This window comes from Bos taurus, chromosome 8 (genome assembly GCF_002263795.3).
Source record: "Bos taurus isolate L1 Dominette 01449 registration number 42190680 breed Hereford chromosome 8, ARS-UCD2.0, whole genome shotgun sequence".
Taxonomy (NCBI): Eukaryota; Metazoa; Chordata; class Mammalia; order Artiodactyla; family Bovidae; genus Bos; species Bos taurus.
The window spans coordinates 42,344,405-42,632,762 of record NC_037335.1 but is presented as its reverse complement, the minus strand read 5'-3'; the positions used below and the strand labels follow the sequence as shown (position 1 = coordinate 42,632,762).

The 288,358-nt window shown below is 41.9% G+C and overlaps 1 protein-coding gene and 1 non-coding gene across 13 annotated transcripts; one reads left to right on the top strand and one right to left on the bottom strand.

The window, feature by feature from the left end:
• The first annotated feature begins 83,324 nt into the window (after window positions 1-83,324).
• On the top strand, window positions 83,325-262,989 carry SMARCA2 (SWI/SNF related, matrix associated, actin dependent regulator of chromatin, subfamily a, member 2). Of its 12 annotated transcripts, none has more exons than XM_005209984.5 (34): window positions 83,325-83,382; window positions 96,550-96,810; window positions 100,523-100,649; window positions 107,032-107,415; window positions 114,489-114,744; window positions 124,731-124,857; window positions 126,782-126,955; window positions 128,036-128,209; window positions 130,969-131,139; window positions 139,878-139,931; window positions 143,027-143,157; window positions 143,383-143,440; window positions 145,728-145,828; window positions 147,485-147,632; window positions 151,798-151,961; window positions 153,321-153,387; window positions 154,041-154,151; window positions 156,740-156,982; window positions 158,578-158,691; window positions 166,933-167,040; window positions 167,664-167,750; window positions 171,326-171,372; window positions 173,651-173,817; window positions 181,857-182,020; window positions 188,359-188,586; window positions 192,319-192,396; window positions 197,674-197,892; window positions 233,260-233,477; window positions 241,990-242,043; window positions 251,600-251,705; window positions 252,218-252,319; window positions 255,562-255,694; window positions 260,257-260,399; window positions 262,063-262,989. In XM_005209984.5, exons 2-34 carry the CDS (start codon window positions 96,586-96,588, stop codon window positions 262,096-262,098), a joined length of 4,719 nt encoding a protein of 1,572 aa, XP_005210041.1. In that variant the 5' UTR covers window positions 83,325-83,382; window positions 96,550-96,585; the 3' UTR covers window positions 262,099-262,989.
• TRNAC-ACA (transfer RNA cysteine (anticodon ACA)) lies at window positions 187,892-187,963 on the bottom strand. The gene has a single exon. It is a non-coding gene; the product is annotated as a tRNA-Cys (tRNA).
• Window positions 262,990-288,358: the final 25,369 nt, after the last annotated feature.

The following is a 288,358-nucleotide window of genomic DNA, read 5'->3' as shown; positions in this document are numbered from 1 at the left end:
AGGAAAAAAAAACCCTGCAAGAAGGGGAAGTCATGGACCTAAGTGGGAACCTCTGGCAGGTAAGCACACCCTCCTCCCTAATTGGTCTTGGGTGTAACCAATCAAGCATACATTGATACAATCTCCTATTTGCAGAGGGCATAACCAATCAGGCCCCAGGAATCTGCTCAAGGGAGGGAATAAGAGATATAAAAAAGGGAAGCCAAAATAGGATAGGGCCACTCCTGCAGGGGGTGATCTGCTCTCATGCCTCGGGAGTGTATTGCTTGCTGCATGCCCAGTAAATCTTGCCTACTTGAGCTATAACTGGTCTTTCATTTCAGTTCTTTGCTACCATGAGACAACAACCAAGGGAGAAGAACCAACCTGACAACTCTAAGGAGTTGTCATTTTATCCTGAGAGCATAGGAAGTATATGAAGAACTTTTTACACAGGAGGAAGAATGATCAGATCAGCATTTTAGAAAGCTCCTTCTTGTTGCCATTTGGAGAGTGCATTAGTCTGAAGAGATGGGCTTGGATATAAGAAGTCCTGTTACACTGAGTCATTATACCATTGAGGGAAAGGTAAGATGGGAAGATAACACCCAAGACTTTCTGACTTAATGAACGAGAAAGGCAGTGGCCCAAATCTCTCACCTTTGAGCAGTCGGTTTAGGTGAAGGGAATAGGAAGATAATAGTCCCATTTTTGGCATTTTAAGTTTGAGATGTGAGTGGAATATGCAAGTGATCCTGGTCAGTTGGCAGTTGCAAAATCAGATTCCACGAGAGACCTGGGCTGCAGATGGAGATGTTGTTCCTTCCTATAACCGAAGTCCTGAGGCAGGAGGGAATCCACCAGAGATGATGAGAAGAGGGGGTGACTGGAAGCTTGAGAAACTCCACATCTCACCATCATTGCTATAATTCAGATACAAGATTATGCTGTTCCAGCAATCTAAAAGATCATAGCCATGGGAGTGAAAGGATATGAGTAGGTTTTTGGAAATGTTATAGAGGTGATTCCAAACTTAACATTTGTGAAGCCCCAGGATGTCTTTCATTGCAGCAAATGCTTGGTTGACCCAAATGCTTTAGAAAGTCATTTTGTTGTGGTTGGCAGGCTACAGTCCATAGGGCCACAAAGAGTCAGACATGACTGAAATGACTTAACATACACACACACACGAAGCCAGTTCAGGTACCCCAAAACAGAAGACACTGCTAGTAACTGGCAGCCTTCCCTGCCACTGCACAAGGGAATTTTCAGCCACGCATAGTCATTTAGGGCCTGAAATTAAATTCTTGAAGTGTAAACTAGTCTTGAAGGCACAAGCTGTAATCAGATGGATAATTTATAGCAAAGACAAGATATTCGTTGACACCCCAATATCTCCATCTAATTCAGTAATTGGCTGTTCCTACTTGTCCTCTATTTGGCTGAAAATCTGGTTCACTCAGTCTTTTCAACAGCCCTAGAGGAGGGCCTTGGAGAAGGCGATGGCACCCCACTCCAGTACTCTTGCCTGGAAAATCCCATGGATGGAGGAGCCTGGTGGACTGCAGTCCATGGGGTTGCACAGAGTCGGACACGACTGAAGCAACTTCACTTCCACTTTTCACTTTCATGCATTGGAGCAGAAAATGGCAACCCACTCCATTGTTCTTGCCTGGAGAATCCCAGGGACGGTGGAGCCTGGTGGGCTGCCATCTATAGGGTCGCACAGAGTCAGACACGACTGAAGCAACTTAGCAGCAGCAGAGGAGGGCCTATGCATTTTGGAAAACCAGAAGATATTCTTTCAATGTGGTGATAAAGACACCATACACATAACTTTCTAAAATCCAGTTTACTGAATCCCTCTTCCCTGGGTTCCACTCAGTACCTCATTAGCAACTCTCCTTTTTCTGAAGTATTTTCTCAGTCTGGAGAAATGGCAGTTTCCCATTCTCAACTCATTCCTAAGCGGCGTGACTCAGTAGGTAATGTAACTCTATTATTCCCTGTCCCTACCTGAACTAACTCACTTTCATGATCTGCCTGCAGGCCCTATACAACTAGCTTTCTTTCTTTCAATATTTATTGAGAAATTATTCCTTAGCAGGTATTGTTATAGGTACCATAAGTATATTAATGAATATCATACTTACAAAAATATTTTGAAATAAATGCTTTTATAACATGCATTTGATAAATTTGGAAACAGATTAGAATGGATAAGTTAAACAAGGTCACACAACCAGGAAGGGGCGACAAATATTCATATATGGCCCTAAAGATCACACTCTTCACTACTATACAAATAGATGTTCCTTTCCTTTTGGGTCTTCTGTTTTTGTTTTTTGACTCTGTGGCCTCTGATGCTCTTTTCTCAAAAATCTACAAGCAATAAATGCCTGAGAGGGTGTGGAAAAAAGGGAACCCTCTTGCACTGTTGGTGGGAATGTTAACTGATACAACCACTATGGAGAACAGTATAGAGGCTCCTTTAAAAACTAAAAATAGAACTACCGTAGGACCCAGAAATCCCACTATTGGGCATATATCCTGAGAAAGCCGTAATTCAAAAAGACACATGTGCCCCAAAGTTCATCACAGTACTATTTACAAAAGCCAAAACATGGAAGCAACCTAGATATCCATCAACAGATGAATGGAAAAAGAAGAAACGGTACATATATACAATGGAATGTTTATTACTCAGCCATAAAAAAGGAACGAAATTGGGTCATTTGTAGTGATAACTAGCTTTCTTTACTCTCTAACCCTGCCTCCACTTTCAACTACTAACTCACTCCAAGCTCCCAAAACATGTATACATTTTAAGATCAGCGTTTTTAAAGCTTTGCCTCTTCATTTGATAGCAACTCGGGCTAAGAGAGTTCTCAGTTTTCTCATCCATAAAATGGGAATGATATATGGTTACAACAGTACCTGACACATGATTATGGCTCAGTACATCTTAACTATCATTCTTACCATGACTGGAGTTGAAGTCCCAGCTCCAAAACTCTGTAATAAAAAAAGAAAGTTACCTTCTCTCTGAGCCTCGGTGTTCTCATTTGGAAAAAATGGAGATTACCATGCCTGCCTATCTCCTAAAGTTAAGAAAATCCAATGGAAGACAGTAAGTAAAATTACCTTGCATGTTACAAGAATCTATGGAAGTATTACCCTTTTTACATTTTCTTTTAAAGTAGTACCTTACTTAGGTGTCATCACCGGAAAAACAACAATAATTGTGTAGAAGCCTAGCTGAGGCTATAGAAAATGTAAGAAATAGAAAATCTGACTTACAATTTTGTCACATAGCTGCCTTTGATAACATATTTGAGGGAGACTCAAAGATTCTCTAACTTTTATTTGAGGTTAAATTCTTCCCAAAGCTGCATGCCTGAACCATGAATACTTAGTTCTCAGTAAAAATATCTTCTCTGAATTATTTATTAATACAAGGCTATTACACTTAAGAATTAATCTAGGAAATGGCCATGTGAAGCAAGTTCTGCTCATTTATAAAGTTCCCATTGAAAACATTTGTCCATTCTTCTGCTCAGAATTTCTAAGGATCTACACAATAAATACCAGCAAAACCTTAATACGGGGACTCATTTCAGTGCCTTTTTATGTACATTTACAATTCTGCCTATGATACAACGAGCACAATGCATCCTAGTTCATACCCTGGTTTATTAAGGGGATTGCGCATGGCCTGGAACTGGCCAGCTGACAAGGATTTAGGTCAAATGGGGACAAGCTGCTCACTTCCCCCTCTTACAGACTATCTCTTCCTTGACTTGGCACATCACTCTTGTCCTTTGCTTACTCATGCTTTCTTCTTGTGACTAACCTGGCCCAGGTACTGCCTCATGATCTCTTTCTGGCCTCACCTCACTAACTGGACACATTCTTTCTTTCCTGCAGTTCAAACCCCTGAGGGAAGGGATGTGATTGCCTCAGCCGAGCACTGGCACATCTGTTTAGGAAGAACCTTTCGTGCAGGCCCTTCTCATCTGCTGGCAAGCTGGAGATGGGCCACCTGGAACGGGCGGACCGTTCTTAGTTCAGCCAGGACAGGACGGAGCTGCTGATCCACAACGTGCTGTCCAGGCAACTTCCCTGACTGAGGTTTGCTCTTTTATCTTTCTTTGTACTTTTGTTTATTTTTTTCTCAGTGCACAGGAAATTTATGGTGTTGACATCTAAGCCTTCTCTGGAATAAGTTTTTTTTTTTTTTTAAATAAATTGATATAATACATTGTCTTAGAAACCTTTCAGAGCAGGCACTAAACCAACCTTACAACTCGTTTCTCTTTCTAAAAAATAAAAGGAAAACCTAGTTATCTGAGGGTTTGTTTTTTACGGATTCTAATTAGTTGAGATTTTATTAATGAAAGGCCCCTCTGGCATATTCTCTGAAGGATGTGGCCAGTGTTAGTGGTACAAAGTTGGACGATACCTTGTCTGTGCACTTCCTGTTTCCAAAGTCAGATCCTACAGGACCTGACCGATTGGGTATGTGTGGTGGTATGCCGTAAGCTTGGGCCAGTTCTCAAGAGTTGGCTGTTACACTTTCAAGAATTTTGTGAGTTGCTTGTTAAACATGACCATTGTTCAAATTCAGTTCAATCAACTCATAATTATATAACTTTTATTAAAAGCATAGGTAGTAAATATTCAAAACCCATCACTTTCTTGTAATTTACTACATTATCTCTCTTTTTAAAAACATCTTGTGGTACTTATTTTATTTTTAAAATTTACTTATTTTCGGTCATGCCGGGTCTTCACTGCTGCACGCAGGCTTTCTGTGGCTGTGGCCGGCAGGGGCTACCCTCTAGCTGCAGAGAACAGGCGTCTCATCGTGGTGGCGTCTCTCACTGTGGAACGTGGGCTCAGGTGCTCTGCAGAATGAGGAATCCTCCCAGACTAGGGACTGGACCTGTGTCCCCTGCATCAGCAGGTGGATTCTTTAGCCACTGGAGCACCAGGGAAGTCTCTACTGCCTTATCTCTGCTTTTGAGGTTAGTGTCACCTCTTGTACCTGTGTGGTTGAAATACTGTATAATGGTGTTTTCCTGAAACTCTCTTTCAAATCCATGTGCAGAGACATCACTCTGGCAAGTTGAAATCCCAGATAGTAGGAGTGTTTACACCATAGAAATGGACACATGCTACAAATCCACCCTTTTCTGCCACCTCACCCTCTTCCTGGAGATCCCGTTAATAGAAGTTTGCCACCACATCACTGCATGTCTGTTTTACCAGTTGAAAGCAAAACTTTTAAATATGCTCAAGCTTGCAACAATCTTGAGGTTGGATAAAGAATACTTTTTTAAAAAGTTAGAAACCCATTGCTGTAAACCTGAGTCACCTATCAATCCATTGTATTTGTTCTCCAATAACACAAGTAGTGAAGCCTTTTCGATCACCTCTTTCATTTAACATCTTTTCTCTAACCTAGAAAATGTCAGAATGCTTTATTTTTTTTTTTTTTTTTGGAGAGGCTGGTTTAAGTTCTCTGAAGCTTATACACATAAGCCCATACGTTATGCGCCGGTACAAAATGCCCAGCTGAGAATAGTGGTGCCTTCACTGAATGATGGAGCTTAAGCTTCTTGAAACAACTGCAACTTAATGTTTAAATGCAGATATTTTACTGTCTTATTCACTACACATATTCTTGAATCCAAATGAAGAAGTAATACTTTTTACTCTACATTTTTGATTCATGGTGACCTCATTAATCGGCAAGCAAGTTCATCCTAATTATAAACTTTTGAGACATTACTGCATTAATAGGATGTGGAAGAGGCTTACTGATGGAATATCTCGTTCCTATATTTTGCGGCTTAAGAAACTGCCAGAATAGTTGAATGTTTCAAATTCTTTTATGAAACAAATGGACAGAGTGACGGCAAAAGAAAAAAAAAAATGTATGACCTAATCACTACTAGAAAATATATGTCCTTGGGGCTGAGGGAGGGGGAAAGTTCATGAGTCTGGCAAACAGGCAAGATGGGCCTGCCGTTGGTCAATTTGTATGATGAGCTGAGGAGTTTCCCAGTTGTCCGAATGGAACAGAGACACAAACACGAGCTCAGTCAGGAATAGAGCCAGAGACGGGTGATCATGAATACATCGGAGCATCTGTCACTTGGATGAGCTCCTGGCGTAGTCCTTCACCCTGTGTCTGAGTCCAGAGATGAGCTGGGATAATATGCATGAAAATGGTAGGGCTGCTCCGGAGAGCCATCCTAAGGTGTTAAAGCACATGCATTACTGCTTTGGGAACCCTCTAGTGTAACAGAAATCTAAAGAGAAGAAGCACCAATGCCCCCAACTCACAGCAGGATTCTGAACAGTTGAAGCATCTCACAAGTACTTACTTGGGCCTTGGTGGAGGAAGACCCCTGGGGGTAGTAAGCAGCCAAAGCAGCAATAGCTCGGCCCATCCGGGGCCACAGTCCCTTGGTCAGGCGTGTGGGATGGGCAAAGATGTGTGGACATCTAGTGGAGGAGGCAGAGATAGGACATGTTCCACACACCAAGCACAGGGAACAGAGAGTCTTATCAGAAGAACAGAAATGAAGGTGATACACAGTAACTAATTTGACTTATTTCTCTTTAAAAGCCTTTTATTTTAGATTGGAGCATAGCCAATTAACAGTGTGATAGTTTCAGGTGCACAGCAGAGGGGCTCAACCCTGCATATACATGTATCCATTCTCCCCCAAGGGCTTTCCTGATGGCTCACTGGGCAAAGAATCCACCTGCAGTGCAGGAGACATAGGGACGCAGATTCGATTCCTGGGTGAGGATGATCCCCTGGAGGAGGGCATGGCAACCCTGTCCAGTATTCTTGCCTGGAGAATCCCATAGAAAAAGGAGCCATGGAGCTACAGTCCAAAGGGGTCACAGTCAGACATGACTGAGCGAGTAGACATGCATGCAATCTCCCCCAAACTCCCTCCCATATAGGCTTCCACATAACACTGAGTAGAGTTCCCTGTGCTATACAGTAGATCCTTGTTGTTATCCATTTGAAGTACAGCAGTGTGTACGTGTCCATCCCAAGCTCCCTAATTATCTCTTACCCCTTATTTCCTCCCTGGTAACCATAAATTCATTCTGTAAGTCTGTTTCTATTTTGTAAATTAGTTCATTTGTATCATTTCTTTTTAGATTGTGCATATAAGGGTATCATATGATGTTTCTCCTTCTCTGGCTGACACTCAGCATGACTAATCTGACTTATGTCTGAATTCACCTAATGTACTACCTAAGATTCTGAGAAACTTAGCGGGAGGGGAAGAACTTGCAGAGGCCTAGAGTTTTACATTAGTGAGTGCTGACAACAGCTTATAAGAAAGAGTTGCATCTTTTCCTGTCTTTGGAAGGAGATTCCTGATGCAGATTTAACTAACACAAGGCCAAGAACATATTCTCATCAAGCTGCTAGAAAGTCGATGCCGTGATATGCCATGGAGGTACATGTCAAAATGTTCATGGGCCGTGCTGGTCATTGAGTTACTTCCTCAAAGAAAAGTCATTTGATAATTTCAATGGAGTTTCTGAAGAAATCTAACTATGTTCCCCATTCTAGCTGTGGGGGCCACAAGAGCACCCACTTTCTGAGTTGAGCTGCCCCTTGAAGATCTCTTTCACTGGAGAATTTGGGTGCCACCTCAGCTCCTTAAATGCTAAACTCTTTTAAGAGACATGTGCATGGTCTGTATTCTCCCTAGGAATTAGTGAGCCTGTTGGGAGAACAAAGGCAATGGAAACTCTCGGCTGGCTCCCAGAGGATACAATTAGGATGCAGAAATAAACCACTCCTCCCAGCACCTGTCAGAGCAGCACAGACAGTGTCATTGTGCAAATTACAAAAAGCAGCCTCTCTTGAGTAGCTGAGTTGCAAGGAGACACACCTTCTTCAGGCTGGCAGGCCCTCACCGGGGCACAGCTTGCCAGGCAGGCACCAGGCCCCATCCTGGCCTGCCTTTGTTCATTGCACAAAATGCACGATCCTATGATCCAGCCCACCAGGACATGACATGCAGTGAGAGGGGAGTTCATGGAATACACCTCGTATTGAGAACAAGGAGTGAATCTAGAAGGATGTGCTTTTGGAGATCTGAGCCAAAGGCTTCGCTTGAACTGAAACATACAGAAGGTGTGGCTGGAGCCATTGCCTGGGGAATTAGCCCTTCCATCTGGCCAGACAGTATACGGATAGCATTGTTTTGCAGCCCCAAAGAGCTGCCAGTCGTAAAGGACAGAGAAGACCCAGAAAAGAACTTTTTAGAGCCAAAAAATGTCATCTCCGTGACTAAAAAAAATTATTGAAGGCTTGGAATAGATCCTGGAATTGATGGAGGTCATCTCCTCACAAGACAGGCTCAAAGATCTTCAGGTATCCTGGCTGCCATAAACTGCTCCAGGGACCTAAACGAGGGGAAAGCTCATGCATTGCTGGGCTTGTCCATGACAGTGACCCTGGCAGTTGAACCAGGAAGAGATGGAGACTTTGACAGAGGTGACATAGATGCACCAAGGTGGGGACAGGAGGAAGCAAATTGAGACAGTTATGTCCTCCACTGGGGATCTGCCATGTCTGGCATATGGGAAAATTGGAAAGAACGGGCTTATCAAACATATTTGAGTAACTCCAAAGATGGGGTGAATCTAGGGGAATAGAGAGCTGGACACCAAGCACCTGCAGTTGGAGGAGAGGGATAGTTCTGAGAGCAGAGGGCTGACCCCCGTTGCATTTGGTCTCCTGGCTAGAACCCCATGCACAGGTGATGTGGGAGTTTAAAGATGGCACTGGAGGAAATGGAAGTTGGTGGCATTGTCAATAGGACTTGAAAAGGCCATCACTGAACTGGAAGACAAAGTAACCGTGTTTGTGAGCCCCTAAACAGGGCAGTGTCACAAAAGGCAGCATTCTCTCCTACTTTGTAGAAATCCCTGGCGGTTGGGGCACCTTGGGGGTGTTGTGGAGGTGCAGCCCACTGGTGCCTTTTGAAGATGCCAGTGCTATCCCAAGGCAATGAAGGGGCCATACCCCGCAGAGGTGACCCCAAACCTGGAGATGTGGTGGGGCCAGCAAAGGGGGCTGTACCCATAGAAGCAGCCACGACTGTAGGAAGAAGAGGATCACAGAGCCACATGGTGGTGGGGGGTTATTTGTGAGCATATGTGACCATGGACTTCCAGAGTTGACCACACAGGAAGGTGGGGACTTTGCAGGGACCTGGAATGCAGCATTCACAAGCTACGGTGAGAGCCAGCAAACCCAAGTGAGCATAGACCTTACTTCTGAGAAAACACATTTGTTCTCTGACAGTTGGGAGAATAGGCAAAAGCTATTATATCCGTCATCAGAAATGGTTTCCAATATCTAAAAAGCGCGTGTTATCTTTTTGAGCTCAAACTCTAAAATCTAAAAATACACAGCTTGCTTAAATAAAAGTGCATCACTCCCCTCACCAACAGCCCTCAGTCCTCACTGGCCTTGTTTGTCCCCGAAGCTGCCAAGCTTGCTCTTACCTGAGGGATTCTGCATTTGCTGCTTCCTGTCTCTGGAATGTTCTCCCTCAAGGCTTTGCAAAGTTGGCTCCTTCTTGTCATTCAGATCTCAGCTTAAATTCCTCTTCTTCAGAGAGGCTTTCCCTGACTATACAGGTTTTCAGCCCATCTCTCCACCCACAGACACTCTTTCACACTATGTAGTTTTATGTTTTAATGACATTTATCATTAGCTAAAATTACCTTGTTTGATTTTTTTTAAGTTACTTGTCTATTGCCTGTCTCTTCTCCAACAAAAATGTAAGTATCCAAAAAATCCAAGCTATTTGTCTGTCATTCCTAGCTGCATTCCCTAGCATATAGTAAGTACTCCTTAAGAATTTGTTGAATCAATTAATTTTAAACATTCATTGGCAATTTCTCTGCGTTGGGGGAAATTGCTCAGTATACGTCAACATAAAAAAAAAAAAAAAAAAACAGTATCTCTAGACTCTTTATCTTGCTCATTTTCCCAGTAAATGAGAACCAGGAAAACTTCTGCTTTGAACTTAGAATATAATCTTGATTTGTTTGTGTTGACAGATCACTTTCAAATTCATGTCTCTAACATCTTTGTACACTAACACTTTCCGCATATCAATACTCGAACGTTCATTTTGCTAGAGCATCATGTGTCTCTACTGTTCAGAATTTGCCTCTTCTAACCCAGTGCTGCTGAAACAACACATCACTAAAGAGAATTCGTGATCTATCAGCAATGCATAGGATAACCTTTGACTCCATTAGGAACACTAAAACCATCTGTGTATTTTGAGGAAACTCTGATCTTCAAACCTGTACTTGCTTTAAGAAATATTTGTAACGGGAGATTCAGTTTCAGACAGAATTCAAGTTCCTCTCTTGTATTTTAGCAACTTTGCATGCCCACTGGGATCACGTCTCATATTTTCCAAGTCGTTTTAGGTGGTTAGTTTGACACCAAATGAGCTTCTAAGACACACTGCTGAATCATCTCCATTGGAAAGTTTTAAGAATAGAATAGGTAACTGCCTACATTAGACTCGTTGTCACAGCACTTAGAAGCTAGGGAAAGAAGCCAGGGCACCCCTGAGATTTGCTCTAGCAAGGTGATTTTTCTACCTTTGGAAAATAATTAGTCCTCCAAACTGTCAAGTTTTGCTCTTAACAAGTAAAATAATCTTGAGGGGGAAAAGACTATGAATCAATATTGGGGGTTGTCCATACATATTTTTTTTCCATTAAGCATATAGTGGAGGGATATTTTGAAAGGATGTTTAAGATCAAAAAAAGACCACTGACTTTTGGGGATATTTCCTCTTGCATTTGGCACTTTAAAATTTTTTGCTCTTTTTCCTTTTTTATGTTAATCATCCCCTAGTAACTAGCATGGGGTATTTGTGAAATTCATTTACTCCCATTTTGTTGTATTGTCCAACAGATTGTTTCTAGTACCTTCTGATGTGTGGCAGCTGTGTTTTAACAATTCCAAGTGTACCATATGAAAGTAATCAAAGACATTAACACACTCGTGTCTGCAGCTATGGAGGTATTTCCTGAATGTGGTACTGCTGGGCCGTACAAAGTTGTACGTGAATTACTTTTTTTTTTTTTTAGCATGTTTAAGTGTTCTCTAAATATATGTAGAATCATCACATGTTTGTGTTTGTACCCCTGTCTTTATGGCATAGCTATCGACAAGGAACAAGCATACTAAAATCTGTACTGGAGAACCATTTTTACAGAGCATAGAGTATATAACACGTTAATCTGTGCAAAGTGATCTCTCAGATTCCCAGAGGAGGAAAAAGTTAAAGTTTAGTGTTTCCTCTGATACAGTGCACCCTGGGTAGAGTGGTAATGGCTAAGTACATAGCATCCTACTATAAGCAGTTACTGGGAAATGTTGTGCATACAGTATTTTATTACAGTAAGACTGCACTGTGCTTAAAGTAAATATCCCTGGATCCCCTCCAAAGCTGGGAGAGTGGGGTTGGGTTACAGAATCTGCTCATTTAGCAATTGTACATCATAATAAATGAAGGATTTGAAAAAAAGGGTTGCTTTGTTTATCATAAAAGGTGAAGAGAGGTAGCCTGAAGAAAGTATACTCTCAAAGTAGTGTTTGTCAAGAAAAGAATACAGTTGCACAGTCTTGAAAGACGATACAGTGCTGTGCCTTGTATTGCCTCCCTGGCTGCCATTTGGCGTATCTTCTGTAAGCGAGGGATTCAAGGATGAAGCTTAAAAATTAAGGCTCCAAATGTGGCAGCAGCTGTCATAAGTCATATTTTAAGATTTGAGTCTAGCTTTTTGCAGATACAATGTCGCAACACTTTTGCAATCTTTATCAAAAAACATAAACTCATTCATTATTTGACCGTGTATTGCAGCATTTCAGTGGACGTGAATGTTATAGATAGAGGTAAGGATACAGATACAGATTTCGAGAGAATGAGCCACCTTTCATTTTAGTGGATCAAGTTCACCGTCCTGGCTAGATGAAGTAATCTTCTGAAGCAGGCTTTAAGGAAGGGGTTCTAGGACTCTGTAGCCAAGAGTCTGCACTTACTTGACATTCCATTTCTCCCCAGTGACCACTAGTAACAGAGCCTCACTGTGTCTGGCGCATGCAGGACTTTCGCTCTTAATTAAAATAGTGACACCAAAAGCTTTTAATGACTCCCCAAATGCTATTATAAGGCCCAGGGTAAATGTTAGAGCAGGGGCCCATCTTGGGGGAATAAGTAAGATTTGGAAAGAACATTTTCCACACCGCTTCATCCACTGCCTTCCTTTAGCCTCCCACTGGATCTCACTGGGCACTAGGCCACATCCGACCTTAACTCCTTGCTGGAGGGATCTCTTTGGAACATCAAACACCAGAAGAGCATATTTTCCTAACCAGAAAAAGAAAACAGTTCAAACTTTCAAGCTCTCTCTCTCCAATTTCTGGATTTCTCCTGAATCTAATTGTCTTCCTTCTTTACCCAGATAAATATGGGAAAACCATGAAAGACAGTATCCCCTCCCCAACAGTACCTTGAAAAGCTTTCATATTATCAATCTTAAATGGAGTCTGCATTTAATGAGCGTTTCCCTGGTGGCTCAGATGGTAAAGAATCTGCCTGCAATGCAGGAAACCCAGGTTCAATCCCTGGGTCTGGAGGATCAGGGAATGGCAACCCACTCCAGTATCCTTACCTGGAGAATTCCATGGACAGACCACAGGGCAGACATGACTGAGCAGATACCACCAGCAGCAGCAAATGACAATACTGATTTCTTTCTTTAAAAAAAAAAAAAAATCTGTCTAAGTAAATATCTGTTTGACCACACCAGGTCTTAGTTGCAGCACATGAGGTCTTTAGTTGTGGCGTATGATGAACTCTTGGTTGTGGCATGTGGGATCTAATTCCCTGACCAGGGATTGAACCTGGGCCCCCTGCATTCAGAGCTGGCTTAGAGTCTTAGCCACTGGACCACCAGGGAAGTCCCTCAAGATTTATCTTTCACCTAAACTGAATCCTTGTCCTTAGAGGTGTGCATGAATGTGATCCACTAGAGACATGGAGATGAATCTCTGGGTAGACAGATAGATGTTGCTTTGAGAGGGAAGAGTTAAGGCTTGCCCTGCAATACAGAACCCTTACCTCTTACCTCAGAACACTTACCTTTCTCATTTCTGAGCCTTCACTTTGTCTGTTCTTCTCAAAGAAAATTAAAAACAGTTCCTGAAAAGCTGCCATTTGGATCCACACACTCTTTTGAGGAGGCTTAGAACGTGCAAGGTACAGTGCTATGCGGGAAAGAGGCACAAGATGAAAAACTCAAGCACCTTTTCCTCCAACAGCTCACTAGCCAGTGGGAAGGCTGGGAGTGTAAGGGGAGGGAACTTGAGCTGGCAGGAACGCTCAGGAAAGGCCTGGAGCTGGCCCATATACAAGGCAGAAACTTGTAGCGTGTTTGAAAACAATAGAATTGCTTGATGTGGCTGAAGATTAATCTACATGGAAGAACAGTGGGAGGAGAGATAGAAGAGGGACTAGGAATGGGAATAAGGCTCACTTGACAGCCTTGATCCAGACAGTGGGGGTTTCAATGCCAGGCTAAGGTCTGACATCGCATCCTAAGCAGTAGAGGGCCACTGGAGAACAGAGAAACAGCAACCAATGTGATCAAGTCTCTCACTGTGCTGTTAACTGCTGAAGAGGTCTTCAAGTTAGAAACTCAGACATTATTCAGGGTAGCTTCAACAGCACCACCAACATCACTCAAATCATGTGAGAAAATGATGGTTTTAAAACTAACAAAATTACATCAGAAGAATAGATGTATCTATCTCTATCTTTCTAGCTCTCTATCTACAGAGAGGTAGAATCCCTTGGCTGTACACCTGAACTAACACAACACTATAAATTAACTATACTTAAAATTTTTAAATGGTTAAAAATTTATGACAGAGAAGGCAGAAATTATACTGAAAACCTATATTTTCCACCTCTAGATGCTGTGCGTTATAGTCCTGGTTGATCCTAGAACAATTACAAAACAGAAAAGGCTTGTCTTGGTGTGTTTGCTACCCAACCCACCTCCATCCCACCTCCACCCCCTGAATCTCCGTGTACTCTCTTCCGTCCCAAGCATGGCAGAAGGAAGAGTGAGCGCTCCACCCTTACCTAGCTTAACGCTTTAATGAAAGTATGGGGCAGGGAACTATATAAAATTAATGTTAGATTAAGTGGATGACTTCTTTTGGGTGTGATTCCTGAGGGACAGGTTTAAATTTTCTTGCTTTTTCTTCTTTCACCAATGCAAGCTGCATCTGATCATTTACCCTTGAAATTCCTAGGGACCAAAGTCCTTGTGGTGCCAGGGTGGGACTTCAAATCACAAACAGCCCATGTAGAGAAAAACCTTGAGCAAACTGATATTAAAATGTAAATAATCAATAGAACAGAGTGTCCATCAGGTTCTCAGCAGGAAATAGATGGCATGCTCAAATTAGGATCATTTCATGATAATTTAATAAAGTGTTTGTTGAGAGAGTTGAGAGGAAGCCACAAGGGTTAGTGCAGCACCCTGGGATAATGTAAACACAGGCGACACCAGCCCTGGGCCTGAGAAAGGAGGGTTAGCAACCCTCCCTGAGACTCATGGTGAGAGTGTCACACAGAGAGGGCTGTCATGACACAAGCTCGACCTTTAGATAGGGACACCACTGGCCCAGGGTGACTGCAGAGAGACAGTCAGGGGTATGTATACCCTGATCTCACTTTGTTCCATCCCTTCTGTCTGTCTCCAGGGCCCCCAAGTGGCTGACCTCAACCAGTGCAAGGGAGTCCGTAGATGCAAGTCCTTACAAGTCAGCTTTTCTATGCAGAGTAGGTTAGAAAGTGCAGAGTACGTTAGGATGGGTGAATGGCGCACCCAGCACTAGGAGGGAGGGAAAAAGTGAAAGCAACAAGCTTGGGGTGAGGGTGGGAGATGTTGAAGAAGGAAAGACTGAAGCTTATTTTTCCAGAGCATTGCCCTTGTTCTTACATGCACATACACACACCCTTTTCAAAATTCAATAAACAGTATTGGGACATCCTTATTTCTTCTAAACTCAAAGGAAGACATTTTCAGGCACCCCTCATTCCACAAGATGGACATCCTTCTTTCTGTGAGAAAAACGAATTCATTCAAATCTAGACACTAATGAGATTGTAAAGCGTGGACACAATTCATTCACTGTGGGGTGCATAGACAATCTTATTTTTATTAGCCGGTTGGGAGTACATGTGAAGAACAGAAGCTAGAACAAAATATTTCTTCCCCCTTCCTGTAATACTGCCTTTCAGGGCATCCACAGTGAGCTCAGATGGAAATCTGCCAGTACCTGGAATCTGTCCAACATTCCTCTTCTCCCTTGTCCCCCTAGTCCTTCCCCCAAACAAGAGTCTCCTTCTCTAAGTCAAACTTTTGCAGATCCTCATTCTTGGCTCGGTCCTAGGGAGGTGTTTAGAAATTTCTGTTCAGTACTTCTTTAATTTTCCCCAGGAGTAGGATAAGATTCTTGTGTTGAAGTCTCTGCAAGAGAAAACCATCTCTTGCTAATGATGAACATGACCTTGAAGCATTATTGTTCTAAAAGGAGCTCTTCCCTCCTGCACACAACTCACTCCTCACCTGTACTCGCATCCCCACCTCTCCCCCAAAAGGATTAAGAGAGGCAGAAGGAACCTGAAACCTTGTTTTGTCACAGTACCTTTAGGGGATTCTTTTTTTCTTTTTTATCTTCCTGGCTGTCATTCCCAGAAAGCTCTTCTGCCATACACTCTTTTTTTTTTAATTTATTTTTAATTGAATGATAACTGCTTTACAATACTGTATTGATTTCTGCCATAGATCAACATGAATCGACCATAGGTATACAAATGTCCCCTCCCTCTTGAACCTCTCTCCCACCTCCCACCCCTTCCTACTCCTTTAGGTTGTTCCAGAACCCTGGTTTGAGTTCCCTCTGAGTCATATAGCAAATTTCCATTGAGGGGATTCTTTTTTCTCATGGTAATCAGACAATGGATTCCTTGGTTGATTTGACTGGTTTCATAAAATATGTGCATTTTTCTTGTGTTACTAAATTATCTTTTTATTCCTAAGCCTTTTCCTTCCCAGGTGGTGCAGTGGTAAAGAATCTGCCTGGCAATGCAGGAGATGCAGGAGATGTGGGTTTGATCCCTGAGTCAGGAAGATCCCCTGGAGTAGGAAATGGCAACCCACACCAGTATTCTTCCCTGGGAAATTCCATGGACAGAGGATCCCGGCAGGCTACAGTCCTGGGGTACTCACAGAGTCAGATGTGACTGAGCACATGCAGAAGAGCTGCATATGGCTATGCAAAAAATGTGGTGGCTTGAAACAACAATACGTTAACTACCGCAATTTTATGGGTTGTCTGGGTGCTTCCCACTCAAGATGTCTCATACTGTCATTCAGAGACTCCACTGGACGGGCCATCCAAGGTGGCACTCTCACATGGCTGGACGCTGATGCTGGCTGTTGGCGAGAGATGAGCTGGGGCCTTTGCCTAGAACACCTGTCTGCAGCCTTTCAAGAAATGTGGCTTTGATTTCTCACAGCATGACAGCTAGTTTCTGAGAGGGAATGTCTCAGGGTGAGCTTTCTAAGAGACCCAAGCAGAGGGCTTTTTATATCCTGAGACATGTCAGAAGTTCCAGCATGGCTCTTCCACCTCAAACCTGTCCCACAGATCACTCATATTCAAGTGAAAAGGAATTAGACTCTGCCACCCACTTGATGGGAGGAGCATCATGCATCTACAGAGAGGGAAGGAATTGAAGATGGTCACATTTGGGAACCAGTACACAATTTCATCTCTTCTTTGCATTTTCCTAATGAAACCATTATAAATCATTTGTGCCGTCACCGTCTTCCCTGGTGGCTCAGATGGTAAAGGATCCATCTGTAATGAGGGAGATCTGGGTTCGATCCCTGGGTTGGTAAGATCCCCTGGAGAAGGAAATGGCAACCCACTCCAATATTCTTGCCTGGGAAAAGTCCCATGGACTGAGGAGCCTGGTGGGCTACAGCCCAAGGGGTCGCAAAGAGTCAGACATGACTGAGCGACTAACACTTTACTTTGTGCCATCAGTGTCCGGCCGTGTGCTTATTATTATAGTGGAAAGAGCACTGAACTCAGAGTGAGATGGCCAAGCCAGCAGTTCCAAACCCAAAGCAGGAGCTGGGCTCTGAGACACCTTTGCATCCTTCTCTAACTCTTGGACTCTCGGGCATTTCCATGCCTTTTACTCCTACTCCAGATGAGTGCAGAGTTAAAAAGAACTAATGTGCAGTTGTCTCATCTCCATTTTAGATTCTCCTACCCACTAGTAGATTAGGGGAGGGGGAGTGAGCTGGCAGATTTACCTCAAGAATTCAGGAGTGAGCAGAATACGGCCAAACAAAAATGACCCGTCTTCTACCATCACAAGAGCTGGAAGACAAGTGGGCCTCTCCTCTTTCAGTGGCAGATCAGTTCCCCTGCTCTCCAAAGGGCATCCTCTGGAAGATGTGAACCGATCAACCTATACTAATCCCAGATCTGTCACATACTACCTGTGTAATCTTGGGCTAGTTACTTTCCAGTTTTCTTACTATAAAATGAGAATAGGTATTTCAGAAGTTCTAGATGATCAAGATATATAAGGTGTATGAAAATGCCATGAATAGTAAAGCCTTGCTGCTGCTGCTAAGTTGCTTCAATCGTGTCCAACTCTGTGTGGCCCCAAAGATGGCAGCCCATCAGGCTCCTCTGTCTCTGGGATTCTCCAGGCAAGAATACTGGAGTGGGTTGCCATTTCCTTCTCCAACAGTAAAGCCTTCAGTTCAGTTCAGTCGCTCAGTCATGTCCAACTCTTTGCGACCCCATGAACCGCAGCACACCAGGCCTCCCTGTCCATCACAAACTCCCAGAGTTCACTCAGACTCACGTCCATCGAGTCAGTGATGCCATCCAGCCATCTCATCCTCTGTCGGCCCCTTCTCCTCCTGCCCCCAGTCCCTCCCAGCATCACAGTCTTTTCCAATGAGTCAACTCTTCGCATGAGGTGGCCAAAGTACTACAGTTTCAGCTTCAGCATCATTCCCTTCAAAGAAATTCCAGGGCTGATCTCCTTCAGAATGGACTGATTGGATCTCCTTGCAGTCCACGGGTCTCTCAAGAGTCTTCTCCAACACCACAGTTCAAAAGCATCAATTCTTCGGCGCTTAGCTTGCTTTATAGTCCAACTCTCACATCCATACATGACCACAGGGAAAACCATAGCCTTGACTAGACGGACCTTTGTTGGCAAAGTAATGTCTCTGCTTTTGAATATGCTATCTAGGTTGGTCATAACTTTCCTTCCAAGGAGTAAGCATCTTTTAATTTCATGGCTGCAGTCACCATCTGCAGTGATTGTGGAGCCAAAAAAAAAAAAATTCTGACACTGTTTCCAGGTACCTCTAACAGAGTTGTCTATATCAAGGCAGACTTCCTCTGTGAAGGGCCAGATTGCAAATATTTTTGGCTTAATGGGCTTGGTGGTCTCTGTTGCAACTGTTCAACTCAGCAATTGTAATGAGTGTGAAACCAGCCTTTGATGCACATAGAGATGATCATACTAAGTAAAGTAGGGGAGACAGACAAATATCATGTTATCTCTTATATGTGGAATCTAGAAAATGTACATACTTACAAAACAGAAATAGACTCACAGACTTAGAAGACAAACATATGGTTACCAAAGGGAAAATGTGGTGGGGGGAGTGGGCAGATGAATTAGAAGGTTGGGATTAACATAAATATACACACTAATATATATAAAATAAATAATCAAGCAGGGCCTACATGTATAACTGAGTCACTTTGCTGTACATTTGAAGCTAACACAACATTGTAAATCACCTATAAACTCCAGTATAAAATAAAAAATTTAAAAAAGGATTCCAAAAAATGGTAATAAATGAGTATGGCCAGATATGGCCCTTAAGCCATAGTTTGCCAACCTTTGTTCTAATTTATGGTTTCACCTCAGAAAAGAATGGGGGAAAAAGTTGGGCCAAGTAAGCTTTTCATATGTTTATACTTTAAGTTCAGACACTGAACAAGGTGAGTTACAAATGTAAAAAAACGGAAAGACATGATTGATGCTAGCCATTGACACCTGATTTCCTCCTAGAAAAAGAAGAGTAAGAGAAAGTACCCTGACAGGCGCCTGAAAATAAAGCATGAGAATGTGAGACCTTGGGGATGAGGCGATCGGGTGTGTCTGAGAGAGGAGGAGTAATGTTCCATTTATTCCAGACAGGATGCGACAGTGGGAGTCTACGTGATTCTCAGTGTAGCCTGACCCTGTGGATCCCCAAATCCTCAGGAGGGTTATTTAACTCATGAAATGTAATTTGGGTTTTATTTTTCCTTTTGTTGTTTTAGAAACCGGTGAAGAGATTGAGGCCTCATATCTGGTTCATTTGGAGCAGACCCTTCATATTGTGGGATCTTAGAGCATAAAGGCAAAGAAAATCATAAAAAAGTAAGTTCTAGAAATATTTAGAAATCACAAGGAGGCCTACTGGGCTGTCACAAACCATGGAAATGGGGTGTAGAATCATTTAGCCAGATGTCCAGAGGGCAGGGGCCCCAGCTGGGGTCTCTGGCAGAGACATTGAGCATATCATGATGTAAATAACAATGATTACAGCAGTCTTACAAAACATGCCAAACACTTTCTAATAAAATAGTAATTAAAGTTCTTTAAAGGTCACTAACCACCCCATTCCACTGATTATGAAAAAAAAATTTTTTAAGAAAAATTGTAAGTTATGGGCAGTTTTACCTAGCTTTAAATGCAGGTTTATCCAAATTTTACTTTTTCTGGGATGAAACTGTTTTTCTTAGGTGATCAGTCCTTTTTGTGAAAAGCTTTCTCATAGATCATATTCCCTGGGGTCAAAGTGCCAAACAGCCAGTGCCAATTTTGGTTTAAAAAAAAAATTAGAAGTTAACAATTAATACTGAGCACTTGAAGAAAGAATGGTCATAATAATACAAGACTCCAGATAACCCTCCATAGAACTGTGACACGTAAACGTGTGTGTTGACGTCTCTGAGAATAAATGGCGCTCAGAGTGTCATGGTCGGCTCTCCGCTCACATAGTCTGGCACATACTTGGCCCATTGTGTTTCATCTTTGGCTGTAAGACTGAAGTGAGCCATTGCTAATGTCTTTATTATATAAGAAAGGCACTGTGAGAGAGGAGAAAGACTTCTTACTAGGAAATGGGTGATCTGAATTTAAGTATTAATCCTGCTACTTCTTACCTCTATATCCAGAGTTCCCACCAGGTTTTGAAGAACCTCAATTTCATCATCCACAAGATGGTAATCATACCAATCCTATCCTTCATCACCTGACTGCTGTGAGAATTGAATGGGAAAAGGTCAGTAAATAAAGCTTTGAAAACTGATATAAAAATACAAGTTCTTTTAAACTGCTACTTGGAATGATATTGAAACTAATTGTTAGGTATTTTGAATGTATTTTCAGGTTTTACTTAGTAGGATTCAAGCATGAATCTACTTAGAATGTGTGTATTTCAATGTATCACTAGTATATATTAACCATAATATTGTCTTTGCTTACAATTCCTTCTCCCAATATTACCAAAGTCTGCAAATGAATGGAATGACAGCAAGTGGCAAATTATGCCTTGCATGGTCAACACTATTGGTTGTCTCTCCAAGAGCCATCCATCCTTTCTCCTATTTTGGTTAATAGAGCCCAAGTTTTATTCATATATCTGTATGTAGACACACATTGTTAGCCCCCCATTTCAGGGATAAATATTAAGTTTTCAAAGCCAATCAGAATAACCCCATTTCTTTTGCCAGTAACTGATTAAGTGAAGGGCATGTAGCTCAATTAGGATTGTTGAATGCATAATAATAAAAACATACTGAGCACTTATTGTATGCCAGGCACTTTTTAAAAGTACTTTATTAATGCTAATTCCAACAACAAACCCTATGAGGGTAAGTTGAGGTAAGTTGTATGACTATATAAGTTTTGAAGCTCAGAAAACTGAGAGCTAGAGAGGCTTAAGAAAGTATAAAATTAGAACTAGAATACAAACCCAGACTGTATGGCTCATTATCCATGCTCTTTGCTATTATGTGATACTGAGGTGGGAGTCTCCTGATAGTTTTCTTCTGATAGTTTCCAGAATGCATGGAAAAGGTAACCTCAATAACAACAAAAAGATACTAAACAGGGTATGTCCCTCTTCCTTCTGCTAGACATCTAATGATTGCATGTGATGCCCAGAGTACTGGCAGCCATATTGTGACAATGAGGAAGCTAAGCAGAGACACTAAGAATGGCAGAGTAAAAAGATGGAAAAAATCCTGGGTCTTTGATATTGTGTTGAAGCACTGATTTTACAAACTCTGAAACTTGCCTACTTGAGCAATTCTTACTTGATAAAATATTTTCATCTCTGTTGAAACAGTTTTGACTTGGAGTCATCTATTACTTGCAGCTTAACACATGCCTTCTGAATTAACACAGACATGCTGTTAGGTATGGTAGGTCCAACCAGTGATTGACTTGCCTTGACTTGGTTTACTGTCACTGGAAATGTGTTAAGGATGCTGAAAGGAAATTACAACTTTGGAAGAATAGGTTAGACAAATTGATCCAAGATGTCTTCCAATTCTAGGTTGCTGATTTCAATGAAATTCTGTGTTTTCTCTAACAAGCAGAGTTAGTAAGATGAAAAGTGTTAAAATACAATTGAACAACTCTTTGGAAAAAATGTAAATATTTAGAGGATAAAAGAAGAAAAAGTAAATTACTAGAAATGCAGACAGATCCTATGGTTCAGTCAAAGAAATAAAAAATAACTTGGAGATTCAGGATAAGCCAATCTGGGGACTTGCTTCCTCAGTTACATTCTTAAAAATTAAGCAAACAAAATTCCTAGTTCTACATCAGCTACCTACACACTTCTCTTTTCCTTTTGCCTCTGGCTTCTAGAAGAAGCACATGAGGCCTCTTTCCTAATTTCTCTGAAAATCCTTGTTACTTGCCTTCTACTCCCCACTGAACTGGAACTCCTCAAGCAGTGGTCACTAATAATTGCTTCACTTGCAAACCCCAGGTGGGTTTCCAGCTCTTGACTCATCCAACTTCTTTGTTGTGTCTGGCCTCAACTTTCACTTCTTGCTTCACCTTTCATCATCCCTCTCTGAATAACCTCACTGTCTCCCATTTACACAGACCCATTCTATTTCACCAGCCCAGAGTTTTCTCTTAACTGGAAACTTCCTATTTACAACTGTCTCTTTAGACAGCTTCTGTATACGCCCAGGAAACAGGAGTCATCTTGGTTCCTCTGTCTCTCTCTGCCTTCACATTTCTTACATATCTTGTCAATTCAAACACCAAAACGTGTGCTTCATTTGTCTCTGATCCATTTCTACTGCCCAGCTCCAGATCTTTGTCTCTCATCTAGGCTTCCAAATGGCCTGCCCTCAAAATTCCATGCAGACTGCCAGCAAAATAAATCTGAAGTGCAGGCCTGATGGCACTTTTCCACTTTGGATGATTCCTCATTGGTTTAGGTGATTATTACCTTCAGAATAACACCCATTTTCCTTAAGATACTGCTGCAACTGGCCCCATCCCACTGGCTTGGCCTCAGCTCCAGCTATTCCCTCCATGGACCCTGTGATTACTTTTGTGAGATGGCCTGCTTTTCCATCTCTGTGCTATGCATTCATGCTGTTTCTTTGAGTGAACTGTTTCCATCTACCATTCCTTGACCTGGCAAACATATTATATCTCAAGGTGTACCTCAGATTACACTTCTTCCTTCTTTATCTTACCCACCACCAGGAAGTCTTTAAGCTTTCTATCTGTTTCTATAAACATGCCACCACCCAAGCATGCTTGGAAAAAGCAGGAGCTACCTGGATAATGCAATGTATCATCACCCCGAGCTTTTGGAAGTGCCCAAAGCCTGAGGACCTAATTGCAGCTTAGCTAATGTGTCCTTTTCTGCACATCTTTTGATCGGAGACCAGAGAGCTGACATTCAATCTCTCTGCCACTCAAGGTAGGGGGAAAATGATTATTCTACAAGGAAACAAATTTATCTCAGTCTCATATTCCTGTCAATGGCATAATCAATGGAACAACTATGTAAAGATTTTTTTTTATAAGAAAAAGATGTGGCCCAACAATTTTCTACCTAACACATTTTTGAATGTGTGTATAAGAATCTCAGAAATCTGAGGGCTAAAATTAAAATGTCCGTCCTGAAAAGTTCAAGAGAAGAAATGAAACTAGAAGAACTCAGGACTTGAAAAGTTTAGTCATCAAGGAACAATGGTAATCCAGAATTATAATTTTTTAATCAAAATTGAACACAAATATTAAATTATCTTGATAGAGAAGATGAATTAAAATATTGACTTAATAACATTGATCTGACTATAAAGCCACAGAAGACAAAACAAAACAGAAGACTGAGTTATTCACATTAACTTTATGATGAAGCATTTTATGAAGTTCTGACCAATGCATTTAGAAATGCATAAGAAAAACAAATGGAGCACAAATGAGAAAATTATTATGGCACTCTTAAATGTTATTATTTATGTGAAAAACCCCAAAGAATCATTTCAATAAAGCTTAGTAAGCTTTATGTGAAATAAATGTACATGTTAAGTATACAAACTCCAGGAGTTTTGCCTGTGTATCAGCAATAACTGATTAGAAAATATAATAGAGAAATAAACTATAGTAGCTATACCACTTGGAGGTAAAAATGGAAGAAAAGATAGTTCCTTACTAAGAGGGTATAATTCCCAAAAGCAAAGGTAATACTAGGCATGCAAAAGTCAGTCACACACACAAAAATCATTAATAACAGTAAATAAAGAATTACATACAGCAGCTAACAACAACAACAAAAATCTACCCAAAAGGAAACTATTTCCAGAAGACTGTCAACTTCTACGGAAGAGGATAATGACTATAATAAATGGAGAAACAGAAAAACTTAGCCTTAGAAAAATGTCAATACCTCCTCAAGTAATCCTTAAACTTAATGAAATACGATCATTCTCAATACATTTTTTTTCTGAAACTTCATGATGATGTAAGGCTCACATAAAACCAAAACAAAACAACAAACAAAAAAGTTTGAGAGATTGGAATAATGATAGGTGGCTTGGCACTAAGCTATCAAAATGTGTTACAAATCTACAGTAATCAAAATAATATGGCACTGATCTTATCTTCTAACTCTGATTTTTTTTTCTTTCCTTCTTTCCCTACTGTAATCCTGACCTGCTCAAAAACATCCTTTTCTATGAAACTTTCTTGGACTATCCAACCTGGAAGTCATTTCCCATAACACATCTGCCCTTCTGTTTGGTCATTGATATCATATTCTTGGCTATATAGCAAAATTTTACATGCCTTTTCTCCCACAAAGTTTACATTCCTTTGTTTTTATCATCTTTGTCCTAATATGTTTTTACCTACAAGATGCAAAAAGTAGTTTTCAATAACAGCAGTGGTAGAGAGCAATGTGAGATTTAATAATACAATGATGCCATAGCTTCAAGGTTAGATCTGAGGACCACCGATAGCAGCAGTAACTAGGAACTTAGAAATGCAGGATTGCAGGCCCCACCCAGATACATGGAATCCGAAGCTGCACTTTAACATGATCCTAAGGTGATTCATGTGCACATTAAATTTTGAGGTGCACTGCCCTAAAGAATTTCATGGAATAAAAAATTTCATAACTCTTCTGAAGCAATCAAACATAGTTGGCTATCTTCCTGTGCTACAAGCAAATAGAATTATTTAAATCTTACACTTCCTTGATAGGCAAAAATTTAGTGACACCATAAAGTGCATGAGAGAGACTAGGATGAAACTAAAGATAAAAGCAGACTCAAGGGGCATGTACAGGGACATTATGAAAAGAATGCCTTTTCACTTCTCCTGTGTGTGTGTCCGACTCTTTGCAACCCCATGGACCACAGCCCGCCAAGCTCCTCAGTCCATGGAATTCTCCAGGAAAGAATACTAAAGTAGGTTGCCATTTCCTTCTCCATTCACTTCTCCTATAGGGCTTTCTAATTTCTCTAAGTCTGATCTCCCTACTAAAATATTTCTTTATTATCACCTGCTTCATCTACATTTTAACCTGGGCAACCTAAATCTCACCTCCGACTAATTATCTTCTTAAACAAAACTAATTCTCCCCTATGAGGTCCCCCGACTGTATCAACCTAAGCCACAGCCCCCAGATCATCTACTAGAAGGTGAGTCCCCAGCAGCAAAGAGTATAGCTGCCTGGTTCACTTGCTATATCTGTAGATGACAGAACAGGACCAAGTATACAGCAAGCTTTCAGCAATTGAGCAGTCAACAGATGTGACCACATCTCCTTGGAACAGGGCTCATTTTCCCTTGTAAGTTCCTTTTCATTTAATTTCATTGTATCATCACCACCACCTGGACTGCCGTAGTAAAATCTGAGAAACCCTCCCTGCCTCCTTTCTCTGGTTCTCTAATCTATCTCCAAGCAACCTTTTTACAGTCTTCTCTTACCCCAAGTATTAAATTCAAACATTTTACACTGGCATTGAATTTTTTGAGTCCAAACCCAAGTGTCTTTGGACTTTGTTTTATGACTTCCCAAAGGAAACCTTCCTTTTTAGCCAAGATGTTCTACTCATGCTTCTTTAGGGTGCATTTCCTGCTGGGATCTATTTTCCTCAAATAAAATGTCTTTCTGTATCATATTTACCTATCAAAGTCTACCCATTCCTCAGGACATCGCTCATTCCATTGTCTCAATGAAACCTAGTACCTGACCACTCTAATCCAGGATTCATAATGGACTCATTCTGGGATCTCTCCTCCGTACTCTCATAATGGGTATCACCTATAATGCCCATCGCTTACTATGCGTATTCCTTTGAATGTAAATCTTTCTGCATATATGTGGCACATATGGGTAAATAAAGAGAACAGGTTAAGGTGGCCTGAAATTAAAGCCTGTGTTTACCACATAGTAGCATTGGGAATGTCCTTCCCCTCTCTGGGTCTCAGTGTCTCCATCTATAAGAGCGCCTACTTTGTAGGACTGAGATATGAACATAAATCACATACTTTAAAATCCTCTTAGCAGGGTGTCTGGAACACAAAGAGTATTCAACAATGTTGGTATCTCTTCCCAGAACCCCTTCCTTACAGTTGAAGCTAACTTATATTTTTTATGGAAGATGCCCTGGAGAAGGAAATGGCAAACCACTTCAGTATTCTTGCCTGGAAAATTCCATGGACAGAGGAGCCTGGAGGGGTACAGTCCATGGGGCACCAAAGAGTCGAAAATGACTGAGTGACTAACACTTTGCTATTGAGTTGGCCAAAACGTTCATTCAAGTTTTTTTTGTAAAATGGTGTGTGCATGTGTGCTAATTCATTTCAGTCAGGTCTGACTCCTTGCAACCCTATGGACCATATAGCCCACCAGCCTTTTCTGTCCATGGCATTCTCTGAGCATGAATGGAGTAGGTTGCCTTGCCCTCCTCCGGGGGATCTTTCTGACCCAGGCATCAAAACCATGTCTCTTACATCTCCTGCATTGGCAGGCAGGTTGTTTTTTGATTTTTTTTTTTTTTTTTTTTACCACTAGTGCCACCTGGGAAGGCCCCATAAGATGTTATGGAAAGCCCCAAAATTTTGGCCAACCCAATGTTTCAGTACATCAAAATACTTATTTATTCATTGGTGAGTTGACAAAGGTTATTCATAGATATCAATACAGACTTTCCACTTGAGGATTTCAGGAGCAAAATTTTCTATTCCTTTGGACCAGACACTAAATACTCCTCTATAAAAGAAAAGTATTAGGGAATACGTGAAAGAGAAAGAGAATATGATTGGCATCCTGTCTTAGATTACTTACTCTGTCTTTGATAACATATCTTGTAAGGGAGTTTGGTTTCGCCATTACAACTATCCTGAGAAAGGGAGTATGTTTCTGTGTAGCCTTGGATGAGGCTTAACCTGTCTAAGTCTCTATCCTCATTTAATGCTGAGAATTGACCTGATGACCTTTGTTGTCTCTTGGATAGAGTTGCTTTGCTGTAGAATACTGAGATTACATTATCTCCTTTATCTTTCATCTGTGAAGCAATACTAAGAAACAGCCGTCATTTAAATAACAAATCTTTATCAGATTTATTTCACTTTATAGAAGAACAATGCTACCGACAATTCTACCAACCTAAGATAATAGGTTGTAATTCAATTATTATTAAACTCCTAAATTTTCCATAGTCAGTCTGCAAAAGTATGATGCCTCATATTTACCAGTAAGTGATGACAATGCTTAGTCTGACTTACTTAGGGAAAAGGCAAATTATTATGTACTGTTTGAGCAACTTACTCAAAATTAACTATTAGCATAGTGGTCAAAATAAAGACAGCCCATGGATTTCCTAATTCCTATTTCTTCATTTTACTAAACACTGCACATAATCTTTGAGTCTAAATTAGAATTGTTTTAATATGACAGCTATCCAATATGGCAGGGTTCAAGTGGAATACTATCACTTTTTACCCAGCAGTAAAAAAAAAATATTTTCTATTGGTCTTATGCATGCCCTGACATGACAAATTATACCATGCTTAAAATTCACACACACACACACATTTCCAGCAAATTAACATCTATGCTTTAGATGACACAAGATATGAGGGCATGTTATACTTGCCTTTGTGTAGATCAGTTGGTATTTAGGGGTGGAGAGAAATCCATTGATATTTATTTCCCATCAACCTAATTTCTTTATTTAAGAGTCTGTGAAAGGCCAGCTTAAGGTCAACCTGCGGCCATAGGTTTCCATTCGGCAACCCGTGGGTGGGAGCTGCAGTCACCTGTTGAAGCCTGAGTCCCCAGGCTTCAGCTGGGACCTGCTGAACAAGCTGCAGGGTATGTGTGAGCCTTCACAAAGTCTGCAGCCCCCAAGTTCACTAGCACTGTTTCAGGAGCTGGGCATCCCATTGACCTGGAAACCTTGGTCACTGTCTTCTCAGGAAAGGCTGGATCTTCTTTTCTCATCTCCTCTGTCTCTAGAATTCAGGTATGACTTCATAGCGGAGATCGGGGCTGTATGCTCTGCCTACACTGGACTACCGGGGCCGCCTCTGCCCACTGGTGGCTGCCTTAGTATTGCACAAGGTGACAGTGTCCATGTGACACAGGAACACTGCAGGGCAGCTGTGTCACAGAGCCAGGGGGCATGTCAGATGCCCCTACGAGAGTCTGGGGGTCTGCCCTGGGATTGCTCTCTCCCACATCAGAAGTTCTCAGCAAGCTGCTTGGAGCTGGTCATACAGGGTTCTAGGTGTGAATAGTTATCAGTGAATGAGCCTCTTCTGGCAACAGCCAACCTCAGGGCAGCACGGGGGCTGGTAATGTTAGGGGATGAGGCATGACATCAGCTGTGTCTATCTGCAAATCAAGGCTGGTACTGCCCAAATGGGTTTACAGGAATTTGAGGGTACTTTTCTCCTTTATCTGAAAGACACAGGGCTTTATCTGAAAGACACATTGGAAAGGGTTTCCTTTTTAAGGGCAGCATGGAAAGGCTTCTGTTTGTTTTCACTCACTTTACTTGGACCAGACTCCTAGCAGGTATGAATGAAACCTGAGGTCAAGGACCAGACACGTCTGTTAGACTTGGACCATGTGCCCAGCCTTATGACAAAAGCTGGTTATAGAGGCTAGAAGCACTCCCACATTCATGAGACACTTGCCCATCAGGGTGTACATTTATCTTAGAACCAACCAGGATACTTTTTGAACAGATAAAAATACTGTCTCTGTTGCTAGAGATGCCTGGATCAGAATGCAGGAAAGAGGAGTGCAGGACATTTTATATCATTCCCCTCTGCAGTGAAGGATCAGATCATCAGTGTGCTTAAGAAAACAGTGACTCTCCTATCCTGTGCTGTGGATGGTGACTGCAGCCATGAAATTAAAAGACATTTGCTCCTTGGAAGGAAAGCAATGACAAACCCAGACAGCATATTAAAAAGCAGAGACACCATTGTGCTGATGAAGGTCCATGTAGTCAAAGCTATGGTTTTTCCAGTAGTCATGCATGGATGTGAGAGTTGGACCATAAAGAAGGCTGAGTGCTCAAGAATTGATGCTTTCAAATTGTGGTGCTGAAGAAGACTCTTGAGAGTCCTTGGACTGCAGGGATATCAAACCAATCAATCCTAAAGGAAAAAAAAAAAACCCTGAATATTCATTGGAAGGACTGATGCTGAAGCTGAAGCTCCAAGACTTTGGCCACCTGATGCAAAGAGCTGACTCACTGGAAAAGACCCTGTTGCTGGGAAAGATTGAAGGCAGGAGGAAAAGGGATCAACAGAGGACGAGATGCTTGGATGATATCACCAACTCGACAGACGTGAATTTGAGCAAACTCTAGGAGATAGTGAAGGACAGAAGAGCCTGGAGTGCTGAAGTCCATGGGGTCACAAAGAATTGGACACAGCTCAGTGACAGAACAAGAACATCCTGTGCTGGGCACAGGGGCGATGATGAAAGAGAGACAGGGAAGACTTCAGCCTCATCACAGGTGCTAGCCCTCCTCTGGTCAGCATTCTCTCTCCCTCATCACCCTCTTTGTTCTGCCGAATTTATCACACTGGATCAGTAGGTCCCAAAGTTATGTGTGACCCTTCCTTGGGCTGGACACTCGTCTGGCCAGAGAAACTGACAGTCTAGGAAATCCAGCTGTGCCTGGTTGTATTTTGCCTGCGTCTGTTACAGCATATGGTGCATTCACTTGAAGTGAGTGACAGAGCTATTTAATGTTACAGTTTGTTTGTCTGATGCCCCCACCCAAATACCACACATAGTGTCATGTGCTAACACAAAAAGACATTGGCAAACAGTCTCAACTTGGTTAACAATTTATGACTTATAAGAGGAACACTTTCAAATTGGATTTGAATGCCACAGTTCCCAGGATGACAGAAAAGGCTGGAAGCATTTGGAAACATACATGGGCTTCCTTGGTGGCTCAGGTGGTAAAGAATCCACCTGCAATGCAGAAGACCTGGGTTTGATCCCTGGGTTGGGAAGATCCCCTGGAGGAAGGAATGGCAACCCACTCCAGTATTCTTGCCTGGAGAATTCCATGGACAGAGGAGCCTGCTGGGCTACAGTCCGTGGAGTTGCAAAGAGTTTGACATGACTGAGTGGCTTTGACTTTCATACACCTTAATAAGCTTCATCATCTTATTCAGGAAGAAATGGAGGCAGAAAGATGAAGTGACCCCCCTCCCACAAGGACTCACACAGCCACTTAGGACAAGGACTACAGCTAGAACCTTTAGCCCCTGCCTGCCTTCCAACCCTGGGCTCTTCCAGCCCAAGCTGTTGCCATATATTCCGTTTTACTGCAGCTTCAAAAATCTGGCCCCTCAAAACCTTTCCTGGAATTGGACTTCTGAGCCTAAAAAGGCTTAATGTACGCTTTTGGGAAGGGAGAGCCACAAGCTGTCTAAGTGGTTTGATCCAGTTCGCCAATATTTACACCGTAGGATAATCTGCATTAACTTCATAAATAATGTAAATTCCTCCAAAGTGAGTTAACCATGAACTACGTGGTCTTTGGGAAAAAAAAAAAATCCATGTTATGCCACCACCCTGGCAGAGTTAACACCACCACGGAGGACCGAAGGTAACCCTGGGTTGTAGTCACCACTATTGACCATCCTAAGTGTGACTATTTTTAAACTACTGTACGCCTCGTTAAGCTGTGCTCTGAAAATGAGAAATTTGCTTTAACTGCATTGTTTTGAATTGCTGAGAGAAGAATCTATCAACCACAAGGTGCCCTGCTGCTGAACTCAGCCAAAAAGCTGTTAATAACTCCAGCAGATGTTTCAGCTTTTGAGGCCAATAGACTGCCTCCCTCCCTCCCCGCCCTCCCCTTTCCAGAATGAGATGCCAATAGGACTGAACTCCGCTGTCTGTGGTTGCTGCCACTGCGGCTGCCGCCGAGGCCAGTGGTCCCGCTGCTGCTGAGGAATGATTCTTTCAACAACCAGTGGCGACAGAACCTCACAGCCCTTTCAGGTCAGAACATTGTTGCTTTTTACCATCAGAAGTCTAAATCTTTGGAGGTGGAAATGAAGTAAGGGCGCAGAATTGGTATTCCTGGTTGGTTTTGTTGCCTTCATGGCCAGTCATCTCGTTTGGCTTGTTGTGGTTTCTCCCAGCCCTAAATGTCTGCCTCTCAGACTCATCAGCGTGTTGGCTTGCTGGGTGGAGGGTCATTCGTACATGAGGGTCCCTCTGGTCCTGGAGAGAGGACGTTGGGTTGGCAGCTTTGTGAAGGAGGCCTCAATGTGTTGCTCAGTTTTGTGGGCTTGTCTGTCTGATACGTGAGGCTCATGAAGCCCTGACCTGAGCAGTCCTGCAATATTAGGAGTGCATATTATAAATACAGCTGCATCCCTGTGAAATAGGTAGACTATGAGGGCATACAGGGCCCCTGCAGGCCCAGGGGGGGATGTGTCAACATCTCTGGACCGAGATAAACCTGACATCTTAACCTGAAACTAGATGTATGTTCCGAGGCATTCCAAATGAGAAGAAATTGGAAAATAAGAGGAAAGGGAAGATCATACTCCCTCCCCTCCCCCTGACTCTCCCCCCACCACTGCCACCTCCCACTCACTTATTTGAAAGAAAGTGCTTTAAGGCACCCCAGTGGCAGCAGGGTGACCAAGAAAACACAGGTGCACCACATTTACAGAATATCACATTGGCGAGGAACTCATCTGAACTGCACGTCTACACATATCATCACACAGAGAATTGCCGTTTCCAAGAGGGGAAGAATTGAGAGGCAGAATTAAGTTCATAAATATTTTGTTTCCTTATTTTGGTGTAACACAAAGGCAGACTATCCAAGACTCTGTGGACCTCTGCTGTCAGCTTCAACATTTGCCAACCACAGTAATTCAACCCCCAAAATCTCTGCTCTATGCCATGCTGGCTATAAAAAGTAAGCACTTTTTCCCTGGTGCCAGTGTCACCGTACGGTTTACATCTTCTCAGCACTGTGTATCTCTCTTTCTCAGGAAAAGCTCAGGAATACGATATAAGGCTTTAAAAAAAAAAAAAACAACAACAACTGGATAAAGTAATAGACTCCACTGTGACTTGGTCTACATCCTTTGCAGTACACTTGCAGAGTGCTCATTAATGTGAATGGAATTTGCACATATGTATTGAAGGGAAAGCATTGTTGCCCATGCCTACATATTCTTTATTTTCTTATCAGACCAAGCTCAACACTGTACAACTGGAAGTCCAATGGCATCTTTTTTTTTTTTTTTAATTCTGAAGCATAAGTAACTCAGGTTAAAAATTATTCACTCTGAAATGTGGTGTTCCCACCAGCAAATGAGATGAGCATGCCTGCTTAGACAACTATGATTCCAAGAAGCCAATACCAGAGAAGGACTCTAGTAAAATAAGCAACCAATGCGGTAATAATAAAATAGGCTAAAAGAAAAACACAAGAAACTCCCTGCTGAATCAGTAGAAAATACATTCTCATTATTTTTTTTAAATTCCATATTAATCTACCCATATGCATCTCCAGAGGGGTGAAAACACAAGATGAGGAAAAGAGAATCGAAAATAATCATGGTTGATTTGAGATTCAGACCTGCCAGCAGTGAATATTGGTAAAAGGCATTACTAAACTATATGGAGACGTCTGAGGCCCATTTAAATCCAGGCCATATACTTCACTAGGTCTTGAACTTTACCTGGAATCTTCCACTGCAAGAGATGATTTCCAAGCTATTTTGTTCTTGATTATTTCCAGTCCAAGTAAAATGGACAATAAAAAAAAAAAGATGTTTCGATACGATTTCCATGATGGATGTTCATGACCAAAATAACTCTACCATCTGATGTATTTCACAGTTTTAAGTTAAAACAGACCTGGTATAATATGCTTGTACATCTGGCTCAGGTGCTTCGGTTGCCATATGTTTGTGAAGTAATCCAAGGAGATGTTACAATTGCATGTTCCCCTTGGGACCTGAATAAAATGTGCCCACAAAGAGTTACCTAATTATTCATTCCTGCCAGCAACATCCTTGCCTAATAATAAGGAGGTGCTTAAAATGAGACAATAGTGCTTTCAATCTTGAGAGATGTCAGTGCCACTTATTGTTTCAAAAACAGAAAGTCTTTCGCATTTTTTAAAAAAAGAAAAAATATCCTTGGCCTTTAAAGCAAATAAAATACTCTGCAAGTGGGATATTTGATATTCTCATGGGAGCAAATTCTGTCATGCTGATCAAGGCAAGCATTCCCCCAAAATCACTGGCTGAAAGCCATGTAGACCCAGTGGAAATTGGTGACCCCAAGATTGATGGTCCCTAAGAAATGACTGCTCAGGTAACACTACATGTTTATAGAAAGTTGATAATTGTCAAATTGTTTTCATATATGTTGCCATATTTAATTCTTACAACAACCTTCTAAAACATACAAGGCATACCATATTTGGCCTTGCCAGTTGATGTACCCATTCTTCATAGCACTAATTAGCCAGAAAGGTGAGCATCTTTTTAAAACTTAAAAAAAAAATGTTTTAGTCTCAACCAATGAGCACCAGTGCCATAATGCTTAGTTCTCACTTTAGGCCACTGACGATCTGCCTTCTTTCCTCTTTTCCTGCTACTTACAATCCTTTTATTCCATGACTCTCTTTCTTTTTTTTTTTTTTTAATGATTCTCTTTTGATTCAAAATGAAAATTTTCCATTTTTTTCAAGGGTTAAAAAAAAAGGAGAGGATACAGGCTGCTCATGAAGATATAAATTTTAATGTAGGCTAGGACAAAGTTCAAATAAATAAGTCATGCTCTAGACCTAGCTTAGTCCACCATTAAACCAATTTAAAAGAATGTGGCAAAGATGAGAATATCAACCAGTAATCCTCTATCAGTGTCTTAATTGTGTATTGACTGAAGTCACAGATTATGTGGAGACTTGTATTTCCACAGGATTAGGCTAAAAGGCCCTACACAGCCAGATTAGGTTAGAGGTTCTTTTTCCCTAGAGTGTAGACCTCAGAGTCAAGCAGGATACAAGGATGAGAGACAGGGAGGAGATTGGCCTCAGGTTACCCAGTTTGTAAATGGATATCAATGCCCAGACATCTGCCTTCAACACGCTGGTTCAAAACAACAGTTTGTATGTTTATTGAAGTAGTTGACATACAATGTTATGTTACTTTCAAGTACACAACGTGATGTTTTTATGGATTATGCTTCATTTGAGATTGTCATAAAATATCAGTTGTATTCCCTGTCCTGTATATTACACCCTTGCATCTTATTTTATAAATAGTTAACTGTACCTCTTAATCCTCCACCCCTATCTGGTCCTTCCCCTTGCCTCTCTCCCTGCTGGTTACTTGCTTGTTCTCTATAACCATGAGTCTGTTTCTGTTTTGTTATAGTGAAGGTATGGAAGCAACCTAAAGATCCATTAACAGATGAATGGATGAAGAAGATATTTTAAATGGATGCAATGAAACATACTCAGTCAGAAAAAAAAGAATAAAAGTTACCAATTGCAACAATCTGGATGAACCTGGAGGGTATGCTTGTACTTATTTTACTTATTCTTATAATAAGCCATATAGAGAAAAACAAATACTGTTTGCTTTCGGTTATATGTGGAATTGAAAAAAGAAAACAAAAGAGTATAACAAAATCTTAACAAATTTTGATTGCTCAATATGTGATTTTTTTCCTGTATATATATTCCCCATGAGAAGAGACAATTACTGTAAGGAAGTCACTGACCTGGCTGTTAGTCTCTTACTGGGGTGAGGGAAATTTAAAACAAAGTTTGTAGACGAAGTGTTCGTTTTGCTGAAAAACGAAGCTCCACAAAATCGTCCTTGTTCTTATAGCCTGAGACCAGAAGGAGAAGGCTGCAATAGTTTAAAAAGGTCTGTGCGTTCTTGGCCTCAGTGTACGATGAATCTTAGACGAGTGTCTGCAGAGTCCATGAGACTTGAGGGCTCTATTATCATAAGCTGAAACCCATCGTCTTTTTTTGTTCAAATTGAAGTGTAGTTGATGTACCATACTGTGCCAATGTCTGCTGTACAGTGAAATGACTCAGTTTTACATATATATACATTCTTTTTTTTAAAATACTCTTTTCCATTATGGTTTGTCCTGGGAGATTGGATATAGTTCCCTGTGCTATAGAGGGAAACCTATTATTTATTCACTCTAAATATTAAAGTGAATAGTTTGCATCTACCAACCCCCAATTCCCAGTCCATCTCTCACCCTCCTCCCCGTCCCTTGGCAACCACAAGTTTGTGAGTTTGTTTCTGTTTTATAGATAGGTTCATTTATCCCATATTTTAGATACCATATATAAATGGTATCATATGGTATTGTCTTTCTCTTTCTGACTTACTTCACTTAGTATGATAATCTCTAGTTGCATTCATGGTGCTACAAATGGCATTATTTCATTGTTCTGCATGGCTAAGTAGTATTCCATTGCATATATGTACCACATCTTCTTTATCAGTTCATCTGCTAATGAACATTTAGGTTGTTTGCATTGAAACCCATCTTCTTGAAGGATAGTGTCTCAGCAGAGCATATGCACAGACCTCATCCAATCCCTTTTCCAACACCTACTTCAGCTAATTCATTGAAGTAGTTAGACGTGGTCAAGGATATTCACAGCCATGATCTAACGTTCTTAAAAATAAATACATGTCCTAGTGGTGGTTTGGAGAAGGCAATGGCAACCCACTCCAGTACTCTTGCCTGGAGAATCCCATGGACGCAGGAGCCTGGTGGGCTGCCGTCTACGGGGTCGCACAGAGTTGGACACGACTGAAGCGACTTAGCTGCAGTGGTTATATAATAAGAATATAACATTCTTATTATAGCATAAGTTGTGGTCAGGATACATCCCAGTCTGTCTCAAGTTGTGTTAACCAAATGGGTGCATGCATGGATGTTCAGTCGATTCAGTCCTATCTGACTCTTTGTGACCCTGTGAACTGTAGCCCACCAGGCTCCTCTGTCCATGGGATTCTCCAGGCAAGAATACTGGAGCAGGTTGCCATGCCCTCCTCCAGGGAATCTTCCCAACCCAGGGACTGAACCCGCATCTCCTGCATTGAAGGCAGATTCTTTACCCCCTGAGTCACCTGGGAAGCCCAACCAAGTGCATATTCCTAATTTTAATTTTGGAAGGGCATGCTTTGAGACTCCCTAGGCAAATTTTTTCTCACTCATTGAAATGATGTAGTTTTCAAAAATGTATACATTTTCTTCTTTAACTAAATATTTGTTGAGTACCTAGTGGAGTACTAGTATACTACATGTATGAGTACTAGTTATGTAGTACATGTAGTACTAATATACTACATGTAGTACATATAGTACTAGTATACTACATGTATGAGTACTAGTATACTACATGCTATGCATACAAAGTTGAGAAAGCAAGTTCTCAAGATATTTGAACAAGTGAAGAATCAGACTTACAAACAGGCAAATACAATGAGATTTACTAAACTGGGTGATCCACAAAGATGAATGGCAGATTAGGATAACACATTTAAATCTGTCCTGGAAAACTTCCCAGAGGAAGAAGAAACATGAATACGTGTTTTCCAGACAGACCAAAGATTTTAAAGTGTATGCTGTGAGTCATGAGAGGCCAATGATCAATAGTAAGCGAAGGAGTAACATAATCAAATTTTTGTGTTTGAGCTCTGAGGCTACTACAAAGAGGAATTGGAAATGGGAATTTCTGGAAACTGAGCAAATGTCATGAGATGTATTGCAGTAGTTAAGGGACTTGATGGACCTATTCAAATAGACTGTGGTCCCACTAGAGATGAGAGCTACAATAGGAGAAAAATAAATTTAAAAATGCATTATTTTGGAATGTGAGAAAGGAGTCAAAGGCTTCCAGACTATTGGCTTGGGTAGTAGAGAAAGGGTCTAGAATTCATTAATATACAAAATAAAGGAGAGAATGCAGGTTTTGTGGAGTAACAGGGATGAGCATGAAAAGAGGAGCATGTTCAGTTCTGGATGTACTGTGGAATGTCCAGGTGGATTGATTTAGAAAACAGTTTGGAGGAGAACAAGATGGCAGAGGAGTAGGTGGATATGGAGTACATCTCTCTCCATGGATACATCAGGAATACATCTTCAGACACAAATGTATACAGAACACCAGCTGAGAGGGGACAGGAGTACCTGACCAGTGGAAAAGAATATATAGACCCATGCAAAACTTGGTACAACGAAGCAACTAGGGCGAAAAATAGGAGTGTTAGTAGCACTGGACCTGCCCTCAGTGGGTGGGAGAACTGAAGCAGGGGTCTGATCCCCACATCGGGGCAACTGACTGAGTCAGAGGAGAAACATTTAAGGCTGAGAGTTAAACAGCTGATCTGTGGCACCCTAAATGGAATGAGAATCAGACAGTCCTTACCGCAGCCATACGTACCCTGGACAGGGACACATATCCCCTGGAAGGCACAGTAGCTGGGAGCTGGAGTTAAGGATTATGGAGCAATCCCAGGGCAAGCGCTGCTGTTGTCTGTGAAGAGAGGAATCGAGGGGATGTGAGGGAGGAGATTATTGTGTGAAATGCCTGTGGAGGAAAACCAGGCAGCCATGGAAGCAAGGGGATTGTGCTGAGTCATGCATAGGGGATGGAGCCATCACCATAGCCTCTCTCCTGCCATACACCAGCGTTGGCAGCTGAACAATAGATAGGTTGGCCCATCAAACACCTGATGCACTGAACTACAGAGTAGGACCCCATCCAGGATGCCCCTTTAAGTGCCTGGCATGCCAATCTACAGAGTAGGACCCCAGCCAGGGGGGGCCCTCTATGTGCCTGACACACCGAATAACAGAGAAGGGCCCCAGGCAAGGGAGCCCACTAAGTGCCTGAACGGGCAGAGCTATACCAAAGAGGCCTTTTGATCTCCAGCTACAAGAGGCTCAAAAAAAAAAAAAAAAACCCTCTGATAGGGCCATAACTCCTGTGGCGAAGGCAGTCCGTGTCCCTGCACACTTGGCACTGCCAGGGTCCCTGCAAGCCAAGCAGCTGCACCACCTTCATGCTCAACTCTCACTGGGGCAATGCTGACACAAGCAAAAAAAAAAAAATCTTGAGCCTATGCATGTAGGGTCACTTTGGCAGTGTCCAGCTCTTTATGACCCTGTGGACTGTGGCCTGCCAGGCTTCCCTGTCAGGGAGGGGGCTGTTCTCCAGGCAAGATACTGGAGCATATTGGCCAATACTGGCTGCCATATCCTTCTGGAGCACTATATTTCCTGCTGCCCTAGCCGCCAACTCCCCTGAGTACCTGCTGCTGCCAGAACCCCTGTGACCCAAGCAGCTGCACCACCTCCACACCTGGCCCTCACAGGGGCAAACCCAAGTTCTCCAGGGCAGCCTCAAGAGGAAACCCCAGTGGACGACCCACATGCAGAGGTGGAAACAAAACCACAACTGAAACCCAGGGGCAGTGTGACTAAGGAAGAAGACCCAAAACCTTTGTACTAGCTGTACAAAGCTGCGGATTAAATCCACACAATCAACTAGGCAGACTCTGTCTATGGAATGTATAAGAGGTCATTGAGAGCTCCCACAAAAGAAAATGCACTAGCTCTGATAACTGTGGACACTGGACGCAAGAACACAGAGGAGTAGGACCAGATTAGAATCTGAGCTGCCCCACAGCAGGTCCAGAGATCAGCACGGTATTGGAGGGCATCCTAGGGAGGTGAGATGGACTGTGACTTCCAGCGAGGGAAAGAACTCTGACAGCAGTGACTCAAGAAAAGCATTTATTATTCTTATGTTTTGACTGCTTCTGTAGATTCTTTTGGATTTTTTTCTTTTTTTTCCTTTTATCCCCCCTCTGTTGCAGTTGTTGATTTTATTGGCACTATGAAATCAAATTAAGGTTTTGAGCTTTTTTTCTCTTTTTTTCTCAGTCACATTTTTTTATTGTTGTTATAAACCTCTTCCTCTACATTGGGCTTTTGCAGTTCTTGGGAGTTTTCCTTTTCTCCTATATTCTTTCTTCTGCCTTTTTTTCTTTTCTCTTTTTTATAATTTTAACTTACAATTTTTGTAAACCTATTATATTTTTCTATATTTATTCCTTTATTTGCCTTTCCTACTGTTCTTTTCCCCTTGCAGTTAATCTTTAATGCATATAAATCTTCTTCATCTATCTCTGTTTAACTTTGCATATGTATTCTTTCTTTCTTTTCTTTCTTTCCTTTCCTCTCAATGTATTTCTTAATTTTGTTTTCATTTCTTTATTCCCCACTTGGCACCTTGCTTTAGTTTTGTTTTCCAATTTGTGCTTTAGTTAGTTTTGTTCTTAACTGGTAAATATAATTTTTATTTCCTTTGTTCACTGGGTCAGTCTATTTTACTTTATTTTTGTTGTACCATTTTGACTTTGCTCATGGGTGTTTATGTATATTTGTATATTCCATTATCTTAATTATTATTTGCCTGATTTTGTAACTGCCATTTGTCTGGGGTTCATCTTTGCTTTCTTGTTTTGGGATATTTGTTTTAATCTCACTTAATGCCATAACAAACCACTTGTGGCATCTATGTTCCTGACCAGAGATCAAGCCCTGAGCCTTTGGAGTGGGAGCACTGACTCCAAGACCATAGAATAACAGAGAACTGACCCTGCTGCTGCTGCTGCTGCTAAGTTGCTTCAGTCGTGTCCGACTCTGTGCGACCCCATAGACGGTAGCCCACCAGGCTCCCCTGTCCCTGGGATTCTCCAGGCAAGAACACTGGAGTGGGTTGCCATTTTCTTCTCCAGTGCATGAAAGTGAAAAGTGAAAGGGAAGTCGCTCAGTCGTGTCCTACGCTCAGCGACCCCATGGACTGCAGCCCACCAGACTCCTCCGTCCATGGGATTTTCCAGGCAAGAGTACTGGAGTGGGGTGCCATTGCCTTCTCCAGAACTGACCCTAGGGAGTATCAAATAGTGAGAACTCACATAAAGGAAATCACTTGAATAGAAGACCCAGCATCACACAACCACCAGTAGCACCCTGTGCAGGACGCCTCATCTAAACAACAAACAAAACAAAACTACAAACCCAATCATCAGCAGACAGGAGTACCACCTCATTCAGCCTTCCCCATCAGAGGAAAAGCAAACAAACAAACAAAAACTCAGCACAAATCTCACCCTATATGAAACTTGTACAAACCACTGGACCAACCTTAGGAGGGCAGAAACCAAAAGGAAGACAGAACTCAACCTTAAAGCCTGGAAAAAGGAGACCTCAAACACAAGTTAAAAAAAAAAATAGTAAAAAGGCAGAGAAATACTATACAAATGAAGGAACAAACTGGAAACACAGAAGTCCAAATAAATGAAGAGGAAATAGGCAAAGGACCTGAAAAAGAATTCAGATTAATGATGGTAAAGATGGTCAAAAACCTTGAAAACAAAATGGAGAAAATACAAGAATCAATTAAAAAAGACCTAGAAGAATTAGACTAAACCTTCAGAGACAACACAATTACTGAAATTAAAAATACTCTAGAAGGAATCAGTAGCAGAATATCTGAAGCAGAAGAACGAATCAGTGAGCTGGAAGATAAAATGATGGAAATAACTTCTGAAGAGCAGACTAAAGTAAAAAGAATGAAAAGAACTGGGGATAGAATCAGAAACCTCTGGGACAATATCAGATGCACCAACATTCAAATTATAGGGGTCCGAGAAGAAGAAGAGAAAAAGAAAGGGTATGAGAACATTTTTTAAGAGATTATAGGTGAAAATTTCCCCAACATGGAAAAGGAAATAATCCATCAAATCCAAGAGACATAAAGAGTCACATTCAGGATAAACCCAAGGAGAAACACTCCAAGACACTAATGAAACTAACAAAGACTGAACACAAAGAATATTAAAAGCAGGAAGGGAGAAGGAACCAGTAACATACAAGGGAAACCCCATAGGCTTAACAGCTGATCTTTCAGCGGAAACTCTGCAGGCCAGAAGGGAATGACAGGATATATTTAAAGTATTGAAAGGGAAAAATCTACAACCAAGATTATTGTACCCAGCAAGGATCTCACTCAAAATTGATGGAGAAATAAAAAGCTTTTCAGACAAGCAAAAGTTAAGAGAATTCAGAACCACCAAACCAGCCTTACAACAAATGTTAAACAGACTTATATAGTCAAGAAATACAAGAGAAGAAAACATATCTACAAAATCAACCCCAAACAATTAAGAAAATGGCAATAGGAACACATATATCAATAATTACTTTAAATGGAAATGAATTAACTGCTCCAACCAAAAGACACAGACTGCCTGAATGGATACAAAAACAAAGCCCATATATTTACTGTCTACAAGAAACCCATTTCAGACCTAAAGACACATACAGATTGAAAGTGAGAGGATGGTAAAATTAGCAATCCTCATATCAGACAAAATAGACCTTAAAATAAAGATTACAAGAGATAGGAAGGACACGACATAATGATCAAGGGATCAATCCAAGAGGAAGACATAACAATTGTAAATATCTATGCACCCAGCATAAGAGCACCTCAATACATAAGACAAACACTAACAGACATAAAAGGAGAAATGGACAGTAACACAATAATAGTAGGAGACTTTACACCCACTCACACCAATGGACAGATCATCAAAACATAAAATTAATAAGGAAACACAAGTCTTAAATGATATATTTGATGACATGGATCTCATTGATATCTTCAGGATATTCCCTCCAAATCCAGAAGAATATGTCTCCTTCTCAAGCACACATGGAACATTCTCCAGGATAGACCACATCTTGGGTCACAAATCAAGCCTCAGTAAATTTAAGAAAATTGAAATCATATCAAGCATCTTCTCAGACCACAATGCTATGAGACTAGATATCAATTACGAGGGAAAAAAATGAAACACAAACACATGGAAACTAAACAACACGTTTCTAAATAACCAACAGGTTCCTGAAGAAATCAAAAGGGAAATCAAAAAAATCTCTAGAAACAAATGACAATGAAAACACGACAACTCAAATCCTATGGGAAGCAGCAAAAGCAGTTCTCAGAGGGAAGTTTATAGCAATACAATCCTACCTCAAGAAATACATGGACTAGAGAACCTAACTTTACACCTAAAACAACTGGAAAAAGAAGAAGAACAACAACAACAACAACAAAAAAAACAAAATTAGTAGAAGGAAAGAAATCCTAAAGTTTCAAGCAGAAATAAATGGGAAAAAAATGGAAGAAACAATAGTAAAGATTAATAAAACTAAAAGCTTTGTTCTTTGAGAAGATTAACAAAATCGACAAGTCTGTAGCCAGACTCATCAAGAAAAAACGAGACAAAAGTCAAATCAACAAAATTAGAAATGAAAAAGGAGAGGTTATAACAGACAATGCAGAAATACAAAGGATTATAAGAGACTATTTTGAACAACTATATGGCAATAAAATGCTTAACCTGGAAGAAATGGACAGATTCTTACAAAAGTTCAATCTTCCAAGACTGAACCAGGAAGAAATAGAATTCATGAACAACCCAATTACAAGCACTGAAATTGAAGCTGTGATCACAAATCTCCCAAAAGACAAAAGCCCAGGACCAGATGGCTTCACAGGAGAATTCTATCAAACATTTAGAGAAGAGCTAATGCCTATCCTTCTAAAACTCTTTCAAAAAATTGCAGAGGGAGGACCACTTCCAAACTCATTCATGAGACCACCATCACCCTGATACCAAAACCAGAAAAAGACAACACACACACACAAAAACTACAGGCCAATATCACTGATAAACATAGGTGCAAAAATCCTCAACAATGCTGGTAAAATTTTAGCAAACAGAATTCAGCAACACATCAAAAACCTCATACACCATGATGAAGTTGGGTTTATTCCAGGAATGCAAAGATTCTTCAATATACACAAATCAATAATGTGATACGCCATATTAACAAATTGAAAGATCAAAACCATATAATCTCAATAAATGCAGAAAAAGTCTTTGACAAAATTCAGCACTCATTTATGATTAAAACTCTTAAAAATTTTAATCTACTTTTGAAACTGCCTCAGCATCAGTTCAGTTCAGTCACTCAGTTGTGTCCGACTCTTTGCAAGCCCATGAATCACAGCACGCCAGGCCTCCCTGTCCATTACCAACTCCTGGAGTTCACCCAGACTTACGTCCATTGAGTCAGTGATGCCATCCAGCCATCTCATCCTCTGTCATCCCCTTCTCCTCCTGCCCCCAATCCCTCCCAGCATCACAGTCTTTTGCAATGAGTCAACTCTTCTCATGAAGTGGCCAAAGTACTGGAGTTTCAGCTTTAGCATCATTCCTTCCAAAAAAATCCCAGGGCTGATCTCCTTCAGAATGGACTGGTTGGATCTCCTTGCAGTCCAGGGGACTCTCAAGAGTCTTCTCCAACACCACAGTTCAAAAGCATCAATTCTTCGGCGCTCAGCCTTCTTCACAGTCCAACTCTCACATCCATACATAACCACAGGAAAAACCATAGCCTCGACTAGACAAACCTTTGTTGGCAAAGTAATGTCTCTGCTTTTGAATATGCTATCTAGGTTGGTCATAACGTTCCTTCCAAGGAGTAAGTGTCTTTTAATTTCATGGCTGCAGTCACCATCTGCAGTGATTTTGGAGCCCCCCAAAATAAAGTCTGACACTGTTTCCACTGTTTCCCCATCTATTTTCCATGAAGTGATGGGACCGGATGCCATGATCTTAGTCTTCTGAATGTTGAGCTTTAAGCCAACTTTTTCACTCTCCACTTGCACTTTCATCAACAGGCTTTTGAGTTCCTCTTCACTTTCTGTCATAAGGGTGGTGTCATCTGCATATCTGAGGTTATTGATATTTCTCCTGGTAATCTTGATTCCAGCTTGTGTTTCTTCCAGTCCAGCATTTCTCATGATATACTCTGCATATAAGTTAAATAAACAGGATGACAATATACAGCCTTGACGTACTCCTTTTCCTATTTGGAACCAGTCTGTTGTTCCATGTCCAGTTCAAACTGTTGCTTCCTGACCTGCATTCAGATTTCTCAAGAGGCAGGTCAGGTGGTCTGGTATTCCCATCTCTTGAAGAATTTTCCACAGTTTATTGTGATCTGCACAGGCAAAGGCTTTGGCATAGTCAATAGAGCAGAAATAGATGTTTTTCTGGAACTCTCTTGCTTTTTCCATGATTCAGCGGATGTTGGCAATTTGATCTCTGGTTCCTCTGCCTTTTCTAAAACCAGCTTGAACATCAGGAAGTTCACGGTTCACGTATTGCTGAAGCCTGGCTTGGAGAATTTTGAGCATTACTTTACTAGCTTGTGAGATGAGTGCAATTGTGCAGTAGTTTGAAGATTCTTTGGCATTGCCTTTCCTTGGGATTGGAATGAAAACGGACCTTTTCCAGTCCTGTGGCCACTGCTGGGTTTTCCAAATTTGCTGGCATATTGAGTGCAGCACTTTTGCAGCATCATCTTTCAGGATTTGAAATAGCTCAACTGGAATTCCATCACCTCCACTAGCTTTGTTCGTAGTGATGCTTTCTAAGGCCCACTTGACTTCACATTCCAGGATGTCTGGCTCTAGGTCAGTGATCACACCATCGTGATTATCTGGGTCGTGAAGATCTTTTTTGTACAGTTCTTCTGTGTATTCTTGCCATCTCTTCTTAATATCTTCTGCTTCTCTTAGGTCAATACCATTTCTGTCCTTTATCGAGCCCATCTTTGCATGAAATGTTCCTTTGGTATCTCTGATTTTCTTGAAGAGATCCCTAGTCTTTCCCATTCTGTTGTTTTCCTCTATTTCTTTGCATTGATCACTGAAGAAGGCTTTCTTATCTCTTCTTGCTATTCTTTGGAACTCTGCATTCAGATGCTTATATCTTTCCTTTTCTCCTTTGCTTTTTGCTTCTCTTCTTTTCACAGCTATTTGTAAGGCCTCCCCAGGCAGTCATTTTGCTTTTTTGCATTTCTTTTCCATGGGGATGGTCTTGATCCCTGTCTCCTGTACAATGTCACGAACCTCTGCACATAGTTCATCAGGCACTCTATCTATCAGATCTAGTCCCTTAAATCTATTTCTCACTTCCACTGTGTAATCATAAGGGATTTGATTTAGGTCATACCTGAATGGTCTAGTGGTTTTCCCTACTTTCTTCAATTTAAGTCTGAATTTGGCAATAAGGAGTTCATGGTCTGAGCCACAGTCAGCTCCTGGTCTTGTTTTTCCTGACTGTATAGAGCTTTCCATCTTTGGCTGCAAAGAGACAAAAAACTGTACACAGAAAATTATAAGACACTGATGTAAGAAATCAAAGATGACATAAACAGATGGAGAGATATTCCATGTTCCTGGGTAGGAAGAATCAATATTGTGAGAATGACTATACTTTCACGTGCAATCTACAGATTCAGTGCAATCCCTATCAAATTACCAATGGCATTTTTCACAGAACTAGAACAAAAAATTTCACAATTCATGTGGAAATAAAAAAGACACCGAATAGCCAAAGCAGTCTTGAAAAAGAAGAATGGAGCTGGAGAAATCAACTTTCCTGACTTCAGGTTATACTACAAAGCTACAGTCATCAAGACAGTATGGTACTGGCACAGAAAGAGAAATATAGGCCAATGGAACAAGATAGAAGCCGAGAAATAAACCCATGCACCTATGGGTACCTTATTTTTTACAAAGAAGGCAAGAATATGCAATGAGGCAAAGACAGTCTATTCATAAATGGTGCTGGGAAAACTGGACAACTACATGTAAAACAATGAAATTAGAACACTTTCTAACACCATACACAAAGATAAACTCAAAATGGATTAAAGACCTAAATATAAGACCAGAAAGTATAAAACTCTTAGAGAAAAACATAGGCAGAAGACTCGACATAAATCCAAGCAAGATCCTCTATGACCCACCTCCTAGAGTAATGGAAATAAAAACAAAAGTAAACAAGTGGGACCTGATTAAACTTAAAAGCTTTTGCACAGCAACGGAAACTATAAGCAAGGTGAAAAGACAACCCTCAGGATGGGAGAAGATAATAACAAATGAAACAACTGACAAAGGATTAATACAACTCAACACCAGAAAAACAAACAACCCAATCAAAAAGTGGGGAAAAGACCTAAACAGACATTTCTCCAAAGAAGACATACAGGTGGCTAACAAACACATGAAAAGATGTTCAACATTGCTCATTCTTAGAGAAATGCAAATCAAAACCACAATGAGATATCACCTCACACAAGTCAGAATGACCATCATCAAAAAGTCTATAGAAAATAAATGCTGGAGAGAGTGTGGAGAAAAGGGAACACTCTTGCACTGTTGTTGGGAATATAAATTGATATAGCCACTATGGAAGACAGTATGGAGATTCCTTAAAAAACTAGGAATAAAACCACCATATGACCCAGCAATCCCACTCCTAGGCATATACCCTGAGGAAACCAGGTTTGAAAAAGACACATGTATCCCATTGTTCATTGCAGCACTATTTACAATAGCTAGAACATGGAAGCAACCTAGATGTCCATCGACAGATGAATAGATAAAGAAGTTGTGGTACATATACACAATGGAATATTACTCAGCCACAAAAAGGAATGCATTTGAGTCAGTTCTGATGAGGTGGATGAACCTAGAACCTATTATACAGAGTGAAGTGAGTCAGAAAGAGAAAGATAACTATCTTATTCTAACGCACATATACAGAAACCTGAAAAATGGTACTGAAGAACTTATTTACAGGGCACCAGTGAAGAAACAGACATAGAGAACAGACTTATGGACATGGGGAGAGGGGAGAAAAGGGTAGGATGAATGGAAAGAACAACATGGAAACTTACATTACCATATGTAAAATGGAGAGTCAATGGGGATTTGCTGTATGGCTCAGGAAACTCAAACAGGGGCATTGTATCAATCTAGAGAGGTGGGATAGGGAGAGAGATGAGAGGGAGGGGCTATATGTATCCCTATGGCTGATTCATGTTGACGTTTGACAGAAAACAACAAAAATCTGTAAAGAAATTATCCTTCAATTAAAAAGTAAATTAAAAAGAAAAAGAAAAGAAAACAATTTGGAGACATAGAACTGGGGCTTAGAATCGAGACTTAGATGAAAAACATTGTTAGGGACAAGATCTCCCCCAAAAGTGACTAAAGTGAGGAAACAAAATACTGATATTTAAGAAGTGGCAGAGAGAGAGAAACCAATCAAGACACCAGAAAAGAGCCACCAATGCAGAGGTAAATCAGGAGAGAGAGAAATGCCATGGGAGACAAAACCAGAACTTTTAAGAACATGAAATTTCATCAGAACAAGCCACATAAATTGAGAACTAACTGTGCTTAGTCTGTTGGGTGAGTAAGTACACAGGACTATCTCAGTGCAGGAATAGGGGAGAGCCAGGTTAGAGTGGAGAAAAGATCACTAGACCATTCAGGTATGACCTAAATCAAATCCCTTATGATTATACAGTGGAAGTGAGAAAGAGATTTAAGGGACTAGATCTGATGGATAGAGTGCCTGATGAACTATGGACGGAGGTTCGTGACATTGTACAGGAGACAGGGATCAAGATCATCCCTGTGGAAAAGAAATGCAAAAAAGCAAAATGGCTGTCTAAGGAGGCCTTACAAATAGCTGTGAAAAGAAGAGAAGTGAAAAGCAAAGGAGAAAAGGAAAGATATAAGCATCTGAATGCAGAGTTCCAAAGAGTAGCAAGGAGAGATAAGAAAGTCTTCTTCAGTGATCAATGCAAAGAAATAGAGGAAAACAACAGAATGGGAAAGACTAGGGATCTCTTCAAGAAAATCAGAGATACCAAAGGAACATTTCATGCAAAGATGGGCTCGATAAAGGACAGAAATGGTATTGACCTAAGAGAAGCAGAAGATATTAAGAAGAGATGGCAAGAATACACAGAAGAACTGTACAAAAAAGATCTTCACGACCCAGATAATCACGATGGTGTGATCACTGACCTAGAGCCAGACATCCTGGAATGTGAAGTCAAGTGGGCCTTAGAAAGCATCACTACGAACAAAGCTAGTGGAGGTGATGGAATTCCAGTTGAGCTATTTCAAATCCTGAAAGATGATGCTGCAAAAGTGCTGCACTCAATATGCCAGCAAATTTGGAAAACCCAGCAGTGGCCACAGGACTGGAAAAGGTCCGTTTTCATTCCAATCCCAAGGAAAGGCAATGCCAAAGAATCTTCAAACTACTGCACAATTGCACTCATCTCACAAGCTAGTAAAGTAATGCTCAAAATTCTCCAAGCCAGGCTTCAGCAATACGTGAACCGTGAACTTCCTGATGTTCAAGCTGGTTTTAGAAAAGGCAGAGGAACCAGAGATCAAATTGCCAATATCCGCTGAATCATGGAAAAAGCAAGAGAGTTCCAGAAAAACATCTATTTCTGCTTTATTGACAATGCCAAAGCCTTTGTCTGTGCGGATCACAATAAACTGTGGGAAATTCTTCAAGAGATGGGCATACCAGACCACCTGACCTGCCTCTTGAGAAATCTGAATGCAGGTCAGGAAGCAACAGTTTGAACTGGACATGGAACAACAGACTGGTTCCAAATAGGAAAAGGAGTTCATCAAGGCTGTATATTGTCACCCTGCTTATTTAACTTATATGCAGAGTACATCATGAGAAACACTGGACTGGAAGAAACACAAGCTGGAATCAAGATTGCCGGGAGAAATATCAATGACCTCAGATACGCAGATGACACCACCCTTATGGCAGAAAGTGAAGAGGAACTAAAAAGTCTCTTGATGAAGGTGAAAGAGGAGAGTGAAAAAGTTGGCTTAAAGCTCAACATTCAGAAGACTAAGATCATGGCATCCGGTCTCATCACTTCATGGAAAATAGATGGGGAAACAGTGGAAACAGTGTCAGACTTTATTTTGGGGGGCTCCAAAATCACTGCAGATAGTGATTTCAGCCATGAAATTAAAAGACGCTTACTCCTTGGAAGGAAAGTTATGACCAACCTAGATAGCATATTCAAAAGCAGAGACATTACTTTGCCAACAAAGGTCCATCTAGTCAAGGCTATTGTTTTTCCAGTGGTCATGTATGGATGTGAGAGTTGGACTGTGAATAAAGCTGAGCGCCGAAGAATTGATGCTTTTGAACTGTGGTGTTGGGGAAGACTCTTGAGAGTTCCTTGGACTGCAAGGAAATCCAACCAGTCCATTCTGAAGGAGATCAACCCTGGGTGTTCTTTGGAAGGAATGATGTTAAAGCTGAAACTCCAGTAATTTTGGTCACCTCATGGGAAGAGTTGATTCATTGGAAAAGACTCTGATGCTGGGAGGGATTAGGGGCAGGAGGAGAAAGGGACGGCAGAGAATGAAATGGCTGGATGGCATCACCGATTCGATGGACATGAGGTTGGATGAACTCCGGGAGTTGGTGATGGACAGGGAGGCCTGGTGTGCTGCGATTCATGGGGTTGCAAAGAGTCAGACGTGACTGAGTGACTGAACTGACTAACTGATGTGGAGTCAGAGAGAGTAAGTGTAGGTTGTACTTTGTAAAAGAATAACTGTTAAAGAAAGAAGCATGGGGATGCTTTTTGAAAAGTGGCCATTAAATAGCTTTTTTTGTTTGTTTGTTTTCTGAATGAGAGGAATGACCATATCTTTATGCTGAAGTGAACAACCAATACTACACTGAAGGGAAGAAAAGAATGTGACTGATAAAGCAGATTTCCTAGAGAGGCAGTGTGGAATAATATCCACTGCACCAGTAGATGGAATTGCCTTTGATAAGAAAACTGTTTTTTACTAGAGATGAAGACAAAGACAGAAAAGGGATGAATGCAGATGTGGGTGGGCTTATGGGGAAATGGGAGAAAAAAGCCACTCTTGGTAGCTGCTCATCCCTACCTTAGAAACAAGGTCATCCCAAAGAGAGAAGATTGAAAGCTTTGAAGAGTGGTGAAGGTTTGGAATTGCAGCTCGGGGAAATGGGAGAAGCACGTGTAATAGGACTGCTGAGTAACATTGCGGGAACAACTGAGATTAGTTTTAGTCCAGATTTATGGCCTCCGTTCTATATGGTTGTGATTTTTCTTTTTCCTGCAGCGGAGCAATGCTCAAGAAATGTTTACAGCTGAGCAGGCACTGAGGGGATTGCCTGAAGGACACGAAGTCCATCCATCTCTCCAGATACTTTGGATTATTTCTCAAGATCAAGGTAAACCATCCAAATTAAATGGTTGAGCTTTATTATTCTGGTCCCCCTTCTTCACTTTTACTAAGTTGCATTTTGGTCTCAGGCCTCAGTTTCCTTGGAGGGACCCAGTGACAGACAGGCATAGGCCAGTCCTTATTGTGAGCACCACAGGGGCTGTGGAGAAAGGGCAACCTCTGACCCACTCATGTTCCACTCATGAGGGCACAAAGAGTCATTTCCTTTAAGCCCAAATGCCAGGGAACAACTGGGTTTTATACCAGGTTAACCTGGTATGAAGCTAGGCACAGTCCAGAGCGTGGTCTTCACTTTGGAATACTCGGGTTCACATGTAGAATTCATCATCTGTTAGCTGGTTGACCTTGAGCCTCTTAACTTCTCTGTGCCTCAGTTTCCTTGTCTGTAACATAACAAAATATTTATTCCTACTTCATAAGGCTACAGTGAGAATTAAGTGAGACAGTCAACATAAAAGTGCTTAGCACTGTGGCGAATCGTTAAAATCCTTAATGCTTATTAGCCAGCTTTGTTGCTGTTATTATCTTCCAACTGTTCTTTTCAGGCTTTGTGTTTTGTCTGTATCCTCAGTGTGACATGTATTTGTATGCATTTGTTTACCTCTGGTCTCCACTTAATTTTCCCCCCTTTTTTCCATCACCCATACTTGACTTATTTATTATCTGATACCTACCTATCACAGTTTTGGAATGAGGTGGAACCTAAGAAAGTGAATTCAAGGAGGTCTTAACCCACCCAATCAACAACTGTAAAGACTCTTCTGTCCATTTTTACCCCTGTTGTAGTATATATTTCAGAGATGAGAAAAAGGATTTGGAACTTTCTTATCCCACATTTGCATCCAGAAATGCAAGTTTCCTTGAAGTCCATTTCGCCTGATATTTACTTTTTTTTTCAATCATTTTTGTTCAGTGCCTAAAGGGACTTCACCCTAATTCAATATCAGCTCAAATATTTCTCATTATAAATAAACAACATATTATTGTATTTGCAGAGGAGAGTGGATTACCGTAGTGATGGAAGTGGTTACAGTTTGGGGAAGGATGAGGGCTGGACCTAATGCATCTCTGCTTCTTACTAGCTCTTTTTGCCATTGGAACTCTGGCCTTGGTTCTTTCATCTGCTAAGTAAAGTTTACTGTTTTGATCTCATAGTGTGGTTGTGAGAAATAAAAAAAAGCACACAGCAAAAGTTAGTTAAGTCTGCATCTAGTATAAGAAGTGACAACATTCAAATACCCATTCAAACTTGTACCTGAAAAATTGGACCAAGAATTCAATAATTCTTAAATATGTTTGAAAGGCAACCTGAGCGTATTTTCCTTATCAACCTTTAGCATTTGAAATACATATACTAACCCTTTAGGACTATTCAGTCAAAAGTCAAAAACTTTACTTAGTTTTAAAAATATTCAAGAAGTTTCATCTTGGTGTCAGTTTATCAACTTAGTCTATAATGTCATCAGGGAAACATGGAAAATATCCCAGATCCAATTCTTGCTTTCAGGTAAATAACTTATCTGTGAAACCCCTGATATACAAATGTATCTCTTGGCTGTTAATAGCTTTTTGTTTTTGTTTCATTTTTCTTATTGCTCCTGTTGCTGTTTTTGTTGTCGCACAGGCCAGTTAAGCACCACACATGAGAAGCAGCTTTTGTCTTGTTTTCACTCAGGTTATGTGAGCATGGGATGGTTTATCCCAGGTGTTGATATCAAAAGGATAGCAAAAGGGTTTAAGGCCAGTTCTTTAAAGAAATATGAGGACCCACCTCCCTGTCCCTCTTCCCTCTCTCAGGGCCAGAGTTGAAAACCAGAGGGCGTGTGTTGGCGGGCTACTCCCACCATCACCGACCATCCCCGAGAAAGCAGTGTCGGAAGCACAAAAAGAGCCCATGTACAATGGTTAGTCTTCAAAGGGGCTCATTTGTTATATTGCTCAGAGCCCCACCGAGTTGCTGCAAGCTTATAACCGCCGCTAATTTCAAAGGGAGCTCTGAACTTGCATACGCTCCGCGAGGCACGGCGCGGGATGAGAAACAGCCTGAGTGGCTTGAAGCCATGCTCAGACATTTTTTAATGTTCGTCAATGTCTTTGGCACCATCACTTTCACAGAGAAACCCACTTACCTCCTGCTGCAAAGTGTGAAATAAAGCCATTTTCAAGCCTGGGTATGGGATAGTCTGGAAATTGGGCTAAATCTTAAAACCACATGAAGACTGAAAACAGGATTCACAAGCTGGAGCTCAGCTCCCACTAACCCACTTCCAAGGTCAGGTCACCGTGACACCCTGCTCGGTTAGATACTGTCAGTGCCACCTTTGAAGGGTTAAGGCAGTAAACTGTGGTTGTCTCAGGAGCTACCAAACTAAAGGCCCATCTCCAAGGCATCCCAGGATCACTGGTCCCCAGAATAGGAGAGAAGCATTATTTCAGTTAGTGCTTTGTCAGGACCCAATTGGCACATCCCTGGGGAAATTCAAGTTAGGAACTGGCATTTCTTGCCACAGTGCTCAGCCTCAGGAGGTGCTGTAAGTGTCCCGTTGGTCCAGAATGTTTGTAGGAGACAGATTCAGATCCATCAGAGGTCTTCCCCTGATCACCTGCATAGTGACCAGCTCTTCTCCAGTTGTGTTTCTGGGGCTCCCTAGTCACCAAGGCAAGGAGAAAGAGATCCCTTAGGGACTCAGAAATGACCCTGTACACTCCAGGAAACTCTGCGACATGCAATTCTCCAAGGAGCCTCTGGATGAGTCTCCATGAGCAACTTGTTTTTAGAAAGATAAAGGGAAAAAGGTGTCCTTTTTGTTCACTGTTCAATGAATATTCATTAAGTCTTGGACAGTGGATTGGATGCTGTCTTTTAGTAAGAAAGAGAAAGTTATTTATTTGGAAGAAAAGGAGTTAAATAATGAGACATGAGATGTGGTTTTTAGAAATCGGAAGATGCCCTCAATAAGTTTAAAACTGCAACCTCTTCTCTAAAGTTCATAAGAAAGTATTGCTGGGCGTTTATATACTCACATGCTCACTCTTTCATCGCTCCTTTAACCAGTGCTTACTGAGTACCTGCTCCATGTAGGTGCAATTCCACTTGTTAGGATCAGCAGTGGACAAAGCAGATGAAAGTCCCCTCGGCTTGTGTCCAAGCGGCAAACACATGCTGTTTGTTCAGTCACTAAGTCGTGTCTGGCTCTGCCACCCTATAGACTGCAGCCAACCAGGCTTCCCTAGGATAACAAAATAAGTAAGAAAACTTTTAAGTTCCTGTTCTTCACACAGTGAAAGCTGTTCACTTACACGTAAGATCTGTGGCCTTAAATGAAACCTAAAAGTAATGTTTTTTGACAAAAAAAAAAATTCTCTGTGTTTCTGTCTCACCTCAAGAGGCTTGTGAGTAGATGTAGCCATATATAGACAGATGAGGCACCACGAGTAGTTTCTAGAAATGTATCAAGTCATATCTATCCACAGTGGCATCCCTAAATGTTCCCATCATCAGTGTAAACACCTTTGAGTAATCTGTCTTCACTTACTGCTCTCCTTAAATACTCATGCAATATGCCAGCAGGCTGTCTCCCTTCTTTCTGTTGCATCTTCTTATCACTAAAAGGAGACAGCCACCTCTACCCCTAAAACACAATATACTTGTATATTTTTCCCTCTCATCCTCTTTCCCTTTATCTCTTCTTTTCTTCCTATAGGATCTATGTTGTACCAGACATGGTACATTCCCATAGGCCTCATCTTAACCACACTAAAAAAAAAACCACCTAAATTTTAATATGGTTGCTTTTAGAAACACTGAAAAGAACTACATAGAATGGAAAGACGTGAAAGTCAGATTTCTCGTAGAATATATGACTAATGCCACTGCCAGTGGCAACACCTTCCACTTACTGTACCTAAGAGTTTACAAGTCCTTTTTAAAGATATGCCATTGTTGTTGTTCAGTCTCTTAAGTCGTGTCCAGCTCCAACTCTGCAGCCCCATGGACTGTAGCCCGCTAGACTCCTCTGTCCATGGGATTTTCCAATCAAGAATACTGGAGTGGGTTTGCTTTTTCTTCTCCAGGGTATCTCCCCAACCCAGGGATTGAACCCACATCTTCCACTTGACAAGCAGATTCTTTACCACTGAGCCACCTGGGAAGCCCATAACATCATACAGCCCTCTAAACCTTGGCTTCTCAGAGTGTGGTCCCCAGAGCGGGAGCATCAGGATCTCCCAGAAGTGCTAGAAATGTAAAATCCCATGCTCTGCCCCCAATCTACTGGACCAGACTCTGCATTTTACCTAGACCCTCAGGAGCATTTTATACACATGAAAGTTTGAGGATCTCTACTCTAAATAGTCCCTGTGAGGAAATAGAAAATCTCATTGCCTGTTTTACAGGTAAGAAAACAAAACAACGAAAACTAGGGGTTAGAGATGTTTGACTAGTGATTAGGTAACCAAATGTTGCAAGCAAGAGAGTTCCAGAAAAACATCTATTTCTGCTTTATTGACTATGCCAAAGCCTTTGACTGGATCACAATAAACTGTGGAAAATTCTGAAAGAGATGGGAATATCAGACCAACTAACCTTCCTCTTGAGAAACCTGTATGCAATGGAAGCAACAGTTAGAACTGGAAATGGAATAACAGACTGGTTCCATATAGGAAAAGGAGTACATCAAGGCTGTATATTATCACCCTGATTCTTTAACTTATATGCAGAGTACATCATGAGAAATGCTGGGCTGGATGAAGCACAGGCTGGAATCAAGACTTCTGGGAGAAATATCAATAACCTCAGATATGCAGATGACACCACCCTTATGGCAGAAAGTGAAAAGGAACTAAAAAGCCTCTTGATGAAAGTGAAAGAGAAGAGTGAAAAAGTTGGCTTAAAGCTCAACATTCAGAAAACGAAGATCATGGCATCCAGTCCCATCACTTCATGGGAAATAGATGGGGAAACAGTGGAAACAGTGTCAGACTTTATTTTTTGGGGCTCCAAAATCACCACAGATGGTGATTGCAGCCATGAAATTAAAAGACGCTTACTCCTTGGAAGGAAAGTTATGACCAACCTAGACAGCGTATTCAAAAGCAGAGACATTACTTTGCCAACAAAGGTCCGTCTAGTCAAGGCTATGGTTTTTCCAGTGGTCATGTATGGATGTGAGAGTTGGACTGTGAAGAAAGCTGAGTGCTGAAGAATTGATGCTTTTGAACTGTGGTGTTGGAGAAGACTCTTGGAGTCCCTTGGACTGCAAGGAGATCCAACCAGTCCATCCTAAAGGAGATCAGTCCTGGGTGTTCATTGGAAGGCCTGATGCTGAAGCTGAAACTGCAATACTTTGGCCACCTGATGAGAAGAACTGACTCATTTGAAAAGACCTTGATGCTGGGAAAGATTGAGGGCAGCAGGAGAAGGGGATGACAGAGGATGAAATGGTTGGATGACATCACCAACTCAGTGGACATGAGTTTGGGTGGACTCTGGGAGTTGATGATGGACAGGGAAGCCTGGCATGCTGCTGTTCATGGGGTCGCAAAGAGTCAGACATGACTGAGCTACTGAACTGAACCAAATGTGGAGTCAAGGACCACTATTCTTTCCATTACACTGCACCCCCTATTCGAAGGATCTGTTGCATACCTCTTTTTGGATCTGCCATCACCCAGCTCAGCATTTCATAGAAGGATCTGCACAATAATTATAGCCTAATATTGTCCCCTGGTGGCAAGTAGGCCAATGCTAATCTGCTTCTTGATGATATATTCCTCATGTAGGATGGTCTTGCTGCTTTTCATCTGAGAGTTCTAAGGTTAATGACAAGAAAAAAGTTTCATATTTAGAAATTTCTCCAGTTTTCTCCAGTTCTTCACCAAAAAAGAACATGTTCACTGGATAACAATTTTTGAGGTTTCTGCTGTGAATTTCCTTTCCCCAGCTGGCTCTTGAGTATTTTATCTGATCATCTTGGAAGAAAGGGGAAAGACAGCCATCACATAGCAAGCACTTCCTGGGTACACAGCTCAGTGCTCTTTATGTGTTATTTCAGAATTATCAGAGAGACCCATGGATTGACTCTGTTGCCCTATTTTACAGAGGCAGAAGGTGAGACTCAAAGGTGACACCCGTGGCAATGCTGGGCATCAAGCCAAATTCTGTCCTACCATGCTGGCCTCTTCCTAGAAGGAAGTCTTGTGTGAATGAGTATGAAAGGTGACCCAAGGTAGGGTCAAGCTCTCATTGTGTGATCAGTCACTCAGTTGTGTCTGACTCTTTGTGACCCCATGCACTGTAGCCCGCCAGGCTCCTCTATCCATGGGATTCTCCAGGCAAGAATACTGGAGTGGGTTGCCATTTCCTTCTCCACAGGCTCTCATTACCTTCTGTCTTTGGTCACCATGGATGAAACGGCAGGTACCCATTTCCTAAATGAGAAAAGTAGTTTCCAAGTTCCCCCTGCTTTTAAGGGTGAAGTTAAGTAACTGGAATGAAATCAAAACAGAGAAGAACCCACTAGAGGGATGCAAGCTAAATATGCAAAACTTCCCCAAAATAACTCAAAAGCCAACACAATAGTGTTGCTGGGGTTGTATACTTGAAAACATCCTTATCATTGGCTAAAATCCAGACATATGATCTAAGCAAGTCCCTCTATATGAGTCAGTTTTAAATTCCTCATGCTTAACAGGGAAGTGGGAAAATGTCACCATATTCTTTAAGAAAAGAATGAATAGATTTCTCAAACTGGTGGGGCTGAAAGGCATCTTCCTGGCTCTCAAACAGACAAATCCCCCCAACAGGAGTCCTCTCTACTCTGTCCCAGCTCAGATACACTAGACTGAAATGTCCTCATCTATTACTCTCTGAGGATCTGCAGACAATCTGCATGGAGGTATCTACTGCTTGGAGGTCTTAAAAAATTCAATCGGATATTATAACTCCTCGAATTTTAATGTACGCTACAAATGTTTAACTGGCTTGGCATTTAAAGATGTAAACTTTCCAATCTTTTCCTAGAACCATGACACTACAAAAGGGACTGTCATAATTAGGAATAAGACTGTGCAGTCTTCATTAACCAGAAAAGCACTCTATAAACCCAGTGAGGCTCTACTTGTATTCCAAGAAAAGTCAGGAAAATGGTGCCACAAGAGCCCAATAAAGATATGGGGTCAGCTTGTGCTTGCTGGAATTGTCTAGGGTTATGTGAAATGACTTTAAAAAGCAAGGAAGAGCAAATGCTTCTAGCAGAAGAGATCTGAGTAGAGGAAAAATGCTGAAGAATCATGTTAAGCTCAATCTTGTTTAAAGTTTCATCAGATGATTTCAGTCTCGATTGCCTAGATTCATTCAGCATCGCTGCCTTGTGATGGAGCCGCCCTTATTAGCCAAGGATAGTATGGTAACTGGTTGGAGGCTGCTTCTTTCTTGGTTGTAGCATGTGACCAAAAGAAAGCTTTCTGAATTGCAGCTGGGAGTGATACATCCCAGGTGATGCAAAATAGCTAAGGAGTGTGTATAAAACCAGGCACAGGCTAGTCTCAAAGATGATTGCAGGCTTTCCTTTAGTTCTTTAATCTCCACATCCATTTCTGTGCTGTCAGAACCGTCTACTCTGGGGCCTCACTACAGCATCAGTCACAGGAAGAGCCAAGTGTGTTACAAGCCTGTGCGTTTTGATGCCTAAAGAAATGTGGTCACTCGCGTCACCAACCAAGCATGTTTTAAGGGTTTCAGCTGTGAGGCAGTCCCATACATGGGAGGAAGACAAGCACATTCTCAAGGAATTTGATTTATTTATGTTTTCTTCATAGATGCTTGTGATGTGTTTTCTTCCTGGAAAATCACCATGGATCGATTGCAGGTTGCAGGCTATCTAGCTGTTATTCTGTCTTTGAGCTGAAATTCTGATCACCCATGTTTCAAAAGCTAATTAAGCTGTGGTGCAGTTGTAACAAAAGGACCCTGGACAGGGTCTGGGCTCCAGTCCGTGCATCTAACCAGCTCTGCGGCTCTAGGCAAATGAGCTCTCCACTGGGATGCTGCTGTTTCGTCCTGCAATGGTAATCACTGTATTTATTAAACACTTTCTCTGAAGTGTTCCCTGGTGGCTCAGACGGTAAAGCATCTGCCTACAATGTGGGAGGCCTGGGTTCAATCCCTGGGTTAGGAAGATCTCCTGGAGAAGGAAATGGCAATCCACTTCAGTATTCTTGCTTGGAATATCCCATGGATGGAGGAGCCTGGTAGGCTACAGTTCAGGGGGTTACAAAGAGTTGGACACAGCTGAGCAACTTCACTTTTCACTTTCTCTGAAGTAGGGGTTATGCCAAGTACTTTAACTGGGTGATCTCATTTAAACCTTGCAACCCCCCCAGGAGTAGGCTCTATGGTTTTTGCAGATGAGGAAACTGAAGCATGGAAAGCTGGATAGCTGGTCCAACGTGACACAAGTGACATATGCAGGTAGCAGGATTTGATCCAGTTTCCTGGGTCTGTGCTCTTAACCCCTCAGCTGCCTAATTTTCTCACGCCTCACTGCCCCAGGCCAGGGAGGTGTTCTAGAAATTCCTGACTCTATTTAGAGATGATTGGCTTAACATATATAGCTCCTGCGTGTTGTTTACTTTTTTACATTTTAAACTGTTTCTTGATTTTTTAATCGAAATCCCCAACCTGAAATGTCTGAATGAGTCGCAGAAAGATCACTTCCTCTAGGATTATGAGTGATTTTCTGCCCTTTATAAATTCCTCTTTTTATAAGTGAAGATAATAATGTCTGGCTTATTAGGTTGTTGTGAGGCTCCAAGCAAAATGGCTAGAGGTGGAAAGCAATGTATGAATAGAATTTGTTCACTAGTATATTTAAATACCAGCTCTTTGGGGAAAGACTTTCCTATATAATATATCTGCTGTGATATGAAACACTGTGCCCTCACAGTTGTGAGATGCTAAAGTGAGGGTCTTGATCATTACTTTGATTGTGGTTTTCAACTAAAAACAGAATTCTTTTTTTTAATTAAAATTTTTTCAACTTTATTTGCATGCTTACTTTTATTTATTTTTTTAATAAATTTATTTATTTTAGTTGGAGGTTAATTACTTTACAATATTGTATTGGTTTTGCCATACATCAACATGAATCCACCACAGGTATACATGTGTTCCCCATCCTGAACCTCCCTCCCTCCTCCCTCCCCGTACCATCCCTCTGGGTCGTCCCAGTGCACCAGCCCCAAGCATGCAGTATCATGCATCGAACCTGGACTGGCGATTTGTTTCATATATGATATTATACATGTTTCAATGGCATTCTCCCAAATCGTCCCACGCATGCTTACTTTTAAAACTTTTTTATTCTAATATAGCTGATATACAGTGGTGTCTTAGTTTCGGGTGTAAAGCAAACTGATTCAGTGTTATACATACAGCCTATAAATTTTTTTCAGATTCCTTTCTATTATAAGTTATTATAACATTGAATAAAGTTCCCTGTACTACACAATAGGACCTTCTTGTTTATCTGGTTTTGGTATGGTAGTTTATCTCCGCTGATCTCAAGTTCCTATTTTATCCCTCCGCTGCCTTTCCTCTTTTGGTCACCATAAGTTTTTATGACTGTGTGTCTGATCCTGTTTCTTAATAAGTCCATTTGTTTCAGTTTCTTTAGAGTTCACATGTAAGTGATGTAATATTCATCTTTCTGAACCTGACTTCCTTCACTTTGTGTGGTAATATCTTGGTCCCTCCATGTTGTGCAAATGGCATTATTTTATTCCTTGAAAAAGAAATCTTAAATGCATTCTTATTTACCTTAGCACCATAAATTGATGTAACAGGAAGAACAGTTTAATGGTGATAGTGAAGCAAAGAGAACTAACATCTATTGAGTACCTAAATTTGTTGTAGGCGTTATCTCAGTGAATTTCCATCATTACTCTATTGAGAAAGATGTGAGAAAACTGAAATACAAAGATGTTAAGTAGCTTCCATAGGACACATGCCTTTTCGTTAAGAACGAGGATTGAAATAGAAATTTAATATGTCTCCAGATACCAGGATTTTCACCGTGTCATGCTGAAGGTGAATTCTCTGTAAGCTTTTTGATGCTAAGTCACTCCAGTTGTATCGGACTCTTTGTGGCCCCATAGACTGTAGCCCACCAGGCTCCTTTGTCCATGGGATTTGCCAGGCGAGAATACTGGAATGGGTTGCCATGCACTCCTCCAGGGGATTTTCGTGACACAGGGATCGTACCCATGTATCTTACGTCTCCTGCATTGGTAGGTGGGTTCTTTACCACTAGTGCCAATAGATTTTTTTTTAATTTATGTATATACTGTTCACTTATCAGTATATTAAAGTACCCATCTTCAGTTCAGTTCAGTTCAGTCGCTCAGTCGTGTCCAACTCTTTGCGACCCCATGAATCGCAGCACACCAGGCCTCCCTGTCCATCACCAACTCCCGGAGTTCACTCAGACTCACGTCCATCGAGTCAGTGATGCCATCCAGCCATCTCATCCTCTGTCGTCCCTTTCTCCTCTTGCCCCCAATCCCTCCTAGCATCACAGTCTTTTCCAATGAGTCAACCCTTCGCATGAGGTGGCCAAAGTACTGGAGTTTCAGCTTTAGCACCATTACTTCCAAAGAAATCCCAGGGCTGATCTCCTTCAGAATGGACTGGTTGGATCTCCTTGCAGTCCAAGGGACTTCAAGAGTCTTCTCCAACACCACAGTTCAAAAGCCTCAATTCTTCGGCGCTCAGCTTTCTTCACAGTCCAACTTTCACATCCATACATGACCACTGGAAAAACCATAGCCTTGACTAGATGGACCTTTGTTGGCAAAGTAATGTCTCTGCTTTTGAATATGCTATCTAGGTTGGTCATAACTTTTCTTCCAAGGAGTAAGCATCTTTTAATTTCATGGCTTCAATCACCATCTGCAGTGATTTTGGAGCCCCAAAAAATAAAGTCTGCCACTCTTTCCCCATCTATTTCCCATGAAGTGATGGGACCAGATGCCATGATCTTCTTTTTCTGAATGTTGAGCTTTAAGCCAACTTTTTCACTCTCCTCTTTCACCTTCATCAAGAGGCTTTTTAGTTCCTCTTCACTTTCTGCCATAAGGGTGGTGTCATCTGCATATCTGAGGTTATTGATATTTCTCCCTGCAATCTTGATTCCAGTTTGTGCTTCTTCCAGCCCAGCATTTCTCATGATGTACTCTGCATATAAATTAAATACCCATCTTAGTAATCAACATTTTCATAATAAATTTCTGCTGATAAACCATTATATCTTAAATCCAAGAATCATAAAAGTACACATTGGAAAAGGCCTTAAAATTATGAAGTTCAACTTCTAATCCATTGCTTTTCCAGTGTCTACTTGAATACTTCCTACCACGTGGAACTCACTGTTTCCAACGGCAAACACTTTGGTTTTTGAAAGCTTAGGAAGTATTGCCACTAGGCCATCCCCTCAGGCATCTCAAACTGAAGATGTTCACAACTTAATTCATAAAGTAGTTTCATAGTTTTATTTATAGTTATTGGGGATCTGAGGTTACCATAGGAGAGTGGGTCCTAAGGGAGCTTTATCCCATCAATAATTAACTAGAGATTACATTTTAAACATCCATTTACTTTTTCATTACTAAAGCCAAAGAAAAAGGTCAGTAAAAATTGTTACCCTGTCTCCTTGGGATTTTCCAGGATCATCTTGTCAGAGTTTAGTACCTCATTTGGGTAGAAGACAGTTGTATCAGTCAAGGTTTCCAGCAAGAAGCTAGTTGATGATACCTTCAGATGGAACCTGGGACGTGTTAATGAAGGGACCCTTACAAAGGGATGGGCAGGGCTCAGGGGAATCAACAGAGTCTGATGAAGCATCCTGGTCAGCAGTAGTAGAGGACCATTAGTACATGTAGACATGAAAGAGTGAGAGGAAGGAGCAGGCACTTGAACCCAGGCAAGTAGCCATAAAAGATGACCCCTCCCATTACTCACCCCCAAACTAAAACAAAGTGACCTGAGGTGGAGGCAGGCAGGCAATCGGAAACTCAACAGGGAAATAGACACCCTGACCTCACTATCCCTCACCCCCAGAGTTCCTGCTGGTATCAGTTGGAAGGCAGAAGACAAATGAGCTTACTAATACAGTCTTTGGGGGCACAGAGCAAGACACAGAAGAGTAGAGAGTGGATCTGGAAGCAGATGGAGAAGTCCAGCACAACAATATTCCATGCAACACCGTGTGTTCCCTGAACCTTGCTTCTCCTTCTTACCTTCATCTTGCCAGCATAGCTTCCCTGATGGCTCAGATGGTAAAGAATCTGCCTGAAACATGAGAGACCTTGGTTCGATCCCTGGGTCGGGAAGATCCCCCGCAGAAGGAAATGGCAACCCACTCCAGTATTCTTGCCTGGAGAATTCCATGGAGAGAAGAGCCTGGCGGTCACAGGGGGGGTCTGCCAGTCTGTGGGGTCACAAAAAGGCAGACACAACTGAGCGACTAACACTTTTTCCTCTTGCCACTTATTGCCACCACGTTCTCTCATTTCCATCTACTAAATCAGCAACAGGATGGACAACTAGTTTCAAAGTAGTCTAAGATCATGGAGGGAAATAATAATGCTATAACTCTACTAGATTTTACCATGAGAAAAGATTAGAGTTTCTCTCTTAGATGGCACCAATTAATTCTAAAAGAAATTGTGTGACCTTTCTTCTATATTTTTGTGTCATAATTAGAAGACCAAACCTGCTAAAAATACATATAAATACATACACATACACACATACTCAGAGGCTATTTAATCTTCACATATCAAATGAACTTTTTTCCCTCTGATTTCCTTCTAAGATTTTAATTGTTCTTTGTTAAAGCCTTTATTAAGCTTTAAACACTGGTAACGCAAGGCCTAAGCTCTGAATTACTAGTCTAATTGCTTTCTCCCTAACTCCAATATGTTCAAAGCTCTGCCTTTTGGGACTTACATCTTAACTAAAGTTTTCTGAGACTAAAGTTTTCTGAGCAAAAAGGTCTCAGAACCAGATCTTCCAATGGGATCTGCTTATGTCCTTGAAGATAAGAGGTCTGGTGAATTGAATTCATTTCAGATAAGCCAAAACCACTGGGGAAACAAATGGAAATCCTTTCCTTTGTTGCAAAACTCTCATGATGGAGTTGACACACTTTGAACAACAAATTCAAGGAAATTTTTGCACCCCTATCACTTGGATGATGGTGTGATAATCTCTTTTCAGGTGTGTTGGGCCTGAGGTGGGTTTTTTTGCAGACTTATATAAATCACATAGTAAGTAGTCTACCTCGCCATGCACATACAACACCTTTGGCAATGGAGCACCGATCGAGACCAGTACACCTCGGTGACAAAGATGACAGCTTATTATGCAGCATGAGCAGAATAAGGACAACATTTTGTCTTAAAAGGCAGCTATCAGGTCCCATAATTCCTTAATGTGTGTATATTTTTCCTCTTAATGTTAGTTGTGTGGCTGGTGTGCTAAGAAATACACCTTTTTAATTTATGTATTCAAGTATTTATTCAGTCTCCTCTTTGCAGCAAGTATAGCAATAAGGACATGAGACAGCAAATAAGACATGATCCCTCTTCTTAAAGAACCTATGGTTTAGTTGGGTGACAATGTCACATCAAAATGAGGGTAGGTTTTGAAAGCAAAATGTTGCCAGAGACTTGGTTCTAATGACATCTTTTCATTTGTTTCATTCTACAGCTCTTACATTGGCAAGGATCCAGGGGACCGTGTGGGAGAAGATATTGGGGTTGTATATGGGCCACAGGTCATGACTATTGTAATTATCAACTGATCCAGTCTCAGAAATAGACTCATAGCCCTGTCATCCCCCAGTCTCATGACACCATGTCTTAAGATTTTGTGTCTGTGTGTGTGTCTGTGTGTGTGTGTGTGTGTTAGCCACTCAGTCATGTCTGACTCTTTGCAACCCCATAGTCTGTCCAGAGATTAGCTCTCATTAACTCTTATGTTGAACTGTGACAGTCTCCTAATTCATTGCCTTGTTTATACTCAAAAGTATCTTTCATTCTCCCTAGATCCATTCTCTAGCTTCCCTGTAATGCTCTTTATAAAACATGAATCTGGTAGTCCCATTCCCCCTCTTAAATGCCTCAGTTTCCTGTGTCCACCATGATAAGGCTTGTCAGGAGTGCCATGTGATCTGATTCCTTCAGACTCCAGCAGCTTCCCATGACTCCTGCACCTATACCTTTCCATGGATTCCACCAGAGTGACTCCTCTGGGATGCTGCATCCATCTTCTGCTTCACACTTCAGTGCCTCATCCCTTTGCACATGGTATCACTGGGCCTAGGCCTTCCCCTTCCTAACTCCACCCCTGTTCTGTAGATCTAGCTCCACTTTTCTCCATCTCTGTCTCCACCTCGCAAGCACCATCATCTGCTCCCTGGACAAGTATTGTCCTTTAGTTGCTAAGTGGTACCTGACTCTTTGTGACCCCATAGACTGTAGCCCTCCAGGCTCTGTCCATGGGATTCTCCAGGCAAGCTTACTGGAGTGGCTTGCCATTTCCTTTTCCAGAGGATCTTCCCAACCCAGGGATCGAACCTGTGCCTTCTACCTTACAGACAGGTTCTTTACCACTGAGCCACTGGGGACGCCCCCTGGACAAGTATAGTAGCTTCCTAAGTAGTCTCCACTCCATGTCTATTCTTGCCTTCCCCCAGTCCATTCTTGACCTCCAGGATGGAGGTGGCCATCCCTCATCCCCTGTCTGCCCCCTTCCTGTCACCCTTAGGATAAAGAGCAGAATCTTTATCAGAGCCTGTATTTGTTCTTCAGTTTCTCAGTCTTGTCTGACTCTTTGCAACCCCATGGACTGCAGCACACCAGGCCTCCCTGTCCTTCACCATCTCCTGGAGCTTGCTCAAACTCATGTCCATTGACTCTTGGATGCCATCCAACCATCATCCTCTGTCATCCCCTTCTCCTCTTGCCTTCAATCTTTCCCAGCATCAGGGGCTTTTCCAGTGAGTCAGCTCTTCTCATCAGGTATTGGAGCTTCAGCATTAGTCCTTCCAATGAATATTCAGGACTGATTTCCTTTAGGATTGACTGGTTTGATCTCCTTGCAGTCCAAGAGACTCTCAAGAGTCTTCTCCAACACTGCAGTTCAAAAATATCAGTCCTTCGGCACTCAGCCTTCTTTATGGTCCAGCTGTCACATCCATACATGACTACTGGAAAAGCCATAGCTTTGACTAGATGGACCTTTGTTGGCAAAGTAATGTCTCTGCTTTTTAATATGCTGTCTAGGTTGGTCATAACTTTTCTTCCAAGGAGTAAGCGTCTTTTAATTTCATGGCTGCAATCACCATCTGCAATGATTTTGGAGCCCAAGAAAATAAAGTCTGTCACTGTTTCCACTGTTTCCCCATCTATTTGCCATGAAGTGATGTGACCAGATGCCATGATCTTTGTTGTTTGAATATTGAGTTTTAAGCCAACATAAATCTGTATAGGGGGCTCTACCAGGCCCCACTTGTCTTTCCAGCTTCGTGACCCACTTAGCAGCTTGCTCCAACTGCAGCGCCCTTCTTTCATGCCCTTGAAAGTCCTGTTTCCTTCTGCTATAGGTTTTGCTGATGCTAGGCTCTCTCGGTCTCTTTTTTTGGCTGCACTCCATGGCTCATGGGATCTTAATTCCCCAACCAGGGATTGAACCCGGGCCATAGCAGTAAAGCACTGAGTCCTAACCCAACTCTCCATGCTAGTCTCTCTTGCCTCCTATTTGTTCCACAGATCTCAGCTTAAGGATTACTCTCAGAAGGAGGTCTTCCCTCATTCTGGTCTAGGTCAAGTCTCTTTATTCTGAGCTTTCATAGACTGTTCCTTTTCTACCTCAGTTTGCAGGGGGTTGTAAGGAATATCTGCCTGTGCCCCAAGTGGAAGTTCCAGGAAGGATGGATGGTCTCTGCTGTTGCTCATTATTGAACACCCAGCTCAGTACAGTAGCAGCACAAAGAGGCACTCACAGACTTGTAACCAATTAGTCCAAGACTCTGGCTTCATTTGGAAAGTCCTTGTATCACTATCGTCTCTCGGTCCCCTAGCAGCCTTTGTATGTGTTTAGAGCCCACATCTTTGCTCTGTATTATTTTACTTGTCAGTCCCCGGAGGACCTCAGAGTCTAGAAAGAAAAGCAATAGCTTAATTAGCCCTACATCTACTACACTGACACATGGATAGTGAACAATACATTCATCAATAAGTTCTTCTTAATTGAGGTAATATTCATATAACATGGGCTTCCCTGGTGGCTTAGATGATAAAGAATCTGCCTGCAATGCAGGAGACCTGGGTCCAATCCCTGGGTAGGGAAGATCCCCTGGAGAAGGAAATGGCAACCCACTCCAGTATTCTTGCCTGGAGAACTCCATGAACAGAGGAGCCTGGTGGGCTACAGTCCATGGCATTGCAAAGAGCTGGATGTGACTGATCAACTAACACTTTCACTTTTCTTTCACACAACACAGAATGCACCATTTTAACCATTTTTAACTGTATAATGCAGGGATATTTATTACATTCACAGCACTGTGCGGGCATCATCACTCCCCCAGAACATTTTTATCACCTCCAAAAGAAACCTTATACTCATTTAGTAGTCACTTCCTACTCTCCCCTGTCCCCCAGCCCTGGAAACCAAGAATCTGCTTTCTGTAGAGTCTCCTATCTTGGAAAGTTCAAATAAATAGAATGACACAGTATATGGCCTCTTGTGTTTGGCCTCTTTAACTTAGCATATGTTTTCAAGGTTTATCCATGTGATAACATGTATCAGCACTTCATCATTATGGTTAAATAATATCCCATTGTGTGGATATATTGCATTTTCTTTATCCATTCATCTGTTGATAGACATTTGAATTGCTTCTACCTTTTGACTGTTCTGAATAGTGTTACTACAAACTTTCATGTACTAGTTTCTGTTTGAATACCTGCTTTCAGTTCTTTTGGCTATTTGCTTAGGGATGTAATTGCTGGATGAAGTATCTATGATATGATATGATAACTGTATGTTCAGCTGATTGAAGAGCAACCAAAGTGTTTTCCACAGAGGTTGTACCATTTTACATTCCCACTAGCAATGTATGAGGGCTCCAATTATTTTTCCACACCCTCATTTTCTGTTTTGGTTGTTGCATTTTTATTATTTTCTGTTATTTACAATTTTTTAACTATTATCATAGCCATCCTGGTTGGTGTGAAGTGGTATCTTCTTGTGACTTTGATTTTCATTTCCCTAATGGCTAATGATAACATCTTTTCCTGTTCTTCTCGGTCAGTTATATATCTTCTTTGGAGAAACATGTATTCAATTCCTTTGCCTACTTTTTGATTGGGTTGTTTGTCTTTTTGTTGTTGAGTTGTAAGAGTTCTTTATTTATTCAGGATACTAGACCCTTATCAGATATATGATTTGCAAGTATTTTCTCTTGTTCTTCAACTGTCTTTTTACTTTCTTGAGGTGCCTTTGAAGTACAAAGTTTTAAGGTTTGACAAGTTTTAGTTTGTCTCTTTCTTGGTTTTGTTTCTTGTGCTTTTCATATCATTTCTAAAAACCACTGCCAAGTTCAAAGTCATAAGAAATTTAGCCCTATATTATTTTTCCATACAGTTCTTTTGCATTCTGAAATTCTATAATTCCAAATATTATTGACCACCTACTAGATGCAAAGAACCCTTGGAATTTCAGGGGAAACTAGATATTACAGGCCCAAATATCAGAATGGACTTTACTTAAAGACATTATTTCAGTGTTAGGATTGGGTCCTAAAATTTAAGCTTTGGAAGTGCCAAGATGGAATTCAGTTGTAAGCAGACTAACTTATTTAGAATAAAAGTCTTTAAATACATATTCAAAAGAAACTTAAATGACCTCTAATTAAAATACTTAAAGTGAAATTGCAAATGCATAAAGGCTGTTAATATGCTTTTAGAAAAGCTGTGGGGAAAATATGACGAATGCCAAGCAGTACCTGGATTAAAGAACATGCCATTGTTTGTGCAGGGGAAACTGTTAACAAGTGCTACCTACAGTTGTGAATGGAGCACAGGGAAAGCCATGCTAGATAAGAGGAAAGGGAAAACTTAATTTTAGTTGAATCCAAAGGAATATAAGCTGAAGACTTGCCCTATACATAGTAAATGCTCAGTAAAGAATTTGTTGGATGTGAAATGAAGCTTCTAGAACAAATGAATACCCTGCCCAGAGTAAGTACCCAATAATATGTTTGTGGAATACAAAATCAAACTCCAGGGGGGGTGGGGGTGGGGGAAGTGAATTTGATGTGACCTATATGATTGTTACTTCATTAAGAAATGGAATTTCAACATAGATTATTGATAAGGAAGAAGTAACGACATTTCAGAGAGGAGCATTTCTGAAAAGAAACAAAAAGAAGAGGGAAGGAAACTTACAAGCCTACAGGCGCAGTATAGGGGCAAAAAGTATTCAGTAAAAAATGGTTTTTCACATCACAGAGATATAGCAATGTACTATAGGTAAAGGAAAACCCAGCAATTACGTGCCAATAGTATAGTATTAAGGGCTTCCATGGTGGTTCAGACAGTAAAGAATCTGCCTACAATGCAGGAGACACAGGTTCGATCCCTGGGTCGGGAAGAAGATCCCCAGGAGAAGGGAATGGCTACCCACTCCAGTATTCTTGCCTAGAGAATTCCACGGACAAAGGAGACTGGCAGGCTGAAGTCCATGGGACACAATTGAATGACACCCACACAAACTTATTTAAATAAGTCAGCTTAGAGTAAACATACCTTTTCTCTCTTGTCCTCTTCTTCCCTCCTCTCTGTAAAGCTTTTCTATCTCCCTTTTGTATTCTAAAGAATCTTTTAACAATAGTAAGAAAGTCAAGAAGACAAAGATTGTAAGCAAGGATACCGATGGACTTTGGAGTGGTATTGTTCATTACTAATAGAGCTGACGGTAGTTCTTACACACTTCGTTTTTCTATTTGTTTAATTAAGGCAGAGAGGTCAAACAGAAGCCCTTAAAAATGTTCTCTATCATGATTGTCACGGTGGGTTCAATACTATAGAGGTTTGTCAAAACTCACTGAGTTTTACACTTAAGTGTAAGTTACATCTTCATAAAGCTGACAAGAAGGAAATGTAAATGTCAGCCATAAGTAGGTTAATTGTAGTTCAGGGATAAGTGGGCTACTGACTTCAAGCTGGAGAGAGAGATTTACCAAGCTTGGAGGTCCTGCAAGATAGCTTTCACTGTGAAAAACGAGGGGAGAGAGAGATCTATTAACAAGGATGTTGTGGAATGTAAGTAGATTGTGCAGTCTCATCCTGGAAACAAAGTCCTATGTTTTAGAGCAAAAATGAGCTTAATAGCAACAACCAGAATGCAAGGGATTTTGAAAATTATGAACGTGGGATCAAGGTGGTTTATGACAGAAATTATTCTTAGCTTTTAATGACAATAGGATGGCTGCTATCAAAACATTAAAACCCCAGAAACTAACAAGTGCTGGTAAAGATGTGGAGAAGTTGGAAAACTTGTGTACTGCTGGTGGGAATGTAAAATGGTGTCCAAAGAAAAGCAAACTCTTATGGAAAACGGTATTGTGGTTCCTAAAAAAATATTTGTCAATAGAATCACCATATGATCCAGCAATTTCACTGCTAGGTATATATCCACAAGAATTGAAAGCAGGAACTAAAACAGATATTTGCAGACTCATGTTCATAGAATTGTTTGGAAGCCTAAGAGCAGAAGCAACCTGAGTATCCATCTGTGGATGAACAAATAAACAGCATGTGGTATGCACATATGATGGACTATTATCCAGCTTTGAAAGAGAAGGTAATCCTGTTGAATACTTCAACGTGGATGATTCTTGAGATAAGCCATGATAAGTGAAATATGCTCTTCACAAAAAGACAGATACTGTGTGTGTGATTCCACCTAAGAAGAGTAGTCCAGTTCTTAAGGACCAAAAGCAGAAGGGTGGTGGCCGGGCCCAGGGGTCAGGGGTGCGGTGGGGTGGCAGTGGGCAAGGGGAGAACCGAAGCTGTAGGCAAAAAGTTGGGAGAGACTTCCATGTTCTCAAAGTAGGGAGGATTCAAGCAGATGCTCGCATGGAATTGTAGCCTCGATGTTTCACTGTCTCCTGTGTTCCTCCAACAGCAAAACGAGGGTCTGCATAATCTGAAGCCCCCCTGACAGTTGGAGATGATGTTCAGTGTGGCATTTAGGAGAGAAGGAACAAAATAATGGCAACAGGAGGAAAGAGACGACAGAGAAAATGACTGAGAAGGGAATCAAATTTGCAAAAGTAAAATTAGAAACCATTTCCTGAGTGGGAGAAGGAAATGAGAATTCAGAATTTGTAAAAAGAGAAGGGTGACAAAACAGCTGAGCAAGAAAGGAAGACATTCTAGAGAAAAGTGCTGGGGCCTAGGGGCTCCGGCTAAGCAACTGAGCTGTTGGCTGGTTGATTTTTGGTTCAAAGATCAAAAAACACCCTTTTTTCTATAGGTTGCAAATATTTATTGCCTGAGTGGTAGTTGTGATGAAACACCTTGAAAATTACAATATTTGTATGCAGATATTTTGTAAGTAGAAGTCTTCTGATAGAAATAAAAAAGCAGAAAGTCACTATTCGGTCATGTATTCAGGGATACTTTTTAATAAAAAATTCTTACTTATTTTGTGTCAAGAAGAACACCAGGGAATTACATTATTTTGAAAGGAAGCTACAATTCATACCCATCCCCGCCAAGTGGGCAATAACTAATTGTATATGAATAAACTTTCATATCTTGTTGTTTGAGTAAGTACTTAAGCCTTTCTTAAAATGATTATTCAGGGGAAATTATTCAGTTGGGATTATCCTTACTTTTTGTAACATTTTTCTTTCCTGGTATGTGGCTTTTAGCCAGTCCTCTGATTCTTAGAATGCTCCAAAAAAAGATGAATTAAGGAAAAGGAAAGAAATTCAAATAAGTCAATGGGGCTGCTTGGCAGTAGTGAACATGAAACATGTGATTATAAAGAGGATGAAATGAACTAAAATCACGGCGACTGCTTTTTCCCAATAGTACTTGCTATTTCTATACTCCATTTCCATGGAAGAAGGAAAACTGAAATAGTACAATAAAAATAGCTAATATTCATCAAACTAAGCATATGATGTCCCAGGGCCAGTTCTAAGTGCTTTTATATATTAACTCATAATCTTCACAACAACCCTGTAAGGAAGGTACCCTGTTAGAGTCCACTGTTCAATTTTCAGGAATCTTGTGAGCCTGTTAACAGCTCAAAATCAGCTGAATTATTTCTACCTTAGAAGTTGACATGTATTACAAATCAGAGCTTTAGAGGGGAGGGTGAGTATTTAAACATTTTCTAGAATGCCATTACCATTGTCTCTCTTTCACAGCTAGGAAACCTGGGTCCAAAAAAGTTAGGTAAATTTTCTGGTGATGCAACTAGTAGTTGGTAGAGTTAAAAATGCATGCCAGGTAGCACCGCTTGGGAGCCCAGGCTTTTAACCATCATACCAAAGTGCTTATGATGGGACTAAAATGTACCAGCTAGATTTACAAAACCTAGGACTCGAATTAGGGATCTTCTATGATCCTCTGTTTAACCATCTGAGTCTCAAGACATTTTCTAATAGAGATGTTACAATCTAAGAATGTTTCACATTTATCTTGGCTATATCCTAAAGGAAGTAGATTATGTGAAAATGCAAAATGTCCGTTGATTAGCCCTTTCCTTTCTTCCTTCCTCCTTCCTTCCCTTCTTTCCTCCTTCCAAAGTTTGTGTCTTTGCAGTTGGGGTGGATTGTTTGCTGACCTCTCAGGACTTCTGGCAGCACTTGAGGAAGAGCACAGCGAATTTTCCCACTACTGGTTCTGCACTGCTTTCCTCATTATCATAGAAAGCAGAGCAGCTGTGCTGACAGTGGGTATCATCAGCAGCATTAATAAATATTTATTGAGCATGCCCTTTGTGCTGAGCTCTGAGGATACAGAGAGGTAGAAGATATGGTCCTTGAGCTTGTCCAACAAGTGGCTCAAGTCACAGGTAGAAATTATTAAAAATAAAGAAGAGAGTAGCCACAATAGGTGGGTCACGTGGAGAAGCCTTTTGGCTAGAGGGTGGGGGGAAGGCAGGTGAGAGGGAGGCGGTGGGGGGCGGGTACTGAATGGGCTAGCACGTGGTCTAAAGGAGGCATTAAAGGGAACGTGGGTATTACAAGCAGGGAGAGTGGTTTGAAGGAAGGCACTGGGAAAATTACATGTGTGTGTGGAAGAATAAGTGGTAGCTTTTGGCCTAAGGGACAGTTCTATAATAGAAGATGAGGCTGGAAAGGATGGATTTCTGTTTAAGGAAGGGCCTTTGAGGTTGACAGAGGAGCCCAGCCTTCACTTTTTGAACCAAGGTTCTTGAGATGGCTAAAGTGTTGCCATGAATAAGATTAAAGTTAGCCAGGTGTGAAGGAGGGACTGGTGGAGAGAATTACTAGAAACAGATAATAGTAAAACAAAAATCTGTTACGAAAGGTTTTCCAACAAGGAAGATTTTTATGGAATAATTAGAATTGTAAGCAAGATACAATTAGAATTACAGATGATGATTTGTTGCTGTTCAGTCACTAAGTCATGTCCGATTCTTTGTGACCCCATGGACTACAGCATGCCAGACTCCTCTGTCCTCTGCTATCTCCAGGAGTTTACTCAAATTCATGTCCATTGAATCAATGATGCTATCTAACCATCTCATCCTCTGCCAACCTCCTTCTTTTGCCCTCAATCTTTCCCAGCATCAGGGTCTTTTCCAATGAGTCAGCTCTTCACATCAGGTGGCCAAAGTATTGGAGCTTCAGCATCAGTCCTTCCAATGAATATTCAGGGTTGATATCCTTTAGGATTGATTATTTTGATCGCCTTGCAGTTCAAGGGACTCTCAAGAGTCTTCTCCAGCACCACAATTTGAAAACATCAATTCTTCCGTGCTCAGCCTTCTTTATAATCCAATTCTCATATCCCTAGATGACTACAATCATAGCTTTGACTATATGGACCTTTGCCAGAAAAGTGATGTCTCTGCTTTTTAATACGCTGTCTAGGTTTGTCATAGCTTTCCTTCAATAAGAAAGACTAGGAAGAATGATAACTAAATTCTAAGAAATTGGATCTAGCCAGTGGAATTAAGGCTGTTTTCTTTAATCAAATTTTTTTAATGTGGACATAGTTTAACATTACAGAAAAAATGCACTAAATTTTAAAAAATTGAAAGAAAAAGAGGTGCTGAGGTGGGTATTAATTTTAGATAAAATGAAGACTTATACTTTACACTTCTAGTAAGAGAAAGGAAAACAGAGCCTGTGGTTTCGGGGCAGCTGGGGATATGGGATTGAGGTTTGGGGAGCAGTCAGCACTTGACACTCTATTTTGTGAGCCATAGATGCTTCTGGCTGCTTGTGTAGCAGCAGCTGCATTTCCACCGTGACTCCAGCTGAGAACCATGGTTTCAGGTTTTACAAGAACACCCTGGTTTCTGAGCTCTGTTTATTCTGCCTCATCCCTTGGCTCACCCAGTTTACGGGAAAGGGTGACTTCTTACCATTGCTACTCTCAGTCCCTCATTTGACTTCTCAGCTCTTCTGTTACCTGTGTACCAATTTTCCTGAATTAAATTCCTCTGCTTTCCTAGTTGGACCCTGACTGATACAATTCACTTGTGTACCTAAGCATGTGTATGTTGGGTCATGATATATAATACATTTCATACTGAGAGTAGTTGTTAAAACAGTTGGAAAGCCACAGTCTAGGAAAATAAATTTGAAAGCATGCCGTGGATAGTGCTGGGCTTATTTCTTCTGTTGGGTTTTGATGGCTATTACTGACCTGAAGAACATGAACTTGGGGACTTTTTTTTCTTTTAAAAAGAGAAACAGTCTTGTATAGTAGAAGGCATCCTGACTGGGAGTGAGGCGACCAAGAGTCTAATCTCTGTAGGTGTCCATGAGCAGGCCATTCAATCATTGGGTCTAGTATATTGTGCTGACTTTGTGCATGGAACCAGAGGTTCTGAGATTGGCGTGTATTTTTTAAACCAGGGACTACTGTAAGAGGTTTCAGTGTTAGCATGTCGACACCAAACGGTGGTATATAGTTTGTGACAGTTCATGTGACTAGTGATGTTAGCATGTGAAGGCTGTCTGAAGTCGCTTAGTCATATCTGACTCTTTGCAACCCCTGTGGACTATACAGTCCATGGAATGCTCCAGGCCAGAATACTGGAGTGGGTAGCCTTTCCCTTCTTCAGAGGATCTTCCCAACCCAGGGATTGAACCCAGGTCTCCCACATTGCAGATGGATTCATTACCAGCTGAGCCAGAAGGGAAGCCCAAGAATTCTGGAGTGGGTAGCCTATCTCTTTTCCAGTGAATCTTCCTGACCCAGGAATTGAACTGGGGTCTCCTGTATTGCAGGTGGATTCTTTGCCAACTGAGCTATCAGGGAAGCCCACTTTCAATATACTAACATTAAAAGAAATGAGAAACAGAAAGAGCAGAGAATACATCACCAAATTGGGTGTTTGACGAACATTCAGACTTATACAGTGCTGGGAAGTCCCATGTCACAGCACATCTGGAGTCCCCATTGGGAAAAGGTCCCAAGCAGCATGTCTGCTCTGTGGTTGAGACTTCGTTTGAAAGAATAGTCATTATTTATTAAATGATTAATGTTAATATTTAATTAATTAGTTAATATTAAATGATAATTACTAATGATTATCTAGACTATTAAATTATGTTTTCACTATCTACTTTCCTCAATTGATGAGTAATTATTATGTTAGCATTAGAAATAATAGCTCAGCATTCTTAAGCTGAGGAAAACAATCAACATTGATAGGGGCCATAGACCTGCAGAATATCAGGTAATGGTGGTTACAGTTATTAATGTCGGTAAATAAATCACAGCATAAAATGAAGTATCACTTAAAGACAAAAGTCCCCAATAGGTGGATATATTTTTCAAGCAGTTTGACAAAATATAGGTAGAGTGTGAAATGTCACTGTCTTTAAGAGTCAGACACATCCCCAAACCCTAAGTATTAAACAAACAAAAAAATGTTATATATTATGATGTTCCTTTTATCAGCAAATCCCTTATTTTCTCCCCTATTTATTTAAGGAAATAAAGAAGTGTATTTAAGGATAGTCTATTATCAAAAGGCCACTAATAGTCAGCAAAATAGTAAAATGCCAGCAGACATCACAATGTCCCTGATAAGATAAACAATTGAATATGCACAATCCCAGACCAAATGTGAGCATTGCCTTTATACCCAGCACTCACTGAAGTCATTGACTGTTCAGTTGACTTTATCTGAAGGGAAGATAAAAGCTTCCTGCCCAGCATTAAACCTTGCCCCATGTAGAATCCAGATGTTCACAACCCCTTCCCCAAACTTTTTATACTTGTTTTATATATTCATCACTTTCAAGCTGATAAAACCATTGAAAACTAAAATAAAACCATATTGTTATGGGATCTATTTTATCCCTACCTGTGGAGAGACCAACTTTTTTTCTTTCTCCCCCAAAGCAGATTATTTATCTCAAGTTCTTTAAAGAGTCATCTAAGGTAATTTTAGTGGTGATTTCTGTTTTTATATGTTCCTGGCTTATTTTCTACTCTTCTCTTGAATTTATATAGAACTTCAAGTATAGAAAAGTGACTGAAATAAGACAACAGCAGATTGTGCTTTTGTGTACTGAACTTGAAGTAAGAATCTGGTGGGTGACGTAATTCAAGTCAAGCAGGAAAACGGTTGCACACAAATAAAAAGGCAGTCAATGGTAACTGAAAGGATAAGTCCTGTAGCAGCTGAAGGTGGTCTAAGAGTAAAAGACCGTAATGAACTCTAATAAAACAGTATATGAGGTGGATACAGCATATTCTCCTACCACAGCTCTTGGTGGCGGGGCTAGGAGATGAGATACAGTGTCACCTTGGTACAGAAGCACATTATCACTCAGAGAAACACAGTACCCATCAAAGGGCACTGAGGGCAGAGGCCTGCCAAGTGAAAGTTAAAATCTTTGAACAATTTGTGACAATGACAAAATTTCAGATCCTGAATCTATGTTCTGATTCTTAATGTACAACTGTGCAATGTGTCAGATGTGTCAGAGCCTCAAAAACATGTTGAGGATGACATTTGTAAAATCCTGTCTTGTCTAGTCAATATTATAAGATGGAGTATTATTGAGATGATCCTTCAGGATGAAATTATCCTGCCTTTGAACTTTCTAGAGAAATTTTTTGAGTTCTATTAAGTTTTTTTTTTTTTTTTTAAGGGTAGACATGTTTGGACATATGAAACGTGCACACCTATTTTATAAAAGTTATGAAAAAAGATTAATTTATCCAATAAGTATTCTAGATCATTGATACTGCTGGTACCTGTGTATCAGTAATCCTTACCCACTTTGGGAAAGATCCCTTTGAGGAGCTGATGAAATGTATGGACTCCTTCCACAGAAAATACACATTAACATGAACATGGAATTTTGAACACAGCTTCAAGGGATTCTCAAATGTTCTGAAGATCATTTAGATTCCACCTTTCCCCTACCTCATAATGGGTTAGAGACCTGTATTGATGACAAATTACTGGGCAATTTTTACATGAACAGTGCAGATCAGTCTGGGTCTGGAGTTTTACCAAGCTGGCTTAAAAATTCTGACTTCATTCTTTAGTCATCTCCAAGTTGTCTGATCACATTCCTCTTGCTGTTAAAAAAAGGGGTGGGGGGAAGAATAGATAGAGCATGATTTATGTATATGTATTCATAATACATGTATTCAGTATTAATGTCTCAAGTGCATTATAAAACACTAAACAGAAGCTATAACAGCACGAGATTGAGATAATAAAAAAAAATTTTTTAAGTGAAAGTCGCTCAGTCGTGTCCGACTCTTTGCGACCCCATGGACTTCACAGTCCATGGAATTCTCCAGGCCAGAATACTGGAGTGGGTAGCCTTTCCCTTCTCCAGGGGATCTTCCTAGCCCAGGGATCAAATCCAGGTCTCCCACTTTGCAGGTGGGTTCTTTACCAGCTGAACCATAAGGGAAGCCCAGCTTGCTAATCATGAGTCTACCATTGAATTGGTTGTAATATCTCAAGGCAAAATATATGCTTGGGTCAGAATTCATCATTATTGATGGTTTAAAAAAAAAGTGATGGCTAACCTATATTTAAATTTCAAGTAGTCTTGGATAACTGTGAACGCTTTAACCTATTTCTTACCAGATCTAACTGGATTGCGTTGTTCTCACTTCCCAGTGTGGCTGGCGAAGAACCCTCAGAGGTTAAAGTGGCAGATTTGATCCTAACTTTCACCTGTCTTTGCATTATCAGATTTATCTCACTCTTCAATTTCTTTGAAGGGATCTTTTCTTTTAAAAAAATATTTATTTTTAGCTGTACTGTGTCTCTGTTGCTGCACAAGCTTTTCTCTAGTTACCACGGGTGGGGGTACTCTTCGTGGTGGTGCGCAGGCTTCTCACTGCGGTGGCTTCTCTCCTTACAAAGGAAGGGTTCTAGGGCTTGCTGGCGTCAGCAGTTGCAGCTCACGGACCCTGGAGTGCAAGCTCAGTAGTTGTGGCATGTGGACTTAGTTGTTCCGAGGTACGTGGAATCTTCCTGGACCAGGGATACAGGCATTGACAGGTGACTCCCAACCACTGGACCACCAGGGAAGACCTGAAGGAATCTTTTAAAGCCACTTGTTTTTCAAACTGATTGGTTAAAACCAGATAACATAATCTGTGCCTGCGTGCGTGCTAAGTTGCTTCAGTTGTGTCTGACTCTGTGACCCTATGGACTACAGCCTGCCAGGCTCCTTTGTACATGGGGATCCTCCAGGCAAGAAAACTGGAGTGCGTTGCCATGCCTTCCTCCAGGGGATCTTCCTAACCCAGGGATTGAACCCGGATCTCTTATGTATCCTGTATTGGCAGCTGAGTGCTTTGCCACTAGCGCCAGCCACCAACATAATCTGTGGAAACTATTAACTTCAGGCAATGTCAAGTTCTCAAAAGTGAAAGGACCAGAGGGAGCACCACTCTTACCCTCTGCCTTGTGGGCCCTGCTCTTCTGTTAAGTAGTCTTCAGATACATTATTTGACTGGTATGTGACTGGTTTACTTGGAACCGTGTTAAGTTGCCATGGTAAATGAGTATAATCTTTACAAAGCTCTTTTTTCTTTTTCTCTTTTGGTCTTTACATTTTTTTAATCATTAGAGGAAAAAGGAATAAAATTTCTAATGTTCTTCCCAGATTGCTCACTCCACTTTGGAGAAGACTATCTTAGGCAAATTACTTATTGCCTCTCAGTTTCTTTATCTGTAAAATGGGGATAATATCACATATCTCATAGGGTTAAATGGATTAAACGGCATACATAAAGGTCTCTGCACAGACACCAGCAAATGTTTTAAAGGAGAAATAAAAGGGAGCTGCTATTACGATGATTACTACTCTATTACACAACTGCCATGTATGTACTCATGTTATTCCTAGCCTAATTTTAAAACGAAACAAAACCTCCTCTCAATGCTGTTTATATGATAGCAAAAGCCATAGCTTCTCCTCACCTCCCACCTACTCCCACCACCCAAAGCAAAATAAACTCTAAAACACATCAGCCTTTTCAGCTTGGAAAAATAACATATTCTGAACACTTAATAATCTTGTTCACTAACTGAGACCTGCTAAATTCTCTATGTCAGATAATTTTAATATATATCTCTCATCCTTTCATTCAACAGAAAATGTTTAAACAACCTACGATGTCCTAGACATCCGGCTAATTGTAGCAGTTTCAAAGATGAATGGAACTTGCTCTACACCCTCCAGGCACTAACCATCTACTGGAGGATACCAAACAAATAATTGCATCAAAGTGATAAGTGCTATCATGGTACAGACCGGTTGCTATGGGAGCAGAAGAGGACAAGCGGTTTCTTTTGCCTGGGGAGGGCAGAGAGGGCAAGGAGGGCCCTTGGAAGGTATCTGGTCTGTAGCTGAGCTTTGGAGGATGTGCTTGGGGAACCTGCATTTCATTGAGAGTGAACTAATATATCCAGTCTGGCCCCTTAGTTGCCAGGAGGTCAACCAGGCTTCCTGAGCTCACATATTTTCAGGAGGTCAAGAAAGCTAGTAGAGATCTGTCCTTGCACAGCTGTGGCTGACATGCTAAGAGGTCTGAAATTCATCACAGAATGGATTGGGAATAGACAGAGGCTTTTAAACTAGAGGATGGTATGATCACAAAGAGAAGTGGGGTGGTATTTTGGAGGACTGGCTGTGGAGAATCTAAATTTATTGACTGTTGATTAGAAAAAAGGAGAGAAGTGTTTATTTCCATAGTAAATCCACTTGCTAATTCTGAACTCTTCACTAAATTAAATGTCGTCTGATTCACTTTGTCAAAGTTTAGTTTCCATTACTGTAGATGAAGTCCTCATTCCCTAAATGGTCTTACTTGCTCCTGTTTGAAGCTAGACTACATTTCACCCAGCATGAATAGTTTGCTGGATGAAACTTGAAGCTTCCTGACTTTGTGCATATATATATAGAGAGAGAGGGTGTTGTAGCTAGATGTCAATTTTCAAACCCAGTGTCTACTCTATGCAGGATGTCAACCATGGCCGACTTACATAACAAGTGAAAGTAGCCATACAGACATGAAAAAAATGACATCTCTTCCTTGATGTCAAACTAGAAAGAGAAAAGCAAGTTCAGAGAAGACATTATGACTCATCAAAGTCCAAAAGGAAAAGCTTTGTGTGAACCTAGCATCCTGTACAGCCTCCTGGAGTCCTTCTAGCCACCAACCCTATTTGCTTTTATGTGATTTTCTGCAAAACAAAATAATCCCATCATTTTCCTCCTTAATATCAGTTGTTAAATTTTGCCTTCCTTTGGAGATGAAATTCACGCTATATGTTCTACAATCTTCTTTTCATGCTGAGTGAAAGGTGCTGCCTTTTCATTTCTCCTGAGTGTAGGCCTTATTTTATAAAATTCCTACTTGCTGCAGTGCAAGCTACAAACAAGACAATTCTTCAGAGTAAAGACTTGAAGGGAGAAGGTGGGGCTTTCTTAACAATGTGAAGGGAAAGGGAGATGCAATATCTATATTTAATCTCTGCTCCCAGTGACAGATTATATTTTTCCATCCCCATCATTGTGCATATAATGCATAGATACCAATCCCTCCAAGTACAGCATCAAAATTTTACATGAACTGAAGAATATACACATGTAACAAAAGGAGTGTTGTTTTCTTCTTTACTTTCCATCTGATAAAACACCAGAAGGAATGAATGACCAGTCTCTTCCGCTAGTATCTCACTAAGATGATTGTTCTCTCTTTGAAATTTGGGAGAGCAGGTGAAAATTCTTAAAAGGGATAAAGGGCACTTACTCACAAGGGAATTAAGATGAGGTCATCAATTTCTAAAAATTGGCATATAAGGTTGGCATGCCAGGGAAATGGATCACCGCCCTTGCTTCCAGCCCAAATTAAAACCTTATATTACCTAATGTATTAAGCATCACCATTGGGTTAAAGCCCTTTTATAGACAACTAGGTTATCTGGCTATATTATTAGCTGAAATTTATTAGGCAATTGGAAGTTCTACTTTTACTACATTGCTAGTTTTGTTTAAGATTTCTCACCTAGTTAATAGTTATACTGGCATAACCTCAGGCAGAAAAACAAGTTCTTACAATAGATTCTTCAGGGCATAATATATTCTACTTCTTTTATATGTGTTATCTTTTGTTGTCTTGAGTTTCACTTTGGGATAGATAGAAAATTATGAAGCTCAGGTTAACAAGCAAGTAGCAAAGCCTTAGAAAACTACAGGGTATGTGATCCTTGACACTCCCAGCCACCTGAAAATGGTGCCCTTGAGGATTCTTCCTCCACCAGCAATGGATCAGCAGCATAAACAATTCTTGCCATTTAATGATCCCATGCAGCAGGCTGCAGCAGTGTCTGTTCCACAGCTTCATGCCTTCAACTTATCCACTGCACAATTTTAAGCGCCCTAGAACTGTATTTCAGACCCAGTTGCCCAAATAGAGCCAATTTTGCAACAGTAAAATGGTGTTAAAATAGGATTTTACTCTAGGGGGGAGAAATCTTGAACCAAATAGTCACAGTGCACTTTGCATGACTAAACCGTTACATTACAAAATAAGGGCTATGTCATACTTTTAATAACACTACCATATAGGAACAGTTTTAATGTTGAGTCAAGCACCTACATTCATCCGAGTCTAAAATAATAGGCCCCTGATTTAAAATCTCCTAACATTCTTTCACACTTCATAAAACAAAATAAAATTCTCTCAGCAAACGCTGACCTATTCATCCAGCCAAAGTACTGTATTTCAAGGAAAATGGGAAGGAGAGGTCTCAAACCCACCAAGCGCCAGCAGTTTGCTGTCTGCAACCGTAACTGGTCTTAAATGTGGGCTGGGGGCGAAGAGACTACGGACGGGAGAGAATAAGATTTATTATCTACCTTAAATCAAAAGCAGATCCCATGCTTTAACTACCCCCTATCTCCCGCCCGCCCCCACGAGGTTGTTTTCTCTTTTTTTTTAGGTATATATCTTACGGGAAGACGATAGGTGAGGGAAGGTTAAAGTGCTGTGTCTGGTCCACAGAGTCAACACAGGGGTTAGGGCAGGTTTGTTTATTTATAAAGCGTTCAGCCTCTCAGCTGTTTTTCCCTCATTGGCATTTGGAAGCTTGCAGTCCTTTAGAAGAGAGACAGATTTGGCAGGAATGTTCTTTGTGCCCTCCTTCCTTTTTACGGGGGAGAAAAGAAACAGATTTATAATTACAGCCTTGGGTGGGGGGCGGGGTGGGGGAGAAAAAGTTTCGGGCAGCACGTCGATGCCTGTTTTTTTTTTTTTTTTTCATGGTCAACACTGTGCTACAAACAGCTTGGGTGCCACTTGGAGCCTTCCCCCCGTCCCCTCCCTTTACCTCTGCAGGCTCGCTCTGGCAGGCAGAGGCACAGTGAAATTCCAGCACCTTCTTCCCATACCCCTAAACTACTACGCGCTATTACTACGGCTGCCCTCCCTTTCACTTAGCCTCCTCCGCTTCCCAGCCTCCCGTGAGGAGGCCGGCAGGGGCCCCGGAAGACTGCCGGGGAAGGATAACGGGCGCCCAACTCCCTCCATCAGGGCTTGGGGCTTTCAGCGTCCTGCGCAGTTTTTCTGCTCCAGGCACAAACACGGCCAGGGAGCCGGCGCCTTGCAGACACACACAGATCCACGCATACTGTAGAGCTGTCTCGATCCACATTCTTGCACACCGCCCCCTCCTCCCTCCCAGAGCTCCGGGAGTCGCCGAGCGGGGCGAGTGACAGGCGCTTCCCGCCAACCCGCGCCCGGGCGGGCAGGGAGGAGCGGCTCGCTGGACCAACTGCGGCGCGTCTTCCGGCGCCCGCGGAGGCGGTGAGGGTGGGACGCGGGGCGGAGCCGGAGTTTAGGAAGAGGAGGGGATGGCTGTCATCAATGAAGTCATATTCATAATCTAGTCCTCTCTCCCTCTGTTTCTGTACTCTGGGTGACTCAGAGAGGGAAGAGATTCAGCCAGCACACTCCTCGCGAGCAAGGTAAATATAACTTACAACTCCTTTCTCCTCTTTCCCCTCCCTCCGGCCTCCGGGCTGCAGCCGCCGCACAAACCCCTCCGGCACCGCGCCGCCTTCGCCGGGGATTATTCATTATTAACCTAATTATTATTTATTGTGCATGCACGGAGACCAAAACAAACAGGCGGGCCAACCGCAGCAGCAACAACAACAAAAAAAGCCCGCCTCCTACCCCGCGGGCCTCAGGTGGAATGCTCTTAACGACAGCTCCTGGGCGGCAGTGGAAGAAACGCGAAAGTTTCATCCGAAGCTTGCTGTTCTAATAATAATAGTAATAATTACTACTTCGAGGAGGCAAGGGGAGGAAAATCCCAACAAACCACAGCCTTGACCCTAGGTAGGCAATCAGTGATGCGCTGCCAACGAAGGTTGCAACACACACACACACACACACACACGCACGCACTCGGCAAGGTTGCAATCCCCTCATTCCCTTAAAAACGGGTTGGGGGGAGGAGGTGGCAGGAGGACCGGGAAGAGTATGGAAACGCTACGGTTCTATTAGAGCAGTCCTCCCGGGAAGAGTTGGAAGGGGAGCGGGAGGAGAGGGCGAGGAGCCCGGGCTGACGGCTGGGCGCCAACGAAAGCGGCTGCCACCAGCTTCCCCAGGACTTGTTTAAAGGGCTCCGGGTGCGGAGACAAGAGCTGGTCGCGGTGGGAGAAGCCGGAGCTGGCTCGCCGAGGCGGTGGCAGCCACCGCCGCGGGGCCGCTGCGTGCGGGATCGGAGGCATCCCCTCCACTTTGCGAGCAGGGATGGGTAAGCTGACCCCGTAGGCAGGCCTTTAGGCAAAGGGGCTGCCGGGGGTCTGCACCCGGGGCACTGCGGACGACCCTGCCCCTGGTACCTGGTGGCCGCGCGGGCTCGGGTGTTGAAGTTCGGGGTGTCCAGCCCCGGCCACACTGCTGGGAGGGAGGAAAGGAGGGAGGAGGTCCTGAAGAAGGAGGTCGGAGGTGCTCATTGGGCTGTTATCCTGCCCTCCGCCTTCTCGGGTTTGTTTTCTTTTGCTCTGCATCTTTCCCTAGCTTGGGCTGCCGGAACCTCGGGCGTGGGTCGCCGGCGATCATCCGGATGCTAGGGGAGCACCCGGGCCCGGGAGAGTCACGGTGGCTGCGGGCCGGGGAGGCCATGATCCGGATAATCCTCTCTGCCTGACTGTCACAAACAGGACCCGCGCACACACTGTGCTGTGGCGTTCGCTGTAGAAGGGAAGGGCTGGCGCGGGGTAGGGGGTGGGGGGCGAATGGGGAGGCTGGTGAGGGCAGGAGGCGGGGAGACCGGGAGGGAGCCTGCCCCCAGAGATGACACGCACCGCTTCCTTCTTGTTCCCTGCTTTCGAGTTTGCTTTATTCCCATCCCAACCTGGCTTAGTCCCTCCTCTGCTTCCCCCTCCATCTCGCCGTGTTCCCTCCTCCCGGTTGCGTTGCAAAACACGGCCATGCCATCTGCAAAGGTGTCGCGATGCACTTCCCCAAATAACCAGTCCGGCGCGCCAGCCCGTAGTCACCCTCTGTCTGCGGGCGCACACCAAGTGGGGCGCCCTGGGTGCCCTACACCAGGCCTCGCAGCCTGGGCGCAGTTGCACCGCGCGGGGCGGGGCGCAGCAGTGCGGGCTCCAGGGGGACAACCGCTCCTGGGTCCCGACACTTGGACCGGTTTCCGGCACACGCGGGGAAATTGCCTCCCGCCAGTGTCTGCGCACTCGCCTCCGCCTCCACCGCCTGGATTGCATTATTATTTTTATCCTGGTTGCAGTTTGCAGCCGATCCTGGTGAGCCCGGGGCTGGCCGGACTGCTGGTAGGGGGGGTGGTGGGGGTGGCGGGTGGAGGGAAGTTGGACGTGGATCAGGCAGGAAAAAAAAAGTTTGGCAGGGAGACTAAGGAAGGAGGGAGGGTGGGAGGGGGCGGCGAGCTCCCGCAGCTCGCGTCTCGGCGCCCTCGGGGCCGGAGCGAGTGTGTCTGCGCGTGAGTGTGAGTGTGTGTTGTGCGCGCTGGGGCCGGTGCGTCGCGAGCAGCGGCGCGGGCAGCTGCTCCTGCTCGTGCCCTGCCCGGGAGCCGCGGGAGGACAAGGCGAGGTTTGGTGGTGGAGGAGTGGTGGGGGTGGCGTGTGCGTGTGGCTGTGAGTGTGCGCGCGCGAGCAGCGGAGAATCAGGAAGTCACAGCAGCGAAGCGCACACAGACATGTTTGATCGCCGTGACATGACGCGCGCGAGGGAGGAAGCGGCAGCGGCTGCGGGGGCCGGGCCGCGGGCTCCAGCGCCGGCCTAGGGCTTGGGCGGGGAGACCCGCTCCGGCCGCCGGCAGGGCCGCCACAGCAGGCTAGGCGAGCCCCGCGCCTCTTTTTGTTCCGTGTCCCCCAGGTAAGGAGCCTGAGCCGCCGCCGCCCGCCGGGTGCGGAGCTTTCCAGTTCTTTCCCTCCCGGCCCCCTCCGGTCTCCCGGTCAGGCTTTCTTGCAAAGTCAGGCGGGCGGGAGAAGCCGGCTCCCGGCCCTCCGATCGATCGCGTGGAAAACTTTCCAGCGGGAGGCACCGCGAGGGGAAGAAGGCCTTGCTGGCTGCTGTCCCTTGTCAGTTCTTTCTCCTTCGGGTCCGGAGAGTGGAGTCGCTCTGCCCTGGGGCTGTTGCACATTCAAACTTCAGGCCTAAACGTGCCTCCAGCTTTCGCCGGATTTACTCCAGAAATTAAATATTCAAAGTCGTCCGCTTGGTCCTGCCAGGCGTTTGGGTTTTTGAAGAGCAGAAGGCAGGCATGGGAGTCGAGGGGGATGGGGGTGTTGTGCAGAATCCATTCCTTCTTTAATGTCTGCAGCGGGTGTTATGTAATTTTAGTAGCACACGGGTGCAAAGCCCATACTGGGCTTCTCCCCTCCTTTGTTTATATAACTTTTGGGAGAGTTTTGCAAGGTCCACCCCCCCCCCCCCTTCCTTTTTCTTCTTTCCGTTCTCAACCTAATGGAGCTTGGTGCATTTGAAAAAGTAAAGCGACCTGGGTCAGTATATTATTGAGAGGTGCTATCCTTAATCTCCTGGTTATTATGCAGACTGTGTTCCTAACTGTGTGTGATGTTAGAGCATAAGGAAGACATCAAGGATACACGTTTGTCTACTGCACTGAGTGGTTATTTTTAACGTCTCTGTAGCATCAGTAGCAGAGTTAAAATTTCAACTTCCATTTCAAAGGACTTTTTAATTTACACCTGGATGTGCCATGCTTGTTGGAAGAGACTGCTTATAGGCACAGAAAGATTGTTGTTTTCATTACTGAATGGAAGAAAAATTCTGTCTAAGCGTGTTAAGTAAGACTCAGAAACCTCTGAGAACTGTACTGAAACAAAAGCCATGCCCAGCGTTGGTTGTGTGTATATACTTGGCACATTCAAATGTTTCAGTATTATTTTATTTGCAAGACCACTGCTTCGGGCTTGTTTGCCTATGATAGATGTGCTAGGCTTCTAGCTTACCTCTAGCTTCCTGGTGAATTGTTAAGAGGTGTGGCAGGTTTGAATCCAAGTTGGTGAATTGTTATGCAAATAAAACACACTTTTCTCTTTTAGGAATCTAATTGTCCTTTTATTCTTCTAGACATTTTTTTTATTATTATTAAAGCTCCCTAACAACTTGAATGTTTGCTGGTGGGAAGAGATTTGGAGATACCATTAGGTACATAAGATATTTATGGATGTGACTTGAAGTAGAAAAGCAAACCTGTATACAGCCTCTCCTCTACCTTGTTAGGGGCATTAAAGAGAAAAGTCAGGTGAATAACATTGTAAAATAAATCAGAGGAGTTTGGGGTATCTGAACCCTTAAAAAATTGGCAGAGGTGAGAGGGTGCCTCCTTCCATGAAGCTTTTTTCTCCTGAGTGACATCAGTTACATCCCAATTCAGGGACTAGCTGCTCTGTGGGGTTTCACAGAAAATATTCACCACCAGAGTGTGTTCAAAGCAGCCTTAGATCTTTTCTTCTGTTCGTTTTTTTTAAGTGGTTTTTGAGCATTTCTCGTCAAGTTTCTTAAAAAGTGCTTTGACCAACACCTGAGGCTTGGAACTGACCAAAAAAACCCCCCAAAAACAAAAATGCCTTTGCCTCTGTTATACTGTTAATGTTTGGATTCTGTTTAAAATATTTCTGGCGCTATAACTAGAAAGGAACACTTTGGCAAAGAAATAATTATTTAAAACTTTTTTCTTTGATGAAGTTTAAGATAACATAAAAGCACATCTCATGCTTTTCTCAGAGATCATTGTGGTACCCTTTATATTCCTGTACTATTTTGACATTTCATTTTAAGGGCTTATTATGTGTTGAAACAAGACCATGAAAGGAAAGACTTTCATATATTATAAAAGTGGTGCCATCCTCCAGTGTTTTCATGTTGAGTTTTGTTTTTTTTTTTCCTTTAGAAGTCTTCCTTTGTAAACAAGGCCTTTGTCAAACTCTCCTAGGTCAGCAGCTTTTTGATACTCCAGAGAAATAATAAATCACTGCTTATGACATCTTGACATGGTGCCATGAGAAATGAATTGTCACAAATATAATGCTAAGGAGTGTTTCCCTACACTAGCATACTGAGATTGGTCAGACCTGATTTAGTCACCAAAAGTTTTGATTTTCACTGTTTCTGGTCAGGATGATTTTAGAGAAGTCAGGGACAATTTGTTGCTTAACACAAGTGGCCTTAGAAACTTTATACAAATGAGTCACTTTTCTCTTCTGAGTATTTCTGGTGAACAGATGAAAAAATTTCCCTAATGTGAAAAGCCAGCTTTCGGGAGCTGGTTCTGATTTTTTTCCTGTCCATTTTTTTCTATAAAAGAATGATTGCTCCTTTTTCTTAAACATATTCTGTAGGTGGTTTTGAACAATAGAGGATGCTGAATTTTCTGTCATCTTTGGAAGTGTTTGTTTATGGAATTTTAATCTCTAGCCAGTTAATAAAGTCATGGATCATTCTATGAGTAGTGAAAATAGAAAATACAGGTGGTGGTTAAGTTATTTGGTAGAGTATTTAGGAAGGCCTGGGGTATTTACTTTTTCTACATAGGAAGTCAGGACTATACCAGCGAATATAGAAGTCTTGAAACTTAGTTCTTCCAGAGCCATTATGAAGCATAGCATATTTATTTGCCTAAAAGATATTTATCACCAAGTTAAGTGGGATCTTGCAACCAGGGTTTGGAAAATTTTACAACTTTATTACTGTTTATTTTTACTTTTCCCCTTCATATTAATTTAGCCCTTTTCTTTGAAAATGTTTAGATATATTAGAAATTTTAAAGATACAGTCAAAGATACTTGAATACTTATACTTAGCAAAACATATAGCACAGCTGATGAAATTCAGGAGCTACATAGCTGAATTTTTTGACTGTTGGTTATGAACATTATTTAATTTTAATTATGAGAGAAAAAGTCATTAATTCATTCATTTAGAGTGATGCTTTAGATATGAAATACAGGATTTTTGACTGAAATATTAACATAAGTGGTGGCCTTCTGGACTTCATTATACATTATTATGTAACTGAAGCCTACTGTGAATTGTGATGTTTTATTAGATATAAGACTTTCAGAACATTCAGTTATCATCAGGAAATATGCCTGTAGAATTTTATACCTTTAAAAATAACACAGTATTCTATGTAGTGTTAGGTGTGTAAGCATCAGTCTTCCACCTATATATCATTTACCTCTCTGTAAGCACTAATATTTTAAAAATGTTTTAGAAACTGACCTAATTTAAATATGGGGTGACCCTTTTGTAGATCAATTAATGAAGTTGATAGAAGTTGAAATAAATTTGAGGTTTCAAAACTATTTAATAAGTCCCCTCTCCTTTTGTTATTTTGTTTAAACTGAATTCAGAATTGGGGGATTAAAATTACTTAAAAATAGAAAAAAAAAGCTCTGACCAGAAAGCACTGGGGTATGTTATTTTACAGGTGAACAGAAGTCCAAGGGAAATTCTATATCAGTTTATGTTAGAATTGTGTTTTCTTCTTTAGGATAACTGTATATTTCTTTATCTACTTGAGATTGTATTGTCCAGTGTTTATCATACTACCAGGAGTTAAGTCATTAAACTTGAAACTTGAATGTCCATGAGGAAAGCTGGGCAAGTAATAACATTGCAAATATTTGCAGTTGTTTGGCAGTTTTCTGTTGCGCTGTATTCCTACATGTACTAAAATGCTATTAAGCGAAGTCTATAATTCCATAAAAAATGAATGATCTGCAATTGAGAATTTATGTCTTTTAAAGAACGTGCCTGAACACGTATGCATAGTGAATTGTAAACCACACTGATCGCGTGATACAGGGAGAGATCTGGGTGAGCTCTCTTGAGTCCACAGGGCAGATATTCTTCGCGATGGGGTAAGATTGTGGCCAGAGCAGGCCAGGGGTGAGGGCCCTGGGAGCTGATCATCTGAGATCGGAAGAAAGTCCTGAGATCACAGGCACCGAGCCTAAAAAAAACTGTGAGAAGACCAGTGTACCAGTTTTGACCTGCTTGCCCAGAGCAAGAGGTTCCAGTTAGAAGAATTTTCAAAAGATAAAGTTGGAAAAGGTAGAAAGACTTGCTTTCCAGGGGAAAGCATGAATTTTTTATCCAGCATGGGTTGGAGTCTTCTCTCAGAAGTTTGGAGCATTGGAATTCATGAACAAAAAGTAGAGCTATCTAGCAGATTGTGAATGCAAGTCGAGGTTGGAAATTGAAGCCTTTAGAAGGATCTGCGTGATGATGTACATTTTTCTATGATAGCTCACAAAGTGTCTTCATATGGAATATTTTATTTGCTTCATATCAAAATTGAGGTTGTAGCTGGCTGCTGTTACACCAGTTTTGTAAAAGAGAATTTGAAATTCAGGGGTCAAATAAACTACTCTGTGATTTATTTTTTAATAGCATTAATTATTAACACTGTAAATGACCATTATTCATTTTAACTGCAATGAACTTGAAGGGTTTGTGCTTGAATTTTTGTTGCTGCTATGAAAGTCGGGCATATCAAAGCTAGTCTATCACATAACCGTTTCATTCAGCATATAATGGTCAAGTTTTACTGCTCAGTCAGCATACACCATGTCAACCAGAAGAAGTTTTTAAAATATATACGTGTTTAGTGTATAAATAAAATTATCTTAGCTAACAGAGAAGGAAGTGGCTATCATTGATTCTTATCGGCATCCCAGATTAGGTTGCCTTGCAAAGAGGCCTAACAGAACCTAGGGAGGATGGGTGTGTGTATACACAAATTAGATTTCAGGAGTGTCACGCTTTGCTACTAGCTCATTGGTTTGTCTGTTTGGTTTCTGACCAGCTGCCTAGCAGTTTGGGTTGAACTAAATTTGAGAAGTGATAGTTATCTGTGATTACCTGTGGACACAAGTTAGGGGGTTAGACAGGTGCTGTCTACCGGAGGGCTTTGTTGTTGAGGGGCTTCTAGTACTTTGAGTTTCCTCGTAAACACCCTGCTTAAAATAATCTTTCCTTTGTGAAAACATTGGCTGCCCTCACCGAAGAGATCATCGAATTGCATCACAGGTAGATGCTTCTGAGAAGGCAGCTCATGGTATGTCCAGGGTGGTAGAGTCAAGAGCCCAGCTCTTGTTGAAGCAGCGCCTGGGGCTCATGGGGCTGTAATTAGCCCTTGAAGTTGGTTGTTCTCTCTTGTCCTGCACGGATCTGCCTCGCGGGGCCCTTGCCAGGTCTGACTCTGGGCAAGGATGGTCCCAGGGCTTTTTATTCCAAGTAAGGGTGGCAGCTCACATCCTAATTTGTCCCCTTGACTCAACGATGAGGAGTTCACAGAAGCCCAGAAAACGCAGCACACTTTTCACCCAACCACTTTTTAAAACCTCCTCAACTTTGAATGGTAAACTGACATTGACTGCAGAAAGCTGTTTTCCGAGCTTCTTTAGAGTTTCGGGCCAGCCACGTAGAATACTCACTCTAAGCCCAGTGTGGTTTTTATCTGTGGCACAAATCATATCATGCACTGTTTAAAGTTGCACGTCTCAGGCCAAGAAGCACGAGGGCTTTGGGGATATTTCACCACCTATCCAGACAGCCTTGGCCTCTAAAAACGAAACTTCAGGTCGGTTTATTTCTTTTATCTTCCTCGCTATTTTTACCGACTGTCTGCTCACCCATCAAGAACAGCAGCCCTTGTGTTCCAGCTCCAGGGAAGTTGTTACTTCTTGTGGGGGGATTATCAATTCATTTGTAGAGAAAGCTACAGAGGAAACAAGAAATCCTTCAGGGTCGGGGGAGATGGTCTGAATCAGCAAACAGACATAAAAAGAACTCTTATCTTAACTCTCTCCTGAGCCTTATCATTCTCCGTAACAGCCAAAAAACTTTTAAAAGAGTGATTTTTAAGGTAGTGAACTGGGCCTAACTTTTATTTCTAATATTCCACCTTTGGCCCTTGCCCCTATGTCTTTCTGTAAACACAGCAGTGATAAAGGTCTGCTGGAGAGCCCACGTTCCCCCACGCTTCCTTATTGTGTTTGGCGAACAGTTATTTAAGAAGCATTGTCTAGTCAAGGTGGCTCAGTTTCCCCAAACTTTTTCTGTGACTAGAAAACCACAGTTTCTCGTAAACTCATGTTTATTATCTACTTCAAGCCCTCACTGAAACACCACCTTATCCATGAAGCCTCCCTTAATTCCCTTCTCTTGCCTCTGCCCTCTGAGATGTAAGTCTTCTATTCTGCCCGTGACTGCAATGGACACTCCAGCTCAACCCCTTCTGGTCTTGCAGAAGCTTGCATATTTGTTTGTTTGTTTTTTTCTCAATGCTATATATGGATAAGTCTTGTTTCCCCATCAGAATTGCTGAGCCTTGGGGTAAGCCCTCTGGTCATTCTTTTACATCCTTCATGCCTTGTGCCCAGGGAAAGAGTCAGGACATTTGAGAATAGATAAGTAAAACAGATCTTCTGGTTCTTTGATTAAATATCACCATCCTTTTAAGTTCATAACGTTGTCTCTGCCTCATATTCTCTCAGGGGCTTTTCTTCACTTCTCTGTCCCTTCGTACATTAACATACGATCACAGCCACACCCTAATCCCTTTGCGACACCTCCCATTGTTTCCATCTTTGTTTCTGCACCCTGCGCATTTTGCCCAACCTGAGTGACAGCTCTGCATGCTGGTGGACGGCCTGGCTTGCCTGATGTTGCCCTGACTTGGTAATGGGCCCGGAGTCAAGAGATAAAGTCACCCACAGATGTGACTTTGGGCAAGCTCTGTGGTCCCTTTGTGCTTTCCTCTTTTAAACGGGGACATAACAAGATGTATCCTCAAGTCAAGTCACTAAAATGATTCAGCCCATAGGGCTGTGTTGTTAAGTATTACTGCAGGCATAGGGGTCTTTCAGCTGACTGGAGTAAACCACAAAGGTAGAAGTTTTGTCTCTGGTTGTCTTGGTTGGACTGGTGACCCTTAAAATTCCATGAAGTTGAACTCCTTTTAATATGCAGATGGGTGTGCCCAGGGGCTTTCGGGCTTTCTGCAAAGGGGAGAGGAAGGAGGTTCGGGCAGAGGGAAGATGTCTGCGGTGGTTGGAGTTGTGGGAAGCACCAACGACTTTTATTTTTAAAAGCACACACTCCACGGTTGTAAAGGCAGGGTCAGGACGAAAAAAGACAGGGTGTACTGCTGAAAAATTCTTGGCTAAGAACACAGCGGCCTGGCCCTCAGGGAGTGCTGGTGTGAGGTAGAGGGAAGCGTTGCAGGGAGGATGGAGGCGGGGGTGGGGCTGGCAATGCCAGTGTTCAGTGTTCGGCCCTGTCTGTTTTACCTCCTCACACACACACATCTTCATTATGTTGGCCACGTAATTGTGGAACAGGTCGTTCTTTTTGGTGACTGTGTAAAACTCACCCCCTGCCCCTCCAACACCAGATAAAAATAGATTTTGAGTGTTAACTTTGTGGAGAGACCAAGAGCTCCTGCCCCATCAAGGTGACCAGAGCTGTAGCCTCTCCCCCATCCATCTGCCCCCAACCCCACCATCACCACCCCATCTACCTCACTTCATCAGTGCTTGGAAGAAAGAAGAAAAGGCTTTGGATTGCTGGGCAGAGGGGGCAGGAGGACGGGTGAGGGAGAAGATGGCTTGACCAGTCCTGGACTTTCAACCTTAACCACGGGGACTTAGTCATGACCTGCACCTCTGCTCAAGACTCGCCCCTCTTTGTAATCTACACCCCCAAGTTGTTTTACTCTATGAGAAAGTCTGATTAGGTCTTGGAGCTGTACAATGAAGTTGCCATCAGAAACGACGAGGAAGGAAAAGTAGGCCAGGACGGCACCCTCATCTCTGAAAGGTGCTCTTCTTTGGATGCATCTTTGGGGGATGGTGAGACAGCACGCATCCCAGGTCCTGCTGGGAGGGTCACTGATGAGTGCCCCCACACACAAGATTGGAGGAATCAGGAGATGCTGCAAGTCATGGATTGGCAGATGCAGGGAGCCTTAAGATGCTCCAATTCCAAGCTCCCAGGAAACTGAGAAGCCCCAGAAGAAAGGCGCTTTGCCCGGGACCCTGAGGGTTGGTAGTGGCCCTGAGATTGGCAGACAGGAACCCAAAGTCTCTGGGGTCCCAGTCAGAAGCCAGAGAGTCACAGTCAAGTTGCGCAGTAGTCCAGATCCCTTAGCTGGGCGGCATGAGGCACGTTGCTCATTTGTTAGACTATGCTGTTCCTCTGAGCTAACTTCTTGTGTGTGTGCTCATCTATGCTATTTCATGGACACATGCATTAAGGGCATGCTTCTAAAGATTCTCGACTTAAGAAAAAGTTTCCCATGCAACATGTTAACATTCCTCTATATGCCCATACTTTCCTACTTCCCGTCTCCTGTGTTTTCCCCTAAGAAGTTTTTGGTAGTTTCCTATAACAAAAAATGAGGAGCGTTTTTATGGGACTGTATACCATTCATTACAACCTTCTATGAGATTCCCAGGTGAAAATCATTATATATGCATAAAATCATTAGATATTAAAATATAAAACATGAAAAATGGAACTACCAGGCTGACAGCATTTGTATCTTCATTGTTCAAACTTGTGGTATCTTACCATCATAGCCACTGAAGCCAGTTTCAAGGTAAACCATAACAGGAAGTAAGCAATTTCCTTTTATTCACTAAAAAATAAAGGGGTTTATTAGTTTGCTGATATACATGAAAGAACATTTAAACTTGGAGTACCCCTGAATTGACGTCAGCTTCCTAAATTTAAAATGCTGACTGAACGTGTGTGTGTGTGTACGTGTGTGTGTATGTGAGGGGGTGGAATGCCAAAAAAAAAAGGTTACTTCTGCCTGCTTTGTTAATCACAAAGAAAAAATAATAACATTTGGCTCTCTAGTGAATTCAAGGCTATAATTCACCATCCAGGCTTCCCTGTTGTTTTAGAAACCACTTGAACTGGGTTCTCTTAGTCCCCTCTTGTATCAGCAAAACAGTTTGAGTGATCCCTTGCTCGAAATCATTCCAAAGCAGCCTTTCATCGCTTCCTGTTTTAGCCCTAATTCATTTATCAGATTGGCCCAGATCCTTGCCTCCGCTGTTAAGATTTCTTTGTTTGAGCATACCTTGAGCACTGATTGCTCTCCTAATTTTTTATTTTTTAATAATTGACTCTATTAATAGTTTGTCCATGCAATTTTGTCTACAGTTCATTCAGTTTTGTTTTTTTTACTCCACACTGGTTGAATGTGCTGGGGAAACAGGAGCAAGGAAGAGCAAGTCCTTGCCCTCATGGCCCTCACATTCTAGAGATTCCTCGAGAGGTGACGGTAGTTAGCTAAGAATGAAAGTAATGTGTGTGTGTGTGTGTTAGTTTTCCCTCTAACCTGTCATTTCTCTATGGACAGAGCCCTGCTGTGGGTGACCAAGCCCCTATGGTCTAATTTCAACCCTGCTACTTGTCAGTGGACACACAAATCCATTTAGGATTTTGTGAGTTCGGCATCAGAATTTTGTGCATACAGGTGTGTGCCCCAGGTGACATAATAAGTCATCATGACTGTCCTGGGGTCATTCTGGATCATGGAGACATCAGAATTCAGAAAACAGCTTATTTAGTCATTTTGGCTTATATCCAAGAGTCAGTCATACCCACCCCATGAGGCAGTTCCCCACTGGGGATGCCAGGAAATCTTGGCGCATAGGAGATGGTATAGTGCTTTGCTGGAGAACCGAAATTTCCACACCCCATCAACATGTGGAAATCGAGGAGTCGTAGATGACTTCTCTTGTGACTCTTGGACCCCACAGAGGGCTGGGATGAATCTCTGGCCTCAACTGTACATGTGATCTCGTATCCATTAACTGGTGGGAGGAGCACATCTTAGCCTGTCCCTCCTGTTCATTTCTGCTGCAGTGGAGGTGGCTGGGGTGGGGAGTAATGCTCAGGAAGAGTAACTGCTTGTTGTGCCAGACGCAGAGCTGTGGTTTTACGTGTACTATTGCATTTTAGTCTCCCTGCGTAATTGTATACGTGGATATTTGAAGCCATATTTGTCCAACTCCCATAACCTCTGCTTTTCCCATGATTGGCAATTCCCTTTCATTCTCAATTTATGGAATTGTACTTTCCCCGCCTTTTGACTATCTAGAATTCTCTGAGAAGTTTGAATGCCCATTGACTTATGCAAGTGGTTCTTGGTTGGGTACGTCTTTAGGAATTTTATATTTTAACGGCTTTGCGGGGGGAGGGGGTGGTGGTTAATGACTTGTAAGGTGCCCAAGTAATGGAGAGCATCTGTTGACTTCAGTAATAAATTTCAAGCTTGTTTATAATTCTGCTTATGTGTTAAATTTTAGTTTCTCCAGTGAGTCTTTTTTTTTTTTTTTCATCTTAGATGATTTATATCTTTCTGGAGAATCATTTAGAGTTGTTTTTTTCTTTTAAACAAGTGGTCTTCATAAAGAGGAGGGCAGATGGATATGGATATGGATATCATGCCCTCTGAAGCATCTGGACCAGACAGGGGAGTTCTGTTTGATGTTTGTTACAGAAATGGCACCACCAAATACTAACAACGGTTTTATTCTGATCTTAATATCATGTTTAAAATATCCCTTTCTCTTTTCTTCTTTCCAACTCAGTATCACTGTACCGACTGGCAGAGACAGGAGAAGTAGATGTCCACACCCACAGACCCTGGCGCGATGCCCCACCCGGGGCCTTCGCCAGGGCCGGGACCCTCTCCTGGACCCATTCTTGGGCCCAGTCCAGGACCCGGACCATCCCCCGGTTCCGTCCACAGTATGATGGGGCCAAGTCCGGGGCCTCCTAGTGTCTCACACCCTATGCCGTCGATGGGGTCTGCTGACTTCCCTCAGGAGGGCATGCATCAGATGCACAAGGTGAGTTCGTTCCCCTTCCCAGTCTTGTCTTCTGAGTCATGGATGGCTAATAATCCCTGATAACCAACACCCCCCCGCCCGCTTTTTTTCTACTGTGGTTAACAAGAGAATCAGCTAGGTTTTTTTCTTATCTTGTTCCTTATTAAAAACATACATTCTTAGGCTCTTTTATGGTTATAGATGTTACACCAGTCAGGAAGATTTGATCTTGGCTTTTAAAAAAGTGTTAGCTATAATATGCAGCTTTGACAGATTCTGTGGATTGGGGGTTGCAAGTGTTTTGATTTGGTGAAGAAGTAGGAGTTAAGTCTTACTTTTTCCCCCCAACTACGTCTGTTAAGTAACTTATACCATCTATGAGTAACATACTGAAAATTATTCTTCCCTGAAAAGATCCCATAGGTCCCAAGGAGGAAAAGGGAAAGTGAGTCTTTTCCTAAAGAATATTTTCAAAAAAGCCTTGACAGAAATAAAACAGTTTCTAGGGAATCCTTGAAAATGCACTTTGCTGTCTGCCTGTGAAGTAGCTTTCTTCTGGTTTTGGAAGAGGGCTCTGATTTTGTGGAGTCCAGGCCCAGTTGTTATTAAGGTTGTAATAATCTGCCATTTGTGAGATTCAGATTGTTGCTGTGGGGATGATCATAACGGTATGACTTTGGTATTATGGTTTTGTAGGAGAAGTGAAAAGGAGAGAATGGCCTTTTGAGAAAGCGAACAAAATCTTCTGTTGCGATTTGTGTTGAAGGGTAGGAGTAGCCATTGTGTGTTACCTGAAGGTTAGGCCTGATGAGATGCGGCCCTTTTACATCTTTTTTGGATGATATCACAAGTAGATAAGGTAGTGAGGATGCTTCTTGATGTTAAATAGGTGAATCGTGGAAGACACTGGTTTGAAACAGAAAGGTTACTGCAAAAAAGTACAAGTCTTTTCTTTAATTGGTAGAACTGGAGGTCAGTTTTAAAGTAAGGTGTTGCAGCCCGGGAAGGGAAGATCCATTTTTCACAAATGTTTGTTATTTGATGGTTTTCAAATAAAAAAATTAATACATGCTTATTTTGAAAAGTAAAACCATACTGATCTAAATAAGTGGTTCACCCCAGGTAATAGCTTATTGTACATACTTTTTTTCCTTAAATTTTAACTAAGACTGTATGATGTATTTTTAAATTAATTAATTTTAATTGGAAAATAATTACAATATTGTGATGGTTTTTGCCATACATCAACATGAGTCAGCTACGGGTATACGTGTGTATCCCCCCTCTGGAACCCGCCTTCTGCCTCCCTCCCCACCCTAGCCCTCTGGGTTGTCCCAGAGCACTGGTTTTAGGTGTCCTGCTTCATGCACCAAACTTGCACTGGTCATCTATTTTATATATGGTAATGTACACATTTTAATGGTATCCCCTCAAATCATCCCACCCTTGCCTTCTCTCGCTGAGTCCAGATGTCTGTTTTTTACATCTGTGTCTCCGCTCTGCACATAGGATTGTCAGTCCCATCTTTCTAGATTCCATGTGTGTGTGTTAATATACAGTATTTGTCTTTTTCTTTCTGACTTAACTTCACTCTGTATAATAGGCTCCAGGTTCATCCACCTTGTTAGAACTGACTCAAATGCGTTTCTTTTTGTAAAAAATATGGAACACTTTATGAATTTGTGTGCCATGCTAATCTTTGTATCATTCCAATTCTAGTATATGTGCTGCTGAAGTGAGCACTGTATATACGCTTTTTGCGCCTTACTTTTCTCCAGCTTCAATAAAAATACCATCTAAGCATAGATTTGCATATTCAGGTGATATATTTAATTTTTTTTTCTTTTACCATAATCGAATCATATCATCATTGTTAATTACTTTGAGACTTCTTTTTCATTTAACTATATCATGGATAGCCCTATAATATCTCCAATATCTCTCCCTGCTTTTTTGATTTCTTTTAAATACAGGTTTTTAGCTTGTCAGGTATGTAAATAAATGCTTATTTTCCATATCATATTTATTAGAAGACATATTGAATATATAGACATATCAAAGTCATTACATTGTCTTGTGTTCATATTGTATTAATTGGGGGATTATACTATAGACTGGATCTGTCAATTGCAATCCTTAGTACAGGTAGGTGAAATAATTTTGGGAGGGTTTAGGATGCTTTCACCTTTGAAATGAAAGATAAGATTTGAAGGAAATATTTAGCTCACCTTTATTATTATTTAAGCATTGAAAAGTTAAACATATTCATAAGTGTTAGGTCATTGTTATGTTCTTAATTGTTTTTATTTGTAATTATATCTTCTGATCCCTTCTGTTTTGTTCTCTAGCATCTTTGTCACGTTTTCTCCTCTTTTCTACCCCCATCGATGCTCTTTTTTTGTTTTGTTCTCGTTCTGCAAGTTTTGCATTTTCTCATCCTGCTTTTCTTCGGCCCGCAGACCCTCAGATAATTCCCTGGGTGAGGACATGGTGACGTGCCTGAAGTTCACACCTGCTGACCAGATGCTTCACTTTCTGAAAATCTTTTTATAGGCAGCTTTATTCCTTGTCTTTTCTCCTCCGTCTCCCTCTGAGCTTCAGCTTTTTGCTTTTCAACATTGCTGGAAATAAATAAACAAGTGGCCTAAATACATCTGCTGCTTTGCTTTGATTTCCTCTCTATTATTACTATTTAACAGACTGAGAGACACTCTTTATACCAAATTCTTCCCATTTTTCTTCTGAACATCCTCTTTATGGTAAATTTCTCCTCTTTTCAAGTGTGTGCTTTTGACTCTGCAGAAATTAACTTTCCTTTCTCCAAAACTGCAAACACTCATACTTTCTTGCTCAAAGTCATTTGGTTTCTATAAACTCCTGGAAATATTCCTTTCAGGCTGTTTTGAAAATTGCTATTCCAGTTTGAGGAGGAATAGACTTTTCCTTTCCCCAGCACGTGCTCCGTTGCCCAATTCTGGATTGGATTAGTGTCCATTCAGTGGCTGTTTCTTGTGGGTCTGTTGTGTACAAGGCCTCAAGCCCCCTTTCTAGCCCCTGTGTTCTTCTTTTCCAAACTCTGCCTTTCGCCCTTTTCCTTTCTTCCTCCGTCTGTAGTCCAGCTTCATCTACTTCATCCTGTTTCCCTTTCGGTACTTACCCCATTCACTGCTCTACCCTGTCTGTTTTTCTTTTCCCAACTGCCATGGAACTTTCTGGTTTCAACTTTTAAACTTTCCATAGGTTCCTTCCCCTCTGATGAAAAAAAAAAATTACCCAAAAAATAGATCATCACAGACATTTCAAAGAGTTTTTCTTCCTCCATTCTGACTTTGGACTCACTTCAACATACAGCAGGTTTCAGGACTTACTTAAAAGGGTATAGAAGAATAGCTTATATTTGTCTGCCTTGTCAACAGGACTTCATCTTTATTTGCAGGTTTTGACATAACCAAAAACCTTTCCACTGTTTAAAGCCTTAACTTTTGACTTAACAGGTAGTTTTGCTGATCCTATTGGTGTAGTCTTTTTTATTTATTTTTTTGTCCCCCATCTATGAAATCTATGTAGTATATAGTAATATATGTAATATAAATGTAAAATTATATGGCTATCATGTGGTTAATAGATGATTGGGCCACAATTTTGAAGACTTTATAGGATGGGCTCTTAAAGCACTGGATAGAAATATTGTGCCTTAAAGAGGTGCCTAACTGATGTCCTATTAATGTTTCAGCCCATGGATGGTATGCACGACAAGGGGGTTGAAGATATCCATTGTGGATCCATGAAAGGCACTGCTATGCGACCACCTCACCCAGGAATGGGCCCTCCTCAGAGTCCGATGGATCAGCACAGCCAAGGTTTGTGTCTGCTACATACCTGCTCTGGGCTCCATATCATAGTCTTTCATCTTTCCTATTGTTATTTTAATTATGACTTGCAAAGAACAGAACTTGTCTAAGGATGGGGTCTGGCAGGTTTCTTTTCCCTGTAGAACTCTCCCCTTACCCACCACCAACACAACTTTATGTTTGATATGGGCAATTTTCTTTACAAGATCCTAGTAGTTTGACTGGCCACCATGTGTTCAAGCACTCTGCAAAGTACACTGTGTACTTTATGCAGAATCTTTGCCTTGATCTTGTAAGATACATTATATCACTCCAGTTTTATAGGTGGAGAAGCTAAAGCTCAGAAAATTTACTTTGCTTCTATAAGTTTGCATATCCAGTAAGTGACAAGTCCAAAAGGAGGACCCAGGTCTGCCTCCCCACAGCAGCACGGATGGGTGATAGCAGGATGAGCCACCCGTGTCCCTTGAATTGTACACTCCTCCTTCATAAGGTGACTTTTTCTGGCAGTGGAATAACCTGTCATCACTGGTGAATGGCTATCTTAGTCTCTTAGGGCTACGTAACAAATTGCCACAAGCCAATTGGCTTAAAACAATAGAAACGTATTCTCTCAACGTTCTAGAGGCCAGAAGTCCGAAATCAGGATATGAGCAGGGCTGTGGTCGCTCTGAAGTCTTTAGGGAAGAATCCTTCTTTGCCTCTTCCTAGCTTGTGGTGGTCACCAGCACTATTTTGACATTCCTTGGCTTGTAGATCTGTCATTCCAGGCTCTGTCTTGGTTTCCACATGACATTTAACCTCCATGTTTGTTTGTGTGTCCAGACTTCGCTCTTTCTATATGGACACCAGTCACTGGATCAGAATCTACCCTGATCCAGTATGACCTCATCTTAACTCAATTACATCTGCAAAGATCCTATTTCCAAATAGGGTCACAGTCACAGGCACTAGAGGGTATGTCTTCAATATAGCTTCATAGAGGACAGGGTTCCACCCACAGTTCCACCCACAGTAATGGCCAAATCAATATATGGCAGCTTTCTCTTCTCCTGGGTGCTTTTCCCTCTCATTGTTGAGGGCATATTGAAGATAGTGGAAAGTATATCCAAAGATACAATGTAACCTCTTTTCAGAATCACTATATGGGCATTTTAGCATGTCAGAGGCGTGATTAATCCAACACTAATTAACCTAATGTGTTGATATTCTAATTCAAAGGGTATGCTTTATGTGTTGTTGTATATACATTTTTGTAATTTAATGTATATGAGTTTTTTCCTCCATCCTTGATCAGATGTCCATCCACCTGAGGGAAGATTTTTGACTGTCGAGGTGGAGAGACACGTTCACTTTTTTTTTTTTTTCACGTGGACCATTTTTAAAGTCTTTATTGAAGATGTTACAGTATTCTTCTGTTTTATGTTTTTGGTGTTTCGGCCATGAGGCGTATGGGATCTTAGCTCCCTGACGAAAAATCAAAACCCTACAATCAAGGTGAAGTCTTAACCACTGGACTGCCAGAGATCTCCCTGTATTTGCTCTTAAATATATACATATACATATACATATATATATATATATATAAGCAACTCATGGAGGCATAGGAGTACATCTTCACTAATATTCCAGCAGGTTTTTGAAGATCCTAGACTCTGATCTGAAATTTGATGGTAGGCAGATGTAAGTGTGACAAATGACTCGTAAAATCTTGACCATGTTAGAAAAGCAGACTGAATAATTGGGACTTTTTCAGGTACAGAAGAAAAAAATTGAGCCATTCAGGGGTTAGAATGAATTAAGACAATACTTTCAGGTTTATCATTTAAATTCTGAAGAGCCAAGTGCCTTCACAGAGCTAATGTAGATCTCATTTTTAATACCTGGGAGGTATAGATGAGTTATATTCAGTGATTCTCAAAGCCAGATGCTGGCTCTGTCTGCTCCTGGCTTTGCAGTACTTCTAATAGTGGGGCCCTGGGACAACGCCAAAGGAAAACACTTGAAATGCATGAATCATAAGTGAGGCTCTTTATTTTTATGTATCTTAAAATTTCTTTCATTGCTTGGTTCCTTTCTTGGACTTCTAGAATGATGATATTTCTTGGAATTTCCAACACTTGGCACAATGTCTAGCACATAACTGGATATTTAGTAAATTTTTTTCAGTTAGAGAAGTGAACTTTATGTATTCAAAAAACACTTTTAAATAGATCTTAATTTTTATATAATTTCAATAAGTTATAATTACTTTGAAATGCAGAAGTCTGCATTAAATTAAATGGAATTGGAATTAGAATGTAATATTTTTCTCTAGAAGAGTAAAGTGCCTTATAAGCTGGGGAATTCGTTATTTAAAATATGCTTTTGAATAAGGTAGTATTGGTATAATGCAGTCTTATTCTATATAATGAGCTAAAAAGAATTTAGACTCCATAATAGCATATATCTTTTAAAACTCCATTGTAGGAAGCCGTTTATAAACACACAGGTCCAGGGAGGTGTGGTATTGATCAGAAAACTGCCAGCTTTAACTACCTAGCAACCTATTAGGTTATTTTAAGGTATTGGTTGAGAAGCAAAACCATTTCCTTCAATAAATACTAAATTGTGTACCTTATGGTCCCGATGATAACATTGTTTATTTTTAGTCCACTGGATAGAGAAAGCCTTCAAAGAAAAGTATAATGTTTTGTGTGTGTGTGTATAAAGAGAAAACTTGTGTAAAATTGGCATTTGAAAACTCAAGTTTATTAAAAGGAGAGTGGCTGATTGCCTCTCTCTCTGCAAAAAGATGAAACTGGGGAGATAATGCCCTTGAAGCTGAGGGAAGGAAAACTGCCATTTTTTGACGACTTTTAAATGAGCAAATTAAACCAGATTTCAAAAAGAGCAGATTCTGCATCAACACTGTCATCCTACAGACAAAGGTATATTTACTCTCAGGCAATTTCTTCACCATTTTCTCAACCAGAGATAATTATGCAAATATGTTATTTTGTTTTATCATTTAGATTTTTTTCTGATTTTTCCTGAAGTTTTATGGAATGCTAGTCATGTCAAAAAATAAAAAGAAATCTCTCTCTCTTTAACTGAAACACGGTCACATTTTTAATGTCATACTGTGATAGAATGATTTTATTAGCATGTCCTGTAAATTCTAGGAAACAATTTTTCCCACCCCCCAGTTTTTTTCTTACCACATTTGAGGGAAGATTTTGTTGTATTGATTAATTCTGGAAGATGATTTTTATTTCACTCTTAGTTTCTTTCTTAACAAATTTGAGGTAAAATGAATTATTGTACTTAGTGCAACTAAGTGTCTCATCTTTATAATTTTGCCATGCCAGGAGTCAGAGTTGAAAAGAGCGATCTGATGAGCAGTGTTATGCAATGACACTTAGATTAGACTGTCTAATGTTTTGGTCAGTTGTATTAGGCATCGTGTGATTTATCACGGGTAAGCTATACTTGGTGCCGACCTTAGGAAAGAGGACAGTCCAGAAGGCAGGAGGCGTGACCCATTTTAACACCTGGTTGTATCCCTTCTCCCATGAAATGTCAGTAGCTATAGTAGGAAGTTTTCCCTCCAGTGATGGATGCAGGGTTGGCAGAAGGGTGGTACCATTTTGCACCAGCATTACAATTTGGAGTTGAATTTTAACCTCATTAAGAAGGAAAAACGTTAATGATGAAGTTAAGTGTATGTTATTGATACTGTTTAAAAACGTTTATTGTTATAAATAACATCCTGGGATTTGAATTTCGGCTCGTCTTGCAGGCTGATTGCAGGGGCATTTTCTTAGGCGAACTTCTATGATCAACCCTAATGCCTGCATGATTTTTGTGCTCGATTATAGAGTAGGGATTTCGGGAATGAGAGTTAGCAGTTTTTCCATTTCTCTTCAGGGCAGGATTACTCTGAATGGAGTTCTACATCTCACCAATTGATAGAACAAAACCTACTCTTGTCTTAGGGGATCAGGCTAAATTTGTTTCCCTCTCCAAATGGCAATTTGAGATAAAAGGAACTGTATCCTTTATTTTCTCTAGTCTTTCAAATGATGATGTTGAGTCCCCAGGCAGCATGGGTCAGATATTCGTGAGCCTCTGTAATTCCACATAGATACAGAGAGCAGCTTCAGCTCAAACTTGATTAAGTGTTGAAACACATGGCAGATGCCTAATAAACACCTATGTGATGACCTTTAAAATAATTGTGATGCAGGTGGATTTATTAATGGCAAAGACCTTTAATTTAATATTACATTGTGTCTTAGAATGCCTTTGAGTTGATGAGTTAGCCCTCAGTTGGACGGAAGACAATGTTTTGGGGTACAGCAAACCACTTTGTCCTCTCCTTCCTCTTGGATCTCCCTTCAGCAATGTGCAGTCCTATATTTTTCTAGGGATTCTTTGGCCAGACTCTACAGTTCATCTCTTGAAATAAGTTTCTTGAAAATTTTGTTGCATTTTGACTTTTCTTTCTTACGTATTTTTAAGTTTTCCATTTAAGTCTCTTTATCACCCAAACAGATTACTCTCATTTTTATATTACATTGTAAATGGTTCTGGGCTTCCCAGGTGGCACTAGTGGTAAAGAACCCATCTGCCAGTGCAGGAGATGTAAGAGACATAGGTTTGATCCCTGGGTTGGGAAGATCCCCTGGAGGAGGACATGGCAACCCACTCCAGTATTCTTGCTGGGAAAATCCCATGGACAGAGGAACCTGGCGGGCCCCAGTCCATGGAGTTACAAAGAGTTGGACACACCTGAAGTGACTTAGCTTGAGCACATAAATGGTTCTAGAAGATTTTGGAAGCTTTCAAGCCTTTAACTTATTTTTATATTAATACAACAAAATTAATATTAGACCATTGAAAGAACATATGCCTTGGAATCAGGTGAATCTTGGTTACCAAGATCTAATTGTGACATGGTGTAACGTGCTTACTCTCCTCATTTTAAAAAATGAGGTGACAGCACATATCTTCTGGGAGTGTTGTGAGGATTGTAGAAAAAATGTATGCTCCATTCTGCTCACATCCCTCTAACTCTTCGTACCATTTCTGTGCTCCCATCATCCTTATATCTACTGGCCAGACCACCATCTTGCTTTTGGTTTATTGGCATCCACCTTACACACACACACACACACACACACACACACACACACACTCGGCAAAGTCCCTGGGAACTAATGATCCCTAGAGTCATAACCAGCGACCAGTGATGGAATATAAATACCCCAGCTCCTTCCCTGGTATAATAGGGAGGCAAGTTACGTACTTTATCCCAGAGCTTTTGTGCATGAGATTAATCTTCAGGCATGCACTACAGCAACTGCCTTAACCATACACTCCTTGTTGGCTTCCATCCCTTCCTCATTTTACCTTTCCACACTCCCGTCAGTGTCCCTGCACCTTTCAGATAAATCAGCTGCACTCAGTCTTTCCATCAGGCTTTGTTTCCAGGGAAAACTCGGCTAAAATAGCATGTACAGTGCCTTGCTTAGTGCCTGCAACCATGGAGGCCCTCAATAGCAAATTATTCATAAAGTACATAATAATAAACCAAATAATATCCCTATAAGAGAGTCCTCATTCTGCACTGCAATACAGCAGACAGCTTCAGGTTCTGGTCTCTAGGTTGGAGCTCCTTTTAATGTCTAATACTGTCCCCTGTGCCCTTCCTCTAGGTGTACAACAGCCCCTACTAGTTCACCATCTAGGACACGTGAAAGTGAAAGTGAAAGTCACTCAGTCGTGTCTGACTCTTTGCGACCCCATGGCCTATACAGTCCATGGAATTCTCCAGGCCAGAATACTGGATTGGGTAGCCTTTCTGTTCTCCAGGGGATCTTCCCAATCCAGGTCTCCCGCATTGCAGGCGGATTCTTTACCAGCTGAGCCACAAGGAAGCCCAAGAATACTGGAATGGGTAGCCTATCCCTTCTTCAGCAGATCTTCCTGACCCAGCAATTGAACCGGGGCCTCCTACATTGCAGGCAGATTCAGGGAAGCCTCCCAGACACATTGGGCTATCCACTACTTGAAATGTGACCAGTCCCATTGGAGATGTACAGTAACTTAATACGGAAACAAAAATGTAAAATCTCTAATATTTTTTATTCTTTGAAATGATAATATTAGGGGTATGTTGGTTTAAATTATATATTATTACTATTTTGTCTGTTTCTTTAAATTATATATATATATTTGATATACATAAATTTTAAATTATATATAATCCCATACTTACTAAGTTACATATGCTTTAAATTTCTATCAGTCAATGCTGTTGTGGAAAATCGTCAGGATCTCCAGGAATGTTTCTCTTTCAGGGTCGTGGGGGGCAGCCTGTGACCTCTCCCCTTGTGTTTTATTCCAGGTTACATGTCACCGCACCCGTCTCCGCTGGGAGCCCCAGAGCACGTGTCCAGCCCTATATCAGGAGGCGGCCCGACCCCACCACAGATGCCACCGAGCCAGCCAGGACCCCTCATCCCAGGCGACCCTCAGGCGATGAACCAACCCAACAGGGGTCCCTCTCCTTTCAGTCCCGTCCAGCTGCATCAGCTCCGAGCCCAGATTTTAGCTTACAAGATGCTGGCCCGGGGCCAGCCCCTCCCCGAAACACTGCAGCTTGCAGTCCAGGGGAAAAGGACGTTGCCTGGCATGCAGCAACAGCCGCCGCCACAGCCCCAACCCCAGCCTCAGCCGCAGCAGCCACAGCCGCAGCAGCAGGCCCTTGTTAACTACAACAGACCATCTGGTAGGTTAATATGCAACCCAGTGAATAATGCGAGGGTCCAGCTCAGAGAAGGATGGCTAAGCACACAGAAGCGCTGGGCTGCTGTCAGCCCAGGGCCACCTTCTGCCGCACCTCGCTGGCTCCCTTGTCTGCTTTGCTTAGTTGGCTACGATTCTTGGTCTCCTCGGCCGTGGGTCCTAGAGGGGTGCTTCTTAAACCTTTGGAGACTCTGGTGAGAGCTGTGGCTCTAAGCAAAAAGCATAGTCCCCTGTGACTTTGCATTCCCTTTCAAGGGCTTCAAGGTTTGTGGGAAGCCCATCCACCCCACCCCCTGCCAGGTTAGCAACCCCTGCACCTGGTGTGTTCCATTGCCAGCAGGCACGTCTTGAATCTCCTCTCCTTTAGCTATTTTGTGTCTGTTGATTTATTTATTTCTATCCTTTTGGTTGTGAAAATACCTTTGAGGAGGCTTGCAAGAAAGCATACCCATGGTAAAGAAATTATCAAGTAGAAAATTCAGAAACAGAGGGAAGTAGAAATCAAAGTTGGGAGATCAGCCATGGGGGTGGGGGCCCAGGAGCTCTTGTGAAGGCTGCATCTGTGCTTCCAAGGTGACTGGAGCTGCATGGTGGTCAGGAAAGGGGATAGCATCAGGTGCCTGGTCCTCACCACTCAGAAGGAAGTTGCTGACCAGTTTCTCAGAGGACACAGAATCTTTTCTAGCATGAGAGTATAAAGTAACTTTCTCAGGCGGGATTATTTTTTAAATTATTATTATTGTAAGGAATACTGCATGATAGAGGCATCAGTAACATTTATTCATAATAGAATAACAGAATCTACATGGCCTATTTCCTCTAGACACCAGCATCAGAACTGAGGCTGACGTTCTGAAAGGAGCTGAGATGCGATAGTCTTTGGTAATGGACTGGTGGTCTGCTTGATCCCACTGAGAGAATTCAGAGCTCCAAGAAGCTATAGGATGATCTTCCATAAATGTTATTTTCTCTGGGAAGATTTTTGTTAGCCACTGGATAAGCACAAGGTTTATGGTTCTGTTCTACTAGAGCTTTGAATTCCAGAGAATTTGAATCAGGAAATTTGAATTCCAGAGTGCCTCCTTGTCACTCATGCCCTTTCCTGTGAGTGGATCCCTCTCATTTGGGTCAACCCTGACATCTGATCTTTGCTACTGGTTTGGGATTATTGGTCTTCTTCTTAGGTTTTGGGACTTAGACATTGGGAAAGAGTTCAGATGAATTTTTTTTTTTATTACTAGTGTTCTTCCTTCTGAGTTTGTAGATGTTTCTTTCCTGGTAGAGGAAACCCTGAGTTGCCTACTAAAAGGGTAAACTCATCTTGTTAATTGTAGATGGAGCCTTAGGAATGGTTTTCTAAAGAGCACACAAGTACCGTGTCATTTCCAGACTTCTGTGTGTGGGCTGCAATGCTCTGGTAGGTGGAGGATCCCATGGGACCAAACATTAGTGATTGTAAAGGTTGTACAGGGAACCTGTGCATTAGGTGGTAGTTTGAACACTCATTGTGTCTAGAGGCTTTAAAATTGCAAAAACTCTTGCTCTTAGGAACGCCGCCAGAGAGAATCAAAAGTGTCTGTCTGTGTATATGTGTGGTTTGTACCTCCGGAGGGCCTGCTAGCAAACCTTGTGCTCCACGCCCAGTAATAAGCACGGTGCACGTGGGACACATCTGGAGCATGGAGACTCAGGATTCAATGCCAGGGGCCTCATGTTCTGCCCCGCCCTGGCACCCTCATGACCAGAAGGCTCACAACAAGGGAAAGGCTCTGTCCCAAGGTCTGTGCACCAAGTGCAGGCATTGCACGCCTGTGGGTAGGAAGGAAAAGCATCTCAGCTCCTTACTGAGAGCCTTTCATTCATATTCTAGACACAATGTCAACAACATTGGTGACCCTGATATCCCGCGTCTCAGTATACAAGGAGCGTTATTACCTAAAGGAGTTCCCAGTAGAGGCTTAGTGGTCACAGTCGGATAGTTGGTAGCTCAAGAGGAGGGAGCAAAGTCTATGCCTCCTAAAAGGCCACTGTGGGACCTTGTCACACAGGCACACTTCCTCGAGTACTGCAACTTGTCCTAGGGTAGTCCCTCATCAGGGACCTCAGTGAGGTTTGTTATTTTTAACAATGACCTAGGCACAGCAGGAAAAGATTCCAGGGTATTGTTTAAGAAGGCAGAAAGCTAAATGATTCATTTCATCTAAAGTCACAAGAATGAGACCAGATGATGAAGTAAAGTTTCGAGGATAGAGTTTCAGTTACCTGGATACTTGTACATAGCAAATCCTCCATGTCCTAACCAACACAATCCTGGGTGCATTTTCTGGATCATTTCCGGAAGAGAAGGCTCCATTTTATTATTATTGTTTTCCTTTACCTGATGCCTACATCTTCCCTCGCCAGGCTCCTGGCATTAGGGGGGAAACTTGTTTTATTACTCACTGTCTGTGTCTTTTGTATTTCCAGCCATTGGGCTTCATTAGAAATGATACTACTTGGGCCGATATGCCAGAGTAGGCAAAGAGACTGTGGACAAAGGAGAAAAGAAGACACTTTCCTCAAATAGAGCAGACCCCTTCCTGCCACCAGGAGGGAGGTTACATTTCTAATCTTGTCCCCCAAATCTCAGATTTCATAGGGAAATGATTACCTTCCTTGAAAATGGCTTTTTGGAGTTTTTTTTTTTTTTTTTGGCAATGACATTTTGGACAAGTTCAAGTAAGGCCAAAAGAAGTTTTTCTTTATTTAAGAGAATATTACTTTTATTAATTGTTTATCCCTCTCCTTTTTTAAAAAAAAATAATAAAGCAGCATAATTGCTTATAAATACCCCTGTCAATATTCCAGGGGAAAAAAAATCAATTTAAGTATGTCTACTTTCCTGGTGGTAGCTATGATTTTTCTTTCGTCCCATTTGCTAGTGTCATTCATGTGCGAAGAGAGCTTTTTTGGCTGGGGTGGTCTGCCTCAAACCCATTCCAAAGTTAGAATTCACCAAAGGCAATACCGCCAGGGCCACCACCCGAAAACTGCAGTTTGACCAGAGGAAGTGTGCACTGAACAGATGAGTGACTCTAGTCCTTGCCTGCTGTGGGCTCCTCTCAAATCGAATCCATCATTTTTCTTTTAATTCTGATTCATTTTTCTTTTTGGAGACCAAAGCAGATTTCAAAACAGGAACTGAAAAGGTTTTGGGTTTTTTTTTTTTTTTTTTTTTTGCAGTGGGCAGGGAAGCCTTCATGGTAGAAAGCAAGAGTTTTATTGATGATTTTTTTTAGGGCTTGTTGCTCTCCTGCTTGCCCCTCTCATTTTTTTTTTTTTTCTTTTGTCATCTAAAATTTCTTAGTATGCTTTGTTTAAGCCTCATTATTACATTTATCTTTTCAACCTCTGGAATCCACTTAAATCCTTGTCTAATGCACAGATAGTCATTTGCCTAAACATCCTTCTGTACCGGAAGGTAAAGTGGGAATTCTGTACAGAAATTCTGTACATGTGAGACTTCGGTAATTTAAGAAGTTTATTTACCTGTTTCTTAGATTCAGACATCTAATAAAGACTCCTTCCCTCCCTTAGCTGCAATGGGACGACACCCCTCAAGAGTGTCAGGGCGAATATCTACCTTGACTACTAACGTGAGGACTGACAGGAAGACACATATTTTGTACCGCAGACAGTTCAGCCTAAATTGTTTATATTGGTGAGAGAGTAGGAGATAAGCTAAAGAACGTAATTTGTTTTCCATCTAAAGATACCAAGATGTGAGTTTTTATCATTCTGCAGACCATGAGTGTGCTGGTTGTTAAGAGATGCTTTCTGTTGATACAGAACAAACCCATTCAGGCAGCTCAACGTGCCTAAAAGACAAGCAGAACCCCTCATGGTTAGGTAGGTGTGTTCTGGGCATGTCTAATGGCAGGCAGCTGCCTTCAGTCCCCTCGCCTCTGAGGAGAATTTTTTGTATAACGTGTTGGCTGGAGGACAGTAAATGAACTTGCAGTGTTTAGTTAGAAAGGAGTTTGCAGTAAATGAACTTGCAGTGTTTAATTAGAAAGGAGTTTGCCTGTAAGTGACTCTGATGAGGAATTAGCAGGAAGCACAGAGCAGGTTGACTTATCTGAGTACCTGTGCTGAATTGTATTAAACGGTGGAAACATTTTCAAGTTTGCTCTTGAAAAGCGTAAAGCGTACTTTCAAAGCTTCTAGCTAATACAGTACCAAATTTCCTTGAAAACCTTTCTTTTGCTGTAGAGTTTTTCTGAAAAGCTGAATGATTATATTAGGCTTCTTTACTTTGGTGTCCTTGGTGGCAATAAAAATGACCAGAGCTGAGGGGTGAGCATGCAGCAGCCAGGCTGTCTCACTGAATCCTCACTTCCCCCTTGCAGGGCGGAGGTGCTGTTATTATCTCCATTCTACCCATGAGGAGACTGAGGCACCAGGGGTTAAGTAACTTGCTTAGGCTCCCACGACTGATTGGTATGACTTACCGGTTCTTTTAGAAAGACACAGGGTGCTTTAGACGTACCTGTTTCAGTTCACAGCAAGCTGGAATACTTTTTAGATTGGAGATCTGAATATTTAAGTCTACATTTGGGTCTCTCTCTACCTATGTTTTAACTTTAAGAGTCCTTCAACCAGATAAGAATGTCTCTGTATTTATGGATTAAAGAAGCCTAGCTGTGTGTGGAGAAGGAAATGGCAACCCACTCCAGTGTTCTTCCCTGGAGAATCCCAGGGACGGGGGAGCCTGGTGGGCTGCCGTCTATGGGGTCGCACAGAGTCGGACACGACTGAAGTGACTTAGCAGCAGCAGCAGCAGCAGCTGTGTATATATCAGATCTACTTTCAAGTCACAGGCTGAAAATGACTAGATTTGGAACCAGAGATATCAGACATGCTCTGGATACCTCCCTTTGATTGTGTGTTTTTAAAAATAGTGACTTGAATATACCTCGAGGAGTTGGCATGACTCTACACAGGTATTTACAAGTCATCATGCTAAAGAAGAAAGCATCCAGAGTAAGTGAAATATGTACACTCTTGCACTATTATGGCTTTCATTGATAACTTATTCAAATTTTGAAAGGAGGAAAAGCACTCTGAAAACTGAATTTAGGGTAATTAGTATGATGTTATCAATAGGACACAGATTTTCTTTTTATTAAAGGTGGTGGTTTTTTAGAGGGCTTCAATGTATTACATTTTTTATTTCGTGTGCTTATTATACCAAGTCTTCAAATATATTTAACTCTACTAGTTTCTTGAGCTTATTAGGGAAATTCGTAGAATCACACTATTAAAGTAACTGTTAGAAATCTCTATCTCCTCTCTTTTGGCTCAAGGCAACTCAGATTTTTAAAAAAATCTCCCCTGTTTTAAAGACCCTAAGGGAAAAAAATAATCAAAAGTGTCCCTCCATAACTTATTCCAACGGTTAACAACCCTGAGAGTTAATGTTTATAAACCAGTTTCTTCCATATGAATGGAAGGAACTCTAAATCTGAAATATTGTGAAAAGGTTTGCATTATGTAAAAGCCCTCCCATTCAGAAAAAGAATCAGAATGTACTTAGCTGAGAAGGATCTCTTTACTATGATAGTACATCTACAGTGCCTAAAACAAACAAACAAAAAAACAGACAAGAAGTGCATTTTTCCCTCCAGAACTTGTCATCAATCCTAGAACAGGGCTATAGATTACCTCAGGAAGTCTCATCCAGCCCTAAGTCTCTGGGAAAGTTTTACCTAATTTCAGAAGGAGGGGATCAAAAGAACACCACCACTACACACACTCATGCTCACAGGCACACACATACTCACACACACTGTAGTTTCCCAGCAGTTTGTTCTAATTCTTCCCATTCCTCTTGTCAGAATGTTTGCTGTCCTTGGGTTGTCATTTAAGCCCACTTCTCCCTGGTGTTTGCTGAAAATTGAAATGTGTCTAAGTTTTCATAATGTATATCTTTGTATGGTACATTAATAAGTCACTCTGAAGTATGGAGATGATTATTTTTTGTACCATTTAATAATTTTAATATGTCTCTGAACAGATACAGAAAATACTTGGAAGAATGCCTATTGGAGGTTTTAACATCTGCTTGCAGAGATTTTTTTTTTTTTTTAATTTACTAAACTCCTCTGGTAGCATCACTAATTTTATTTATAACTTTGAAATAAGTAAAGATTCACCTGGAGGAGAGATGGAAAACTTTTAGTTTAAACTCCTAAAGTTAAATGTGGGAAATTGCTTTAAATTAACTAATCAAGTACATTTTAATAAACTTAATGATTACATAGCCCTTTATTCTGATAAGATGAGAAAAATGCTCTCTTGAATCTTAATCTTTGCTAGGTTTTCTTAGGTGGAATGAGCAGATTCTTTATTTCCCCTGCACTGAATGTTTTTAGAAATATTTTCTAACATGCAGTAAGAAATTTAAGTTCCCTAGATGTATCGATAAAGCCTGAAATATACTTTATAGGTCATTAGGGGAAAATGCATGCTTATTTCAGAAAATGCATGCTTATTTCAGTTCACATCAGAGTACTGGCGGGCTGCTGCCTGTATAATGTAGAGCATAGGTTCTACAGCTGGACCATTCCAGATTGGGCAGGAGGGGGCTTGTGGTGTAGTCCGCAGAATGTGATTTTGGGACCACACCCAGATTGCATCTGACCGCTGAATGACTCCCTTGCTTTTTCAGAACCCCAAATACACCTGTAATTATTTTTAAAAACCCACTGCAGACCTCCATTAAAAACTGGCTCTCTATTCCTTAATCATTTTATTACCTAAGAGTCATTTTAGGGCCATTTCCCTTTGGGATAGATGCCAAATTCTTTTTTTCTTTTTCCTTTCCTCCTTTCTCTTCTGGCTTTCCTCATCTTCCTCCCTTCCCTCCTGTTTTCTTCTCTTGAGACCTTCCTTTGTCCCCATCCTCAGACCCTCCCCCGCCCCGGGGAGGGGGGGCGGTGGTTGTCGACAGGCAGGCGGGGTGTGGGCACAGGGCACCTTCCCTCCCCAGCTGCGCATGTCGCTCTTGTTTCGCAGGCCCGGGGCCTGAGCTGAGCGGCCCGAGCCCCCCGCAGAAGCTGCCGGTGCCTGCGCCCAGCGGCCGGCCTTCACCCGCGCCTCCCGCCGCAGCGCCACCGCCCGCGGCTGCCGTGCCCGGACCCTCCGTACCGCAGCCGGCCCCGGGGCAGCCCTCGCCCATCCTGCAGCTGCAGCAGAAGCAGAGCCGGATCAGCCCTGTCCAGAAACCGCAAGGCCTGGACCCCGTGGAGATTATGCAGGAGCGGGAGTACAGGTAATGCGCCTGCCCCGCGGGTAAGATGATGTGTGCTTGCAACTACCACCCAGCCTAGAGGGCCTGGTGTCTCCTAGTGTGATGGTCATTCTTTGTGGGACCAGGGAAAGGCCTAAGGGAAACTGCAGAGGCCAAGACTCAGGCTTGAGAGTGATTTTCCAACAAAGTCTCAGAGAGAGTTTCTTTGCCACTGGAGCCTGGGGCAGGGACCCTCCGGGGCTTCTGGGCCTGATTTTCACTCTTGTAGTCAGAAAACTTTTATCTACTCCGATGACACGCCAAGATCAAAAGCTCAGCCCAGAGTTCTTAAAGATACAAGAAAGTGGTCAGCCCACACTCAGACTGTGCAGTATTTTGTTCTAGTCTGGCAGTGTGTCCTTGAATGTTGACTGTGAGTGGCTCATATGTTGAGTGTGTCTGCTGGCTTGACATCTCCTGATACTAAAGGCCATCCTTCAGAAGTTGTATATAAGGAAATAATGCATTCTTTGATTCAGTTCATGCACTTGTTGGTCAATGGCTTGGTCTCACTTTTGGGGTAGGCCACATTTAAATGTCTTCATGTGTGGTCCTTATTTTAACTCTTACTCCAGAAGCTTCATTTGGCACATTTATCTGAATCAGGGATTGACAAACCTTTTCTCTAAAGGGCCTTAGAGCTTCTGTCAGAACTATTCAACTCTACCATTACGGCGTGAATGCAGCCAGGCAATAATGGGCTGGCTGTGTTCCTGTGAAACTTTATTTATGAGAACAAGCTACAGACAGGGTTTGGCCCGCAGACTGTAGTTCAGTTCACTTCAGTTCAGTCGCTCACTCGTGTCCGACTCTTTGCAACCCCATGAATCACAGCACGCCGGGCCTCCCTGTACATCACCATCTCCTGGAGTTCACTCAAACTCATGTCCATCAAGTCAGTGATGCCATCCAGCCATCTCATCCTCTGCCGTCTCCTTCTCCTCCTGCCCTCAATCTTTGCCAGCATCAGAGTCTTTTCCCAATAAGTCAACTCTTTGCATGAGGTGGCCAAAGTATTGGAGTTTCAGCTTCAGCATCAGTCCTTCCAATGAACACCCAGGACTGATCTCCTTTAGAATGGACTGGTTGGATCTCCTTGCAGTCCAAGGGACTCTCAAGAGTCTTCTCCAACACCACACAGTTCAAAAGCATCAATTCTTGGGTGCTCAGCTTTCTTCACAGTCCAACTCTCACATACATACATGACCACAGGATAAACCATAGCCTTGACTAGACGGACCTTTGTTGGCAAAATAATGTCTCTATTTTTGAATATGCTATCTAGGTTGGTCATAACTTTCCTTCCAAGGAGTAAGTGTCTTTTAATTTCATGGCTGCACTCACCATCTGCAGTGATTTTGGAGCCCAAAAAAATAAAGTCTGACACTGTTTCCACTGTTTCCCCATCTATTTCCCATGAAGTGATGGGACCAGATGCCATGATCCTCGTTTTCTGAATGTTGCGCTTTAAGCCAACTTTTTCACTCTCCTCTTTCACTTTCATCAAGAGGCTTTTGAGTTCCTCTTCACTTTCTGCCATAAGGGTGGTGTCATCTGCATATCTGAGGTTATTGATATTTCTCCCGGCAATCTTGATTCCAGCTTGTGCTTCTTCTAGCCCAGCGTTTCTCATGATGTACTCTGCATATAAGTTAAATAAGCAGGGTGACAATATACAGCCTTGACTTACTCCTTTTCCTATTTGGAACCAGTCTGTTGTTCCATGTCCAGTTCTAACTGTTGCTTCCTGACCTGCATATAGGTTTCTCAAGAGGCAGGTCAGGTGGTCTGGTATTCCCATTTCTTGAAGAATTTTCCACAGTTTATTGTAATCCACACAGTCAAAGGCTTTGGCATAGTCAATAAAGCAGAACTAGATATTTTTCTGGCATTCTCTTGCTTTTTCCATGATCCAGTAGTTAGTAGATCCTAAATGGTTAATTTCAAAAAAAAAAAAAAAAAAGAGTCCAGGAAGAACTGAGTCAAGATAAAATGAAGCTAAGATCATGGATTCGGGTGTATGTGTGTGTGAAAGTCACTCAGTCGTGTCTGGCTCTTTGCGACCCCATGGACTATATAGTTCATGGAGTTCTCCAGGCCAGAATCCTAGAGTAGGTAAGCCTTTCCCTTCTCCAGGGGATCTTCCCAACCCAAGGATCAAACCCAGGTCTTCTGCACTGCAGGCGGATTCTGTACCAGCTGAGCCACCAGGGAAGCCCTGGTTTCGAGAGTTAGCCAAAAAGTGTGCCCTGCCACTAAGTGTCTGTGTTGCCTTCCTCAAGGTACATCTGTTTTCTGTGACTCAGTTTCCCCTTATGTTAAAAGAAGGTATTATGCAATATTATCTTTTATAGGGAGAAGATAAAATTATACCAAGACTTTCAATACATATTAGCTATTATTATTATTTCCCAAGTGTGATTTAACTTAAGACAATTAGGGGTTAAACATTATAGAGAACGTTAGGAAATAATGTCTGTGCTTTCGTGCTATGTTGCTTTAGTTATGTCTGACTCTTTGCAACCCTATGGACTGTAGTCCGCCAGGGTCTTCTGTCCATGGGAATTCTCCAGGCAAGAATACTGGAGTGGGTTGCCATGCCCGCCCCCAGGGGATCTTCCTGACCCTGACATCTAACAAGAGTCTCTTATGTCTCCAGCATTGGCAGGCAGATTCTTTACCACTGGTGCCACCTGGAAGCCCAAAATAATGTCTTTTGTTGTTCAGTCACTCAGTTGTGTCCTATTCTTTGAGACCCCATGGACTGCAGCACACCAGGCTTCCCTGTCCTTTAGCATCTCCTGGAGCTGGCTCAAACTCATGTCCATTGAGTCAGTGATGCCATCCAACGATCTTGTGCTCTCCCATCCCCTTCTCCTGCCTTCAGTCTTTCCTAGCATCAGGGTCTTTTCTAATGAGTCGGCTCTTCGAATCAAGTGGCCAAAGTATTGGGAGCTTCAACTTCAGCATCAGTCCTCCTAATGAATATTCAAGATTGACTGGTTTGATCTCCTTGCAGTCCAGGGGACTCTCAAGAGTCTTCTCCAACACCACAGTTCAAAAGCATCAATTCTTTGGCGTTCAGCCTTCTTTATGGTCCAGCTCTCACATCCATACATGACTATTGGCAAAACCATGACTTTGACTAGATGGACCTTTGTTGGCAAAGTAATGTCTCTGCTTTTTAATATGCTGTCTAGATTTGTCATAGCTTTTATTCCAAGGAGCAAGCGTCTTTTAATTTTGTGGCTGCAGTCACCATCTGCAGTGATTTTGGAGCCCAGGAAAAAAATAATGTCTAGAATCCCTTTAAAAACATTACCTTACTCTTTATTGTAAAATACATGACTACTTATCTATTATTATATTAAAATACTAATTTATCAGCTTTGAGAGTTACTCTGAAAGAAATCACAATAACTTGCCATTAAATGTGTATAGCTTTTTGGATGAAGAGTATAACTTTATTCTCACTGCCATTATTAATCCTCAATTAAGAGCTTTTATATTGCTGTTTCCAGCTTTTCATGTATCCCTAGAGAGCTAGATACTCATCATCAATTGATATTTCAGTACTGATAGGCAGATTCTGTTGGGTGAATAATTTCTGTGTGGTATAAAAGTCAAATATCAGCACTGTATACTCATTTGGGGCAGAAAAAATATTCATGTTCAGTCCTTTCTTTATGTTGCTATTGAATAAAAAAGCCAAAAGCCATTTTAAAAGACAATAAATGGGATAGTGCGGTATTGTTTAAAATTCTGACTTCCTAAGTGCTAACATTTTTTCCCTACCTTGACCGTACAGAGCTACCAGTCCCTTTGTTGAATCACATAAACCCCTTATAACACAGACACTGTATCTAGAAATGCATCTGGGATTTTTTCCTTCAGTTTAGTTAAGTTGCTCAGTCGTGTCCAACTTTTTGCGACCCCACGGACTGCAGCATGCCAGGCTTCCCTGTCCATTACCAACTCCTGGAGCTTGCTGAAACTCATGTCCATTGAGTCAGGGATGCCGTCCAACCATCTCATCCTCTGTTGTCCCCTTCTCCTCCTGCCTTCAGTTTTTCCCAGTATCAGGGTCTTTTCCAATGAGTCAGTTCTTCACATCAGGTGGCCAAAGTATTGGAGCTTCAGCTTCAGCATCAGTCCTTCCAATGAATATTCAGGACTGATTTCCTTCAGGATTGACTAATTTGATCTTGCTGTCCAAGGGACTCTCAAGAGTCTTCTCCAACACCACAGTTCAAAAGCATTAATTCTTAATATTTTTTTCCTTCTTCAGCCTATATTAGGGGGGGTGTGTGTGTGCGTGCACTTATTGAGTCCTAAATTTTCTTTGTCATTTTTACCAGAACTGTATTTGCAGGGTTTTCTTGTAACGAGCTCATTTTAACACTTTTTTGGGAAATTATCTTAAAGGATGGTCTCCCAAAGTACATGGTATTAATAATTACTGTTTAGCCTCTTCTAGTATGTGGAAAGGTTTTTGTCCTCCATACCTGTGTCAAGTTAAAAACATGTGTCCATCAGTATCTTCTGAATTACAAGCATTGCAGAAGGTGGTGGAATGGCTAATTGTCATGTTATTATTATTACTTGATAACATGTCTCCTCTTCTGTTAAGCTGCCTGGCTTTTGAAGTGACCAATCTGGCAACCCTAGGTTCAAAAAGCTGGTGGGTGTTTTGGCCTGAAATCTCCCATGGCTGTCTTGAGAAGCTTAGGTTTATACTGGCAGGGTTTTGCAGGGGAATCTTTTATCTTCTTTAGTTACAGAGCAAGAGCTGACTTCTGCCTATATGAAGATAAATTATCCAGTTGCAGAAAATTAGTTAAATATATTCCTTAAAAAGGGTTAGATTAAGTCCCTTAGGCCCTTGTAAAAGACAGCTAAAACCCCCCTTTCTCCCTCTTTGAGAGAATGGCTTACTTACTACCCTTTAGCACTGATAGGAAGAGTCCGGTGTAACTCTCTCTTCTGATTGAGGATTTGAGAAAGGTCTTTTTTTTTTTTTTTTGTCTCTTTTATAATTTTATAAACTTGGTTTGAGCAGAAATCATTTGTCAGAAATTCTTTAACCAGATGTTCATTCCTTTGTTGTAATATCACTTACCTTGTCTATGAAAAATGAAAGAAAATTGTCAGAATCTTAACTTTTTTTTTTTACTTTTAAGTCACTTGGCTGCTTTTCCTGTTCATCATGAAATCAGAATTTTGACAAAATTAACTTTGCTTTTTCAGTAATAGCACATGTAAGTTTCTGCATGTGAACACTCTGCCTCAGATCTATATAAGCTCTTCAGTTAAAAACGTTTTGTTCTCATTTAAATTGGATCCTTTCTTTTAGACCATCTTTTCTTTGTGATGGAACTTTATTGCTTTTCTCTGTAGTGTCAGTACCTTTCTTTTTTTTTTGGTGTTTTGGCATGCTTTCTTTGCCCCTGTCAATATATTTCACTTCAGTTCTTCCACCTAGAGTTAGAGGGTTGATCAGAAGTGCTCTAGGAATTATAATGTTAGCATGTAAATTCTACAAATGTCACATGAGAAAGAAATATATTTCACACTGAAAGGGATTTATTTGAGAAAAGTATCTTTGAATGATGTGAGCGCTCTTTGGTATCAAGTCAGAACTTAGTATGAAAACAGCATACTAGTCCCCCAGCTTCGGGAAGCCAGCCTAGTGTTTTTTGTACTGCCCTGGCCTCCATTACAACCCTGAAAATTCCTTCTCAAAAATTACCAAGAACCACTTCATCAGCAGAGTTACCAAAAGTCAGTCTCCCTCTCTCTTTCTTTTAAAAAGTGTCACTCAGCTCCTGGAAGGAACAAAATGTACCAGTGTCATTTTCTGTTCAAATAACTCTCCTACAGGAATCATAAACTTCTCCTCTGGACCTGAACAAATATCTGTCGCCTTTAATGGAACTCTTTTTCTTGCCAGAACAGTAACCCCTCTTGATTTACTGTTCAATCTGTATGAAAAACCTGAGTGACCTAATTCTGCTTCAATTTTCTGTACCCTTGAGGACACTAAATGAGTCTCCTGCAGTTATGCAGTATTACATCTGTTGTTGTTTCGGGAAGTTTAGAATCCTGAATCTCTTTATCAGACTACCTGCTGAATCCCATTGATGGGAAGATGAAATTGTCTGGAGAGGAGCATTATTTAAAATGAAGATTTCTATTAACAGCCACCACCACCACACAAAGATAAAATTCTCTATGTAAAAGAAGCCCCTCCTATCCCTTTACTACTCCCTCTCCCCATGTGCTGAATTGGATGCATATCATTTTACATCGGAATCTACCTTTCCTCTTTTCCTGTAGTTTGCACTCTGTACTTCTTGCCTCCCTTCCATAAAAGAAAGAGTCTTTTGTCCTGGAGAATCTGAGATTCACTGACAAATTACTAGGTCCTTTGGAGAAGCCACCATTTCCGGGGCTTCCCTTCCCAGCTTCCCACCGACTCCCACGTCCAGGTGACCCCATGTTCCACCTACCCCACTCCCCACCTTCTCACCTCCCTGCTTCTGCTCTCCACTCTCCAACATCCGCCCTCCTGGTCCAGTGTGATTTAATCTCTACACAGTCAGGCCAGTTGTCCTAAGATCATTTATTTAGCCCCAGTTCCAGTCGTTTAGACGATTAAGGAAAAAGCACCCATTCCTCTAATGCAGCTCCTGACCCACTTTGTCCAAGAGAATAAGACACAATGCCAAGGGACAGTTTGAATTCTGGGTTATTCTGATGAAAAAGGACTGCAGTAAATACAGAACCAAAGAAGTAGAATAACCATATTGTTGGCCTTTATCTCACGCCGCTACAGTATTTAAATTTCCCTTAGTATGGCCTTAACTCTACACAAGTAGAATTGTTTCAGTTTCTTTTTTTCCCCTTTAAATTATATGTTTGAAAAACCTGTAATAGATTTTTCTCTTAATATCTTAATTGTTAAGATGCATCACCTGTTGCTGTATTTGGGAATTTTTGGCCATGTGCATGTTTAAGAAATTGAATTGGATAAAGGAAGTATATGTTTGTTTCATACAGATAAAAGTTAAAAACCATGATTAGAATCCCATGAGTATCAATAGTAAAAGGAATGTGGAAGAAGGTTGGGAGAGTTTGAACAATCTGATCGAGAGTAAATTGATGAATGTTTATTGTTATTGTTTGAACCTAATACACTTTTAGTCTGTTGCATGGTAAAACCATTTATAAGTACTATTGTTTATGTTGGTATGCATTGTTGAAATAACACGATAACAATGATGATACTAGTAGTAACATGTGATGATAATAGATCATTCAGTAAATCATAATAACACATATATACCAAATAAAAGAGGAATCTATCATAATATTATTTTCATGAAAGTGTTCATTGTTCAGTCATATCAGACTCTTTGTAACCCTGTGGACTGAAGCCCACAAGGCTCCTCTGTCCATGCAGTTCTCCAGGAAGAAATACTGGAGTGAGTAGCCAGTCCCTTCTCCACGGGATCTTCTAGACCCAAGGATAGAACCTGGGTTTGCTGCATTGCAGGCAGATCTTTACTATATGAGCAACCAAATGAGGTCAGGAAAAAAATGACACATTTCCCTTATTATTATTTTTAAAGTTTTGAGAAATGTATTTTATTTCTCTGTCAAAGCAAACAGCTCTAATTTTTGTTTAAAAAAAAAGCCCTCATTTTGATACTTGGGCTTCCCTGGTGGCACTAGGGGTAAAGAAGCTATCTTCCAATGCAGGAGATGCAGGTTCCCTCCCAGGGTTGGGAAGATCCCCTGGAGGAGGGCATGACAGCCCACTCCAATATTGTTGCCTGGAGAATCCCCATGGGCAGAGGAGCCTGGTGGGCTACAGTCCATACGGTTGCAAAGAGTTGAATATGACTGAAGCGACTTAGCACACACACACACATGCATGCATTCTGATATTTGGGCTATATGAACTATTAAGATATTTTGCAGTGTGCAAGTCACAGAAGGTTTTCTTTTTCATATCAATATATGGCATCATAAAGGTTAATAAAACCATGAAACTAATTTTAAACAGAATGTTTAGTTATCAACTTTTATAGCTGAGTTCCATGAGAGTTTGCAGTTAGAAAGTGTACTTTGATTATCTGTGGTGGTGTTACAGTGGTGCTGGTTTAAAGCCAGTGAGGAGTCTCATCTTGGCTCTCTCCTTTACTGGCTCTGTGAAGTCCACATGTTTCTTAGTATCTCTGAACTTCAGTTTTCTCAATAACATAGTGCTGTTATAGACTTACCTTGTAGATGTATATGTGTGTGTGTGGGAGAGAGAGAGAGAAAATTAAATTGTGCTTTAACTACACCTGCAATGCAGGAGACTCCGGTTTGATTCCTGGGTCAGGAAGATCTGCTGGAGAAGGGATAGGCTACCCAGTCCAGTATTCTTGTGTTTCCCTTGTGGCTCAGCTGGTAAAGAATCTGCCTGCAATGCGGGAGACCTGGGTTGGGAAAATCTCCTGGAGAACAGAAAGGCTACCCAATCCAGTATTCTGGCCTGGAGAATTCCAAGGACTGTATAGTCCATGGGGTCACAAAGAGTCAGACACGACTGAGCGACTTTCATTTTCACTTTAAATGCACCTTAGTGCAGTTAGTTTAGTTTAACTTACTACCATTTACTGTTCTTTCTTTGTCAACATCTATTCCAAGCCAGTTTTGCCCCCAAATTTGAGGGAAGGTGATTCAAGGAGATCCAACCAGTCCATCCTAAAGGAGATCAGTCCTGGGTATTCATTGGAAGGACTGATGCTAAAGCTGAAACTCCAATACTTTGACCACCTCCTGCGAAGAGTTGACTCATTGGAAAAGACCCTGATGCTGGGAGGAATTGGGGGCAGGAGGAGAAGGGGACGACAGAGGATGAGATGGCTGGATGGCATCACCGACTCGATGGACATGAGTTTGGGTGAACTCCGGGAGTTGGTGATGGACAGGGAGGCTTGGCGTGCTGTGATTCATGGGGTCGCAAAGAGTTGGACACGACTGAGCGACTGAACTGAACTGAACTGATTATAAAACTTGATTTAAATGGCAGATCATTATTTGTAAGCATAGGACCCAGGTGAACTCTAAAACCAGTTTCTGTGACTTACAGTAACAGTATCGCAAGTAAATTAAGTGGGATGTCTTTTATTTTCTGTTCTGCCTCTATTATGAGGAAGTACCCACAGTTCTGTTTTGTTTTTGTTTTTTTTTAATGATGGCCAGACTGAAATTGCCTGGCAGTCCTTTTCTAGAAACTCTTAGTTTTCACATGCTGTTTGCTATTTACTGCCGCCCCAAACCAGATTTTTTTTTTTTTTTTTTTTGATATCTGATTTGCCTTTTCTTTTCTCAAGCAAGTATTGCTCACAGAGGAAATGGTTGTGGTTGGCAGGGCTCTTTCTCTCTCTCTGAAAGTTTTGGGTTGGCTGATTTCTGTGGCCTCAGCACCTAAAACTGTTCTCGTTTACTCAGCATTAATGCCTGTCATCATCAGCATCTTGGAAGGAAGGGCCAGTGGCCCCACTGCCTTAGGACAGAACTAGAAGTTAGAAAGAGAACTCTGTTGTCTCAGCTCTGCGCTCTGGCTGGGAGCAAGTCAGATTTTTCCTGGCTGTCACTTTCTCTCTCTCTTCAGAGGGAGCCATGGGACTTTGACTTTGCTCCTCCGTGTACCCCAAGCCTTCCTTCCTGGCTGTTAGAGACAGGTTGTGAAGAAGGCCAAAAGTGTTAAGTAATATAGCACCTGTGGGCATTAGTGCAAAGGGAGCTTTTCTCTGCTTAACATCAGATAATCTGTTTGGGTGTCAGAAATTTGCCATCAGTATCTGCAAGGTGTTCTGCCATGAATGTAAACCTGAGACTATTGTCTCTCAGTTAAGACCAGGCTGTAACATCTATTTTCCCCTCCCCCTCCCCCATTTTATCATCTCCTTTAGACTTCAGGCTCGCATAGCCCATAGGATACAGGAGCTGGAAAATCTGCCTGGCTCTTTGCCACCAGACTTACGAACCAAAGCAACCGTGGAACTGAAAGCACTTCGGTTACTCAATTTCCAACGTCAGGTAATAACTTTTCCCCAGCACATCTGAGGTACAGGAAATGAAATGAATGTAATTGTTCCAGAGTGTGATCTGTGCGTTTCCTTAAGTCTGTTCAATATTATTAAAAAGATATAAATTTAGTGTATCTTTTCGACCAGCAGCACAGAACTGAAAAGTAATGAAGATGAACCGCTTATTATTCTATTTTTCTCTTCTGTACATCAGAGACATTTTTTTCTCTCCCATATTATGGTTTCCAAAGTCTGACTTATGGCATTTTGTTACTGTAGATGAAACCTTGAGAACAGATGGAGTAGCTCATGTTTGTGTTTATGATTTCAAAGGAAAACAGGAAGGTGATAGATCAGAGCTTCTTTGTAAAGAGAAATCTAAAACCCTTAGCTCTGACTATGCAAATTATTTTAACAAATATGAAAGGCCCTTAACTAGTAGCTCATTGTTTATACAAATACATAAAACTATGTTTTGTAACTGCAGATTATTCATCAACACCTACTTTTGCAGCATCTGATCACGTCAGACCCCAACACTGACTCATCAGTGATTTTGTAGCTACTGTTCTTGCTATGGTCTTAGTAGTCACTGATTAATAAAGGCAAGCATAGCGATCTATTTTACAATTGCTAAATCTGTAGGAGACTAGGGGGATGAAGTAGAGCTAACATTCACTTTGGCGAGTTTTGCCTTGCTGATCCCAAGCTACAGGTCCCCTAATTGTCACACAGCCTCATTTAGCCAAAGGGGAAAAGGAATGCTTCCTGGCCAGTCAGATGGGCTTGTTTGGGGAAGGACTCAGGCATGCAAAATGAATTATTAACAAGCAAAAGTAGTTTGGCAGGATTGAATTGCATGACTTGGTCTATTGGAGGATGTGAATAAAATTCCACGGCCAACCCGCTTGCTGTTATCATGTGAACTTGGAAATACGTTTGCCTTGTTGGTTATAATATCACAAGAGGGCATCATGGTGGCTGGCAGCTACTTGGCTATAGGTATGTGAGTAGATTAGAGCTTAATTAAAAAAACAAAAAACTGTGCATTCCGTTTGTTTGTTTCTTGTGGGTAACTTTATAAGCCATTTAATACAATTTTATTAAATGACTATCAATCAACTATAGTTTCAGGAATAAGATTACATTCAAATTAGCTTTGCCATGCTAGATTCTGATTGGTTTCTGATTTTTGCTTCATTTTATTGAAAAACCTATTATCTATGAAGTTTTCCAATGATATTAACTATAATGGATGCTGATTTCAGATTCAATCAAATAATTATTTCAATGCATGTTTCCAGCCCTTACTCTCTACCACCATATAACATATGATATGAATGAGGTGTTATATTTATGATAATCTGAAAGAAGTCCATGATATAGTAAAAACAAACAAATAAATACCTTTCAAAGATCATTGTTAGGAGTGAGAGGAAGCCAAAACTAGTATTTCCCATTTTTATATGAGACAGTGAATTAGCATTGTTTGGTATCTACAGCTACTTCATATGAACAGGAAGTAGTTCTATTCTTTTTGCCCAGCGTCATCAACGTTAATCTTTAAACACAAAGAGAATATTAGCATGGCACTTAAAATGAAGTAAAAAAAAAATGTTTAAAGCTTATTAACTAATTAATATCATTAAAATAATTAGAATGAATCGATTTGTTTAAAAACCAAGACATTCTCTACTTATTTACTGGAGACAGTGCTATACTTGGCTTCTTATCTGAATTTTTTGGAAAGGAAACTTTGAGCATCTCTGAACATACCCGATACCCTTGGCATGATGTAGTTCCTTTGTTTATAGAAGGCCAGCTGTGATGGAGAAACTCGGGGAGTCCCTTTTCGGCTCCACCAAACGGAGGGCAGGGGGACAGGGGTGTGACCTCCATCAGGGGAGATGTTCTAACCACTCCCCTCTCGACAGCTGCGACAGGAGGTGGTGGCCTGCATGCGACGGGACACGACCCTGGAGACGGCCCTCAACTCCAAAGCGTACAAGCGGAGCAAGCGCCAGACCCTGAGGGAAGCCCGCATGACGGAGAAGCTGGAGAAGCAGCAGAAGATTGAGCAGGAGCGGAAGCGAAGGCAGAAGCACCAGGTACTCGGGCCCCGCCATGTGACTGGGCCGAATCAGAGCCCCTGAGAGATGGGCCCCTGTGGGTGGTGGGGACATCACAGAGAGGATCCTGGCAGCTTAGGAGGTCCGACCACACCGTCTCATAGATGAGAAAGCTTAGGCCCAGCAGAGAGGTGACCTCCCCAAGGACACAGAACAGTCAGTGCAGGATGAGGGCGGAGGGCACTGCTCTCTGAATTCCAATCAAGTGTCATAGTCATAACCCCATGGGAGGCTGCTGAGGAGGTGGGTGCAGGAAGGTTTCCTAGGACAAAATCCTAGGGGAGAGGGAGCTTGGAAAGAAGAGGGCAAGCAGTTATTTTTATAACAAATATAAATATAGTATCCTGGGCTTTTCAAGGGCCCAGTTGGAGGTTTCACAAGGGCAGATATTTTAAAACATTCCTTTCCAGAGATTTGGAAATATTTTGATGTAGGATTTGATTCTCATGTCATAATCCTATAAATTTTGTTTTTCAGAGCTTAATTTGGTTTTGTTGCAAAGTGCCTTGATTGGTTTTGTTTTGCAAAGTGTTGGACTTTAGTGTAAATAAGGTTATGCGTTTCCCCTTCTTTATTTAAGAACTGGATACAAATGGTGTGTGGCCATTTTAGCTTCCTATAAAACTCATTTTGGGTGACAATTCTAAGGTATTTAAGTGAGAGCACTACTTTCATAACGTGATTCAACTGTTTGTCCTCTCAGTATAATACCTGTTTCCCTGGGCTTTATTCGAGAGTGATTTGCTTTAAATTTCATCATCACCATCTTGAAGGTACCTCTCAATCTCGGATCTTTCCGTTTTCATGTGGCCACACCCTCAGGACCTGGGAGGCTTCTTTTCTACAGGCTGGCACTGAAACAGACTTGGAGAGGTCACCTCTCCCACCACCCCGTAGCCCACACCTCAGCTGTGGAGACCCACCAGGGCGCCCATCCCAAATAGGTTCTAGTTCCCCCTTGCTGTTCAGTACACACTGCGAGTTTTCTTGGACTGGGTTGAAACTTTAACTGGGAACTGGATGTTCAGCCTTCTCTTCTCCCTGCTGTGGATCCTTTAGGAATACCTGAACAGTATTTTGCAACATGCAAAAGACTTTAAGGAGTATCATCGGTCTGTGGCTGGCAAGATCCAGAAGCTTTCCAAAGCAGTGGCCACCTGGCATGCCAACACCGAAAGGGAGCAGAAGAAAGAGACGGAGCGGATTGAGAAGGAGAGAATGCGGAGGCTGATGGTAAGGACCCTGCCTATGGAAATTCAGGAAAATGCTTTGCTCATAGCCATCTGCACTGAGAAACATGCCATGGTACAAGGAGAAAGTAAAAGGTGTTTATCAAGTATACTAATCCATTCCTTTAAACTTCACAGGGATAAGGTAAAAATACCTTCTTTTCCCTAGACAACGCAATGCCAGTAGTCAAGGGCTACCACTGATGAGTACAGTGTTTCCATGTCCTAGGGTGGCACTGGCACTGCCAGTTTGATGATAGCTTCTCACGTGAAGATAGGTTCTCTAGTTTTTAGGAGTTTTGATGACCAGACCTGGAAGGATGGAAGTGGCAGTTCTTTTTAAAGTAGTGCCTCTTTTCTCTTATTCTCTCCTTTTCTTCCATTGCCAAAAGCAGAAAGTCCAGGATATTTCATTGTGATTTCTGCCAAATCTTTAAGATGATCACCCTACCATACAATCATTCCTTGGCATCCACAGATTGGTCCCAGGACCCCACCAGATACCAAAATCCGTGATGCTCAAGTCTCTTATATGAAATGGTGTAGGACAGTGAGCCTTCCGCATCTGTAGATGCGGATGCAGAAACCACAGATATGGAGGGCCTAAATTAAATTGTTTCATGGAATAGAAAAAGAAGAAAACTCCTAAAGTCATCTTTTAAAGCAAGTATAATATCAATACTAAAGCACTGTGAAAAATTCCAGTGAGAAAAAAAGACTAACATTAATGAAAAAATTTTGAATGATATATTAGCAAAGAAAATACAGTGTGGTATTTAAAAAGTGGTTTAAAAAATAGTGCTTCTTTGAGACTAATGACAGAAGTTGTTTTGAATGAATATCTCATTAAATTGTGTCTTGGAATCTAGGAAGTTTTTTTTTTTTTGAAGTCTCTGATACTTATGCTTATCTTTTTTTTTTTTAAATGGTAGAAATGTTTCTTTTACAGTTTAAAAAGTGATTTTTCAGTTAATTTTGAAATACTTCTTTTTTGTTATAGCTGTGTTATTGTGGAATGCTATTCATGGGTCATTCCATTTCTACCGTTACTTTTTAATGGATATATAAACACAGGAGGAATTGGTTTATGTCATAGGCCTACATATTTGCTTTTATTGGCCACTTATTTTTGGAATCAAATCTCAGAGCACACCATGGATTTTAGAAAAGTGTGTGTGATGTATATTGATAGGAGACCTGCATATTCTTTGTGGGATGTAATGCCTGAGTATTGGATGAAGATAAAATCATTAGGGTCAACCTGTAATTATGTCCCTGAAAAATTTCAAGTGACACAGTCCTGGCTGGTATTACAGTTTGCATTTTTTGGTCTTTAATTTTTCTTTGGATTTCAGAGAGTAAACAACATATTTTAAAATGCTCTGTGTCCAGGTGCTACTAAATCTTGTCATCTTCTGCCTCCTGCTCCGTTTTTGGATGGAAGGGGACTGTCTCAGAGACTGCTAACTAGCTGGGGAGACCATTTTATAGTCATCTGAGCAGTAAGCAATCAAATTTGTCTGATTCAACTGAAGTGAGACTATATTAGAACTTCAGTAACAGATTGGTTTGACACTAATGATTAGGCATTTGCAAATCATTCATTTTTGCAATTAAATGATGGAATATACAGATAACGGAGAAACTGAAGTTTTTTTTTTATCACTCTTTCTTCAAGTGAGATCAACCATAACCAAAAGCAATTAGAGTTATAATAGCATTCGAGGCTCATGTTCATCCACGGGGCCGACAGCAGCCAGGAAGAGCGATGAAGCCGCTGTCGCTCCGGCAAGTGCTGGAGGGACACCCTTGGACTGAAAAACCCAAGCTCCTCTATAATGCAGCTGCCTCCTAAAGATTTTGCTGTGTGTTCCTTTTATCCTGCATCATGTGAAGAAAATATTTTGGAAATGTCCTTTTATTGGGATGTATAAAGATTTCTCTTGAAACAATCCAGAGTCCATCAGAGTTTTTATTCCATTTAACCTCATAACGTTGCTTAATGGGAAGTACTGTGACTGTTTATGGCTCAGCACTCTCAGGCTTCAGGTGCTAAATGACTTGTCTCCAGTCGCCTGGGTGCACCATGCAGTGCTGATCTGGGACCAGAATCCCCACAACTTGACCTTTGCTGTCAACCGCAGTGTCTGTCATGCTTTGAAGTATCAGAAATTATTTGTTCAAAACCTATTCAGTTCTTCGCCTCTGGAAGTACTTATGGAAATACTTACGAATGAAAAGCTATTACGGAATTTGCTTCAGGACCATTCAGTTCAGAATTACAGGGCAGAGGTGGGGGAAGGGCAGCAGTGAAACGAGTCATCACGTCATCACGAGTTAATTGTGTTGGTTGCTGTTGGTTATATGAGTGAGTTTACTACTTTCTCTGCTTTTGATTATGTTTGACAATTTCCAATACAAAGTTAAGGGTAAGCTTCAGATGGTAAATCATCAAATTGTAACACTTTTTGTGCAGTTTAAACAAAGAAGAATGGAAAGTTGGCTCGAAGTGCTTGATCACACCACAGAAATTGTGTAGTTACATGTGTTGATCTGGCCCTGAACCCCCGTTCTTGGGAGGTAGGCATCACACCGCCCTGTGTTCCCCAGTCCCCGCCAGGGTTCAAGGACTTGGGCAGCTGGAATCATTCAGTTTGCTGCACACACCGCTAAAGTTCAGACCATCAGGAGAAGGATGTGTGGGAAAAGGTGTTGCCCACAAACTTTTATTATGTTCTCGCCACACTCTTCTTTCCTTAATAGGCTGAAGATGAAGAGGGCTATAGAAAACTGATTGATCAAAAGAAAGACAGGCGTTTAGCATACCTCTTGCAGCAGACTGATGAGTATGTGGCCAACCTGACTAACCTGGTTTGGGAGCACAAGCAAGCCCAGGCGGCCAAAGAGAAGAAGAAGAGGAGGAGGAAGAAGAAGGTGAGTACTCTGATGCCTGTGGCTGAGCTGGGGATGTGTTTGGGGACCGGTTTTAGGCCTGTCTTGCCCTGTAATGAGTACTCCTTAACTACCCTCATGGAAGACTTAGATGATTTTACCGTAAACACTGCTGACATAGATGAGTTGATGAAGCATATTAGACAACATATTGGAGATGGACAGAATGTATATTCAATTCCTATTTCCACTGTTTGACACAATATTAAAAAACTAAGTACACATAGTCGATAGGAAAGGGGAAAACATGGCCCAAAGAAGGGTTTGCTCAAGTGCAATGCGTAGGCAGGGGACTGCTGAGTTAAGAAACTGGAATGAAAAATGAAAACCAAAATGCCTTGTTCAGATTGAAAGGAGCCAGAGGAAGATGAAAGAGAGAGCTTTGAGATACTTTTAGTAACATATTTCAGCCTGTTTGGACAGACAGCTATTGCCAAGATTGTTTATTCAGTTCAGCTGTCCTAGTGTTACAGTGAGGAAAATGTGCAGGTCAGAGTTTTAGGTCATTACAGAAAACAATAGTATTATGTAAAATAATCTGAATTATCATGAGAAGTGAGGGTAAGATTTACAATCTCTGTTCTGCAGATCGTATATCTCACTTCAAGGGTAACCTGCTTCCCTGTGTGGACCTGTGGATATATTAGATCCTCTTGGAAGCTTAGGTAGTCTGGTAATATAGTTCTTGGTGGCTATTCCATTTTCATGGTCAGTCCTGATTGGTCTGGGTACAGACATCAGCAGGAAGGCTTTAAATTGTGAAGATTGAGGACTGGTAGCATTTAATCATTTTTTTCTGTGCACGGAATAATGGAACAAAATGTTTTTCAAAAAATAATTAATTTCATGGCTCCTGACTTCTCATACCTGTTTCATAATTAAGGAGGAGGAATAAATGATTGAGAAGGTGCCTTCTGCACCTGATTTCTTTAGTATAAGATAGCTCCCCTTATTGTGAAGGTGAACGAGGGATGAGTCAGGGTTTGCATTTCGACATTTCCTTGGTGAGAAATACCAAATTTTCTTGTCAAGGTCGCATTATAGACTTTGCAAAATTCCAGCTCCCAATTTCTAACTTAAAGTTGACACATGGCAACCAGATACAATTCTGTAATATTCCGTAGGTGCATGCTAAGTCACTTCAGTCGTGTTCAACTCCTTGAAACCCTATGGACTGGGACCCACTAGCCTCCTCTGTCCTTGGGATTCTCCAGGCAAAAATACTGGAGTGGGTTGCCCTGCCCTCCTCCAGGGGATCTTCCCAACCCAGGGATGGAAGCAGTGTCTCTTATGTCTCCTGCAATTGGCAGACAGGTTCTTTACCACTAGCATTACCTGGGAAGCCTGTGTTCCATAGGTGGACCCATGAAATAGCAGTTTTAGTTTTTCCTAATCCTGAAGTTTATTCTGTGAGGCTGTAACAAAAAGGTCACTGTTAGTGTTTTTAACATCGCAGTTCATATTCTATGTTTGTTTGTGATTGAAAGCTAATGACTCAAATTTGAGCTTCTGGCTTTTAATGAATGGATTGTTGCCATAGTATTGAGGGCTTCCCAGGTGGCTCAGTTGTAAAGAATCTACCTGCCAATGCAGAAGATGTGGATTCAATTCCTGGGTCGGGAAGATCCCCTGGAGAAGGAAATGGCAACCCACTCAAATATTCTTGCCTGGGAAATCCCATGGACAGAGGAGCCTGGTGGGCTACAGTCCATGGGGTTGCAAAAGAGTTGGACACGACTTAGCGACTAAATAGCAAACAGTCACAGTATTAAATTGCTATATCATCATAGGCAAAGAAAGATACGTAATTGAGTAGTAATGATTATGCTTTTGTTTCTGTGTTAATCTTTACAGAGCAGGAACCTGTTGGTATTTTTCATGGTGCTTGCAACTCTGCATCATCTATAGGTTGACTCTCTACTTCCAAACTCTTGCTTTCAGATTTGCTAATAGCACTTATTTTTCCTATTCCATGCAGTTGCTCAGCAAATATTAACCGAACTCTTACTGTGATCTAGGCAGCGTGCTAGATTCTGAGGGAGAGAGTATAGAGGTGAGGAAGATTTCTCCTGCCCTCCTAATTAAACCAAAGAAGGAGACAGGCAGACATTAATCAAACTATGCACCTGAATATATAAGTATAAACTGTAACAAATGCTGTGAAGGAAGGCAGGGAGCGAGACTACGACCTGATTGCTTGGCAAACGAGTCATAGGCACCCCAGTGACTCCGGTCTACCTGGCGTCTCTTTCCAGGCATCTCCCATTGATGAGCTCACGTGATGAAATATGCAGAATTGTTACTTTATTATCAGCCCTTCCCCTCTTGCCTGGCATGCTGTCAGGATGCCTTGCATCTGAGCACGCCCTGCCCTTAGCAGGACCAAGGAGATCAGGCTCAATTTCCTTCCCAGCCATCTTGTTGGGAGACACTGGATAAAGGACAAGAAGACACTGGGATCCTTTCTAGTCTTTCCTGAAAACTGTGTCACTTAAGACTTAGTTCAAAGTGAGTCACCCAATTTCAGATGTACCTTCATTCAAGTGCAAAGAAAATGGATGCTTTCAAAAGCTGATTATTTGACACTTTGGATTATCTGGAGTTCCTCTCCCCTCCATTAGAGTGAATGATTGAGAGTTGTTTGTTCCAGCTTCTCTGTCAGGGAGGGAGGCTGCGTGGGGACGTTTAATTCTATGCTATCCCTTTCAGCATTTCCCGTAGAAGTAATATCACGCTGCACCTATCTACAGGGTTATTTTCTCCCCCTTATTAAGTAAGGCATCCCTAAATCTTTCTTTTGAAAACAGCTTCTTTACCCAGTGAGCTAATAGCACTGAACTAGTGGCAACACTTGAAGGATAAGATCCAGGTCACTCCAAGACCTCTGCCATCAAAGATGAGTATGACAGACCTTGTGATTTAATTGGAAAGGGGCAACTTTGTTACTTTTTGTCATTTTTTAAGAATTACCCCAGTGTAACAGAGAAGGCCTCTTTCTTTCTTGGGGAGTTGATCCTGGTTACTTGGTATTAATGAATAATAAAGCGGGTTTCCTTTAACCTCACATGACCTTGCTTAATTTTTCTCTTCTCATCAATACAGCCACTTCTATGAAGTATACATTTATAAGTCATTCTGAAACTTCTCTCTCTCAACCTGACTTCCATTAATGCTCTTGAAGTGGAAGAAAAAGAAGTAAAGTCTGTGTATCTACTCGAGTGTTAGAGGAGGAATCGTTTTTCAAGTATTGAAATAACTATGTGACACCGGCTCCTGTGGTGTCATGCTCATGACACCCGGCTCACGTGGGACAGCATGAGCACAGTGTTAGTGTGTGCTTACCGTGCCCTTGGAGGGCTACTTCCTCTGCCCTGAGAGTTCTGGCCTATCTACTGGAGGGACCCAAGGTTGAAATGGGGGTGTGTACACATAGGAGTGAACATGCTCACTTATGACTTGGATCACTATCTAAATCACATTAATACACTGTCTTTTAAATTCATAACTGAATCAGAAAGCATAGAATACTAATTGTTCTTGTTCCCTGGTAGGATATTTCATTAAGAGATCTATAACTCAGCTCTTTAGTCTCTTCATCTGTTAGAAGGTGATAGGAAAAGGACCTACAGCCTGCATTTGTTGTAAGGATTGCAGAGGTTATATGCATGCGTGCCCACTCAATTGTGTCTGACTCTGCGACTCCATAGCCTGCTAGGCTCCTCTGGCCAAGGAATTATCCAGGCAGGAATATTGGAGTGGGTTGCTATTTCCTACTCCAAGGCATCTTCCCGACCCAGGGATGAGACCTGAGTCTCCTGCGTCTTTTGCACTGGCTTGCGGATTCTCTACTACTGAGCACCTGGGAAGCCCAAGATTATCTAAAGGACTTTGAATGCTCCCAGGGACATAGTAAGTGCTCAGTAAATATTGGTTATCTTATCAGGAAGTTCTGTGGTATAAATGCAGGATAGTGAGTGTCCAAATATGGTTATAGGTTTCTCTGAAAAGGAAATCTTCTTTTTCCACTTATTGCATATTCTCTGTGATGTTGAGAAAATAAATGGCCATTTTTTCTAGGTGAAGCTCAGTTAGCTATTACTAAGTCAGGTATCTTTTGGGACGATGACAGGCCCCTTGGCGGTTGTGGCCTGCAGTGGGAAATGAGGATGTCTTATTTTGGGCAGACTCTGCTTCCCTTACCTCCCCAGGTCCTACAAAGAGAATTTTCTAATTATTTGGCTTCTGCTTTCTGATGGTTCCTGGTAATAATGAGGCATTTCTTACATAGATTTAGGCTATGTTTTTCCTTGGGCTGTGGTCAGGAGCCCCATGAATCTACTGCTGAGAAGTCTGGTCATTTCAGAGGTTCAGCTTCCCCAGCTATTGACTTCAGGCCCAAATTAAAGTATTTAATTCCCTCTTCCCAGATCTTTCACTGGGATGTACACCAGCACAACGACACCCTTGGTGTTTATTGTGACATTTCTTGGAAACTCATGATACTAATGGGAACATACTCAGAGAATGCATGGGGGAGCACTGTGCCAAGTCTCTTCTTCATTGTGGCCTTTGCTTCTCTTTCTTTCCCTCTCATCAAACAGTATTATATACACTGTTATATGTGAATCTCAGATCTGTGATGTTTTGGAGGGGGAACCTTTCTGACACTAGTGTATTGATCAATATAGAGATGAAAAATGTGTTTTTCTTTTAGGTATCAAATAATTAAAAAAAACCTCTTGGTATAATGATGAAAACAGCATCAGATGAAAAGCTATAATCTTATTGAGACATTTTATATTCAATTTATTCTCCAGTCCTTCTCAGTTCTTTTATCTCTTTTCCCCAGAGACTATTAGTTTATTGCAGTTTTCCTTCACAAGGAGATTTTTGTAGGTGAAAGAAATATTCTAAGGCAATTTTGGGCATTTGAGTATAGTGACTATTGTAAAGGTAGGTGAATGCAATGACACAATTAATTAGATTTATTTGATAAGTTTAGTGTCAAAATGGGTGAAACCAGAAGTTTGGATCAAAGTCTTGCTTAACTGGATTGACCAGTTACTTGAGTCAAAATGTTGGAGCTGGTTTTCCCTGCAAGGCACGACCTAAGTCATGTGCAATTGCTTGTTAACTTGATATTCTTGGGTATTTTTTATTACCTGTTCACCTATCTTAATGCTCACAGTTCCTCTTAAGTGACAGTAAAAATAACCAAGTGATTCCTGACAATCTTAGGTTTCCCTCAGAGCAGAATGAGTCTTTAAGATGCCAGCACATTTAAATGATATTTCGGTATATTGTAACAACACCTGCTGGGGGATAAACTGTGTTCATTGTATAATATAGTTTGTAAGATATTTGATATAAAACTGTTTCTTTACAAAGTGAGGCTGTTTGTGGCGTGTGTTTTGGTAATCTGCATAAAATACCCATTGAAGCCCATTTTCTTTTCTTTGAATATTTATTCACTTATTTAGCCAGGCTGGGGTCTTAGTTGCGGCATGTGGAATCCTTAGTTGCGGCATGTGGGATCTAGTTCCCTGACCAGGGATCAAGCCCATGCCCCCTGCATTGGGCACACCAAGTCTTAGCCACTGGACCATCAGGGAAGCCCAAAGCCCATTTTCTTGGGTTCAGCTTCCTCAGGGTTTTCACGTTTGGGGTTTCCTTTCTGTCCTTGCCTTGTCACTGATTGTGTTACACAGCCTAGGAGGATGGGTACCTGAGTACAAAGCTTTGTTCACAAACATTCCTGAAGAGAGTGTTTGAATTCACATTGGCCTTGGAAATCGGGAAGCCCAATTCTTTCATATTGTGTCACATCCGCCTCCGTAATTACATTCCACCCTCCACCCATGAGGGTAGTTAGTTATCAACTTTTTGCAGGTCGGAAGAAGCCAGTAGAAAGTTCCTTTAGCCCTGATTAGTGGCTGAACTGAAGTGGATTTTGTTTTAGTTTTAATCAGTGGAGATAAGCTGAGCAGACTCACTGATACAGAACTTCCTCAGGCAGCCACTGCCACAGGAGCATCAGGTTGTTTCACCAGGGGCTCGGAGTCTGTCCAGAGTTAGCTCCAGTGGTAGCACCAGTCACAGTCTGTTTGGAGTTGACCATAAACAAAAGAAAAAAAGAATTTTTTTTTTTTTTTTGGAGGGAGGGGAGTAGAGGGTTCAGCACTAGTTTGATGTGAGAATGTGGATTTATGAAAGTATACCCACCAGACATTGTCCCCAAACTGAAGAAATTCAAAGCATGATGGGAGAACTTGACATCTCCTGCCATAGAGCAGACTGCCATCTGGCTTCCGCCTTGTATAATAGCACAGCCGAACTGGGTGTAGATACAGGGCACACACAGGAAGTATCATAGAGCACCAGTTCAGCGAGAGAACTGTGTGTACATTCTTAGCTTTTTTATGATTTGCAAATATATTGGCACCTAATTACAATGGTGATAATTCATTGAGTGTATGCTAAGTGGAAAGCTTTGTTCTTGCTGTTTTCATTCATTCCTTCATTCACTATATTTATTTAGTGTCTTTTGAGTGCCAGGACCCCTTGTAAGGTATGGAAATACATGTGTGAACAAAACAGACAGAAATCCCTGACTTTGTAATGTTAGGAAGCAATTTTCAGACAGTGCTGTGTGTTGTATAGACATAAAAAACCCTCAGACTGTCATTGATTCTTTTACATTGTGAAAAATGACACTCGCAATGTATATTACATGTAACCTTGATTATCCGTATTAACATGGTGATCCGGTCCTGCAGCAGCCCAGTGAGGTGGGAACTGCTACTTTCCCAGAGGAGGGAACCAAGATTCAAGAGATTTGCTCAAGATCAAGTGGCTAAGTATTCGTGCACTTAGTGACAAAGCTGGGATTCAAATGCAGTTCACCTAATTCCAGGACCAAGATTCCTAAGTCAAATATTACATTGCCTCTCGGATTTGATACTAGATGGAAATTTAAAAATTAGTTTAGAGGATTTTAAGTAATAGAAAGTCCTGCTGATGAGGCAGTTTTAGATAACACCCTATCTGGTTGATAGCATATTCGTAGAAGAGTGTTCTTCATAATAGTTTTGACTCTGTTATTTTTGGTCCTTCAGACTTTTTAAATGTGCTATTCATTGAAACGGTGATCCATTTCCACTAGCTAGATACTGGAAATTGGCTTATTCATTGTCTCATTTGATATTCTTTGTTTGCCAAATTTGTAGCTAATTTCTGATTTGTATGGAGAGAATGGTGGGATTAATTGACTTTCTGCAATTAATTGAAAAAGTCGCCTGAATATAGTGCCTGAGAAATCCAAAAATGGACTTTTCAGGGGAGCTGGTAGCAGGGACGGTTCCTTTTCTGGACTTTCTGCCATTGTTCTCCGAATCCATAGCCCAGATATAGGGCCCAGTGCTTTTCCATGATGGTCATTCCTTTTGAGCTTGGAAATATTTTCACTTTGGGGTTGCAGAAATAGAAAATCAAATTCTTGGGAAATCATAACCAAAGGGAGCATTTCATTTGGTAGAAGTGCTACATTTTTTACGCGTTGTGCTTTGGCATACATGTATACGCGTACGTTTTATAAGAAAATTAGCAAAGAACTTCAGAAAGTTCAGACATTTATGGGAACTGCCCTTCTTCAGTACAGACAAAGACTGGATTTTCAACCCTAGACATTTTCTATAAAAGCTATTTTGTCAAGAGACAATTGAGTTATTTTCACAGGAAGCAAAAAATGTATTACACAATCAATGCCTTAAGTAAACAAAGTGGAGTTAATATTGATTCTGTATCATTATGTATATTTTTAATTAACTAAAGGGCCCAGGGGAGGAAAGCTCATTTTCTTAAATGTCTTGATAAAGGAAATGACTGAAGTTGGGTTTTTTTCTCCTCATCGCACTACACAGAATAACTTTAAAATAAGGATTCCGTGAAGGTGGTGTTAAAGATTTCACTTGTTAAAGAGGTTGTTATAAATGTAAGAAATTTCAGACTATGTTGTGTTTATTGCAGATGAGGCTCTATCAGGTATGTACAAAATGTGACATAATCCTAGCTTTTCATTTAAGCGGTCTTTGAGGCACATAGAGGTTAATGGGCTAAGATACTGGAATGCTTAAGAAATGGAGGATGACAGAATTTTCCATGAGACCACAGAATCTGCATCAAATTTCCCCATATACCCACTGAGGAAATGCTATTATGAAAGCCAATTAGGTAGAATGAAAAGCATTCAGAGAATACACAGGATTTTGAATGATTTCGTATTTTTATAACCCAAGAGTGATTCAGAGTTCATTCTTGAGGGGACATTTTTTAGAAAACTTGCTAAGGGAATGAGCAAGTTGAACTGATTCAGGATGTGTCTTCCTAGTGCCAAATACAACCACATTTCAGATTGTGACCTCGGTCTTAATGCTGCCACATCTTAAGCTCTTTGCATCCTAGAAGACACAGTCCACCCCTCTCTAATGGGCCAACCCTGAGTCACATCTAGCTTCAGTCACTCCCTGCAAGTTGCCAATAAAATATACACTCTGTCTCAGAGAGTGAAGAGAAACACACATAAAAGGCATTAATTCTTAAGCTCTGTTGGATGATGACAAGTAGTAATGAAATGCTGTTATGTGCCTGCCACTGAGTTGCCATGAGGTCCTTCCTGTACCCACCTTCTGGGTTCATACCTAACATTTGACATTGTTTTGCAGAAGGCTGAAGAGAACGCAGAAGGAGGAGAGTCTGCCCTGGGACCAGATGGAGAGGTAAGGGATTTTGCATCCATTTTTACTGTACTCTGCTGAATGAAGCCCTGCTATTCTCTGTGTATACTAATTGTATTTTTCACTCCGCTATTCATTTTTTAAGTAAAAAGAGTAGTCCATTAGCATAGTAGACAATTAAAATAGCATAAAAGGAATACACTAAACAGTAATCTTCCATCTCAGACTGCCAATCAACTGATATTAAGTTTCTTGTATACCATTCCAGAAATTTTCTGTGCACATATAAGCATGTGTTTATGAATATACAGAATGTGGAAAAATCTTAAGTGATTCTATAATTACATTTTCCCTGTCAATGATGCAGAAGCATAAAATATGACCCAGTTTCTTTCATTTACTTTGAAATTTCATAACTCCATAAGCCAAACAATTTATGTATTTGGTAGCCTATTTTTTTTTTTTTAATTTTCTGTAAGCTTACCCTATAGCTTCTATTCGTAGATTCATCAGTATATTTCTAAATTTTATTTCTGTTATTTCTGATATTCTCCTGCATCACCAGAATACAGTGATTGATTTATTGGATTTTTTTTTTTTTTCTCTGAAAACTCAGAGTTCTGTGCCAGTGATTCACACGAGCATGTGTCCTTCAGAGTGGGATGGGAAGGGCATTTGTTTCAAACTGCCTTCTCCTCTCACAGATTCTGAAAAATCTGCCTGGAAGATTGGGGTGGGTGGAGGGTTGCCTCTTTCCTTTCCAGAATCACCGTTCACATGAGTCATATTATGAATGTGAACGGCCCAATGGCAGGTAAAAGGTTGAAACCACTATTTTATGCAGAAACCTCTTGAACAATAAATGTTACTTAACCGCTATAATTCATCACAAGGAAAGAAAAGATTGGGATAAATGTCTAATGTGTGAGAAACACTCAGTGGGCTATTATAGGGGAAGAATATTGTATGTTAGGGCACTTAGGAATCGCTCTAATTTGTGAAAGCCCAGCCTTACCAAAGCATGCCTCACGTGGGTCTGTAATTAACAAGCACATAGGGAGAGATTTTAAGGTGTTAGTGTGGTAGCTCTCTTATATTATCCCCTGGGAAAATTAGCTCATACGCTTTTTTCTTTTTTTTAAATCATAGCACATGATATGTTCTGTTTGCTATAGTGGGCAGTCTTCATCTTACCTGGTTTGTCTTGAAATAATGTTCTGATTACACTCTGCTGTGTTCACTCAGTGTTTCTGCCAAAGTTCTAATTTCAGCTGTAGCGATTCTCAGTTTTCTCTGAGGTATGACACAAACAGTAAAACAAGCTGTAGTACAACAGGTCAAGATAATGGAATATGATTCTTCCAAGGGAAATGGTAGCAGTTCCTACGTAAGTAGGAAATGTAGGAAACGCTACTTACGGTAGGTGTCCTACTTATCACATGAACATATAGATGACCTTCTACATTAATGAGGAAGAAGCATTGTCTTGAAATGCAAAGTAACAGTGTTCACAACCATTGCTTTAGCACACATAAAAGGACAGAAACTCTGGAGTAAGCCTTCTCTTTTTATTTTTTCAGGTTATTTTTGTGGATAATTGCTAATATGATGTTTCTTTTTCTGACAGTGCTGTGTTGAGGGAGAAGGGGGAGAGAACCAGTTTTGAGGTGGAGGGGGAACATGGTCATTTCCTATTAGATATAGAAGATAACCTACAGCACGCTGTTTTTCCATTTTAACTCCAAATAACAATTTAGAAACAACTTTTCGGAATTAGTGAATTGCCTAAATGTGTGAATTTTATCACTTTAAAGGAAATGGATAACTTGAATTCCTCACAGATCAAGCGTTTCCAAACAGACATCTCGCCTGGGGGCCTGCTCCTAGATGCACAGTCACCCTGTAATCATAGCATTCATTTGCATAGGATTACTCCAGTTTTAGACCTTTTTAAACAGTTTGTTCTCTGAAGTAGGTTAAACACAGCCTCTGCAATTTCACTTATTCTCTTAATTTTCTGAGCAAACTACTTTTCATTGAGAGTCCAGTGACGAATTTCAGCTCAAACCTGGTCGATTTGCCAGATTTCCGATGAGCAGAGCCTTTTGCTTTATTGCAGGTCCCCATGGTTGGGCTAGGTACCTGATGGTTTGGTTTTGGATGAAATGACATTGTTTCTGCAGAAGCCACACTGGCCATTAAGAGATGACACAAGTGACAATCCCTCTTTCTTTTTTCCATCATTCTCTCTGAAACCATGAGTTTGTAGTAGTCTTTATCTGGGGGAAGTATCCTGAATATTCGTTGGAAGGACTGAGGCTGAACTGAAGCTCCAATACTTTGGCCACCTGATGCGAAGAGCCACTCACTGGAAGAAACCCTGATGCTGGGATAGACTGAGGGCATGAGGAGAAAGGGGAAACAGAGGATGAGACGGTTCGATGACATCATCAACATAATAGACATGAGTTTGAACATACTCTGGGAGACAGTGAAGGACAGGGAAGCCTGGCGTGCTGCAGTCCATGGGGTCCCTAAGAGTCGGACATGACTTAGTGACTGAACAACAGCAAATTAATATGTGGGGGTTTAAGGGTTCTTAGTTGAAAATGGCAAGAATCAGCTCTGCTTGATTTAAGTAAGAAGGCAACATGTCACTAGGATATTGCACGGGTCATCAGATCTCCTGAAGGCAATAATCTGACTGGGACTACGCTGTTATTTCAGTGATGTGTTACTGTGGTGTACTCTACACCTGGTTAGTGAAGACACAGCTGGCCTTGGGAGTAGGCATGGCCAATACCACTGCACTGGCAATGCTGCCACTGTTGTCTGCTCTCGTGCCAGTGTGCCCATTGGCCCTCGCTTTCTTCTAGGTCCTGATTCAGAGCCTTGGTGAATGTGCCCAGTTGCAGAGCTTAGGTCTTGTGCCAACACCTTAGCTGCAAGGAAGGCCAATGTTTTCCATTTCTTTAGTGAAAAGTGACCTCCCACATCCCACCTGGGAGGCATCTCACCAGGAGACAAAATTTCTAATCACAGGAAAGGGTTTCAAATGCTGGATAGCCACAAACTGTAGCACAGAGTTGGGAGAATATCATAACACTAAGCAGTGCCGTGTCTTTTCTTCTGTCTAGCCCATAGACGAGAGCAGCCAGATGAGTGACCTCCCCGTCAAAGTGACTCACACAGAAACTGGCAAGGTCCTGTTTGGCCCAGAAGCACCCAAAGCAAGTCAGCTGGACGCCTGGTTGGAAATGAATCCTGGGTATGGCATGAAAGCAGAATTATTGGTGTTCTTTGGCTTTTTAGATTTTTGTGGTCCTTGTAAAATCTGGGAACTGAAACAACCTGACCATTGCTGAACTGAGGTTATTACTTGCATTTGTCATTTGTACATAGAATGGGCCGTATGTATTTGTGTATACACATACACACACATAATAATTTAAAAAGCTAAACTTGCTCTTCCTCCCTGCTCTTTTTCTTGTAGTTACGAAGTTGCCCCTAGATCGGACAGTGAAGAGAGTGATTCTGATTATGAGGAGGAGGTATGTTTGTGTCTCTGTTTGGAGTTCATTGGCTGGAAAGTTCTCAGAAAATACCTGGGTCCTTCTGCCTCTTCGTCCGCCACTGTTAGCCAGCGGGTGACTACTGGCCTGGAGGGTTTGCCGGAGCTTCGCTGGTTCATGCCTAGTTTCACAGTGACTTCTCAGGGGCTCGTTCTGGCCAGTGGGGAAACTTGGTGAATTCTCAATTTATTTGAAACCAAGAAAAGAGAAGCTGGCATTAAATTGGAGGTGGTAGAAAGGTCTCTGGAGGAAAATTGGAGATGGATTACTTTGGGAAAAGCAATTCCATGCTTCTAAGTGGTTTACACTGAGGGTTAAGAGCCTAAAAATGCCTGAAGTCCTTTAGTGCTTAGGCCTGTTTGAAGCTGTAAGTATTGAAATTTGGACAAAAAGGGCAACATGTACTTGGTTTAATGAGTTTATTGAGCCTCTTGGTTTGTTGTTGTTTTTTTTTTTTTTTAATGGGATTCTTGTTTTAATTCTTTGGATATAATTGGTATCCACCTTTCTCAGTCTCTTGGAAGGAATACTTACTGTATCTAGAACCTAAAATGGTATACTTTTAATAGAAATGAAAGAATAATCAAGGTATTTCTAGATCAACTTTAAATTGCTTAACAATTACAAATAGAAGAAATAAATGAAGATTTTTATCTCCTTTATTAGAGCATTGCTAGTGTGTAGTCATAAATCTGATGTTTACCAGTTTAGAGGAATCTTGGTTCAAAGAACACCATGGCCAGAGCAGAGCAGCCTTACCAGTGACAGCTCACCAGAATTTTAAGACTGTTGTTATTTTCTTCTGTTTTGTGGACCTGTGTTTCCTAAATTAATCTACCATGGATTAAAGATGAAAGATAATAAAAGTTATTATTATTTTTTAAAGCGTACTATTAACAAGCAAATACTTTTGGAGGAATGCTATTTTTTTTTATAGGCCACTCTTTCTCTGAGATATTTGAAACTTACAAAATCAATTTTTTAAATATCTCTTGTTTACTCGGATGAATGGGTCCATAAATGATCCGTTGGAAGAATTTTCTCATTGAGTCTGAGAGCCAGGGAGGGACAGAGACAAGGTAAAGAAGGCTGCTCAACCCAAGGGTGCCCTCCTAAGAGTGACAACTGCAGACAGCTCCAGACAACTGGGACCAGAGTGAACTCTGAGCTGGGGGTCCAGAGACTGGGTCCTCATCTGTGGCCAGTCATGTCCCCTCTTGGGGTTCACCTGGTCATGAAGGAGCTGTACCCACTCCTCATTTTACCCCTTACAGTTCAATGATCTGTGATCATAGATTTAACATTCAGCATTACGATCATTGTCAGTCCTCATTGTTTCATTCAAAAGTGATGGAAAAGCATCATTCTCTTTAAGCCTACTTTTAAAGGGGATTCTTCTAGGTTATCTGAAAAGATATAGCCTTCAACACCAAGTGGGTAGTAGTGGATATGATGGATATTTAGTAAAGCTTTCCAACGGGCCAGCAGAACCAAGTAGGTGGGGAGGTGATGAATCCTTTGCCATGTTATTGACAGTGTTTATCTACATATCCAGAAATATGAAGTGGCCCCAGAACACACACCCAGAAGACCACATGCCTACAAGCTCCAGTCCCTCCGCCGTGAAGGCGTGTGAGAACATCCAGGGTCCACTGGCATCATCAGAAAGACAATACTAAGATCTCTTCAACTGGCTTTGGAAGAGAAGGGTTTTAGAAGGTGGCTCAGTTATCAAGAGCAGATGTCTACAGCAGCAGTCCCCAACCTTTTTGGCACCAGGGACCAGTTTCGTGGAAGAGTTTTTCCACAGACCATGGGGATACAGGCAATAGGGAGCAGCTGTAAATAGAGATGAAGCTTCACTCAATTGCCCGCTGCTCACCTCCTGCTGTGCAGCCCTGTTCCTAACAGGCCATGAACTGGTACCCATCCGTGACCCGAGGGTTAGGGACCCCTGATCTGCAAGACTCTCTGATGACCAAACATTGATACAGATCCATCTTTCTGGCATGGTTTTTACGTATTTACTCCCGGGGAGCAAGGGTTCCAGGATCCCTAGAGGGCTCCTTCTGTTCTTTCATTCAGTGGTTTAAACAGCGATAGAGTGGTGGGAATTGCCTAGAGTAGGTTAGGGTTAAATTTATGTCCCCCCTCGGTTGCGTTCACTTCACTTGACAAGTTGAATACTATTCCCTTTCTTTCCACAAAATGCCAATCCTAGGGATTCCCTCTTTATTTTAAAGTGGAGTCTTTGTTCCTTTTCCAGGATGAGGAGGAAGAGTCCAGCAGGCAGGAAACTGAAGAGAAAATACTTCTGGATCCAAACAGCGAGGAGGTTTCGGAGAAGGACGCCAAGCAGATCATCGAGTATGTATCGCTCAGAGTTTCATCTCTTGTACATGCGTTTCATGAGGGTTATCCCCTATGAATTTACTTTTAGAGAATTTTGTCTTTAAGGATGGAAGCTGACTTTATGCCCAGACTCCCCTTGAAATGCCACCATCAGAGGTCACCAGCGTGTCCCACCGCTCAGCCCCTTCTTTAGTCCTCTTCTCCTTCCTGACTCCCTCACTCCTGGGTTTCTCATGTCATAAGCACTTCCATCCTAGTTGAAATTTGCCCCTCCAACCTGCAGCCTTTCCCACCTCCCATAATGGCATCAACACTCCTCCAGAAACCCACAAGGGATGTGCCCTTCCCTTCTCTGTCCTCGCTGCTGCAGGTGGTCAGCCCCCGACTCCCCCAGCCCAGTCTCTGAAACACCCCAGAGTCCTTCCCCTCACCTGAGCACCGAGCTCTTTGCCTCACCGCACCCATCCTCTACACCGGTGGGCTATACAGCTCTTTGCCTGTATCGCTCTAGTGTTAAAAGAAAAATTGTGGTGAAACAAAAATCTGCAAAAGAGAACATTTTAAAGTGATGAGATTTAAAAAAAAAAAAACCAGAAATAGACATTCTGATATTTTCTCCTTTTATTCCAGGGCTCTGTGCCCACTTCAATAATCTTTCCTTTATCCATCTGCCCCCTTCTTCACTGAATGTTTTAGGAGCCCACCCCCACCCCACCTCCATAGGAGGCTTCCATGGTGGCTAAGTGGTAAAGAATCTGCCTGCAATGCAGGAACCACAGGAGATGTAGGTTCGATCCCTAGGTCAGGAAGATCCCTTGGAGGCGGGGAGCATGGCAACATACTCCAGTATTCTTGCCTGGAGAATCCCATGGACGGTCCATAGGGTTGCAAGGAGTCCAACAGGAATGAAGCAACTTAGCATGCACACTCGCACGCCCCCTCTGTGGAGTGACACAGTAGTCGGTTAACCTGGTGCAAAAACAGAACGCTACCTCTTCTCTTTCCCGTGTCTTTAATGCCACCTTCTTCCCCCTCTAATCTGTCCAAGCTTTGGGCAGTGTTCTGTGGGTAGGATTTATCTTTGATTTTCAAGGGCCTAGGACACTTCACTGGCAAAGTGTGAACTTGCAGGCATACAGTTCATGCTCACAGCAGTCATCTGAAGTCAGGAAGGCCTGTGTGCAAATCCTGATGCCAGCGTCCTTCATGCGACCTGGGAAAATTCATGAAGTCATGAACTTAGTCTGAAGTTCTCCACAGGTGTAAAGTAGGGAAGGTAATAGTAACGTCTGCCTTGCTTGCTTTTTGCGAGGATTACAGATATGTTTTACCTGCTGGGCATGAAGTAGGTGTGGGGGCTTCCCAGGTGGCGCTAGTGGTTAAGAATCTACCTGCCAGTGCAGGAGATGCAAGAGACTCAGGTTTTATCCCTATGTCGGGAAGATCCCCTGGAGGAGGGCATGGCAACTCACTCCAGCATTCTTGCCTGGAGAATCCCATGGACAGAGGAGCCGGGTAGGCTGCAGTCTATAGCGTCCCAAAGAGTTGGATATGACTGAGCATGCACACGTGAAGGAGGTGATAAATGAAGCTCTACTTACTGCAGCTGTTTTTGGCTCTCCATTCATGCACAACTTCCCTGTGCGTGACTCTCCACTTTCTCTGCCCCAGGACAGCTAAGCAAGATGTGGACGATGAGTACAGCATGCAGTACAGTGCCAGAGGCTCCCAGTCCTACTATACCGTGGCCCACGCCATCTCCGAGAGGGTGGAGAAGCAGTCGGCCCTCCTCATTAATGGAACCCTGAAGCATTATCAGGTAACTGATGTGGTAACTGTGTATTCTTGGTAACACAGGGAACTGTATTCTTGGCAAGTTGCAATCTGTTACCTAATTTTGATTGGATATGTTGTGTGCATGCTAATTGCTCAAGAGAGTTGATGATGGTAGGCGTCTGGGGTTAGATTCTTTCTTTTTTCATTTTTGGCCATACTTCATGGCATGTGGGATCCTAGTTCCCCAGGCCAGGGATCAAACCCATGCCCCTCTGCAGTGAAATTGTGGAGTCTTAACCACTGGCCCACCAGGGAAGTCCTCATATCGCTTCTAGAGTAGCAGTTCTCTCTGCTGTGCCTGTAACTCTTGTTTAGAGCGTTCCATTTTACCTTCTTCACTAAGGCGTTTACCCATTTTCCCTTTTATGGTTTTGGGATGAATTGTTTTCAGAAATCCTGACTTAACCTTTGCAACTGTTTTACCCATGGATCTCTTCAGAAGGGAAAACCCAGCCACTTTCTATGAGTACAGGGAACATCTGTGTCCCTTTTTGAAGTAAATGAAGTATATTTCTTCAAAACTTTCGGTGGTAGCTATAGTTTAACATTATGAATTCAGCCACCTAAGAATTGCTGTCTACAACATTTACATGCTTTTTTTTGGGGGGGGGGACACAGTAAAGGGGTGAGCATCCATGCTTTGATGAAAACTAGGCTGTAAACATGGAGAAGACAATGGCACCCCACTCCAGCACTCTTGCCTGGAATATCCCATGGACGGAGAAGCCTGGTAGGCTGTAGTCTATGGGGTCGCAAAGAGTCGGACACGACTGAGCGACTTCCCTTTCACTTTTCACTTTCCTGCATTGGAGAAGGAAATAGCAACCCACTCCAGTGTTCTTGCCTGGAGAATCCCAGGGACGGGGGAGCCTGGTGGGCTGCTGTCTATGGGGTCACACAGAGTCGGACACGACTGAAGTGACTTAGCAGCAGCAGCAGGCTGTAAACATAACGGATGTTTCTTTTGACCTGTCTGTAATGAGGTCAGCACCTGTCTTTTACCTCCTTCCGCTTCATAGTATTTTCCAAAGTGTGTTCCTTGCAACATTTGTCCTGTGAGATAGACCCCAAAAAGAATGGGAAAAATGGGTTCTGTGGTTAAATATTAATAAATATGGGAAATACTATCAGCTGTAACTTGGATTACTGTATAATTTACTATTCCAAAGTTGGAGATGTATAAGAATGAACAGAGGCCCTTATAATTGATCAGAGGTGTCATCCAGGACTTTCAGAGCCAGTCAGACGTCTGAGCACCCTGGCAGTGACCCCTCTTGGTAGCCCATGCTGTGCATCAGCAACTCATGACTCTGCAAAAATAAATGTGTCACGCATCCGTATCAGCATCCTACAGTGAAATGAGTTTAGCTTCGTATTGCCCAAATTTCTCTGGCCACCAAACTGTCTTTTCGTATATCATATTCCTCTTCATATCCTATAAAATTAGGGTCCTTTGGAATACACTTTGGGAAGTACTAATGTGGTCAAAACTTCATTCAGGTTTTTCCATAACATCTTATGGATATTATGGAAAACTTAAACAAGCTCTTTGACCAACCCAATATACACCTTTGGCCAATAGCTCTCAAACTTTTGGAACTTGAGTCCAGGCTCCACTGAACTCTGAGAATGCAGCACTGTGTTGGTTGCCATTGTGTGGAGGTGAAGAATACAGCTGCTGCTGCCTCAGTACTGCCGTGATTTGTGTTAAAGCACCAGCAGTTTATACCCACTACTGCTTTTGCGTCATCAATGCAAATGTCAATGCAATATAAAAGACAGATGATGCCTTAGTGTTAATAAGAAAATAATTTTGATCTTGTGATCTCCTCAGAAGAGTCTGGAGACCCTCAAGAGTCCCTGGAGCACAATTTGAGAACCAGTGCTCTGGCTGCAGTGAGGTCAATGTTCTCTCCAAAGACCATGCTAGTTTCATGAAGTTCAAAGTTGTTGTCATCTGATTTGGCCTACCTGATGTAGATAGGGACTTGGAGTTGGTTCTGATGACCTCCTGTATGTCTGTGTATGGAAAGTGCATTCTTTAGATTATTCATAAATAACTTTTAAAGCCGCATTGATTTCCTTCTGCCATCTGAGAACTTTTTAAGTATTCTTCATCACTGTCTTTTCAAACCTATCTCCTCCTCTATGGCCTTCCTCCTCTGCTGGCTGCTGTAAGATTTCCTGAACATGCCTCACTCTGCCCCTCCTCTGGTTTTTTTTTTTTTGCTTCATAAAGTTTCTTATTCCTGGACTCTGACTACCCATGTCCACCTGATGAAATCAATTTCTGCTTCTGTTTTACCTGGGATTAAAACAGATGCAAAATTCAGCCCCTTTGCCAATTTTCATTAACAAATAGAGAAAGAAATCCACTCCCATGGAGTGTCTAAATGTGTCTGGCATTTAGCTGACTCCTAAAGGTCGGGTGGTCTCGGGGTCACATTGCAGGCGTGCAGCTCCTCCCACTGAGCACTCTGGGTTCCCACCATTCCTCCTCTGCCCCTCTCTCTTTTGCGCATCCCCTGAGGGCCTCTTTCTGTTCTTCTCATCTCTCGGTATTACTGCTGTTCTGCAAAAACCTTTAGGATGATTCAGAATCTTGCATGGTACAAGGCACCCCAAGAAGCTTATCCAAGTACTTCTTCAAACCATTGTAGTTGCTCATCCCAAGAAAAATTCTGGTCTATACAGTTTTATAAATATGACATTCGCACTGCCAACTGCTTCTTGGTGCATGAATGGCCTATTGGCTTCTCTTTGTAAACTTCAGAAGGGAGGCATGCATCTTACATATGTAGATATCCATGTGCTGTATCTCCTTGCCTGGTCCTTTCACAGAATCACCACTTAATAAATATTGAAAATGGAAGAATCACTTTTCTTGTTTTTACATGAAAGAAATGAAAATTAACGTTTCCCTAAGCGTAACTTCATTAGCAAGCTAAATTGACTGTAGCAATTACACACACACACAGACACACACAGGTGGTGCAGTGGTAAAGAATTTCATGCCAATGTAAGAGACACAAGAAACGCAGGTTTGATCTCTGTGTCAGGTAGATGCCCTGGAGGAGGAAATGGCACCCCACTCCAGTGTTCTTGCCTGGAGAATCCCAGGGACCGGGGAGCCTGGTGGGCTGCCATCTATGGGGTCGCACAGAGTCGGACACGACTGAAGCGACTTAGCAGCAGCAGCAGCAGCAGGCTGTAAATATAACGGATGTTTCTTTTGACCTGTCTGTAATCAGGTCAGTTTCATGGACAATTCATAGACAGAGGAGCCTGGAGACTATAGTGACATGGGGTTGCAAAAAGCTGGACATGACTGAGCACACATGCATATGTATATATATATAGAGAGACAGAGTTAATCCTCTCATTTAAACTAACATCTGTGATAACGGTGGTGGAAGGGAGTTGGTGGTTGGAGAGGAAAGTTGGACAATTTTGTATTTTCACCCACTCTTTCTTGTGTGTAACATGGGAATCCAAAGCTGTGTCTCTGGTGCTGTGCTTTTGTACTTAACTGTGCTGAAGGTGGTTCCTGGGGTCAGCTGCCTTTGGGGAGCACCTGCATTGCAGAGTTCCCCTGTGAGGCCTGGGAGCTTTCTCCGCCAGCAGATGCCCCTGGCTCCGTGATCACTCTGCTACCTCACTTGAGGGGACCCCACCCCCGAGGGGCTGACAGGCTCTTATTACCAGGAAGGCTGTTTCTAATGACCTGTGATCTCCATGCCCAACCTGCCTTCTGGCTTGTTTTTCTTTAATTCTCACATTGGCTTTTTGTTCTTGGAGTGGTTAGAATGGATTTTCATTTGGGTTTTCTTCATCTCTAATAATTCTAGAATGCCATATACTGTGAAATGCTAAGTAGGGATGAACGGTAAAGCTGCTTAAAATCCCCCCGGAGTGCTCCAGCCCATCACTTCTAAATCTGATTAGCACTCAGCACCTGCCAAGCAGTGGGGCGATTACAGGCTCACAGTTGAATTTCGTTTTGTGCTGGTGCTTCCCCCACGTTCCTACTGCGGGAAATCCGACGTACAGCACGGAGGAGTTAAGAAGTCGCAGCCCCACTTGAGTTGTATTAGTATTAATTACCTGTGCAGATCTTGGATAATTGAAGCAATTACTCTTCATTTCAGCTCCAGGGCCTGGAATGGATGGTTTCTCTGTATAATAACAATTTGAACGGAATCTTAGCTGATGAAATGGGGCTGGGAAAGACCATACAGACCATTGCACTCATCACTTATCTGATGGAGCACAAACGACTCAATGGCCCCTATCTCATCATTGTTCCCCTTTCGTAAGTAAAGCCATTTATTCTGCAGTTATCTTTCTTTATGTTAGAGCTTGCCCTATTTGTCATCTGTCATTTAAGGCAGAGTTGTAGCCTGTAGTGGGATTATCAAGAGCATATAATCTGGATTTAGATGTTTCATTTCCCACCCTGTCTCCCACCCTGGCCTCTTTGATTGGCTACATAAGCACAAAATGAAGTGATTTTTTCCTAGCCCGTCGTGTTGTTGCAGTCTACACAGCCTGCACACCGCATAGTGGGTCTCATTCTTTATCACACCTGAAGTGGCTCATGAAGCTGAAAGTTTTGATTTTTTTAAGATTTCCTATTTTTTTCTTATGTTTCTAAAAGGCTACATATATTCAAAAAAATGTATATTCTTAGATCTTCCTTTACTGTCCCCTTTAAAGCAGAGTCTAAATCAAAATCCAGACTCTGAACTTTGTATTGAACTGCCCTCAGTACTGTGGTTTATCTGCAGTGGTGATGCCGCTTTGTCAGGACAGGTCTTCACTGTTTTCCATCACATTTCCAGTGCCTTGTCCACTGCGTGGACCTTGCGGGTTTTGAGTGGACATACCTGCAGGAAGGAATTCCTGTTCAAAACTACCCTCCTTGGATGGGAGTGCATCTGACTGTGGTGTGAGGTTGCACACAAGTGCAGCCTGTTCACTGAGGTCCTCTTCTAGATCTCACTGCTCATTATGGACTTGGACCTTGAGAAAAAGTAAAACTTCTGTTTTAGTGTTTCCTTCAAATTTTGCCTAAATGAGAATTCTTCACAGACCTCTTAAATCCATTTTATTTGAACTCATAGTACTTAGACATCCTTTCCATGTTATCTACATCTTGAACATGTATTTTGCTTTTTATCTATATTTTGCATGTTCTGACTCATAGATTACATTGATGGCTTGGGGGATTTTTTTTTTTTTAAGACATTTACTATTTTCCCCCTGCTCCCTCCTGGCAGATTTATTTAGTATTTTCATGTGCTTTTATCATTTTTTTTTCCTGACTCAAATTTCTCTGAATTTATATGGCTGTTTTTAGAGTCCCCAAATCACTCTGGTAATTGCTGTCTTTCAGTATTAAAAATAAGATGCTTTTTTGTCCTCTGTGTTTATGCATTCTTTAATTTTTTTTCCCTCTCATGAGATTTCTTATGAATCCTCAAACTTGTCACGCTTTGTGGCACTTGTTTCTAACTTATCTCGTATTTCCACACCTTTAAAATGAATGTGTAGTTGAGATATTTTATATTCTCTGTCCTCTTTCAAGGTGAGGCCTGAAAGTGAATGAGAACATCTTTTTAACCACAGACTTTTATACAAACATCTCTCTGTATTTTGTTTTGTTCTACAGGACTCTATCTAACTGGACGTATGAATTTGACAAATGGGCTCCTTCTGTGGTGAAAATTTCTTACAAGGTTTGGAATGCTGTATTTATATATAAATGTGGAAAAGCAAAAAATAGACCCTATTTTCTTCGTTCCTTGTGCACATCTGTGAACTGTATTTGGTTGTAAAGTTTTGTCATGTACATCATGTACTAAACAGTGAGAGTTAATCATCCCAAGAAGATTACTGTAATAAACCATAATTACTTTCAGATAGTGAAATGCAGAAGAAAATTGTTAATTATCATATTGCGAGGTTTCTGATGAGAGTAATACAAATGACAAATATCGCATATCCCGCATGCCAGCACCATGCCCACTGTTCCTGCAAAGTTAGGCAATTACCCAGACAGCCGAGCGCCGGCTGGACGCCCCTGTAGAAATGGAGCCTTTCAGCAGAGCAGCGGGTTCTCTGCTACCTTGGGGTCACCATAATTTCCTTTTCTCTCCCTGCCCTCCCTTGGTCTGCAGTGGGAAAGCCTCTCCACAAGAGTCTGAAAAGTACCCAGACGTGGGCAATTTTCCCAAGTACATTCCTCCTGGATAATGGATCTATATATGATAATTGCGTGTACGTGCAGTCCTTGGTCATGTGTCTGGGCTCCATTAAGCCACGAGTGGTGAGAGACAATGCACATCTCCTTCCCTGGGGTAATATAGATCTGTATTTTCTTCCCATTCAGGGCACCCCTGCCATGCGTCGCTCTCTTGTCCCCCAGCTACGGAGTGGCAAATTCAACGTCCTCCTGACTACTTATGAGTACATCATAAAAGACAAGCACATTCTTGCAAAGGTATGTTTAAAAAAATTCTTTTGTCTCGAATTATGGACCATCGCAACTGGAATGTTAAAATATTCCCCAAATTATACTCACTACTATAATTTGCTCATTAGATGACTGCCCTCTCCCTCTCTCTTTCAGAGTCAGATATATTTTGGTCATGGGTTTTTAATTTTATGTATGCTGTTTTCTGTTGCATGTCAGTGATCCTGGGACTCTTACCTATCCTGTTGTAGTTAATGAGTTTACATCTCTTAAAAGAATTTACCTGGGTTCCTTCTGCAACTCTTTTTCTCTCCAACAGCTCTGAACATCGTGCTTGTGGAAGAAATAATTGTTTTTGTTGCCCTGGGATATTGTCAGCAGCGGAACTTCATGCCTCTTGTGTCTTTGTCTCTCCAGAGATGAGCAGGCATCTCTCCATATGGTCTTCTCCATATGAACGTTTATCCAAGCTGTAGCTTTTGTGCTCTCCCTGTTTTATGTTGATTTCCAGTGAAATAATGGGCTATTCTTGTTTGGATGACTCTGGGTTGTTTCCATGACTATATATTTGGAGTCGGGAAAGAGTTGTTTTCTACCTGCGACCTACATATCTGCTAATTTATAGGTCTTAAACTGTCCGTTAGCCAAAAAATAGAATCTTTTTTTCCATTTATGTCATCTTGCCTCCAAATATATTCATGTAGAACGATGGGAGTAGTTTCTATCATGGAGCAAGTAGGAGAACTTCATTTTTTTTCCTTTAGTAATTTCTTTTACGCTCTGGTGTTTTGAAAGCATTATAATCTGACACTAAGTTATGGCCAGAACTGAACAGAATCACTATTTCTGGGATCTGTTCAATCTCTGCATTAAACCTTTGCCCTGGGAACAGAGAGTTCCCTTCATGGCGTCCTAGGAAATACATGAAGGAAACGTGCTCCCAGGGGAGGTTTAATAATCGAGACGGCACCAGCAACAACGCTGTGAGTTCGTCGTCTTCACACTCTGAGATGGATTTGGCAGTGTCAAAAATGACATGTTTTCAGTATAACTGTGGGAATGTGTGTGTACATTTGAGATCCTTTTAAGAAAATTTGTATCGTGTGTTCTGCATATGCATTTCAAAATTCATCGGAGACGCCTGGTAACGAGATGTATTGCCTTTGTTTCTAGAGAAATGAAAATCTGGAAAGAGGTAGTAGTTTTTTTTGAGTGGAAGACCTAATTAGCAGTAGATCCGATAGCAAAATTATAGACCTTCGATTCCTTATTATTTTATAGGCTAAATTAGGCAGGAAGGTGGATTTATAATATTGATCAGTACATTTTTATCTTCTGGCCTCTTTTATTGGTAAGTTTGGGACAATTGATTGTACAACTTTAATTATTCTTAAGGAATTTTCTTAGTGGAGGTGGGGGAAGGGTGGGGGGGAACCCCAAAACACCTCTGGTAGTTTCTTTTACCTGGACATCCCTTTCTGAGTGATGTTTTATTCCTTTTCCCCTGATTTTCCTGGTGCTTCTACTGAGGAAGGCGAGACTTCATAGAATTCTTTGCTTTTCCTTCCTAAGAGCTTTGCAGTGGGATCCAGGGACATCTGAATGCCAGATGCTCTTCTTGGCCATTGCCACTGTTTTGTGGGGATTGGATAGGCTTTGTGGGTTATTCCTCATTGTTCTCACTTTGAGAAACGTGACCTTGGAGGGGGCTGAAGGATCAGATGTGAGAGGGGAAGGGGACTGTGTGTAGACTTAGAAAGGGAGATCGTGTCATATGGTCATTCTTTATTTTTGAAGTGACAGTCATGCTGGAGGAATATATTGTGTTTAATTCTGAAGTTTTGGCATAAACAGAACAATGCTATTTTAGTACCGCCCTCTCTGCCAGTGAGTCTGTCCTTTCATCTTAGACGTCTTGAAACCGGGGTCCTGGACCTGGCAGGTATGGACCTGGCAGGTCAGGAATCCGTGTGAAGTAAGAGAGTCCAGGTTGCTAGATCTTCTAATGTTTTAAAAGACGCTGCATGTCCAGATTTTTAGGTGAAATATTCCAACTTTGAAATCTTAGCAACTAAGTTCAAATTAGAAAAAAAAGAATAGGAGCCAAGCCCTGAAGGTAGTAGTCAGCCGAGGTAATAGAAAAAGGGCATGAAGCCAGAGATCTTCTGCTATAGGTACTGGCTGACGTCGTCTTGGAGGAATCAGTCATTAACCTCTGCTTCAAGTGGGGAACTATATTCTGTACTCAATGAGCAGTGGTTATGTAGCCTTTAAATCTGGCAGGCTGTCATGACAGAGCACTGATAGAAGAGGTACCGGATGGGAAGACACAGGAGCTAGTCCTGGCCCGATCGTTTCTTTCTGAGCCCTAGTTGCCTTCTTTGTGAAAAGGTACTTAGGGATCGCATTTTGTTATTTCATCCCATCATTGCATGGTGCGTGACATGACCTGTCAGGTATAGGACATAGACTGCTGAGAGTCGTTTATGCTGAGGAGTATCATGCCACAGCCTGGACCAAGCATGAGCTCTTTGGTTTTCCACATCACCACTTGCCTCTCGGGGATACTTGTGTTTCCCTCGCTCACCACGTTGGTCCTTCCTCTTGCATTACAGATCCGGTGGAAATACATGATAGTGGACGAAGGCCACCGCATGAAGAATCACCACTGCAAGCTGACGCAGGTCCTCAACACGCACTACGTGGCCCCCAGAAGGATCCTCCTGACCGGGACCCCACTGCAGAATAAGCTCCCGGAACTCTGGGCCCTCCTCAACTTCCTCCTCCCCACCATTTTTAAGAGCTGCAGCACATTCGAGCAGTGGTTTAATGCACCGTTTGCCATGACTGGAGAGAGGGTACTGGCCTAACATTTATTTTCCCCGCTGCATGACAAAGAAATGAAATGACAGGACCTAAGGCTGAGACCACAAGGTGGCTTACGGTGTTGTAAAATATCAGGAAGCCAGTCAGTGGGTGGGTGTGCGTTCACTCCAGGGATATTTTTCCATCCTGAGAGAATGGATCCAGTAATGGGTAAGTGATCCTAGGATCTAGGGTGTCCTAATCCCATTGTCTTTCGCCATTGTGGTAGCTAGGCCAGCAGAGGGTGTTCCTGACCAGTGGAATGCTTAAATGCTGTGGACCACAGGGAGGATAGATACAGAGATACTTGTTCAGTCTGTAACCACAGCTCAACCAACCACATGTAAACCTTGAAAAAAAATATTTTCTTGTTATAAACTTGGGCTTCCCCTTAAACCATTTCCACATTAAGAGTTTGTGTGTAAAGCCAAACTAGTGTATAGTTATTTTCTGTATGCATCGTTTTCAGATTTTAGTGTGAATCTCAGTTTTGTGCATATATAAATATTCTGCAAACCTTGGAGTAGCTGTTTTCAAATTTCTTATTATTATTCCTTTCTCTGCCTTCTCTTAAAAACTCATTTATTAGAAACAGGAACCTGTCCTTTTGATTAGTGATTTCTTAAGTATAGGAATGAAAAAGCACTTAAAATGCTTTATGGATATTTGTGTTGGAACCATTTGCCCTTTAATTTTGAGGTATATTAGAGGTACCCTTGCTGTTTGTCAGGAATTCATTGGCTTGCCCATTTGAAGAAGGTAACATCAATCAGCTCTGCCCCCTAGAGGTTAGTGGAGGAAGGTGAAAGAGAACGCAGAGCATTTACAAATAGGACTGAACTTGACACAGTCACAGCAGAGCAGAGCAATCAGGTAGAGGGGCTTAGCAACCCACCAGCATAAACTGTATTTATTCTTGTTCTTTGCATGTTCAAGCTCTGTACCGTTCATATGTTTCTGCATCTGAGACAAAGTTAAGAGCCCAACTTACTGCTTCAATTTTAAGTGCTGTGCTTAATCGCTTAGTCGTGTCCGACTCTTTGAGACCCCATGGACTGTAGCCCGCCAGGCTCCTGTGTCCATGAGGATTCTTCAGGCAAGAATACTGGAGTGGACTGCCATGCCCTCCTCCAGGGGATCTTCCCAATCCAGGAGCCGCACCCAAGTTTCCTGCATTGCAGGCAGATTCTTTACTAGCTGAGCTACCAGGGAAGCCCTCGATTTTAAGTAAGAACACATTAACTGTTACCCTTTCACTCATGTTCAACCTCAGTCTTCAATCAGCCTTTGTCACAATCATATCCCATCCAATTCTGAGCTGTTAACACTCCCAGTCTGAAACTGGTGGCTCTGAACTCTTTTCCATAGAAGTCAGCATTCAGACAAAGACATCTGTTTATAGGCTGTTCTGTTACAGCCTGGTAGGCAGGTGGGAACAGAATTCTGAGGTGTACATGACGGGTATAAACCTGGCCTTAATGCACATAAAATTTCAGACATATATTGAAACCAATAATAAATATAAAGAGTTATTACATGAAATAACCGTAAAAAAAAAGGATCAAATTCATCTAAGGTTCTCTTGCAGGTGGACTTAAATGAAGAAGAAACTATATTGATCATCAGACGTCTGCATAAGGTGTTGAGACCCTTCTTACTGAGGAGACTGAAGAAAGAAGTTGAATCTCAGCTTCCGGAAAAGGTATGTTACAAATTCAAAAGTTGTAATTTATTCCCCCTGCCGTTATATTCAAATTACCTGCCCCTGAAATGGTGTTTCTGAAATAGCAGGCTTGTGTTTTAGTTCCAGGTAACTGGAAAATATCTTAAAGGACTTTTTTGTTGTAGTTGTTAGAGAGAAGCTGGAGGGTTTAGTGTAGAGAGAGAATGGAAATTTGAACATTTCATCTTGGTTTCCAAAAGTTTGGGGACAGATATTTGAAAATTACCAAATCCCTGTCATTACATTTTAGCTTTAACTTACATTAACTTAACAGTACGTGAATAGACATTCTATTTTAACTTTAGAATTTTTTTTTTTTTAATTTTACTAACCTTGTTGAGTTCACTCTTACAGGCGCCATAAAAGTGTTCTGCTTTAAGCCACATAAGGCTATGAGTTCGGGGCTTGTATCCTTATCAGAAGGCCTAGTAAATGCTTGCCACATTTCCCAGAAATGTGTTCAATGTTGGATGCTTGGGATGTCACTGTTCTGATAGTAAGTGAAAAATAGGGTTCTTATTATAGATACATCATCTAATTAAGATTCTATGAACATCTTAAGCAAATATTTTTCAGATTCGTTTTTGGACACTGATTTTTCAGGGCTTTAGGATGTCTTTTTGAGCCCTTAGCGCCACATTTTTGGACTGGATTTGGGTATTAGTTTAATATGTTTCTCATCATATTTTGGAACCGCTAGAGTTCTAAACACTGGAATTCTGCGTTTCATTTTCTTACAGATAGATTATTTGGCATTGCGCACCGTTTGCCGCATGAGTTAGTTTGATGTAACTTTTCTCTTTAGAGGAGCCAATTCTGAAATGTGTGTTTTGCATCATTGTGTTTTTCTGTGTAATGACTCTCTTTTTTGGACGGATTGGTTCATCCTATTCATTTTTAAGTGGGAGCTGGCAAGATATTGTACAAAGTTGATTACTTTACTAAGAGAGAATTTTGTCCCCTAATCCCCTATCTTTAGTAGTCAGAGAAAAATTAAATATTAACACTGTTCTTATACCACGCTTATCATAGTGAAAACCCAAATATTTAAGTATTTTATTTTGCTAGTGAATGCATCTTGGGGATTGAATGCTGTCAATATTTCTTTGACTTCTTATGGTCTTCACATCTTTGGATAACCCTCTTTCTGTTCAAGGTGGACCTTATTACTGAATAAGCTGGGGAATGGGTACAATGGTCATGTAGCTTCCTTTACTGCTGCTGAGATCCCGAACTTACAGAAATGAAATGTTAAAGATTTTAATTTTCCCCATTCTTCCTTTTGTTTCTTTAGAAGCAACAAATACAATAAAAGATAATTATCCGAACTTACTCATTTATTCATCCCATAAAACTTCTAAATCTTGTTTACTGATTTCCAGGACTGGCTAATATAGATAGATTTAAAAAATATTACAAGTTGAAAGTATGTCCTGTTTTTAAGAAGTCCATTTGATTAAAATATAGACTTTTGCAGCATAAGGATCATGGGATGATTGGTTATATCACAAAGGAATTCCTTACTTTACTAAAACATTTATTTCATGGCTCTTTTCACAAGAAAACTTCCTGAATATTGATAAATTTTTTTTTAAAAATTAGATTTTGAAGAGCATGTTTCCTGCATGAAGTACACTTGTACTCTTTAATACCCAAATTTTTATATTTGAGGTATATTAAATACCCATATATATATATACCTTGTTTGCATTTTGAAAAATTGCATTTTTTTTACAAAATGAAGGTTTGTGGCAACCCTGCCTCAAGCAAATCTATTGGCACCATTTTTTCAACAGTATTTGCTAACTTCATGTCCCTGTGTCACAAATTTTGGTAATTTTTGAAATATTTCAAGCTTTTTCATTATTGTTAAATTTGTTATGGGAATCTGTGGTCCATGATCTTTGATGTTACTATTGCAAAAAGGTTGTGACTCACTGAAGGCTCAGAGGATAGCATTTTCCACAATATGAAGTATTTTGGATTAGGGTATGTACAATGTTTTTTTAGACACAGTGCTATTGCACACTTGATAGACTGTAGTGTGTAAACATAACTTATGTGCACTAGGAAACAAAAACGTTTATATGACTCACTTTATTGCACCCTGTGTGTGTTGGCCTGGAACTGAACCTGTGCTATGCCCGAGGTGTGTCTGTTTAATCTATGGATAAGCTACCTTTTCTGGAGGTAACCTGGTGGAGTGGAAATCATGGGCTCTGCCTGTCAGAGTGGACCTGGGTCCCCACTGCATTCTCTGTCTCTTGCTAACTGTGTGCTCTTGGCATGTTACTTAAACCAGTGGGTCTCAGTGTTCCCAGCAGTGAGCTAGGAAATAGATAATACATGCTTTATAGAAGAGGATTAAATGGATGCAGTACTCATAATGCAATGCCTGGCACGTGTTAAGGCTCAGCTGATGACAGCTGCTGCTCCCAGAGTCCTTACTTTCTCTATTGCACCGCTGTTTCTATTACTGACTTTGGTTCTGCTTTCCTGTTCTCATCAAGTTTCTCGGTGTCCTCTGGTCCTGGCATTTTACCATCACCCTTTTAAGGTGATGAACTAATCCCTTAGCATGTGTATGTAGCTATTGTTAATGTGGTTTGGCCAGTGTCCACTCTTTGATCTTTCTACCTTGCTAGGACTTTGATCTGGGGAAAATCTGCCATCTAAGTGTTATCCTTGGGGGTAAGGAGCTTTCTTCTGCCACCATCTGCTTGTAGCCACAAACATGTATGTCTTTCTCAGGCTGTATAAAGAATCTAGAAAGGCGTTGTGGCGGATGGCCGCAAAAGGCTAAATCTTTTATGGAAGCAACGCTCAAATGTTTCCATGAAAAAGAATCAATTATGGAAGTAGATTTCCATTTTACTTTTTAATTTAAATATAATAAAATACACTGTTCTTTGGTATATAGATCTGAGTTTTGACAAATGCAGTTACGTTAGAGTGAAGTCACTCAGTCGTGTCTGACTCTTTGCGACCACATGGACTGTAGCCCACCAGGCTCCTCCATCCATGGGATTTTCCAAGCAAGAGTACTGGAGTGGGTTGCCATTTCCTTCTCCAGGGATTGAACCCAGGTCTCCTAGTTACATTAACTGCATCACAATCAAAATACAGTACAATTCTGTGTCCCCGTACCCCCCACCCACCCAGAATTCCCTGGTGCTGTCACTTTTTAGGCATGCTCTCGCTTTGCCCTCAGCCTCTTACCACCGATGGTTCATCCTCCATCCTCATAGCTTTTTGTTTTCTAGAATGTTTTAGGAATAGAATCAGACCATATGTCCCATCAGACCTTCTGCCTGTGGTTTTTCATTCAGCATAATGAATTTGAGAAACATCCAAGGTGTTGGATGTATCGGTAGTTGGTTCATTTTTATTAGTGGATAGTATTCTATTGCATGGATGCACCAGAGTTTGCTTATCAATTTAATTGTAGGACATTTGGGTGGTTTATAGTTTTTGACAGTTATGCTTGTCTGCTGTGAACATTTGTGTATAGGCTTTTGTGTGAGCATAGGTTTTCATTTCACTTTAGGAAGTATGTAGGAGTGGCTTGGTCATATGGTAGATGTGTACATAACTTTGTAAGAAACTTCCGTATGGTTTCATGCCATAGATTTCAGAACCCGGGACTTTAATAAATTTAATATTATTGTTTGGAAATCTCAATACACAAAGTGATAATGTATCACACACAGTCATCTGGGTTTCCTATTCTAATAATACATCCTTTTGGAAGGGAAATTATACATGAGGACTTGTGTTTAGGGAGAAACTATGAATAAAGGTTGAAAGCTTTTCCCGGGTTATATAGGAGGAGGGTCTGGGCCACTGTAACCACCTGATTTGGCTCCTTGAAGGGACCATTTTGATCATTTACCAATATAATGAGTCTTAGGAGGTAATCTGTCATGTCCATGAGGTTGGCACCCCAGTTTTACATATCCTTTGAAAATAATAGTCCCAGTGGCCGTCATAAGCCTAACCTGGTGGGACAATCATCCTTATTACAGAGTCATATATAGATTTTATTTCCTTCAGCATCAGCCCACTTTGAGGAACTTTCAGATTCATGCTCTAGTCAGGGGCCGTCAAGGTTTTTGGAGATGACTCAGACCCAACAGCGTTTGAGATGGTGTGATTCTTACAAAGGCTTCCCTCGCCTCATCACTGTCAGTCTGCCTTTTTCTTGATGCATGGTTCTGACGGCTTGCTCTGTGCGCTGCACAGCACTTGGGTGGGGGTGGGAGGTGCAGGAACTTTACCAGAAATTGGAGGCATGGCGTGCAATGTCGCCGAACGATGGCATGACAGTGAAAGGCAGCGTCACCCACCCCATCAGGTTGAGGGATCCAGGCATTCAAGCGCTTTAGGACAGGGGTCTCCAGAGCACACATGGGTATATGGATGTGTATGTATGTGTGGGGTGCTTACTACTAGTCCACTGGGGTGTGGAAGGAAGATTTTAGAGCTCCTATTTATATTAATTTTTCTCCTAAAAATTAAAAAAATACGGTTTTTTGATTTAACATGCAGACAGACACTGGTACCCATGTGGTATATATGCCTTTGTCACAGAGTCCATCAGGTAACTGGCCTAGACTGTGTCAGTTATCCCGGGGATGGGGAGCATGAGGGGGAGCACCCCCACCTGGGACATCGGTCATCCATCCACCCTCACAGTTGGGTTCTTTTGCTTTCTGCCTGTTGTGAGCATTGTGGGTTTCCCATATCCAGATAAAAGAATTTTAGGATGATCTCATTTTAACTAAACTGTAACACCCCTGACCTTCAGGATGGATGACAGACTTTTAAAAGATTCTGCCCAGGATCACAGGTTGAAAACAAGAGAAATAATGTACGGGTAGGTGGACAATGGGAAAAGTGCAGACCTGCCACCTCTCCTGTTCCCAGTGTGAATTTTCACCAGCCCCATTATAGAGTGAACAGGGTACATGCGTGTTAAATCACTTCAGTTGTGTCTGACTCTTTGCTACCCTATGGATTGTGGTCTGCCAGGCTCCTCTGTCCATGGGATTGTTCAGGCAAGACCCCTGGAGTGGGTTGCCATTTCCTCCTCCAGGGCATCTTCCCCACCTAGGGATCGAACCCTCATCTCTTGTGTTTCTTGCATTGGCAGGCGAGTTCTTTTACCACTAACGCCACCTGAGAAGCCCATAAGGAAGAAAGGTCCTTGCCATAGGAGAGTCAGTCAGTGAGAAATCCCAGTGGATCAGGGTATAACTGGCTAAAAAATCAGATGTCATCACCTTGGCCCCTTGAAATGTAGATGTAAAACAAGTGCCTAATATTGACCCATGTCCTAAAACTAACTTGTGTTTTGAGGCATTAATATTAGTTCATGCATATGACTCATAAATAAATATATGGGCATGTATTCAGAAGAGGTACATTAACATGTATTCTTGGTAAGGGATTGCCATTAAAAAAGCTTAATAAACACTTGTTTGTGAGAAATAAAAAGGAAGATTGACTGATAGGTGTAGTGATCAGGGGAGACCTTACTAAGAGCCCTCAGGAAGAGTTAAGGTTTAGAAAGGCAGCCCTAAGACTATAGGAAGATACAAAGACAAAACAGCTTGGACTTGTTGGGGGAGTTACGAGGAGCAAACGTAAAACACAGTTGTGAAACTCGGGATGGTGATTTTGATGATGCGTATCACACCAGCGTCTGTGACCCCCTAGTGGTGTGAGGAAGGAGGGTTGAGTGGAGGTCCCCTTTCTACAGGAGCCGTCAGGTCCTAGGGACGAGCTCACTTCTCTGCTGACTTGGCCCCTGTGGGGTTGTCTGGCCTCCCTGTCTGCATGACATCATCGTGCATGCCTCGTTCCCACGCTTCCTCCCATCCAGCTCTTGGCAGCAGCTAACTGATGAGAAGGAGGTTGAGGGTCCCAGCCTCTCATTTTGGATCTGCCATCTCCTAGTGCACTTAAAGCTTGCCTCAGCCGTGCTTCCCACTTTCAGGAAGGTGTGCACAGGCTGGTTGGCAGTGAGGCCCAAGTGAAGATGAACATCAGGGCAGAACTAGGGAGCCTGAAAGTCCTCTTGGTTATGTTTAGTGTAGAGCTTAAGAAAGTGCAGGCTGGTTTGATCCTAACTGGATCATTGAATAGCTGCATCATTTCAACCCAGGCACCTAACATTTCTGATGCTCAGGTTCCTTATCTGTAAAATGCAAACACTACTGAATTTAACTCTGCCCTACAGCTCTTATATGGTAAAATGGGAGAAGGCACACCAAGCACCTTTGCATAGGGCCTGGTCCATAGAAAGAGCTCAATAATATTAGCCCTCGGTGTCATTTTTATCATTATGGTTGCAAAGTCTGAAGTTGTTTAATATTTTCTTCACCATGATCAAGTTACATGGAGAGTTAACAGCACTTGAGAAAGTCAAAGTACTTTAAAACATGCCACGATCAAGTCTGTAAAACACAAAAGCCATATTAAGTGCATGCTTATTTATTAAAACTTGGAGATGTTCTTCTTCTCTGGCCAAGAAGGTCATTAAAAACTTTATGGCGGGTCACTTGTTTTTCTTTACTTTTCTGCAAAAGAGCTCATCTTTCTCTAATCTGATTTGCTGCATCAAAACAAGTGGCAAAATGCTATTAATTGCGGTTCCAGCTGGCCTGACAGACCCCTTCTAAAGCAACAGTCAGATGAATATTCAACTTCTCTTCATCTGTGACCTCCTCACTCTGGTCCTCAGAGCTGAAAATAACCTGATCACTTTTAATCAGTTTGTTAAACATTAGGCAGCTTGCTGATTTACTTTTAATCACATTCTGCAGATTTCTAGGCATTAATCTGATGTTTATTATGAAAATTACACATTTGTATTCTGGAGATTTTTTTTCATAAAGAAAAATAATAATAGGAAATAATCAAGGCAGACTGCGTGCATTAGGAGTGTGTGAGAAGTATTGCAGGTGGGTGCGAAAACACCCACACGTGAATTCTCTTTCACAGTTTAAAACCGGATTTTTCCGTTGTTTCAAGTGGAAGCACACAAGGCCTTGCCTCTAAAAAAGATGGTCATAAAGCTGCGTTTAACTGTGGGCTCACTCCTCTGCTTTGCCTACTGTTCCCACAAGTAGTATCCTCTCACCCTTCAAAAGCAGAGGGTAGTTACCTACAGTCAACCTAGGTGCTTAGGAATCTCTGTTCAGGATCAGAATTGAGGGAAGCCAGCCACACAGGACCATTTAAAAAGATATTTTCCAAAAAAAAAAAAAAAAAATCGGAGGATATTGGCTGGGTACTGTTTTTCCTCAAACTGTTCTGTTTGTATGAAATAGGGTATAGTTGGGAAGCAGAGGAAATGCATATATATGTAAAAGTGAAAGTTAGTCCCTCAGTCGTGTCTGACTCTTTGCAACCCCGTGGACTGCGGCCGGCCAGGCTTGTCTACAGAATTCTCCAGGCAAGAATACAGGAGTGGGTTGCCATTTCCTTCTCCAGGGGATCTTCCCAACCCAGGGATCAAACCCAGGTCTCCCACATTGCAGGCAGTCGGACTCTACCGTCTGAGCCAGCAGGGAAGCCGTGTATATATATATACACACACTCTGTATTGAATATCGGAGAAGGCAATGGCACCCCACTCCAGTACTCTTGCCTGGAAAATCCCATGGATGGAGGAGCCTGGTAGGCTGCAGTCCATGGGGTCGCTGAGGGTCGGACACGACTGAGCGACTTCACTTTCACTTTTTACTTTCATGCATTGGAGAAGGAAATGGCAACCCACTCCAGTGTTCTTGCCTGGAGAATCCCAGGGACGGGGGAGCCTGGTGGGCTGCCGTCCATGGGGTCGCACAGAGTCGGACACGACTGAAGCGACTTAGCAGCAGTATTAAATATATATGAACTTGAACAGTCTGCCAGCCTCTCTCTCTCTCAAATGTGGAACAAGTCAAGAAATTTCAGGAAACATGACCCTGGCCTGAGTGACATATCACCTTTTGCAAGTCCCTCCCCTATAATGGTACCTTGAGCAGTGATAACTGTGGGCTCCTCCATCATGCCCCCCCAGCCCCCCCCCCCAACCTCCATGAATCCAAGAAGCAGAAAGAGATACCTTCATGATTCCAGGAGAGCCACCAGCAGCCATGTCTCAACAGTCTCCTTAGGACAGGCTCCTTCTCTCTCCTGCTCTTAGCCTATGTACTGTTCTTCTTTCCCCAGGTTGAGTATGTGATCAAGTGTGACATGTCAGCTCTGCAGAAGATTCTGTATCGCCACATGCAAGCCAAAGGGATCCTCCTCACAGATGGTTCAGAGAAAGATAAGAAGGTACGTGGTGGAAGGTGACACAACTCAAGGTGCCGTCATAGTTCTTCTTAGGGCTGTGCCACTGGACACTCCCAGCAAATATCCCCACGGCTGCTGATTTGTCAAAGCAAATTACAGGGCCTTTTTGGGAGCTATTATTGTTGCTGCCAAAGGAAATCCCTTGGCCTTTTACCTGTATTGGAGCAGTTAGAAATGAACACCGTCTTGGTGTTCATATCACCAAAACAGTTAGCTCTGTTCGTGTCGGTCTGCACACAATATATCTGCCTAAGGGTAGGCTAGCATTTTAGAAGGTTTTAAAAGCCAGTTTCATCCCTGGGCATCTGTGCCATGTTTCTGTCTTCCGAGAATCCTACCGGATGGACAGTCATTTCTCAAAGCCATCCACTGGATATAATTCCCTCCTCTCAGATAACTCACATGGAAGATGGTCTATCTAATTCAGAAATGGCTGTGTAATAGTAACAGGAGGTTTGGACAGTAGGAAGTGTAGGTTACAGAGACGACCTATGGCTCTTTGCTCTTTCTATAGAAACCTACTTGAGGAAAATGGGAAAAAAAGAAATGGGAAATAGCTGATCAATTAATAACGTATATTTTGACTCTCCTCTGCTTGTCCTTAGGGGAAAGGAGGTGCTAAGACACTAATGAACACCATCATGCAGTTGAGAAAGATCTGCAATCACCCGTATATGTTTCAGCACATTGAGGTAAGCCTGCGTTCTCCGTTGTGACCCTGATCCTAATCGGTCAGTTTCTACTAATACTACATTGAAAAACAAAATTATAATAAAAAAATAAAGCAAAGGTAAAACATGTGGAAGTTGAAACTACATGGTCTGGTAGCTTGATAAGCAGAATTAACAGACATGAGGTTTCTGGTTATGGATTCTCATTGGCATCAGACACTTGGGCATCTGGAATTTTATAGGCAGGAGTTTGAAGTGGTGAGAAAATGCTGTACACCAGGGCTCATTATGTGAGTTCGGGTAAGTACTGTGAATTGCCTCATTATAGTAGGTGCTCTGACATGGAGGATAATGACAGATACATCCAGCTTCCTCAGAAGGATGATGTGGAAAAATACTAAAAGAATGGGTTTATATTCGTTGAAGGGAAAGATGTTCCTGAGATACTCGCCCTGTGAAAATCACTGACTTTAGACTGTTTCTTAGATTTGTATTTTTCCTTTCTGGCTTCTTCCATGATGGTGTAAATCCAGGTTTTTTTATCCTGATGCTCTGGTCTCTAGGAAGCTATTTTCAGGGGAGAAGACATTTTCTGCCCTGTTTGCTACATGTGAATGAGTTTCCTAAGTTGACAATTTCACCCCAGTAGGAGCCATTGACTTGAGCAGGAAGGGAAAGGAGTCAGAATTGTAGCCTCCACTTTCCAGGGTTCCCTTGGATGTGTGCGGTCCTGGCAGCAGTCACTGCCAGTCTGCTGCTTACTGTCCACTTCAGAGGAGCAGGAGGCGTGGGGCAGCACCCTGCAGGCTCCGGATTTTCACTGGTTTATTAACAAGTAAATAAATAGAAGGCTCTAGGGATTTAACTTTCAGAAGCATATTCCTGGGAATGAAACTGAAATGTTCTTGACGTTGAAGATTCTTTTTCTTTTTTTGTCCTTGTTTTTGGTAATCACGCTTGTTAGGTAAGAGCATGTATTGCACCTCTGTCCATATCCTGGAGTCCTGTCCCAACTGTAGGATAAAATTAGAATTAACTCCTGACACTGCTGTTGCTTTAGGGACAGACCTTTTATAGAGTAAAGAGGCCTTAGTTTAAGTAAAATGACAATGCAATGGCAACAACTGTAGTAAAGAAGGAGGGCAAGGTTCCACCAACAAGCCTGCTTAGACACATAGCAGGAGAGTCCTTGGTGCGGTAATGAGTCCACACCCCAGACCACTTTCACCCCTGTAAAACCCGGTGTAAGTCACTTAGCATCTCCAGGCTATAGTGTATTTGACTTGTCATCAGATGGTGATAGATGATAGGGCTGGCAAAAGGATAAATGTTTAAACTAAAGAACATACGAAGTGTCTGGTAAACCAGTAATGTGATAAACAGGCCATAAGGTATCAATGTATTAGTGGGGGTGGCTTGTTGGGTTGCATGCATGTGTGCTCAGTTGCTTCAGTCGTGTCTGCCTCTTTGTGACCCTATGGACGGTAGCCCACCAGGCTCCTCTGTCCATGGGGATTCTCCAGGCAAGAATACTAGAGTGGGTTGCCGTGCCCTCCTCCAGGGGATCTTCCCAACCCAGGGACTGAACCCACATCTCCTATGACTCCTGCATTATAGGTGGATTCTTTACCACTGAGCCACCAGGGAAACCCACGTTGGGTTGGGGGAGCTGAAAAAAGGTCTAATGGTGAAAATGATTGGGATCATATCAGGTTTACCTGTCACCCACCATCTTATATTTTCTTAAAAACAATTTTTAGATATTCAGCAAAAATATACAGGATTTGTTATTGTTCAGTTGCTCAGTCGTGTCTGACTCTTTGAGATCCCATGGACTGCAAACCACCAGGCTTCCCTGTCCTTCCCCATCTCCCAGAGCTTGCTCAAACTCGTCCATTGAGTCTGTGATGCCATCGAACTATCTCATCCTCTGTCGTCCCCTTCTCCTCCTGCCCTCAATTTTTCCCAGCATCAGGGTCTTTCCCAATGAGTCAGTTCTTTGTATCAGGTGGCCAAAGTATTGGAGCTTCAGCTTCACATCAGTCCTTACAATGAATATTCAGGATTGGATAAGGATTTGAGGACTTGAGACTTATGAAAATTGAATGTCAGTCTTACTTCATTTGTCATACCAAAATGCACCTTTGAAACACTCTGGGTCATGTCAGGAAGGGTTGGGGGGCATGCCTTCTACCCTCAAGCTTCTGTTTGGAACACCTGGGAAGTGGGGAAGGGGATCAGAGAAGCTAAGCTTAAGGAACACACCCTCCTTTCCCTGCTTGTTTGCATTTTAAGTAGCAGTCCATAGAAAGACAGACTTAGATTTGCAATTTTTTTAGCATGAAAAACTTTCAGGAGGATATTCCTGGAAACAAGACCCACAGTGACTGGCAAGGGTATCACACTTGTGAGTCGTGTGCGTTTTGCTTTTGTCTTTGTTTGCTTACACATCCTTTGTTCGTACTACCTGATAGTAGAAACCCAGTCTCCCGACTGGGCTCACTGCCTCCCTGGGGATCTTTAAACCAGAGCTCTGAAAACAGAGTTTTTAAAATGCTGCTGATACCTGACCATATCACCACCCACTGATACATACAGATGGAAACAGATGGAACCTCAAAAATCGAGTCAAGACTGGCCACCTGTAGGGAGGAAAGGCACGATTCCTGGAGCCAGGGTAGGGTTTTGGGCTGTGATCCATCAGCGTTCATTTTGCCAGCGGGGCAGCATCCGGAGGGGCCGGGGCCCACCGTAAATGATGAGCGTGTTTGGGAGTGGAGCCCAGCGGGAAAGATCTGGTCCCCTTGGAGGAAAGCTTTGGTGATCCAGGAGGGAAGGGAGGCAGAGAAGGGAGACAGCTGGTGGTTAAGTGAAGGTGTGACGTGCTCTCCTCCCCACAGATGGCCTCCCCTTCCATCAAGTAGGGATACGAAAATCACATGGGGAACAGCTATTTATTTCTTCCACAGAATCAGTGAGGAGGGAAATATGTAGTTAAGTTTTGTATTTTAAAAGTGGATGCCAGTTACCTGAGGGGTGGTGTACATTTAGGGCCTTATTTATAATGCAGAAAAGCACAGCGTGGAAGGGATGTTATGACTGCACTAAACTAAGATCTAGATACTTAATACATATGTAATCATCATGACTTTTACTGCTGAACATTTCCACAGTATACTGATGTGTGGATATTAATCCTGGTTTGCTTATATTAAGCTCTTCCTCTTACCAAGACTCTAAGCTCCTTGGGGTGTAGGTACTCCCTTTACTTCCTTTTTTTCTGGATCCCCAGTACCTGCCTACCACAGCCCTGGGCCAGTGAACATTTAATCACTGTTTGATGAGTGAACTAACCCTGTCATCTCAGTATGAGAGTCTGGAGCCTTGCCAAAACTTACAGGATATATTTCTGGCAAAGCTATAGTCTGAGTTCAAAGGCTTTGAGTTCCTGGTTCTTTCCATAATGAGTATTTTTTTACTTATTATTTTGTTTAATTGCATTCTAGAAATAGGATGACCTCACTAATAGAATAATTATTATGTCAATAATTACAGATCTGTTTTTAAAAATCCTTTTTCTTCTCTCTCTTTTAAAGGAATCCTTTGCTGAACACCTGGGCTATTCAAATGGGGTCATCAATGGGTAAATCCTAATTTTTTTTTTTTCTTCCAAAAAATGGTTTGTTGGTCCTACCTAAACTTTTCTCTCTAGTGTTTCCTGTCACACAAATACAGTACTGCCAGCCTCCTCAGCACCCCCTCTCTTCAGCAGAGGGTGCAGAAGTTGTTAACCAGAATGATATCAGCATTCTCTTTTACTTTACTGGCATAAATACTACATGCCTTGAGCAAGTGGCTATTCAGAGGACATAGATCTCCTTTAATAGACTTAACAATGTCCTAGTGTTCTAAAAACATTGTCAGAGCTTCAGAAGGTTGATACTTATAACCAATAGTGCAGCTTGAGCTCAAAGAGAATTTAACATATGAGATCTCAAGTCAGTATTTAACATTAATGTGCATGAGAGGAAGATGTCTCATCTGCTATAAACATGTACAACTTTACAGTCATTTGCTGGAGCATGGTCTGTATAAGAAATATTTTTCATTTGGACCTTGAAGAGACACATGCCTGCGACAAGAATGAAAAAGTACCTTGCATCAATAGAAAGCCTCTGTTTTGCTTGTTTCGGCACCAGGGAGATTTTCTTATTAAGATAAAGGGGTCATTCTTTGATCCCAAGGGCAGGCTGTGTCAGTGGACCAAGAACCAGGAATTGGAAGCCATGCAGGACCATTGCCACCAGGCTGTCCTTCTCTCTGGATGCTGAGTACACTGCTGCTGCTGTCAGGGTGGCCAGACTGTGTACTGAAAACATGGCCTCTGCGGGTGTTTGAAGGACAGTTCTCAGAGCAGGGAATGGATGTTGAGAAGACCTGCCCTTGAAAAATCTACCTGTTCTCTGTGTCATAAAATCACTGCCAGTGTTACATTTCAATGTTATAGGCTAGAATGCATATACACTGGTGAGTTTTCCCAACAGTATCCCCCTACAACTAAGTTTTAATAATGTAATATACCCCTGTTGATAAAACAGGAGAATGGTTTCTTGGGGAGGGAAAAATCTCTACTTTAGCTCACTAATGTTCTCTATCTGATAGCACTCTGCCATCGTATTTTTTTAATGTGAATTTCTATTTTTTATGTGAATCTCCAGGAGTCTATCTCTTCCCCAATCCATTCTTCACAGTGTACATCTTTTAAAAAGATGTCAGCTCTCGTGGCCCCCCTGTATAAAACCCATCAATGGCTTTCCATTTCACTTAAAACTAAAACTAATAGAGCCCTACAGGATCTGTCTAAACCTGCCCCCCACCCTCTTCATCTCTGCTCTCATCTCCCAGTATCCCCCCTCCACTCCTCGACTTATGCACAAGCCACACACACCATTTTTTTTTTCCATTTTTTAGACTCTCCAGATTCCTTTACTCCTCAGGGCCTTTGCACATACTCTTTCCATTTCCTGGAATCTCTTCCTCTCCACTCCTGAGTCTCCCTTCTTCACCTGGCTGCCTTTTGCTCTTTATGTCAGGTTTTAGGCTACACTGTTATTTCTTCATTGGGGTCACCCTTGATGCTCTAAACCAGGAGCTGGCAAATTATTTTCTGCCAAGGGCCAGATCTCAAAATTTTCACTTTTGCTGTCCCAAAAGTCTCAGTTGCACCAGCTCAACTTTGTCGTTGTAGCTTGAAAGCAGCCATAGGCAAATATAAATGAGCAAGCCTGGCCGTGTTCCAATAAAACTTTATTTACAAAAACAGGCAGCAGTCCAGGGCTGACATTTGCCACACACTGTTCTTATGCAAAGAAGGTATCTGTTTGTCTTTTTAGTACGTATCCTAAGTTGCTAATTGCCCATTTGGAAAGCAGAGATTCCATTTTGCTTATGCACATGCTCAGTAGTGTGCTTAGCACACTGTAGGTGCTCAGTAAGTATTTCAGGGAATTGCAATGCCCTAAATTAGTTGTTTTATGAATTTAATAAGTAGAGGTTTAAGGAAATGACATAATATACGTGTATGTATGTATAGGAGGGACAGAGAGAAAGAAAGAGAGTTGAGACAGAGAGTGAAACTATAAAGAACATGAGAAGGTTTCCTTTTCTTTCTAGAATCTGTCATCATACCTACAGTATATAATGTACTCTTTATGGGTTTTCTACAAATTTATTCTATTTTTCCATGAAATACTCTCCACTGCTTTGGAGTGGCTATGTACTCATCCATTCATTCATTCTGTAGTTATTCACTGAATGTTTACTATGCACAAGGCACTGAATGTATGAAAAGCAAAGCTCTACTGGATCCTTCAAGAAGACAGCAGTAATACTGTCTTCTTGTTTTGCATTTTTGGGTTCAGGGCTGAGCTGTATCGGGCCTCGGGAAAGTTTGAGCTACTTGATCGTATTCTGCCAAAATTGAGAGCGACTAACCACCGCGTGCTGCTTTTCTGCCAGATGACGTCCCTCATGACCATCATGGAGGATTACTTTGCTTTTCGGAACTTCCTTTACCTGCGCCTTGATGGTGAGTGTGTAAGGAATTAGGCTTCACAGCCATGCTATTCAGAGTACAGGGATACTGGCAACTCAGATCCAACCTCAGTCAAAAGCAGGGGTAAAATTGTTTGAAGAATTAGCAGAGTGAGGTCCAGGTTCTCTAGATAGCAGTTTTTATATCCTCCAGCCTAAAATAAGCTGAAATCTTTGAGCAGATGTTTTTCCTACATTCAAGCCAATGCACGTGACTTAAAATCATTTATAAGTACCACAATTAAACTAAACTAAAATTAAAAAACTCTTCTTGCCTTTGGGCTTGTCTATTCTCTATGCACTCCCCCCCCCCCCATATAGAATATTTTGATAAACCTTTAGGTTTTAATGTGAAGGCATATTTTAAAGGGATAAAAGTTATAATTCCCTTCTTCAGTAACAGTGTAATAGTCCACATAAGATTATATCTATCATTAAAACTTCTCTCATTTTCTAAATAGAAGTATATACATGCTACCTTAAAAGACATGGCTTCATTGTTTGCTGGATTTTGTGAACTATGCAGAATATTTGCCTGATTTTTAGAGTGACACTATGTCTTTAAAAAATTAGTCAAAAAATATGAACGGAAGAAAATATGAATTTAGAGATACTTCCTAAATTGCTGTATGATTTGGATGGCAGCCCTAGCATTTCAGAGATTGGGGATACCAAAATGTTCTTACTATGGCAGGGGGTAACATTTTCCAAGAGTGGTGAATAGGAGCTGGTTTAGAGCCAGGATAGCATTGAATTCCTGCATGGTGTTTCTAGTACCAATTTTTATCTAATGTAACATTCAAGTTATTGTCAAGTGGAAAATTTAAAGTTTATGTTCCATTAAAAGATGCTTTATTTTCAATCCAACATTTTCTCACCCTCTTGCTATGAACTGGATACAACTGGATATATACCAACTTCGGACCTGCCATATTTTCTCTTACTTGAATTTTTAAGTGAATTCTCTATATGGTATACATATTAGGGCATTGTTAACTCTTAAATTAATTATACCCTCTGACAAACTTGATTTTTTAAAGAACTTTACTTCCCTGGTGGTTCAGATGGTAAAGAATGTACCTGTAAAGCAGCATACCAGGTTCGATCCCTGGGTCAGGAAGATCCCCTAAAGAAGGGAATGGCAATCCACTTCAGTACTCTTGCCTGGAGAATTCAATGGACGGAGGAGTCTGGTGGGGTACAGTCCATGCGGTCACAAACAGCTGGACACGACTGAGCTACTAACACAGTTCCCTCTCCTTGAAGTCACTGAAAACAGATTAATGGTTAAGTAAGCATTGATTCTGAATTCATAACACAGGTCTATCAGCCAGTCTGTCTTTAGGCACATCTGCCTTGAGTCTTGTCCTCAGGCTCAACCTGTTCCTTCCTCCCTCTCTTTGAGGGCTAAGTGCAGGCAGCGTTCTTCCTTTGAAAGGCAAGCCCGCCTTCACTGCTGCTCAGGTGAGAGGCCACCAGCTCTGTTTTCCCTCACGGATGTCCTGCAGAACTATTGTTTACTGCTTTGTATCATTTTGACTGGAATCTCAGCTCCCTGAGGACTGTGGCCTTGGAATATTTGAGTCTGGAAAACTGGCAAGAAGTGACTTCCTTGAAACAAATCTTTCTCATGTGTCCTTGCCAGCTTGAGAGAGTATCTTTGTCTGTTGGTTGCTGCCCTTATTTTTATCAATCATAATAGTCAGAAAAGCTCATGCTTATAGAATGCCTACTATCAGTACATGTGGGATACCAGGCAAAGCACTTCCTGTGCATTATTTATTTAATTTTTCTTAGCAAACAAGGTATAAACACAATCCCCATTTAACAGATGAGAAAACAGAGATTTAGAGAGATAAGTTAACTTGCCGAAGTTTACACATGAGGCAGATGGTGAAACCAAATTTTAACTTTGATATCTCTGATTGCACATTAGTTTAGAATCAGTTTTGGTAATCCAGCAAGATGAATTCTCATCTCTGTAAATGCAGGTTTTCCTAGAGACAATATTTTTAAGAATGATTTTTAACTTATTCAGCAACTTTTAATTAATTGAAAATGACCAGACCATTTCAAGAGAACGAGTCACTCACTGATCCTGCTAGCAAAGAGTAGGTTGGAGGAAAGAAGCAAGCAAGTGTTACAGATGGCATTCAGAAGCCTTCATGGACCTCTAGCTGAAAGAAGCAACAGCCATTTGTTTCAGAGTTAGAATTCATGGGCAAACAATCAACATACACATGGATAAATTAGTACACGCACTTCCAACTGTACCACCCTCCAACCACATCCCCTTAACCCAATTGTTAAAATGACTTTGGATTTTCATTGCTCAATTTGATGTCCCAGATTTTTGGCCTCAGGGAAAAAAATTTGATGACAGATAAGTAGATTTTTTTTCCTGGCAAAGATTATGGTTGCATGGATAGATTTAACTATGATTCCATCATAGTCTTTGTTTTCACTAGAAACGATTTTTGAATGAGAGTAAGCAGTAAAGTTAAGTCCCAGAAGACAACATTTTCCAAAAGCATCTGAAACTAAGTCAAAATGAGTAATCATAAAAGCCTGACAGTGTGTTCCTTCTGGAAAATTTGCAATTTTCAACACAATTGCCTTTATTATTAATTGTATTCTTGGTTCTGCATCAAAGTCTAAAAGAACTTGGACTTGATACACTTTAAATCCTGTGCCCATATACAAGCAGCATTTCTTAGGCTGGAAATAAACCCTGACATGGTAGTTTGAATCTCCTTGAGCAGTATGCCAAAGATTGCTGATGATCAGCAAATATCTTGGCTCGGGGAACCTTTGACTAATGGAAATAGTAATCCAGAAAATTCTGAACCTTGTCATAAGAAATGCCATAGCTTTGCATGAGAAGTAACTCAATCACATCTTTTCCTGGCCTTATAATTTGTCAGGTTCCATGCTGTGTATACAGTTGGTCCCTCATTCCTCAGTATCAAGTCAGGGACTGGTTCCAGGACCCCCACAAATACTAGAATCCGCAGATGCTCAAGTCCCTGATATAAACTGGTACAATATTTACATATAACCTATGCACATCCTCCCATATACTTTATGTATTTTTATAACATTAAAAAATTTTTTTACTTATTAATTTTATTTATTCTTTGCTGTGCTGGGTCTTCGTTGCTCTGCATAGGCTTTCTCTAGTTGCATTGAGTGGGGGCTTCTCTTGTTGCAGAGCACAGGCTCTGGGGCACACAGGCTGAGAAGTTGCAGCATGCAGATTCAGTAGCTGTGGCTCACGGGCTTAGTTAACCCAAGACACGTGGAATCCTCCCAGACCATGGATCAAACCTGTGTCTCCTGCATTGGCAGGTGGATTCTTAACCCCTGGACCACCAGGGAAGTCCTTTCATATAATTTAAATCATCTCTAGATTACTTATTATACCTAATACAATATGAATGCTGTGTAAATCATTGCTGGTGCTCAGCTAATTCAAATTATGCTTTGGGGAACTTTATAGTATTTTTTTAAAAATTCCAAATACTTTTGATCCACTCTTAGTTGAATCCCTGAATGTGCAACCCAAGACTACAAAGAGCTGACTGTACTGTTATCTCTGGGAATGTCTTATTTCCCAATATTGGAAAGATTTTTATTTGCTTGTTTCTGTGGCTATTTGTGACAGAGGGTGAAATGTGAACCAATAATTTTTTTTAAAAAATCACTGTATCTGGACAGATGATGTAGCAAAAAGGTTTCATGATAGAACGGAACTTGCCTTCCATTGTCATTGTGAGCACACAGTTCACTGTGATCTCAGAATGCTGGTTCTGAACATAAAAGAAAGAACACCATATAAAAGAAAGAAGGACACCACATTTTTGAAACATTGTTCAACAGAACACATTTTGTGTCCTTCCCTGCAAATCTAAATTTTTGCAGTTCATCACTGAAAGGTTTGACCAGGTTTCTCAACTGGAAATCTGATTTAGAAAGTAAAATGAGCTCTAAAGAACATTTCTCCATTGAATGGGGACACCCAAAGGACCTGGTTTCCAATCCCCATTTGCTATATTCAGAAACTACATCCCCTCCCCCACCACAGGAGAGTACTATTTTTATTAATGTGAAAGACAGATTCCCCTCATATTTGGGAACTTGAACCTCCACAGTAACTCAGTTCCATCAGCTGCAGTCACTTAAATGTTTTAATCCTCTGAAATAAATTGCGGGTATATTTTCATCCTTAAAAAAAGAACTAATAGAAATAATGTAGAAATAATATTTGTATAGCAGGCAGTTAGTGACTATCAAGTAATATGCATACATATTTCCCAACAGCCTAAAGCCTTTTTCAAGACTCTGCAGCTACATTTTTCTGGTAAAATATATTCAGGTGGAATATCATAGGATTTTTTTTTTTCCTTTTCCCCAATGCGGTTCATGAAATGGCCAGGTGAATACATACAAACACTTTGTGAGTAAGGGACAGATTTGGAATGCAAATCTGGGGACCTTCGTGATGTTATTGTTCAGTAACTAAGTTGTGTCCGACTCTTTGAAACCCCGTGGACTGTAGCCCACCAGCCTCCTCTATCCCCACCTGTCTCCTGGAGTTTGCTCAAATTCATGTCCGTTAAGTCAGTGATGCCACCCAACCATCTCATCCTCTGTCGCCCCCTTCCCCTGCCCTTGATCTTTCCCAGCATCATGGTCTTTTCCAAGAGTCGGCTCTGCGCATCAGGTGGCCAAAGTATTGAAGTTTCAGCATTAGTGCTTCAAATGAATATTCAGGGTTGATTTCTTTTAGGATTGACTGGTTTGATCTCCTTGCTATACAGGGACTCTCAAGAGTTTTCTCCAACACCACAATTTGAAAGCATCAATTCTTTGGTGCTTAGCCTTCGTTACGGACCAATTCTCACATCCGTGTGTGACTACTGGAAAAACCGTAGCTTTGACTATATGCACCTTTGTTGGCAAAGTGATGTCTCTGCTTTTTAAGACTCTGTCTACATTTGTCATAGCTTTCCTTCCAGGGAGCAAGCGTCTTTTGTTTTTATGGCTACAGTTACCATCCACAGTGATTTTGGAGCCCAAGAAAATAAAATCTGTCACTGTGTCTACTTTTTCTCCTTTGCCTTGAAGTGATGGAACTGGATGCCATGATCAAGTTTTTTGACTATTGAGTGTCAAGCCAGCTTTTTCACTCTCCTTATTCACCCTCATCAAGAGGGCTTTTTAGTTCCTCTTCACTTTCTGTCATAAGAGGTAGTATCATCTGCATATCTGAGGTTATTGATATTTCTACCAGAAATCTTAATTCCAGCTTGTGATTCATCTAGCCCAGCATTTCACATGATGTACTCTGCATAGAAGTTAAATAAGCAGGGTGACAATATACAGCCTTGTACTCCTTTTCCAATTCTGAACCATTCCATTGTTCAATGTATTGTTCTAACTGTTGTTTCTTGGCCCACATACAAGTTGCTCAGGAAACAGGTAAGGAGGTCTGGTATTCTCAGCTCTTGAAGAATTCTCCATAGTTTGTTGCGATCCACACCAAGGCTTTAGCATAGTCAAAGAAGCAGGAGTAGATGTTTTTCTGAAACTCCCTTACTTTCTCCATGATCCAACGAAGGTTGGCAATTTGATCTCTGGTTCCTCTGCCTTTTATAAACCCAGCTGGTACATATGGAAGTTCCTGGCTCACATACTGCTGATGCCTAGCTTGAAGGATTTTGAGCATAACCTTGCTAGCATGTGAAATGAGTGCAGTTGTATCATAGTTTAAACAGTCTTTGGCATTGCTTTTCTTTGGGATTGGAATGAAAACTGACCTTTTCCAGTCCTGTGGCCACTGCTGACTTCCAAATTTGCTGACACGTTGAGTGCAGCACTTTGAGAGTGTCATCTTGTAGCATTTGAAATAGCTCCACTGGAATTCCATCACCTCCACTAGCTTTGCTGGTAGTAATGCTTCCTAAGGCCCACTTGACTTCACACTCCAGAATGTCTGGCTCTAGGTGAGTGACCACACCATCGTGGTTATCCCAGTCGTTAAGACTTTTTTTGTATAGTTCTTCTGTGTATTCTTGTCACCTCTTCTTAATCCTTCTGCTTCTGTTAAGTTCCTTACCATTTCTGTCCTTTATTGTGCTCATCCTTGCATGAAATGTTGCCTTGGTATCTCTGATTTTATTGAAGAGATCTCTGGTCTTTTCTAGTCTATTGTTTTTCTCTATTTCTTTTCATTGTTCACTTAAGAAGGCCTTCCTATCTCTCCTTGCTATTCTCTGGAACTCTGCATTCAGTTGGGTGACTACTCTCCCTTTCTTCCTTGCCTTTCATGTCTTTTGTTTCCTTAGCTATTTGTAAAGCTTCCTCAATCACTTTGCCTTCTTACATTTGTTTTTCTTGGGTATGGTTTTGGTCACCACCTCCTATACAATGCTATGAACCTCCATCCATAGTTCTTCAGGCACTCTGTCTATCAGATCTAATCCTTTTGAATCTATTTGTCACTTACACTGTATAATCATAAGGGATTTGATTTAGGTCATACCTGGATGGCCTAGTGGTTTTCCCTACTTTCTTCAATTTAAGTCTGAATTTTGTAATAAGGCGCTTATGATCTGAGCCACAGTCAGCTCCAGGTCTTGTTTTTGCTGACTGTATAGAACTTCTCCATCTTCAGCTGCAAAGAACATAATCTGATTTTGGTATTGACCATCTGGTTATGTTCATGTGTAGAGCCATCTCTTATATTGTTGGGAAAAAGTGTTTGCTATGACCAGTGTTCTCTTGCTAAAACTCTTGTTAGCTTTTGCCTGCTTCATTTTGTACTCCAAAGCCAAAGTTGGCTGTTATCCTGGGTATCTCTTGACTTCCTACTTTTGCATTCCATTTCCCTATGATGAAAAGGACACCTTTTTTTTTTTTTGTATTAGTTCTAGAAGGTCTTGTAGGTCTTCACAGAACCAGTCAACTTCAGCTTCTTTGGCATCAGTGGTTGGGGTGTAGACATGGATTACTGTGATGTTGAATAGTTTGCCTTGGAAATGAACTGAGATCATTCTATTGATTTTTTTAGATTGCCCCCAAGTACTGCATTTTGGTCTAAATCCAAACAAAGCAGCAGGTAATACACCTGGCCATGGCTCACCCCATGATGTTTGATGAGACTCCAAAATACTAAATAAGCAGAGAGTATGAAACCCCAGAATATGTTCTTCATGCCCAAAAGTGGACTCTGTATTCTGGGGTTGCATACTCCCTGCTTATTCACTATTTTGGAGTCTCATCAGACACCATGGGGTGATCCATTGCCAAGTGTATTACCTGCAGCTTTATTTGTCTTTAGTTTATATCCTTTGAACTGAACAGTTCAGAATGTCAGCATGAGAACTGACCCAGAGATTGCTTTTTTTAAAAAATTATTTTGGTTTCAAGTCTTGCTAAAGAGTATAAAAATATTCCATTCACATTTTATGTTTTTACTAGCCAGATCATGCTCAGTAGCCATCCGAATGGCAAAATATAGTAGAAATCAATTTCCTTTTGTTTCCATTCTCTTGGGCATAAACCAAGTCCCCACTCTAAAGTCGACTGGCAAAGTAGCTTTAAGCCATTATAATAATCCTTTTAAACGTGTGTGTGTGTGTATATTTTTTAAGTTATTTGGTGTTTTCAAGCATGAAAATAAATCCGGAAAATGTTTTCACCGAGTTTTAGGTTAACGTAAGAATGTTACAAGATTTGTAAGTTTCACAGATTCCCTATTAGAATATTTAAACTCTTTTCAATATTTTGGAACAATGAGGAGTAGATAGAGCATTCCTTCTTGATTAGAGAAAAGTCTCTTACTATCTCTTTCTTTTTTCTAATTGCAAGATGTTCAGTTTTCCTTTCAAAAGTGCAAAAACCTTAGGGGTTTCCTCACCAATACTAAGAGGAGTCTGAGTCTGTTTCTCAAGGAAGCAGGCCCTTTTGTCTAGCTCTGTGCCATTTTCAGACAGGAGTTAATTGGCAAATTTATTTTTCTCATCCCTTCAGGTACCACCAAGTCTGAAGATCGTGCTGCTTTGCTAAAGAAATTCAATGAACCTGGGTCCCAGTATTTCATTTTCTTGCTGAGCACAAGAGCTGGAGGCCTGGGCTTGAATCTCCAGGCCGCTGATACTGTGGTCATCTTTGACAGCGACTGGAATCCTCATCAGGTGTGCATCTCTCTGCCTTTGGTGCCCTAGCCTCCCTTCTGGAGAAGACTGGGGAGGCTAGCGGTTCCCTCATATGCATTTATGGGGCAGAGCGCATTCCTAAACAAGTGGACCATGTCTCCAAAGGGAAAACAGTCCAACACATTCTTATGTCTACTTTCTTATATCCCTTGAAACATAGATATTGAGACGTCTTACACATGCCTTTGGTGTGCCTTTGAAGAGTTCAAGTTTGCAGGACAAAAACTCAAGGTTCCCCTTCATTTTAAGCCCCTCCATCCCCCATCTCCTGGGATTGCCACTGAGCAAAGTGTATTTGAAAGTGTTAGTTGCTCAGTTGTGTCCAACTCTTTGCGGACACTTGGACTGTAACCCACCAGGCTCCTCTGTCCTTGGAATTCTCCATGCAAGAATACTCGAGTGGGTAGCCATTCCCTTCTCCAGGGAGTCTTCCTGACCCAGGGCTTGAACCTGGGTCTGCAGTGGCAGGCGGATTTTTTACCATCTGAGTCACCTGGTAAAAATGAGTCCTAGAAAGCTGGAAATAATGTCCCCCAAGGTCAAACAATTTGTATATTAGGTTTTTATTCTGTGTGTTTTATTTAAAATCGTCGTCAAAAAATATTCTATTCTGTACACCTAAAACATTTTAAATCAACTATACTTCAATTTTTTAAAATGGGAGAGGGAGAGGGTGGGAAGATTTGGGAGAATGGCAATGAAACATGTAAAATATCATGTAGGAAACGAGTTGCCAGTCCAGGTTCAATGCACGATGCTGGATGCTTGGGGCTGGTGCACTAGGACGGCCCAGAGGGATGGTATGGGGAGGGAGGAGGGAGGAGGGTTCGGGATGGGGAACACATGTATACCTGTGGCGGATTCATTTTGATATTTGGCAAAACTAATACAATTATGTAAAGTTTAAAAATAAAAAAAAATAAAAATAAAAATAAAAAAAGAAGAAGAAAAAATAAATAAATAAATAAAATGCATAGAATATTCTATGAGCAGCTACTAAAAAAGCAAATAGAATAGGTCCCTTGTGGCAGTTTCGTCTGGGAGGTAGGTAGTATACCTGCCTATAAGATACTCAGTAGAGCAATATTCAGGCTCCCCGGATGGTGCTAGTGGTAAAGAACCTGCCTGTCAGTGCGGGACACGTAAGAAATGCAGGTTTGATCCCTGGGTCGGGAAAATTCCCTGAAGGAGGGCATGGACACCTACTCAAGTATTCTTGCCTGGAAAATCCCATAGACAGAGGAGCCTGGTGGGCTACAGTTCATAGAGTTGCAAAGAGTTGAAAATGAATGAAGCGACTTAGCACACATGCAGGGTGATATTTTTGAGGATTAGATTCATATTGGAACAAATATGGATTCACAGTAGTAAAGAGAACTGCAGCTCTCACATAGGAAGGTGAATTCTACATCAGCTTAACCTGGACTCCTTCCTGTACAGGTCTCATGGACTATAAATACGCAGAATCATACCATCTCATAGGTTCTTGTGAAGATTGGGTGGAAAAGGCTTACAGAAGTTGTTTTTGTCAGGAAGTGGAGTTCAGATGCATTAGAATTACGAGGGAGCTTTTTAAAAACAGCCATGCCTGCTTGTCATTCCCTGCACCTCACCCTTAATTTTGTAGGGTCTTCCCACTTGTCTAGACTTCCCTATACACAAGCTTCCGGGAGATTCAGACAGACTTCCTCACACATCTGGGGATCCCTGACTTCAAGAATAAAGCAGTGATTCCAAACCTTTGGGTGGCCACCAGCCTTGACCACTGCATGTGCCCACCAGCCATTCTTTCTCGGTGATGACATTAAAGTCGAGTTCCTTTTGAAATTTTCTCACCCTGAAAAGGGTCACAGGTGACCAGCATATAGTGTATTGGTCTTTGGGAGATAGTCTTATATGCCTTGTATATTTTTATATCCCATATTTCTTTCCAAATCACAGGGAGACCCAGGAGAAACCCACAGTTTTCCTCTTGTCGTGGTAAATGTTCCACAAACATTTTTTGAAGGCCTGTTATGCCATGGGCACTGAGCTAGGCTAAGTATCTAGGGAAGGATGTGTGATTCCCCTCCTCCCAGGACGCTTAGTCTGCCTGGCTGTTTACATCACCCTCGTTGCTGCTGCCTAAATATTCAATGAGATACAGTAACCTGGGTGTAGGTGAATGGAGAGTTCACTAGATTTTATCTTCCAGGATAAACACTTCTGTGGCATCTCAGCTGTTCACCCTCATTGGCACAGTGTTTATGCTAAGAATCCAAGGAAATCTAGTTTCCAGAAATGCTAGTATACCATGAGAAAGGATGCTGGGACATCCATGCGTTTCTGTCTCTACCTCTCTGTCACACACACACACACACACACGTTTATGAACAGTAGCTAAAATGGAACCCCAGAATCAAAGTAAGTTACATGCATACCTAACAGTTCACAATGCATGTGAATTGAAACTTGGGCAACAAAACACAGACCCCCACATTTCCTCTGGTCTAATTTATCCCAAATTCCTCGCACTGGGCCATATATTTCTGCAGATATTTATATATCTGCCATAGGTAGATTCATTTCCACCTGATTTGGTTAACTAGAATGACTAGATTTTTTTTCTTTCATGCCTGTCATTTAAACATGGCCATTAGTTTGGGCAGACTTTTATTTTTTTAATTTTCAGAAATCAGTGATCTTAGAGTGATACAGATGAACACTAATTTTTCATTTAAAAGGTAGGAGAACTAACTTTTACTAAACAACAACTCTCCCAGATACTATGAGGCACTTTGCATACCTCATTTCAGGTAATCCTCAGAGTATTTTATATGTAAAGAAACCCAGGAAGCACAGCCAGGATTCACACCCATGTCTAAGTTAGGGTTTAAATCCTGGCTTTGGGTTCTTTCAACCCTGTACACTTGCATAAATGTTACCTCCCCCTCCAAATAAAAGTTGTAGAGTTCTTTTTCCATCTTGGCTTCAGCATGTATTGAAGAAACACTTTTTTCCTGTAATTATTCTTTATTGCATTGAATCAAAATTAAGGCACATTGGTGAAAGGGGGTTAATTTGACATAGGTTGACAGGTTGAAGATTCTGGCCTTAAAATTGCTAATTGGAGGCCATTGCTAAAGTCAAAGATAGAACATATGAATGTGGAATTATCACTAAAACCTTTTGGAGTCACCAGGACTCTCATTTCCAAACTTCTAAGAGAAACACGGGTATTTACTTTATTTTATTTACTTTAACCCGTGGAGCAGGAGCTGTGTTGTTATTACAGAGAGGTCAACAGCACAGTTACTTTGGAGGTCCTTTTCTCAGGCTGTGTTCTTATCTTCAGATATCATCACACCTAAATCAGTGTGATGGGGTTCCAGATCTCTAAGACCGCAGAAATGGTAAATAATCCATTCAGTGATTGTAATACTTACCTCTTTGTCATAATATTGATATTTCCCCCTATTTTTGGCATGGAAGCCCACAGGCTTACCTTGCATAAACTTCAGCCTAGAAATAGTCATTTTTGCTATTTTCCAAACAGATCATGTTAAACATGCCAAAAAAGACCACCACCACCACCTCCACCACCAGCAAAAACATAATGGCAACAAGCTCCCAAGGGTTCAAGAACTTGTTCCCGTGTTTGTAGATGGTCCGTGCTCTCCACTTCCTCACCTGTCATAATCTGCTGCAAGCTGGACCTTAGTATTTTATGTTTTATCAGCATCTTCTAGGACAGGCTCAAACTATAACCCAGGGGTAAGTCTGGCCAACCACCTAAGTCTGGACCACAATACAAGCAAAGAATGATTCTCACATTTTTACATATAAAATGTGCAATTGAAAAAGAAAGAAAAATGAGTATCAGCCTTCAGTAGGAACAGTTGCTCAATGTTTGCTCTTGACCCAGGGAGCCTGGAATATTTGCCACTGGGCCCATTCTGGAATCGGTATTCGACCCCTCTTCTGGGAAATAATCGGGGCGGATGGCACAGAACTTCCCAACTCGGCTGCTGCTCAGCCCTTCTGGTGAAGATGTGTGGAGAGAGAGGACCGAACTCAGGGCTTGGAAAGGAAGTGTAGGGTTTCCTCCCTAGTGACTCTATACCTTCGGCTTTTAATGATCTTCCTCACTTTCTCCTCTTTGGAAACTAATCTAATTTGGATGAGTCCCAGCTGTCTTCATAGTTTAGCTCTCCCATTCAGATATCTTCTGAGAAAAAACTTTTGCCCAATTAGTCATTTAATTGTAAAGGGCCAGCAAAGTCAGGTCTCCTGGGCAGGCTTCAGCTTGTTGTGTCTTACAGCTGCACGAGTGACCAGGAAACTCATCTTGTCAGGATGATGGCCTTATAGCTATGGAGTATCAGCTCTGTGCAAAAAAATTTTTCAAGATGCCAGGGATGCAGGATACGGGACAGACCTTTGCCCTAAAAATGTACATGGGTTTAATGGAGGACACATGGAAACAACTAATTAACATTGGCCCAGAAGCCATTACCTGGACCGAAATAAAAGTAACATGCCAACAAGTTTTTATGTGGCCTTAAAATTAGGTAACTCTGCCTCATAGCTTTATGAAGGTTTTTATTTAAAGATTTCATTAAAACCTTATTTTTTTATTACAAGAGTAATATATAGTCAAAGCAGAAAAAAAATTGCCAAACCACATGAAAATAAAATGAAGAAAATGTAACAACACCTATAATCTTGCTGCTGCTGCTGCTGCTGCTGCTGCTAAGTCGCTTCAGTTGTGTCCGACTCTGTGCGACCCCAGAGATGGCAGCCCACCAGGCTCCCCCGTCCCTGGGATTCTCCAGGCAAGAACACTGGAGTGGGTTGCCATTTCCTTCTCCAATGCATGTAAATATTATTGGCTTCTTAGTATTTGTCCTTTCTCCCTTTTCTTGGTATAGATAAATATATGCACATAGAGCATAACGTACATACTCATATGTAACTTGCAGTTTTCACATATTATAGCTTTGTGTCATTAAGTTTTCTGCAGTATAATTTTAATGTACTATCTTGGCACATATGGTAGAAGACTAATTTATTTCACCAATCTGTTACTGTTGAATGTTTACTTAATTCTGCTTTTTAAAAAAAAAATATAAATAATATATAATGCTGAAAGGTGCATCCTTATTGTAAATCTTTGTGCATATGCATGATTATTCCCTTAGGATGCATTTTCAGAAGTGGAATTTCTAAGTTAAGGACCACAATCAATTTTAACACTTTTGATACACAGTGCCAAATTTCTATCCCCCAAATGTTGACTTGTTTACCACTCGACTAGCTTTCCCTTTCATTCCCCCAAACTAAAGGTTGAGTGTTTGATTATTTGAATTAGATCCCAGAAAATTTGCTACATGGACAATCATTTTATGAACAATGTGTGATATATGTATAATGTATGAGTGTATAATTCAGCAGTATCTTAATAATCATCTTTAACACCTTCCTTTAACCCTGCAACCAGCTTCCCTGGTGGCTCAGATGGTAAAGAATCTGCCTGCAATGAGGGAAACCTGGGTTTGATTCCTGGGTCAGGAAGATCCCCCAGAGAAGAGAATGGCAACCCATACCAGTGTTCTTGCTAGAACTCCAAGGACAGAGGAGCCTAGCAGGCCACACAGTCCATGGGGTTGCAAAGAGTCAGACAGGGCTGAGCCACAAACACTTTCACTTTCACTTTCACTTTAACCCTGCAATTTAGGGTTGAAAGTGAAAGTGAAGTCGCTCAGTCGTGTCTGACTCTGCGACCCCATGTAGCCTATGAGGGTCCTCTGTCCATGGGATTCTCCAGGCAAGAATACTGGAGTGGGTTGCCATTTCCTTCTCCAGGGGATCTTCCCAACCCGGGGATCGAACCCAGGTCTCCCGCATTGTGGGCGGACGCTTTACCATCTGAGCCACCAGGGAAGATCTCCGAAATTTAGGATTAGTTGTAGTTAATATCGAAGTCATACTTGTGACATCAAATTTATTTATTTATTTTTTAGTTAGGGACAAATTTGGTGAACCTAGGGACACATTAAAAACAAACAACAAGAACAACAACAAAAAACCATCTTGAGACCTGGATTTCAAAACCTGATGTATTTCAGTTAGCTTGGTTAATTTGAACTCAGGTTCCCTCAGCTAGCAATGACCTTGAATTTTTCGATGGAAGGTAGCTTGTATATTTTATAAATGTAAGCAGAATCTTGCATTAGTAAAGGTGGATTAAGTAACGCCTCCCTGGTTTCCTCTCAGGTGGGCGACGCGGCCACTAACCCAAATGCATTGGCCCTCAAGCATGTGGTTCTCTCCAACAGGACTTGCAGGCGCAGGACCGCGCTCACCGCATTGGCCAGCAAAACGAGGTCCGCGTGCTGAGACTCTGCACGGTCAACAGTGTGGAGGAGAAGATCCTCGCCGCCGCCAAGTACAAGCTGAATGTGGATCAGAAGGTGATCCAGGCGGGCATGTTTGATCAGAAGTCTTCCAGCCATGAGCGGAGGGCCTTCCTGCAGGCCATACTGGAGCATGAAGAGGAAAATGAGGTACGGCAGAAAGGCGAGTCTAGAAGTCAGTGACCTTGAGTCTTGCGAGGGTTAAGAAGGACCTCTTTGTTCTTTAAAGCATTTCCTGGGCTGGTGTTAATTAAATGAATAAATTAGCCGCTATCTCGCCCCTATAAAAATTTCACAGAAAGCCTGTGAAACTTATCCAGACAAGTGTCTTAAAAGCACCTGCTAGAGGGACCTGAAGGCTTGGCTAGCGGGTGCTTCCCTGGTTTCCGCCAGAGAGATGCTACCTGCACGCTCGATTGTACTGTGAGTGCTGCCCTCTGTAGGGAGGATGCAGAATTGCAGAAAGGCCTCTTGAAAGAAGCTGCTAGATGAGACTAGACAAAACCGAAGGGCTCCTCCTTGCCTTTTCTGTCTCCATCCTTCAGAGCCCTTTTTCTCTCTTGCTTTTTGATCAGGGATCACAGAACTTCAATATGTTTGTAGGAGAAGCCCTTGCAGCTATCTTTAGCTCTTTGAGTCATACTTCTACTGGAAAAAGAATGATCTTAACCTCCACTCCAAATTCTCCTATTAAGAGCTGACCAAAGACTGAGAAAATTACTGACAAAAAGAAATCTCTTTTTATTTGCCAACACTGTTCCAAGAATGCATCGATTTTGTTTCTCTCGGGGAATCTTTGGGTAGCTGTGTTTTTTTAGATTGCTAGTCTTAGTCATTCGTTACTACATTTTCATTCCCAAATGGGTTTGAAAGAGTTAAGAGATAGTACGTAATCTATAAGACAATACCAAATACCAGCATCAGTCCTTATCACAAGATTAACTTGGGATGGACAGATTTGGTTTGGTGTGCCCATGTTTATAAATGGAAAAATGGGTTGGTCTTACATATTCATGTGGAATACTATTTTCATTGCGTATATTAGATATACAGTTAACCTTTAAACAACACAGTTTGAACTGTGTGGGTCCACTTACATGCAGATGTTTTCCATACTAAATAATACAGCACTACATGCATCTGTAGTTGGTTGAATCTGGGGATGCAGAGGAATCATGGGTCCAAAGGGTCCCCTATAATATATGCATGGACTAGTCGCAGTTGTTCAAGGTCAACTATAGTTTGATTTTGCCTTGAGTAGAATGTTTTTTAAATCTTCTATAAATTATAAGCCAGATTCTTTCAAAAACCTCATTTACTTTTTTTTCTGAAATAAGTTGAAATGTGAAGTAGTTCTTGATATTTAAAAGAATCCTGAAATGAATCTTTTTGCAAATTGAAGAGCACTTTTCTGTTATGCCTCTTCACTTGTCAGTCTTATATATTTGATTAGTTATATGTTAGATTTCACTAAAATGATGAAAATGCATATGTACATATATTCACTCATATTTTTAAAATTTTGATCTTAAGTAATTTGCTACATTTGATTCTAGGAATTGAATGTTTGATACAGATTTGATTCTCAAAATTGAATATTTGATACAGATTTAGAATCAGGTTGTCAGGTGATTTATTTTTTATTTTTTACACAGTTGGAAATTTAAAAAAATAAAATAATACGCAGAGTTGATATTCAGCTAGGCGTCTCCATGACATTTTTGCTTGTTTTGTTTTATGTAGGCCTTGTGGAAATAACCCCGACCTGTGTTAGCTGGAATCTAGTGTTGCCTGTAACTTTGCAACCTTCTGAGACCTCAGGGAGATGTTGACCTCTCCTAGTCCTCAGGGCCCTTGCAGGACATTTGGTCCTATCCAAAACATCCGTTAAGACATTTAATCTATAAGACATTTGGTCCACACCAAAAGCTCTTTGATATTTGTCCAGAACCACTTGGCAGGGACCAAATATGCTCATGGATGTTGTGGACAGGACCAAAGGTCTGAGGGCCACCAGGTGGAGTCTTCAGTGGAATCTGATTCCAGCTGCTTCTAACTGAGCAGACTTGCTGGGGCTCCACACCCCTTCCAGGCTGTCTGTGTGTCGGACAAATGTTACCATTTTCTGGATAGCACGTGTCCTGATGTGAAGATGTTTGTGGACCCTGATCGTCTGCAGTCAGGGTCTCTGATCCTGAGTATCTGCAGCAGCTATCACCGTGGTTGATGGATCATGGAGCACTCACTAGGCCATAAGGAAACCAAGCAGATGTATTGCCCACTTGCCAGCCAGTGTGTGCTCTGTGAAAGCCAGGCTTCTTGCCAGTTTACAAGAGCATCTTTTCATCTTGGGCTTGGGAGAAGTCCAACCTGACACTATATAGGCTATGAGGGGATAACATGATCCTAGGAATAGGGTGGACAAAGCCGGACATCTTTTCACCAGAGGATATACTAACCAAATTCTTTGTATCTTGCAGTCACAGCCCACTCTAACTAGTCTATTTCTTTGTCAGATGAAATATAATACTGTATTTAGACAAATTGCCTTCCATCAAGAGATGAACTAGCATAAGTTTTTCACAAGTAATTTTATCTTGAGTCATCAGTTTTTACGTTACTGACCTGCATTCATTTCTGACACAGTGCACCAGGCATTGTCTTGGGACAGAGGCATCTCCTTTAAGCTGCTAGGACACTCATACTCTTTCTGGAACAAGTTGCCTCATTTTGAATGTATCAATATGACTTGGGAAACTGGATGTTTGAAGTTCTGGGCTTCCCTTTCTTCCCTCTGCTAATACACTGAAATTCCCCATTTGATTTTTAACAAGCTCACTCAGCATATAATAAAAAGCATTTTGGATTGTAAGCTTTGTAGTATCTACCCAACCTCTGGAATCTTTTAAGTGTGAAATTTATAGAATAACATTTCTAAAAACTTTTAGAACTGTTGGTTTCTGAGGAATTTTCAGATATGTAATGTGCCTTGGTCTAACATATTATAAAATGAAAATGTGAGGCCTTGGTTAATTGCTTTCTCTACCTCATTTAAATTATTTTCATTAAGAAGAGTTTTGTGGGGGGCTTGTTATTGATACCTTTTGAGTTGTCACAACCACAGCTGTAACAGTTGCATAATAGTGCCCACTGAAATACATTGATTAAACATATTTTAAAGGCTATGTATTTGACACATATATCCATGTGATTTTTGTGGTCTTGCTTTGTGTCTTATCACTAAGTTTCACATACTCGTGTTCTTCATAAAGCTTTGAAGATAAGCATTTATATCACGCATAAGGTTAATGGAATTAAAAGAATTAATGCTAGACCCATTCTCATGGGGATTTCCTTATTTAAATCCTACATCTACTCTGTGGAGTAAATGTCATGCCCATTTTACAGATGAGGTCGTTGAGGCAGGGAGACAGTAAGTAACCTGTTTTAAAAGTAAGGAAATCAAGGGACTTCCCTGGTGGGCCAGTGGTTAAAACTCCATACTCCAAATGCAGGGAGCATGGGTTTGATCCCTGGTCAGGGAACTAAGATCCCGCATCCTGTGCTGTATGGCCAAAAAAATAAAATTAAATTAAGGGAATCAAGGTACACCCCCTCCCACCGTCAAAAGAACTGGTATTTCTTAGAGTGTACTGTTTCCTGCCTAAACAGTTTTTGCTCTGGAAAGATGCTTTGAATTGCTTGCAAAATACTTATGGCAAGTGACCCTTCTGTTTTCTTTCTGGCTTGAAATGGGGTCCCATTGGTCTGGAGAATCACCTCTGGAGATTCACCTTAGTCATTGGTACCTCACCCCAGTTGTCCAACCTCTCTCCTGGAAGCCTGCTAACTCATTCTCTTCTGTTCTGTTCTTAATCCCAGGAAGAAGATGAAGTGCCCGACGACGAGACTCTGAACCAAATGATTGCTCGACGAGAGGAGGAATTTGATCTTTTTATGGTAATGTTACAGAAAAGCATGGAAACAAATGCCTCATTCCCTCCCCACTGCCTTCTGTTAAATGCACGATGTCTGGGGCCTGTGTGCCCTGGCCAAATTTCATTTGTAAAGCCTGAGCCTTTTCCTTCAGTTCAGAGGCTGCAAACTAGCTGGATTTAGCCTGCAGACATATTTTGTTTGGCCCATGCTGTGTTTTTTAAAAATTTGAAGTCTGTTGCCAACACAAAAAAGAATCCTGATTTCTGGCTTCCCTTGAAAATGAGCATGGGCCGTAATACCAGGCCCACCTCTGATGGAAGCATTTGGCTAGGGCTGAGTAGCAGCTGAACCCTCAGGACAGGCAGTGTGGTCCCCAGCTTACCACAGACACACCCCCGCTTCCAGCTCATTTCTAATGCTGGGAGGCATCCTTCAGGGAACCTGCCCTGCTCCTCCAGGCAGAGTTCACAGCTATTCCCTAGCTGTCTCCTTAGGGCTCCAAACAAATATGTTCCCTGGAGGGGGCAGGGGGACAGTAGGAGGACAGGAACTGAGATGACCTCCTTCCTTTTCTTCCTGTTGAAGAGAGCCTCCCTAAGCAACCTTCTAGGTAAGATTCAAGGTGTGCATGCTAAATTGGTTCAGTCATATCCGACTCTTTGCGACCCTGTGGACCTTAGCCCACCAGGCTCCTCTGTCCATGGATTCTCCAGGCAAGAATACTGGAGTGGAAAAAAAAAAAAAAAAAGAATACTGGAGTGGGTTGCCGTGCCCTCCTCCAGGGGATCTGCCTGACCCCAGGATCAAACCCATGTCTCTCATCTCCTGTATTGGCAGGCAGGTTCTGGGAAGCAACCTTCTAGGTCTGCATCAAGGTATAGCTTTCCCTTAAAGATCTAAATTGGTTTCCTTTCACTGGTATAACGCAGATGCAAAGAACCTTGACATTTGAAAATTTAATGTCCATGATGTTTCAACATTGACTTTCCAGGATACATAATCATCTGTAATCTTGCCAAAACCTGAATTTGATGTATGTCTGCCACAAGGTCAGTAGGGAAGGAAGCAAGGCTCTTGGCTAGTGAGTGAGGCCCTCAGACATCATATTTGATTGTATTCTTAAGGCATTAACTATAGCTATCTTATTTACCTCTGTATCCCCAGTGCTCAGACCAGTTACTGGCACATAATAGATGCTTAATAAATATTTGCAAAATTTCAGGCCTCATGAGGATGTCAGCATAGGTCAGGACCTAAAAAGGCTCCGCTCAATGTGTTTAATCTTTTGATCTTCCTAACATTTAGCCTGTCTGTGGAGTGAGCGAATAAATGCTGGGGAACCCCCAATCAAAGCCCCCAGATTTGAAGCCCCCAGGTCTCAGACAGAGGGGCATGAGGGAAGCATGTGGACAGGGGTGAGTGGATGGTGGTGAAGGGTGAACAAAGGGAGTTGTTTTGTCTCAGGGAGACAGAGCTGAACGTCCCATGTAGTCAGAAATTCCAGCTTTTCAAGAGAAACTAAAAAGTGAGGTTTTTGTATTCACTCTCTGGATTGCAAGATGTTTGCAACTAAATTAGATTTTTTTTATTATACTTTAACACTTCAAGCCAAGTAAAATATGACCCTGGGCCAAATATGACCCACAGAGTTTGCAATTTCCACCTCTTCAGCCTAGACAGTCTGAGAAGGGAGTCCCAGCTGTGTGAAAGCTTACGTTATTTTTGTGACTTTTGTCTTGGGAACAATGATTGTGCTCACACACCATGATTCAAGATAAAGGACAGTTAATTCTTTCTCAGGAAATTTTTAGGTAGCCACAGGACTAGCTCCTACCCTGGGATGCTCACTCTCCCCCTGCCCTATAAAATGAACGATCCTACCCATAGTAAGGCCACTTTGAAGAAAAATGACAGAAAGAAGACTTTACCAGCATGGTCAACACAGGGTGTTCATAAAACCTAAATTTCTTAACTCAGACTGCCGATCACCACCTTTGTAGATTATTCTCTGTTTGGGGAGATTAGAGATACACTTAGGAAATAGACTAATCCTTTCTCTCCTTGAGGAGCTTATTAAAATGTAGATGACTGGGGAACACCGAGGCAAGAGGCCTTCAGCTTCCTTGGCTGATCACTGATTGGCAATAATTCAGTACCGCTATAGCCTCAGACACTCTTGAGGCCCTTGGAAAGGATAAGCTATCTGCCATTATTCAAATCAGATTAGGCCCAGAGATGGAGGTTTCCATCAGCAGCCGGGAGATAAGGGAAAAGGAGTACTTCTCTTTTCTGCCTTTCTGGCTGGGTATTTGTAAAAATTGAAAGCCTCGGAAAAAAGAAAAAAGATTGGATGTCTGGCCAAGGCTCAGCCTTCTTTTAACTGGGAACAGGTGAAGCTGGCTATGGAAGGCTTTTCTGTGGGCATTTTCATTTTGTCAACATGTGCTGGTTTCTTAAAGGTTGACTTCTCATTTTTGGATAATACAGATTTTTGGTTTGCTTTGGTTTGGTTTGGTTTGCCTTGTGTTGGTTTTTTAAAGTCTTTTAATCAGCCTGCTGCCTTTGGCCAATTCACTATTCATTAGCACCTCCACCAGGGGGCAGGAAATCAAATTGAATCCTTGCCAGTTCAGATTAAAAACTGCAGTGAGAAACAAGAATGGAATGTGAGCTAGATTTGGAATTCAAAATTTTAAACTCTTAATCCACTGTTTTTTTTTTTAAGTTAGCTCTGCCAGGCTCCTCTGTCCATGGGGATTCTCCAGGCAAGAATACTGGAGTGTGTTGCTATGCCCTCCTCCAGGGGATCTTCCCAATTCAGGGATCAAATCCAGGTCTCCCTCATTGCAGGCGGATTCTTTACTGTCTGAGCCACCAGGGAAGACCATATAGTAAAACAGACATATTACTTGATTTTTGTATCCTAGGCACTGTAGTTAAATAATATACTTTATGCAGATAATCTCTTTAAAATAAAACCTTTATTTTGAATATTTTTTCTTGTTGTCTCGTTCCAAAACTGACTTCAGAAAGTTATCTCTTATACTGATTACCTATGAATTTTAACTAAAAGAGATTTTTGACAGGCCAAGATTCATGTCTGAAACGTTGTGCCTACATACTAACATTTTAAAAGCTTTAGAAAGCTTTTAAGCTGCTCTGTTCCCTACAGAGGCATTATTATTTCCCCTTAAAAATAATCATACACATTAGCATAAGGTTATTGGGTGTTAAGACAAAACATATTCATGTAATAGCTAAATGATAAATTAATCTTACTTGCATATGAACTTCATATTTTGTACTTGTCTTCTGTAAGTAGAAATCTTTGGGAAGAGTTACAGTCATAAGAACTTTAATCTTATTAAAAATTTCATCAAAAAATTTTTTTGCATTCTTTCTACAAGAAAAAAAAAGCAGTGCAATTTATTTTCTTTTATATTAGAAGAGAATTATTTTCTCATTTGTGGACTAATGCATGGCATAACGGAGAAGGCAATGGCACCCCACTCCAGTACTCTTGCCTGGAAAATCCCATGGATGGAGGAGCCTGGTAGGCTGCAGTCCATGGGGTCGCTGAGGGTCGGACACGACTGAGCGACTTAACTTTCACTTTTCACTTTCATGCACTGGAGAAGGAAATGGCAACCCACTCCAGTGTTCTTGCCTGGAGAATCCCAGGGACAGGGGAACCTGGTGGGCTGCCGTCTATGGGATCGCACAGAGTCGGACACGACTGAAGTGATTCAGCAGCAGCAGCGTGGCATAAGTCATTGGTATGGGAAATGCTAATCATATAACCAAAAACTGAAGTGGTGATGTTTTGCTGTCTCCGTACAGTGCCTTAACAAAAAATGATTTTTCTTGAATACTATCTAATAACTATTAGGAAATGACCTCAGGCCCCTGTTTAGATTGCACTGTTAACTAAGCATCCTCTGTGTGCTGATTCCAAAGGTTTGTTGGATCCCATTTCTGATACCAGAGCATTAGGAGGCAGGATTAAGAGCAACCTCTCCAGCTAACTATAGCAGATGACAGAACAGGACGGCCACATTTATCTACCGATGGGACTCCGCCATGCTCCAAGCCCAGCCCATCTTGGGAAGTTAATGATTTCCAAAAATGCTGAAGCCTAGTTTAAGGAACTCTGAACTTTAAATAGATTCTAGAGATCCCGTTTGGACTTGAACAGAAATTTCTTTTATATCCTGTTACCAGTTTTAGCACTTAAGAAACAATTAATATTGAATTCTCATTTCAGTACAGTAGAGCTGAAGGAAGAGGGAAAAGGTAAATCATTTAATGGTTAATGGTCTGTTTGTTGTAGAAATGGTCTCGCCAGTGATAGACACATATAACGAATGTATACAGCAATTCAGTGGAGGTTTTGCTTTTTTTAACCATCACATTCTTTAGTTACAGGTTAAAGGCAAATACATGGCACTTTATTTACTAGTGCACTGGATTTTTAAAAAGGAAAATAGGACCTGGGGATATAGGCATTTTGAAGACTGTTGAAAGGAAGCCACTTCACTTACATCAGTTGAGATGAGATTTCCTTTGACATCTGTCACTCTGTGGCATAATATTTTCATAAGAGCTAAGCTTTTTGAAACTTGAAGAACTGAGGGACATTCCTCTGCCAGAGCCCAGGGTACACTGAAAATTGAAGACATTCACGACTGACTGACTAATAAACCAGTTATGTGCTCACATGTCCAAGTCCAACTGAGGGTGGCTATTTTATAGTGACACTTGATGACTAACTCTTCCTGGTTGTCTGATTAAAAGCATGAGCCCTGTTGAGGTACAGGAAATTTTCTTAATGAACTTTCTATTTTATATTCCTGAAGAATACTTTTACACCAGTGCAGCAATGAGTTGTATCACCAGGGCTCATATTTTTAACTCATTTTTTAAAAAAATTGAAATAGTTGATTTATAATAATATTATATCAATTTCTGCTGTTATATTTTTAAAATACACCCCCAATTTGAATTTTCTCAGTGTTACTTAAGGGGGAGCTTTTGCACCCACATAAACTAAGAAAAGGAATTTTTTAAGGAGTATTTTTTTAAGTACTTAAGTAAATTTCAAAGATGGGTACAGGGGAAGGGAAGAGATTTTGGCCTTAGGGATGAGCTAGAACAAGTCAGAGCACAGAAGCTCCGTGGGGGATGCCGAAGGGGCCCTGCAGCCATAGGAGGTGACTTGCAAAGAGACTTACCTGTTGCTAAGTCTACACTGTACAGAATCCCCTTGCCTTTTGGTGAGACTTCTGTTCATCCTTCCAGCGCATGGACATGGACCGGCGGAGAGAGGATGCCCGGAACCCGAAACGCAAGCCCCGCCTGATGGAGGAAGACGAGCTGCCCTCGTGGATTATTAAAGATGACGCCGAGGTGGAACGGCTGACGTGTGAAGAGGAGGAGGAGAAGATCTTTGGGAGGGGGTCTCGCCAGCGGCGGGACGTGGACTACAGCGATGCCCTCACGGAGAAGCAGTGGCTGAGGGTAGGTGTGACTTTCTCGACTTCCTGCTCTGTGGGGCGTTGTTGGCTCGGTGAAATCAGAGGCCTGTGGCTGGACCCGTTTGAGGTGGACTGGTTGCCCCTATGAAGAGAAGGGGCTCTTGAACACAGAAAAGTCATTTTGCTCTTGCAGCGGAGTCATTCTGCAATTCATTGGAAGATAATGAGGAGTTGTTTTGCGAGAGCAGACTTGGTCACTGGAAACATAGGATTATGAGAGCTATGAGACCCGCTAATGTTTTATGACTTGTGATTGCCTGGTCATGCCTCACTTGGAGTTAGAATCAAAATGTGGAAGTGGGCTTTTGAAGTCTTTTTCGTTGTTCCCCCTCATTTTATGTTCTTTGATCGGAGTTTCACCTTTGCAGGTCTTGCTGAGAGAACTCAGGACAGCAGCCTCTTCTGACTACACGGCGGCTTCCTAGACGCACATAACATTAGCGCTGGAAGGTGCCTTTGTACTCTTGGTTTTGCTGAGGTCCAGAGAGGTTAGGTGACTCTGCAAGGTTGCACAGCTGGCTAGAAACAACAGAATCAGTGAATGCTGATGCATTTGGGAGCTTGGTGTTGGCTTGATCTGATCCGTCCCTTGCAGATGCAGCCTGGGCCTGGGACTTGGGTCACTGACACTTGGAAATGGTATTCTATAGTTTGGATTGTTTTTTGTTTCCCTGCTTTGGAAAATGTCGATTCCTCGTTTTGACTGAGGTCTGTGATCTCAGACTGTTTGAGCACAGAAATATCCAACTGCTCCTAGGAGCCACGTGTGTGAATGCCCAGGTGAGCATGACTGTTCCCTTTGAAGGTTTAGCCGCACTTTCGTTTTTGGGCACAGACTTAGAACCAAGGCAGACAGAACAGGCTGGGATGTGCATTCCAGGCAGGGCCGGTAAATGCGTGCTGGAAATAGTAAGCATGGTTGGGTGAAAACCAAACAAAATAGAAGCTGTTTTTGTGAGTTGTTCATTTTATCAGAAGGGAATGCGGTTCCCAAGCTTTGTAAAACGTGGATTTTAGGACCCAGGCTGTAAGTAGGTAGGTGGGTGGGAGGGCCACGGAGGAAGAGTTTTGAGATTGGATAACACAGGCAGACAGGTCTCGGCCCCACTTGAGAGGTGATTTACTCAGGCTGTCGTATGATGAGAGAGAATGATCTGAATTTTGAAAAGATTGACGTCTGTGGTATCCTGAGAAGAAAGGGACAAGGAAAGCATGGCTTATCTCTATGGGTGAACTGTGACATGTGAAATGTAACTTTTGTGTGGTGATTTTACTGTCACATCCAGGCATTCCAGTGGCCTCAGAGTATGGTTTTGTGAGTTTCTTTTGTTTCACTGTTGTGAGGTTGTAGTTGCATAATTAAGATCCATTCGCTAATGGGAAGAGTTTTTGCTTAATACTCATTTCTGAGCTAGGGGAAATTCTTTTCCCATTCTCTTTTATGTGAGCAATAAATTAACTACCTGGATATTATTATAGGAAATGAGACAAGAACCTAGGCCAGCATTTTAAAGTCTGTCTTATAAATGTATAATTTCCAGACACTACAAGCAAAATAATCTTGTTTATTGGGCAAGAAGGTAGCTGAATGTATCCTTTTTTGAATAATCAATGGAAAATGCTCTTCAAGTAAATAGTGTTATGAATCCTAGAAAGTTTTCAAGGTTAGAATACCTCATTTTTTCTCTTCTTCAGTTTATACCACTCGCGATGAGCGCTGTGCTGCCACACGGTAGAAACTCCATGAACGCTTCTGAAGATGAAGTGATAAACTTATAAGAAGAAAGTGGAAAGTTACTAATTTACCAGTCATGTTAGGGTAGTATTGTGTATCTTGTAGACTTCCTTTTTTTTTTGGTCTAGTGTTTCTTCACTCGGTTCACATTCTTTTGCCAACCGGTCCATTCTGAAGGAGATCAGCCCTGGGATTTCTTTGGAAGGAATGATGCTAAAGCTGAAACTCCAATACTTTGGCCACCTCATGCGAAGAGTTGACTCATTGGAAAAGACTGTGATGCTGGGAGGGATTGGGGGCAGGAGGAGAAGGGGACAACAGAGGATGAGATGGCTGGATGGCATCACTGACTCGATGGATGTGAGTCTGGGTGAACTCTGGGAGTTGGTGATGGACAGGGAGGCCTGGCGTGCTGCGATTCACAGGGTCGCAAAGAGTCGGACACGACTGAGTGACTGAACTGAACTGAATGAAAGGAACATGTATGTCTAAAAATGGAAAACTAGTTTGTTTTACAAAACTATGCTATGAAATTGATGTTCATAATTTTCACCTTAAGGTGCCTCGCAAGATACCAAGTCACCCAAGAAGGATAAAACTGTTCTCAGGGCAGCTTTATTGTAATATGCCTTTTTGTAATCCCATCTCTTGGAAACTGTGTCTCCATATTCAGCGTGAGTTGATAACTTGCCATTGACCAGGCCGTGGGATTAACGCGGGATGCTGCATGGCCTCGGCGTTCAAACAAATGCTTACCGTCCATCGTTTGTTTACTTGTTCACCAGCGGCCATCCTGTTTAATATCAGCTTATTAAGCTCTTTCTTGATAATAAAATTTTATGCAAGGGGCTCTCGTGGGCCTAATGTGCAGAGATGTTCTCCACTGGCTGATGATTGAACACACTGGGTGAACCTAAGCAACGCAGCCTTGAAAGGGAACTTGGCAAAGACTGTTCTATAAGAAATGCTGTAACAGGGCTAAAATAATTCTCCCTCCTGGAAATGTTGTGCAAAGCCGGCTTGGCAGAGGCATCGGAGATACATAGAGTCCCTGAGTTGGAAGACAGCTCAGTGGAACAGCTCCCTGTCCTACACTTAAATCACATCCTCCACGGCACCTGTGCCAAGAGGCTGACCATCCATAGAGGAGACACTCTGCCTTTTGTCTGCACAGCCCTTCCAGTGGTCAGCCCCAACTGTTAGTTCTTCTTCCCTTTGAACAGAATCCTCTTTCCTTATAGCTGCTGCTCGCTGGTCCTGATCCTATTCCCTGGGGGTGAACAGAACAATATTTTTTCTGTTTTTAGCATCAGCTCCCACTGGATGAAACGTTTGAGGACTCAAATGCCGTTAGAATGAACTTCCCTACATTCCTCTTTCTTTGGCACTTCCCTCATCCTCCAGGGCCCAGCTTAATTGCCACCACACCTTTGATCCCTTCAAGAGTAAACACTAATCACATTTCTCCTCATACTCTCACTTTTCTTGGCCTATTCTTCTGTAACAGATCGAACACAACTTGCTAGTTTTCTTGGTCATTGTTGACATACCTGCCTTCCCGATTGATTAACATGCTGCATCTTGGTTGGACTTCCGTGTGCAAATAGTAAGGCCCATTGATTTCATTGGTTGCCACATGAAATAGCCCAGGATTGATGTGTGAGAACATTGCCCCAGGTAGTGTTCACCTCGGCAGTAGATGGACCTAAACCTGCCCTATTCAGGGGCCTGTCCAAAAGAGTAAGTAGAATTGTATTTCTCAGGTAAAAATTGAAGGTGGGTGTTTCTGGTTGGTAGAAGCAACCGTTCCACCCTGGGCTGTTCAGGGATCGAGGCTGGAGGGACTCTGTCAAGCCTCAGCATCTCCATCCCCTTGAGCCAGAATCGGGGAACACCACAGAGAGTAGTATGTGCTGAGTTCTAAGGACTCTAAGTGAATAGGCCTCCGTGACTTCCGCTCACATCCCATTAGGTAGAACGCCATCCTGGGACCACGTTAGCTATAAGGGCGGCTGAGAACTGTGGTCTGGCTGTGAGCCCAGGAAGGTAGGATTTTGGTGACAAGATTGCAGTGTCTGCCTCAGAACACTTAGGTTGAATTGAAGTGCTACGGCCATTTTCTTTGAAAATTTTATTATGGTTTCATCACAAACAAATTTTATTTTATAATCATAGTATGCTAAAAATTCCCACAGTGTCCTTTAGACAATCTGTTGAGTTGGAAGATTTAAAAAATTTTTCTGTGTTCATGTTATTTTAAGTGAAGAGGATCACAATTTCAAACAAAGCTCAATTTGACTTTTTTTTTTTTTTTTAAGGTTTTTAAAGTTGTTTTGAAATTTCTGTCTCCATTGAGGAAACCTTAATTTCTTTGGTGTTAGGCAGTCTCAAGTGAACTTCGTCTTTTGGGGATAGTCAGGTCAACATCCATGCCTCCCGTGGGATGTTTTTCTCCCCTTGTAGGGGTTCCTGGCCATCTTCCTTCCCAAGATGGCATCTGGATAAAGGTAGATGCTGGGGTTTTATCATGACGCTGGGGCAGGTGCCCTGTCCTGTGCGTCTCTGCTGGGCTCAGCACAGGACTCCCAGTCTGTCCTGTCGCTGGAGGTCGTGACATGCAGCCAGTCCCATCTTCTGGTGTCTGTGATGACATGTGCTGTTAAAGTCTGGGGTCCTACCCAGTCTCCATTGGTCAGCTTTCCTGAAATCTCATGAAGACGCTCCGCTTCTCTGGTCTCTTAGTGCTCTCAGCTCTTTTGCGCTCTAGTTGGGAATCTGAAAGCTCTTAGTTGCTTTCTTCCCAGTGTGCTGGAGCATCCAGGAGAGTCCAGCCCCATTTTGTAAAAAAAAAAAAAAAAATCACAGTCTCACCACCAGGGAGTTGTCAAGCCTGAAGCTTCTAGAATTTGATAGTTGGGTGAGTCAGGAAGCTCTTTAAAACAAGTGATACAAAAATGCCTTACTTTTGCAATATCTGTCAAAGTATCTGACTATATGAATGCACTGTGAGGGACCTTCCTGGAGCCTTGGGAGGTGCTGGTAAAGTGAGAATCCTAAAGTCCACACTCCATGGTCTTCATAGTAAATCTACCTCTGGGCATCTTTGCTGCCTCATTCCTCTTGTTCCCTGCACTGCCCCCGCAAAATATACCAGGTTTGGGGCCTGAAGAGTGAATATTCCATTCAGCCCTAGCTAGGTGTATTGCCCTAGCTAGGTGTATTGAACTACCTGGACTTAGACCCCACAAGTTAAAGGGCTTAGTCCCCAGTAAGACCGGGCTTACTTTGGTGGCCAGCCGCACTGCGGGGATCCCTGGGCCACCTGCACTACTGACCGACTGACTCTAAATTCAGGGGGTTCTCATGACTCTCTCGGGTTCAGTAATTTGCTATAGTGGATCCAGAAAGTACCTCTGGTGGTTACAGCTTTGTTATGAAGGATACAAATTGGGAGGGCCAACCAAATGAAGTAGCACACAGGATGGTCTCAGGGAGGGTACCCAGCTTCCCTGCCCTCACCCCATGGAACCAGACGGCACCCCTCCTGGCACAGCAGTGTACACACCAACCAGCAAGCTCCACAGAGCTTCCGTGTGCAGAGTCATCATTGGAATCTCCTCCCTATGGAGGGAGCTGGCGCAGCGGCTTATACTACAGGTAACAAAGTCCTCAGGGCTCATGTCTTACCTCTCTTCCTCTTAACCCCCTTTTCCTCCTGGGCAAAAGGCTCCCTATCCCGCCTTCCTGTCACATTGCAACTTCCCATACACACATGGCCTGGCCGTGGTGCTCTTCACTGTGGCTTCTAGAGCGGTTCTGGGGATCCCTGTTCAGCAGTCTCCCCTCCTAATTGCAAAGAGCCTTCAGAATTGAGGAAACTCCTCTCCAACAGCCTGGTTTAGACTGCTGTCTGCTGGTAGGACCACAAGTCCTGTTGTGGAAGTCAGTGGTGGTGTTTTGTCTTTTTTTGTCTTTGCATATTAACTTTGCCCTAATCCTACTCAAGGCAATAGGTGGCTCCCCTGAACAAGGAATGATCCCTTGAGAAAGTATGGAAGAGAATATTAATGTGGTTTTAAAAGTATTATGTCAATTACCATTTTATAGCTTTCCCATGGAGTACCCACAGTGGTAACAGTGCTCAACTGTATTGTGTGTGTGTGTTTCCACATAACCAATAATTGGCTCATGTTGATAATTTCTTGGAAAAACATCTTTGAGGGCAGGCATTCATAGACCTAAATTGGCAGACGTCGGATGAGCCCGTTGGGCCAGGTGTTTCTAACATGCACGGGCTGTGCTGTTCCTAGTATCATAATCATGACTGAGGCGGGAGCCCCATAAAACTGGGGTGTCTGTAAAGCTTAACAGTGGGCGGAGGGTGAATGATGGAATGCCTGGCTTTCCTATTCTTCCTGTTCCTTTGGTCCTTCTGCCAACTTCAGAATCCTTCCCTTCCTAAACATTTAGTGACATCCCAGAATTTATTTAATTGCCGAGTGAGTGATTTGTGCCCTGCAGCACTTGAGGATAATTGGAATGCAGTCTAAATGATGTGCTCTGTATAATATTTCATTGCCAGCCTGACAGAGGGAAGGAACTTTGGAGTCTGCTTTTGTTTCACAGTGGATCTGATGCCTCGAAACTGTCATTTGAAAAGGTTCCTTACTTGGTGGGGTCTCTTCTTATGGTGCGGTCCTTACATATGAGTGTAAGGATGTTTCTTTTGGTTTTGTAAGCTCCTGGTGATGATATGAGCTCTGTTCCTACAGTGCCCTGCACTGTCGGGCCCCAGACCATGTTATCTAAATAATGGGGCTAAGACTCACATTCTCGGATCTTTCAGTCTCCCAAGAGAGACAGCTAGTTTTAGAAGCCCTAGGATTTCCAGACCTTAAGGAAAGGCAGCACAGAACATCTTTTTCCCCTCAACCAGTCTGTCACCAGAGAAGAGCTTGAGTTTCCCACAATTTTGGTGCCAGAGTGACATCTCGATAGTTAGGTCTGTATGTGTGTTTAGGTGCTAAGTCCTGTCCGACTGTTTTGCAAACCCACGAGCTGTAGCTCTCCAGGCTCCTTCTGTCCATGGGATTTCCCAGACAAAAATACTAGAGAGGGTTGCCATTTCCTACTTCAGGGGATCTTCCTAACCCAGGGGTTGAACCTGTGTCTCCAGCATTGGCAGGTGGATTCTTTACCGCTGAGCCACCAGGGACTGACCACCAAAGGAATTTTTGGTGGGGTCTCCCCTTCCCACAGTGCGCAGTGGAGATAACAGAGTAAGAGACTCCTGAACCATAAAATAGTAGAGGAGATCAGTGAAGTAAAATGTGACACCTCCTAGTGGAGTTTCCCTGTCTGCCTTGAAAGGCTGTGCTATACCAGGGTGCAAGTAAGGAGGAGGTCTGTTAGTCAGCTTTCCGTTATAAGCAGCCTCTGCCAAACCCTCCGTGGGAAAAAGGCAGAGAAATCCACCGAGAGTTAGCCACGAAGATCTGGAAAAAGTACTGAGAAAGTTTAAAGAAGTTGGGATTTTAAATAAGATATTTGAAACTTTGTTGAAAGATATAATGAGAAATAATAAAAAATATTTCCTGGTTTATATGAAGAGAATTTTTCCTCTCTCTCAGGAAATCTTTGAAACAGAATAATGTCTCCTCTGTTTGGGCTGGATTAAGTATGATGTGATACAGCCTGAAATTAGGAGCTGGGGTCTCCTAGGTATAATCACAGCTGAGAACATCAGAGATTCTGTAAGACGTCCTTTTCTCCCCAAAGACTTTATTCTATACTGGCAAGGTTTGGGAGGGTCCTTCATCTAAGGTATTGCTGTTGTTGCTCAGTTGCCAAGTTGTGTCTGACTCTTTGCGACTCCATGGACTGCAGTACGACAGGCTTCCCTGTCCTTCACTGTCTCCTAGAGTTTGCTCAAACTCATGTCCATTGAATCGGTGATGCCATCCAACCACCGTATCCTCTGTCGTCCCCTTCTCCTCCTGCCTTCAGTCTTTCCTAGCACCTGGGTCTTTTCCAGTCGACTTCACATCAGGTGGCCAAAGTATTGGAGCTTCAGCCTCAGCAGCGTCTACAGTATGATGTGCGTAATACCTTTAGTATTTTTCCCCCCTCTCTTGTTTTGTAACTTTGTATCACCTTCCCTTGCTTTTTGTTTAAAAGACATAAAATTGTATTTTCTTTTTCTTTTCCCAAGTGGCATTTTTTAGCTTTTCAAATTGGATCGTCAGTTTACTGGGGCAAAATGGCTAGCAAGCTGCATTTCCGTTTTTATACACAAGGGAGAGCTAAGACCCTAGCAAATGGATTTGGGTTTTGCCAAATTCAAGGTCCTTCAGCACTTGAGGAGGAAGTACTGAACTAACTAATGGTGATCAGAGTTGTGAATTGTCTGGGGGAAACATGTGATCGTAGTAAATGAATTTTGATAAATTTATGTACTTTTTATTTTATTCTTAAATCAATGGGCTAGATTGTTTTCACAGCGATTGGATCTGATATGTACCCTTTGGTCAAAACTCAATAGGGTTGGTTTAATGGAAGAAAGTGTCCTCAGAGGATCATCTAAAATACTAAATACTAAAGGCTGAGAAGTGACAGAGACTTGTTTCAATTGGTTCTTAAAACTGTGATGCCTGGAAATTCTAGTCTCAAGTTTTAACCTTTTGATATACAGGTTTAGCTCTGAAATCTAACGCAGACATTGAAAGTAACCATGGGAATTGGACCTGGCATACCGATACTAAGGAGCCCACATCAGTTCACATTATCTTAGAGATAATGCTTAGAGATAGATGTTTTAGAAATATGGCTGCTCTTCTGAATCAAGATTTGGTTCTTGTCCCATTCTTTTTTGTTTTTGTTTTTTAAATCCATAAAGCTACGACAATAAATCTTTTTTAAAAATATGTTTATTTTTGACAAAAGATGTATATCCTTAAGGTGTACCATGTAATGTTTTGGGACAGGTATACACTGTGAAATGACTTCATTCTCCCAGTGAGAGCTGGGGAGGGCACAGCTGTTTTAGGAAGTTAGAGATAGAGCAGGGAACTTTACTGACGCAACTGTATCTTTGATCGCTGCCTCTCAAGGGCATATAGGATCATGGTTAAGAGACTAAACCTTGGAATCTGATGAACCAGGCTTTTTTAAATCCCAGCTCCACCTATTTTGCTCTGTGACCTGGGGTGCCTAGTGTAACCTTCCTGTAGCTTTGTTATAGAAATGGGAAAATCATAGCTCCTTCATATAATTTTCTGAAGTTTGCATATGTGTACCATAGAACCTGGCATTTAATGATTACCAAAAAAAAAAAAAATTAGCTATTAAGGAAAAAGTATTAAATTATTTCAGAGAATACCTAGATGGTAGGAAAAGAAGAAATAAAATAGTTCTGTTGTGTGTCTTGAATCCTACAGAAGAAAGGTAAAAGGAGTGAAGAGGCCCCCGTCCTTACCATTAATGGAATTAAGGAGGGCAACACGATTCCTTACTGAGTATGTTATGGAGCATGCGCACAGGCTTACTCACCTCAAGCCAGCCAACCTGTACTCATGCAGCTATAAACTCTCTGGACTCTGGTTTTCTACTTAACCCTCCGTGGCTGCAGGAAGGGCTGGGGGCTGGCAGTCAGGAAGCTGGTCTGTGCATTCCAGCCCTGCTGCCAGCTCAGTGTGTCACCTTGGTTTCTTGATCTGGGTGGAGCTGGATTCTCTTTGCTGTGCTGGGTCCCCTCCACCTACCTAAAGACAACCTCGGAAATCACATGAAGCTGCTTTCCTTTTCCTTTTTACTGTGCTTTTAGTAATGAGCATCCCCTGCTTTCTGATCAGTGGGTCCATTGGGGGAGGCTGTTAAAAAGCACATTCCATTCAACGCCCATTTATTGAACGGTGAGCAGGTTGAGCTCCACACGGTGCAAGCATGGGGAAAGTAGTGTTAATTGTTGAGCTAGTGTTCCTCACCGTGCTGGCCCGCCTTATTAGAGCAATTAAGAGCCAGACTTGAGAGATGCTATTAGAGATAATATTGCACACTTAGCCACCTTAAAGAGCTTGTCAAGAGCAGGTCTCCAAGTGTACACAGATGGGAATTAATAGAGATTAGAACAGATTGTGAGATGTTCTGACTTGTAGGGCTTTTAACTGTTGAGGAAATCAGTAGAGTTTAAGAAATATCCATCCTCCTTCACCCTAGACTTTCAGTGTCACATCTCTGGGGGCATTATTTATGATTTCTCCCCTTCCCCCCATCCTCAGACTCTGGAGGATGGAAGGGCAGCTGCTCTTTGGCACATGGTGTGACCTCCAGACATGGTTGGCAACAGCGTTCATCTCTTGGGTGCTTCTGGGAGACCCAAGCCTCCCCAACAGCCACCCCTGTGCTCCTCAAGGGTCTCCCCACCCTGCTTGGCCTCCAGTGGAGGAAAAATACAACACAGTGCATCCCCCATCCACTTTGACAAAAGGAAGAAGGATTGGATCTTGTAGCGTTAGAGGCCAACATCATGAGCTGAAGGAAGCATGTGACACTTGCAGATTGCCGGTGTTTTAGAGAATAGCTTTCCTCTTTGTTCAGGACAGTTCAGGTGGCTCCTCAGAGAAGTCGGAGGGCACTTCCCAAAGCAGATTGCAGCTGTGACCACCCCCTACCCCCAGCCCCGCTCCCCACATCACCCCTCCAGCAGCCTCCCACTGCGTATATAATTGAATCCAGGCACTTTAACATGGTTTCCAAGGCCATGGCCATCCGGCCTCTGCCTGGCCCTAGAATGTCATCTTCTTCTCTTGTTCTCTGGGTGGCCGCCACACTGGCTTGTCTTCCTGGACACTTCCAGCAAGGCTCCTTCCCTAACTACCATGTGGCCGGCTCCTTCCCTAACTACCATGTGGCCAGCTCCTTGCCCTCGTGCTCTCTTTCCAGACAGACCCTCCCCGACTGCCCCAGCTTAAAGAGCCAGGCCCTGCCAGCAGCTGTCGCATAACCTGCGTTAATCTTCTTTGCAGCCCTTGCCACCGTCTAAAGGTTATGTCATTGGCTTCTTCCACTGGTACAAGCTCCAGGAAAGCCAGGGTCCTCGCCTGTCTAGTCCACAGCCGTATCCCAGCAGTAGGGCAATGCCTTGTGCACAGTAAGCACTCCATGCTATGCTATGCTAAGTCGCTTCAGTCATGTCCGACTCTGTGTGACCCCATAGATGGCAGCCCACTAGGCTCCCCGTCCCTGGGATTCTCCAGGCAAGAACACTGGAGTGGGTTGCCATTTCCTTCTCCTTTGCATGAAAGTGAAAACTGAAAGTGAAGTCGCTCAGTCGTGTCCGACTCCTAGCGACCTCATGGATTGCAGCCTACCAGGCTCCTCCGTCCATGGGATTTTTCCAGGCAAGAGTACTGGAGTGGGGTGCCATTGCCTTCTCCATAGATATTGGTAAATAAGTGAATGTACCAGCCAGAGATGAGGGCTCAGAGAGGGTATTTGCTTACACTTCATGTTTTTTTGGTTAAGGCAGTAGAATCCTGTGTTATTTACAAATATGGATCAATGTAGAAATAACTGACATTCTTTCCCATTAAGTGCATGGTCTGTGTCTTCATGTAAAGATTTCTTAAAAAATTCTAAAGATACGTGCTTTTGACATAAGTGCTCTTGAGCTTTTCAAGATTTTAAAGGCTCTGTTCTAATTTCAGAACACATTGATGAAGAGTATTTAAATATGCATAAAAGTACAACCATCGCTTCAATCCAGCTATTCCTTGGAAATTCTTATAGATTTTACAACAGCTGTCTTCTAGCGTAAGCCCTTATTTCTTTTTAAGCAAAAACCAAATTGACATATCTAATCTAACCTGCGTTAGATTAGACAAACCTTTCTAACCTGCGTTAGATTAGACAAAACTTTCTATTTTGTCTTTTGAAAAGACAAAATAGAAAGTACTAAATTAATTGGATTTTCATTTCTATTTTTGTACAAGAGAGTGTCCAATGGAAAATGGTGATCTTAAGCATAAGGCCATGTACCTTTTAGATGGATGCCTTTCTTACTTTCTGTTAAAGAGTGTTGAATTGTCACAATCATGAGAAATTGTTGACGGGACCGTGAAACTTTCCTGCAGACAAAGCTTGATTCTTGTTTTGCCGCTCCTACTGAAATCTAATATTTAAGGTCACTGTGCTCATAGTCCATCGTAAAAAGTATATTCCTAATGCACAATGCTGTTTTTTAAAAATATTTTTCCCTTGGACCTTGAATATAGAACATTTTCCAAAGATTATTTTAAATGATGGGCTTCCCAGGTGGTGCAGTGGTGAAGAATCCACCTGCCACTTGCAGGAGGTGCAAGAGAAATGGATTTGATCCCTAGATTGGGAAGATGCCCTGGAAAAGGAAATGGCAACCCACTCCAGTATTCTTGCCTGAAAAGTCCCATGGACAGAGGAGCCTAGCAGGCAGTTCATAGGGTTGCAAAGAGTCGGACACAACTGAGAAACTGAGCGTGTACACACACACACACACACACACACACATTTAAAATGATATCCTCAAAACTTCAGCTTTATCACGGCTTCCAGTGGTTCTGTTCTTCTTGCCCAGCTTGCCTCTCCTATTTTAGTGGGATGACAAGCCTGAGGCATCAGGATGTTGGGGCTCCGGTTCCAGATGTGTTGTTGTTTTGTTGTGTGACATCTTAGATAAGTCACCTCACCTCCCTGGCCTGTTTCCTTATCTGCACATTGGAGTCACGAAGTGAGGGATGGGGGTGAGGATAAGAGCCTGGCCCATCTCACCTGCTTGCCTCCTTCCTCAATTTTTGTCTTTGGCAGCCCTAGAATGGACTGTGTGGGTCTGGCTCCAACTGAGACTTAACCCTCAGGAACTAAAACTCAGAGGGGTCAGGGGTGAGGGATTCTTCTCCTTGTTCTTAGCCAGGCTTTCTCTCAGAAGTGCAGGCTGACGAGGCGTGTTAGTGGACTCAGTGCATGATCAGTGTCCAGGACTGCCTGGGTGTTAGTAACTGTTGGAGAGCTGAGCTGAGTCCTGGGTGCTGATATAATATATATATGATGGCCAGGACACTAGCATGGTGGAGCCAGAAGGGAACACTTACCTGCCAAAGGGAGCTACTTTCTCTACTCAGGGAGTTGGGGGCTTCAGCACCTCCATATAGACCAAGACCAAAGACTTTTCTAGCACACTGTCATCAAAAAGAAATAGCCCACCTCATCATTTTTTAAATCCCTTCTACTAAGCGGAGTACGTAACAGCTGCTGCATGGATTTATTTTGTTCATTGAAACATATCAAGTCTCCTTGCCAAATTATCAAGACCAAATCTGTTTGCATTTACTTTAATTTAAAAAAATGCACTAATGTCATGGGATATTATTGGAAGGTCTGGGAAGGATATCGTGGCGTCTAACAGACTACAGTGTCAACATTCCAGGGGAATCCCTGGCATGAACATTTGTTTTGCAAAAGAATTAAGAAACCCAGTGTAGGGGTTTTATTTTATTATGTTACACAAATCTAATGAATGACTATTTATTAGTAGTTTTATAAATTGTGTCTTTTGCATTTCTGTAGTCAGCACCCAGAGCTAGATATTTTTTTAAGAAAAGTAACAGTTAAAATAGGGCTTCACAAGTGGTGCTGGTGGTAAAGAATGCTCCTGCTAATGCAAGAGATGTAAGAGACGTGGGTTCAATCCCTGGGTCATGAAGATCCCCCAGAGAAGGAAAAAGCAGCCACTCCAGTATTCTTCGCTGGAGAATCCCATGGACAGGGGAGCCTGATGGGCCATAGTCCATAGGGTCGCACAAAGTCAGATGTGACATAGCATGCATGCACGCAATGTTTAAAATAAAATTTATTTGGAGGGATTCTCTCCATCATAAAAGCATAAGGAGAAATATGGAAGGGGGTAAGAAAATAGAGTCACCTGTAATCTTGTTGACCTTCACATACCCAGGTTGGAAAAGGAGCCAAGTAAAATCACAGACAGGGATTACTGTGGTGCCGTTGCGTTCAGATGTATTTTTAACCTGTTATGAGGGTTGGCTCTCCACAGTTTCAGTAAATCCCAACCCATGATGCCCATCAGGCCCCAGCCTGTTGTCAGCTGTATTTGCATGTCCTTCCAATCAGTCTGAAGAACACCCTGTTTTCCTGGGCACCCACTGCTAAAGGACTTTTTGTTTTTAGAGCCATTAAGACACATGTGGGGGCATGCCTCCCCACACTGGAGTAGCAATTTTTGCTTCTTCTCATAAACAGGGCTTTTATTTCTCCATTTCAGGTTTCACAACCTGTTTCCCCTCACTTTCAACTGTGGCTTTTCAGTTTCACAAAGAAAACTGTTAGAACTCAGTAATGAATGAATTCAGTAAGGTGACAGGTTTATTCAGTCAAATCAATAGCATACAAAAATTAAGTGCATTTCTATGCACTGACAACAAATTATCAGAAAGAGGACTATCCCCTTTACAATTGTATCAAAAATAATAAAATACCTAGGAATAAATTTAACCAAAGAGGTGAAAGACCTATATTCTGAAAACTATGTCACTGATGAAATACACTGAAGAAGACACAAGAAATGGAAATCTATTTGGATTGGAAGAATTAATAATGCCAAATGTCCATATTACTCAAAGCAGTAGACAGATTCAGTGCAATCCTTATCAATTCCAAAGACATTTTTCAGAAATACAACAATACTGAAATTTTTATAGAACCACAAAAGTCCTGAATAGCTAAAGTTATCCTGAGAAAGAAGAGCAAATCTGGAGGCATCACGCTCCCCAATTTTGAACTATATCACAAAGCTATAGTAATAAAAATGTTATTTTTGTTGGTGTAAAATCAGTACAATAGATCAGTGAAACAGAATAAAGAACCCAGAAATAAGCCCATGTCCTGTGCTGTGCTTAGTTGCTCAGTCGTGTCTGACTCTGCGACATGGACTGTAGCCCACCAGGCTCCTCTGTCCGTGGGGATTCTCCAGGCAAGAGTACAGGCGTGGGTTGCCATGCCCTCCTCCGGGGGATCTTCCCAACCCAGAGATCGAACCCAGGTCTCCCACATTGCAGGCGGATGCTTTACTATCTGAGCCGCGTGTAGATAGCCAATCAATTTATGACAGCAGTACAAGAATATACAAGGGGGGAAGAAAGTTCTCTTCAGTAAATGGTATTGGGATGACTGGACAGCAAAAGAATAAGATGAGACCATTATTTTTCACTATACACAAAAATTAACTCCAAATGGATCAAGGACTTAAATGTAAGATCTGAAGCATTAAAACTCCTAGAAAAAAAAAAAAGCATAGGCAGTAAGCTATTTGTCACATTGGTGACAAATTTTGTATCTGACTCCAAAAGAAAAGGCAACAAAAACAAAAATAAACAAAGTAAGAAGTTTCTGCACAGCAAAGGAAACCGTCAAGAGAATGAAAAGACAGCCTACTGAATCGGAGAGAATATTTGCAAATTATATATCCATCAAGGGTCAGCATCCAATTGAGCCATCTAAATAGGCATTTGTACAAAAAAGGATATGCAGGTGTCCAACAGACAACAGCATGACTCCACATAAAGCAACTGCAAATCAAAACCACAAGGTCAGTTCTACTTCTTAGAATGGCAGTTCTCAAAAAGACAGGAACTAACGAGTGTTGGTGAGAATTTGGAAAAGAGGAGATCTTCCTGCTGGTGGGAATCTTAACTGGTACAACCACTATGGAAAACAGTGTGGAGGTTCCTCAAGAAATTTAAGATAAAACTATGATATGATCCAGCAATTCCACTTCTGGGTATTTATCCAAAGGAAACAGAATCACTATCTTGAAAAGATATATGCACCCCCATGTTTACTGCAGTGTTACTTACAATAGACAAGATATAGGAACAACCTAAGTGTCCATCAATGGGTGAATGGATAAAGGAAATGTGGTATATATATGCAGTGGAATCATATTCACCTCAAAGAAAACAGAAGTGTTGCCATTTTAAGTAACATGGATAGACCTTGAGGGGCTTACACTGAGTGAAATAAGTCAGAGAAAGACATACTATATGATTTCATGTTTATGTGGAATTTAGAAACAAAGCAAATGAACAAACAAAACCAAAATCATAGAGAATACAGTGATGATTGTCAGAGAAGAGGACGGTTAGGGAGTGGGCAGAAATGGGTGAGGGGATCAAGAGATACAAACTTCCAGTTATAAAATAACTAAGTTGTGGCGATAGAATATACAGCATGGTATATTCAGACTATAGTTAGTAATATCACAGAGCACACTTGAAAGTTACCAAAAGAGTAAATACTAAAAATTCACTTCGAGCGTGATAGATGGTCATGGGGAGGCTTCCCTGGTGACTCAGTGGTAAAGAATCCGCCTGCCAATGTAAGAGACACAGCTTGGATCCCTGAGTCAGGAAGGTCTCCTAGAGAAGGAAATGGCAACTCAATCCAGTATTCTTGCCTGGGAAATTCCATGGACAGAGGAGCCTAGGGGGCTACAGTCTATTGGGTCACAAAAAGTCGGACACAACTGAGCAACTTTTATTAAGATATGAATTTTTACCCGCACTGGGTCTTCATCGCTTCATCCTCTAGTTGCGGAGAGCAGGGGCTACTCTCTAGTTGGGGTGTGAGGGCTTCTCATTGCAGCGGCTTCTCTTGTTGCAGAGCACAGGCTCTGGGCTCTCAGGCTTCAGTCGTTGTAGCTTGCAGGTTCAGTAGTTGTGGCACACGGGCTTAGCTGCCCCAAGGCATGTGGGGTCTTTCCCAATACCAGGGATAGAACCAGTGTCCCTTGCATTGCAAGGCAGATTCTTAGTCACTGGACCATCAGGGAAGCCCAGCATTTCGTATATATGTATTTTAATATGGAATGTTGAATGTATTGCCTTAAAGATTTTGAAAATGCACATCAGTGCAAGTCTGTGGGAGTGTGGGGTTTGGTAAAAGAAAGATATTAAATAAATCACCTCCCAGTTCACAGCCCCTTTGCTCAGTCAGTGTGCGTCCTCCTGGCCTGTTATTTTGGCTGCTTCTTGAAAAGGTTCAGGAGCTCAGGTCAGATCAGCAACAGATGAATCTCTTAATGACCCTGGGAGAACTCACTGCTTGCAAATATCAAGAAAGCTTCTGGATGGGATGTAAGACACACCTCATGAACGCCGTTAACCCCACCGCTCCTCCAGAAAGGCCTCCTTTGTGGACTTCCTTCTACCCAGTTTCCCTGGTGGCTCAGATGGTTAAGAAGCTGCCTGCAATGCAGGAGGCCCCGGTTCAGTCCCTGGGTCGGGAAGATCCCCTAGAGAAGGGAATGGCTACCTACTCCAGTATTCTTGCCTGGAGAATGCCATGGACAGAGGTACAGTCCATGGGGTCTCAAAAGAATCGGACATGACTGAGTTCAGAGTAACGCTTCACTTCCTCCCCAGCAGCAGGCTCTGGGTCCTTCCTTTACCCTCCTTGTTGCCTGGTTTCTAGTGGGCCAGGCCCCTCCCTTTTCCTTCTTACCTGTTCACTTGAGTCATCCACATGGTTCTGCCTCTGAGCTAAGTAGGGGTGATTCATCACTAGTCCGGCTTAGAAGGTCCTTTCTGCCAATGGGGTTGAATATCTTATTTAAACCATTTGACTCCCAAAGCTGGATTGAGACAAAAGATTTTATAATTACCAATTAAAATAGAGGCAGTTTAAAGAGGAGGGCTCGAGCAGGGCAAACAAAAACCAAAAATCTTCATTTTGCCCCATTTATTGGCTTAGTATAATTCACTGTATAATCCTGCAGCCTTTCCTTAAACAGTAATCTTTTAAGCCAGACCTTAGAATGCACTTCCTCGGTAAACCCTGTCATTTTGAGAAAGCAGAAGAGTAAACAATAAAGACTTAATTTTATTTCAGTAAGATTTGGGGGTCCCACTGGTTGAGCAAGGCCTCAATCTAAATGCTTTGGAAGGCTATTTTTATTAAAATGACTTTTTTAAAACTTCCAAAAGCAATTTCAGACTGATAGGAGGTTTAGACTTTTTGTTATTTTTTATTAGAATATAGTTGCTTTACAAGGTTGTGTTTCTTGCTGTAACAGCAAAGTGAAGCAGTCATATGTATACATATATCCCTCTTTTCTAAATTTCCTTCTAAATGGCGCTTCCCTGATAGCTCAGTTGGTAAAGAATCTGCCTGCAATGCAGGAGACTCTGGTTCAATTCCTGGGTTGGGAAGATCCACTGGAGAAGGGATAGGCTACCCACTCCAGTATTCTTGGGCTTCCCTTGAGGCTCAGCTGGTAAAGAATCCACCTGCAATGCGGAAAACCTGGCTTCTATCCCTGGGCTGGGAAGATCCTCTGGAGAAGGGAAAGGCTATCCACTCCAGTAATCTGACCTGGAGAATTCCATAGACTGCATAGTCCATGGGGTTGCAAAGAGTCAGACACGACTGAGCAACTTTCACTTCCCAAGTTAGGTCAGCACAGTCAGTTCTCATTATTACCTGTTTTATACATATAGTGTATATATGCCAATCCCAGTCTCCCAATCCATCCTGCCACTCCCTTCACCCCTTGGTAACTGTAAGTTTGTTCTCTACATCTGTGACTCTCTTTCAGCTTTGCAAATAAGTTCATCTCTACCATTTTCCTAGATTCCATGATGTAAGTGATATTATTCAATACTTGTTTTTCTCTTTCTAACTAAACTTCACTCTGTGTGATACCCTCTGGGTCCATCCACATCTCTGCAAATGATACTGTTTTTTTTTTTCTTTTTTCTGGCCGAGTAATATTCCATTGCATGTATGTACCACGGCTTCTTTATCCACCTCTGTATCAATGGGCATTTAGGTTGCTTCCATGTCAGACATATTTTAAGACAAAGCCAAAGCTCATACCAAGAAGATTTAAATAAATGGTGACTAAAAGTACCTGTAATATAATATACTATGAAAGAACAGGGGAAAGAGTGGTCAAGCATAGTACTATGAATGAAATGGCAGCTTGGCCATTTCTTAAAAGGCAAGCGTGGTTTGGTAGGAAAGAGGGACCAGGAGAAGCAGGTGCCCATCGAAGGGATGCATGAGGAGTCATGGGCATGTGACACGTGCTACTCTAACCCTGTGTGTTGGGAGCAGAGTTTTTATAGGAATGGGAGTGGAGAAGAAAAACTAAGATGAGGCTCTGCGGGACCAAAGAATTTGGGCTATATTCTTTATCCTCTCCATAGAAAGAATGGGGAGTCTGAACCTTTCTGAAATCTGAGAATGAGTGATCTGTCCCTCCTTTTAGATCAAGAAAAGATAACCGTTTTCATTATAAAGGATGAATATAAAGGGCCCCAGAGAGAGGATGAGGGACACCCCTAAGGGAGGCCATTATACTTGACCCTGTGAAGAGAAGACCAGACCAAAGGGAAGGAAACAACTATCGATGAACTATTTTAGAGGTAAACCGTGGTGGCTGACAGGACATAGATTATAATAAGGACAATCGACAATTTTAAAGGTTTCTCTTCCGGATAATTGGGGATGGGAGTAGGGGATGCTGCTGCCCTTCAATGAAATAGAAGGATTCAGAAGAGAAATATTCACTCTGTCGGAAGAAAATGATTTAATTTGGAACTTTTTGGTAGGATATTGGAAATCTTGATTGGTAAGGCCAGGCTGGAGGGAGAATTTTTGAAACTGAGAGCATTGAGGTCATACTTGAAGCCAGGGCCAATTTGGATCTCCATAGAATATTCTACATTCAAAATAGGGGACTGGACACGTCACAGGTACCGGCCATCAGTAGTTAGGGGCTGCTCAGAAAGCATTCGACACACGGAGGCTTGTGAGTCTGTCCAGGCTGCTCAGCAGAAGGCACCCCACGTAGGAGCCTTCGAGGGTGTGTCTCACAGCCCCTCCAGGAAAGCACTTTGGAAGCGCCCCAGAGGCAAGTCCTCCTAGACTCGCTAAGAGACATCTCGCCTGTGGCTGATGAGGACATCAGACGTATTAGTGATGCCTGCTGTGTACTCAGAAGGGGCCACTGACCACACAGTTACACTGACTGCATAGTTACAGCCAGAACAAAAGAGAAGCAGGCCTAAGAAAAACTGGGAGAATCTGTAGTCACAGGAAGGAAAATGTGGAGAAAAAAGGTAGGAAGTTCCAAAACTGGAGCGTTGAAGGATGGAAAGATTTTAAGTAAGGAGCAGTGGAAGAGAAAGGAAACAAAACAGGTTTAGAGGTGATGAATAGAAACGGGATATAGGAGGCTTTGGGCAGGTTTGGAAAAATGTCAGTGTTTTGGTTGCTAAAGGAATTTATATGGTCAGGAAGGAGATTCATCAGTATTGATGACTCTAGAAGTTGATGCTAACAGGGAGGTGAGAAGTGGCATGAAGACTAGAGGGCGATGCAGGGAAGATACGAGTTTGACACTAGAGTTGGAAACTTTGTACTTGATTAATACAGAAATATCTAAAACAAATGCACTTGAATTCAGTCGCAGTGTTTGGTAAGCTGGTAGATGACCTAAGAGCAGTTTTCACAGGGAACTCTGTCTAGAAGTTGAGTTTGCGTTCAGTTGTCATTCTGTTCCCTGACTTTTCCCTCCCAATGCTAAGCTAGATTCTGTAGGGAAACAGAAAAATAAGGCAAGGTCTCTGTTAGGAAAAAAAAAGAAAGTCTCACAGCTGGAGGAAAGCAGGACAATCATGGATGTAAGGATTTGTGAAAGACACTCCAGAGGGGACCGTGAGAAATCACCAAGTGGGGAAGAAGCATAGCGTGCTCTGGGGAGCTCCCAGGCTTCATCCTGTTATTCTCGCTGGGTTCGCATGCCAGGAGATCAGGCAGGTCAGAAGGGGGATGACCAGGTCAGGGGCATCCCAATGCTCCAGGCAAGAGACTTGAATTGATTCACTGAGGAAAACTTAAGAATGCAAATAGGGCAATCCCGTGATGAAAGGGGTATGTAAAATCTGACTAATGGGGTGTGGCCCATAATAACATCCGAAATACTCAGAATGGAGCTATTCCATCTTATTGCAGGGGAGAAGAGGACTGGATGACAAAAAAGAACAGGCAAGCTAATAGGCCTTTCTTTGTGACCCCTGTCCCAAAAAGAAAAATACAGCAGAAGCCACCTTAACTGAAATAATCAGACCCAGTAGCCAGTCTGTCAATGAAAATATTAGTTAAGGGTAGAAAATGATACACATCTCACTTGTATGTAGATGAAAGCTTCAAGGAAAAAAATAAGATATGTCTGTTTGTCACAGTTTTGAGGGAAGGCTTGGGTTTCCTCTGAGTCTGCTTGATAGAATACAGTAGTCTATCTTGCATAAGTAACACCCATTATGTATCACATAGGATTTCCAGTATTGCTGTTTTTAGAGTGAGAATCTTTGGGTGGGGGGAGAAAAAAAGCTTTAGCTTTATTCCAGTATAATTAACAAAACTATAAGATATAAAGTATACATTGTGATTATTTGATAGATATATACATCATGAAAGGATTCCTCGGTCTAATTAACTAACCCACCCATTAGGGGGAATCCTGACACTAACAAAGCACAGTGAAGGCAAGAAAGAAAGTTAAGTCGCTCAGTCGTGTCTGACTCTTTGCGATCCCGTGGACTGTAGCCCACCAGGCTCCTCTGTCCATGGGATTCTCCAGGCAAGAATACTGGAGTGGGTTGCCATTTCCTTCTCCAGGAGATCTTCCCAACCCAGGGATCGAACCCGGGTCTCCTGCATTGCAGGCAGACGCTTTATCCTCTGAGCCACGAGGGAGTGAAGGCAGGTCCTTTCCAAATTATAGGAGTCTAGCCTTTGCCAACTTCAACAGTACTTTGTTTTTAAGCAACTCATCTTTTATGGAGTCTTTGGTTACGCTCACTGTTTTGTAGAAGTAAGAATCCTATTTCTTTTCATAGCTGTGTGTTTGTGCTGTCACTTCAGCTGTTTTAGACTGTTTGCGACTCTATGGACTCTAGCCCGCCAGGCTCCTCTGTCCATGGGATTCTCCAGGCAAGACTGCTGGAGTAGGTTGCCATGCTGTCCTCCAGGGGATCTTCCTCAACCCAGGGTTCAAAACACGGGTCTCTTAAGTCTCCTGCATTGGCAGGCAGGTTCTTTACCGCCAGTGCCACCTGGGAAGCCCACATTTATGTAGTTCCAGTAACAAGCATAACTAGCATCAAAATGTTGGGTGACACAGCTGAGTGTTGGTACAGAGTGAGGTGGAGAGAGCAGAAGGCCGGTACCGTGAGCAGAGTCTTAGGTGGAGGTCCATTAAGAGACTATGCTGGCTGCCTTCAAGTTTACTCAGAGGTGCATCTCGTAAGATTTTCCCTAGATGCTCTGTTTCTAGGATGCATTTTAGGGATTGTCATCTATAATAGAATGCCACTGCCCATGAAAGCCTGTCCCAATGTTTGTCTGCCCCATGCCAATTGCTGACACTGTCTTGGTTGACGGGATCTCCGATTCTGTGTTAATTTCAGCTGGGGATTCCCAGCAAAACTGCTAGTCCTGGCTTAGGGTGCCACAGAGCTATGGAAACCAAGCAAGACCAGAAAAGTGCTAAGTGTGTTTACTAGTAAAACCTGGTCATAGTTCCCTCGGTCTTGTTTGTTTGTGCTTTAAAAGTAGAGATTCATTGTAAAATTTATTGCATTGCAAATTGCACTTGCAACATATGTATATTGCTTAGCTAATAGGAGCTCAAAATTCTGTTTAGAATTTTTTGCTTTATTGACTTAGTATTAAATAAAGCAGGATAGTCAAATTTGGCAAATAATCTTATATATACTTAGGAGTACCATATAGATACAACTTGAGTAAATCTAAATCTAAAATTATTGTACATTTCCCAATTGGCTTTTCAACTTTAACTGGAACCAGATATTCCTCTCCTGACACTCTTAATGTGTGTGTGTGTGTATGCATGTATATATGTATGTGTGTTCATACACGTCCATCTATGTAGCCTAACCAGATGCTTGTGTGCATGGTGTTTATGGAATTTCAGTCTCCTTGGGACCAGCTATTGTTTCTCCTTTGCACAGTAAACTCTTTGCATCTTATGTTTCCTGTTTGTTCATTGTTAATAGTAATAACATCCCAAGTGCATGTGCTACCTCATGACCTCATTCAGCTTCAACTCTCACACCAGTGTGGGTATGCTCTTTCACATTTGTAGTTCAAATTTCGAAGAGAAGAGAACTACCCCAACCAGTCAGTCTCACTTGGGCTTATGCAGAGACCCTCAGGCCAGGCCCTGCACAAGCCTGAAGACAGGCAATCCCGAGAACAGGGGCCCGTTCTCAGACCCACGGGGTGAGACCAGGGCAGGGAGAAGTTGCCTGATCTGGAACGTAGATCCAGGCAGGATGAACTGAGAGCAGGACAGCTCCCCTTACACTCCAGGCATGAAAGATAAAGACTGCCATCACTTATTCAAAGGAATGTTTTATATACATACAAGCAGGTTTTGCTCTGCCCCATTGCAAAAGTTGGCTTAAAGCTCAACATTCAGAAAACGAAGATCATGGCATCCGGTCCCATCACTTCACGGGAAATAGGTGGATGGGGAAACAGTGGCTGACTTTATTTTTGGGGGCTCGAAAATCACTGCAGATGGTGATTGCAGCCATAAAATTAAAAGATGCTTACTTCTTGGAAGGAAAGTTATGACCAACCTAGATAGCATATTAAAAGGAGAGACATTACTTTGCCAACAAAGGTCTGTCTAGTCAAGGCTATGGCTTTTCCAGTGGTCATGTATGGATGTGAGAATTAGACTGTGAAGAAAGTTGAGCACCAAAGAATTGATGCTTTTGAACTGTGGTGTTGGAGAAGACTCTTGAGAGTCCCTTGGACTGCAAGGAGATCCAACCAGTCCATCCTAAAGGAGATCAGTCTTGGGTGTTCATTGGAAGGCCTGATGCTAAAGCTGAAACTCCAATACTTTGGCCACCTCATGCAAAGAGTTGACTCATTGGAAAAGACCCTGATGTTGGGAGGGATTGGGGGCAGAAGGAGGAGGGGCCGACAGGATGAGATGGTTGGATGGCATCACTGACTCGATGGACATGAGTTTGAGTAAACTCCGGGAGTTGGTGATGGATAGGGAGGCCTGGCGTGCTGCGATTCATGGGGTCACAAAGAGTCAGACACGACTGAGCGACTGAACTTAACTGATTGCATTACTTACAAATGTTCATTATCATGATACAGTTAAAAAAATCAGTCCCTCAAATAAGAGATTCCAGTTATCATCTATATTAGTTTGCCAGAGCTACCAAACGAAATAGCACATACCGAGCGGCTTAAACAACAAAAACTGACTTTGTCATTGTTCTGGAGGCAAGACGTCTGAGATCAAGGTATTGGCAGTGTCCTGTGTCTGTGTCCTAATCCTCTCCTCTTAGGAGGACACCACTCATATTGGATTAGCACCCACCCTAATGACCTCAGGATGGTGTGATCACTGACCTAGAGCCAGACATCCTGGAATGTGAAGTCAAGTGGCCTTAGAAAGCATCATTACAAAAAAAGCTAGTGGAGGTGATGGAATTCCAGTTGAGCTATTTCAAATCCTGAAAGATGATGCTGTGAAAGTGCTACATTCAATATGCCAGCAAATTTGGAAAACTCAGCAGTGGCCACAGGACTGGAAAAGGTCAGTTTTCATTCCAATCCCAAAGAAAGGCAATGCCAAAGAATGCTCAAACTACTGTGCAATTGCACTCATCTCACACGCTAGTAAAGTAATGCTCAAAATTCTCCAAGCCAGGCTTCAGCAATACGTGAACCATGAACTTCCAGATGTTCAAGCTGGTTTTAGAAAAGGCAGAGGAACCAGAGATCAAATGACCAACATCCGCTGGATCATAGAAAAAAGCAAGAGAGTTCCAGAAAAACATCTATTTCTGCTTTATTGACCATGCCAAAGCCTTTGCCTGTGCGGATCACAATAAACTGTGGAAAATTCTTCAAGAGATGGGAATACCAGACCACCTGACCTGCCTCTTGAGAAATCTGTATGCAGGTCAGGAAGCAACAGTTAGAACTGGACATGAAACAACAGACTGGTTCCAAATAGGAAAAGGAGTACGTCAAGGCTGTATATTGTCACCCCGCTTCTTTAACTTCTATGCAGAGTACATCATAGAAACGCTGGACTGGAAGAAACACAAGGTGGAATCAAGATTGCCAGGAGAAATATCAATAACCTCAGATATGCAGATGACACCACTCTTATGGCAGAAAGTGAAGAGGAACTAAAGAGCCTCTTAATGAAAGTGAAAGAGGAGAGTGAAAAAGTTGGCTTAAAGCTCAACTTTCAGAAAACGAAGATCATGGCATCCGGTCCCATCACTTCATGGGAAATAGATGGGGAAACAGTGGAAACAGTTTCAGACTTTATTTTTTTGGGCTCCAAAATCACTGCAGATGGTGACTGCAGCCATGAAATTAAAAGACGCTTACTCCTTGGAAGGAAAGTTATAACCAACCTAGATAGCATATTCAAAAGCAGAGACATTACTTTGCCAACAAAGGTCCGTCTAGTCAAGGCTATGGTTTTTCCTGTGGTCATGTATGGATGTGAGAGTTGGACTGTGAAGAAGGCTGAGGGCTGAAGAATTGACGCTTTTGAACTGTGGTGTTGGAGAAGACTCTTGAGAGTCCCTTGGACTGCAAGGAGATCCAACCAGTCCATTCTGAAGGAGATCAGCCCTGGGATTTCTTTGGAAGGACTGATGCTAAAGCTGAAACTCCAATACTTTGGCCACCTCACGCGAAGAGTTGACTCATTGGAAAAGACTGTGATGCTGGGAGGGATTGGGGGCAGGAGGAGAAGGGGACGACAGAGGATGAGATGGCTGGATGGCATCACTGACTTGATAGACGTGAGTCTGAGTGAACTCCGGGAGTTGGTGAAGGACAGGGAGGCCTGGCGTGCTGTGATTCATGGGGTCCCAAAGAGTCGGACACGACTTAGCGACTAAACTGAACTGAATGACCTCAGGGAGAAGGCAGTGGCAACCCACTCCAGTACTCTTGCCTGGAAAATCCCATGGATGGAGGAGCCTGGTAGGCTGCAGTCCATGGGGTCGCTAGGAGTCGGACATGACTGAACAACTTCACTTTCACTTTTGACTTTCATGCATTGGAGAAGGAAATGGCAACCCACTCCAGTGTTCTTGCCTGAAGAATCCCAGGGACGGCGCAGCCTGGTGGGCTGCTGTCTCTGGGGTTGCACAGAGTCGGACATGACTGAAGTGACTTAGCAGCAGCAGCAGCAGCAATGACCTCAGTTCAGTTCAGTTCAGTTTCAGTTGCTCAGTCGTATCTGACTCTTTGCAACCCCTAGATAGATCTTTCTTGGAGGACCACCTTATCAGGAGGTCCACCTTCATCTTAAATGAAGAAAGACATAGGCTCACACAGGGGCCTTTGGAGTGGACTCTAGATATTCAGCCAGAGAAACTTAGTAAGGCAAACTTAATGACGTAATGAAGAAAACAGTCGTGATGCAAAGGACGAAGATGTCCCAGAGGAAGTGACAGTACCAAACAGACCAAAAAAACACATTAAAGGAACGTGAGGGGGATTCACAACATTGAAAGGGCAAAGCATAAAATGTTGAAAGCTGATTCTTGGCAATTTGCCAAGGCTTAGAAAAGGGTCTTGGTCTGTATCCTAAGCTATTTGATGAAAATAAGAAGGCAAGTGCTATCCAAATGTTCTGGGTAGATTTTTTTTACCATTTTAATGCCATATTTCTCATGTTGTAAATTAGGGTACTAAATACTCATTTTACTATGTTTTTAATTCCCCTGTACATGCATAACCTACAATGAGTTAATGCTTTGACACGAATTTGTCAATGTCATAAAATGACCATAATTTTCCCGTTGATCATCAGAATGACTTTGTTCAGTCTCAGCTTGTATAGTCATTTTTATGTCCCTCACTTCCATGCAAAGCAAGGACTGTGTACATGTGTGTGTGTCCATCTGTGTGCCATGTATGTAAGCACACATGTGCGTGCGTGTTTCTGTCTTTGCCGAAGTCTTCCCAAGATGTACCATGCAATGTTCTTGACTGTATTATTCACCTAAGCCTGAGCATAATTTAGCCTCTTCTTGGTGGCTTATATTTCCCAGATAGCTCAGTTGGTAAAGAATCTGCCTGCAATGCAGGAGACCCGGATTTGATCCCTGGGTTGGGAAGATCCCCCGGAGAAAGGAACAGCTTACCCACTCCAGTATTCTGGCCTGGAGAATTCCATGGTCCGTATAGTCCATGGGGTTGCAAAGAGTCGGACATGACTGAGCAACTTTCACTTTCACTTTGGTGGCTCAGAGACATCCTTTGTTCTGTGAAGTAGAGTAACCTCCCAATGTGCGTAGGGCTTATGCAGTCAGACTTCTAGAGTTTACACCGCTCAATTTTTTAATTGAAGTATAGTTGATTTACAATCTTCCATTAATTTGGGGTGCACAGCACAGTGATTTAGTATGTTTACAGACTGTAGTCCATTAAAAGTTATTACAAGATAACGGCTGCGGTTCCCTGTGCTCTGCAGTGTGTCCTTGTCGTTCACCTACTTTATACAGAGTAGTTTGTATCTCTTGATCCAGTACGGTATGCTTCATCTCTGCATGCCTGAGTTTCCTCACCTATAACATGAGGAAGATAACAGGACCTAAGGGGGTTGTTGTGAGGATGAAATGAGCAAATGTGTATAAAGCATGAAGCACCCAGCAGCACGGTGAGCAGCCTGTGAACCACGGCCCCCGCTGTCCGTGGCGATGGCAGCAGTAGCTGAGAAGGATTCACGATGCCATGCGTCTTCAGGTTTATTGAAATTGACGCTCTTTCCTTCCTCTAAGAGATGGCCTCCAATCACCGTGCTCCTGATTTCTCATGTTGCTTTACCTTTGTGGTCTCCTCGCTTGGAACTTGGCTCTTGGTGGCCTTCTTTGCATCTGCCCTAAGCAGAACAAGTGTCCTGTTCTTACCCTTGCCCCCATTTGAATTCCTTTGAATTTGATGCTTTAATCGTGGTGGGTTTACAGACAGAGAACTGGTCTTGTGCTGGTGGCCTGTAAGCTTCACGGACAGCCTGTCACAGGAAAACCCAGAAAAGTATTGATTATTTGACCCCAGGACCTGCACTTCACCATTTGTCGTCATCTCTCAATGAGGTTACACCCCTAATCATTCAGTCTCAGATGCATTAAATTATTCTTTGTAAGCTTTGAAATTATGCCACAATTCTTTCTGCATGTCTTCTTCTTCTTCCTTTTTAATATCCTGAGAACCTCCAAGTACACAGGTGGTCTAGGCCCCCGGAGAAGCTCTGCTATGGAAAGAAGCAGGTGAAGTTTTGTCTGTTAGGAGTTGATAGTGACTGGTGAATGGTCTTGGGGTAAGAGAGCCGACGTGTATTTCTTTAATTCTCCACTGTTGCTCTAAGCTGCTTTCACAGGCTCCCAAGTTCTCTCTTGGGCTCTGTGGTTGATTCCACCAAGGGAGCTGAAGTGTAACACGTGCCTAACAAAGGTGTTAATGCACTGTGTTTATAATGTGGCAGGAGTGATGGGGCCAGAAGTTTGGGGGACCACCCTCCCCTGCATCCAAGTCATTCTCTGAATAGAGCATTATGTTTACTACTGCCACAAAGGTACATAGTTGATCTTGAACCTTAAATAACTTTTATGGGGTTTCCCTGGTGGCTCAGATGGTTAAGAATCTGCCTGCAATGAGGGAGATGTGGGTTTGATCCCTGGGTTGGGAAGATCCCCTGGAGAAGGGAATGGTTACCCACGCCAGTATTCTTGCCTGGAGAATCCCATGCTTATAATTTTAATAATCCATGTATTTTTTTCCCTCTTCTAACCTCAAATTTCTTTTACCTGAAATAGGTACTAATTTACTCTGTCTCACTGTATAAAGAGTGGCCCCCTTTCCCCACTCCTCTCCAGGTCTCCTTCTGTGGCTTCCTTATGCTATCAGAGGGAAAGAAAGAGCCTTGGATCATTGTTGCGAATGTGATCTAAAGTGATCAAACAAGAAACTGAAAAGCTCTCAGTATCAGAAATTGAGTTAAACTGAGGCTCCATCTGCTTTCCCTGAGTGGCCAACATTGTCCATCTCAGTCCCCAACTTAGGGAGAGCAGGGAACTCAGCTGGCCTCTGATTTGCCTCACAGATGAGTGAATTAAGAAATGGGGGTCTATAAAATTGTCATCAGTTAATTGAACCCCAGAGGAAAAAATTTTGTTTTAAAACTGTGCTAAAATTCTTAGCCTTCAGATTAATTCGTTTCATTTCTTGAGTGTTTGAGGCATTTGGTAACAATGGTACAAAGTTTGTGAACAGGTATGTCTTGTGTACGGGAATTTCCTTACATCATGGATGTTTCCTTAATAACACTGAATGAGTGAGTAATTGAAGATTTCTGAAAAGGCTTCTAGTCATCGGCCAGGACAAGACCAAACGTGCTTCTTGTTGAAATATTGTAAAGTTTGAGTTTGGAAGGAAAACTCGCAAGATTTCACAGCATTATGTGCTGAGGTGCAAGGAACATGTATGAACCTGCAGTTGTTGGGGATTTTTCCTTAATGTTGAATTTGTTTTCTTTTACAGGGACTTTTTTTGTTGGGATAAAAAACACATAGCGTAAAATGTATAATTTTAACCACTCTTAAGTGTATACTTCAGTACATTATTGTGTACCTACCACTGTTCTCTGCTCCAGAAATTTTTCATCATCTCAAACTGAAATTCTGTACTCATTAATCAGTCAGTTCTCACACCCCTATCTGTTTGACCCCTGAGGACCACTGCTCTCCTTTTTGATGTACATGGAATTGTACAATATTTGTCTTTTTGTGTCTTGCTTATTTTACCTCTGGAAATTTGATTTTATGCATATTGACCTAACAGATGGCTTGGGGCAGGGGTGGTAATTGTTGACCTCAAAAATAAAAGTTATTTTATCAGCAAAAATGAGTTTGTTCAGGAATAGCATAGAATTGTGTTTCAGGACAACCATGCTGTAACAAAAATCATAGACAAGTCCAACAAACAAAGGAGAGGAGTGTTCTTTAATGGATAAAAAGGAAGAAGTTGGGGAGGGTTGTTTGGAGAAAAGGAAGGGTTTGGAGTGATAATGGTTTCTCACCGGCTGGGTTGCTGGGGTAGTGGTTGTCTTGTAGGAGATGCAGTGTACAGTTGAGCCTGGGCAGTGCGGGGGTTAGGAGTGCCAGCCCTCTCTGCGGTCAGAAATCTGTGTGTAACTTAGAGTGGGCCCCCACACCTGCAGGTCCTCTGCACCCAACTTGGGATTAAACCAACTGCAGATCATGTAGTGCTGTAGTAGTTCCTACTGGTAAAAATCGGTGTGCAAGTGGACTCACACAGTTCAAACCTGTGTTGTTCAAAGGTCAACCAAATATCTGTTCCAGTCAGGTCCTGTAACTGGTGAATCTGTCCTGTTGATGATTCTTCTCAGGGTCTGAATCTGACAGTTCTTCCTGTGATTGACATGCAGTGGTGCTTTGTGAGAGCTCCCCCTTTTGGCCTCCTGACTCCATTTTCATGAGGCTTCCCTTTATTAATTTTCATATGATAATCAAAAACAATTGTCCAGTTTCTGCCATGGATCTGAAATTCTGTATCCAAAATTGCTATAGTCGTTATGAAACTGAGTGACTGAAATGATTGTGGCATTTTGAGCAAGAGCTCCATGTTCAATTTTTGTTGTTGTTAAATATTCCTATTATAAAAATGTTTCTTATCCATGAAATCTTGAATTTTCTTTAAAATGCCACTTTTTGGTTGTAGTCGCTGCTCCTATTCCCCTGGTTGTCTGGGGGATCATTACCTGTATTATTTGCTTCTAGGTCTTAGCAGGGCTTGAGGGAGGTCTAGTCTCCCTGAATATTGGAATGAAGTTTAGTGGTCCGCAGGAAGCAGTGGAATTGACATGTAATTGGCACCAATCCTCTGTCTTTACTGCTTAGCCCTCAGTTCTGTAACCCTCACCCCTACCTCCAGCAGCATCTGAGGGCCTTCTGGAATCCAATTAGAGTCCTAAGGGAGAAGGACCCCCAGAGAAACAGGGGGTAAAGAGAAGAAACACACAGAGAGAAACCTTGTCAGGGGGCAGATATTTAAATACCAGATATTTGAATTTAGAATACGGAATTTCCTATTTCATCTCCAAAAAGATCATCCATGCATTGTCTAGAATTGCTTTTGAATTCCTCCATTTAGTTTTTCTGAAGATGGTCTGTTCCACTGTGAGGGCTGTGCCACACAGCTCAGTGTGTTTGGAGATGCTGAGTGGAAAAGACAGCCACAGGGAAACGGTATGCCCAGAGCTGGCTTGTGGCTTTTGTTTGCTCGTCCCTGTTCACCTATTCATAGTCATGGATCCCTTCTGCTGCTGCCTGGCATCGTGGAGTAACATATAACAGCACCTCGCTGTACCCTGGGGTTGAGAAGAGTCAGGATAATTCGCACTTTCTGGACTGTTCATCTTTCACTAAGACGTAGTGTGTGTCGGGATGACAGAGGGGGGCATGGCTGGACCCACGTGTGGCTTATTCCTGGGTCTGCCATGTGCTCTGTAAGCTGCAAACTGTTTGCTTTAAAACAGCTAATCCTGTACTACCGACCGTCTCCACGGACTGTCTCCTCCTGCATTTTATGTTCAGAACCTACACACACAAACACACATACACACACACACACACCCCAACCTTCTCCTGCATTTTACGATCAGAACCTACTACACACACACATGGATGCACACACACACACACACACACACACACACACATACCGACTGTCTCCTGCATTTTATGATCAGAACCTGCATACATACAAACACACACACACACACCAACCTTATCCTGCATTTTATGATCAGAACCTACACACATACACACACACACACACTGCTTTCTTAACTGATTGAGGAAAAAGCCACTCTGTATCTTATCCTTGAATATCCTGTGTCATCATCATGTATTCTTTAAAAAATTTTTTTTTTTAAATTGAAAGAGAAAGAGAAAAAAGGGGGTGGGGGGAAGAAGGTTGCCATCCAGTGGAAGAAGGAGTAATTCCCAGCTTCATTCAGGAAAAAAAAACGCAGGCTGAAATAAGCTTAACTATTTTAACTTGGCTGGGGATTTTTTATCACCAGAAGGGTTTTTTTCTTTCTTAGCGACTTCGGGAGCCAAATGGGTGCCGTGTGCCTTTAAGGGAAGAAGCGCCTCAGCAAACTTCGCTATAGTTGTGTCTCACCGTTTGGGTAGGGAAGGAAAGCGTTAATTTCTTATTTGTACACTTTTTTTCCCCGACTTCCTTCCTATTCACTTCATTAAATCTAGAGGCAGTTCAGCATGGGAGCCGTCTGTATGTTGAATTAGGGCTCGCACTCTTGCGCAACACGTCACCAGTCGGAAACTGGGGGTTTGCTTCTGTGATTTATTTCAATATTGTGCTGGTAAAAGGTTTGGAAGGGAATTCTTTGTGGGGTAGTACTTGAGCATTGGGTAGCAAGTTTTGTGTGTGTGTCACTAGCCCCTAGCCCTGAGTAGTGTCAGTGAAGCCAGTTGAATAAATATTTTTTTTTTTAAAGAGGAGAACAATTTTAAATTTTCCATGAATAATTTTACTTTCAGGCTGGAGTAATCTTACTCCACTCTCTTAAGTGCGAGAAGCACTGGGAAATATTTAGTGAATTGATTTCCATTAGAAAAAGACCCTTAGAAATCCCTGAACATAAAGCACTGCATATGGATGTGTTTGGGGTCTTTGGGGAGGAGGGAAAATGTTTTGTAGTTCTCTGCATTCCTGCATAAAACCTTAATTTAAGGGGAATAATGGTCAGTACTTTGTGTGTTTCCTTGTAATTCCAAACCCTAAATTTAATAAGAATCTGCACGTATTAGCAATTGTAATAAAAATGGTCTCCCTGGTTCTTTTTGCAGTTTAATTTGTTTTCGCTTCTTAGCTACTCCCAGATTTAGAGATTGAGAAGTCCAAATATCACAAGCTTATGCTTTGTTCCATTCTTGCAAAATTAAGGGAGGGGTAAGAGGAGAAATATCCTTTCACAACTTCCCCCCTCTCCATTTATCCCCCAGAAAAGAAAAACAATGAAAAATTTTACATCATGAAACTGAAAGTGAAGTGTCACAGTTGTTTGGGATTTTCTTTAAAGAGAATAATGTATCAAAATACTTAAACTTGAGAACATGCACATTGCTTTAATTTACATGCATTTAATGAAATAATTCTTTTATCCAAAAAAAAATCATCTTAGACTGCTCCAAAACCACGCAGCCTATTTTCTTAAAGCACTAAAATAAGCTTTAAAATACAAAAAAAAGCATACCTGTTGTTTTTTTTTTTATAAATTTGAATATTAATTTGTTTTCTTATTGGCTTAATTGTTCAAATGTGAGTAAGAATGAGAAACCACCTGAGCTAAAAATCTCTAATTCTGCTGCCTGGAATAATCAGGGGGAAAAAAAAATATGATAAGTAGTTGTCAATATTAAAACAGGCTGAAGGAGGAAGGCTTCGGGCCTTGTAGTAGGTAGAATGAAACAGCAGATTTGAGTCTCCACAATCCTTTCAGTATTAAATTTTCAGTAAAATAAAATTACTTGTATATGAAAACATAGCCTTTCCCCAGCTCTCTTTTTTTTCCTGATCAGCTGATGAAGAGACTAGCAGCTCGCTGCTTTGCTGGCTTGTTAATTTTATCCCCACTAACTGTGATTTCCGATAGCCGGCCTGCTGATAGTGGTAAGGTAAATATCCTTTTTCGTTGCCGTCTTGAAGATTCAGTAGAACTACATCCCAGGCATGTGTAGGTGTGTAACACATCAAAAGCCGGTGTTCTCCGTATTTCTGTGTGTAACTGGGTGCTTGAGGAGAGCAATACCATTAACTGTTGACAGCCTTGCATGCTGTATTTATTATTAGCATGTTCAGCCTCCAAGATTTGCGGGACAAATTTCCTTTTCTTAATCTTCGCTTTAGCTGCAGTGTGTTTAGCTGTATAGTGGGTGTCCTGCTTTTAGTCAAATGAATATTAATGAAATAACGTGGAGCTTTTTTTTTTTTTCTTCCTTCTTTTTTCTTTTTCCTCATAACTCATCAGACCTTGCCTCCTTCATAGTGGTTATCTGCACACTGTAGGATCGTGATGGAAATTGTCTTTTGATTATTAAGGCCTGGGCTCAGGCTGTCCCTTTAGGATTCTGTCTGTGTGCATGTTGCTTCTCTGGGTTTGCACATTGGAAGATGCATAGAAAGCCTATTTTTTTCTTTCTGAAATCCCACTGGCATTTTTAACATGCCAGGTTGTTTTGTGTTCTGCACCAGGTTTTCTTCACAAAACCTTTCTTTTTCAGAAGGCATTGTACATAAGTGAAAGAAATTATGTCTGAGCTGTAATCACTCTTTATATTGATTGTTATACTCACATGATCATAAATATTAGCCATGTTTGGTTCTGTGGAGAAATGAAGGTAATTGCCTTATGATTAGAGCTCTTTTCAGCTACGAGAAAGGATTGATTAGCATTTGCATACTGGAGGCAATATTGAGAGGCAGGAGGAACAAATAACAACATCAGTTATTTTGTGTGAGAAACCAATCTTGATATGCAATTTAAAGGTCTTTTTAAAAATTTTCTTTTCCATGGTCAAATTTTCTCTTATCTATTGCTGTTTTTTTCTTTGCAGTTTTTCCTTTCCCTTTATTTTCCTTAAGTTTTGAGATTAACCAGGAGGGGGAAAAAAAGTTTAAACTTCTGGGTCTGTCACATGGATCTCTTAGCCCATTATGAACAGGCTTCTTCTTATACCTGGTTGTTTTTATAGCTATTTTATTATCTCTCTGCACTAGTGCTGCTGGCTCTGGTTTAAAGCAAGCGTTTGCAGGTAATTGGAAAAAAGTGTTTTTTGTTTGTGAGTGTGTGTGTTCTTTATCGGATGATTTAAGTGCGTTTACCCAGGAATGTGGCTTTGTACTTCCCGTTTCCTTGTTTACTAATTGCTATGTTAGAAGAAAATCTGGATGGAATTTTGACTTACGTTGTGAATCATGAATAAATTGATGTAAAACCTCAAAGAAGAGAAGGTCAAAGCTTATATGAATGTAAGGATGCAATCTTAGGGAAATTTTTTCCTCATTCACCCCTTGTTTCAGTTTACCTTTGACTCTCTACAGAAATAAGACAGTAAAGGTCTTTTCCTACATCGAGCTGAAATGTCATTTGGTTTTAGTTATCTTCAAACACTTAAATGTATAAATCTCTTCGTATTTGTCACATTCTTCGCTATTAGTGTTTCGGGCCTTCACATATTTTGATCAGGAAATAAGACTTGGGTTAAAGATACATTTATCCAATATGGTGGTTTTCTATTTTTCTTCTTATTTCACTGATTACTGTTAATTTCTACTTTGTTTGTTTCATTTTGTTCTAATTATCTAATTTTTTTTTTCTTTTTAGTATTCTCTTGTCTTGAATTTTTCTCCTTCATTTCCAATTAACAGGCCATTGAAGACGGCAATTTGGAAGAAATGGAAGAGGAAGTCCGGCTTAAGAAGCGAAAAAGACGAAGAAACGTGGATAAAGATCCTGCAAAAGAAGATGTGGAGAAGGCCAAGAAGAGGAGAGGTCGCCCTCCAGCTGAGAAGCTGTCACCAAATCCCCCTAAACTGACGAAGCAGATGAATGCGATCATTGACACGGTGATAAACTACAAAGACAGGTGAGCACTCAGTCCCTCACCTCCGTCGTCTTCACCAAGACCACAGGTGCTGCTGCCTGCAGAGCGTGATCCATCGCGGTGCACCCTGGGTTCCAGGGCCCTTTCTTCCTCCTGGTTTATGGGTTTTGCTCCAGAGGTATCAGTAAACTTGGATGCAATTTAGAGAGGCTACGCTTGATATTTTGTATGATGTTTTACCAGGTATTATGTAAGATATTTGGAAATAGGAGTTTAGATGACAAAATTAAAAAACAAAACAAAACCCTAAGGGATTTCCGAAATACCATCATTTGTATGGAAGGATTGGAAACAGAGTGAAATTATTCCTTTGGCTTGAATTATTAGAGGGGAAAAAAAAGTCTTAGCACATTTAAGGTGAATATTCACGTTAAGACTTTGTTTTAAACCAAACCGATGCTTCCATCAAAATACCGGTTCTTCTTTCCTTCCAAGGTATTTTGATGGAAGCATCGGTTTGGTTTAAAACAAAGTCTTAACGTGAATATTCACCTTAACTATGCTAAGACTTTTTTTCCCCCTCTAACAACTCAAGCCAAAGGTATAATTTCACTCTTTTCAATCCTTCCATATAAATTTCTGAGCACTTGTTCAAGCCATCTCCTTCTTCCTAATAACCCTACCTAAAGAGGATGGTTTTCCAGCAACTTTATCTCTTTTTCATGGAGCTTTTGAATGTGAACTTTGAGAAATCTGTACCAGACACTATCTCCAGGCCATTTTTAAACAGTAAACAATTATTTGAAAACCAAAGTAAAGATGTTTTGAGATGTCAAGCAGCTGTATGTAGTTGATAAATTAGGCTACATTTTGGTTAGTTGATTTGGTTTCTATTCAGTAATCATGTGATGCAGTTTTAATTGGAAGGTCACATCTCATTTCAGTTGAAAAAACTGATGAGAAAAAACACATTTTATGTCTTGGTTTCCTAGTGGCATGAATCAATTTTTAGTTACCAGAAACCTTTGATATTAACTCTGCTGCTCTGTATACCTGGAATTGTTTGCCACAAATAACTTAAGTTGTGCTTTTAGTCCTTCACTGTAACTTTAGCACATGTTTTTGTAGGAGGAAGAAAACCTCATCATAAAGATTAAGTAGAACAAGCAAGAAATTTTCAACCATAGGGTTTTATTAATAGCTCCTTACAGAAAATATAAAGACTTCTCAGAAAACAGTGAAAGGGGAATAGGCGCAACTGTGTGTGAACAGAGTCTGAAGTTCTCGGGCCTCTTTCCCTCCCGGGTGTCTCGGGTTCCCTCCTGCTTACTGTTCTCACTGTTTTCTTTTCTTTTCTTTTTTTTTTAAGTCATTTCCTTTCAGAATTCTAAAGTGGCTACAAAGGGCGGCCCCATTACATCACGTCTGGTTAAGATGTTCATTGACATGGGGGAGTGACAGTAATCTAGGAAAGGAAGTTTGGCCACGAGATCATTCTTTGCCCAGGTGAACACGCAGACTTGTCACCCAAGCATAAGTCGTGCTCTCTGTCAAGTCTCTCTCCCTTCTTGGCTATACCGGTAGGTTGGCTGGAGGCAGAAATCGTTTCCAGGAAGTCAGTTTGGACACTTAGACCTTATTTATTAGCTCCTGGCATAAAGAGAAATAAGTAGAGGGTGTCATTCTGCATATACCTCTAACTTTTTGCCTTTGTCTCTGGAGAGAGACACGTCTGTGGCTTTGACCAGGTGTGCCTTGATGTTTAACAGGCATTGTGTTCATGACCTGCTGAGTGAGCCTAGGTCTGCCGGAACACTGAGAAGAGCCAAGGAAGTCCTTGGAGGTTTAGAAAGTCCTTTTATTCCAGGTGATGTCTATCTCTTCCTTTAATGGTATAAAAGAGGTCACCACCCGGTAAACCACATACTGCCAACAGATTGTTTTGTTTTATATTTCTTTTTTTTTCTTTCTTTTTTAAAGCAAGCACATAAATCTAGCGAGAATTCCTATAAAGCGTCAGGGTTCCCCCACCCCACCAGCATCACCACCTTTTTTGAAACACCTAAAAGTCTGGCAGCAGCACTGTCCCTAGGCTCCTCTAAGGTACCCGTCGGAGCAGAGAATTGGCCGTTGCCCCCCCTCCCCCGTGGGCTGTCCCTCTCTGGATGGCCACCGTCCCCACCGGCCGCTATCATCCCTCCAGTGTGGAGTGTCGGTTGTCATTTATCATTGTATTTTTCATTCCTGGCTCATTTCACTCCTTTAGATCACCTGCAAGCTCCGTAACCTTTGGGTTTGTGATTTGCTGATGCACAGGGCCATAGGCTGACAACTTTTCCAAAAACCACCCCCAAATACAGAGTCATATGAAGGTCTCTCCCTTAAACCTCAGCTAAGCATAGCACAGTAGTTTAAGCTCTGGTCTTGGCTTAACTACCTGCATTCCAATCCGAACTCTACCATTTACTGCCTGTGGGGCAGCTGGGCAACTGACTTAACCTCCCTGACCCTCAGTTTCCTCGTCCACAAAATGGAGTGATTACAGTACCTGCCTCTAGAGGTGTTAGGAGGATTTGATGAGTTAATATAGCTCTTTGAACAGTTTAATTATTAATAATCAGCCTTTCAGACTATTTATAGCAAATCAGGTGGGTGAGCGGAGCTCTGAGCACCATAAAGAAAATGTCCTTGCTCATACGGTTTTCATACTGTAATTTCTAAAACCAGGAACGTGCAGTTTCCCTGGGACTGATGATGGAGCATGCCTTTGGTTGTACTACAGAGCGAGGATATTTAAATATTTCAACATGCAGGCATTGAATCATTTGTTTTTTTCCTCTTTCATTGGTTTTATTTATTTTACTTTTCCTTAAAGTACTTATTCTATTAGCACCCACATTTAGGTATGTTCTGGGAAGTACATTCTGCATGTTTCATATGCATTTCGTGTTAGTCATCCTCTAGAAAAAAAGCTTACTCTATGTTTTTTATGTCTCTTACCAAATTTGGCGCTCAAGTAGGAGTCACTCAAATTAGGAGCGCCTTTAATTAGATACATCATATTTTTGGTTTTAGAAAATGCTGCCGAGAAATGTACTTCTCCATGTGTTGAGATTTTTGCACCAGTAAAGTCAGCGACTAATATAGTAATTCAACCTACCTGTGAAAGAAATACCACCTGGACCAACCTCCTTCCCATCACCTCAGTCAAATGTTAGGGCTCTGACAGTCCTGGAGATTAATAGAATATTAAATAAGAACGGGCATCTATATTTAACTAATATATAAGAATTAATTAGCTCTTAGGAGACAGTCTTCTTTTTTTTCCCCCCAAAGTTCTTGCATGATTTCGGGACAGATGTAGCTTTATATTTTTAAAAAGAACAAGGATAATTTAAGTATCTACTTATTGCTTTTGTTTTCAGTGCCAGACCTAATTTTTTTAGAGAGGTGCTTTTCAAAAATGTGACACCCTGCCCCCCCAGAAAAAAGCCAATAATCCTATGTGACACAAATATGAACTCTCTCTACAGCCGTCTCTACTAGAGGTAGCACTGGTCTATTATTGCCATTCTCATCATCTTATATCTCCAGTAGAAAACTTGATGTGAGGTAGTGTTGGAAGGCTTTGTTTTGATTTATTAAGCGTGCTTACATAGAAAGCTTTTAAAATTGTACTGTCAGTTAATATGATATGTAACCTAAGGGTCTTTACTTCTTGGAAAAGGGACTTATCCCAGTCTACATCTGTACCCTCTAAAATCGCCCCTGTGAAGAGATGGAGAATAAGATGGTGAAGAATGGGGTCTGGGGGAGCTATTCCCAGTCTAGAGGCATGGCTTATAGTTCCTGAGATAAGGAGGGAGTTTCCCAGAGGGGATTCTTAGTATTGAAGGGGTTTCGGCTCTGTCTGGTCCAGTTTCCCAGCTGTGTCTCCCTGTGTCACCCCCAGCAGACTATCACCTAACCTCGTGTGGACACGCCCAGCCTCAGCTCACTGTGTCAGGAAGCCATTCACGACACCAAAGGACAGCCCTAAACACGACAGGCATTTCCTATATTAAGACAGACTCAGCCCTCTGACTTCTAGCTATTTGTTCTGCTTGGAACTTCAGAGAGTCAGTCTTCTCATTCTGAGAAATAGCCTTTAAAATATGCATAAACATATCAGCCTCAAGCCATTCTCCTTCAAGTTGAAACGCCTCACTTTGCCGTCTGAGTGAAGCCTGGACTTGGGCCACCCTCGTCCCCCTCCTTAGACACAGTTTGCTTCCTTAGTGCCCCATTAAAAACATGGCACCCGGAACTCCAGAAGGACTCCCTTGGCGGCTAGTTGCAGGATGCTCGGTAGCCTTCTTTTTCTGGACACCAAAATTCTGTTACCATCACTCAGGAATGTGTTAACTTTCTCCACCAACCTTGACTCAGAGTTAACTCCCATTGAAAACATGGCTTGCTGAAAAACTCACTCCCCTGCAGCACATACACACATTTCTTTTCTCACATGAATGCTGCCAAGGTTAGCCTTCAGCTAAACCTTTGACTTTTGTCTTTATCCTGTATCTGCTTATTCTTATTCCTGTCTAGTTTCATCTTACTGATTGTTGTCCCATCGTTCTGGTCCATTGATGTAACACTGAGTTTTATGCCCTCTTTTAAAAAAAGACACGTTGGCTTGTTTTCCCAAGTTGTTGCTGTCATCCAGAGGTTTGCTATAAGCTATTGCCGAGAAACTTCTAGAGGGCAAAGGACACGTCCTCTATAACATGCCCCTGAAAAGTCACTTAAGGTTGACGTGCATTTATTAATCAGTAATCTTTAAAGTTGATGGACCATCTGTGAACTTTACATGGCCATGCTGTCATTGTCACCTACACTCATCTCTCCTTTCTCAAGGTTATCAAAAAAAGTTAAACCCAAGATATACTGTGTTTCTGGCCTCCCCAATCCATCAACCTAGAAACCCTGCTGAAAGAATGAAATGAGGTTAGCTTGCCATGGCTTTCTCTCAGAGACCCCCTACCAGTACTTAATGATGTTATTTATCTTCTCTAAATAGCCCTGTGGCATCTGAATAATTTCTCCGAAATTTTGACCCGAGGTCCACATCAAGCACAGCCCTCTCGAGTTTCCCTTCTCCTTTTGAAAGCGGGACATTTGCTTATCTCTAGTCTCCTGATTCTATTCTCTGTGATTTCTTAAACATCATTAGCAGAAGCAATCTACTTACTCTTTCAGGATGTAATTAGTTTGTAACTGGACACTTGAACTCATTTGAAATGGCTTGATAGGCTCTATCGACTCTCTTATGAGTAGCTTTTGTCCGACATTTCTTATGCCTTGCTTTTCAAATCTGAGCATTGTTCACATTCCTGAAGAATCTGGAAACAGGGCATGAGGAGGTTATCGGCACCTCCTCCCCCTCTAGCAGCTGTTTGAAGACTGGCAGGAGTGTTCCTTGAGGAGGGGCCCTGCTGTCTCCAGAGGGTCTGGACTTCAGGTGCAGCCCTGCAAATGGACTTGGGAGCAGTGGGGAGCTGGGAGACACCTGCCTAACCCTGGCACCCAGCGGGGCATCCGGGGGGTGGCCGAAGGGCTCTTTCCTCCTTGATGCCCTTCAGGCTCTTCTCTCTTCCCCAAGGCTAGTCTGTCTTCTTCTTGACCCTCATTTTAATAAACCCTGATGATATCTTTAGGATTGGTGGAAAGCTTCAGCATGTTCTGAATCTTAGCTCTCCCCACATTGTAGAAAATCATTTATTGATCCTGGAAATATTAATTGCATCCCCCCCCCCCACCTCCTTTCCAGCCTTGAGTGCCAGAGGGTTAAAAAACTCACAGGACTTGCTTCCACTAGCTTGCCCTGTGGTGGGGGAGACGGTTCTGAACAGGCAAGCGGCCAGGGGATTTCTGGGAAGTAGGGGTCATGTGAGCCCTTTACATAAGACTATGATAACATTATCTGGTGTTTATGGTCCCTTTGGGGGCTTCCCAGGTGGTTCAGTGGTAAAGAATCTGCCTGCAGTGCGGGAGACATGGGTTCATTTGCTAGGTCGGGAAGATCCCCTGGAGGAGGAAATGGCAACCCACTCCAATATCCTTGCCTGGAAAATTCCATGGAGGAAGGAGTCTGGAGGGCTACAATCCATGGGTAGCAAAGAGTTGGACATCACTGAGTGAACATGCACACACATGATTCCTTTTAGGGGAAAAAATACACATCATTATCGCTACATTTACCTGGGACAAGAGAGTCAGCATTTTTACCCTGGTACATTATAGTACCTTTGCAAGGACTTGGGAAACCGCAAACCCAAGGACCAAGAGTACTTGTTTAATTCCTGTACACAGACTCCTTTTTGCAAATGGAGAGTCTCTTGTAGCATTTCCCTAATTTTGAGTGAGGCTGGGCTACTGTTTTAAAGGGCCACATATAGTCAAACCACACTCCAGAAGGGATAGACTCTTCCTTTAAAAAGTTGCCTTTTCTTTAAATATTTTCTTTTCAGAGTGCTCTACCTGGAGTACATTTAGGTATTTACGATGTCAAAGGCTTTCCCTCAGGTATCATCCTGAGGCTTCCATCCAAGATGGACTATTCACACCAGTAAGATACATTTGTAGGAACATACATTTTTCCCCTGGAGGAGGAAATGGCAATCTACTCCAGTATTCTTGCCTGGGAAATGCCATGGACAAAGGAGCCTGGCGGGCTACAGTCCATGGGGTTGCAAAGAGTTGGACACAGACTGAGCACAGTGTACATTTTTAAAGCCAAATTCATACCATTATTTAATAAGCTTTTTTGTTTTGCTTGTACTTTTTTCCAGTCAGGTTGCTGACCCACATAGGTCTGTCCTTCCACACTCTAACAGAATCATTTGAAATTATTCTGTTGGAATCTCCTCTGTTCAGAGCTTCCCTTCCCCAATGAGCTGTCATCTCGGTCAGTCCCAGGTCCAGGAACCATGCCCACCCTTCTCCAGGGTATCTGCAGCATGTCTTGTGATGTGTCTACCGTGCTATATGTCATTCCCAGGATGTTCTTCACTCTTACATATTCTGACACCACACAGTCTGTTTCAGCTTCTGTATCCCCTTGGTTAAGACCATCACCAACCCAAGATCCCAAATGTGTCATGAAAAGAGCACTCCCAATGCTGTGCCTTATTCCCAACATCCCCTTACATACAGAGTTTCCTCAGCATTTCTCCCAGGCCCTTCACTGCTTCTGTGTCTTCACCCTCTGTCTGCATCAGGCCCTCACCCTCATCACTGGCCGTGTGTGGATGGCCTGCCTTCTCTCAGAGACATGGAATCCCTCTTGTCAGATTAAGAACTCGCAGTAGCTCCTCATCGCCTCACCGATGGTCACCAAACTTCCTACCGTGGGAAAGACAGTCTTCCGTGATCTGGCCCTAGGACCTTCTTGACTTCATTTTCCACCATGCAGCTTTCCCTTGTATGTCACACATTCCAGCTGACTGACTCTGCTTTTCCAGCATGGTCTTGTACTTTGGCTCCTCTCTCTCGGGTTTATCTCTGCCTTGCCTCCCGCTCTCCTGGGGCAGAGTGGGCAGTGTCCCTGAGGACGGACGTGTACGTGGCTGTACATGGGCTCTGTATGCCAAAGGCACCGTCTATGCCTGGAGAAAGACCTAGAGGGGATGGGGGCGGTTTTCCCAGCTGTGTCACACCTCTCAGCTACTTCTCTGAAAAAAGTTAAAGTGTTAGTCACTCAGTCATGTCTGACTCTGCAATCCCATGGACTGTAGCCCACCAGGCTCCTCTGTCCAGGGAATTCTCCAGGCAAGAATACTGGAGTGGGTAGCCATTCCCTTTCTCCAGAGAATCTTCCTGACCCAGGGATCGAACCTGGGTCTCCTGCATTGCAGGCAGATTCTTTACCATCTGAGCTACCAGGGAAGCCTACTTCTCTGCCACCACACAAAGGGACACCAGAAGGGCAGTTTCAAAATCCTCAACTGAAGAGGCTTTCCCTAGAGGCCAGCGCCCTCTCTTGTGTGGTGGTTGTCATTTCCAGTTGAAGATGAGCTGGAGATTAACTCTGTGATCCGACTACCGAGATGGTGCTCAGAAACCGAGTTAGGGTTCAGGGCCCCCTCTGGGTGCTGACCGCTGTAGCAAAGTACAGCATCCTGTCTCATGGGCACAACAGCTGTCTGAGGTAAGTACTCACCCCATTTTACAAATGAGGAGCTAGACTCGGGTAGGCTAAAGCTGCCTTCCTAAGACCACCCCCACACCCACCAAGCAGACGCTACCTGTCTCCCACTGCTTCTAGCACAACTGATGGGAATGTGTAGAGGGAGATGGGACCAGAGTAGCAGGCATTGACTTGTTTGGAAGAGGCAGGAAAAGTCCCCAGTCATCTTGCCAGCGAACCCCTGAGGTGGGCAAGGTAGGTAGGTGATTATACTGAGGCGTGAAGTGTGACATGAACCGCCAGAGGTCACCAGCCTAGGAGGAAGCAGCCGGGCTGGGATGAGGACCCAGGTCTTCTGACTCAAGTGTTCTTTTTACTCTACCACAGGTGTAACGTGGAGAAGGTGCCCAGTAATTCTCAGTTGGAAATAGAAGGAAACAGGTCAGGATCTGTCTTGTATTCCTGTGTCTCTATATACAGGTATCCCTTGGCCCCCCACCCGGCCTTCGAAGCAGATCCCTCCAGTGGCCTCCTGATCATCCCTGCTTGTAGTGGGCGATGGAGGCACAGATGTTGCGGCTTCTGTTCGTGCTGTGTTTTCATTTGGGCGTGTCCATCCTGTAAATGCGCTTCTTACAAAGGCATCAGGAGCCGCGCCACCAGCGGGACCCTCCCACCGGACATGGGTTTCTGTCGCTTCCCCTCCTCTTTAAGCGCGGCTTCCGCCTTCCATCCCGCGGGCCTCTTAGCTCTGCGCTGTCTCGGTTCGAAGCTTAATGGAAAGCGCCGGGTGCTGTGCGCGCGTGCTCCCCGCGCTGTCCGACCCCGTGCGGTCACCTGTGCGGACAGTCTGTCACTAGCTTGGGTTCAGGGCGCGACTTCCAGGCTTACCCGTCGCCTATGGTCTAAGCAGCCTCAGGCAGCCTGTTTAACCTTCGTGTGCTCTGCTTCTGTCGGGTGGAGGAAATGCTTTTCTCTTGGAGACTTTGTGAGAATGACATGATGTCGGTTGGGAGAGAGGGGTGTGCAGCCATGACAAAGGGTGAGGAGTTGCTATTAGTATAGTGAAATAACTTCTTTCCCCCTTTTGGTCAGCCTGTACTTAAAAAATATATATACATCGATACAGTATTTTGCCATCATGTTCCACTTTGTCAGTTGCCTCAAAAATGTCCCTTATGGCATTTTTTCCCCCAGTTTGGGGCTAGAAGGAAAAAGAATCCAAGCGGCATTGCAGAACAGATACCGTCACCGGCTGTGGCATTCCGTTTGTATAGGGAGGTTAAATATCAGGGTGATTCATACCCCCTATATCTGTGTGGAGATGAAGCTGTTGGACGAGATTATCTTTTTTTTTTTTATGTTTCTTAGTTAACAGTGATCAATCCTGGAAGCCAGACACACAAACCATACTGGGTACTAAGAGGTGTCAAGAATGCTGTTCTGGTTTTGCCACTATGAGAAAGAACTCGTTCTGGGTTCAAATTTCAGAAGTGAAACAAGAAACCCTTGACTTCTGGGGGCTTGATATGAACCAACACGGCAAATGTTTCCACCATCAGGATGTAGAAAGGAAGCTTTAGGGTCTAAAAGGCATAATGCAGGCTCCATGCCTGGTGCAGTGCACAGGAACAGGCAGAAGCTCCTTCACCCCACTGCCCGGCTTCCATCAGTATAGTCATGTGACCATGAAAAGTGGATTAATAACTTTAAAGGGTATTAAGGGCCCGCAGGGTCATGCCTAGGCTTTCTGAGGAGACGACATGACTGTATATAGTTAGGACCCAGATAAATCTTTTGAAAATACATTTAAACTGCAGCTTCCAGAGGCATAGAAGGGGGTGACGTTTGCTTCCTCGGGACTCTTCCAAGTCTGTCTGGCCCCTTACTGTCACGTATGCTGCTTCTCCCCAAAAGCCCGAGTTTAAGACATGTTGTTCAGAGCTTGCATTATGATTAATTTTAAAAAATTCTTTAAAAAAAATCCCTCCGTGTGTTCAAAAGCACTAAGCATTTTCTACATGTCAGTCTCTGTGTAAGTATTGAGAATGGGGCGGGGGAGGGATGAGTAAAATGAAATGCCTTAAAGCATAGTTGGAAAGACTTATATAAGGGAATAACACCGATCTATCATCTGAATCAAGTGTATATGCCAGGTGAGAGGGTAGGCGCGGCGGAAGCCAAGTCAGTCGGTGGCTTGTGGGGGGAGTGTAAATCCCCCCAAAGTAGCTAGGGGTGCGGTGGGGGAACCAAGGTGGGGGGAGTGAGGTGAAGAGGCCCATGTATGTGTAGGCAGCCAGGGAGGAGGTAGAGAAAAGCGGGACCCCTTCTAGAGACCATACACCTCTCAGTGTGAGTGGGTGCAAGGGAAGAGGGACATAGCACTGGACAGGGTGGCGGGTGTGGGAGCAAGAGAACGAGTACTCAGAGGTGTGATCACAGGACTTTGGGGCAGCCCAGATGTGAGGTGGAGGAGAACTTTATAAACTCCTGGTTCTCTGTCCTGAGTGGTAAGTGGATCTGATGAAATGTATATTTACAGAAATAGGGCTGAAAAAGAAGGTGGCCTGTGGTACCCAGCCCCACATACGCCATCCTAGGAAATCTAAACTCTCTCCATGGCTATTAACAGCCCTTAATGTTGTGATTATGTTGTTAGTATTGACTAGCCCTTAAGGACCAGCCAAGAAGCTCTTTTAGACAATATTTATTTTTAGCAACATTGGCACCAGACATTCAGTATTTCTTTAAATGAGGGAGGGAAGCTGTGACCAGACCTCAGGCTCAAGCAGGACCCTTTTCATTTAATTAGATTACAGAGAAATTGCCATGAAATACAAGCATAACCAAGTGGAGATGCTCAGAGAATTTTAGTTCTGGGTGAAGAAGCTTTCTTCCCTTACTCAGTTTGGGTACTGTGGGCTCACAGACAGGGCTGGCAGTCTGTCTTGTATTTTCCTCTGGAAGAGGGCATGGCAACCCACGCCACTATTCTTGCCTGGAGAATCCCATAGACAGAGGAGCCTGGCAGGCTACAGTCCATGGGTCCATGGGGTCACAAAGAATTGGACACACACAACTGAGCGACTGTGCACTCGTGTACTAGCAGCGCGAGTGAGGAAATCAGAGCCTCAGGTGATGTTCCCGGCAGTGTTTTTTCTCAAGAGTATGGTCCTCACTAGAGGTTCTAGTCCTGAGGCTTCTTGGAGAATTCCCAGTGTGGTTAAAGCCCCTGAGGTGTTTTGCTACAAAGTAGCCAGTTGAACTTCCTTTAACTCAGCATTTCCCGCCCCCTGTCCAGGGAACACTGTTAATGATCCATTAAGCTCATCTTCCATAGGGTACACTTATTGGGAAATGAGGGCTCAGAAGTTGCATTTAGTCCTGAGAGAGTCAGCTCAGGGAAATGTGGATACCAGGACTTAATTTTGCCCTCCTTAAACAGTACTGATACTCTCAGATGTGTACTGGGATATGCAGCTCTTTGCCTCCTGGTGACTTGACACTTATTAATGATGCTCAGCCAATTTTAACCATGTACAGCAGGTGGGCAGCCCACAAATAAACTTGGCCCATCCGCTTTCTGAGGCACAGAAGGCCTCCCCGGGGCTCCGAGCTTCAGCCTCGCCCAGGAGCCCAGGGTCTCTGCCTCTCAAAGCTTCAGGACAACCAGCACAAGCAACCTCTCTCTGAGGCAGGGGAAAAAGCCCCAGCTAGAAACAAGGAAACTGACTTTCTTACAGGGCTGATAAGCTGTCTTCAAAACCACTCTCTGTCTTTTGATTTTAAAATGGATCGTCCTGAAAGAGGACAGTTATTAGGCATAAATGTTCTTATACACCCATAGGAAAAATATCTGCCTCGTTTCTTTAGAATCACACCTCACGTGTCTTCCTTAAGAATTTCCTAAAACGGCCATTAGAGGAAAAAGCACGCTTGGGGTGCTCGCTGCAACACATGGGCACACCCCTTTAACAGAGTGGCATTTGGGATCTGCAGCTCAGGGAGAGAGCCACTGGATTTTGTTTGCCTGCAAAAGCTTTGTGATTTTTGAGCTTGATCACAATTCAGCCAAATGCTTTGAAGCATTTTTTTTTTTTTTTTTTTTAACATTATGAAGTTAGAGACCTGGGGAGAGATCAAAGGACAGAATATTCAGTGGAAGGGAAGGTGGGTTCTTACCTTTGGAAAGTAAGGCTTCCTTCGAGTCACTTCTGAGTCTCCAAGATGAGGTGACAAAAGCTGACCAAGGAAGCAGCATCTCCTTGAGACAGGTGGACAGTTAGAATTCCGTGCCTCCACCTGCTGTGATGAAGCGTTGTGGGAAAGAAAGAGAAGAGGAAACTAGATGGCCAGAGTCAGTATTTCTAAAAAGCCAAGTGACGGATGATAAATCTTCTCAGTCATCTCCTCAAAATGCTTGTCCAAATACACAATAAATAAATAATACTCCAAACCTCATGTCCTGGTCATCACCTTTGCTTTGCTGTAAGTTCAGGGAGAACTTACTTCGTTGTAAGTTCAATGAGAAAATTCTGAAGGAATAGATAGGAACTTTATATAGTAGATTCTGTTAAAATCTACTTTTTTAAAATAAAAAAATTTATGGAATTATTGTTCTATTATTCTATTTATTTGGCTTTATATGGAAGAGTTAAAAGGTGCCAGGTGACGAACTGTGCTGTTTACGGTGACATAAACAATACTTGGTCATATGCCCCTCAGACGACGTTTCTCTGGGAAAAATCAAATTAGATTTTTGACTTATAGCATGCTTTCAAAGAAGGCAACCCAGGAAAGTGTTTGAGGTCTACTTTATTTATGGATGACAGTATGGTTCCAAATCATATTAGATTGTAAATCTTCATTTTGTTGAACAAGAGCACATTATTATTAATGTTTATTTATGCTCTGACATTTCTCCTTCTGGTCCTTAGTTCATGCCTTTTAAAAAACCTAGTTGAATGTGTATTGCATTTACAATTTGATATCCTGTTGGTTTTTTTCCATTGAATGTCATACTGAGCATTTTTCCTGTCTTTTAAGGCACATAATTTAAAACTACATAATTTTAGATTCTAGCATTCCCTCACTTGTTTTTTCCCCTAATTGTTTAGCATATTGGCTGCCTTATTTTAAATAATCCTGTGATGAACATCTTTACATGTACATATGATATACATATGTATATATCTTTATCCATATTTCTGCCTAGAGTAGATTACCAATCACAAAACCATACATCAGAGTATGATTGCATTGAAGACTTGTTAGAGCCTTGGTGCTTTTCTTATTGAGCTGAGCGAGCCCTTTAAGTCTCCTAACTTTGGGGCATGTACCTTGCATAAACCTGGGGTAACCTCATTTTGGTTGATAGGCACATTGTATATCTAGTCCTTAAACAACCCTTGGGGTAATTTTCACAGCTATCCATTCCACTACCAAAAGCTAGTCAGCCCACATCCCATTCTGTTTTGGTATTGCCTCCTATATGCCTCAAGAAGCCGGGAAGTCAGATTCTCAGGCTTGTTGGGAGTTATTGGTATTGTCCGTCAGTACTCAGTAAGATTCAGATGAGAGGCCTCAGCAGAGAATGCAGAGTGCAGGTGCTCTGACCCCTGCTGTATGACTGGCTCAGGTTTCTGGGGGCTTCCCGGATAAGCAGAGTGCTACTCAGATCTAAGTGTATTTTTAAATGGTATTTACTAAACCCTATAGGAATCTGACCCTATAAAAAGACACATGCTTTCACCTACTGCCCTCCAATGCTGACCCAGTTTTTATGGTTTTCTTCTCAAATGATTTCCTATGTTTGACTCCTTTAGGACTCTAATAATTTTCTGTGAAACCTTTCCAACTACAAGGGGGTGTTCTAAATCACGATGAAATTTTCTTATGGAGGCAAGAAAACCATACATTTTTATATTCATTCATTAAATATAAAAAAATATAAACAAAACCTATTTCAGCTTTAGTTGAGATTACTTTTCCAGCAGTATCCATTAGGAATTCTTGTCAGTAGATCAGCTTTGGCAGGTAAAAACACAAATCATGAACCAGCCAAAAAAATGTTTTTAAAAGGACCCTTAACCAATATCATTAAACACATACTAGCCAGCATTTTCGGAGAAGGCGATGGCACCCCACTCCAGTACTCTTGCCTGGAAAATCCCATGGACGGAGGAGCCTGGTAGGCTGCAGTCCATGGAATCGAGAAGAGTTGGACACGACTGAGCGACTTCACTTTCACTTTTCACTTTCATGCATTGGAGAGGGAAATGGCAACCCACTCCAGTGTTCTTGCTTGGAGAATCCCAGGGACGGGAGCCCGGTGGGCTGCCGTCTCTGGGGTCGCACAGAGTCGGACAATACTGAAGCAACTTAGCCGCAGCAGCAGCCAGCATTTTAAAGGAGTAGGTTTCTAAGCTAGTATTACAGCCTTATGCACTCTTCCAGCTTTACCTAAACTGTAATCAGAGGTAGACCTGATATTTATGTGACATTTATAATGTCTGTAATCATCATTTTAAAGTCACAGTAGAAGAGATGTGAAATTCTTGCCATTCTGTTTGTGGAGGTAATGGGAGAAAAACTGGCTCCCAGATGAAGCACAGCAAAGCAAATCTCGTGTGTGCGTGTGTGTGTGTAAGCATGTAAACTCTACATGCAGGACTTGCAAACCGCCATTAGCATAGTGGCATGTAGGGCTTTTCTATCTCATGTACCATGACAGCATAGCCAGGTGTCTCTTTGACCTCTGGAGAGGAAATGTGTTTGCCCACCAGCACCTGCGAACTCTGTTAAATGCAGTGGGTTCCTTTATGTTTGTATTTTAGGTTATTCTACTTCTCCACCCCCTACATCTTATAGGATCACATTTCTTATTCTGTGATAGACTGTTGTATGAAATATGTGGGAAATCAGACCATTTTGGAGGAGGGGGACGGGTATCACTTTTGCCATGGCAAACAGCACACTTGGAAATTATAATTTCTGCTCAAGCCTTAAATGTATAAAATGACATAATGGAAAATGCCTTGGGGGTAGGATAAGAAATGGAACACCTTCTGCAAATCATTGTACAATTAGTCCATTGTTCTGTACTTTAGGGGAAAAAAACTTCCTGGCAGTGAAGAAAAAAAGTATTTGAGAAGGTATATTGAAAAAGCATTTGTTCAGCTTAAGTTTGAGAAAGAAATGCCAAGAATTTAAAACTCTGTCAGGCTGCCTTCTTTTTTTTTTTACCTTTTTAAAAAAACCTTTAATTTAGGGGAAAATAAGTTATCATAACAACATTAGCAAGTGGTCCAGCTACCTCGTGCATTCTATAGGTTATATAAAAGCTGAATGTCCTTCAGGACCACCTGACATTTCCTGCCTGGGGTTGAAATGAGAATTATCCCCTCTGATAAGAGATGGGGGAAGGGTTCTGACTGCACGTAAAGTGTTCCCATGCTCTGTGGAGGAGAGAGAAAACCCAACATACATAGAATTAAGTTCTGAGCAGCAAAGTACCAAGAGTTGTTTAATTGAGGAGAACAGTTTCTTGATCCTGGATGGATCATGGAATATTTGAAGGGAGGAAAGGATAGAGAATGTTCTAGCCATGGAGTGAGAGGTGGGAGACTTGGAATTTGTGATAAAGAGGGGATCGGCTGACGTACTTGGGAGTACGCAGAGAGGCTGTTCTGACCAGAAGAGTCACATTAGCAGGACAGACACGGGGTTTGCAGAGAAGGAGCTGAGGAGGGCTCTGAAAGCCAGACTGAGGGGTTTGAATGGAGATGGTTCTAGTGAAACCACAAGAAGGTTTCCTTAGATGGTGTCCAGGTCTTCCTTCAGCTCTGGTCCTTGGTTCTTCGGAGGTGTTGGGGGTGGGGGGAGGATAAACAAAGTGAGATAGGAATATTAAGCCACATGAGCCTTTGTTTTTGAAACCAAGTAAATTTATGTCATTTTACAGGTATTGGTCCTGAGTTTCAGGACATTCAGCTGTCTCTTTTATTGAGCATAGATAACTCTGGACTTGTCTCCTTCATAGGTTCTAGAATATGTCTTGGGACCAGGACATCAGATCGAGATTGTTTGAGCCATTCTGTCCCTGATGAAAAGAGCTTTACCACACCCTCAGTGCAAACTGCTTCTTTCCTACTTCTCTAGTAGCACAGATGAAATTGAGAGGATGTCCATCACAGGTGTACACAGCAAAGATATACTTGTAATCCGTCAATAGAAAAATGACACCATCTGTTGGCAATGTAGAAAATGACACTGAAGATGTCACTGAGGGTCAGGTGTTAAATCCAAAATTACAGAGAGGTCTGACTGTTGCTAGGGTATAAAGAATGCCAATTGTAAACAGAAAAATGAATATCTATAAGTTCCTGTATTGCCTTTCAGATATTCATTAACAGACTGGTGAAATGTTTGTGTATTTAAGTCTCAGAACGGGAGAAAGAAAAACAGACCAGAGATTGTGGCCCTGTGTCAAAGGTGACAGCAAATGAAATGGCTTTTTTCATATTCTATATGGTATAATACATGGTGGTACCGTCACATTTCTCAACCTCAAATGGGAGGTAGGGGTGGCTGAGGGCAAGAGAACACCTTGGTTCTTGCCACAGTAATCTTTAAAATCCAGCTTCCTATCAAAGTCCAGTCTTCTTATACCTCGTGGGTTAGCCCCTGGTTTTAGTATTCATGAGGCCTGTATATGCATTAAAAAATAAAACTAAATACTGACCCAGTATCACAGAAAAACTCACCCATTCCTTTGACAGGATTTTCGGTTAATTTATGCAGGCCCCTTTGCACTTCAGCATTTTCCCCACTGGTTGCTAGGCAACCATTTGAGTTACTGCGCATGCCTTTTTTATGATAACTGTCATTATGATTATTTTTTAATTATACGACTGGGACTATAGATTAAAACAGCATATTGTCACTCATTCTCTGCTGCTGCTTCTAGCATTATCACTCACTCCTAGGATTACCTTCCAAAATTTACATGGCAGTGATTTATTTTTATTTTTTACATGTATTTCTGGCTTCACAAAAGAAGTGGAGATGGCATTGTAAGGGAAGTGAGATTTTTGTGAAAAATGACTATACCATATCTCCCAAGCTGTTATTGATCTAGATAGGCTCAGTCAGAAAATAGGATCCTGAGCCTCAATTATATCTTGTTCCTTTGATTGTGTCTGCTTCTAACATTAAGTAATGTTAAATGCTTATATTGTATTATGGTCTGTTTCTCAAAATTACAAAATGTGCAGATTTGTTGCTATTAAATGTGCTTTCAAATAAAGCTACCATGAATTGAGGGGGTCGGGGGGAGGGTACAGCACTGATCCCAGGCGCATGAGGCAGCCACACTTGCTAAACATGTTTGTTCTTTTCTGCACAAATTACTTCATACACACAAAATGGAGTTAGGCAAGATGAAGGGGTTCCTCCGGCAAATAATAATAAAGGTACGTGTGGTTCACAGTGTGTAAAAATGCTCTCAAAGGAATAAGACTGCAAAGATAAGACAGCCCTAGTTCATACAAAAGCTTTTCATGTGAATTTCCAGAGTATGTTCTCACATACTATTTTCTGAATATACAGTGAATGTGAAAACAAAGGGGTATGGAAAGAAAGTCCGTGTATTTATTTTTTTTATAACCAATTCAATTATTACTCATTTAGAAATGGAATTTTTGGTGGAATGGGATATTTTAAATATTTGTATCAAACTGAAGAGATTCACTCTGTGGACTTCCCATATGTATATGACAGAAGTGGAGACCTACTGGTATTTTTGTGTGATTTTGAAGTTAGCACCAGGGACTAATCTCTCATAGCGTTAGTTGTAGGATTTTCTTTGCTCTAAAGAGCCCCATGTTTCTATGCATGGGATGCCCTTTGCTTTCTTGACATTTTCTGAAAGAGAACACAAGTTTGTCTCAGCAGTGCGTGATCTGTTATGGTTCTGTGTGTTTCCCCCACCCTACAGTTCAGGGCGACAGCTCAGTGAAGTCTTCATTCAGTTACCTTCAAGAAAAGAATTACCAGAATATTATGAATTAATTAGGAAACCGGTGGATTTCAAAAAAATAAAGGTACATCTTTTGTTTACAAACTTTTATTCCTTAAATAAAATAGAGATGTAAATAGGTTGAAAAAATCATAATTATTAGGACCTGACAGTGGTGACCTATCTTACTGCCACTGACACCCACCAGGGCTCGGCACTAAAAAGGTCAGGATGTTCCTGTGCCTTTAGATGTACGTTATTTAATCATCGTATTGAGGGTTCATAGTGATTACACTGCATTTTATTTAAGAAGTCTCAGATTGCTCCCATGACCCCAGAGCTCTTACAGGCTCCCGTCACATGCTCCTCACTGCCCCTTGGAAGCAGGGTGGTCTCTGTGGATGGCGCCCCCTGGGGTTGTGTAGCCCCACCTCTCTGGCAAGACTGTCTACTGGGAAGACAAAGGGGAGATCAGGCTTTGCTAACTAAGTATTGATTGTTGTATTTTTACCTCCACCCTCCCCCACCCCTGCGCCACCACCGCCCCCCCCGCCCCCCCTCCACCCCCGACTCTGTTTTATCCAAAATTTCCATCAGGAAAGAATTCGTAATCATAAGTACCGGAGCCTGGGTGACCTGGAGAAAGACGTCATGCTCCTCTGTCACAATGCTCAGACATTCAACTTGGAGGGATCCCAGGTGAGACACGTTTAACCTTAAACATGCCTGTGTTGTTTTCAGCAAAATATTTTCTATCCTGGCAGAAGAAAAGGAAAAATAAAAGCCGATCTTTCCATGTTACTTACCTATGTAAGTCAGTCGAGGCTTTGGCATTTTTACATTAATGCCAGCTCCTTTGTACCGTATCCCTGCTAGTTCCTACTTGTGCTTCCCTTTTAAGGCCTGGCTTTTAACCAGAGGAGGAATTTAAGTTCATAATATAATGCCTAAAAGCTAGAGGTACAATCTCTGCTTTTATAGAAATGGTGTATTTGGTTATATTTACCTTGGGTTTTCTGATTGTAACTTTGCCTCGGGAGCTGAAACTGTTATTTTCTTTTAAAACAAAAATTATATAGCAAAAACAACCATCACCTCTAATTGTTACAAAAATGCTTTTTTATCAGGTCAGCTGCAATTCTCTTTACTTTCTTTCTCTGCAGTTAGTGGGTATAAGAGTCTGTAAGTAATTCTATTAAAATAAGTAGGTGGAGGACACTCTGGCTTTAATTACACCTCAATTCCACTCACCTTTTGTAGGAACTCTCCTTTTCCCATCTATGCTCTCATACTCAGGAAGCAGAAAGAACATGAAGGCAGGCCAGTGTGTCTGCCAACCAATGCAGTGTTAAACCACCATCAAATTCCTTAGGCCTCTTTCCTGATCGGGCTTTTTAATCTTCATGTCAGTTCTAGTCACTAAATTGGAGAATGTGGGCCTCCTCAGAATGTGCCTTGAACAGACTATATACCTTTCCAGTTAATGGGACTTAATATTAGTGTTATTTTGACCAAAACAACAGGTCTTGAAAGCAAGCCTTCGTCAAAGAAATTGAAGGTGAAAACTAGGACACGGTTAAGTCCGAGGCTCAGTACGGAAGGGTTTTGTGAATGCCTGCTTACGGTTTGTGGGTAGACTGGAGCTTCTTCACAGGACTGTGGCTGCATCGTGATATTCACCCTGACCCACCACCCCCCGTTTGCCACACTGCCTCACCCCTGACCTGGGGTGATAAATGGCCTCTCAACTGGCTTCCCTCCCAGACCCACCGGGATGTTGGTTTATCTTTCTCTAAGCACCTTCTTATTCTGTCCACTGCCCACCAAGCTTTGAGCTTCCCCACGTACTATTAAAATGTAGAATGAATTTAATCATCATAGTCTGCTTTCTGAGGTTATATCCTCACTCCTTGCTGTTCCTCAACCTAAACAGTTCATAGTCCAATAAGACAGGTCCCGTAAACACCCACTTCCCCAGATACACATGCAGTTGTAGGAAAGAATATAAATACAGAGTTGCTGGATAGTAACATCTTGCATAACAGCCATCCCATGTCATAACCAGGAAATTGATGATGGCTCCACTCCAGACACATCTTTGTGATTCTTGCCCCCTCATCTTTTCCTTTGCTCCCCTTTCCTAAAAACCCCTCTTTCTGACCCCTGATAGGATCATCCTCACCTTTAAGATCCAGCTAAACTATAGTGTCTCTGGCGAAATTCTGCCCCAGTGGCCCCATCCCAGTGTTTCTTTACCATTTTTAAGTGTACAGCTCAGCAGCATGAAGGGTATTTTCATTGTTGTGCAATAGATCTCCAGAACTTTTTCACCTTGTAAAAGTGAAACTCTGTAATCTTTCCACCAAACACTGTTCTACCTTCTCTTTCTATGAATTTGACTATTCTAGACAGCTCATAAGGGATCACACAGTATTTGTCTGTCTGTGAGTGGCTTATTATTTCACCTAGCATCGTGTCCTCAAAGTTCATCCATGTCGTATAGCATGTAACAGGACTTCTTTCCTTTTTAAGGCTGAGTGATATTCCACCATATGGATACCTCATTTTGTTTATCCATACCTCTATGGATGAAATGTGGTCTGCTTCTACCTCTCGGCTACTGTGAACAGTGCTATTGTAAACAGGGGTGTGTATGCATCTCTTCGGGACTCTGCTTTCAGTTCCTTTGGGTATATATCTGGAATGGGCTTGCTGGATCATATGGTACTTCTGTTCTGTTTTTTGAGGAAAAGGGCCATTTTTGAACTTTAGAGTTCTCTCAGCAACCGCACAGGGCTGTGCTCACATATGTGCATACACTAGAAATAAAGCATTTATTGCAATACTGTTGGCTGGCACAGATAAAGTCAGTAATAAATAATGGTTTTCCATTTTTGTTAGGAGAATTGCACCTTTAAAAAAAAAGTTGCTATACCACAGTACGTGATGGAACAATTTAAGAAATACAGTTTGATTTATTTTTTCCTTCTAGATTTATTGAGATTTTAGTGACCTAAGGCACTGTGTAAGTTTATAGTGTACAGTATAATTTTACTTACATAAATCATGAAATGATTGCCACAGTAAGTTTAGTGAATATCCATCATCTCATATAGATATAAAATCAAAGAAATAGAAAAAAATATTTTTCTTTGTAATGAGAACTTAGATTTACTTTCTTAACAACATTCATATAAAATGTACAGCAGTATTGATTATATTTACCATATAGTACCTTACATCCCTGTAACTATTTGTCTTATAACTAGATGTTTGTATCTTTTGACTGCTGCTGCTAAGTCACTTCAGTTGTGTCCGCCTCTGTGCGACCCCATAGATGGCAGCCCACCAGGCTCCCCCGTGCCTGGGATTCTCCAGGCAAGAACACTGGAGTGGGTTGCCATTTCCTTCTCCAATGCAGGAAAGTGAAAAGTGAAAGGGAAGTCGCTCAGTTGTGTCCGACTCTTGGCGACCCCATGGTCTGCAGCCCACCAGGCTTCTCCGTCCATGGGATTCTCCAGGCAAGAGTACTGGAGTGGGGTGCCATTTGCTTCTCCAATCTTTTGACTACCTTCATCCAATTCTATCTTCCCCTACCCCTGCCTCTGGTAACCACAAATTCGATCTCTTAAGAAATAACATTTTTTTAAACACTAGTCTTGCTGTCAAAAATGAGAGGACATTTTTGCTGTCTTCTAGTCTTGCTGTCAAAAATGAGAAGCCCACCCTTCCCTCTCAAGCATGTGCGCACACACACAGATGCTGAAATTAGTTCAGCTGTATGTGGACTTTTCCAATAAGAATCTCTCTGTAGATCTGAGTTTGGTGTTTTCCTGTTGGGTGTCAGAGGTGTGGGCACAGGGAAGAAAAGAGCACGCTGCATTTGTGAATTTCAGGCCCTCAGATTGGGGTTTTTAACGGTTGCTATTTTGACCCCTTAGATCTATGAAGACTCCATCGTCTTACAGTCAGTGTTTAAAAGCGCTCGGCAGAAAATTGCCAAAGAGGAAGAGAGTGAGGATGAAAGCAATGAAGAGGAGGAAGAGGAAGATGAAGAAGAGTCGGAGTCAGAGGGTGAGTCCACGTGGTGTCTCCACTTCCTTGGGCCCTGGCCACCTGCGTCGTTTCTCACAGGGCAGATGTGAGAGTCAGGCAGATCTGGATTTAGGCCTTGGTCTTCTGTGGCCTTTCTGGGCAACCCTGGCAGTGGACTTAACCTTGCTGGAGCTCAGCGTCCGCCTGTGTAAAACTGAGCTTCTAGATACACCTCCAACCATGCAAGAGCGTAGCACGTGGCCAGGCTCACAGCACACACTGAATGTTGCCTTTGGAAATCAGTGTAATAGACATTTTCTACCAGCGCGGCTGCTAATACCACCTTGCTGTTACCCAGCACGGTGGGTCTCTAATCTGGGTGGCTGCTGGGCTCCACCCCTGAGTTTCTGACTCGGTTGCCTGCGGTGGGGTCTGGGAGGCTCGTGTCTCCACTGGGTGCTCGGGGGGTGCATCCAGCACTGCACTTTGAGAATCACCACCTTGACACTCAGACTGTGGTGCATTTTGTCCTTCGTGGATCAGATACTGATCCTGTCTTCTAAGTTTTGATATTTTATTCATCATGGGGTTTTTTTGGCCATGAATTTTGAGCTTTTAAAACATCGCATCGACTGGTATTTATCTTGGTTACTGAATCTTGGAGCCCTCTCAAGTTTTTCACCCAAGGCAAGAATCTCCCTAGTCTTAATCTAGTGCCAGCCTGGATGGGTAACCATATTATTTCAAAGGTTAAGGCTGCCTTGAAAACATCTAAAATTTCTTCTTACCTAATTATGTTTTCACCCCATACTTCCTCTCAAAGTAATTATAGTCTTCTAGATAAAACAGTATAGGTATGCTTTAAAATTTTTTTATTAGATACATGCTTAGTACAGACAACTTGGAAAATATTTTTAAGAAAAGAAAATTGGTAAAATTCCATCACCCGATATACATTTAACTCCAGTTGCCTTCCAGTTTTTTTCTACACACAAATATTTATAGAAGAATCACACACTGTTTTGTAGCATGGTTTTTCTATTAGGAACATTTTCCCACAGCAAAGAGGTTTTTATACAGCCATATATACGAACACCCATTAATGAATGTACCAACAGGGAGTAATCTCACTCTGAATAATGCTGTCTGAACATTCTTACCCATAAATCACCGCACACATTTTAAAAACACATCTGATGCCTACGTATTGCCACAGAGAATGGAGCTGACATCTTTGTCAGCAGAGCACTTAAGTGTTTCCCCACACCTGCATCTGCTCTCGGGATTATTCTCTTTAGTGATTCTGCCCCTTAAGTACTAGTTTCACCTTTTTCGGTTTCGTCTGGTTACTCCCTAGTTTTTATATCCTAGTGTTTGATGAGTAAGTCGACATAATTTTTTCTAGCTAAACAGTTCCGAATTTTAGAGCGAGATTGCTAATCTGTTTTCAAATAGCTCCCTTCGTATCCCAGCTATCAGTTGACTTTTTCCCTAACCTCTCCTGAGACTTAGTGTATTAACTTTCTATGGCAACTCTAACAAATGACCGCAAACAAGCCTCAGTACAACTTACACTTACTGTCTCACTTCTGTAGGTCACAAGTTTGCTGGGGGTCTCTCTGGGCCAAAATCGAGGTGTTAGCAGCCTGCGTTCCTTTGTGGGGGTTCCAGGGGAGAATCCATCTCGTGTCTCCTTCTCATGTTGCATCTCTTTGACCCTCTCTTCTGCCTCCTCTTCATCCACAGTCTTTTTGTTGTTGAGGTATAACGTATATATTAGGTTCAAATATACAGCATAATGATGCCATATTTGTGTATATTTTGAAATGATCACAGTAAATCTCCTTGACATCCATCACCACATAATTAGAAAAAAAATTTTTTTTTCGTGACAGGAACTTTGAAGATGTACTCTTAGCACATTTCAGATATGCAGTACAATATTCACTGTACTCACCCTGCTTACCTTAAACCCCATGACTTATTTATAACTGGAGAGGTATACCTTTTGATTCCCTTCACCCATTTCCCACCCCATCTCTGCGACCACCATATCTGTTTAGTTTTTAATCTCACATATAAGTGAAATTGTACAGTATCTTTTGCTCTCTGATTTATTGCATTTAGCATATTGCCCTCGTGGTGCATCCATGCTGTCACAAATGTCCATTTTTAAAACACTTTATTTCATATTGCAGTATAGTTGACTTGCAGTGCTGTGCTAGCTTCAGCTGCACGGAAAAGTGATTCAGTTGTACACAGACGTGCATCCATTCTTTTTCAGATTCTTTCCCCACATAGGTTATTACCCAGTTCTGCTTAATCTACTGCTAGTCTTCTCAGGGGTTCCCTTGTGCCTAAGTTATTTTTGCTGCTGTTAAGGTTTTTTAAGTTTTGACATTCTAATTACCATATGTGTCAGTGGGCGTCTCTTTGGGTTTTCCCTTATTTAGGAATCCCTGGATCTGGACCAGCTGTGGGTCACTGCACCAGGGGTCGGGTTTGCTGTGAGATTATGTCTCAGCCTCTTTGCTCCTCTTACCTGCCTCATTTGCCCGGTGTGGAGGTGTCCCTCGGCCAGTTTCTGCATCTTTTTCAGAGGCAGTTGTCCCATTTGTAGCTTATATTCACTGTGTCTGTGGGAGGAGGCGAGTTCAGCCTCTTCCTGTGTCATCATCTTGAACTGGGAGCTTCCTCTTCTTCCACTTTGAAGGACCTGTGATTAGACTGAGCCTACCTGGTTGGTCTAGGATAATCTCCCCATCCCAAGGGATTACGGTATGCTCCCTGCTGCAGTGCAAAGTGAATGTATTGACAGGGTCTGAGGATTAGGACAGGGACATCTCTGGGAGGCATCATCATTCTGCCTACCACCCTGGTTAATTAGAACTTGTCACAGGTCTATGTGGTGGTAGCGTAGAGCCTTAGAATGCTGTTTAAAGGGCCCGTCTGCTTAAAGGGCCAGTTTGTTAGCCTAGTAGCCTGTGGCAGCCTTTTAGGTGGGTTTTGTGGAGGAACACAATCCACTGACTCACGACCCTGATGGCTTTCCAGTGCCCACCACTCCTGTAAGTATTTAGATTGTGTTCTTGAGCATGTACTTTCTCGCCTTTGCTGCCCGTCTTCTGCCTTTTCCTGACTTCCATGGATTTCCTGTACTCCTGTGTCAGGAAGAACTACACCTGTATAGGGAAAGGTAGTACACTTTTTCTTTCCAAATTACTATTTTTTAAATTAAAGGCCTTCACATCTTACACACATTTCCATTAATAGGCAGACCTTCTCATGCCCAGTCTCTTCTTGTCCTAAATGACTCTACCCAAAGCAACGTGTCCCTGCCTTATAGCTCATTAAGCGGCAGACATGTGGGTATGGTAGATGGAAGAAGCCTGGACTAGAAATACTGTTTTGTGCACTAGGATTTGCCAGCTTCTGCCCTATTTGGGATGGGGGGAGGGCATATGTTGTCCCTACCCTTCAGAACAGCTGTGTCTCATCCTTTTTGTCAGCCTACATGTCCATGGAAGACTTAATCTCTGGAAATGTTCAGTGGGTCTCTCCCCCTTCATAGGAGTCTGAAAAGTTCTCATCTCTGAGATTCCCTCCAGAGCTGATTGCCTCCATGACAATTATGTATTTCTAGGGTCTCAAGACACCACCAGACATGATATTCCAACAAAACGAGTTTGAATGAGAGACATTCATTCTCAGTCACCTCATCATCCATTCCTGAAAATGCTGTTCTAGGGACACCTGTCCCAGAACATTGCTGGATGACAGATTTTCTGTGTACCTTGGGGTGTATACCTGTAATTGTGGTATAACACTTTGACCTCTTTCTTCCAAATGTTTTTATTTCTATCCTCAGAACAGTTCTGTGAAAGTGGAAATGGGTGCCATCTTTCTGTATGTGTGTATACTTGTATTCTTTATATTCTCTGTATACAGAATTATATGGAATTTTATGTCATCTATAGAGATTCATACACACAGGGATGAATATATTTGCAAATAGGGATGTATACTACTTTTTCTGGAAATAATCACCAGAAAGAAAACAGTAGGAAGAGAGACTAGAGAAGAGAAAAAAGCTTTCAAATTCATTTGTTTGTTTTTACTTTCCATTTTGTACCTTGCTGTGCTGTTAACTTTTTAAGTCAAATGGAGTTATTTAAACAGTAAAATCATTGGTTTTTTTTAAAAAACCCTTTTACACTTACGTACATTTTTTAATGTCAAAGTTCTCTTTTAAAAAATGCCCATACCCCTCCATGCAGTCAGTAAGGCAGCTTTCACCATCCTGGTTATTAGGAAGATCCCTGTTCAGCCATCAAGAGACCTGGAAAATGACCCAGCGCAGCTTCCTTCTGGGACCCCATTCCATCTAGTTGCATGTTTAGGGTGACTATGTAACTTATCATGCAAACCAAGACACATTTGCAAATGAAAGAGTGCTAAGTATAATTGGATCAGCCACTGGAGAACAGGCATGAGTCAAGGACATTCTGGGCACTCTGTCATCTGTAGGCTGGGATCATTTTACTACTTGTGAAAAGATTCCCCTGTGATTCCTCATTGCTGTCCGTTTGGTTTCATTGTAGCGAAATCTGTTAAGGTGAAAATCAAGCTCAATAAAAAGGATGAGAAAGGCCGGGACAAAGGAAAAGGCAAGAAAAGGCCAAACCGAGGAAAAGCCAAGCCCGTGGTGAGCGATTTTGACAGCGATGAAGAGCAAGATGAAAATGTAAGTACGGCTGTCTTCGCTGAAGTTGGGAAGCCCTCCCCACTTCTGTTTCCCTCTCGTACGCCCATGCCCCTTCCACCCTCTATGCTTTATTACTCAGAATTGAAAATGTAAAGATTTGGTGAGATTTCATTATTGAGGGTTGTGAACTGAGCTGCGTCATTTATAACAAAGAATTTGGGGCTTTGTTTATTGTCTTCAAAAATGAAAAACTGCTAAATCAAGTTCCCTCTTTCCCTTTATCTTCCCAGTGCCTACTTACAAATAGAGTTTTCTGCGTGGCCGGTTAATATTTTATAGCCATACCACCCAGCATACCTAGTATATAGTGGTATACGGAGGAAATAACCATTACATGAGAGGCTGAGAAAAAGTGATAGGATGTCAGAGTTTTGGATCTGAGTTGCTACTTCAGGTGCCATACAAAGAACTCAGATGAATTTTACATACCTAGAGGTGTTATTTTTAAAATTTGAAAAATTCAGGGTGCATTGATGGAGCCAGGTCCTGACATAAGGACCATCTCATATGGTACCATACTTAATGCTTATAATAATCCTAAGATACATGTCAATCTCACCTTACTACAGAAATCAGTGCTTATCTATGTTATGTGTGTTTTACTGCAGGTCATGTAAGTAAACAGCAGAGGCTGATTTCAGACCCAAAGAGGATAGCTCAGTCTGGGGTGCTGCCCTTGACTCTGTGGGCAGCCCAGGTAGCTTCTAATACAGTGCCTTCTGAAGGGCTCTCCATTTCATTCACTTTCCAGAGGACTTCCAAGTTCCCTACCAGCAATCCCCTTCTTTTGCTTTCTGGAAAGTTAATTTTCCATGTTCAAATGTATGCTAGTTTGATTTTCCTTCAACATATTTGCCATTGAGGTCTGTTGAGAAAAGTTTAGCATTCTTATCCCACCCCACCCAGCCTGAACCCTTGACACAAGCATTTTCAAATACATTTAAAATCCTAAAATCAAAGGCACAGTACTTTATTCTCCCTTGCAATGTGTGCATGCTCAGTCATGTCTGACTCTTTGCAACCCCATGGACTGTAGCCTGCTCTCCATGGGATTTTCCAGGCAAGAATACTGCAGCGGGTTGCCACTCCCTCCTCCAAGAGATCATCCCGACCCAGTGACTGAACCCACATCTCTTGCAGTGGTAGGTGGATTCTTTACCACTGCACCACCTGGGAAGCCCATGGATTTTTCTAACAATAGTGCTCAAAATAGAAACCACTAGCCATGAGCTTCCCCGGTGGTCCAGCGGTTGGGAGTCTGCCTGCCAATGCAGGAGACACAGGTTCAGTCCCTGCTCCGGGAGGACTCTACATGCCACGGTCCAGCTAAGCCCACGTGCCACAACTGCTGGGCCCGCACTCTAGAGCCGCAGCTAGAGAAAGCCCTCGCACAGCAACAAAGATCCAGCAGAGCCATAAAGAAACCATAGGCCTTGAACTTTTCATACCCAACTGCAAGAGAGCACAGCTCTGCCACAGACGGCTGGCACTGCTTTGGGGTTTCCAAGTAGGAGCTCCCCTTTTCAGCACAGAGCCTGTTGATGCCTCTTTACTAGCAGGGTTAACTGTTTCCACAGTGTCATTTCTTTTCCACATTGCCTCTCCATGGCTTATTGTCTTTCTGTCCTACATTTACTTTTAGGAACAATCTGAAGCCAGTGGGACTGATGATGAGTGATCACTACGGACATTTTTTTCTTGGAAGAATGGAACTCCTTCTTCCCCTCTCTCGTCTCTACCCAGTGAGTTCATTTCTCTTATGGGCACTGGGTCGTTTCTATATCATTATCATCTATAAACTAGCTTTAGAATAGTGCCAGACAAACATATGATATCATGGTGTAAAAAAACACACACGCATACACAAACCTTTGTAACATATTGTGACCAAATGGGCCTCAAAGATTAAAACAAACAAAAAAGCTTTTGATGGAAAAAATGTGGGTGGATGGTATATTTCTATGGGTGGGTCTAATTTGGTAACAGTTTGATTGTGCCTGGTTTTATCACCTGTTCAAATGAGAAGATTTTTGTCTTTTTGTAGCACTGATAACCAGGAGAAGCCATTAAAAGCCACTGGTTATTTTATTTTTCATCAGGCAATTTTCAAGGTTTTTATTTGTTTGGTATTGTTTTTTTTTACACTGTGGTACATATAAGCAACTTTAATAGGTGATAAATGTACAGTAGTTAGACTTCACCTACATAGACATTTTTCCATTTTATGCTCTATGATCTAAAAAAAAAAATGCTTTTTGAATTGTATAAGATTTATGTCTACTGTAAACATTGCTTAATTTTTTCGCTCTTGATTTAAAAAAAAGTTTTGTTGAAATCGCTATTGAATATTGCAATCTATATAGTGTAATGGATGGCTTCTTTTGTCAACCTTATCTCCTATGTTACCAACGTGTATCGTCTCCTTCTCCCTAAAGTGTACTTAATCTTTGCTTTCTTTGCACAATGTCTTTGGTTGCAAGTCATAAGCCTGAGGCAAATAAAATTCCAGTAATTTCCAAGAATGTGGTGTTGGTGCTTTCCTAATAAAGATATAACTGAGCTCAACAAACACTGCCTCTGGTTTTTGAGTTCTGGGAGATTAAAACCCTGGTGCCTGAGTAAGCGTCTCCTGCAGAGGGCCAGGCAAGCTCTTTCTACAGTGCAGATGGTAGGAAAAAGAATTCTTCAAGACTAAGAGTATCCCCTAGAATGAACCGGTGTGTTGCAAGGGAGCAGAGTTTATTGCTTGTGTGACTTTAACCTTACATAACAGGACTGATGATGCCATGGACTGAGTCACACTAAGCCCCTGCGCAACCTTTTCTAGTGGTTTAACTTCTATTTACTTACCAGAAAATCCACAGGTACACCTCAGATATACTGCAGGTCCAGTTCTAGATCAACACAGTGAACAGCACAATAGAGTGAGTCCCACGAGTTTTTGGCTTCCCATTGCATGTAAAGTTCAGTTTGCACTATAGTCTTAAGTGTATAACAGCATTGAGTGTGCAATAGCATTATGTCTAAAAAATAACATACATACCTTCTAACCATCATCTGAGGCTTCAGCGAGTCATGGTAGTAATAATCAGATCACAGATCACCACAACACGTATAATAATGAGAAAGCATCAGAACCACTAACACGTGACACAGAAGCATGAAGCGAGCAAACGCTACTGGAAAGTAGTACTAACAGACTTGCTGGAGGCGGGGGTCCCCACAAACCTTCAATTTGCGAAAAACACAGTATCTACAAAGCACAATAAGGCAAAGCGCAGTAAAATGAAGTATGTCTATCTATGGTAATATAGATTTATACCTTGGTATTTAGTAAATCTATATTCATATCAATTTAGAAAGATCAGAAAATTGCTCATTTTCAAAGACTGGTTCAATGAACACCCCATATACCTTTCTACTAGGGTTCATTAATGACTACTCTATCTCATCCCACCCCCTGCCACTTGATTCTTAACCAATGACAAGGACCAGAATGGAAGCATTTTCGCTTGTCTCTAACGCATTAGTTGGTGGAAACTTCATTTCTTAGAAATGTCTAAGGAGAACTATGGGATTCTTACTTTCATAATATGAGGAACTGCCAATGCATCTTTCTTTGAATCTGGAAGGAAATTTGACCCACACAAAATGCAATCCTCCTGCGAAATTCCTGTCTTTCTAAATGTCCACTCAGGTCTGAATTTCCAGTTTAAGCATTGCAGAATGTGTTGGTTTCCCTGCTTGGCTTGTTTAGTTTGCTGACCACGGTAGGACTGCAGACTCCCAGGAAAGAATAAACCACATTAGTTTTTCTTATTGAGATGATTTGCTATTAAAGGCACTACTGTTCTAAAGCCATCCAAACCATTGTCTTTATGGTTTAGGACGTCTATGGGTGAAGGATGTTCTCTGATTTCTCTCCTGCTGTCTTGCTGTGTTGTTCTCCCTGGCTAAAGTAGAAAGGAAAGGCAGAAGGTGGCTCTTAGAACACTAGTGAGCTGGCAGGGAACGTGATCATGCGTGACTAAGAGGCATCTGCACATCCGCCTATTTTTAACCTGGTCACAGCATCCACCTTGTCTGTTTCCAGTAGCTGAGCCCAGGGGTAGGCTTCGTTCTTTCCAAAAGCAAAAGTTTTCCAGGAACAGAAGAAGGAAGCTAAGAGTATCAGGCAATGTACTTGATCTTTTACTAGAATTATTTAATTACAAGAACCCTGGGAAGAAGGCATAGTTCTTATTCCCTTTCTATAAATAAGGATGATGCAAAGGAGAGACTGAAGCTATGGCCAGTGCCCCAAAGCATAATTTGAAAGTTAAGATTTGTTTGCCTCCAAAACCCATCTTCCTTGCAGCTTCCCTACCTCCCCAGTGAGTGAAGCCTGGAACTGATCTTACTGATAAGCTCCAGGTACCCCTTTGTTTGGCAGTTGCTGATATTACCAGGCTTACAAATGAGTCCTGGCTTAAGTGTTTGGTTTCCATGACTGAGAATGGAACTTTCCTCTATCTGGTTTTCTTGGCTCGGCTCCTCCACTACCTTGGTTCTTTCTCTTGGTGACAAGCCACTCCACAAGGGTTAATACCTTGTCCTTTACACCCAGCTGCCATTGGATCCTAAAGGCCCTGAGATCCCGCTGACGTGGATGGCACTAGGGCCCTCCAGGTGATTCTGGTCATGCTCAAATCAAAGGACCACTGCTAAAGCAATCAGATTCTTAATCCCCATTATTTCATTCTTGGGAACAGTATGAGGCCACAGTGGTCCTGATCCTGATTTAGATCACTGGTACAGGCATATACATCCATCACACAACCATCATTCTGGTAAAACCAATATAAATGGGAATAACTGAAAAGTCTGAATATTTTTTCTCTTTCTGACACAGCTTTTCTGTCATATAGGTTACCAGGATGCAAGCTTCAATTGTGCTTAACTTGAACCTCATTCAGACTGATAAACTATAATACTTGGGGGAAATATTTTTGGTCTTCTTAGCAGAAAGCTGGAGACATATTCTCCCCTTATGAATAAATGTAGTTCCCATGAGAATATTATAGTAAGAGTCAATCTCACTCTACAGATACGCTGGAGGAATGGCCTAGTCTATTCCTCTGCTTAAAATTTGCTAAATAAGAGCCACATCAAACCAGATAAAGTAACATTTCTGTCCTTATTCACACATTCTGTCATACAGTACATGAATCGCAGGGTTTCAGTCTCTGTTATACTTGGGGAGAGGTCATCAAACATGAAGCAGCGCAGGGCAAGAACCGACGACTGGTTTGTCTAGAACTGCTAGATCTGTGCCCAAGTGAGCTCTACTCATCACTGGTGTGGTTTAGGACACTGAGCTTATTAACAGAGGGTGGAGTTGACATGTTCCTAGTGACTAAGCCCTTTATGCAAAACAGTATCTGTATTCTGCATCATTTTCAGTAAGAATTTTCCAAAGGGGTTTTCCAAGTTGAAGAAAGCAAGACAACTAAGTCAAGACTATGGAAAAACCAGCATTCCTGTTTATAAACATTGGTTTCTTTTTAAAAATATATATATACTAGAAAGAGGCCTCTGTCATTTTTCAAAGCATATTTTATTGAAGTGTAGTTGATTTACAATGTTGTACTAGTTTCTACTGTACAGCAAAGTGATTCATTCATACACATATATACACACGCTTTTTCATATTTTTCATTATGGTTCATCATAGGATTTTGAATATAGTTCCATGTGCTGTATAGTAGGACTTTGTTATTTATCCATTCAACAGAGGCCTCTTTGTGAACTCAATAACTGCTGTGAAGCAATGCTTACTGTGAGACTATAAACCTTAGAGAGACTGGACTCATAGTGCCCCACCAGAAAAATACACATTTTAAATTGTCTTGTTAAACCTTTAAATTTCTCCTCCAAGATGATAAAATGGACATATGTCCACCACAACGAGTGAAATACAAAGAAAATTAATTTGGAATTCACCCCTACCAGGCAATCAGCTTTAATAGCTTGATGTGATTACTTCTGCCTGTTCTTCCTCACATTAAAACACACACACACAGAAACATACACCGTCAAAGGCCAGCTCCCCAGCTATCACCAGTGTAACCTAGTAATAAGATGAAGTGGAACTCACTGCTTACTGTGGTAAGGGAACCCACTGCCTTAATTGAGCTTTGGTAGTTTGAGAAGGAAAGTCAAGGTTGGATTTTCTTGAAATCTGATTTTGGTTAAGACTGGGTAAAAACTGTGATACACAGTTTAGGACTGTGGAAGGAGTAAGGTAAGGATTTTGAGGGGGCAATCTAAGAGTCTTAGGGCATAGCTATCCATTAACTATGTTGCTTTCTCCTGAAGAGCTGACGTGTCTTATAGGAAGCTCATGTAATAGACAATAATTATTTGCCGGGGCAAGGTTTTCCTGAAAAACTTCAATTATGCTAATGATGACAACGGAATTGTAAAGTCATGTTAATATAGATAGTAAGCTGTGCTGGGGTTGAATGTTCAGTTTGTTTCTTAAGTACAGTACTATTCTCTGCAACTTGCCTTATTTTCCTCCACATCAACAGGGATTAAATTCACTTAAAACTTTTTCTGAGAACATTTATTTTCTTTTTTCTAATAAAATAAATATATGCACATTGTAGAAAATGTGGAAAGTAAGAAAAGTACAAAGGTACAGAAAGTACCAGAAAAAAACACAGAACACTGATACTGTTACCACTCAGAGAGAAGTGTTTAAAACTTCAGAATCTTGTCTAGCATTTAAGGAGCCTGGAAGGCAGCTATCCCTTTAACACAATAAGAAAATAGCTGAGCAAACTGAAAATCAACAGCTCTTCTTAGATCCACCAGAGAACTGAAGTTTGTTCAGGGCAAACTGCTGCCCCTCGAGCTGAAGAGACAGACAAGCAGATACAGAGAATCACAACCTCCTGGAGGAGCAGAAGGCCAGCAGCAGGTAACCAGAACCAGACTTTTGGTTTTTAGTCGCTAAGTCGTGTCCAACTCTTTTGTGACCCCATGGACTGCTGCCTGCTAGGCTCCTCTGTCCATATGATTTTCCAGGCAAGGCTACTGGAGTGGGTTGCCATTTTCTTCTCCAGGGGATCTTCCCAACCAGGGATTGAACCCATGCCTCCTGCACTGGCAGGCGGATTCTTTACCCCTGAGCCACCTGGGAAGCCCCAGTACCAGGACAGGAAAACCTAATCTATAATTAACAAATTGCTGGAGGCCTCAGTTGGACAAGTTTGAGAGTTAAAAATGGCAGGGGTGCCCAGTCTTAGGAGGGTTCCCACACTTTCATGAGATTTACCTCCTGGAACCCTAGCAGCTTCTCAGTAAAGACAGGAGAAAAAAAATCCTCACTTTTTGAGCAGAGAGAGTAGAAAAGTAGCCATATGTAAATATATCTTCTTAACAAGGCCCACCCTTAGCAAACTATTTTGCCAACATGGAAGAATAACAATACCCAATTCCAGTACCTTCTTGTCTCTCCTAAGGGCTGGGGGAACCAATCTGAGAAGCACTTGTGAAGGTCACAGCTCCAGGGGCTCACTAAATCATGGCCACCTAATCGTAGGACCGCAGAGCAGTTCCTCTGCGCCGAGACCCCACCACTACATCAGTAAGTCTGTAGAGGAACGCAGGTTGCTCTAGTGCCAGCTCCTGCCCTGCAGCAGTCCTGAGGGTAGCTGGGCCTCTGTCCTTTCGTAAATTAAACACCACTGTCTCGAGTCAGCCCTCTCCCCTTTCCCCCACGTCTTGGGTCCTCCTCAAGCTGTGTGCAAGGCTTTTTATTTTTGGAGTGATTTCCCACATTGTTCATTTGTTGATTCTGCATAGCACACAGCCTGTCTCTACAGGATGGACCAGGGCAGGTTTAGGATTTTTATTCAGAATCTGGGAGAGATGAGTGGGGGCATCTGGTATGTAAGCACAGCCAAGGTCTTAGCTGAATATATAACAACCCTGTTCTAAAACTTGTTGGCTGTTTCTCCTTTGAAAATCAGGGATTTCTCAATGACTGACCCTCCTATGGCAAGGACCTTCCCTCCTTCTGGGCCTCCCAGGCGGCGTTAATGGTAAAGAACCTGCCTGCCAGTGCAGGAGACTTGAGACAATGGTTCAATCCCTGCGTTGGGAAGAGCCCCTGGAAAAGGACATGGCAACCCACTCCAGTATTCTTGCCTGGAGAATCCCATGGACAGAAGAATCTGGAGGGCTCCAGGCCATGGGGTCACAAAGTCAGACATTAATTGAAGCGACTTAGCATGCATGCAATAAGAATGATCCATGCATGACTGAATCCCTTTGCTGTTCACCTAAAACTGTCACAACATTATTAATCAGTTATACCCCAATATAAAATACTTTAAAGAAAAAAATAAGTCTCCTGTACAATAACAGGGTCATACTGCTCAATGAATTGTGCATCTCAGGTGTTATTTTTATAGAAGGTCATTACAGAATGCTAAAAGTATCAATTCTCCAGGAAGAGTCTCTCTTAAAAAATTTCACTTACTTCCTTTTCCATTTTCTCCTGTTCATAGATTTATTAAGATATACACACAATAACACTTTCCCATTTTACAAACAGAGTTTTGGCAATTACATCCAGTAATGTAGACAGCTCGTCATGACAGACATTGTCTGTGCCCTGAACGGTTTTCTGATGCCCGTTTCCAGCCAGTTTCTTACCCTGACTGCCAGCCTCAGGGCAGTCATCGATCTGCGCCGTCACTGTCACGTTGCCTCTATTAGAATGTCGTCTAATGGAACACATCATGCAGCCTTTGTGTCTGACTGCTTTCAAGTCCTGTATCATTGAGATTATTCGTGTTGCATATATAGCCTATGACTTTTTATTGCTGAGTACTATTCCATAATATGATTATCCCACAATTTATCCGTTCACTAACTGATGGGCAATTTGAGCTGTTTACACTTCTTGACAACCTGACTATAAACACGGCTGTACAAATTTTTGTGTGGATATGTTTTCAGTCCTCTTAGTTGAGTGCTGAGGAATGAAACTGGGTTAGGTGGTGAGAATTTAACTTTACAAAAATAATAGCAACTGGTTATCTGTATGAGAAAAAAAACTTCAAACCCTTCATATCATACACAGAAATTAACTCAGAATGAATCTAAATGGAACTGAAATTTTAAACTTAAAATATTATGTTTCTAAAAGAAAAATTTGAAGGAAATCTGTGATCTTGTGTTAGACAAAGATTTCTAAAACAGGGCACAAAAAGCATGAACCATAAAATATTGATGAAATGGATTTCTTTAAAATTAAAAACTGTTGCTCTTTAAAAAACACAGTTAAGAAAATGACAAGGCAACCCATAGAGTAGAAGAAAATACTTTCAAGCAGGTAACTGAAAAAGAACTTGTTCCCAGAATACATATAAAGATCTCTTAAAACTCAGTAAAAAATTAAAAAAAAAAAAAAAAAAAAGGAGGCAAAAGATTTGAAGACACTTCACAAAAGAAATATATGAATGGTCAATAAGCACATGAAAAGATGCTCAATACTCATCATCGTCAAAGAAAAGCAAAATAAAATTACAATGAAATACCACTACACACCCACTAGAATGGCTAAGATTTTTAAAAATTGACAATGGGAAGTGCTGACAAGGATATGAAGCAACTGGAACTCATGCCTTGCTGGTGGGAATGCAAAATGGTCGAATCACTTTGAAACTAATATTTTTTTAAACAAAACTATATGATGTACCCATGTATGTATGTGTCATAATTTAGATAATATTTGCTCTTCTAATGGATATTTGAGTTGATACTTGTTGGGATTATTATGCCATTATAAATAATTCTAGAAAATCATTAAAACCCACTCTATAATTTGTATCTCTTTTAAAAAAATTAGTAGAGTTACCTTTAAAGTTACTGCAGAAAACATTTCCCTTCCAATTACATTGGATTCTAATAAAAGACAAAAACCAAAGGTTTATTTCTCAGTCATATTTATGCTTGTTCAGTAAAACCTTCTGGATACTTATTTTCGTAACACTTTCATCATCTTTTAAAGAAAGACTCTACAATTAAAGGCCTAAATGTGAGACCAGACACTACAAAACTCCTAGAGGAAAAGAAAAGCAGAAAACACTGACATAAATTGTAGCATATCTTTTTCAATCCATCTCCCATAATAATGGAAATAAAAACAAAAATAAACAAATGGGACCTACTTAAAAGCTTTTGCACAGCAAAGGAAACAATAAACAAAACAGAAAAACGACCCACAGATCAGGAGAAAATATTTGCAAATGATGTGACCAACAAGGGGACTGGTCTCCAAAATTTATAAACAGCTTGTGATGTTATATAAAATATATAAACAACATAACATAAACAACAATGTATAAAATATTAACAACGCACTCAAAAAATGGACGGAAGACCTAAATAGACATTTCTCCAAAGAAGACATATAAATGGCCAAAGGCACATGAAAAGATGTTCAACACCACTAATTATTACAGAAATGCAAATCAAAACTACAATGAGGTATCACCTCACACTAGCCAGGATAGCTATCACACACACAAAAAATCCACAAACAATAAATGCTGGAGAGGGTATGGAGAGAAGGGAACCCTCCCACACTGTTGGTGGGAATGTAAACTGGTACAGTCCCTATGCAGAATAGTATAAAGATTCCTTAAAAAACTACAGAATTACCATATAACTCTGCAGTCCCACTCCTGGGCCTATATATGGGGTGGGGGTGGGAAACATGATCTGAAAGGCTACAGCACCCCAGTGCTCATCACAGTACTATTTACAATAGACAAGACATGGAGGCAACCTAAGTGTCCATCAACAGAGGAATGGATAAAGAAGACTGGTGCATATATACAATGGAATATTACTCAGCCATTTAAAAGAATGAAATAATGCCATTTGCAGCAACGTGGATGGACCTACAGAGTGTGATACTGACTGAAGACAGAGAGGAGAAATATTGTATGACTTTCCTTATATATGCGGCATCTAAAAAGAAATGATACAAATATTCTTTCTTACAAAACAGAAACAGGTTCACAGACTTAAGAGAATGAGCTTATGGTTGCTGGGGAAAAGGACAGGGGGAATGAGATAGGGAGTTTGGGATGGACATGTACACACTGCTATATTAAAAATGGATAACTAACAAGGACCTACTGTATGTCACATGGAGCTCTGCTGTTATGTGGCAGCCTGGATGGGAGGGGAGTTTGGGGAGAACCGATACATGTGTGTGTATGGCCGAGTCCCTTCGCTGTTCACCTGAAACTATTATAACACTGTTTGTTAACTGGCTATACCCCAATGTAAAATGAAAGGTTTAAAAGAAAAGATCCTAAAAAGTACTTTACCTTGTCTTTTTTTCCCCTCAAGCCCTTAACTTTGTAAGGGAGATTCTGCATTTAAAGCAGATGCTTATGCTCCTTAATTTAGTTGGATATGCAAAAGGCTGCTTCAGAAAATCAAGTACCCATATCTGCTCCTGTCACTGAATTTTGTAAAGAGTCAGGGCTGCTCTGAATGTTCCAAGAAGGCAAAGTTTGGGGACTGCAAGGCCTTGAGAGCAAGTTCTTTGAGCTGACAAGAATCTCAACACAAGATTATTCTCTCCTACCAGGCACCTAAAGAATTTTCTCAGCCTGATAGCTCTTGAGGAAGTTGGCTCCTAAAGGTGATACTAGCTCTAAATTGTCTCTCTGTGATGAGGTTATAAGATGTTTACTGAGTTTTAATAGAAAAACCATAATTTCCTTCTTTTTGAATAAGTTTGGCATATGCCAAATTATACTGGAATATCTGGAGTCAGTGTGACCCTAAGAGTAAAATCCACCAGAGAGGGACACCATGATAGTAATAAATCAGATTAAAATAATTTCAGAGAATTTATATTTATCCTAGCATTTTAAAGGCTAGTTTATGTGGAGAAACAACAGAACTCCATTTAAGAGTTTTCAATATTATACTGATTCAAGCATGGCTCTTACATATAAATAAATACTACAGACAGTCCCAACTTAGGATGGTTTAACTTAAAATTTTTTCAACTTTATGTTGGTGTGAAGGTGATATGCATTCAGTAAAAACCGTATTTCAAATTCTGATCTTTTCCCAGGCTAGCAATACATGGTGTGATTCTCTCATGATGCTGGGCAGTGGCAGTGAGCACAGCTCCCAGATAGCCATGAGATCATGAGAGTAAACACTGATACCCTTAAACCCATTCTGTACTCACATGCATATGTGCGTGCTAATGGTGTCTGACTCTTTGTGACCCCATGGATGTAGCCTGCCCAGGCTCCTTTATCCATGGAATTTTCCAGGCAAGAATACTGGAAGCATTTCCTACTCCAGGGGGTATTCCCAATCCAGGGATCGTACTCGCATCTCCTGCATTGGCAGTGGATGCCTTACCACTGTGCCCCCTAGGAATCCCCTGCATGGATTACAGTCTTGTTGTGGTAAAGGGGCTTTTATAACCCAATGAAGCTACGAGCTTGCAGTGCAGGGCCACCCAAGACGGATAAGTCACAGTGAAGAGTTCTGCCAAAAAGTGGTCACTGGAGGAGGAAATGGCAAACCACTCTAGCATTCTTGCTCCAAGAGCCCTATGAACAGTATGAAAAGGCAAAAAGATATGACACTGGAAGATTCTGCCCCCCAGGTCAGAAAGTATCCAATATGCTACTGGGGAAGAACAAGAGGGAAATTACTAATAGCTCTAGAAAGAATGAAGCGGCTGGGCCAAAGCAGAAATGACGCTCAGCTGTAGATGTGTCTGGTGGTGAAAGTAAAGTCTGGTACTGTAAAGAACAACGTTGCATAGGAACCTGGATTGTTAGGTTCATGAATCAAGGTAAACTGAACGTGGTCAAGTAAGAGATGGAAAGAGTAAACATTGACATCTTAGGAATCTGAACTAAAATGGACCAGAATGGGTGACTTTCATTCAGATGACCATTATATCTACTACTGTGGGCAAGAATTCCTTAAAAGAAAAGGAGTAGCCCTCACAGTCAATAAAAGAGTCTGAAATGCAGTACTTGGGTGCCATCTCAAAAATAACAGAATGATCTTGGTTTGTTTCCAAGGCAAACTATTCAATATCACAGTAATCCAAGTCTATGCCCCCATCCACTAATGCTGAAGAAGCTGAAATTAACCGGTTCTGTGAGGAACTACAACATCTTCTAAAACTAACATTAAAAAAAGATGTCTTTTTCATTATAGGGGATTGGAATGCAAAAGTAGGAAGTCAAGAGATACCTGGAGTAATAGGCAAGTTTGGCCTTGAATTATAAAATGAAGTAGTGCAAAGGATAACAGAGTTTTGTCAAGAGAACACAAGGGTCATAGCAAATACTCTTCTTCTAACAACAAAAGGGATGACTATACACATGGATTTCACCAAATGGTCAAGACCAAAATCAGACTGATTATATGCTTTGTAGCCTAAGATAGAGAAGCTCCATACAGTTGGCAAAAATAAGACTGGGAGCTGACTATGGCTCAGATCATGAGCTCTTTATTGCAAAATTCAGGCTTAAATTGAAGAAAGGGAAAATCACTTGGCTATTCAGGTATTACCTAAATCAAATCCCTTATGATTATGTAGTAGCAGTGATGAATAGATTCAAGGGATTAGATCTGATAGACAAAGTGCCTGAACAACTATGTACAGAGGTTCATAACACTATACAGAAAGCAGTGACCAAAGCCATCCCAAAGAAAAAAAGACACAAGAAGGCAAAGCGGTTGTTTGAGGAGGCCTTCCAAATAGCTGAGAAAAGAAGAGAAGCAAAAGGCAAGGGAGAAAGGGAAAGCAGAGTTCCAGAGAATAGCAAGGAGAGATAAGAAAGCCTTCTTAAATGAACAATGCAAAGAAATAGAGGAAAGCAATAGAATGGGAAAGACTAGGGATCTCATCAAGAAAATCAGAGATACCAAAGGAACATTTCATGCAAAGATGGGCTCGATAAAGGACAGAAAGTATAAGGACCTAACAGAAGTAGAAGAGATTAAGAAGAGGTGGCAAGAACAGAAGAACTATACAAAAAAGTCTTAATGACCCGGATAACCACAATGGTGTGATCATTCACCTAGAGCCAGACATCCTGGAGTGTGAAGTAGGCCTTCAGAAATATTACTATGAACAAAGCTAGTGGAGATGACAGAATTCCAGCTGAGCTATTTAATATCCTAAAAGATGATGCTGTTAAGTGCTGCACTCAATATGCCAGCAAATTTGGAAAATTCAGCAATGGCCACAGAACTAGAAGAGGTCAGTTTTCATTCCAATCCCAAAGAAGGGCAATGACAAAGAATGTGCAAACTAACATAAAATTGTGCTCATTTCACAAGCCAGCAGGATTATGCTCAAAATTCTTCAAGCTATGCTTCAGCAGTATGTAAACCGAGAACTTCCAGATGTTCAAGCTGTGTTTAAAAAAGGCAGAGGAACCAGAGATCAAAATGCCAACATCTGCTGGATCATTGAAAAAGCAAGGGAATTCCAGAAAAATATCTACTGCTGCTTCACTGACTATGCTAAAGTCTTGACTGTGTGGATCACCAGAAACTGTGGGAAAGTCTTAAAGAGATGAGAATACAGACCACATTATCTGTCTCCTGAGAAACCTGTATGTGGGTCAAGAAGCAACAGTTAAAACTGGACATGAAACAACTGAGTGATTCAAAACTGTTCTGCTTATTTAGCTTATATGCAGAGTACATCATGGGAAATGCCAGGCTAGACGAAGCACAAGCTGGAATCAAGATTGCCAGGAGAAACATCAACAGCCTCAGATATGCAGATGATACCATTCTAATGGCAGAAAGTGAAGAGGATCTACAGAACCTTTTTTTTTTTTTAACTTGCTTATTTTCTCCTTTAATACAGTCAGCCCGTGGGGTGTCATTAGGCTAATTTTACAGATATGGAATAGGAGATTCAAACAAGTTATCAAGTCCTCAAGGCCCACTCCTCCTAAGAGGTACACCTGGGGCTTCCCTAAGCATGGCTCCCCTTAGATCTTCCACCTTCTCTGCTCTAGGGCTCCTTGGCTGGATATGAGAGAGAACAATTGCCACTGTTTGGGCTCTGTTCTTGGGCTGAGACCAGACTCCGAGGTTCAACAAGCTCCCTCCAGGGTCTTCTTTTTTTTTAAACTCAAGCTTGGCAAGCCTGACCAATGCTTGCATCTGCCAGAGAGCAAGGAAGGGTCTGCCATGTTGGGCTGCAGGCTCTGGTCATTTGAAAGGGGTGGGGCTGTGTCATGTTTTGGTGTGTTCTCCTGTGTTATTGCATGTGCAGCCCTCTGGCTCATGTTCCAGGGCCAAGGTGGGCACGCACTCTGCCTCTTGTTCCCTCTTGGTTTTTTTCCATGACAGCATCAAAGCTGCCCGTGCAGTCAGGCACATCTGTTTCTGCAGCAGAGCACACTGTCACATTGTCATAGGGCAGAAGTGGCGAGAGGAAGGAAGCTGAGGAGGGGGAATGATGGGGTTGAAACATGAGGAGACGAGCCACGTGTGCCTCCGCTCAGGCTGGTCTGAGGCCAGACAGATGGGAGGCCAATTGGAGGATCCAATTCAGAGTTCAGGAAAGGCAGGGTGGGGCCTCCAGGGCAGGAGGCATGGCTGGTGCTGAGGTCTTGGCCTCCCTTCCACGCAGGCCTGAGTTTTGCGTGGTTCTGTGTATTCCTTTCTGCTCATCAGGTCCTCCTGTCCTCTCTCAGCTGTATGCACTTCTGTGTCTGAAGGTGTATTCCTGATGTATCCATGAAGAGAGATGTTCTCCATGTCCACCTACTCTTCCACCATCTTGTTCTCCCAGAATCTCTTGATAAAGGTGAAAGAGGAGAGTGAAAAAGCTGGCTTAAAACTCAACATTCATAAAACCAATATCATGGCATCCAGTCCCATCACTTCATGGCAAATAGAAGAGGAAAAAGTGGAAGCAGTGACAAATTTTATTTTCTTGGGCTCCAAAATCACCATGGACTCCAAAACCACTTCAGCCATGACATTAAAAGATGCTTGATTATTGGAGGGAAAGCTATGACAAACCTAGACAGCATATTAAAAAGCAGAGAAATTACTTTGCCAACAAAGGTCCATATAGTCAAAGCTATGGTTTTTCCAGTAGTCATGTACATATGTGAGAGCTGGACAATATAAAAGGCTGAGCACCGAAGAATTTATGCTTTTTAACTGTGCTGTTGGAGAAGACTCTTGAGAGCCACTTGGACTGCAAGGAGATCAAACCAGTCAATCCTAAAGGAAATCAACCCTGAATAGTCATTGGAAGGACTATTGCTAAAGCTGAAGCTCCAATACTTTGGCCACCTTATGTGAAGAGCTGACTCACTGGAAAAAGCCCTTATACCCTAGTATAAGATGCTAGGAAAGATGGAAGGCCAAAGGAAAAGACGGTGGCAGAGGACAAGATGGTTAGATAGCATCTCCAATTCAATGAACATGAATTTAAGCAACCTCTGGGAGATAGTGAAGGACAGAGGAGCCTGCCATGCTGTAGTCCATGGGTCGCAAAGTGTCGGACATGACTTAGCAACAGCACACCACCACCTGGGATTCCTGCACCCATATGATCAGTCTGTTTTCCACCTGCAGTATAGCATCCAATAAATTACATGAGATAGTCAATACTTTATTATAGAATAGGCTTTGTTTTGGACAGTTCTGCCCAACTGTCTTATATTAGCCTATATAGGCTAATATAAGAGTTCTGAGCACAAAGTCAAGGGGGCCTTACAAAGCATCACTGTGAACAAAGCTAGTGGAGGTGATGGAATTCCAGTTGAGCTATTTCAAATCCTGAAAGATGACGCTGTGAAGTGCTGCACTCAATATGCCAGCAAATTTGGAAAACTCAGCAGTGGCCACAGGACTGGAAAAGGTCAGTTTTCATTCCAATCCCAAAGAAAGGCAATGCCAAAGAATGCTCAAACTACCGCACCATTGCACTCATGTCACATGCTAGTAAAGTAATGCTCAAAATTTTCCAAGCCAGGTTTCAGTAATACATGAACCATGAACTTCCAGATGTTCAAGCTGGTTTTAGAAAAGGCAGAGGAACCAGAGATCAAATTGCCAACATCCGCTGGATCATGGAAAAAGCAAGACAGTTCCAGAAAAACATCTATTTCTGCTTTATTGACTATGCCAAAGCCTTTGACTGTGTAGACCACAATAAACTGTGGAAAATTCTGAAAGAGATGGGAATACCAGACCACCTGACCTGCCTCTTGAGAAACCTATATGCAGGTCAGGAAGCAACAGTTAGAACCGGACATGGAACAACAGACTGGTTCCAAATAGGAAAAGGAGTACATTAAGGCTGTATATTGTCACCCTGCTTATTTAACTTCTATGCAGAGTACATCATGAGAAACGCTGGGCTGGAAGAAGCACAAGCTGGAATCAAGATTGCCGGGAGAAATATCAATAACTTCAGATATGCAGATGACATCACCCTTATGGCAGAAAGTGAAGAGGAACTAAAAAGCCTCTTGATGAAAGTGAAAGAGGAGAGTGAAAAAGTTGGCTTAAAGCTTAACATTCAGAAAACTAAGATCATGGCATGTGGTCCCATCACTTCATGGCAAATAGATGGGGAAACAGTGGAAACAGTGTCAGACTTTATTTTGGGGGGCTCCAAAATCACCGCAGATGGTGACTGCAGCCATGAAATTAAAAGATGCTTACTCCTTGGAAGGAAAGTTATGGCCAAACTAGATAGCATATTAAAAAGCAGAGACATTACTTTGCCAACAAAGGTCCGTCTAGTCAAGGCTATTGTTTTTCCAGTGGTCATGTATGGATGTGAAAGTTGGACTGTGAAGAAGGCTGAGCACCGAAGAATTGATGCTTTTGAACTGTGGTGTTGGAGAAGACTCTTGAGAGTCCCTTGGACTGCAAGGAGATCCAACCAGTCCATCCTAAAGGAGATCAGTCCTGAATGTTCTTTGGAAGGACTGATGCTGAAGCTGAAACTCCAGTACTTTGGCCACCTCATGCGAAGAGTTGGCCCATTGGAAAAGATCCTGATGCTGGGAGAGATTGGGGGCAGGAGGAGAAGGGGATGACAGAGGATGAGATGGCTGGATGGCATCACTGACTTGATGGACGTGAGTCTGAGTGAACTCCAGGAGTTGGTGATGCACAGGGAGGCCTGGAGTGCTGTGATTCATGGGGTCACAAAGAGTCAGACACAAGTGAGCGACTGAACTGAACTGAGGCTAACCTCTGATGTTCAGTAGGGTAGCCTAGTATAATGTGTTTAGGCACAGTGTGGCTTCTTTATTTAATAACAGTGTTAGGAAGAGACTGTACCAAATTTGTCTAATTCTGGGCATACTTTCCTTTGGTCTGAATCATCCCACATGTCCCCAAAACCTTCTCCAGACTTCCTAGTAACTATTCTCATTTCCTGAGAATCTGAGTCCTTAATAAGTAGCCTAAAGTAGGGAGACTTTCCTGGAGTCCAAGACCAGTTTCCATTGTTTTCAGTCTACTCCTACTTTTCAGCCTGTAACTCCTTCGACAACTTTCACTTACACAGCTTACTGAGGGAATTCTACGCCAAGCTGTACCCTCAGTGCAAGGGAAAGCATCACGGAGAGTAAACTCCACTACCTGTTTGCATCTCCTCTAGAAGCAGGAACTTCCTGTGCCCACTCCATTTCCCCACTCCTTCCTCCACAGTCAGGGGTCTTATTAAATGGAGACAATCCAGCTTAACACTCTTATAAGTGGTGTCTCACTACCTACTGAGTGCCACACTCATCGGCCTTTTTCATATGGATGAGCAAATAAAAAATACAGCATCTCTTATTTACAGGATGGATAAGAAGCCCAACCTGGCCTAGTTCTAAGTTGGTTCTGTTTATTCCCAAACTAGCAAGCAATCAGTACAAAGGATGTATACCAGATAAAAAGAGTAAATAAATGCAGCAGATAGATACCAACACATGAACACCGCACTCGGTGGCCTTCTTTAGTGGCTGACAGATGTGTATCTAAAGTTAGCACCCCTGAGCAGAGTGGCTCCAGGCCCCAAGGCTGTGACAATAACCAGAGATATTCCATGTACATACAAAGTAAACACTAATATGTTGGATTTTATCAATTCTAAAATTTAATTTTTTCACCTTTAAAAGACACAATCTCTTTTAATTTATGGTGTCATAATTTTGATTGGCAACAATTTTTCTTTCTTAATGATAAATAATAATGCATTTACAATGGATGATGCCTTAGAGTTAATAAGACAGTCTATATTTTTTTTTCTTCCTTAACATGCATTGTATGCAGCAAAGTGGTATTGACTCTTCCACATCTTGAAGAACATTCATATCAGTTCCTAAAGAGCTGCTTCATTCTTCCCAACCACTGCATATATTCCATTATGTTGTTATCATAACTTAACTATAAGCAGTTCCATACTTATCAAACACTCTGGTGGTTTGCCATCTGTGTTTATTCATTGTAGCCAAAAATGATGAACACTACAAAAAGGGTGAGAGCCAGATGTTACAGGGAAAACTTAAAGGTTTTGTAAAGGATGTGAAAACAGGTCTGAGACTGAAGTGGGGGATGAGACACGACACAGGTCAAACTGCTCCTAGGATTTTAATCGGGATGCATCATGGGAAAGCCACTCACCATCTTCCATTGGAAGTGTACTTACAATGTGTAAATTCCAAATACTTTAAAAGAAATATCTGCCCTGGAGCTTATTTTACTTGCCCAGAGCTCACTTAGTGATCACAGAAGATTAATGCCCATTTCACTGTCCTGAAAGAACACTGGAAATAGTCATTACTCATTACCTTCCTCAGGCTGACACAGGGCCCAGGGAAATAGATCTTCAAGAGGAGACATTGAAAGTCTTTAACTATTTGATGATGATTTGGATAAGACTGAGAAACGTGTAGTGGGTTCCTAAATATGCTAAAGAATGCAGACCAGGGTGAACAGAACTAACAAAATGAGGAAAGGGAAATCAAAGTAGCTCCAAGTTTAAGAAATTCTATTTATTCTGCTGTATTCAATCCTGGCGGCCTACAGTTGGACACAACTGAGTGACTAACACTTTCACTTTCTTTTCTTTTCCATTCAATCTTGGAAAGACCAGGATTTTAAAACAGTACCATAACACCAGCATTCCAGTTCAGAATGGAGGCTGCCTCACTACTTAGGTCATCTTCCTCCTTTCCCATTCCAGTCCTCCTTGAATAGTAATGACTGCAACTGCTTGAAATGGCGCACTGCTCTAAGCTTCGAGATAGAGAGAGAGACAGAGGATAGATAGATAAGAAAGGCTTATTTAAATATTCACAATAACTTTATGATGTAGGCACTACTATTCTTCTTATTTTACAAATTAGACAACAAAGGCTTAGAGGGGTGACCTCCCAGGATCACTTATCTAGTAAGCAGTGGAGCTGGGATCCAGTCTCCAGGACAACTGCTTCCAGAGTCCTTGATCGTAACTAGTCAGTCAGTTCAGTTACTCGGTCATGTTCGACTCTTTGCGACCCCATGGACTGCAGCATGCTAGGCTTCCCTGTCCATCACCAACTCCCGAAGCTTGTTCAAACTCATGTCCCTCGAGTTGATGATGCCATCTAACCATCTCATCTCCTGTCGTCTTCTCCTGCCTTCAATCTTTCCCAGCATCAGGGTCTTTTCCATTGAGTCAGTTCTTTGCATCAGGTGGCCAAAGTATTGGCATTTCAGCCTCAGCATCAGTCCTTCCAATGAATATTCAGGACTGGTCTCCTTTAGGGTGGACTGGTTGGATCTCCTTGCAGTCCAAGGGACTCTCAAGAGTCTTCTCCAACACCACAGTTCAAAAGCATCAATTCTTTGGCGCTCAGCTTTCTTTATAGTCCAACTCTCACATCCATACATGACTACTGGAAAAACCGTAGCTTTGACTAGATGGACCTTTGTTGGCAAAGTAATGTCTCTGCTTTTGAATATGCTATCTAGGTTGGTCATAGCTTTTCTTCCAAGGAGCAAGTGTCTTTTAACTTCATGGCTGCAGTCACCATCTGCAGTGATTTTGGAGTCCCCCAAAATAAAGACTGTCACTGTTTCCATTGTTTCCCCGTCTATTTGCCATGAAGTGATGGGACCGGATGCCATGATCTTAGTTTTCTGAATGTTGAGTTTTAAGCCAAATTTTTCACTCTCTTCTTTAGCTTTCATCAAGAGGCTCTTTAGTTCCTCTTCGCTTTCTGCCATAAGGGTGGTGTCATCTGCATATCTGAAGTTATTGATATTTCTCCCGGCAATCTTGATTCCAGCTTGAGCTTCATCCAGACCGGCGTTTCTCATGATGTACTCTGCATATAAGTTAAAATAAGCAGGGTGACGATATACAGCCTTGACGTACTCCTTTCCCAATTTGGAACCAGTCTGTTGTTCCATGTCCAGTTCTACTGTTGCTTCTTGACCTGCATACAGATTTCTCAGGAGGCAGGTCAGGTGGTCTGGTATTCCCATCTCTTTCAGAATTTTCCACAGTTTGTTGTGGTCCACACATTCAAAGGCTTTGGCATAGTCAACAAAGCAGAAGTAGATGTTTTTCTGGAATCTTGCTTTTTCGATGATCCAACGGATGCTGGCAATTTGATCTCTGGTTCCTCTGCCTTTTCTAAATCCAGCTTGAACATCTGGAAGTTCATGGTTCACATACTGTTGAAGCCTGGCTTGGAGAATTTTAAGCATTACTTTTAAGCTCTTAACTAGTACTCCAACTAGAATCCCAACCTGCCTCTCAGCATCTCTTCTCTGGGCTGGACTATATACTCCTTAAAGGACACAGTCAAAAGGACTGCACATTCATCTTTGGGTGAGCCCTCCTCCTCCTCTGGCTAAGCAATCAAACTGAATAAATATATTAGATGAGCTTCCCAGGTGGCGCAATGGTAAAGAATCCACCTGCCAATATAGGACGTGCGGGTTCAATCCCTAGGTCAGGAAGATCCCCTGAAGTAGGAAATGGCAACCCAACACTCCGGTATTCATGCCTGGAAAATCCCATGGACAGAGGAGCCTGGCAGGCTACCATCCATGGGGTTGTAAAGAGTCAGACATGACTGAGTGTGAACACTGTGTTTAGGAAAAATTTTAAGTAATTAAAATTTGAAAATAGCTAGATTTCTCATTAAAAAGCTGTATGGCAAAAACCAGTACAATATTGTAAAGTAACTAGCTTCCAATTAAAATTAATTAATTAATTTTTTAAAAAGCTAGATTCCAAGCTTCTGTAGAAAAATTTACAAATAAAATCATTATAGGGTTGTATTTCTTCCCGGCAATAAGCAGCAGGAGCCCAATCACACGGGCCCTCTCTGGAAAGGTCGTGGAAGCCCACCTCACTCTGTTATGACGCTGAAGCCCCTGTTGTAACTGAAACAGCAACCTCCAAACCAAGGCCTCCTGGGCTTTACTCAGTACCTAAGTACACCAAGATCTCTCTTGCCTCTGAGACTTCACACATGTCGTTCTGTCTGGAACATTCTTAGCAACACCACCAGGCCCACCTGGCTCACCCCTCTTACCCTTCAGGCCTCAGCTAAGATGCCACCCTCTCCCCGCATTGTAAGTGCCTCTTCTGGGTGCTCTCATCGAAGCCTTGCTTATCCTGCCCAAGCTTTCACACATTGTAATTTTCCACCAGCTTACCTGTCTTGCCCATCAACCTATGAGTTTCCTGAGGGAAGGGAACCATTTCTTTCTTATTCACCACTGTATCCATTGTGCCTCCTCCAGTATCAAATGGTACATGGTGCCCATAAATATTTGTTAACCAGATGAGTGAATGAAAACATGAACAGCTAGAAGAGATTTAAAATAATATTGCCCAACCTTCAATTCTCTACTAGATGGCTTCAATGGAATCTTAGCTTTCTTCCCAATTCTAGAGACAGCAACAACAGAAAAGCAAATTCTAAACTTTTTCTTATAACTTCAGTGCAAGAAGAAAAACAAATTCAAACTCCTTAATTATTTAAACTATTCCAGTTGCTCAGGCTTTATTTCACTCTGCTTAATGCACTGAAAGCCAGAAATAATTAAATTAGACACAATAGTACTACAATATCAACTTCCAGATTCCGACTCAATTTTGGGCATATCCTGTGTATCAGCTGCACTGTACCATCACTTTACTGGTTTAAAACAAACAGAAAATTCTTTCTTCCGATTAAGAGAGTCAATATTGTTTTAAGAGATTCTGTCTGGAACATTCTTACCAACACCACCAGGCCCGCCTGGCACAAAAGTTTCCAGAAGAGAAAAGAAAGAGAAGAGGGAGTGAGAGAGATTTTTACTCCATATCGGCACTAGCCAGTGTGGACTGGGCATTCAGGAAATTCACAAACATATAAACAGTTGAAAATTCTATTCTTAAAGAGCTCATCATCTAGTACAGAAGATAAGTCATTGACACAAGTAAGTGTAATGTAAGATAGGAAGAAGCAAGTGTCATATGACAGATGGAGAATGGCATATGAGAATTTGGAGGGGAAAAGTTCTTTCAGCTTGGGGTGAGAACTGGAAATCATGCATGGTATAGGTCACACTTGACTTGATCTTGCATTAGTATTTAAAATATCTATGCTCTTCAACAAATCACACTTCTTCTCAAGTACATTCAAAAGTACATTTCAATCCCTTTTCCAAAATGTTTAATATATGAGAAAAGTTAAAGAGAAGAAAAGTATGAAGCTGTTAAGAGCAGGATTTTAGACCTAGCTTCACCAGGAGCCAGTCTGTGACCTTCACAAGTTTCTTAATCTTTCTGGACCTAAGTTTTCTCATCTGTAAATTGAGCTGGCAATAAGTGATCTCTGAAATCCTTTCTGGCTCTAGCATTCAATGAGTGTCTATATTTTAATCCTTTATGCTGATTAGACTTTTGTGGTTAAATGCAATTAGTTTTACTCTGTGCTTCATGATAAATTCAGGCTTTGCAATTCTTCATTATGCACAGAGGCAGTCATGTCTTATTGCTTAGGAGACAAATGAATTGTCAATTTTATATGAAGAAAATGATTAGAGATTATGTGTCTGGAGGGGAAGAGTAACTCTCACATTCAAAAGTGAAATAATAACTTTAGAAGTTCTTAAAAAGACTATTGAAATGTTCTTTGGAGTCAGATAATTAAAGAAGGAAGACTGCATGACTAGGTTCCCAGATGCAGCAGAAATGGGCAATTCATATCATTAAATAGATGCTATTTCATTAGTCCTGACCAGGTAAAGGGAGAGGAAGAAGAACATGCTGGTATATTTTGTCCAATTTATTAAATCCTTGGAAATGGCATTCAATCTATTGTAAGAAGAGTCTGCTAATTAGCAAGATGAGAATTTGCACCCTTCCTTCTTTATTGTTACCAGTAAACATATTTGCTTTAAATCTGAAATCTGTTAGTTGCTCAGTCATGTCCGACTGTGACCCCATGGACTATAGCTCACCAGGCTCCTCTGTCCACAGAGTTTCCTGGGCAAGAATACTGGAGTGGGTTGCCATTTCTTTCACCATGGGATCTTCCCATCCTGGGGCCTGAACCTAGGTCTCCTGCACTGCAGGCAGATTCTTTACCATCTGAGCCACCATGGAAGCCCAATTGCTTTAAAACGAAGCTCAAACAGGGTTTCCCTGGTAGCTCAGCTGGTAAAAAATCCACCTGCAATGCAGGTTTGATTCCTGGGTTGGGAAGATCCCCTGGAGAAGGGCTAGGCTACCCACTCCAGTATTCTTGGGCTTCCCTGGTGGCTGAGACAGTAAAGAATCCACCTGCAATGTGGGAGACTTGGGTTTGATCCTTGGATTGGGAAGATCCCCTGGAGGCGGGCATGACAACCCATTTCAGTATTCTTGCCTGGAGAATCCCCATGGACAGAGGAGCCTGATGGGCTACAGTCCATGGGGTTGCTAAGAGCTGGACACAACTGAGCAACTAAGCACAGCATAACACCATGTTCAAACGAGTGAAATTAAATAGCCCAGGAGCAGGTAGATGGAGAATCAATTGGAAAGCCCCTATGCAGTATCACTCACCAGTGATATTTCACTTAGTGTTACTTGCTCAATCATGTCCAACTCTTTTTGACCCCAGAGACTATAGCCTGCCAGGATCCTCTGTTCATGGAATTCTTCAGGCAAGAATACTGAAGTGGGTTGCCATTCCCTTCTCCAGGGGATTTTCCTGACCCAAGAATTGAACCTGGGTCTCCTCCATTGCAGGCAGATTCTTTACCACCTGAAATAAAGTAAATAAAATAAAATAAATAAAGGGAAGCCCTGGCTATCTACCAAGTGGTACTCACAGAAAAAGATGGAGTTACTCCCAGTCTTATCAAAGACTGGCCTCCAAGAAGCCAGTCTATGGGCATAAAAAAACCTCAAATCAATTTGTTATCTTTAACAGTCAGTTGCTTTGCTGAAACCTGAGAACACAGGAAAGATTCCTGAACAGTGGGATGCCTGAAGCAGCACTGAGGTTTCAGTGTCTTTCTTTTGGAGCTATAGTGTAAATAGTCTTTTCTCTGATCCATGGAATGAAAACAAGTCCAAAGCAAGAGGAAGTACTCAGCTTAGGAACACCCCGGGCCTTGGCTCCGTGTTCATCCAAGCCCAGGCACTGGTTTGGCTGCCCCGCAATGGCTTTGGCAGTTGAAGCCACCATGGCCGAGGGAGTAGAGCCCAGCAGTAAACACAGTCTGGGGATTTGCTGAAAAAGGACCAGTACGCCGTAGGACTTGAGTTGTTTAGAACTGACTTTGCCCACAAAGAAAGAAAAGAAAGCTAATGTGGGAAACAGGATCAGAGAGGTCACCCAAGGTCACAGAAAGAGTGAATGACAGACAGTGGCTTCAAATGCATTGTCCCGCCTTCTTACTTGGTTCACTGGATAAACAAGGACAGGGATTTTATTTAACTTGGAAGAGAGAGTGGCATGGTGACATTTGGAGTCACACAGACCTGACTGAATCGCAGTGAGCTGTGTGGGGAAAGGAGGGGATTGCGCTTAAAGTGCCTGGAACCCAGGTGACAGACAACAACATTAGCTTCCTTTTCTTACCACCACCCCAATCTACCTGTCCAGTGGCAAATCTTACCAAGTGGTTTCCATTTTCACTACAAGGTTCAAGAACAGTCTTTCTTGACAATATAAGAGCACATGTCAAAGACAACCCATATTTACTAAACAGTGATATATTATTTTTTAAGCTTTTCATCCATTTGTAACAAATACTGATTATACCTGCTTACCTGCTTTTAGCTTACTCTGAACTAAGCACAGGTCCAAGTGTTGTTCTAGAATTAATCCTCAAAATGAGCATACAGGGCAGAGAGTATTATGCTATTTTTCATGTAAGGACTGTAGTCACGAAGGTTAAACCACTTACCTAAGGTCACTCCGTCAGTGCCAGAGCCAGGACTGAAGGAGAGGGTGCAGTGCCAAAGCCCTAGCCTGTTGTTGCTGCCTCTACAAGGCTTCCTCCCAACAGGCACATGTTGTTCTTTATAAGTACACAGAAAGCAGACCGAAGACATTATTAATACCAGCCAGAATCAACAGAAACAAAAACACCTAAGCTCACTTATTATTAACTTTAGAGACTAATTAAAATTTATCCTGGGGAAAGGCTATTTCAGAGTCATTACAAATCCTCAACAAAAGAGTAAATGAATTGGCCTGTAGCTGATGTGTCCCCATTTTCACCAGTTGCTGATGTTTCCACGAATGAGCCTCAAAAGAAACCACAGTTCAGTGAATCACATGTTATCATACATATTGTCATTCATTCAATAAAAATGCTTCCAATGTGAACAGAGTCCTGTGAAAGGCGTGCCAACACATGTAGGGAACGAAAGCAAACAGGAAAATGACTTTGTCCAAAATACTGAGAAATCTGTGATAATTACTATAGCCACTATGATAAACGAAATAAAATATCACTATTTCACTATAATTTTTTATTCAGTTCAGCACACCAAATATTTCCCAATGAAGAAATTGAAGAGGAATGTTATTCTATTTAAGAAAGCAAACTACAAGCACCCTTACACACTTTAGAAGGACCATTTAATTATTATAATAGATATCTTGGTTATTAATAGTTATTCATATTAATATTATGGTTGTTCCCAAGTGTCCATCAAACGATGAATGGAAGAAGATGTAGTGTATACACACAAACACACACACACACACACACAATGGAATATTCCGTTCAGTCGCTCGGTCGTGTCCACCTCTTTGTGACCTCGTGCACTGCAGCAGGCCAGGCTTCCCTGTCCATCACCAACTCCTGGAGCTTGCTCAAACTCATGTCCATCGAGTCCGTGATGCCATCCAGCCATTTCATCCTCTGTCATTCTTTTCTCCTCCTGCCTTCAATCTTTCCCAGCATCAGGGTCTTTTCCAATGAGTCCCTTCTTCACATCAGGTGACCAAAGGATTGGAGTTTCAGCTTCAGCATCAGTCCTTTAAATGAATATTCAGGTCTGACTTCCTTTAGACCTGGATGGACTGGTTGGATCTCTTTGCTGTCAAAGGACTCTCAAGAGTCTTCTCCAACACCACAGTTCAAAAGCATCAATTCTTCAGCATTCAGCTTTCTTTATAATCCAACTCTCACATCCATACATGACTACTGGAAAAACCATAGCTTTGACTAGATGGACCTGTGTTGGCAAAGTAATGTCTCTACTTTTGAATATGCTATCTAGGTTGGTCATAGCTTTTCTTCCAAGGAGCAAGCGTCTTTTAATTTCATGGCTACGGTCACCATCTGAGGTGATTTTGGAGCCCAGGAAAATAAAGTCTGTCACTTTTTCCATTGTTTTC

Excerpts from the sequence above, each read along its gene's own strand:
- SMARCA2 (XM_005209984.5), top strand. The coding sequence starts at position 96,586 with ATGTCCACACCCACAGACCCTGGCGCGATGCCCCACCCGGGGCCTTCG. Across the intron at positions 124,858-126,781 it reads TACTCAATTTCCAACGTCAG|CTGCGACAGGAGGTGGTGGC; the intron begins GTAATAACTTTT and ends CCCTCTCGACAG. Across the intron at positions 151,962-153,320 it reads CTCATCATTGTTCCCCTTTC|GACTCTATCTAACTGGACGT; the intron begins GTAAGTAAAGCC and ends TTTGTTCTACAG.